General features: G+C 49.7%; 14 protein-coding genes across 23 annotated transcripts; 4 read left to right on the top strand and 10 right to left on the bottom strand.

The window, feature by feature from the left end:
- Positions 1-1,747: 1,747 nt before the first annotated feature.
- Positions 1,748-28,232, bottom strand: Os9 (OS9 endoplasmic reticulum lectin). Of its 2 annotated transcripts, XM_038314936.1 has the most exons (15): positions 28,020-28,230; positions 27,430-27,606; positions 26,526-26,589; positions 26,320-26,396; positions 26,009-26,107; positions 6,281-6,491; positions 6,087-6,188; positions 5,796-5,893; positions 5,564-5,618; positions 4,743-4,831; positions 4,262-4,546; positions 3,957-4,146; positions 2,994-3,158; positions 2,737-2,849; positions 1,748-2,468 (listed from the first exon to the last, which is right to left on the bottom strand). In XM_038314936.1, exons 1-15 carry the CDS (start codon positions 28,179-28,181, stop codon positions 2,343-2,345), a joined length of 2,013 nt encoding a protein of 670 aa, XP_038170864.1. In that variant the 5' UTR covers positions 28,182-28,230; the 3' UTR covers positions 1,748-2,342. The 2 variants fall into 2 exon arrangements, with proteins under 2 accessions (XP_038170864.1, XP_038170865.1); XM_038314937.1 differs by lacking the exon at positions 2,994-3,158 and having other exon boundaries at positions 28,020-28,232.
- A 39,025-nt stretch (positions 28,233-67,257) lies between these two features.
- B4galnt1 (beta-1,4-N-acetyl-galactosaminyltransferase 1) lies at positions 67,258-74,043 on the top strand. The gene is made up of 11 exons (XM_038314947.1): positions 67,258-67,374; positions 67,867-68,085; positions 68,626-68,790; positions 68,896-69,002; positions 69,397-69,437; positions 69,564-69,744; positions 71,511-71,609; positions 71,724-71,914; positions 72,384-72,524; positions 72,714-72,954; positions 73,470-74,043. Exons 2-11 carry the CDS (start codon positions 67,868-67,870, stop codon positions 73,685-73,687), a joined length of 1,602 nt encoding a protein of 533 aa, XP_038170875.1. The 5' UTR covers positions 67,258-67,374; position 67,867; the 3' UTR covers positions 73,688-74,043.
- Positions 74,044-74,247: 204 nt separating this feature from the next.
- On the bottom strand, positions 74,248-81,665 carry LOC119803575 (solute carrier family 26 member 10-like). Its single transcript, XM_038314966.1, has 18 exons — positions 81,302-81,665; positions 80,764-80,874; positions 79,918-80,075; positions 79,549-79,713; positions 79,181-79,333; positions 78,462-78,544; positions 78,176-78,323; positions 77,964-78,077; positions 76,553-76,630; positions 76,371-76,466; positions 75,863-75,969; positions 75,682-75,751; positions 75,497-75,613; positions 75,343-75,376; positions 75,182-75,264; positions 75,037-75,091; positions 74,826-74,932; positions 74,248-74,391 (listed from the first exon to the last, which is right to left on the bottom strand). The coding sequence occupies exons 1-18, from the start codon at positions 81,663-81,665 to the stop codon at positions 74,353-74,355; spliced, it is 2,082 nt and encodes a 693-aa protein (XP_038170894.1). The 3' UTR covers positions 74,248-74,352.
- A 1,985-nt stretch (positions 81,666-83,650) lies between these two features.
- Arhgef25 (Rho guanine nucleotide exchange factor 25) lies at positions 83,651-91,504 on the bottom strand. 4 transcript variants are annotated; one of them, XM_038314725.1, is made up of 16 exons: positions 91,368-91,504; positions 90,996-91,110; positions 88,582-88,796; positions 88,350-88,445; positions 87,695-87,771; positions 87,473-87,539; positions 87,190-87,293; positions 86,899-86,968; positions 86,699-86,788; positions 86,505-86,597; positions 85,675-85,725; positions 85,452-85,529; positions 85,059-85,259; positions 84,754-84,934; positions 84,279-84,490; positions 83,651-84,048 (listed from the first exon to the last, which is right to left on the bottom strand). In XM_038314725.1, exons 1-16 carry the CDS (start codon positions 91,464-91,466, stop codon positions 83,941-83,943), a joined length of 1,857 nt encoding a protein of 618 aa, XP_038170653.1. In that variant the 5' UTR covers positions 91,467-91,504; the 3' UTR covers positions 83,651-83,940. The 4 variants fall into 4 exon arrangements, with proteins under 4 accessions (XP_038170653.1, XP_038170654.1, XP_038170655.1 ...); XM_038314726.1 differs by having other exon boundaries at positions 83,651-83,971; XM_038314727.1 differs by having other exon boundaries at positions 84,375-84,490.
- A 378-nt stretch (positions 91,505-91,882) lies between these two features.
- Dtx3 (deltex E3 ubiquitin ligase 3) lies at positions 91,883-97,003 on the bottom strand. Of its 4 annotated transcripts, none has more exons than XM_038314659.2 (6): positions 96,702-96,994; positions 95,402-95,463; positions 95,166-95,236; positions 94,062-94,791; positions 92,874-93,091; positions 91,883-92,557 (listed from the first exon to the last, which is right to left on the bottom strand). In XM_038314659.2, the coding sequence occupies exons 3-6, from the start codon at positions 95,192-95,194 to the stop codon at positions 92,482-92,484; spliced, it is 1,053 nt and encodes a 350-aa protein (XP_038170587.1). In that variant the 5' UTR covers positions 95,195-95,236; positions 95,402-95,463; positions 96,702-96,994; the 3' UTR covers positions 91,883-92,481. The 4 variants fall into 4 exon arrangements, with proteins under 4 accessions (XP_038170587.1, XP_038170588.1, XP_038170585.1 ...); XM_038314660.2 differs by having other exon boundaries at positions 94,062-94,810; positions 96,702-96,990; XM_038314657.2 differs by having other exon boundaries at positions 91,883-93,091; positions 96,702-97,003.
- Positions 97,004-98,225: 1,222 nt separating this feature from the next.
- On the bottom strand, positions 98,226-114,063 carry Pip4k2c (phosphatidylinositol-5-phosphate 4-kinase type 2 gamma). Its single transcript, XM_038315021.2, has 10 exons — positions 113,810-114,063; positions 111,318-111,415; positions 109,073-109,169; positions 108,297-108,440; positions 102,273-102,419; positions 102,047-102,085; positions 101,466-101,579; positions 100,878-101,145; positions 100,470-100,573; positions 98,226-100,331 (listed from the first exon to the last, which is right to left on the bottom strand). Exons 1-10 carry the CDS (start codon positions 113,981-113,983, stop codon positions 100,251-100,253), a joined length of 1,266 nt encoding a protein of 421 aa, XP_038170949.1. The 5' UTR covers positions 113,984-114,063; the 3' UTR covers positions 98,226-100,250.
- Positions 114,064-132,347: 18,284 nt separating this feature from the next.
- On the bottom strand, positions 132,348-169,826 carry Kif5a (kinesin family member 5A). 2 transcript variants are annotated; one of them, XM_038314766.1, is made up of 28 exons: positions 169,647-169,826; positions 152,242-152,329; positions 152,077-152,150; positions 151,579-151,683; positions 150,900-150,948; positions 150,157-150,212; positions 149,868-149,955; positions 149,501-149,625; positions 146,999-147,103; positions 146,702-146,850; positions 146,437-146,585; positions 145,417-145,592; positions 143,259-143,327; positions 142,199-142,405; positions 141,773-141,919; positions 140,085-140,273; positions 139,290-139,407; positions 138,924-138,988; positions 138,711-138,820; positions 137,993-138,094; positions 137,182-137,242; positions 136,879-136,950; positions 136,646-136,750; positions 134,087-134,303; positions 133,728-133,881; positions 133,371-133,450; positions 132,881-132,908; positions 132,348-132,426 (listed from the first exon to the last, which is right to left on the bottom strand). In XM_038314766.1, exons 1-28 carry the CDS (start codon positions 169,773-169,775, stop codon positions 132,348-132,350), a joined length of 3,096 nt encoding a protein of 1,031 aa, XP_038170694.1. In that variant the 5' UTR covers positions 169,776-169,826. The 2 variants fall into 2 exon arrangements, with proteins under 2 accessions (XP_038170694.1, XP_038170695.1); XM_038314767.1 differs by lacking the exons at positions 151,579-151,683; positions 152,077-152,150; positions 152,242-152,329.
- Positions 169,827-173,526: 3,700 nt separating this feature from the next.
- On the top strand, positions 173,527-188,361 carry Dctn2 (dynactin subunit 2). 2 transcript variants are annotated; one of them, XM_038314462.2, is made up of 15 exons: positions 173,527-173,782; positions 174,663-174,731; positions 179,672-179,677; positions 182,339-182,435; positions 182,601-182,662; positions 183,134-183,232; positions 183,699-183,859; positions 184,022-184,169; positions 184,488-184,553; positions 184,723-184,761; positions 184,942-185,019; positions 185,108-185,179; positions 185,322-185,424; positions 185,520-185,611; positions 187,922-188,361. In XM_038314462.2, exons 1-15 carry the CDS (start codon positions 173,747-173,749, stop codon positions 188,006-188,008), a joined length of 1,215 nt encoding a protein of 404 aa, XP_038170390.1. In that variant the 5' UTR covers positions 173,527-173,746; the 3' UTR covers positions 188,009-188,361. The 2 variants fall into 2 exon arrangements, with proteins under 2 accessions (XP_038170390.1, XP_038170391.1); XM_038314463.2 differs by lacking the exon at positions 179,672-179,677 and having other exon boundaries at positions 173,528-173,782.
- A 144-nt stretch (positions 188,362-188,505) lies between these two features.
- Mbd6 (methyl-CpG binding domain protein 6) lies at positions 188,506-195,702 on the bottom strand. The gene is given in 14 exon segments (XM_038314459.1): positions 188,506-189,462; positions 189,593-189,656; positions 189,961-190,013; positions 190,097-190,510; positions 190,614-190,783; positions 190,906-190,948; positions 190,950-191,060; positions 191,292-191,950; positions 192,084-193,133; positions 193,329-193,491; positions 193,617-193,719; positions 194,021-194,157; positions 194,338-194,401; positions 195,424-195,702. Coding segments are annotated over 12 exon segments (3,018 nt in total). The 5' UTR covers positions 194,134-194,157; positions 194,338-194,401; positions 195,424-195,702; the 3' UTR covers positions 188,506-189,387.
- A 1,777-nt stretch (positions 195,703-197,479) lies between these two features.
- Positions 197,480-203,864, top strand: Ddit3 (DNA damage inducible transcript 3). The gene is made up of 4 exons (XM_038314464.2): positions 197,480-197,587; positions 200,511-200,558; positions 202,987-203,144; positions 203,357-203,864. Exons 3-4 carry the CDS (start codon positions 203,007-203,009, stop codon positions 203,720-203,722), a joined length of 504 nt encoding a protein of 167 aa, XP_038170392.1. The 5' UTR covers positions 197,480-197,587; positions 200,511-200,558; positions 202,987-203,006; the 3' UTR covers positions 203,723-203,864.
- Positions 203,803-219,990, bottom strand: Mars1 (methionyl-tRNA synthetase 1). The gene is made up of 21 exons (XM_038314460.1): positions 219,754-219,990; positions 218,781-218,871; positions 218,546-218,624; positions 218,329-218,463; positions 217,468-217,543; positions 216,874-217,058; positions 216,601-216,707; positions 215,003-215,119; positions 214,692-214,895; positions 213,467-213,668; positions 211,100-211,174; positions 207,462-207,632; positions 207,274-207,369; positions 207,070-207,187; positions 206,539-206,752; positions 205,506-205,637; positions 205,323-205,427; positions 205,051-205,237; positions 204,498-204,569; positions 204,106-204,198; positions 203,803-204,020 (listed from the first exon to the last, which is right to left on the bottom strand). The coding sequence occupies exons 1-21, from the start codon at positions 219,860-219,862 to the stop codon at positions 203,874-203,876; spliced, it is 2,715 nt and encodes a 904-aa protein (XP_038170388.1). The 5' UTR covers positions 219,863-219,990; the 3' UTR covers positions 203,803-203,873.
- Positions 219,991-228,387: 8,397 nt separating this feature from the next.
- On the top strand, positions 228,388-236,375 carry Arhgap9 (Rho GTPase activating protein 9). The gene is given in 18 exon segments (XM_038314461.1): positions 228,388-228,937; positions 229,221-229,432; positions 231,574-231,654; positions 231,828-231,935; positions 232,148-232,206; positions 232,364-232,457; positions 232,647-232,742; positions 232,851-232,949; positions 233,130-233,271; positions 233,352-233,462; positions 233,936-234,034; positions 234,182-234,259; positions 234,361-234,414; positions 234,627-234,761; positions 235,168-235,202; positions 235,204-235,248; positions 235,250-235,275; positions 235,975-236,375. Coding segments are annotated over 18 exon segments (1,962 nt in total). The 5' UTR covers positions 228,388-228,621; the 3' UTR covers positions 236,147-236,375.
- A 101-nt stretch (positions 236,376-236,476) lies between these two features.
- Positions 236,477-244,861, bottom strand: Gli1 (GLI family zinc finger 1). Its single transcript, XM_038315004.1, is given in 14 exon segments — positions 236,477-236,512; positions 236,515-238,166; positions 238,973-239,135; positions 239,137-239,241; positions 239,846-240,076; positions 240,452-240,616; positions 242,160-242,189; positions 242,192-242,311; positions 242,596-242,727; positions 242,816-242,905; positions 243,204-243,348; positions 243,579-243,774; positions 244,437-244,529; positions 244,762-244,861. Coding segments are annotated over 14 exon segments (3,258 nt in total).
- A 9,464-nt stretch (positions 244,862-254,325) lies between these two features.
- Inhbe (inhibin subunit beta E) lies at positions 254,326-256,967 on the bottom strand. Its single transcript, XM_038314730.1, has 2 exons — positions 256,324-256,967; positions 254,326-256,068 (listed from the first exon to the last, which is right to left on the bottom strand). Exons 1-2 carry the CDS (start codon positions 256,619-256,621, stop codon positions 255,314-255,316), a joined length of 1,053 nt encoding a protein of 350 aa, XP_038170658.1. The 5' UTR covers positions 256,622-256,967; the 3' UTR covers positions 254,326-255,313.
- Between the last annotated feature and the right edge of the window lie 1,536 nt (positions 256,968-258,503).

Raw genomic sequence — 258,503 nt, 5'->3', positions numbered from 1 at the left:
GGACAGAAGGAAGTCACTTGTCAAGGGATCCGCAGGCCAGCGAAAAATGGCGAGGAGGTCGGCAAACCACCACCGAGTAATTGATTTCTTTTAATGAGTTACATAAGTCTTGTGGGATGAGGTTCAGGCTGTGGCAGAATAGAAAGGGCACCCCTGGATGGGCACAGGCAAGCTGCTCCCTTCATACCCATGCCCCACAAGCAGCCATGTGCTTCTACACTTAGGTTCTTGTCCCTGATCCTCCCTACCCTCTTCTGGGTGCCATCTGCCACACACCTGCTGCTCTCTTCCTATTGTTTGCTTTAGCACAGCTGAGACTGCCTGACCTTCACGGGAACTCTGCCAAAAGTCAACAGACAGGAAAAGAGAAACTGATTCAATGCAGTGAGGGTTCCGTGTTTTCTGACCACGCTGAGGCACTAAAGGTAGCCTGCCTAGCTTCCTTATCAGTCCAAGGGTGTCTCCTGTAACTGGACAGCAGCTTTTAGGATCCTCTTAAGACACCTTCTCCTATCCCTTCAGAGCTCAGCTGCTCAATTTTCAAGACTGTCCTGTGCAGACTGAGCCCCCCCAATCCTCATTACTGCCCCCTGGAGGCCAGTGCTTGGTCAGCATCAGAAGGGAAACCACTTAAGGCTCTACTGCTGAAGAGGGTGCTAATTGAACCCAGTAGCCTGCCTGTGGCCACTCACAAAGCTGCAACATCTGTCCCCTTGAGAGGGTCACATGAATGTGGGAAGCTGTTCTGGTCCACATTTCCACACAATATAAGCATAGCACACACAATTAGCACTCCTCCACATTCAGCAAGAAGAGGGCCAGCCCCATGAGTTCTTTAATAACCAGAGCTCTCAGCTTCCGCTTCTGGGAATGGCATAGCAGTCCTTTCCTCTCGGGAGCCCCCTCTGTGTCCAGAAGGGGCTACGCATCTCTTAGCTGGGGGACCCAAAGGAGAGACTACCCCTTTATTGTCCTCAGGGTCTGCTACCTGGGAGAGAAAACGGGGTAAGAGGGCCCTACAGTTGTCCTAGGCAGTCAGGAGGAGATGAAGACACCTGTCTCTGGAATACTCTGGAGCCTGCTGTAGCAGCAGCCCCGCCATGGTTGTAGGTGGAGTTTCCCAGGGAATGGTAAATAACAGGAGGAGGGGCTAGCAAGTGGAATCTGGAGCACTGCTGTGGGAAGAGGCCACGTGTGGGCATGGGTATGGGAGGGTCTCTGCAGGACACATCTTGACTTTCAGGGTATAAAGAGGGTAAGGATTGGGCAATAATTCTCAAGTGCAAGGACTGGATGGGTGTAGCTGGCAGCACAGCGCTCACCTAGCATGGGTGAGGCCCTGGGTTGGTCCTCCAATATGGCAGTCTATTTTTTTTCCCTAAAAATAAGAACTAGGAATAGATGGTGGAAGGAGGGATCAAAGCCTCCCGGAGCTGTGCCGCTGCTCTTAGGATTCTCTAAGACTTGTCTCCAAATCCTCATCCCTTCGGAGCGCAGACGCTGGTTTATAAGACACTTGTGTCCCTCAGGGTCTCCCCTTCCGTCCTCTGGCCAGTGACTGGTCAGTCTACCAAGAGGAGAGCAGCATTTCTCTCCAGACCGGTGGACTTTGTTCAGCTAGCCTGACATCTGCCTGTGTACCCCAGGCACACGGGTACTTTCTGGGAAGGTAGAGCAAACAGGATCGGAGGACATGTCCCCATCCTGAAAAGACCAACCAGCCCTCCCCACACAAAGGCCGATGCACTGATGGTCCAGTTCTTTATTTAGAAACCTGAAGAACATGGCGGGTGGCTCCGTATCCAACCCACTTGCTGGGCTTGTGTGTGAGGTGATGTGTAAGGTCTCCTATTCCCTCAGCGACAGAGGTGAGGGCTCCTGACAGTAGGAACAGGAAGGAGGAAAGCCGAGGGAGGGGCAAGCAGCTCTCAACAGCAACGGGGCATCGTGGGGAGGTGTGAGGAGGTGGGAGTGAGGTCTGCTTTCTTGAAGTCTGATAAACTGTCCAGCTCGCCCGCTTTTCCCAAAATGTCCCACTCACAAGATCTTACCATGTCTCTGGGTAAAATGGGGTACGCGCTAAGAAATCAGGGGACAGGAAAACTCAAAGGGTCAAAGAAAGGCATGTTTGGGGAATGGAGCCCACAGGTCTGGCTGAGGCTCTCGGGAGCTGGAACAGCTCTCCCTCGTGGGGCCCACACACACCTTCTGGGCTGGGACCCTGAAGTCCAGAGCTTGGCTCCACCCTGCCCTTTTGCCTCCGGGATCCCAAGGTGGGAGATGAGGAGGCAGAGCCAGTCAGGAAGATTCTGGAATCCTTGGAAGGACCGGCAGTGCTGGTTTCAGAAGTCAAATTCATCCAGGTCCCCAGTGTCCTCACCGTCTGGAGAGCCCCACACCCGGCGGTAATTGCTCTCCAGCTCCTTCTGACGCTGGCGTTCCTTATTGGCCTCTTCAGCTCCCTGCACCTGGGAGGAAAGGGGGGTTGAGCCGGAAGCGCTGTCTGTAGCCAAGGGAAGTCCTGGGCTGTGGAATCTGGGGGGGTCCTGAGACTGCAGTGGGAGGTGGGGACTGGGGAGATGGCTTCCAATGGTGTTCTCCCTGAGTAGCAGCTGAAGCGTAGCTTCACCTCAGACAGCAGGAAGGCTGGCAGTGCACGGCTGGTGTAACCAGACCTTGATTTCAGCAGCACAGTGGGGTGAGCTGAGGGCCCAGGACTTGGGTGGGATGCCTCACCAAGATATTGAAGAAGATCTCCTTAAGGTTTTTTGTGTCTTCATCAGTCAGCCAACGTGTGTCCTCCTCATTACCTTCAGCCCCGGGTCGCACAATTTTGATTTCAATCTTGCCTGGAAGACGCAACAAGGGTAGTGAGGAAAGTCTTGGAGCTTTAGAGGGTCCCCTGCCCTCCAGGTCCCAAGCTGGAGGTCACCAGTCCACCTTGACCCAGCCCTGCCACTCCGGCGCTCTAAGCCCCTCCCTTCAGGGCCCACCTTGGGCGGCGAGCCCCTCCCTCTCCAGCACTTCTTCCACCAGCCCCTCGATCTGTCTCAGCTGTGGGTTTTCCCGTTTCATCTCCAGGACAGTCAGATCCCGATTTGGGCCTCCATGACGGAGCTTGGTGACTCGAACCCGGACTCTGTGCTCAGGCTCCTCCTCTTAGAGGGGAAGACACAGGGAGACACAAAGCAAAGCCATCGTGACTCCAGGGTGAAGGGCTGCCTCTCTAAGCCACAGGCTGGTTTGGGTGGTGGCTCTTCCTCCCATGAATGTGATCCAGGGTTCAAAAACATGCCCTTCCCCAGTAGCAGCCCCCTCCCCCCCCCGCCCCTTAACTCTCCCATTTTCTATAAGAAAACAGCTGCTTTCTGAAAGCCAAATCAAGTCTCCTGCACCGACAGAGGTGTTTTGCTTTAAGGAGCAGGCTAGGAAGCCATGGCTCAGTTTTCTGCATGCTGAGACTTTACAATCAAGTCTTTAGTGTCTACCAAAAGGGTGGGAGGGAAGGTTTGGAATATTCTATTTGGAATGCCTTCTTTATCCACACCAGAAACATTCCATGAAATGAACCTAAGGAGATGCAAGAAGAAATAACTCAAGTGTGTCCAGGCTGGTGGCTGGGGGCTTGCCTGGCCGCAGGGACAACTGGAGCCTTTCCCACCGACCACACCTGCCCGTTTGTCCACCTCCCACCGTTTCTCTATGGAAACCCCCAAACTGTCTGTCTCCTCTTCCCCAACCCCCACCCACAAGGAGGCAGGCGAAGAGCTCTTCAGCTTCTAGGCTCATGGGCGTTAGTTACTGTCTATGTGCTAGACAGTGGGCATAAAGAGCAAACCAGAGACCAAGGCCGACTCCTCCGGAAGGGTGACTCTGAGGTGACCATGGAGGGAAGAGTCAGCACTGAGAAGAGTGCTCCCACCTTTGGGAAGATTGTTCCCATGACCTGCCCTCACCTGTAGGAGGCCGTGACGGGGGAGGCTTCTGAGGGACCACTCTCTTTTTCTTCTGCTGCTGCACCCGATCCGGACTCTGGTTTTCCTGCAGCCGCTTGATGAGCTTGTCGAGCGTGGATGTCAGAGCCAATATTGCCTGTTCACGTTCCGACTCCTTCCTCAGCCCATCTGGGTCTAGTTCCTTCTCTGTCTGGAAGGCCCAAAGAAGGTGGCAGTTAACGCTCTGGGGGACAGAGATCAGGGGCATGCTGGGTAGGAGAGCCTACACGCGCATCTGCGCGGCCAAGGGAGGGAGAGCTGCTCACCTCCTGGATAATGTTTTCCAGCTCCCGCTCCATGCCAGCCTTAACCTCCGAGCGGAGCCGCTCTCGGTCTGAGGGAAGCAGCATCCCTTCCAGCTCCTTCTCGAACTCTCCCAATAGCTGCCGCTCCTCCTCATCTTCCTCCTCCTCCTCCTCCTCCTCCTCCTCATTGTCCTCGTCTTCCACAACAGCCTGAGGTTCCTCACCCTTTTCCTTCAGCTCCGCTTCCCTCCGAGGGGCCCCCGTGGTATCATCTCCAGGCTGCTGTTGCTCTGTGCTTGGCTTCTCCTGGATCGAGTGGGAAGGAGATGGAGGCTTCAGTCACAACAGGTGTGTGTAGCACAACTGAGCAATGTCAGGGTGTGGTGGTGGGGCCAGCTCGTCCCAGGTTCAGATCTCTCTTGGATGCTCACAGCCGGGAGGCAGGTCCTGCCCGCCCTTGAGCTGGGCCGTACCTTCTTTGCGCCCCCGAGCTGGGCCGTACCTTCTTTGCGCTGCTTTTCAGTTCTTCTATCAACCGAATCAGGTCTGCAGGGCTCCGAATGACTTTGACCTGCACGTTGTTCTGAAAATCTGAGGCGGGAAAGAGAGCAGGTGTGGGCGTTTTGCATTTTAAGTCCTCCCTTGATGCGGGAGGAGAAGCACGATCGGCAAGGTCTCTGCCTCGGGCAGCTGGCTGGCTGGCTGGCAGCTGACAGAAGGCAAACCCCTCAGGTTTCATGGCGGGCACATGAATGCCAAAGCACCAAGTCCCCTCCTTCTCCATGAACACCTGATTTTTTTTTTTTTTTTTTTTTGGCGAGGGGGGGGTAGTCAACACTCTAGTTTTTAGAACCATAGAGGAGATTCAGGGTTAAGGGTTAAGGAGTTCCTTTATACCGGATCCTGCTTTCTGCAGAGACTTGGCATTGTCTCGGCTCTAGGCATTCTGTGAAGTACAGATTCCTTTCCGTTTACCCTCCCAACTCTGGAGGGTGTGACTCCACTCACATTTCATAGGCGGGCAAACGGACTTTACATGACATTGCCTGGGAGTGCAGAGTTGGTAAATGGGGGGGGGGGGGGCCCCAGTGCCCTTTGACCTCCTTAAGTGGTCCTGCTGCTCAGGAAGAGTTAATGCGGTAAAAGTGAGGTCCCAGGGGCAGGGGGATGGCTAAGTGGTAGAGCATCAACGTGCAAGGATCTGGGTTCAATTCTTGGCACCATGAAAAACGGAGGGGAGGGAGTGAGGAATGAGTGTTGACCTCTGGGTGTTTAGCGCTACTCTACCTCACCTGAGGACTAAAGGAGACAGAGTTGACTAACCATCGCGAGGGTTGGGAGCTGGATCTGCTGCAGCCTCAGGGTTCAAGTCCTGCTCCTGATGAGAAAGGGCAGACTCAGGCATGAAGGCTTGTTGATGCCCTCCCTGCTCCACAAGCAATATCCTTTCATCCCAAGACACAGAAGTTACCTTGCAGACCTTGGATTGAGGGGCCCTACCCATCCCAGAGCCTGCCCAGGCTCATCAGAGAGGCAGCTGAGAGGCCATTCTCACCCCTGCCTGTGCCTCCTCTCCTCCTGCTGCCTGTTCCTCTGGCTCATGTAGCATTTTCCAAAGCTCTGACTCCTTATCTTCCTTGGCTGGGCTGACATCTGGGGATAAAGGACAAAGGAAATGTGAAAAAGGGGGCGAAGAAGGGAGCAAAGGAGGTCGCACACACACTCCCTCTTGTGTTGCCACTGGGTTAGAGACCACCCACAACTGCCAGCCAGCACAGGACAGTAAGATGGGGGAAGGAAGGCGGTGGTGGCCAGTTCCACAGAATGGACAAAAAGCACACCCTACCTTCCTTCTTTGGGGCTACTCCAGCAGACTTGACCTCACTCCAGACTTGGTGGTCTGTGTCTTGAACTTCCTCTGTGATTTTCTCTTCAAGTTGCTTTGACTCTACCAGAAAAACAGTTTGCAAACAGGATAGGGACCCACTCCAACACTGCGCCTGCCTGTCCCATCTCCACCTCCCTCCTGGATGTACTTACCAGCCTGCCTCTGGAGGTAGGCCATGTACTCGTCGGGCTGCAGGGCTGGGTGACACAGAATGGCCTGTGGAGCGGCGCTGGCCGGGGGCCGAAGGAGAGGGTGGGGGCAGAGCCGAGAGGTCCGAATGGTCAGGACGTAGGAGCAGGACAAGGGTTCATCTACGCGGTCGATGTAGTCCCCAGATATACCAGCGCCTTCATCACAAAGGAACTGCGGCAGGGCAGGGAGGGAGAGTCAGTTGGAGCGGCTAGCTTGTGCTAAGCAGTTCTTCTGCCAGGCTACACAGATTTGATTATTTGGTTGTCACAGAGACCCAGTAAGAAAGGCATTAGCATGCCAGGCAGTGACAGTGTATGCCTTTAATCCCAGCAGGTAGATATAGAGGCAGGTAGATGGCTTGTGAGTTTGAGGCCAGCCTGGGCTACAGAGCTCGTTCCAGGCCACCCAGGGCTGTTACACAAAGAAACCTTGTCTCAAAAAAACCAAACAACAACAACAACAAAAACAAAACAAACTTGCTCTACTTGCTCAGGCGACCATTTGGTAAGGTGAAAACGGAAGAGAAATTAGGCAGCTTAACTATAGATAGATAATCAATCTTTGTATCACTTCCTTGCTTTGCACAAACACGGTGTGAGGCGGCTGGGGAGGTGACTAGGCCGGTCAAGGTACTTGCAATCAAACCTAACCATCTGGGTTTGATCCCTAGGATTCCACACAGTGGAAGGAGAGAACCAACTCCCACAGATGGTCCTCTGACACCCATACATGTGCTGTGGCATGTGCTCTCACACACAATAATAGAACATTTTTTAAAAAGTGATCAACTCAGCACTGCACACGCTGAGACTGCAACAGCACAAAGATGAGCATGGCCCCTGCGCAAGAATGCGGTGCATATCAGGAAGTGTCCCTCATTTTTTTCTGAGTGTGTTTAAACATGGCGGAGCAAACCTGTAATCCCATCGCTTAGGAGATTAATTTAGGACAATTGCTGTGATCTCAAGGCCAGCCTGGGCTACTTACCAAGTTGACGGCCAGCCTGGGCTACAGCTTGGGTTGACTGGAAACTAATCAACCAAGTGAGCTGGCTATTGCAATCATAGACCGCGGAGGCTGAGGCAGGGGAATCTGAGGTTCAAGGCTAGCTTGGGCTACCCAGAAGTTCAAGGTCAGCCTGGGCCACAGTGTAAGATCTTGTCACAAAAAGGAAAAAGAGAAGGAAAGAAAAAGAACATTTACACTCTGATAATAAAACGATAAGTAACCCAATTTAAAAATGTTAAGAGTTAAGTAGACATTGCTTTAGGGAAGAGAAATGATCAATAAACAGATGAAAACACACTATCAAGGAAGTGCCAATCAAAACCATAAGGAGACGCCACTCCACACTCACCACAAAGGATATGGTGAGGAAGGTAATACCACGCCCTGGCCAGGACATAGAAATTGAAAACCTTACAAAGCACTAGTGGGATTGGGAAATGGAGCTGCTAGCTTGGGAAATGGTTCAGCCTCAAAGGTTAAACAGGGAGGTATGTAGTTCCTGGGAAAGCCCTGGCCGGCATGCACAAGGTCAATGTTCAGGCCCAATCGTGGAGAGAAAGCAAGTCCCCTGTTGGGGAATATTATTTAAAGGTGTGTTTACTTTTGTTTATGCTGCATTGGATTAACTGGAGCTGTGATTCTTTGCCTGTTAAAACACCCGATGGTCCCGATAAGGGCTGGAGAGACGATGGCTCGGGTTGAGAGCACTGGCTGCTCTTCCAGAGAACCAGGTTCATTTCCCAGTGCCCACATGGCAGTTTCAGTTCCAGGGGACCTGACAGCCTCACACAGACATAAACGCAAGCAAAACACCAATGCATATAAAAATAAATAAATCTTTTTAAAGAGGAGCTGAACAGTCAGTAGCGAGGATAGGCGGGGCTGGCGGGCAGAGAGGACAGACAGAAGGAGAATAATGAGAAACGAGGAGGAAACTAGGGACCAGCCACCCAGCCAGCTGTGGAGCAAGAAGGAAAATAAGATATACAGAACTAAGATAAAAGCCCAGAGGCAAAAGGTGGTGGGGATAATTTAAGATAAGAAAAGCTGGCTAGAGGGAGCTGGAGAGATGGCTCAGAGGTTAAGAGCACTGTCTGCTCTTCCAGACGTCCTGAGTTCAATTCCCAGCAACCACACATACACGCAGGCAGAACATTTTATACATAACAAATACATATATCTTTAAAAAGAAAAGAAAAGCTGGCTAGAAATAGCCAAGCTATGGGGCCAGGCATTCATAACTAAGAATAAGCCTCTGTGTGTGATTTATTTGGGAGCTGGGTGGTGGGCCCCTCAAGAAGAAAAAGAGTACAAGTAAAACATCACACAACAGTCCCAACACTTCACTTAAAGACACTGTTAGACCAGTTACAAAAGATGAACACATTTAAAACACAGGAACAGGTAGGAGGCTGGGGTGTGAGAGATGAACAAACAGTGGCTCAGGAAAGCAACTGTACTCTATCGATATCAGACAGATGAAATAATACGGATGTCACTTATAACACAAAGTCTTTGGGGATGAAATTAATTTTAACATCAGACATTCTTCCTTTAATCTCAGTACTCGGGAGGCAGAGGCAGGCGGATCTCTGTGAGTTCGAGACCAGCCTGGTCTACAGAGCTAGTTCCAGGACAGGCTCCAAAGCCACAGAGAAACCCTGTCTCGAAAAACAAAAACAAACAAACAAAACAAAACAACAAAAAAAATCAGACATTCTTGCCATTGCCTATCTCTCACAACTCACTGAGCACACCTTTACCTGTTGTTTACTGAAATACCACTAGCAACTAGAAAAAGACGTGACATTGAAGGCTTCATAAATATTGGTGAACTAAATAAAGAGCCCATAGGTAAAAGACTAATTAAAAACAATAAACAAGTTGATACTGACAGCAGGAGACCAATCAATACGGATACAGAAGATCCGAGCAACACAACTGAAAATCATGATCTAAGATAGGAGGCAATGTGAGCGTGTGTTCTCTGCATGCATGTCCAGACACTGATGTACACTGGACTGGACCACGGAACCAGACACTACAAACTAATAGGACTCAAAATTAAATGGTGGTGCACTTTTCTGGTTGCAATGTAATTAACAAGAAATCGATACAAGCTGTGTAATCCCAGCATTTAGGAAGTGGAGGCCAGATGATTAGGAGATCAAAGATAGTTTGGGCTACAGGAAACAGTGTCTTAAAAGGCTTTCCACACCCCCCAAACAGATATACAGTAAACCCAGATATTAGAAAAAGAAGAAACTTCTGGCAGAGCTGGGCATAACTTGGTGGTAGGATTTTGCCTGCCATGCACAAGGCTAGTACAAGAAAGGAAGGGTGGGGAGGGGATGACGAGAAGGGGGGAGGCAGGGGGAGAGGAAAAAGGGGGGAGAAGTCTTTTTAGGAAGACTAAAAAAATGGTGGTAGCTGGGCAGTGGTTGTAAACGTCTTTAATCCCAGCACTCAGGAGGCAGAGGCAGGCGAATCTCTGTGAGTTCGAGGCCAACCTGGCCTACAAAGTGAGTTCCCGGACAGCCAGGACTGTTACACAGAGAAACCCTGTCTCAAACAAACAAACAAGCAAAATGGTGATATACTGGGCCGTGGTGGTGCACACCTTCAATCCTGGCACTTGGAGAGGTAGAGGTAGGTGCAAAGATCCTGTTTCAAAAATAAATAAATCATAAAAATTCAAATAAGTCAGATCATAAGTAATTATATGAAATATACATATAAAACAACCTTTTGTCATGACAAAGGCTGGGGCAAGCAATTTCATGTAGCACAGCACTGGTGGTGAGACAATGGGCATATGTGTACTGGGGCATTTACTACACAACTGCAAAAATATGAGAGCACTGGACACACTGTCTTAGAAAGAGCTGTAAGGAAGAGTCACACACCTGCAAACACAACACTCAGGATGAGGGACAGGAGAGTCCAGAATCCAAAGCCAGCCTGTCTCAAAAAAAACAAGCCAACAAACAAATACCCTAAGCAAAACAAAGGAATAGGGATTTGTTTACTGTAATTTGTGGACAGATAAAAGAAAAAAGGAAAGAAGAATCTTCACAGTTAAAAAGAAAGAGGAAGGTGGAAAGGGATTTCCCATGGAGTGATGCCCAGGTATGAGAATTACAGAGAAGCCAATGTGACCCAAGAGGGATGGAGAGATGAGCCCAAGACAATGTGGTGGCACACGCCAGTTACCCCGGCAACTGACCTAGGAGGTGGAGACCAGGGGTCAGGAGTTCAAGGCCATCGTCTCCTACTTAGTGAGTTTGAGGAGGGCTAGAGCAACACAAGATCCTGTCTCAAAAACCGAACTAAGGGTAAGAGCACTGACTGCTCTTCCAGAGGTCCTGAGTTCAATTCCCAGCAACCACATGGCAGATCTGTGTGAGTTCGAGGCCAGCCAGCACTATAGAGTGAAACCCAATTTCAAAACAAAAGACAAAACAACAAAAATCCTAGGTCAAGACTTTACAGATTAATTCTAGAAAACATTCAAAGAACAAAAATTCTAAGTATACATGATCTTGAGTATAGAAAAAGCAAGACTATTTTTGATTTTGTTTAAAAAAATTCTTAATTATCTTTTAATTAAAAATTTTTAAGTTATTTACTGTGTTGCATAATGTATGCATGTGGGTGGGTGTGTGCAGGTCAGAGGACAGACTGTGGGAGCTGATCTCCTTTATCAGTGTGGGGCTTGGGGAGTGAACCCAGGCTGTCAGGCTTAGCAACAAGAACTTTTAAGCACTGAACCATCTCACAACCCTGCCCTTTTTAAAACTTTTCTGAGGTTAGCATGACTTTATCAACAGAATGGTGGAGGGACACATGGGAAGTTCCAAGGCGGTCCCTAAGGACTGTTACAGGTCAGAACTGCTCATGAGCAAACACACAAACGCCCTGACGCAATGGCTCAGTGGGTAAAGCATCTACCATACCAGGTGAGCACCTCAACATGGAATCTCCAAAACCCACGCAAAGCTCCCACAGCGAGATGGGAGGTGGCGAGAACCTCTGGAAGCTTGTGAGCCTGGGAATCCCACAGGCAAAGCCAAATGTGATAGCCTGCTGTGTAAGAGTATTTTAACTAGGCAAAGACTTGTTACATTGTTTATGCTGCCTTTGTTACTGATGTAAACAGTGTTACATTTGTTTATGCGCCTTTGTTACATTTGATTCACCTTGTCTGCCTAAGGACTCTGACAGGTCAATAAAAAGCTGAGATACCACTAGCAAGGCAGGAGAGGGATAGGCCAGGCTGGCAGGCAGAGGAAATAAATAGGAGGAGGACTCTAGGCTAGAGAGACCAAGGGAGAAGGAGGAGAGGGACCCACCAGAGGCCAGAAGCCAAGCAGCCACCAGCCAGCCAGACACGAGAAGCACAAAAGTAAGACTTACAGAAGAAAGAAAATGGAAGGAAGGAAGGAAGGAAGGAAGGAAGGAAGGAAGGAAGGTAGGTAGGTTAAAAATCCCCGAGGCAAAAGGTAAATGAAGAGGAAAAGGATAATTTAAGTGATAAGAGCTAGCAAGAAATAAGAGCTAACATAAGGCTAAGCATTCAATACTAATAAGAAGTCTCCGCATCATGATTTGGGAGCTGGTTGGTGGCTCAAAAGAAAGCCTGTTACAATACCCTATTTTGATCAAGGTAAAAGATGAGGACCAAGACCTGGGTTTGTCCTCTGACCTCCACACACACCATGGCAAGTGACAACCCACATTCGGATCAACAGACTGAGGTGCCCGTCTGTCTTCTGTTTGGGAGGCTGCGGTTGAAGGATCTAGTGCAAGGCCAGCCTCGGCTACATACTGAGATTCTGGAAGGTGGGGACCTACACGACCAAACTGATTGTGCCTCAGGAATGAAAAGTTGGTTCAGTATTGAAAACCGATAAATCACAAAAATTCAAACTAAAATAGCCTTAAAACATTAGGAAGGGGGAATTAAAGTGGCCAGAGCTGATACTGTGTGGGAATTTTACACTTTGAATAACATTTGGCTAACTTGGCATGAGATTAGGAAGTGCGCATGATGTGAGTGGAGCCTCGAAATGGGAACCAGACTAGGGATGCGGGCAGTGATTCGAGATGGGACCAGACTAGGGATGCGGGCAGTGGCTTGAGATGGGAACACAGATTAGGGATGCGGGCAGTGGCTTGAGATGGGAACGCAGACTAGGGATGTGGGCAGTGACTTGAGATGGGAACGCAGACTAGGGATGCGGGTGGTGACTCGAGATGGGACCAGACTAGGGATGCGGGCAGTGACTCGGGATGAGGACGCAGACTAGGGATGTGGGCAGTCACTTGCCCAGCACAGGTCTGAGCTCCAACACAGCACAACAACATCTCATTATGTTGCCCGGTATGACCCTGCACTCCTAGGATCCAGTGATCCTCCTGCCTCAGCCTTCCGAATTGGGAAACACAAGTGCACAGTCACCATACCCAGCACTGGTGAGAATACCCAAGTGAGTAACCAGAGAAACCACACTTCAAACACGAACATCCTTTAACACACAACTCTGTGTTGGCACACATCTATAATCCCAGCACTTGGGAGATGGGAGGAAGATTAGGAGCTCAAAGTCATCTTTAGCTTCATCACAAGCTCAAGACCAGCCTGAGTTATAGGAGACCCTATGCTTAAAAGAAAACACAATGAACAAAAGAAAAAACCCAGGTCCAGAGAACTGGCAACCACAGCATGGACCACCCAGGAAGTCCGGTCGTACCCAGGCCCACCTGGCTACAATCAGCCTGAGTCACAGGGCACCCACTATGTGTCTTGGGTCTCACACCACGGTGAATATGAGTCACACTGAAGTGAACGTGTGTCTGTCCGTGCAACCTAAAACCCAAGCTCGTGCAAGCCTGGACTGGGGTCCCTGCTGGGCTGCCTGGTAATTCACCAAAGGGAAACAAAGGGAAAGGGGAGAGGCACCCACACAAGTTCTCTAGGCTTTTCAGAACATACACGGGAACCTACAATGTGATGCAGACACAACGGGAACGGTACTGTTCAGCAAGGAACACTCCACGAAAACACCATGGTGAACCCGGAGTCCACTGTGTCTCGAGCATGTTGTTGGAGCTCTAACTAGCAATTTAGTTACAGGCAAGCTTCTTGCCAGGAGTATGAATCTGCAGATTGAGCATAGAAACATGTAAGAGTGAGACAACCTCCTGAACTGGTGAAGGAAGGAAAAAAAAAAAAAAGAGGCCAAAGAGTAAGACACACCTGGCCTCAACAGCAGCACTTAATGCAGTTTCTGAGGACTGACAGGAAGTGGCCAGTTCCTTGTCATTGTGGCTTACCGTAGGGAACAAACAACCTATATTTTAAACAAAAGGAAGCAAAAGACCATAACTAACCCTAAACAAATACAAAAAAAAAAAAAAAAAAAAGGCATTCACACAGCAAATGACTTAGTGGAGACCAACAATCCTAGCATGCCTTTGATCCCAGCACTGGGAGGGTAAGGAGGATACACAGTGAGATCCTGTCTCAAAGAAACAAAAACAAACAACAGCCTCTCAAACCAACCAAAGACAACAAAAGCAAAACACGTGTATTTAGACACACCAAGTAGTTCTGGAGCGAGCTATAGATCGCACTGAAAATGCACACACAACACATTAAAACGGGAGGGATGCAAGCAGATAGTATTCTGAACAAATGAATAGCTTTGAGTGTGAAATTAGGGAGGAAGAGCCTGGAAATTAGTGAGACAGACATTCTGCTCAGGAAGTTACCAGATGGATAGGAAGTCAAAGCCATGGACTCAAACCTCAGGACCGAGCGGGGAAGTGACAAGAAACGCTAGGGAGCCAGCAGGATAGCTGCTGAGACACAGACAGACAAGTCACAGACAAGTCACTAGGAAACAGGCGAAGACGGCGGAGGGTTAAAGACGCGTGTAAAGGAGCCGGGCAGCGGCGCACACCTTTAACCCCAGCACTCGGGAGGCAGAGGCAGTTCCAAGACAGTCAGAGCTGTTACACAGAGAAATCCTGTCTTGGAAAAAAAAAAAAAAAAAAAAAAAAGAAGTGTAAAGGGGACAAGGGACTCTTGTTTGCTTGTTTTGGGACAGTGCCTCACAGGGTAGCCCTGGCTACCAGTGATCCTCCTGCCTCTGCCTCCTAAGTGCTGGAACAACAGGAGACTCTTATAGACAAGGAAGCTTACCCATCTTTTCTTGGAAGAAATGCAAAATAAAGCCACTCTAAGAAAGAATTCTTTATCCAATGCATAGCCAATGATTAGCCATGTTCCAAAAGTTTAAAAATATCGCAGGCTGGCAGGGCTGTACCGACAGACACTGGTGTTCGCACACACTGAGGAGAGCAGTGTTCCCAAGCAGGGTAATTTGGCAGCACATATCCAAATCATACACGTCTACTTCCAGGAATGTAATCTGCATATACTCTATAGGTACGTGAAGACGGCGCACTGCAGCAGGTCTGGGTTAATAAAGAGTTAAGACAGCCTGCATATCCATCCGTAGGGAATCGTCCAGATACATGGTGGTGCAGATGTGTGCCAGAGAAACAGCATCTGTGTGAGAGAAGAGGGATTTGACCTATCCATGTGGGAAGAGTCACTGATATATGCCCGTAAGCATATACATGTGGGCTGGCAGGATGGCTCAGTGGGGCACGTTCTCGCTGTGCATGCCTGATGACTTGAATTTGATCCCTGGAACAAACAGATTTCCAAAAGTCCCCTAACTTCCACATTTACACTGTGGCACATGTGTGTGCACACTCACACACGCTCCTTCTGATAAATAAAAAGGTTTAAAAATATTTATTTTTATTTTACGTGTATGTTTTTGACTCCATTTTTATATGTGCGCCACATGAGTGCCCAGTGCCTGTGGAGGCCGGAAGAGGGTGCCAATCTCGCTGAACTCAGAGTTACAGGTGGTTGTGAGCTTCTGTGTGGGAGCTGAGACCAAATCCCAGGCCCCTGCAAAAGCAGTAAAGCTCTTAACCACTGAGCCTCAAGAAAATGGACAAGAGCCAACTCCTAAGAGCTGCCCTCTGACACCCACATGCAAGCTTTCACTAAATTAATCAATTAATTAGTTTTTAAAAACCAGGCGTGCTCCTCAGGAGAGTTTATGAAGTTAACATACATTGATGCCAAAACAAAATAAGGACGAAACAAAAAAAGAAAATTAAAGACCGATTTACTCATGAAAATTACATAAAAGTCAATTAAAATATTAGAGACTGAGTAGGCATCAGCTAAAATGCAGCATGACGTAGACAGAAGCCTGTGCCTGTGAAGTGGGCCCGGGAGGGGCCATGATTCAGGCCCAACCAGCTGAGTTCAATCCCCGGGGATCCAGAGAGCAGCAGGAGTTGTCTCCTCTGATTTCCACATGTGGCACACACATCTGTGCACACACAATAAATAAAATGTAGAGCTGGGCGGTGGTGCACACCTTTAATCCCAGCACTTGGGAGGCAGAGGCAGGCGGAGCTCTGAGTTCAAGGCCAGCCTGGTCTGCAGAGTAAGTTCAAGGACAGCCAGAGTTACACATTAAAACTCAAAAAAAAAAAAAAAAAAAAAAAAGTGGAAGACTATCTTTGGACCAGGAGAGTGTTTGCAAACTTGTTATCTGTCAAGAGGCCAATCTCCTAACAGACAAGGAAGCCACAGAATGCGACAGTCCAACCAGATGACTTGGTTAAAAATGGGCAATGCATCTAGCAGCATCCCTGAACTAAAAGAGAAGGAAAAGGGGGCAACAGATCAAACTGACTATTTCACGAAAGAAAACATAAAACGTCCAACAAGTATTTTTTTTTTAAATATTCATCATCTCTAGTTATCAGGGAAATGCAAACTGGAGCCACAGCGAGAGATCCCCTCACTCCAGACACCACCAGCTGGCAAGGCTGTGGACGACGGGGATCCTTACACACTGCTGATGGGAATGGAAGTTAACTGTAGTCTCTATGGAAAATAGTGTGGCGATTCCTCAACAACCTAAAAATAAGACTACCGTATGACCTAGTAATCCCATGAAGACATGCTGACGATGGGCTGCCGATGTACCACAGGGGGTAGACGGCTCGCCTACCACACACAGAGCCGCACATTTAATGCCCCAGCCCACATAAAAAGGCATGATAGCCCACACACTTGGGAGGTGAATGCAGGAGGATTCAATGTTCAAGGTCATCCTCAGGGCTGGAGAAATGGCTCAGAGGGTAGGAGCGCCACAGCTCTTCCCGAGGTCCTGAGTTCAGTTCCCAGCAACCACATGGTGGCTCACAACCATCTATAATGAGATCTGGTGCCCTCTCCTGGCGCGGAAGGATATATGCAGACAGAACAATATATACGTACTAAATAAATCTTTTAAAAAAAAAGATTCTCAGCTATATAGTAAGTTTGAGGCTTTGAGGCCAGTCTACGCTATGTGAGACCTATCTCAAATAACAAATACATTAGAGAGAAAGCATGCTGAAGGGACAGAGTGTGACACAGCCCCGACAGTCAAGACTGGGTACAGTCTAAGTGTCTGTCACAGGACAGATGGATGGAATGTGTGGCACCGGGCTGGGGAGATGTAACCACTTGGAAGAGTAACCACACCCTGAGGATCTGCTGACCAGCCAGGACAGCGAGAGACCCTAACAGTAAGGTGCAGAAGTTGAGATGGCTCAAGAGGCAAAGGGACCTGTGACCAAGCCTGACCATCTGCGTTTGAGCCCCAGGACCCCAACAGTGGAAGAAGAGAACCGACTTCTGCAAGTTGTCCTGACTTCCATGCTGAGGCAGAGGACCTGGGTTTGGTTCCCAGCATCCACATGGTGGTCACAACCATCTGTAACTCCAGTCCCACGGGACCTGATGCCCTCTTCTGACCTCCTCGGGTACCAGGCACACACGGTACACAGACATACATGTAAGCCAAAACATATACACAAAAATAAACATTAAAAAATGGTGCAGAGGGGCTGGAGAGATGGCTCAGTGGTTAAGAGCATTGACTGCTCTTCCAAAGGTCGTGAGTTCAATTCCCAGCAACCACATGGTGGCTCACAACCATCTGTAATGAGGTTTAGTGCCCTCTTTTGGCCTGCAGACACACACACATACAGACAGAATATTGTATATGTAATAAATAAATATTTTTAAAAAAATGGTGCAGAGTTATAGAATAGACACACAGGTGGAAGCCGGGTGATGGTGGCACACACTTTTAATCCTAGCTCTCAGGAAGCAGAGGCTGGCAGATCTCTGAGTTTGAGGACAGCCAGGGCTACACAGAGAAACCTTGTCTCAAAAAAATAACATGTACATATGTGTATACCATGCATGCATGCACGCACACACACACATCCAAGAACATGTACATATATCATATATCTCATACACACAGTGTGGTTTAATTGTACAACAGAGTGCTATCCTGTCATAAAAGGAGAAAATCTTGTCACTTGTGACATTCTGGATGGACTCAAGTTATTCTCCTACGAAAAATAAACCAGACACAGAAAGACAGGCACCTTACAATCTCATTCATGTTCAAAATTTAAAAAATAATAAACAAAGAAAAAAGTGCTTGAAGCTGATCTTACAGAGGTGAGCATATGAGAGTGGTTTTCAGAGTCAGGGGGAGTAGGGCAGAGGCAGGGGAGTAGGGCAGAGGCGGGGGGAGTAGGGGAGAGACAGGGAGAGTAGGGCAGAGGCGGGCGGGAGTAGGGCAGAGGCAGGGAAGGAAGCAGAGTAGCTGACGTGGCTTTACTGTAAGGAGAACCATGCGTATGGTCCCACTGTGCGGCAGATGACACGGGCAGCAGCAGTGCCCTGCATCTGCTTCTGTTCTCTTATTCTGAGACAGAGTTTCACTGCATGGTCGCATGTCTACTGCTAATATATACATACATACATATATATATATATATTCACATTGGGCCACCTGCGTCTAAACACTTTCCACACAGCAGAAGAAACAGCCCACGGAAGAGGAGAAAATCCTCACTAGCTAAATATCTAGCAGAGGACTCGAGAGCTCTACAGCACGAAAACGTTAACACGACCAACAACGGGGCTAATGAAGCGAGGGGACAGTCCTAGAACGATAAGGACTAAATGACCGGTGACCACGGAAAACACTGACCCCAGCAGCCTTCGAGACGACAAACAAAGCACAAAGCCTCCATCTAACCCTGTGTGGAATGGTGGCCATGAAGAAGCAGGTGCCTCCAGACGCCACAGAGTGTCGACACTAGTGGGAATGAAGTCGGGACGGTGGCTCCTCAAACACTAAAAACATGCTATGAGCCTCAGCATTCAGGAGGCAGAGACAGGCAGATCTGTGAGTTCGAGGCCAGCCTGGTCTGCACAGTGAGTTCTGGGCCAGTGAGACTCTATCACAACAAACAAAACATGTAAGTAAAAAATATGTTCATGAAATGACCCTGCTGGGCCTGACCAGGACTCTAAGGCAGCACACCACAAGATTTGCCTCAGGTCTATTCACAACAGCTAAGCCTAGGTGTCAAAAAAGCCAGAGGAATAGATTTTTTAAAAACCATGTGGTTTATATACACACACAATTGAACTACTTTTTCAGCCATAAAAAAACAAAAATATGGGGGCTGGAGAGATGGCTCAGAGGTTAAGAGCACTGGCTGCTCTTCCGGAGGTCCTGCGTTCAATTCCCAGCAACCACATGGTGGCTCACAACCATCTATAATGAGATCTGGCGCCCTCCTCTGGCGTGCGGGCATACATCGAGGCAGAATGTGGTATACATAATAAATAAATAAATCTTTAAAAAAAAACCAAAGATATGCTATGAATTTGTCATTGTCCTACTGCTGTGAAGAGATACCATGACCAAGGAAACTCTCACTACAGAAAGTATTTAGGCTTGTTCACAGCCTCGGAGGCTTAGTCTGCCATGGTGGGGGTGACGTAAGGGGTGGGGAGGGGGGGCGCTGCTGGAGCAGTGGTAGGAGTTTTAGACTCTTGGTCCACAGGCAGCCAGACCTCGGGCCTCAAAGCCCATCCCCACTTCCTCCAAGGCCACTCCTCTTAATTCTTCTAATCCTTTCAAATAGTTTTACTCCCTGGTGACTAAGCACTCAAATACATGAGCCTCTGGAGCCATTCTTCCCCACTACCCCAGACAGGGCTTCTCTGTGTAGTCCTGGTTGTCCAGGAACTAGCTCTGTAGACCAGGCTGGCCTCGAACTCAGAGATCTGCCTCCTGGACCACAGGCACATGCAGCCACCAAAGCCCAGCTGGCTGCTATTATTCAAACAACCCTAAGCTGTTTATAGGAAAATGTATTCAACTGAAAGTAATCATATTAAGTGAACTAAGTCAGCCTCAAAAAGACAAATACCCATTTTTCTCATATCTGTAAATCTCGGACTTTTATACAGATATATGAGCTCACACACGTATACATGATATGGAAGAAGTCAAACTGTCAAGGGGACAAAGCCGACTACAGAGAGAAAGGCGAGTGTGGAAGGAGAGGGAGGAAGAAGTGGAGGGAGGGAGCTTAAAGTAGATTATGTGCTTACAATAATGTCCTTATGAACCTACCATGGACAGTGAAGGTGTCGAGTTAAAAACTGACCTCAATAATGTACTCCAGGATGGCTTTGAACTCACAGAGACCTGCCGCCTCTGCCTCCTGAGTGATGGGATTAAAGATGTGCACCGCCACACCTGACCCTTTATGTGTATTTAAACATGATTATGACTATATATTACTACAGAAATGTAATGAATAAACAAAGAGCTTTAAAATACATCTCAACTCACTATAAAAGAATCAAAGATGAAAAAACGAAACGGAACACACATGACACGTGAACATGTTACTGGTTACAGGAGACATATATGAGAAAATTCCATACTACCCATCATGAAGATAACCAGCCAACTATGAAAAGCAAAAAACTTCATTCTCCTGACAAAGGGAAGCTTAAAAACCAAACCAAAACAGGAAAAAAACCTACAGGAAAACATGCTAAGAATGAACGTCCCCTAAAGTTGGGAACAGGGCGGCTAGAGAGGCAGCTTGGCAGTCACAAGCACTTGTTGCTCTTGCGGAGGACCTGGATTTTATTCCAGCATCCACATGGTAGCTCATCACCATCCATAACTCTGCCTCCAGGGGGTCCAGTGTCCTCTTCTTACTGGGCATGCATGTGGTACACATACACACATGCAGACAAAACACTCATACACATAAAGAAAGACAAGTGAATCTAAGAAGTCACTGAAGAGCTGGGAAGATAGTTATGCAGGCATGAGGGCCTGAGTACAGACCCCACCTCTCGCATGAGGAGCTAGCACAGCAGCACGGCCCTGCAATCCCAGCCCTGGGGAGGCAGACACAGGTAGACACCCCAGCAGGAGCACTGGCCGGTCAACCTGGTGAGCTTCGGGCTTAGTGGGAGACCCTGCTCAAAAGACTAGTGTGGGCAGTGATAGAGACAGACACCTGACGTCAGCCTCTAGGGTCTCTGCCTATACTCACGCGCGTGCACACAAACATCTGCACACATACAGCACACACACAAATCCACAAAGATAATAAACCAGGAACAAGTCAAAGGTGCTCACCAGGAACTACTCCAGAGGCACACAGAAAACAAAATGGGTAACGGTTAAAAAGAAACCCAGGTCAGGGATTGTGGTGCACACCTTTAACCCCAGCACTCCAGAGACTGAAACAGATAGCTCTCTCTGTATCTGAGGCTAGCCTGGTCTACATAGTTCCAGGCCCTCTGGGTCTACATAGTGAGACCTGTTTCATTAAAAAACAAAAACAAAAACAAACCCTCAAGTATCTACAACTGTAACCAGGCCCCAACTAGATGCTTTCTTTTATCAAAGTGGCCTTGGTCATGCTGTCTTCACAGCAACAGAACACTAGAATACTGGGCACTTGAAAACACTTGATGCACAAGCCCGGCGGCCTGCATTTAATCCCTGGGGCTCCTCAAAGTGTCCACTGACCACACACACACCATGGCCTGTACTATCCGTAAGTACAACACGTATCTTACATATACACACAATCGTAATAATTTTTGTTTTTTGAGACAGGGTTTCTTTTGTGTAACAGCCTTGGCTACCCTGGAACTCACTTTGTAGTCCAGGCTGACCTTGTACAATAATGTTTTAAATTAAAAAAAATATCGGGCTGGAGAGATGGCTCAGAGGTTAAGAGCACTGGCTGCTCTTCCAGAGGTCCTGAGTTCAATTCCCAGCAACCACATGGTGGCTCACAGCCATCTGTAATGAGATCTGGTGCCCTCTTCTGGCCAGCAAGCATACAGACAGACAGAACACTGTATACATAATAAATAAGTAAATAAATCTTTAAAAAAAAAATCACAGAAAGTATAGAGGAGTCCAGCCCCTCGGGATAGGCAGCAGGAATGTGAAGAGGCAGCTGCTGCGGAATTAAACACTGAACAAACCACACTCAGCCAGACTCTACTCCCAGGCAGAGACCAAATGAAACCCTGCAAACATCGTCAAGCAGCGTGTGGGCTTCCACTGGCTGCATCACTCACCGTAGCTCCAAGGTGGCCACGGTCGGGCGTGCACCCAGCAACACATGAACAAGCACACACATGGGATAGAGGCAGAAGGCGGACCATGAAGCCATAAAAGGAATAGATCTCCCATAAATACTACGTCATGGCTGAAAACAATACACTGGGACAAATACCTTATAAACCTTCTTACATGATGTGCTGGATAGTTTTAAGTCAACTCGACTCAAGCTCAAGTCATGTGAGAGGAGGGGCGCAACTGAGAAAATGTTTCCGTAAGATCAGGTTGTAGGAAACCTGTAGGGCATTTTCTTAGTGATTGATGGCAGAGGGCCCAGACCATGGTAGGAGGTGCCATCCTGGGGCCGAGCAAGTCATGGTGAGCAAGCTCATAAGCACCCCCTCCATGGCCTCTGTATCAGCTCCTGCCTCCAGGTTCCTGCCCTGCTTGGGTGCTGTTCTGACCTCTTTAGTGATAACAGGGCTGTGGAAGCATAAGCCAAACCAACCCTGTCCTCCCCACCTTGCTTTGGCCATGGTGTTTCCTCACAGCAACAGTGACCCTGACTAAGACACGCAAAGTACCTGGGATTGGTACATCCATACAGAGAAAAGGGGAAGAAAGCTGGGGAGGGAGAAATGGGGAAGTGTCACTTACAGAGAGGTACTTCTGTTTAGAACGACGAGAAGGTTCTGGAAACAGTAACGGGGCACACAACCTTGGGGATATACCCAGTGCCACCATGCTGTACACCTGAGTGTAAGATCGGTAACTTAGGCAGTATGACTTCTTTCCCACAATAAAAATAATATAAAATTAAAAGGATGTCTCTACATCCAAAAGGAAGGTCATGGAACAACGGGGTGATGGCTCTGACTCATTCATAAAACATATGCTCTGCTGGGTGGTGGTGGTGCACACCTTTAATCCCAGCACTCGGGAGGCGGAGGCAGGTGGATCTCTGTGAGTTCAAGGTCAGCCTGGTCTACAAGAGCTAGTTCCAGGACAGGCTCCAAAGCTACAGAGAAACCCTGTCTCGAAAAAACAAAAATCCTTGCACATTGCCCAATGACCCACACTGCTGTAATGTGCATCAGAACATCAGAAGTAAGTGTGGTGGTGCACACCTTTAATCCCAGCACTCAGGAGGCAGAGGCAGGCAGATCTCCTGCAGGTCGAAGGTCACTTTCTTAGTAGGCCTTCCTTTTAACTTCCATCAGCTCCCCTGCCTGCTTCCCTGTGGTGTGAGCCTCACCTGGAATGGAACTCATCCTGCTTCAACGTGTTTACTGAACACCTGCCTCCCAACGGCAAAGACTGAGACGCAGGTGCCTTTTTATCAGTAGGTGGGGGAAGATGCTATACAGCCCAATGTTAGAATACAATGGGGTGTGGTAACAGATTCACACATGGATGTGCCTATCTGCATATGAGGTACTGAAGGAACAAGACTGACTTTCAGGATGAGTCAACCAAGGTAACATTTGAAGCCAGGTATGGTGGCATGCACTTTTAATCCTAGCGCTTGAGAGGCAGAGGCAGGAAAATCCAGGATAGCCAGAGCTACATAGAGACCTGTCTCAAAAATAAAATAAAATAAAATAAACAAAAAGCCAGGTGGTAGTGGCACATGCCTTTAATTCCAGTACTCTGGAGGCAGAGACAGATGGATCTCTGTGAATTTGAGGCCAGTCTGGTCTACAGAGTGAGTTCCAGGACAGGCTCCAAAGCTAGAGAAACCCTTTCTCAGAAAAAACAAAAACACAAAATGAGAGATCAGCTTAGACAACGATACATGTTCTTATTTGTGTTTGTTTGTTTGTGAGACAGGCTCTCATTCTGTAACCTAGAATGGCCTAGAACTCACTATGGAGGCCAGGCTGGCCCCAAACAAGGCAGTCATCCCTTGCCCCAGACTCCTAAGTGCTGAGATTATAGGGCTGAGCCATCCCATTGCCAGTTTATGATACTGACTTCGAAGACTATAAAACACTTTAAGTGTTTACCAGGGTGAAAGGGGACCTGTGTTAGTGTATCCACACAAGGTATCATTTGAGTATGACCTGAATGAAGGGACACAGAGAGCCATTTGAAGCGTGCTACGCCATCCCTGGCAGAGGGGCGGGCCACTGTTACAGAAACATGAGTATTTTTATCCCCAGCCTAGATTTCATTCCGAATCACAGAGCTAATTGCTGACTGCAGATCACCAGTGGGAGGTCTGATGGTCCCTTGACCTCCATATGCACAAACCCAACCCCTCTTCCTGCAACCTGCTCCTTCACACTTCAGTAAGTGACAGTCCATCGTCTGCAGCCACTGAAGCTCACACAGTCATAATCCATTATCCTTAACTCTGCCCCATGTCCAACCCAACAATAAACCTCATTCTTTTACCGTCAGAACATGTCTAGCCATAGTGGAGGGCTAACGTAAGCAAAGTACAGCAATATACACGTATGAAAACGTCGCGAAGGGCTGGAGAGAGGGCTCAGTGGCTAAGAGAACATACTGCTCTTGCAGAGGACCCACAACGTGGGGCTCACAACTGCCTGCAACTCCAGTCTCAGGGGCTCTGACGTCCTCACACAAACATGCACGCAGACAAAACACCAAATATTTTTAAATATTTTTAAGTGTTATAATGAAGCTCACTATTTTATATAAAAATAATTTTACAAAACAAAAAGTTAAAGAACAAAGTAAATCCAGAATTTGGCTATTTCCTGTTGCATCCCAGTCCCACCCAGTCACTGGGGATGCACTTGGATTTTCTTTGTGGAGCAGGGGCTCCAAGGGTTTTCAGGACCAGGCAGAAGTGGCAGCACCTGCCGACAGCAGCGTATTAGAGCTGGCTTACCCCTCACATGCACCAACGGGCAAAGTTCTGGCAACATCACAGGACAGTCCACGTCCTACCAATAGCTTGTTCCGGGCATGGAGGGTGTATTCACACACGGGGAACTGCTAACTGAACGCTTCTTCCCACCCTTGGGATTGGGTACAACTGATTGTGAGAATCCACTTTACACAAAGCTAGTGCTGGTAGGGGAGGCTCGTGGTTCTCCCTGGGTGTCTGATTACGGAGACTAAGAGACTCTCTCTGTATACATCTGCCAGTCAGGCCAATCCTGCCTCCACTCAGCCACGAGGCAGGAAGAAGGGCCATTGGTTAGGAGGCTGTTGGCCGAGATGAAGGTGGGAATTCAGAGACCCAGTGGGAATTCAGAGACCCAGCACAGGACAGAAATGGGGTTTTCTTCTGTGTGTTTGTTAGTTCATCAGTACGGTATTTTGCCACATAGCTCACAACAGCTTTGAGTTCACAAAGCCCCCAACTCAGCCTCCAATTTACTGAGATGACAGGAATGTGCTACCATGCCCAACCCAAGAGAGGGTTTTGTTTGTTGTGTTTTTTTTTTTAAACTACTCACTAGGTAGACCAGACTTGGTCTCAGACTCACAGAGATCTCCCTGCCTCTGTCTCCAGAGAGAACTGGACCTCATTCCTCCTCACCCTCACTTTTTAGCAGTGGTCCTCAGCCTTCCGAAGGCTGAGACCCTTTAACGCAGTTCCTCGTGTTGTGGTGACCCCCCCCACCATAAAATTATTTTTGTTGCTACTTCGTAACTGTAATTTTGTCGCAGTTATGACTGTAACAAAAATATCTGATCTGCCACCCTGTGAAAGGGCCATTCAGCCTTTAAAGGGGGTCCCCACCCGCAGGTTGAGAACCCCTGCCTTCCTGGCTTCATTCAGACTCATTGCTTGTGTTAGCATCTGTCTTCCCCTACACCAGGCCTTCCACCCAAGTGGGAGCTTCCTGTTTGCTGCCGCTTCACCAGAAGAGTTGAGACCAATGCCTCAGTGCTCCAGCCGGAGTGCGGAAAATCAAAGGCAGACGCATTAATAACAGCTCAGGTGCAGTCAGGAGAGACGCTGGGCAGATCGAACATGGCTGGGAATACTGAGGGTAGCATATGGGAAACGTGGCGTTAAATTACCTCTGAAAATCCAGACAATGGCGTCCAGCCGCCAGCTAGATCTGCCCTCCTCCCAGAGACTGTTATTTGGGGACCATTTTCCTTCCTTCTTTGGAGACTCACCCGAACTTCGGCTTCTCGGGGCCTCCCGTTGAGATCACATTTGGACCCGTTGCCGTAGGTCTGGCTGTGGTAGCGCTTTAGCCGATGCTGCTTGGAGGCCTGGAGGAAACGTCGGGCAGAACGAAGAGGGTGTGAGGAAAACAAGTGAGGTAGAACAACGCCAGCCTCCCGCAGGAACCTGGGGAGCACAAAGATCTCGGTCCCGGGGCGCTAGGTCTCGATGGGCACCAAATCCCAGGAAACCCACCAGCTAAATCTGACCCTCCCTTGGTGCCCGAGCTCGGCCCATTCCGACCCCTCACTCCCGTCACCTTGGCTGTTTCATCATCCCAGTTGAAGGCTGACTGGTAGTAGCCGAGATAGAGGACGTCACCTTTGACCTCAGAGTCTGTAAGAGAAGGCATATGGTAGAACACATTGTCATTCTGAGGTCTAGAGGGAAGGAGACTGAGAGGGAGGCTGCCTTCCACACCAGACAGGGACAGCCAAGGCATGGGAGAAATGTGAGCCGACTCACCTTCCATATGGTACTGCTGGATATGGCGTCCATAACAGAATTCATACGTCCACCAGTCCTTGGTCTGACAATTGGAAAATGAACAATCAGGGGACATGAAAATCCTTCTTTTAGCCGGCGGCGGTGGCGCACGCCTTTAATCCCAGCACTCGGGAGGCAGAGGCAGGTGGATCTCTGTGAGTTCGAGGCCAGCCTGGTCTACAAGAGCTAGTTCCAGGACAGGCTCCAAAGCTACAGAGAAACCCTGTCTCGAAAAACAAAAACAAACAAACAAACAAAATCCTTCTTTTGAAACCAGAGTCTCCTGGCTCCGAAATACAGAAACTGTCATTTTGTTCTCTTCTCCCTCTGTCCTCTCATTTCTTTCCCAGACTCTGTGAGAAGGGACAGCTGTCCCCCTTTCATGGCTGGAGATACACATCCAAGAATGACTACTTTCCACATGGGTCCCTTCTTTTTCTTTCCTTTAGGTCAAGAGAGGAGTGAGACAGAACCAAGCTATGTGGTCTAGTCTGGAGTGACATAAAGATAAGAAATCATGGTATCTTTGAAGCTCTCTGATGAAGACTCCGCAGGTTCAAGTACAGGCTCAAGAATTAATTGAACTTCAAATACAATGGGATCCTGAGATAGTGTTGTTCTGGGTAGGTCCTGCTCCCCAGTCCCACCTCTGTCTCTCTTTATTCTCTTGGATCTTGGTTTAACCTGTTTTGAGATCGTCTATCATAACCCTTCCTTACATTCAGCAAGGGATCATCTGTGGATGCAAGAGGCTTTGCTCCCCGACCCTCGTAAATAGAACTAGTACACCAGTGGCCCCTTAATTCCCACAGGCCCCCTAGCTCCCACTTCTTTCCTACCACTCCAGTTCAAGACTACATTCCACCCACCCCAGGTCTTTCACCTTCAACAGACAGGGAGCATCTCTCATGGGGCTCAACAATTCAGGAATCCCCGGCCCTTGGTAAGCAGGTGCCTCTTCCTCCCGCTCGCGCTGGAAGTGAATAGCTCCGGCTGGTAGGCGGCACTCATAGCGCTGCTTATACTTCGAAGACACAATCACCACGTCTGAAGCTTGGCTCTGGGAAAGAAGGGTCGGGAAGGGGGGCAGGGAGGCAGAGGCTGGGATCAAGAACAACGAGATCCCTCTTCAGACCCTGGGGAAGTGCCCAGTCGAAGAGAGAATAAGCCACAAGTCCTCTCCAGCTGGGTTCGGTGAGCGGAGGGAAGGGCGCTCTCACTTCCCCACCAGGGAGTCTGGGTGCTTTCACCGTGACATGGGACCCGAGGGCCACAGCGGGAAGCCCCACCCCTGCCGGTGCCTGGTCCCCAGGGAATGGGTCTGCCTGCGATTCGCAGCAGGACGTAGGAACACCATCTACTCTGCTCCATCCCCTTAGTCTCCGGGAGGAGAAAGGGGCTCAGCAGCTGCCCTTCCTCCTCTGCCTTGTGCCCCTTCCTCCTGCACAGCACCCTCGCCCCCACACCCCTCACCTGCCCTCCCATGACAGGCAACGGCAGAATCTGGATCCCATAACGCATCTCACTCAGCTCCTCCAAATTCAGGCTCCCGACACCCCCCGTCAGACGCGCAGGTAACAGGAGCCCCAGCAATAGCAACCCCAGCAGACTGGACAGCAGCGTTTCCGTCGCCATCTTTCGTTCCGTCTTAGCTAGAGATATTCCTTCCGCCCCAAACCTGGCAGCGGCCTCACCCTCTCATTAGCGCCCCAAGCTCTCATTGGCTGCCCGGCCCATCTCTCTTACGTAACCTATCCTCATTTGTAAACGTGGCGTCAAAGCCTCCAGGGAGGCGGATCACCACGGTTAGTAAAAAATCAATCGCTGCTCATGATTGGCCATGGATAACAACCAATCATCGACGAGATCAAACCCCCGCCCCCTCGCTCTTTATTCCCGAGAGGCGTGGTCTATGCCTATGTTCTTTGCCGGTTGTCTCCGCCCTCGCCCAGCGTAGTGCTTCGGATTATTTTTTCATGTATTTCTTGCAATGCATGACGCTCCCATCGGGCAGGGTATTGAGGCAGATGGTGGAGTCGGGGATATTTTTTTAAGTAACTTAATTCCCTTTTCAAAACAATTACTACACAGAAGTTCAGCAGGGCAGAATGCTGGCTAGTTTTACCTCAGCCTGGCACAAGTTAGAGCCATCAGAGGAGAGTCTCAATTGAGAAAATGCCTCTACCGGATCTGCCTGTGGGCAAGCCTGGAGGGCATTTTCTTTCTTTCTTTTTAAAGATTTAGTTATTATGTATCCAGTGGTCTGTCTGCATGTATGCCTACAGGCCAGAAGAGGGCACCAGATCTCATTACAGATGATTGGATACTGGGAATTGAACTCAGGACTCTGGGACTCTGGGAAAAGCAGCCAGTAGTCTTAACCACTGAACTATCTATCTATCTATCTATCTATCTATCTATCTATCTATCTATCTATCTATCTATCTAGTCTGTCTACACACACACACACACACACACACACACACACAAACACATATATACTACTTTAGGGCAACCAAATAATCTGTATCAAAGCCGGAATTTGTCCTTCAATAAAATTATCTTAATGGGCTGAGTGTGATAGTGCATGCCTGGAATCTCGGCACTTGTGAAGCAGAGGGAGAAGATCAATAATTCAGGGTCATCCTCCTCCATGTGATGAGTTCGAGACTAGCCTGTCTCAAATACACACAGATATGTTGGTAGATGACTTATTCAGCATGTGTGAAGCCCTGGGTTCAATACCACTACCACCCACCACCCCCGCACAGTATAAACCAAACATGCTGGTGTACACCTGGATTCCAAGCAGTCATCATCCTTGGCTACACAGAGTTCAGTCCAAGCCTGGAATACATGAGAACCCCGTCTCAAAAGGAGAAGAAGAAATAATAGTGGAGCCAAGAGTCGGAAGCCTATAATTACAGGCTGAGGCAGAAAGACGGACAGTTGGAGCCCAGCCCATTTTATATATAGCAAAATCCTGAAGAAAACGAAGAACAATCAAAACAGGCATGGGTGAGGAAGGAGAACAAAGGAGAGGAGAAAATAAAGGGGACTCCAGTTAAAGTTGTCCAGACCGTGAGGGAGAAATCTGTGAGAACAAAGCGAAAGGGAATGAGACTGGAATAGGGGTACTTTAGAAAGGCAAACAGAACGGTGCCTGGCTTAGCGACCCTGCAAATATTAATCCCTAAACAATGGCAAATGAGAGCAATAATAAGCCTTTGAGGGAGGAAATCCCAAAGATATTCTCATCAGACTTCTGTTAATGAAATAGACACAAATTCTGCTATTATAATCACCCTGGGCTGTCCTGGAACTCACTCTGTAGAGCAGGCTGGCGTCGAGCTCACAGAGATCCACCTGCCTCTGCTGGGGTTAAAGGTGTGTGCCACCACCGCCTGGCAAGCCCTCACTCTTAAATACACAGAAAACCAAGCATCGTTATGTAGTTTTAAAAAAGATTTATTCATTATGTATACAGTATTCTGCCTGCATGTATGGCTGTAGGCCAGAAGAGGGCGCCAGATCTCATTACAAATGATTGTGAACCACCCTGAGGTTGCTGGGAATTGAATTTAGTCCTTCTGGAAGAATAGTTAGTGCTCTTAACCTCTGGGCCATCTCTCCAATCCACATTGTTATCTTTTTAAGGAAAATCTTTAATATACAAGAAAGAAACCAAAGCAAGCAAGCAAGAAAGGAAAACGCGAAAGCGAGTCTGGGAGATGACTGTGGGTAAGGCCAGATGGAAAAGTGCTTCTGTGTAAGCATGAGGACACCCAGCACTCAGAAAAGGCAGGCTCAGCCCACAGAGTCTGTAGCTTCAGCTCAGCAGGGCAGAATGCTGGCTAGTTTTACCTCAGCCTGGCACAAGCTAGAGCCATCAGAGGAGGGGGGTTTCAACTGAGAAAATGCCTCCACATGAGGGCCTTTCTTTCTTTCTTTCTTTCTTTCTTTCTTTCTTTCTTTCTTTCTTTCTTTCTCTTTCTTTCTTTCTTTCTTCCTTTCTTTCTTCCTTCCTTCTTTCCTTCCTCTTCTTCTTCTTCTTCTTCTTCTTCTTCTTCTTCTTCTTCTTCTTCTTCTTCTTCTTCTTCTTCTTCTTCTATTCTTTCTTTCTTTTTTCTTTCTTTCTTTTTACATTTAGTTATTATGTATCCAGTGTTCTGCCTGCATGTATGCCTATGGGCCAGAAGAGGGCACCAGATCTCATTGCAGATAACTGTGAGTCACTATATGGATGCTGGAAATTGAACTCAGGACTCTGGGAAGAGCAGCCAGTGGTCTTAACCACTGAGCCATCTCTCTAGCCCCAAGGGGATTTTCTTAATTAGTGATTGAGGTGGGAGGGCCCAGCCCATTGTGGGTGGGGACACCCCTGGGCTGGTGGTCCTAGGTTTTATAAGAAAGCAGGCTGAGCAAGACATGGGGAGCGAGCCAGTAAGCAGTACCCCACTAGGGTCTCTTCATTAACACCTGCCACCAGGTTCCTGTTGGGATCAAAGGCATGTGCCACTACCACCCAGTTTAGTTTTACTTATTTTGATGGGTTTATTTCTTTTTCAAGAATTTCTAAGTATAGCCATGCAGTGATGGTGCACACCTTTAATCCCAGCACCCGGGAGGCAGAGGCAGGCAAGATTTCTGTGAGTTCAAGGCCAGCCTGGTCTACAGAGCGTGTTCAAGGATAGGCTCCAAAGCTACACAGAGAAACCTTGTCTCGGAAAAACAAAAGACAATAACAACAAAAAAGAATTTCCAAGTATAAAATATTACAAAACGAAGCATGGTAAACGTAGCCATGCATGCCTATGCCTGTTACCCCACTACTCTCAAAGCAGAGGCAGGGGACTCAGAAGTTCAAAGTCATCATAAGCTACTGTGGAAGCTTACTTGTAATTGGCCCCCACAATCTTGTAGGGAGTGTGGCACTATTAGGAGCTGTGACCTTGTTGGAGGAAGTGAGTCACTGGGCTTTGAGGTTTCCTATGCTCAGTGTAATGGTAAAAGCTGCAGTTCCCTAAGGGGCAGCAGTGGGCCACTATAGGTGGTTTAGGGCAGCGGCAGGTAGGAGGCCACAGAGGGCCATGAGGGGCAGCAGGTCCTCACCACCCGAGGCTTCTGTGGGTTCAAGGTGGGTGGGAGGCGGTGGGTGAGAGACGTGACCCAAGGAGCCATGACAGGTGAGAGACAGAGACAGATAGGCTTGCCATGTGGAGAAAGTGGGTATTTATTTAGTGGGTTATGGAGGGGGAAGGGGAGAATGGGGAAGAGCAGAGAGAGAAACAGAAAGAGAGAGGGGAGAGAGGAGAAGAGGAGAGGAGTCACAGCAGCAGCCACCTCATCTGAAGAGAGACAGGGGAGGGGAGAGAGAGAGAGCAAAATGGAGAGAGAGAAAGAGAGAGAGGGAGGGGGAGAGAAGAGGAGAAGCTACCTCTTCTGAAGAGAAACAGGGGAGGGGAGGGAGAGAAAGAGAGAGAGAGGGAGGAGGAGAGAAGAGGAGAAGCTACCTCTTCTGGAGAGAGAAAAGAAAAAGCTCAGGCTAGAAGCAAAGGAAGATCCACTTGCCTCAGGGGAGGGAGTGGGCGGGGCTTGTCTCTTAAAGGGACAGGACAGACCCAGACCGGTATACTCAGGATACCACCCAGTATCTCAGTCAGTTTCCTGTTGCCTACAAGATGTAGGACTCTCAGCTCTCATCTGCCTACAGGCTGCCGTGCTCCCCACTGTGATGATAATGTACAGGATCTCTGAAACTATAATTGAGATGCCCCAATTAAATGTGCTGTTGTTGTTGTTGTTGCCGTGGTTATGGTGTCTGTTCACAGCAATAGAAATCCTAAGACAGGGGCTGGAGAGATGGCTCAGAGGTTAAAAGCATTGCCTGCTCTTCCAAAGGTCCTGAGTTCAATTCCCAGCAACCATATGGTGGCTCACAACCATCTGTAATGGGGTCTGGTGCTCTCTTCTGGCCTGCAAGTATACATGTAGACAGAATATTGTATCCATAATAAATAAATAAATAAATAAATATTTAAAAAAAAAAAAAAAAAGAAAGAAATCCTAGGACAGAAGTTGGTACCAGGGACTGGGCTATTGCTGTGATAGGCCTGACCATGTTTTTGTGTGAAGGAATATGGTCTTTGCTACACTGGGTCATGAAAGCAGTAGAGTGCTTTAAGCACTGCTTAACGGGGCATACTAGTAGGAGCATGGAAGACAGAGATGCTAAGAGTTATTTGAACTGATGGGGGTCACTCAAGGGGTTTCAGAGAAGAAGTTTAGTATGGTCCCTAGAGATCCTTCTTGTAATATTTTGGTGTGGACAGTGGCTGCCTTTTGCCCTTGTCCGAAGAGTCTGGAGGCAAAAGTGAAAGGCTTTGGATTAATTCTGTAGGCAGAGGAAATCTCAGAACCGCCTACTACAGACTCTGTCGTGTGGCTACTAGTGTTCATGCTTAGAAAGATTTATAAAGGAAAGGAGCAAGCTGAGAAGAGTAAATTACAAAATTTAAATTCCGAGGAGAAAAAGAGCATTAAGAAATAGAATAAGGGGGCTAAAGAGATGGCTCAGTGGTTAAGAGCACTGACTGCTCTTCCAGAGGTCCTGAGCTCAATCCCAGCAACCACATGGTGGCTCACAACCATCTGTAATAAGGTCTGGTGCCCTCTTCTGGCCAGCACGCATACAAGCAGACAGAATACTGTATACTAAATAAATAAATAAATAAATATTTTTTTAAAAAAAGAAATAGAATAAGCCAGGCAGTGGTAATGGATACCTTTAATCCCAGCTTTGGGGAGGCAGAGGCAGGTGGATCTCTGTGAGTTCAAGACCAGCCTGGTCTACAGAGCGAGTTCCAGGACAGTCAGAGCTGTTACCCAGTGAAACCCTGTCTCAAAGAACAAAACAAAACAAATGGAGTAAAATGAGTGGTGACCTCAGGGCAAGGTCCCACCCAGATACGTTTCCAACTCATGAAAAGGAACGATAGAAAAGCTTTGAGCCTGGTATGGTGGGGCTCACCTTTAATTTTAGTACTAGGAAGGCAGAAACAAGTAGATCTGAATTTGAGGGCAGCTTGGTCTACAGAGCAAGTTTCAGGATAGCCAAGCATTTTAGGCAGTGAAGAACAGAAAGCTGGTGAAGACGTAATCAAATGAGGGGACTGTGTTCCAGCCCCAGTAAGCAACAAAACTTGGCAGCTTCAACCATGTGATTCTGGGTTTTGAGTTAAGAATAAAAGAAACGAGTTATGGAATTTGCCTCTGTGCCTAAAGAAAGCTGCTAAGGCCAGGCATGAGTCAGGGGTGTCCCTGAGGTCATGAAGCTGTGCACTTGAACCCTGGATTACCTTGGAGAACCCAAGATCTTAGAGATGCCAGAGTCATGGGATACCTGTAAGGAGAGCTGCTAACAGGGAGTGGAAACAACCCAAGAAAAAGAAGTGTGTCGTAGTAAACAAAGCTGAATGGATTTGGAGACCAGAAGAGCAATTCAGATATTGAACATGGGAAATGCAGGGTTTGGAGTTTGCCCAACTGATTTTCGGTCTTGCTTTGGTCCAGCATTTCCTCACTATGCTCCCTTCCCTACGTTGGGAATGGTAACGTATACCCTGTGCCTTTATATGTTGGAAGTGTTAGTATTCAGGCATTTGCGTTGGTGTGCTCTCAGGGACCTGGCAGGATATGTCATCTGCTACAGCCACTCCCTCTGTGCATCAGCCGCTCCCTCTGTGCACACAGTATATCCCGGCATAAAAGGCGAGACCATCTCACCCTTTCCTCTGGCTCTCTGTCTGCTCTCTCTCCCACAGGCAGCCTCTGCACCCTCCCTTCCCCAATACACCTCCCACACGAATTCTGTTGTATGGTATGACTTTGTGGGGCTCCTTGACTCCAACCCACCAAGGTTGCCTTCCCGCTTCAACAGGAAGTATGTGATCTACTTTTTATTTTTGATTGTATAGGGAGTTACAGTAAAGAGACTGCATTTATCGCAGAAGAGACTTTGAACTTTGGACTTTCAAACATTGTTGAGACTGTGATAGACTATGGGGACTTTTGAAGTTGGACTAAATGCATTTTTGCGTTCTGATACTGTTACAAGCTTGTGGGGGCCAGGGTGTGGACTCTGGTAGTTTGAATAGAATTGGCCCCCCATAATCTCATAGGGAGAGGCATTATTAGGATATGTGGCTTTGTTGGAGTGGGTTTGGCCTTGTTGGAGGAAGTGTGTCACTGTGGGGCGGGCTTTGAAGTTTTCTAAGGTTGGAATCCTGCCCAGTATCTCAGTTGACTTCTGTTGCCTGCAAGATCCAGGAAGCTCAGTCCTCCCGTGATGCGCTGACTGGGTGCCACCGCGCTCGCCGCCATGATGACAATGGACTGAACCTCTGAAACTGTAAGCCACTGCCGCAATTGAATGTTTTCTTTGTGAGTTGCCGTGGTCATGATGTCTTTCCACAGCGATAGTAGGACCCTAACTAAGGCGGCTACGTAGTAGCTGGAGGCTAACCTGGGCTACATGAGATTTTGTCCCAATACACAAAGAAAAAGGCAGCAGCAGCAACAACAGCGAACAGAAAAGACTGGTTTAAGTAACTGAATTAGTCCAAGAGGCAATTATTTTTTTATAGGAAAGGGGTATTTACAGGCAATTACAAGCAAAGGAGGATGAGTGCCCCTTGTCTGAGATGCTTGGGATAGCTGCACTACAGATTTCAGACTTTGGAATGTTTGAAGATATATAATGAGATATTCTGGGTATGAGAGCGGAGTCTCCGTATGTATTACATGTTATAGTCACTTGTCTTGAGGTAATTTTCTACAATATTTTTCCGCACCTATGTCTTGCTTTCTTTTTAAAGATGTTTTAGGTTTTGTTTAGAATTTGCTTTAGTATGTTTAATTATGTGTATATGTCTTTTTTTTGTTTTGTTTTGTTTTTCGAGACAGGGTTTCTCTGTAGCTTTGGAGCCTGTCCTGGAACTAGCTCTTGTAGACCAGGCTGGTCTCGAACTCACAGAGATCCGCCTGCCTCTGCCTCCCGAGTGCTGGGATTAAAGGCGTGCGCCACTGCCGCCCGGCAATTATGTGTATATGTGTGGGTATGTGTTCATGTGTGCTCACGCCAGAAGCAGAGCTCTCCTGGAGTGGGAATTGCAGGTGATTGTGAGCCCTCTGGTATGGGAGCTGGAGACTGAACTTGGTATGTGTTCTTAACTGTTGAGCCATTTCCCCAGCATCCTGTGTGAAGGGCTCCAGCAGGCCCAAACATGCTGATTGCAGGTCCTTCCCTTCCCTTCTTCTCTCTTGGGCTAAACCACTAAAGTCCTATGTGACCACTTCCTCATGCCTAACTCATTCTTGAAGTCCACTTATCAAAATACCAAGGGCCAGCATCAAAATTCCTCTTTGGCTACCCTAATTAGCATGCCAAAGTCTCCCACTTGGCTATCATAATTAACATGCCCAATCAAAGACCCCATTTGACTACCCTAATTGACAAATCCAATCAAAACCTACCAACCTATCCTAGCCCCGACTTCCCTTTTTTCTCCTTAAAAATCCCTCCTGCTCTAAAGCTTCAGAGAAACCCTGTCTCAAAAAAACAAACAAAAAAAAAATCCCTCCTGCTGAGCCACTTGCTGTTTCTGCCCAATTCAGGTTCTGCCACCCTGCCTCTCTTTCTTGCTTAATAAATGAATCTCCTTTGTGCTGAGACTTTGGTGTCTGAATGTGTTCTATGCCAACTCCAAGGTCCCTTTACTCTGTTTTTATTTTTATTTTTTATTTATTTTTATTTTTTAAATATTTATTATGTATACAATATTCTGTGTGTGTGCCTACAGGCCAGAAGAGGGCACCAGACCTCATTACAGATGGTTGTGAGCCATCATGTGGTTGCTGGGAATTGAACTCAGGACCTTTGGAAGAGCAGGCAAAGCTCTTAACCCCTGAGCCATCTCTCCAGCCCCTTATTTATTTATTTATTTATTTTTAAATATTTATTTATTTATTTATTATGTATACAATATTCTGTCTGTGTGTATGCCTGCAAGCCAGAAGAGGGCACCTGACCCCATTACAGATGGTTGTGAGCCACCATGTGGTTGCTGGGAATTGAACTCAGGACCTTTGGAAGAGCAGGCAATGCTCTTAACCTCTGAGCCATCTCTCCAGCCCCTTATTTTTTTAAATTATGTATATATGTGTGTGTCTGTGAATATATCAGTTCAGGTGCCTGAGAGCATAGGTCCCTATAATGAGCCTACTTCTGTACTGCAGTCAGTGCCCAAATAGTGATGCAGAGACTTATTATGGAAGCTCGGTCTATACCTTAGGATTGTTCCTAACTAGCTTTGGAGTCTGCTCTGGAACTAGCTCTTGTAGACCAGGCTGGCCTTGAACTCACAGAGATCTGCCTGCCTCTGGCTCCGGAGCACTAGGATTAAAGAGGTGTGCCACCACCACCCGGCCTAACTAGCTTTTATAACTTAAATAAACCCATTTCTATTAGTCTACGGTCTATCACATCCCATGGTGTTACCTCTTTTCCATCCTGCACCTCCTGCTTCCTCTCCACGTCTTCTGTTATCTCCTGTGGACCTAGACTCCTCCTCCTTTCTTGCCTTAGAAATCCCATCTATGCCTCCTGCCTTCACACAGTGTACAACTATCCCACAACAGGTCCCAAAGAGGACTTGTGGAGTCATGGGGGGGGGGTGGAGCTAGCATTGACCTTGACAAGTTAATTGGCACCAGTCCTATGTTAATGGAAGAACCATATGACTCCGTTTTTAATCATGCAGGAACTTTCTTCAAGCCCCTGAAGGGATGAAGGTTTTTGTCTAAATGCCTGACCTTGGGAAAAGGATTTTCTTGGGGGTGGGGTGGGGGTGGGGCTCAGACATTCCAGTACAGAATATTGTAGTTTCTTGTATGACTTGGTTTGTCCAAATAGCTAAAGCCTGAAGTGGGCACAGATGAAGCTAAACAAATATTAGTGCGAGCCTGAGTAGACCATAGGGATTTATAAATATTGATCACCAAGTATACCTTATTTATCAAGCATATATTACTTCTCCTGATTTCCTAGCAGCTTGGTGTTAACTAGTGTGGGAGGAGGCAGAGTTATCACACTGTATGGCTCCAAGGTGGCAGGGATTTTTTCCCCCCAAGAATTATTTTAAGAGACTGCCATTGGGTACATCTTCATCCATCACCAAAGCTCATGCAGCATTTCCAGAGGGAAAGGCATAGGGAACTCCCATAACACGTAGTGAGAACGTTATGCCCAAATCCGCAAAGTCGCCCTAAAGCCAACAAGGAGTCCAAGTCCCATATGTAAAAGCAAAGAGCCTTTATTTTATGCAAGTTTGCAAACCCGATCTCTCTGCATGTTCAACGTATTGGAATAAACGGAGAGCCCCGAGTTCAGTTAGAGTTGGGTTTTTATAGTAGTAAATGTGGGGGTGAAGGGTTTCTGAGGTTCAGGACCCCTGATTGGCTGACATTTGTCTAGGGGTGTCCTGGTGAGTGTGCTGGCAGGTGTGATCCTATCTACAGCAGCTGGAACTTTAGGTGTTTCCTTTGGATGGTCTGTTTTGGGATGGTTATTAGGTAATCTCAGCTTGTGGTTCTTCCTGCAACCAGGTATTATTTCAGGGTAAACTACTGAGACTCAGGCCTCCATTTAAATTTATTGATGGCCCAGTCCTACTCTGGCAGGTGATAATGGTTGGAAGTAAAGAACTTCCTTTGGTGATCTGTTCATATTTAGCTTATCATGGCAGGCCCCCATATTTCCCCCTTCACAAGCACCAATGACAGGACCCAATATTGGGTACTGCTTGCCCCTGGTTTTAAGGAGGTATGGAACTATTTAAATTAATAAATCCATTAATTGACAACTTTGAGCCTTTTTTTGTATATTAACAGGCACTATAAGTATTTATCTTGTTCCCCATGCCAGGGAGTTCCCCTTATCTCAGCCTTTCAACCTATCTTGGGCAGGGGACATGGGACAATGTGTTCCTTTCCGCAACTACTTCAAGCTGACATTAGGGTGTTGTTATCAGGGCCCAAGCAGGTTGAAAGGCTAGCCAAAGGAGGGGAGGGAAATTAGGCAATGTGGCACCCATCAGACTCTGTTAAAGAACAGGGAGTGTTCATATCTGCTGGACTGGTCCACATCAGCTTTCAGGAAGTCCAGGGCTCGCCACCATTCAGAGAAGGTTGCAGTCAGCTGCTGATGGTTAGATGCGTCTGCCAGCCAAGTGGAAGCCTATTGAGATAAGTTTAAATTGGGAACAGAAGTTAAAAATGTAGAAAAAAAAGCAGATAACAGATGTCTGTAAACAGGAGGTATAGACTCACACCTTTGAGTCTTAGCTAACAAGTTGGCTGTAGCTTTGTGGAAGAATCTGGATAACTTTTGCTGCTAAACTGACATTATAACAGCCCTAGCCATTAATACTATCAGAGATCTCAGAAGGACAAGTAAAATATATCTGAGTACAGACCAAATAGTTTCCAAATCTATTAAAACTGACAGGGACCAGAGTCCATACACAGTTAGTCATACCCAGATCTCCATAGCACTGGAGGCAGAAATATCCCAAACAGCAGTCTTGCTGTCTCAGCCAGACCCATAAGGTGAACTTCTTATCCTGTGGGAGAGGGCCATGGAAAAGACTGACCTTATTCTGTCTAGGAAAAAGCGGTGCAATCAATTCTCCGACGCCCTGCTGCTTGTCCACCAGTCTGGACCGGGTCCTGGCAGCAGGTGTTGCACTAGGGCACCTCGCCCAGTGGTCAGCATCATTGTAATCCAGGTGGAGACATCATGGTGTCCCAGAGACCTTGGGTTACTGCTAGGATCTTGGAGTCTCTGTCTAATACAGTAAGCTTTTAAATTATTTTAAATGCCATATTCTGCAGATCTCTAAAGTATGAGGGCTGCCTAGGTATGTCTGATTAGACAAACTTTGTTTTTTATTACTTGTTTTAAATAAGGCTTATTTTTGTAACTAATTATATCAGTACTTTAAAGATGACTAACTTGTATTTTCTAACAGTCTATAATAAGATAGCAGCTTTTAAAAGACTAGAACTCCACACTCTGTAATGATTTTGAATGAAAGCTAATAAAGAAACTGAATTAGTCATTCCGAGGGTAAATACAGAACAAGTTTATATCTAGCTGTTGCTTCTGTCTCCTGCAAAGGCAAGGAACAGGTCCCAGGGTGAAATGGGAATAGCAGGGAGTCCAAGGGTTAGCATCCCCCTAGGGCAAACTGAGACTCAGGTCTACCTTCCTGCTGATCTATAGAACCCATCTTGGCAGGTGTGTACAAAGTTGACCTGGGAAAGCTGCCCTGGGCCCTATATTTTTCCCCCTTCACAAGTACTTATGACAGGACTCAGTCATGGGTCCTGTCTGTCCAGGGGCTCAAGGGGGTGATACTAGGACCTCTATACTATCAATTGGACAGTATTGACCCGTTCTCGAACAAAAGCCATCAGTCTGTTGATAAGAAGCAAGATTATTAGGGGCCCATTAGAGCTGGAAGTGAGGTTGTTGACCAAGGAGACCGGTTGAACAAGTTTTCATCCAGCTTCCTTGTGACCGTTCTGTTCTCCGTCATTAACAAGGCCATTGAATCTCTAATTACCCCAGAGTGACTGAAGTAGAAACAACATTTTTCCCCCAGAAGAGGGAGAAATACAAAAATACAAAAATCTATGACTGAGTTTGTCCAAATAGCTTAAACCCAACAAAGTTAGCAAAGACAAAGAGGCTAAACATACATTGTTAAGCCTGAATAGACCTTGAACAAGGAAATATAGTTTTAAGTCATTAGTTAATATTTTTAATGCTTTTATCTTTAAAATTTTTTTATGTTATAGTGATCCTCCCATTACTGAAATTTTTCCCATTGTTATTTTACAACTGCAGTTTTGCCTATGTTGTGAACCTCAATTTAAACATCTGATATGCAGGTGGTCCCAGACTACCCCTGTACAACCCCCAAAAGATTGAGATTCACAGGCTTGGATGCTGTTCCAAGCCTTCTATCAAACTGCTTAGGTCATTGTCTTCTTCATCAAAAGAAATGAACATTTCCATTTCTAGTTAGCTTTTGGTGCTTATGGCTCTGACCCTAATTTTTAGCCTTTTATTTTAAGTTCAAATATTAACAATATTAACTTTAGCAAAATGGCAATCCAAAATTTAAAATGGAATTATGCCTTATGATTTCTTTAAAATTACCCATGCATAGATTTTAAATAATTAAAACATGGGTCTAACAAAGGAAGAAGCCATAATCCAATTCTAGAGCCAGCTTTTCAATAAAAAAAAAAACCAAGTATATAGCAGTTTTAACATTATCTATACCAAAAAGTCATCTGAATTTCTGCTAACCCAAATTTAGTAACCAGAGCTCAGTGATAAATTTCTGAAGTCAGGCCCATAAATGTGTGGCCACAGCAGTGATGGGTGGCAGAGACAGCAAAAATAGCCAGACCATTTCTGTCTCAGCTCCATGCTTGCAAGAAAACTTTAGTAGACAACCTTTTCAACAAAACAAGCATATTCGGTATTTGCAGGTATGAGAACCACAGCAAACATAGTTTGCATCCCCTTTGACCTTTTATAACTTTTTATATACCTTTAATCCATTTCTTCTCTCTTCAAAGTCTCCTGCTTTTTCCCTCGCTTTTTAGACAACATTCCAAAATCTCTCTCACTTTTTAGACAACATAAAAACTCTTACCAAAGTTTTTCTTGTGTCTTTCCTCAGTGGTGTATGATATATTGTATGGTTATGTATATTTTAAACAAGAACAGAAACATGCATATACTATAACAAAAAAAAAACCTTTAAGTTTACATCATATAAAATCCGGTACCAGTGTGAAACATCTGAGACCAACAGTAGTTTTTTTTTTCATACATTAACCAATAATAATTTCTAACCAACCCCTCTAAATGATGACAGATATTTATAACACATTGGATCTGAATGACCAAAGCAGCTCTGGTTGAGGGAAGTCTGGCTACGGTGTCACAACACGGCCATTCCAGCAACTTCTATAGCCAGAGTCTGCAGAGCTAAACCTCGGTCAGGTTTGACCAGAAGTTGAGACACGCAGCCCCCAGGGCGGGCGGAGGGAACTCATCCACCAGCATGGGGATTCCCAGCCACCATCCATACAAGCGTGCTGCGCCCCTCCCCCCCTTGGGGTCAAGGCTGACTCCTTTTCATGAAATGTTTAAGGAAGCAGGTAGAGGTTATTTATCTTATCCCTTTTAGAAAAATTTACCCCTATGCTTATGGCCCTCTCTCTACAGTCCTGTAAGTGGTCACAATATCAAAGTCAAAGAAGTCATGATTTGAGTCTGTCCCATATCGTCAGCGTCAGTCTCTAAGTCAGGACAAAAACACAATGACACACAGACACACAGGACAATGGCGCCAAACCAAAGACGACAGCTTCAATCTATTTTGTGGGTGTAACCTGCCCCTCTATCGAAATGAGACTGCTACCGCTTGTCTCTACACAGACCTGAGACTGCTACCCGCGTCTCCCCATAGGGAACCACCCTCCGCCGAAGGACCCTGGGGACGTCTCCTCCGGGCGCCCCACCTATGATCTTTCCACGCATACACCTCGATCATCCACAGGCGCTTACGGTTCCTGGCCCCCCTCACAGAAAGACATGAGACATGAAACAAAACACAGAAAACTTACCGGCCGGTTGAAGGTTCTACGGGTGGCTGTCCCAGTGGGCTTGGGGGATCCCCGACCAGCTATAAGTGGCCATGTGGGTGGTGGAAATCTAACCTGTGGTCCTCTACATGAGCAGCCAGCACACTCTTAACCACTGAGTCACTATCTGTAGAATTTTTTCACTTTGACAACCTTGTGCCAGACAGTTTCGAATTTCAGAGCATCTTGGATTTCAGACACAGGAATTCATTATACTTTACCTGTTCTTCCCAATCCTAATGAAAGAACTGACCTCGCAACAGTTACCACTGCCTGCCAAATGTACTGAGTAAGAGGTTCAAGGGCCTGTGAAGGTGACACCGTGTAAAGATACCGTTTGCATAAATACATTAAACAACAGAACACCAGGAAAGTAACAGCCGGGATTCCACCATAATATGTGATCTGAAAGGAAGTTAGGGTTGTCAGCAAAGAACACACACACACACACACACACACACACACACAAAAAAACCCTAAAAATCACATCAGTTTACAGGAAACATGAGAAATAAATGTCTGTGCTAAACAGCAACACAAGGATGTAATCAGGGACAAACAAGTACAATTGATGTAGATAAAGAACAGATAAAAAATTCTGCTGACAACGACCAAATACAATTCACAGGCCTTGCTTTGGATCTTGAGTCTATGACGGCACCTTCATGAGTTAACTGGGGAGCTCTGGACCCAGACTGGATACCAATTTCAACCAGCAGCTGACACTGTAGCACTGGTTATGCTGACCCTGGCCCTTCGTGGCACGTGGGGGTCACCTGTGAAATGCTGTGGCTCCTGGAATGTGTCTGTTCCACTGTTTGAGCAGAGGGAATGCATTCATTATTAAGGAAAGAACTCCTGAGACTGGGAGTGGCCGTCAGGGGAAGAATAGGCATGTCAGGGATTTTCTTTTTTTTTTTTTTAAATATTTATTTATTTGTTTATTATGTATACAAGTTTCTGTGTCTGTGTATCCCTGCAGGCCACAAGAGGGCACCCGACCCCATTACAGATGGTTGTGAGCCACCTTGTGGTTGCTGGGAATTGAACTCAGGACCTTTGGAAGAGCATGCAATGCTCTTAACCTCTGAGCCGTCTCTCCAGCCCATCAGGGATTTTCAATAAGTAATCCTGTGGACATCTAAGAGGAAGTGTTGGAGCATAGACAAAACAAAATTAAACTACCTCCATTGTTATTTACTGCGGAATTTTGTTTCTACCCTTTCTTTCTTACTCTGTAACCCAAGCTGTTGTGGAACTCCCAGTGTAGCCCAGGCTGGCATCAAATTTGAGGTAATCCTTGGATGTAAATATTTTTGAGGTCAGCCTCCTGAGTGCTAGTATTACTGGTGTGAGCCACCTGTCCTAGATCAAAATTTCTAATATGTTTCCTTTTGAAAAACACCAAGAGTAGTTTAGGTTTGGTCGAAGGTAAGCTTATTGAAATAAGAGTTAGAGGAAGCTGCCCCAAGTGCAACAGGGAACAGCAAAAGAGGAAGGGTGAAGAAACAGAGTAACACACACGAAGAGTGGAGAGGAGCCAGGTGTGTTAGTGCGGCCTTTACTCCCGGCACTCAGGAGGCAGAGGCAGAGGCAGGAAGATCTCTGTGAGCCGAAAGGCCAACCTGCTCAACATCAGCCAGCCAGGCTACATGGTGAGACTCTCTCTCTCTCTCTCTCTCTCTCTCTCTCTCTCTCTCTCTCTCTCTCTCTCTCTCTCAACTTGACATCTCCCCATCCTATAAACAAACATTTATTTTCAAAAGTCCCTGATCCATGAAGTTGTGATAACTAAATTAAATATTTATGGAAAGTTCATGTTCTATACTTGGAACAAAATAGGCCCTGAATCAATATTGACTGCCTTTTAAATGTTTAAGTAAGACTGAATGCAGACCTCCTCTGTGTTCCCCCAAGCTGGTTTACCATGTCTGCTCCCGCTCAGAAGCCCTGGCTGTCACCAAGAGCGAGTTATCTCTGAAAACAATAGAAATTGGCTCCAATTTTTTTTTCACACTAAGTGAAGTGATTTCAAAATCCTGAGGAAAGTTAGAGCCAAAATAAATCCCCCAAACTACCCTCCAACACTTACCTCTCCACTTCCTCATCTCTGTCTGTCTGTCTGTCTCTGTCTCTGTTTCGCTCAGAATGAGGTAAAGAAAACGAAGGGGTTGCAGGTGCTGGAGAGCTGGCTCAGTGGTTAAGAGCACTTGTTGCTCTTGCTGAAGGCCTAGATTCATTCAGTTCTCAGCAGCCAGATGGTTCACACCACCTATGATCAGTTCCAGAGGAACTGACATGTTCTTCTGACCTCCTAGGGCACCTGGCACTTATGCGGAGCACGCACATACATGCAGGCAACACGCACGCATGCGCACACACACACACATACACGCACTTTAAATCTCTTTTAAAAATTTCAAAGTTGAGGCATGTGAGCAAGCAATTATAATCAGTTTCATCCTGTCATAAGTATAATTCATACCTAGCTATTTTGCTAAGTATTTTAAATTACTAACTAGAATATGACCCGGAAATCCCACTGCTTGGTTTATGGTACTAACTAACCTTCACATGATGATTGTGCCACTGTTCATGATAGCCAAGATACTGAGTTAAACTATGTATCTAGCAACTAATGAGAAGACAGTGGAAAACTTACTGCATAGTATTTGGTCACGAAAATAATGGAAGTGTGGGGGAGGGGAAAGCATGAGCAAATACATTGTATGAGGTGGGGGTGGTGGCAGACTTTTTTAATCCCAGAACTCTGGAAGCAGAAGAAGGTGGATCTCTGTTAGTTCTAGGCCATCTTGGCCTACACAGCGAATACTAAGACAGTCAGGGCTGTATCGAGAGACCATATCTCAATATATATATTCATATATAATAATAAATATATTTATATAGTATGTATTATGAAAACTTTTTCAAAAAAAAGAACAATGGGTAGTTTGTCATTTACAGACGCATGGAGGGAACTGGAAGATATTATGTTAAATGAAATAAGTCAGATATAGAATCACAAATATCATATGTTCTCACTTAAATGTGGAACCTTAAAAAGAGCTTTTGCTAGAAGTCGCACACAGAGTCCCGTGCATGAAGGGTCAGTGCTTGGCTGCTAAGATACATCCTAAACCCTTATTTGTGCCCGTCTGAAACCTCACAGGTCAGGCCCCGGTGCTCACCTTTCTCTCAGCGTTTCTGATCCATACTTCCACAAGAACAGCTCATTAAACGTTACACGCAGAGTTCTGGGGATTTTCTAGCTCAGTTTGCAACCCTCCACATTCCTTCCAGCAAGCAGTTCCAAGTGCGTAAGAGCGACATGGTGAGTTCCACCATGTCAACAAGCACACTTTTTTTAAAAGATAGATTTATTTATTAATTATGTATCCAGTGTTCTGCCTGCATGTGTGCCTGCACACCGAAGGAGGCACCAGATCTCACCGCAGATGGCTGTGAGCCACCATGTGGTAGCTGGGAATTGAACGCAGGACCTTTGGAAAAACAGGCAATGCTCTTAACCACTGAGCCATCTCTCCAGCCCCACGGGTCCACTTCTTAATTTCATTTTTTTGTTGTTGTTGTTTTTTCGAGACAGGGTTTCCCTGTAGTTTCTAGAGCCTGTCCTGGAACTAGCTCTTGTAGACCAGGCTGGCCTCGAACTCAGAGATCCGCCTGCCTCTGCCTCCCGAGTGCTGGCATTAAAGGTGTGCGCCACCACCGCCCGGCCTTAATTTCAATTTTTGGTGCTAGTTAATTTTCCCATTGCTGTGACCAGCTGAACAAAATATAATTAAGGAGAGAAGACTGGTTTTGGCCTATAATTTGAGGGGGTGCACTTGACCTTGGTGGAAATGACGGGCCAGCGAAAGCAGGAGGCTCCTCAGTGCTGGAATATAAAACCTATGCCATTTTGTTCAGATTCAATTTTGTGTGTGTGTGTGTGTGTGTGTGTGTATTTGAGACGGGGGAGAGGGAGGCAGAGAAATGCTGATCACAGAAGGAAAGAGGAAGAAAAGACAGCCAAAAAGATAGGTAGCCCATCCAGCACAAGCCATGGTCCTTAAAATTCTCTAACCCCCTTGTAGATTTTGCAAGCTATGATTAATGCAGAGAAGCAGAGGAAAGAAATCCAATGTTAATCACTTCATATGACCCAGGGGCCAGTCATCAGGATCAACTTTTAAAAGCCGAGCTGGGCTGGAGAGACAGATCAGAGATTAAGATCCCCGTTTGCTCTTCCAGAGAACACGGGTTCGATTCCCAGCAAGCACATGGCGACTCACATTTGTGTGACTCCAATCCCAGGGGATCCGATTACCCCTTCTAGCCTCCAGGCACAAATGTGGTGCACAGACATCCATTCAGGGAAAACACCCATACACATAAAACAAATACATCTATAAAACAGAGCTGCGGGGATGACTCAGTGGTTAAGAACACTGAATGTTCTTGCAGAAAGACCCATGTACAAGTTAGGAGGCACATGGCCTCCCACAACTTCAGTTCCAAAGCACCCGATGCCTTCTTTTGGCCGCTGTGTGCTCTTGCAGGCACACAGCACACATAAACACACAATAATCACACATTTTATACACACACACACACACACACACAGAATTTAATAATGAATCTTAAACAGACCAAACTGACCTACCACAGGGGCATGAGACAATCACAAGTCATGTGCCTCAGTTTGACCTATCACAGCCTCTGGGTGAAGGAAGGCAGTTGTGGAGGCTCATCTGAGGCTAGGAAGCACATGGGAAGGGCAGCCATGCCCACGGTGGTTATGAAAGACCCCCAGTGTGGGGAGACTCTCACTCAAGTCTCGGGATAACACGACCCCCCCCCTCCCAGTAACTTACGAGAGACTATCCTTGCTGCAATCACACTAGGTTTAATGATGAGATGAGACAGGAACCAGTGCACTGGGGCCGAGACTTATAACCCACGAAGGGGAAGAGTTCGACCCCGAGTGGCCCGGAGGAGTTTTTAAGGGAAGAAACCACAGCCCAGTGATCCGAGAGGGGTAGGGAGGGTGTAGAAAATTCCGAAAATACCAGTGAAGATCACAACTCCCTGCCTCTCAAGATTATTCTCAAGATTACAATCTAACTTTATTTTCATCTAGTTCCTCAAACACAGTCACTGAACCAGCTAATCCTAGATTTCTGATTCTTCTCTTCCTGCTTAGATTTTTGGCTATTTTCTTCCTGCTGGGGGTGGGGGGTGGGGGGTCTGGATTTATCCAGGTCTTTCAGTTGGAAGCCGAGATCACTGACTGTGAACAACACTGGATCTTGAGAGTCTGGCCTGAGCCCTGTGGGATCAGTGTTGCCCGTTTGCCTTTTGGTACACGTGGAGTCTAAAAACTCTGACGTCCCAGGAGTCATAGCGGTGGCCTCCAGTGGGGTGACTAGTAGTCAGGAGGTCATTAAAGTTCTAAGCCAAATCCTGTACCAGTTCCAGTCCTGTGGTTATTTTACCCCACCAGTTAAAACCCTAGACACCTATGTGGTATGATCCAGGAAACCAAGAGGTTGAAAGAACACACCCAACCCACAAGTTTAAAGGTCAAGCTTGTGGGCTGGTGAGGTGACACACCCTAACACAGTTAAGGTGGCAAAATGGAAATAACTCCTGCAAGTTATTCTCTGACATCCACATACATGCTGTGGGCTGTGGCACTCAAGAAGCCCTCAAGTAGACGGATGGACGGATGGGTAAACGGATGCAATTAAAGGTATGTGTGGCCAGCACAGGCCCCTGATGCGGGGTGGGGGTGGAGGAGGCCAGGGAGATAGAGAGAGATAGAGGAGGGAGGGGGTGATGGAATAGATAGATAGATAGATGACAGATAGATAGATGATAGATAGATAGATAGATAGATAGATAGACAGACAGACAGACAGAGGAGAGGTGCTGGAGAGGTAGCTCAGTTATTAAGAGCACTTACTTCTCTGGAAAGGATCAGAGTTCACACGGTGGCTCACCAAAAGGGGGCATTGGGCCCCCCAGAAGTCAAGTTACTGATAGTCCTGAGTCTCTTCCCTGTTGCTAGGATTCGAACATAAAGTACCTGCTTTCAATTTCTTTCTTTCTTCTTTTGAGACAGAATTTGTCAGTGTAGTCCTGACTGTCCTGAAACTCACTCTATAGGCCAGGCTGGCCTCAAACTCAGAGATCCCCCCACCTCTGTTTCAGTGCTGGGATTAAAGGAGGATCATACACAAACTTTAAGTGGCATGTTGTCACATGTTCTTATCAAAAGAACTCCAGGCTATATGTGTCTTGTAAGAAGGTGGTCTGTGTTTACATGAGTAAAATAAAATCCTTTTCCTTTTAAAAATTATTTGTGGGGGCTGGAGAGATGGCTCAGTGGTTAAGAGCATTGCCTGTTCTTCCAAAGGTCCTGAGTTCAATTCCTAGCAACCACATGGTGGCTCACAACCATCTGAGATGAGGTCTGGTGCCCTCTTCTGACCTGCAGACATACACAGAGACAGAATATTGTATACATAATAAATAAATATTTAAAAAAATTATTTGGGGCTGGAGAGATGGCTCAGCGGTTAAGAGCATTGCCTGCTCTTCCAAAGGTCCTGAGTTCAATTCCCAGCAACCACATGGTGGCTCACAACCACCTGTAATGAGGTCTGGTGCCTTCTTCTGGCCTGCAGGCATCTACATAGACAGAATATTGTATACATAATAAATAAATAAATATTTAAAAAAAAAATTATTTGTGTGTGTGTGTGTGTGTAATATGTGTATGGGCATATGTGTATCTCAGTGGAGGTCAGAGGACGACTTTGTAGAGTTGGTTCTCTCTTTCCTTTTTTAATTTTTCTCCTTTTTAATTTTCATTTTATATGTATAGGTGTTTTGTCTGCATGTATGATTTTGCATACAGCACCCGAGGTAGCCAGAACGGGGCATCAGGTTCCTGGGGCCAGATGTTATAGACAGTAGTAAGCTGGCATGTGGGGCTGAACCTTGATCCTCTGGAAGGGCACGGAGTGCTTCTGATCACTGAACCATCCCTTCAGCCTCTCTCTCTTTCCACGTTTACGTGGGCTCTACAGATTGAAGTCCAGATTTGCTCGGCATGCACCTTTACCTGCTCAGCCGTCTCTAGCCTTGGGTACTTCCTTTTCTGTTTTTTTTTTTAAAAAAAGTTTTTAAATGGAGGCTTTGTTTAAAATGAAAATGACTGCATCCAAAAGAAAACTCCTCCATACTCCAAGAAGAGAAAGTTGCAATTAAAATATTTCAGATACCTATGAAATAGGCCCGCCTTGTTTAAAACACAAAAACGAAGTAAGTACCTCCTTGAGTGAATTGAGAAAATCAACAGCTCAGGGCTGAAGCCACAGCTCAGTAGGTCATAGAGCAAGCAGCTGCCAGAATCGGCCCTTCTGAAACTAACAGGATGTTCTGTGACTTGACAGGGACTGTGTGACATTGTGACGTCTAGCTTGGTTCTTTCCATTAATGAGTACTCACCTGAACTTAGTAAAAGGGTGACTGGAGACCGGGCTAGCCAGCCTGCAAGGCTACCGTGCTGAATGAGACTAAGGTTGCAGCAGACTGGGGAACAGATCAGCAACGTTCCCGTCAAAGTCAGAAGCAATTTTTTTTTTTTTCGAATCTCCCTTGCACTTTGAATGTAAGTGGTTGTTATGGACTAATTGATACACTCTCAAAATTGTTCAGTAGAAAGGACACGGCAGAGAAACAAGGGACCCTCCAGCTTCACAGTGTACCAGTGCACTGAGTAGCCATACAGCCTTTGCCTAATGACCTCTCTTCTCTATCCTTGTGTTAACTAAAATTCTTTCTCAGGGGTAGATGTAAGCAATGCCTACTGCTCCTCTTGTGGGCCCAGTGAACGACAAACTGAGGCACAAACACACCAAAGTACACTCTGGGGAGCCAAGAAGTTTGCTGGCTTCCTTCCGGAGCACAGAGGAGGCATTGCTCACTGGAGTGTGGGTGCTTCCCCAACTCAAAAGGACACACCACACAGTCTCTCCTGGGGGAGGAGGTGATGGCTTTCCCACAGCTGCAGGATGGAGGCCTTTCCACTCTTCTTCCCCATCCTGTGTAGTCCGGCTCCTACCTAAGGCACACGTGAGGCTCCCATGGCCCTCCCTGCCCATCTATGAAAGGATGTAAGCAGTTTACATCAGCTATGTGACATGTGATCACAGCTGAACTCCCCAAGATGGCTGTTGTTTGGCTCAGTCCTGTACATCTGTGGTAGGAAAAACTGGATTTACCAAATTCCCTTCTGTCAGCCATATGTCAACCCAAGAAATCTGGATTGGGGAAGGCCTTAAACTGGGAGTGGCGGGAAGCCCCTGAGAGGGAATGTTAGCTATGGCCATGGCATTTTGTAAAGTTCCTTCCATCCTGGTGGAACATAAGTGACCGTTCTGCTGGATCCTCGTCCTCCCTACGCTGACGGCTGTCCACAAGAAGGGCTTACAGGTCACATACACTCTTTAGTCCGTCACACAGCCTCCCTCCTAACTGTCCTTAGCTACGGCCAACTGCAGACCCTAAAAGGGGAAACCTTCAGCTCCCTGTCCTCTGCCCCTTTTTAGCCCTTAGCTACCCTCCCTGTGAACAGACAACAGGCTGTGCTTACACTGGAGGCCCCTGTGCAGGTTCCTTCCCAAACCAAAGCCTGTGCTGTCCATGGCGGCTCTTCTCTCCTCACTGTTTGGGTGTGGGCCCTCCTAGGAGCCCCTCCTTTCACTTCACCACCCCACTTCCTCTCACTTTGAGCACCACCAGCAAGTACCATCTCCATTGCTTTCATGCACCCACCACTGGCTGACTTGACACTAGATACGTTCTGAGGGTTTTCTCTCTCATCTAGAAACTCCTTTCTGACCACGTGCCAGGTGGACCTCTGTGCTGGCTGGTTTTACATCAGCTTGACACCAGTCTTCTGAGAAAAGGGACTCTCAATTGAGAAAATGCCTCCATAAGATCAGGCTATCGAGAACCTGTAGGGCATTTTCTTAACTGGTGACTAATACAGGAGAGCTCAGGTGACTGTGTGCGGGGTCATCCCTGGGTTTGTGGCCTTGGGTGTTTCAGAAAGCAGGCTGACCAAGCCCAAAAGTGACCAAGCCCAAAAGTCAGCAAGCAGGTTCCTGGCAGGTTTTGAGTTCCTTCCCTCCTGCCTTTGCACTGACCTGTGATGAGGAAGTGTAAGCTAAACAAATCCTTTCCTCTTCAGGTTGCTTTTGGTCTTGGTGTTTCACCACAGCAATGGAAACCCTAAGGCACCCTCTTAGAAACCTTGGCACCCGGTGGAGAAATTCCCTGCCAGCTTTACTGTGGGCTCCTTAAGGATGATGAGTGGCCACAGCCCCTCACGAGCAGGGCCACTCAGGGGCAGGGATCTGCCTTGTCTGTGACTCCTCAGAAATGCATGGACCTAGGGACTGAAAGGTTCTGGGAAGACAAAAGTCACGTGTTCTACCCTAACACGGGGATGGCAACAGTGCCCCACAACAGTGGCCACTGCAGGGTGGTGAAGGGCTGGCTAGAGGGGACCAGGTGACATCTTTTTGGTGTTTCTGGCTACAGCTGGATTTCTTCCTCTTTGTCTGGTGGTAAGATATAAATACTTCTTGTGAAGAGACAATGAAGTAGCTTCCTCTGTCTTTTCTTTGATATTTGGGGTCCACTTGTCTTGGGGTACTTTATTCTGCCCCATGTGTATAGTCTTAGGCTACAGTGCACCTCCTGTATCAGATACTAGACACCCATGATGGGTCTGTTTGAGGTGTATTTTACAGAATGCACCCACTGTGCTCTAAAAAGAACTTAAGATTCCCCTGAGATCGTGAAAGCTGTCCGAGGGAGAGCCTTCAAAGTCAGATGTTTTGGAAAAGGATTGTTTTCTGTCTCTTGTTGGTCCTTGTTCCCAGTGGACCACCCAGCAGTCTATAGGATTAGTCTGAGGAAATTTACATGACTGATAATAAAGAATAAGTGTTTCCAAGTAAATTGGTAAATATTTTTGCTTCTGTTACTAAGTCTGATGTTATTAAGAAAGAGAAGGGTGGGCTGGAGAGGTGGCTCAGCAGTTATGAGCACTTATTCTCTTGCAGAGAACCCAAGTTTAGTTCCCTGAACATACATGGGGGCTCACAGGTCTACACCAGGCATGCGCATGGAGCACAAAGGTCTACACCAGGTATGAACATGGTGCACAAGTCTACACTAGGCATGCGTATGGTACACAGATCTACATCAGGCATGCGCATGGAGCGCAGATACACATTCAGGCAGAACACTCATACTATACCGCTGGGCGGTAGTGGCGCACGCCTTTAATCCCAGCACTCGGGAGGCAGAGGCAGACGGATCTCTGTGAGTTCGAGGCCAGCCTGGTCTACAAGAGCTAGTTCCAGGACAGGCTCCAAAGCCACAGAGAAACTCTGTCTCGAAAAACAAAAAAAACAAAAAAACAAAAAAAAATAATTCTAAAATTAAATTTTAAAAAGGCTGAGAATTGAATCTAGTTCCTCTGCAAAAGCAGCCAGGTCTCTTAAATGCTGATCCAAATAACGGTCAGACACTTCTGGACTAGCCTCATATCTGATTCTGTAAAACTTCAACCATCTGCCCAGCCAGCCAGTCTGCCGCCGAATGATAAGCCAACAGAGCGCCTTCAAGGCAGCAGCTAAGCTAGGGTTATCAGCCAGACGGGGGACAAGGCAGAGGTAATTCCCTGATGGTGTACTATGGCCCCTTAACTTCAGCCAGAAAAAAATATCAAAAAAGGAATCCCCAGAGGCACAAGAGACAGGACAGCAGTTCTGGCCACCGGGAAGGCAGCCCTAGGACCAGTAGGTTCTCTCCAGACATGGGCTACACTGCCCAAAGCTGGGTCCCAGAACCTAACCTACACAAAGAAACCAAGTATACGAAAAGGAAAGATGCCAAACAGGAGGCAAAGGGGTGGTAGTTCTTGCCGTTATCAGAAGACAGATGGTGGCCAAACTCCACCAGGCCACCCATCTGGGGGCAATTAAAGCTGCTGAGTTGCTCAGACCCAGATATTACTACTAGATTTGGGATCCGACAATGGCCCAGCCTTCATGGTCAAAGTCTTCCTAGGTCTGACCAAAGCCCTGACTGTTGATTAAAAACTGCACAATACCTGTAGGCCACAAAGCTCAGGATGGGTTAAAAGATAAATTTTAAAAAAATCCAAAACAAAACTTTATGCCTTTGAGATAGGCAAAACTGGGGCCAACCTTTTTCCTTTGGCCCTCCTAGGGACCAGCTGCACCCCATATAGAGGTATCCATATGAGTGATCAACCATTCCCTCCTCGAGTCTGTACAGGTTGTACCGCAGACCCGGGGATATCCATCAGATGGCTCAAGAGGCTGAACCCTCGCCTGTGTCTGGACTTGCCCACGGGTTCCAGCCTGGTGACCTTTTATGGGCAAAGAAAATCCCTACCCAAAGCAACAGTGACAATCACTGATGTCACCCTGAGAAATAATGACAGATGGGTTGTCACCAGGGTCCCCTAGTCCCCCTAAGGATAAGGTTGACACAGGCCATATAAATATGGTTGTCCTATTTTGTCTTTGTTTTCACCTAGAAAGGGTCCCAAACCCCCATAAGCCAGGACCTTAAGTATGAGAACTAAGAAAAACCAGAACCATAGAACTCACAGCCAATTGGTTTACTGAGACCCAACCCACCTTCCAAGTAGAATCTGCAAGATATTACATCCAGAGGCTCCTGGGATGGTTTGCTCCCTGCTGGGGAAGACCATGCTGTTGCCTGAGGTTTCTGTCCTACCAGGTCCCACATCCATTTAGTCCTAAATAAACACACAGAGGCCTGCATTAATTATAAGCTGATTGGCCTATTAGCTCAGGCTTCTTATTAACTATTATAACTCATATTAGCCCATAATTCTTGTCTGTGTTAGCCATGTGGCTTGGTACCTTTTTCAGCGAAGCAGTCACATCTTGCTTGCTCTGTGACTGGCTTCCTCCCTGTTTGACTGACAGCTGGAGACTGAAACTTCTGTCTTCCCAGAATTCTCATTGCCCCGCCTCTACTTCCTGCTTGTCTACTGGCCAATCAGCGTTTATTTAAAATACAAGTGGCCGGGTAGAGACCATTGTCCCACAGCACTGTGCCCCTGGGGGTTATGGGTCCACCAGTGAAGGGAAGGGCTCCAATCTATCCTGTATCATACCTGCCTAGCCAACAGCCTCAAGAGCTGCCAGAAGCTAGGCGAAAACCATTGCATTCAGTGTGGTTACCAACAGAGTCCTCCTGGGGGGCACACCGATGCCTTCATAGTAGTACCTACTGTGGTTGCAGCAATGAAATCCCATGACCATACAGGTTAGGGCCTGGTAGAAAGCCAAAATCATCTCTAGAGAATTGGTAGAACTTGGGGATTCAAATTATACTTAAATAGTACAGATCCAAAAAAAAAAAATTGTCCAGGTCCAGGCAGCAATTTCGCCATCCACAAGAAACGTGCACTTAAAGTGATCCAGCCCATGGCCCAAACTGACCCTTTGGTACCCCTGTAATATGGGCGAGCGCTCTAAGAAGGCAAACCCCAAAACTCCAATTCCCTCAGGAATTCCTTTGGTAAACTCAAAGATAAAGGTCCAGGAGGCAGCGGAAGCCAGCCCCTCAGGGTTCGGGATGCTAGAGGGGTATATCCATTTCTTAACCGCTCTCAACCAACATAGGTCAGAACTGCTGGCGACGCCTGGACCCCAAGCCAGCATATTTTGTCAGAACTGTACAGTTTCAGTCAAGCAATAAGCTGCACTTCCAACCCTAACAGCTGTAAATGGGCCTAGCCTAAGCTCACCTTGGGGGGGGGGACCTCCAGGGAAAGGACGCCTGTTTAATGTCACCAAATACCCTCTAAACAGTTCCCCTGTGCAGGTTCCTATAGCTGGACACAGCAGCTAATTCTAAGAGTGTTGGTCAAATGTATTTCCAGGCCTCAGAGACTACCCAAGACTTTTTTTGCACTAGTGACTTAACCAAGTGTACGTCTTCTGAATTGTTTACACTGGAAGAGAAGCCATCCCTTGGTGTCCTCATACATGTTATACCACAGGTGTTCATCTATAATAAAAAGAGACCAGGGCCCACCTGAACCTAGTTCCAGACTTCCCTGAGCACAGCGAGCTGTCTCTGCTCTCATTCCCCTGTTGGTGGGGGCAGGTATCATCATGGGCTCCACTGCGGTTGGAATTCAGCCCAGTCATAGAGGATGAAAACTAAGAAGAAACCCAGTGCTCAAGTAGACATAGACCAGAGCCATCTAGAAAATTCTGCTTCCCGCCTGGGAGCCCAGTTAGATTCTTTTTGTTGTTGTTGTTGTTGTTTTGTTTTGTTTTTGAAACAGGGTTTCTCTGTCCTGGAACTAGCTCTTGTAGACCAGGCTGGCCTTGAACTCACAGAGATCCACCTGCCTCTGCCTCCCGATTGCTAAGATTAAAGGCTGGAATAAAATTGCTGGGATTAATTGTGTGTACCATCATCGCCTGGCCCCACTTAGATTCTTTAGCTGTGATGGTTCTCTTCAGAATCGCACAGGGCTAGCTGGATCACTTCTTTATGAGACCAGGAGGTTTCTGTATGACGCTAAGAAGCTTGTTGCTTCTATGCCAATCAATTAGGGATAATTGGAAAAACAATTTAGCCATAGTCAAAAATAACCTTCAAAAAATAATTTTAAAATGTGAAAAATCTGACAACTAGTATCAATCATTGTTCTCCTCGCTCCCTTGGCTAACTAACTACAGTACTTATGCTGCACCGTGGCTGGACCGTTCATCCTAACTACAGTACTTATGCTGCACCGTGGCTGGACCATTCATCCTTTTGATCCTAGCTCTCTCTATAGGGCCCTGATTTTCTCAACTGCCTACTTATCTTTGGAAAATAGAGAATATATTCTGTTAAACTGTGAATGCTAAAAAGACAATATGGCCCTTTGTCCCTAGATGAGTCCGTGATTAGACCCATGTCCACGTAACCAGCGGGGCCCGTAGCTGAGCCCCAGACCTTGGTAGAGTCACAGGCCTTAGCACAGCTGACTCCATGATGGAAGTGCCATTCATGCCATGGAGCCCAGCACGTAGGCAGTACCACCTGATGAGATGCAAACAAAGACTTAATACATCCAAGTCCACAGTTCTGGAAACGTCTCTAAATGTACTAACCTTGCTTTTTGGCTTGTTTTCCACTTCTGGTCAACTGTTTTTGCTAACTGAAATATGTCAATGCAGGATATAGTTTTTGTGCTTAAAGCTTATGGTGAGAAAGTCTCGGGGCTACTGAGGGATCCCACATGCCCAGTGTAGTCACCAGCTGTATAGAAAGACTTTTCTAATGGCTTAAACCCAGGTCCAAGAAAGTCTTCTCTTGCCGGGCGGTGGTGGCACACGCCTTTAATCCCAGCACTCAGGAGGCAGAGGCAGGCAGATCTCTGTGAGTTCGAGGCCAGCCTGGTCTACAAGAGCTAGTTCCAGGCCAGGCTCTAAAAAACCTGCAGAAAACCCTGTCTCGAAAAACCAAAAAAAAAAAAAAAAAAAAAAAAAAAAAAAAGAAAGTTTTCTCTGGTGGAATCTCATGGCAAGAACCATTTCTAATCTCTCAGCAGCAGCAGTAACTGCCAGGAAATGGGCAGTGAGCTATAGGATGATCTATTTCATATCCTGAAAGTAAATAGCTGCCAACTAAGGTCGCTACATCCAACCAAGCTACCTTTCAAATTTGATGGAGAAGCAAAGACATTTCAAGACAAGTACAACTCATGAATGAGTCATGCAGGAGATACACAAAGGAAGATGACACACACACAGGAGGAGGAAAGATCTTGTAACATCAGGAAAGAAAAATCTCCTGAGAGGATAGAGGAACAAAGGAGAGCTAGCCAGGAACCAAACGCGTTCAACATAGAACACCAACAATCTCCTGCTGCTCAGAGCGGAGAGTAAACAACCCAGGCAATCAGCAAAACTACAGACATTAGTAGACTCTCTCAGTGATGACCGTAAATGTGAAATGTCTTAAACTCACCCATAAAGACATGGGGACTGGTTGACTGATGTAGTACCGTGGTGATGGAGGACTCTCGTTGGTTAATAAAGAAACTGCCTTGGCTTTTTGATAGGGCAGGATTTAGATAGGTGGAGTAGACAGAACAGGATGCTGGGAGTGAGGCAGATGCCTCGGGCAGACGCCATCTCTGTCTCTCCTCTCTGAGACAGATGCGATGGAGCCAGCCGCCAGGTCAGACATGCTGAATCTTTCCCACTAAGACACCACTCGTGGTGTTACACAGATTACTAAATATGGGTTAATCAAGAGGCTAGAGCTAATGGGTCAAGCAGTGTTTAAAACAATACAATTTGTGTGTTGTTATTTCGGGTGTAAAGCTAGTCGTGCGGGAGCTGAGCGGGATGAAAAGCAGGCCTGCCCGTGGCTCCTTCTACACGGTGGGAGGATGCTTGCACACATGGAGCCCGGACTTGAGTCTCCAGAACAATATAAAACCAGGCATGAGCCGGGCACCTAACCCCTGCACTCAGGAGGCTGAGTCCGGTGGATCTCTGTGGGTTCACAGCAAGTCTGCTCTACCGAGCTGGTTTTAGGTTAGGTGGAACTGCATAGTAAGACTCTGTCACAAGCAAAGACAGAAACAACAGACAACAAAAGCCTGGATATCCTGATACCCTGTCTCAAACAAAGAGCAATCACATGGAATTAATCCTACAGAGTTGGTTACTTGGGAAATTAAATAAAGTTAACAATTCCCTAGCCAAATTAACCCCAAAACAGAGAGAAGACTCATATTAATAAAATTTAGAGGGATTGGAGAGATGGCTCAGTGGTTAAGAATACTGTCTACCATTCCAGGGGACTCAGGTTCAATTCCCAGCATCCACATGGCAGCTCATTCCTGTCTATAACTCAGTTCCAGGAAATCTGACACCCTCACACCAATGCACATAAAATAAAATTAAATAAATTATAAAAAAAAATAAAATTAGAGCCCGGCAGTGGTGGCACATGCGTTTAATCCCAGCACTCGGGAGGCAGAGGCAGGCAGATCTCTGTGAGTTCTAGACCAGCTTGGTCTACAAGAGCTAGTTTCAGGACAGGCCCCAAAGCTACAGAGAAACCCTGTCTCGAAAAACCACAAAAAAAAAAAGGAATGAAAAGGTGATTACTACAGATTCTAATAAAACAAAGAATCTTTAGGGAGTACTTTAAAAAACATATTCTAATAACCTGAAAACTTAGATGAAATAAATAAATTTCTAGACACATGAGACATACCAAAATTAAATCGAGAAGAGATTAAATAGGTTTCCATCCTTCTGAGGAATGGGGGGGGGCTGCTGGCAGGTTGATCTCACCAGCACTTGGGGTCTCTCTCCTTTGATAAACAGAAAACCCAAGAAACCTCAGGCTACTCTTGTTTTTGGAATGTAAGCAGAATTGTCCATGAAGTGACTGAGGCAAAGGGATGTGTGTCAGTCCAACTGCACCTAGCCACACAGTCCCGGTGGCGGGGGCATGCTGACAAAGAGGACTCGGAAAGCTGACTAAGATGTGAATCACCTTGGTGAATTCTTACTCTAAAAGAGAATTCTTACTTATTTGTGGGTTTCCCAGAACAAGGTTCCACCATTCGATTTAGGATTTGCTGGCTTCTGCCGTTCCCCCAGGAGCAGAAAGCTCGATCTGCACAATGTGTGGTAGTGGGAAACCGTGTTTGACCTCTCACCCTGGAAAAAAACAAAGCAGGATATACTGACCCTGCAGCTCAGAGCTCCCCTCCACCCTCGTCCGCACCCACCAGTAGAGCGTATTTCTTTTAATAAGTTGCCTAACTTGCAGGACAGTGAAGATTAAGGTCAAGTCATGGACTCTGGCTGCTGCGTGTTAGAGCAAGGCCTGTAGTTACTTCAGAAGTCTAAGGCAGGAGAATAGCCTTTAGTGAAACACCCTAAGGGAGTCAGGGTCACTAGAGAGTATGGGAGCCCGCCAGAGATGGCCACTCAGACAGTTTACGGACAGTCAACAGTCTCTATTCCAGCCAACTGGGACTACACTCGGGTGTTCTGGATCCATGCGTAGCACCGAGCATTTAAAAGAAGAAGTTTTTGAAGACAAAACCCCATCCTGGTATCTCACTCAGCGGTTGCAGAGGGAGGTCCTACGCAAGCCAGCAGTTCACCAGAAGCTAAGTTAGCAGGAACATCTTGATCTCAGGTTCCTAGAATAGAGTTGCGTAATTTTTCCTTTGGGCTTCCTTTCAAGGAGATCAAATTCCCCGGACAAACCTAAAATGTCTCAGCAAGAACAGAGGATGGCTGTGCCTCCACAGTGTCTTGTCCTGTCACCAGGTACCTCAGCAGAGCACGTGCCTATCATGGTGCTGAATAGAGAATCAGCTGGAAAGGCTTTAATTGCTTTTGCAAAACCCACTCAAGCAAACGGCCTAAATCAGCGTCTGAACAACTGAGACCCCCGCTTTGCCAAGCGGGTGCACCAATCTTTAATTCAAAATTGTACAGATGGTAGAAAATTCATGTCAGATTGTCTTCCTTGCTAATAATCAGTTTATCATAAAAATTAGTAAAATTTCTATAAAAAATAGGATGGAGAATTAGAAAAAGGGGGATTAACTGTGGAAGAGGGGAACAGGGAAGGGCAGTCAGAGGGGACAGAATGAACAAGGACAAAGTATAAGGACACAAATGTATGAAAATGCCACAATGCATAGTGGCACACATCTTTAATTCCAGCACTCGGAGCCAGGGCTGGCAAATCTCTGAGTCTGAGGTCAGCCTGGTCTACAGAGAGTTCCAGGACAACCAGGGCTGTCAGTGACACCATTCCAAAAAAAAGTGGGGGGGAGAGAAAGAAAATAACACAAACTAGTTGTTTTATGGTACTCACCCTAAAAAAAAACTGAGAAAGAAGAAACAGCAGCAGATTCTCCAGTTTTGCTGCAAGCAAGAGTTGAGCATTTCTAGAGGCCGGGCACTGTCTCCAGAATTTCTGCCTGCTGAGTTTCTCGGCTGAGTTCTGCTGCTGTCTGGAAAAAGGCAAGCCTTGCTGCCCCGGTGTGTTCTAGTCATTGGCTGATGTGCAGCTGGCCTACACCTGCCCACCCCCTAGGTGACCTCCCCTGCAGTCATCCCCCTGCCTCACCTCTGGAGTGCATCTCCACACCCAGAGAGGAGTGACTTAGAAATAATTTCAAACTTAGCAATTGGAAGAAGAATCCAGAGCAGATTTAATATCTAAAAGGAACGTGTTCCATGGGATGGTTGCTCGGTGAGGAAGAGGCCGACGTTTGGAAGGAAAGCTATGACTTGAAAATAGAAATGTCCAACTTTATTGCCATGCAGATATTTGGACAGAAGCTATGAACAGATGGGTCTGCCTAGCAGCACCTCTGTTCTGTGGCATTTTTCTCTCAAGATCAAGTCCGGTTGGTGGCAGCAACGTCTTCCTGAATCACGTTGGCCAACCTTTGCTCAATTTCTCTGTTTTGTAATGCCCTACTTCTATCTGGTTTCACCAGCTTTGGCGAGTTTTCACATTTGTTTTATCATTTTCTCCGTAGCTTTGTGTAATTTATAGTACGATATTAACAATCACTCCGTTATCAATAAATATAAAATGTGGCTGTTATAGTTGACACACAGATACTCTCCAGGTCACTGACATATGACTAGTTTTTCTGAACACTTTCTTAAAATCTTATTTTTATGTGTATGGGTCTCACCTGCACGGACGTGAACTACTTGTGTGCCTGGTGCCCTCAGAGCCGGAAGACGGTACGAGATCCTTGGGGCTAGCGTTACCGATGGTGGTGAGCCGCCATGTGGACACTGGGCATTGAAGCCAGGCCCTCTGGAAGAGCCTCACGCTCTGAACTGCTGAGCCGCCGTCTCTCCAGCCCTTTGCTGAGAACCTTGAGAGGGGACTGCCACATCACCCACCTTAGTGCTTGGCATTCCAGGGTTCGCCTTTAAGAACAAGGAAGGGTTCTCAGATACCAGTTATCAACTTCAAGAAACCTAACATTACCTTTTAATATTTATCTTTTAACAAAATTAAAATTTAACTTTTACTAATCTACCATCCTTCTTCCAGCGTTCTCAACTGCCCTGGGAGTTTTCATTATAGCCTTTTCCCCAACTGAGGACCAGGATTCAATCCTGGATCGCATTATATTTCATTCTCACTTCTCTTGTTACAGGACTCTTTTTTTCCTTTCCTTTTTTTTTTTTCTTTTCTTTTCTTTTGTTTCTCTGTAACTTTGGAGCCTGTCCTGGAACTCACTCTGTAGACCAGGCTGGCCTCAAACTCACAGATTGGACACATCTCTCAATGGTGAACGTCCTGAGCCATAAAACATACTTAACAATATCAAAGACAATAAAATATACATTTTAAGTTTTACTGTAAACATGCTCTTAGCTGGGTATAGTGTTTGTATTTCTAGCTACTCAAGAGGGTAAGGCAGAAGGATCACTTGAGTCTGAGAGTTTAGAAACTGCCTGGCTAACTAGAAGCTTAAAATACCCTTGAGAGTGCTGGAAAGATGGCCCAATGGTTAGGATCACTGGCTGATCTCCCAGAGGACCCGGGTTTGATTCCCAGCATCCACATTGCCATTCATAACTGTCTGCAATTCCAGTCCCAGGAAATCCAGTGCCCTTATCTGTCCTCAGATACCAAGCTGTATACGGTGCACAGCCACACATGTAGGCAAATCATTTACACACATCAAATAAAATGAATAATTTTTTTCTCTGTATGTATTCCTGTAACTCATTCTGTAGATCAGGCTGACCTCGTGGACCACCAACCCTGGCAGAATTATTTTTTAAAAAATGAGGAGATTGTCTGGCAGTGGTGACACACACTTTTAATCCCAGCACTTGGAAGGCAGAGGCAGGTGGATCTCTGCGAGTTCAAGGCCAGCCTGGTCTACAAGAGTTAGTTCCAGGACAGCTAGGACTGTTACACAGAGAAACTCTGTCTCGGAAAAAGCAAACAAACAAAAACAAAACAAAAAAACTGAGGGAATTTATATTAGAGAAGATATAAAGTTCTTATCAAGTAAGATAAAGCAAGCGGAAGATCTGTAGTGTTCATTATTCCTGGAATGATTTTACTTTTAGGGTTCTATGATATTTAAGAATATTGCTGCTCTGGGCAGTGCTGACGCACGCCTTTAACCCTGGCACTCGGGAGGCAGAGGCAGGTGGATCTCTGTGAGTTTGAGAACAGCCTGGTCTACAGAGAGAGCTCCAGGACAGGCTCCAAAGCTACAGAGAAACCCCGTCTCGACAAAAAATATTGCTGCTTGTTTTGGTAAAGTCAGTGATATGCACACCCTTCCTTTCTAAACAACTGAATCGAGCAATAGTCTCTGGAGTTGAAGATTTAGTCACAGAGATGAGGGATTATTTGAACTAAGAAATGTAAACACAGGCTGGACACAAGATTATAAAGACTGGCACTTTTTTTTAATAACTATTAGACTTCCTTCTGTAAGTGATAAATTCTCATAAACAGGCTTTCTTAAGGGAACTTAATTGTTTTTACACTAATTAGTGTGTGCTTTCATGTGTGCACACTGGTGAGACTGCCACACACCAGTGTGGAGGTCAGAGGACAAGCTGAGAATGTCTGCTCTGCCCTTCTGAGTTCTTTGGATGGAGCTCAGGCTTGGATGGAAGTGTCTTTATTTACCATGCCGTCTCATTAGCCTAAGAGGTTCTATTTTACGTTAGTGTAGGAATGTTTTGCCTGTGCGTGTTTGCTCACCATTTGCTTTCCTGGTGCCCATGGAGACCAGAAGAGGTGTCAGCACCCCTAGGACTGGCATTAGGGATGGTTGTGTGCCTTAAACTCATTGTGCAGCCCAAGCTAACCTCAAACTTCTGATCCTCTTGCTTCAGTCTCCCAAGAAGTGGACATCATCCCAGGGCAGCTTTTATTAGTTGAATCCTAATTTTTGTTGCAGTAAATATAAGACTATATTAGGTTGTGTATGATCCTGCCAGAAAGCAAGGAAGCATGTAATTTGATATTGTTAAAGTATTTTCCAATATATATATATTTAATTACTAAAGATAAATATATAATACTGAGTACAAGCTAAGTTTTAAAGAAAAGATTTTGGTCACTAGTGATCACGGAAGATTAGAAATTGTCACACTGACCAAGAAGTTTATTTTTATCGTGAGTGTGTGTGTGTTTACATGGAGATCTAACTCATGTGATCAGACTTGAGTAGCAAGCACTTTTACTGGCTGAACTTTCTCACCGGCCCCAAAGGTGATATTTAATGACTCCTTGAATCTGGGCTACGTATGGATTTGTTACTTTTCTGTTGCCATGGTAAGATCCATTACTAAAGATGACTTAAGGGTTTATTTGTGCTTGTGGTTTCTGGGAAATATAAGTTCGTTGTGGTGGGAGGCACTGCAACAGGAGCGGGAAAATGAGAGATTAGCTGACAAAATGAAACAGAGTGAGCCGCAGGTGTGGCAAGACTAGGAACTCTCAAAAGCCCACGCCCAATGAGAGCGTCCTCCTGCGAGGCTGCACCACCTCCCCAAACAGGGTCATCAGCTGGAGACCAAGTGTTCAAAGACCTGAGCTGATGGAAGGCATTCCTTGTCCAAACCACCACATCCTAACAAATTGTTTTGATACCTGTGCATGCATATTATGAAGAATGTGTTGTGTGTTTTATATGAGATTTTCACATGTAGGGAAAGCAATATATGAAAAATCTCTGGGAATGCAAGCTAGTATAGCCCCTTTGGATGTCAGTGTGATGATTTCTCAGAAAATTAGGAAACAACCTTCCTCAAAACCCAGTAATATCATTTTTGGGTATATATCCAAAGGATGTTCAATCGTGCCACAAGGACATGTGCTCAACTATGTTTATAGCAGCTTTGTTTGTCATAGCCAGACCTGGAAATAACCTAATTGCACCTCAACCAAAGAATGAATAAGAAAAATGTGGTACATTTACACAATGGAATACTACACAGCAGAAAAAATAACAGCTTGAATTTTGCAGAAAAATGGATGGAACTAAAACATTATTTTGAGTAAGGTAACCCAGACACAGTTATCACATGAGCTCACTCAAAGGTGGTTTTTAAACATAAAATAAAGAAAGCCAGCCTACAAACCACAATCCCAGGGAAATTAGACAACAATGCAGACACTAAGAGAGACTTACATAGATCTAATCTACATGGGAAGTAGAAAGTAGAAAAAGACAAGATCTCCTGAGTAAATTGGAAGCATGGGGACCTTGGGGGAAGTTTGAAGTGGAGAGGGGAGAGGCAGGGAGGGGAGCAGAGAAAAGTGTAGCGCTCAATAAATATCAATAAAAAAGTATAAGCTATACAAAGGAAAAAAACTCAGAAGAACAAGCATCCTATTGCTGAGCTTAATCCTCAGCCCTTGTGTCTCTGTTGAGTGTATGCCACATGTGTCTGTGTGTGCCTGAGGAGACCAGAACAGGGCACCCAATCCCTTGGTGTTGGAGCTAACAGAAAACTGAGCCACTCAACATGAGTGCTGGGAATCAAACTTGGGTCCTCTGGATGGGGAAGAAAGGCTCTTAACCACAGCGTCATTTCCCCAGCCCCCACTGAGAGAAACCTCACTAATGTAACCCAGACCAAAAAAAAAAAAAAATCCAGTCCTCCAGCTTCTGCCTCCACAGTGTTAGGATTACAGGCATGTGCCACCAAACCTGTGTTCATCCCACTGGCTGGGAATAAGACCAGTACAATTTTTGAACCAAATTTAAAGCAAGCTTTAAATACTGGCCAGGATGATGGATCTGGCCATGTCCATTTCAGGGTTCCCAGAAAATGGCCAAGTTATGAGAGACTTTCCGGCAAGGAACTTAGTGAGACTGACCAGGCAGAGCGTACAACAGTCAATACAACAGTGTCCACAGTCTGGGCAGGGCCTTGGCGGTAGTTGGGGCACGGGCCAGTTTTTTCTCAGTGGTTAGCGTTACCACAGTCCAGGTGAAGTCATCATGTGCCATTGTTTCTTTGGGGACCTTGGGGTCACTGCTAGAAGCTGTGGTCTCGTCTGTCATAGCAATCTTTTTCCATTAAATATTTCCAATGCCATATTCAGCAGATCTCAGGAGGCCTCTGAAGTAGCTGCTTGCTGCTTTTCTCAGCACACGGTTCACTGATATTCCAGAAAACTGCCTTGGAATCTCGAAAAGCCTGAAGGTACGTGTCTCCCGAGGGCCCTCCCCACAGGCTGGGAGTTCTGGAGCAAAGGTCTGGCTTTAGAATTTGGGTGGGGGCCTCTAGAAAATGCTAATCCCAATGGCTGAGAATAAGACCACCACAATTTTCAAACCAAATTTAAAGCAAGCTTTAATTAAATACGGACCAGGATAATGGACCCGGTCTTGGTCCATTCCAGGGCTCCCAGAAAATGGCCTACATTGGCCAGATACTTATAATGGCGAATGCACAAGATTTCCCACCTTTGACTAATCAGAGGCAAGCTTACCCCTGATGTACTTCCTGCCTATGTACCGCCCACCTAAGTGTAGGTCAGGTACTTCCAGTGCAGTTGGGTGTGAACCAAGTTTCTTTAGGAAAGTGAAAACAGGTAACTTGTTATCTTACATGAACAACAGCCTCCAGCATCTTGGGAAGTATCTGTCCGGCGAGGGTCTTAAAGGTTAGGGGCATTTTTGTTTTATGGATCTCTTATTCAAACCTAATTTTGGTTCTCACACTTGCCGACTATCAAGTATTTTTATATAGGCAGGTTTATTAATATTTCCCTTTACCTCTTGCTGACGGAGGTCTTCCAACTGTTAACAAAAAAAGTGCTTAATTTATTTTAAAGGTTTCGTAATTTTACTTTTAGTATTTGGTCTGAAGGTTTTGGTTTCAGGATGGGATCCCCCTTTTTTCCCCAGCAGACGCACACAGTTAGTCCAGTGGTCCCAATCCGCCCCTCCATACTCACTTTCGACCGTATTCTGTTTCTCTGTTAAATTTGGATCCTTCTGAGAAGCATAGGACTTTAATTCTAGTCAGTGTCAGGAATGAAGCCACCTATGGCCTATGTTTAAAAGAACCACTTGCCTCCTGAGGATTTTTTGCGGTTCCTCTTCACATCTGTACCGAGAAGCAGTTAGGGGAAGTAGGCCTTTCTGTAACGGTTCTTACCTCAGGTGATCGCCGGGTGTTCGGAGAAGAGGGGCGGAGGGAGGTGACCGTCTTTGTTAATTTAGGCAGTGTTTATCTCCAGAGCTGGCTGGTTTCCTTAATCTCACGCTACCTACTCAAGTTTTCCTTGCCTTGAGGTTAGACCACACACTGTCCGCCCCCTGCCTATTGCACCCAATCATCTCCCCTAGGCTACAAACTGAGCGAGTAGGGAAATGGCGGGGCCCGTTAACGGCTTGGGGGCGAAGGGATGCGGGGCAGAGAAAGGGACCTTCCAGCGAGGGCTCCTCGCCGGAGCAATCTCCTCTGCGCCCGCCAGAAGGCGCCGCGGCGCTCGCCTTCCCCGCGCAGAGCCGGAGCCTCTGCCGCATCCACCCCGGGAGCGGCGCTGCGGTGTGCGAGCCGGGCGGGGGCCTGAGCCCTCCGCTGCCTGCGAGGGCGACTCGGTGCCAGGGCTCCCCGCGGCTTTGTTGCTGGGGCTGGGGCGCGGCGGATCTACGATTCAGTTCTCCCAGGCAGGAAACGACCCGAACCGCCCCCACGCCGCGGTCTACAAAGCCCCGGAGTCCGCAGGCGGGAGGAGTCGGATCCCCCACACTGTCAGGCTCCCGCCCAGCTCCCGCATCAGGCCGTCCCCGGCCTCATGAGGACCCCCCGGCCGGGGCGGAGAGCCGGGCGCCGCCCGGACCGCGATCTGGCCGCGGCCTTAGAGCGTTAGCCAGGTCAGTGCGCTGGCACGTCCGTCAGCGGGCAAGCTGTGGGCAGGAGCGGCGGCGTCCCCGTGGCGCACCGAGGCCACCCGAGGGTCACCGCGGCCGGGTACCCGCGGGCGCGAGCGCGGTGCCGTGCTGCCCCTGACAGGCCAGGTGTAGACCCGCCCCTCCGCAGGACCCCAGCCCGGTGGATGCTCGTGGGGGTGGCGATGGGGTGGGGGTGGGGGTGGGGCCCCCGAGGGCCATGCGCCCAAGGTGTGGCGGGTCCCGATGCTGGGGCCTCGGGTCTATGGGGAAACTCAGATGTGACAGAAAAGCGGAAGAGAGGAGGCCAGGAGACCCCAGCGTGGGGCATGAAGGAAGGCATGTGAGCCGTGCGGACAGGAGATGGGTGGCCTCGGAAACCTGCGCAGCCCTCCTAAGCAGAGAAATCAAGAGCCCCAGCCCTCACCTTCCCTCGGCCCCTGATCACCTCTCATCTCCCCCCCCCCCCCATCTCAGGATGCGGCTGGGCCGCCGGGCCCTCTATGCGCTAGTTCTGCTGCTCGCCTGCGCCTCGCTGGTGCTCCTGTACGCCAGAACTCGAGACGCGCCCAGGCTCCCGAACCCTCTGGCGTTGTGGTCGCCCCCACAAGGTCCCCCAAAGCTCGATCTGCTAGACCTTGCCCCTGAGCCCCGCTACGCACACATCCCGGTCAGGATCAAGGAGCAAGTAGTGGGGTGAGTGCTGACCCGGGCGAGGTGGCGACAGAGCACAGCATGCCGGGGTGGGGGTGCCTGAAGCTTTTGTTTCCTCCAGTGCTGGGCTCAGGGTCCAGCTGCTTTCTGCTGACTGGTGGGTGCAGTAAGCGGGAGGTGGAGAGGGTGACCGAGGCTTAAACTGGGGCGGAGGGGGGCAAGACGGCAAATCTCTCCTGAACCTTGTCACCGCCACTGGGGTGGGGAAGAGTGCAGGCAGCGGAGCACCCAGCGACAGCCAGCTTCTTGATTTAGACTTGAGATTATGGAAGGGTTCCTGAGTGGCGGCTAGGTAGACGTCCCAGGAACTGGCCCTACTCCACACCTCTATAAAGCCCGGATACACGGGATGAGCTGTCTGGTCTGTGGTCCCCTCTTGTGGGCTGTTTGAAGAGCAGTGTTTAAGGGGGAAAGATACCAGATGGGAAGAGTTGAGGGATCCAAGTGTGGGGGTGCTATGGGTTTTTTGAGGTCAGTGGAGCTGGGCAGCGGAACTCTGAAGACCCTTTCTCCTCGCTTCAGGCTGCTGACTCAGAATAACTGCAGTTGTGGATCCAGGGGAGGGAGCTTTGCCTTCCCGTTCCAGAGACAGGCTCGAGTCATTGACCTCACTAAAGCCTTTGACGCTGAGGAGCTGAAGGCTGTTTCTGTCGCCAGGGAGCAGGAATACCAGGCCTTCCTTGCAAGGTACCAGTGAGAAGCCTTCCCCAGGGTGGGGGCAGCGGTGCTCATTAGTGACCCCTTGGGATGAGAGATCTCTCTTTGTCTTTTGTCCCTCCCTCTCCACCGCAGAAGCCAGTCCCTGACTGACCAGATACTCATAGCCCCAGCCAACTCCCCCTTACAGTATCCCCTGCAGGGTGTGGAGGTTCAGCCTCTCAGGAGCATCCTGGTGCCAGGTAAGGAAGGAAGGTCCGGGAGTGAGCCAGGTTAGAAGTCTGGATGAAGGAGAGTGAGGGGGGAATGGGGTGAAAGGTGAAGATCCCTGAGAAGGGAGCTTAGGCAGGAGGTATGGACAGAAGGGACTCTAGGGTTGCCGCGAATTTCAGAAAACCTGAGAAGTTTGTGGATAGGAATCTGAACAAGGGCTTGTGGGATAGGCAGGACAAGCCATGGAAGAAATGTCTCTTGGATGGGAAGGAGTTAAAAAAAAAAAGCAGTCCCTCTAGGGTATTTTGTACTAGGCCTCGGCAGGAGAGATGGCATGAAGCAGTGCATGGTGGGAAGAGGAGAAAAAATGAGAAAGAACGTAGGTCTGTCTGTGTGATTTTGATTCCTCATCCTTCCCCCCAGGGCTAAGTCTGCAGGAAGCTGCTGCCCAGGAGGTGTATCAGGTGAGAGGAAACAGCAAAGAGGCCAGGTGGGCACGGAGGGGGACAGATCCACCCAGAGAGATGCGGGGATCGAAAGAGCAAGAGCTGGAGTTGGGGTCCTAACCCTGCTCTCTCCCACTCTGCCAGGTGAACCTGATTGCTTCCCTAGGCACCTGGGATGTGGCAGGGGACGTGGAAGGCGTGACTCTCACTGGAGAGGGACAGCCGAATCTCACCCTTACCAGCCCAGGCCTGGATAGACTCAACCGGCAGCTACAACTGGTCACTTACAGCAGTCGAAGCTACCAGGCCAACACAGCAGACACAGGTACGAGGCCTGGGTGAGGCAGGGGCGGGCTGAAAGAACAGAAGGAACCCAATCTGAAGAAAGCCAACGATAGAGGATGTGGGAGGGCTTGGGGCCAGTGGCTACAATGGTCGAGAATGTAGCAAGTGGGCCAGTCGTGCCAGGGATGAGAGAAGGAGCCTTTGTTTATCTGGGGCCAGAACAGGCCAGTGGGAAACCAGAGCCTTGGGCGTGTTCCCGCTTCAGTTCTCCAATCCAGCCCTGAGCCTCCAGGAAGTGACCTCTTCCTGGAGCCTGAGGACTCAGGCATCCAGTCGCAACCTTCAGCAAGGTGCACTGCCCACATAGGTTTCTAGCCCAACACTTACCTTGCCAGGCTCCTTTTCTCTTCCTGCTTTTCTCCAAAGTTTGATTTACTGCGTTTCCTCCTACCTTGGGGCCTTTGTATCTGCCATCCTCTCTGCCTAGAATGTTCTTCCCTAACTGGCTCCTTCTGGACATTTGCCTCTGTGCTCAAATGACTCCGCTTTCCTTAAGGCAGTTTTCCTGACCTCAGTTTCTACTTAATGCCAATACTGCCACATTAGACTTTCTTGTTTACTTAACCTAAAGCCAGGATGATTACATCCTCGTAGCGTTGCCGTTGCACAATACGGGCATTTTACTTTTCTATGCCTCTCATTTCCTGTACGAGGAATTTATGTAATGGCTATCACATTGATTAAATGGCTTCATCAATTTAGAACACATTTTCAATTGTTTTGTTTTGTTTTTGAAGCCATCTCATTTCACGTAACTTTGGCTGGCCTCAAACTCGTTATTCAGCCGACTTTGACTCCCGGCCCTCGAGCTTCTACCTCCCAAGTTCCAGGATTACAGGTGTGTGCCACCACACCAACTGACAGAATTTAAAGCTGCGTAGCACAGAGTGATGTATAGTGGTCCATGCCTGCAGGCGTACTGCTTGGGAAGCAACGGTAGGAGGGTAGAAAGTTCAAGGGTAGCCTAGGCTACACACACCCACGTGCCCCCCCCCCACACTATATATATGTATATATATATACATATATATATATTACATGTAGAAAATTTTAGTAAAGATTAACTTTTTTAAACAGTTAGCTTTTGTTAGACATGGTAATGCTCACCTATAATCCCAGCCCTCTGGGATCTGAGGCAGGTAGGAGAATTGCCTCAGTGTTGAAGGCAGCCTAGGCTGTGCAGCAAGTACCGAGCCAGTCAGGGCTTCATAAGCAGGACCCAGCCCTTTCAAGAAGCCAAATGGGAAAAAAAAAAAAAAAGGAAAAAGAACGGAGGAAGGAAGGAAAGAAGAGAAGAAAAGAGAAGTTCCATTGCCTTTGTTCCATCTCCTAAACTGTCAACTTCCGGCTCAGTCTCAGTGGGTAGTGTGCTTGTCTGGCGTGCATGAGACCATGGGTTCAGTCCCCAGTATGGTGCAGAACTCTATAGGATGTCTCATTAGGAGACACTGTAGGTGATAACACCTGTAATCTTATTCAAGAGGCAGAGGTCATCCCGTGGGAGAAAAATAGGGCTGGGAATATAAACTTGGTGGCAGAGTGCTTTGGAGCATGTGTTAGGCTCTAAATTCAATTCCCATCACCACAGAACAACAAACCACAGGTTCCACAGAAGTCAGAACTGTATGCTCGTGCCTACCAAGGTCTGGAAAGGCAGAACACAGACTAGGAATTTAAATATTGGTTTGCTGAAAAGAGAATGTTCTTCTAGCCTTAAGGGCCCAATTCCACGTCCTTTCTTCCCAGTCCGGTTCTCCACCAAGGGACACGAAGCTGCCTTCACCATCCGCATAAGATATCCTCCCCAACCCCGGCTGTACCCACCTTCATCTGTACCCCAGGGAGGTGAGGCTCGCGGGATTAGGGAAGTAAAGAAGGGTTAGCCCTGGGAGGGGCTGCTTTCCCATTTCTCTCTCCCATCCCCCCCTTTCTGCACCCAACCCTGCATCTTGCTTTCAGCTCAGTACAACATCAGTGCTCTGGTTACCATCGCCACTAAGACCTTTCTTCGTTATGAGCGTCTACGGACACTCATTGCCAGCATCCGACGCTTTTACCCCACCGTTACCATAATCATCGCTGACGACAGCGACAAACCGGAGCGCATTAGCGACCCCCACGTGGAGCACTATTTCATGCCCTTCGGCAAGGTGCGCGGCCTGCAGAGCTGAACCCGGGCACCAGAGGACTCTGGGAAAGGGGCGTGCCCTCAGTCTGCAGCTTGCAGGGTAGTGATTGAGGACCACCTGCCTCAGAAACAAGTGTATGCCTATTGTAAGAGATCCCGGATCTGGAATTTTGGCTAGCTCATTCGTTCTGCATTCTTGAAATGGTGCTTAATACCTATAATAATAGAATAAATTGGTAGATGCACGATGAAATTAAATGTGTTTCAAGATCCTTCCCCAAAAGATTCAAGATCTTTAAAAAGAGTGGTGGGAACCTGCGGGTTTTTTGTTTGTTTTTTTTTTTTTTACAACTTAAATTCCTCCAGTCATGCGTAAGCACTCAAAAGTCTAGAGAAGGGCACGGGCTGTTTCGAGGGTCAGGGGAGAGGAAGAAAGACGGCAGAGTTTCCCTGCTTCTACAGACTCCCCAAGCACAATACAACTCTCCTAGGGCTGGTTCGCAGGTCGGAACCTGGCGGTGTCCCAAGTAACCACCAAATACGTGCTGTGGGTGGACGACGACTTTGTCTTCACAGCGCGCACGCGGCTGGAGAAGCTTGTGGACGTGCTGGAGAGAACGCCCCTGGACCTGGTAGGGAGGGGCGCGGAATGTGGGGTGGGAGCGCGGTGCGTCCTCGGGTGAGCCAGTCTGGGGGACAGTCCTGGGTCCTGTGGTGCTGACGCCTACAGGGCGAGGGCGGGGCGGGGCGGGGGCGCTGATAGGAAGAACCTTACTCTGGGAGACCTGGTCCTCACTGGAGCATCCTCTCACCCCCGGCAGGTTGGGGGCGCCGTGCGGGAGATCTCGGGTTTCTCTACCACCTACCGGCAGCTGCTGAGTGTGGAGCCGGGCGCCCCAGGCCTTGGGGACTGCCTTCGGCATAAACGTGGTTTCCACCACGAGCTCGTTGGCTTCCCAAACTGCGTGGTCACCGACGGCGTGGTCAACTTCTTCCTAGCGCGCACAGACAAAGTGCGCGAGGTGGGCTTTGACCCGCGCCTCAACCGGGTGGCACATCTGGGTGAGTGGCGCCGCCTCCTGGCGAGGCCTGGGAAGGACCCGGTGCAGCTCTGACGGGGCGCCAAGCTGCCACTCCGCAGCACCCACTCTCCTCCCCCCTCCCGGTGAATGCTAGAGCAGTTTGGGGGTGGGGAGGAGCTGTGTTACTGGGGTCTGCACCTGAGCTTAAAAAAAAAAAAAAAAACACTGGAAACTTCCTCCTCTGCCTGACATCCCGTGTACAGCTTAGACAACACAGCAGCTGGTCGGCCTTGAACTTCCCTTCCACTGCCAAGGCCACCCTTATCGCTGGCTGCTTCCCCGGATCCAGACCTACTCAGAGGAGTGAATCCAGTGTTTATTGAAGTGAACCCCACTTTACACAAGACTTAAAGAGACCGAAAGCCGCTAAAGCGTCCTTAGCAACCGAGTTTTCGCACAGCCACCCTTTGAGCCATAGAATTCGGTTCTCCCTAGGAACTGGCTTTTTACACCCTCAGGAGACTTAACCGTGTGCTCTCCCCACCCTCACCCCAGAATTCTTCCTGGACGGACTTGGTTCCCTTCGTGTTGGCTCCTGCTCTGATATTGTTGTGGATCATGCCTCGAAGGTGAAACTACCGTGGGTGTCAAAGGATGCGCAGGCAGACACTTACGCCCGCTACCGGTACCCGGGATCGCTGGACCAGAGTCAGGTGGCCAAACATCGTCTGCTCTTCTTCAAGCACAGGCTACAGTGCATGACCGCTGAGTGACAGCTGACTGGGTCCTCCCACTGTCAGGCTGGGCCTGCCTCCTGGTCCCTTCCAGGAATTCCCAACAACCCCTCCAACTCCTGACCCCTGAACCCCTGTCCATCAACCTGATCCCTAATAGGGGCTTGTCCTGGTGACAACCCTTCCTTTCTGTGAGTGACCAGAGGCCTGATGGAGCCATAACCTTCCCCACAGCCAGTGCCAAGTCCTCCCCCCAACCCCATTCCTATGGGGCAGGAAATGGGGGGATTCACTTTCCAAGTGCCAAAGAGCCCAGAAGGACTCTAAGACCCTCAAGTGGAAACAACTCTCGCCTCCTGAGGGGGCAGGGAAACTCCCAATGTGCAACCCCAGGGACACGCACCCCCACCCCAGCTCCGGATCCAGCACCGTGTGTCCCAGCTTCAACATACCCCACAGGGAGCACTGTGACCGTTGTGTGGAGCTGGTGAACACATGGTGAACGCCATTTTCCTTGTGTCTCTCCAGTACTTGGGGCATGGTGGGGCTTGGGAGGAGAACTGGAGAGTTGCACAGGCAGGCACTTCATGCGCTGCAGACACTCTCGGCTTCATTTTATTGGTTGTATTGGGGTGGGGGCTCAGGGGCCATGGCCTTCCTCACACACATACTGTTGGCACCTCTCATACTCCAAGTGACCTTGGTCAGACCCACACTGTACAAATCTTTGGACCAGTGGGCTTCTGGGGGAAGAAAAGAGACAGTTGAGGAATATTTGTTATAGCCGTCCGTCCATCTCTGAGACTTGGTGTGCTGGGAGCATCTCAGCCCTTTGGAGACCTTAGTCTTCACCATTGGTGAAGGGTGCCCACACTCCCTAACTTATTTGTTTGTTTGTTTGTTTGTTTGTTTTTCAAGACAAAGTCTTTCTATGTATCCCTGGCTGTTCTGGAACTCCCTGTGTAGAGCAGGCTGGTCTCAAACTCATAGAAATCCTCCTGCCTCTGTGTGCTGCGGGATTAAGGGTATGCCCCCCCCACCACCTTTCAATGCTAGTCAGTTTCTCCCTGCTTCCTTCATGAGCTTCCTCCATCCCTTCTCGGCATCCCTCCTCCCAGGCGGTCATCATTCAGCCAGCCCTCCCTCCCCAGCCAGCACCTCCTGGCTCCTGCCTCACCAGTCTCTCCAGTGCATGTGCGGCCGCATCCTGGACACTCACAAAGAGTTGTTCTGGGCTCATTCTCTCCAGGAGTCCTGCTTGGGTCAAGGTCTCCAGCACCAAGGCTGTGTGGGAAAGGTGTCAGGTGCTGGGACCCCCAATCCTTTCCACAAGTGTCCAGCCACAGTCCTCCCTTCCCCCCCACCCCTGTATCCTTCACGTCACACACCATTGCACTGAGCCAAGAGGAGACAGATCCCAGCATCCTGGCATCGCCTGGTGAGCTGCAGGAACCAGACAGAGGGGTTAAAACCCAAATTAAGGGCATGTGTGGCATGACAGGGAGTTTTTCCTTAGCTTCCCTGCTCCCTCACCTGCACCACTTCCCTGGCCCCTGCAGCATCCGCAAAGCTGATGCCGCTGAAGTCTAGGATCACCACTCTGATGGGCTCAGCACCTAAGATGGAAGAAGGCAGGAGCATCCAGACACCTGTGTGGCTCACGACCAAATCTCCCTCTTTTCATCCCATCTCACCTTTGCCAGGTAGACTACCCAGCTGTGGAGACTGCTATAAACAGAGAACAACAATGTCACCACCTCCAAGTCACAGGCACCAACTTGCAATCTCAAGACATACTAGGCTCCCAACCCTAGAGGGTCCACACTCCCCCTTGACCAAAGTCCTCACCTTGCCTCTTTCTCCAAGCCCCAGACGCCACTCCAAGATGTGGCGGAACTGCCCACGGGTTGCGAAGTAGAGTGGTGTTGGATAGCTCAGGATGCAGAGGCCTGGAACCTGGAGGAGCTGAAGGGTAAGAGAGTCAGGAGCGTCCTGTGAATCCATCCTCCCTTCTTTGGCTGCTGTCCACCCACCTTATGGCTCTCTCTCAGTGGCCTGTAGAGCTCGGTCCCCTCAGCCAATCCAAGTGCCAGGCACTGCACCCTGGGGAAGAAGCTAGTGTCAGAGTCCCAGCCTCGCCTGGCTTGGCGGTAGTCACCCCCAGAGTTCCTATCTTCCTCCCCTCATTTCAACTCCACCCATCTCTATGCTCACCTCTGAGTGCGGTAGACCACTGTCATCATAGAGACGACCACGCCCACAGCCAGGCCCAGGTCCACATTCAGGGTCACTACTGCCACCCATGTGACCATCCACACAGCCTGAAGGATATGGGTATGAAGAAACACAGGCTCATGGACAAACCCGAGTAAGGATGACCCAGGAGAAAGGAGGCATGGCAGAGGGAGGGGCTTACTAAGAAGGGCTTACACACCAAATACAATAATGTCAGACCCTGCATGATTAGGCGGTCTGGACTGGGGATGTAGTACAGTGGTAGGGAGCTCTGCCAATATTCATGGGGTTCTGGGTCTAATCTTCAGAACCATCAAAAAAGTGCCCAAACACTCCGGTCCTTTTCCTATTCTCTAACATATGCACGAGGTCTGTGTGTTGGAGGGTGTATGGGTTAAAGAACTTAGGACCAGAATGATCAGCTTTGTCCCAGGGCAGAAGCCCGGGATGCTGGGGAGTGGCAACCTGGGGCAATGCCATTTCTCACAAAGTCCACGCGGCTGATGTGCCATAGCTGCGGCAGCTCCTGCATCTGGAAGAACATCTGGCGCATGCTGGAGATATTGATGCAAGCCAGGACAGCCTTGAGACAGAGAAGAGGCCTTTGTCCAAAGGCTCTGGAACTCAGCCAGCTCCACTCAAGCACACGGTGTCTCTTTTCCTCCCTACCTTGGGAAGATAGTAGAAGAAGGGCCCCAGCCACAAGAGCACTGCCAGGAGAACTATGCAGGAGAAGAGGCCAGCCAGCTGCAGGGAAAGAATGAGCTGACAAGGGAGGAAGGGAAACCTCCATCCCCACCTGTGTGGGAGCTGGTCTCCCTACCCAGCCTGTCTCGTGTCCTTCAGATGTCTCCCTCCTCCCAAACCTCCTTCCACACACATGCCCTGCTCACCACCCTCTTGATGTTCTGCCAGTCACACTTAGCCCCTCCCCCCAGTTAAATGCCTTTCATTTGCCGATCGCTCCCAGGTGTGTGCAGGTCGGCCTCACTACTGAAGCGCATCTCCATCTTAAAAGGTCCTCTTGGTGCTGATAACAAGCAGGCTAGTCATCTGCTTAGGTACCAACAAGTAATTACGGAAAACAAAAAAACTAGGGGAAGAATCACGTGGTGCAATATCTCTTTTTTAGGGGTCCTTATTGAAAATGTCAGAATTTTATATCCTACATTTATAGGTGTGTGTGTCTGTGTAAGGACAACACACCTGTGTCCCGGTTCTTATAGACAATGACACTGGGTGTCTTTCTCTGTAACTGCTCTGCCACACTGAGGCAGGGTCTCTCAGTTGAACCCAGAGCTCATTGATGCCCAGGGCACCCCATCCCCTGGCTCTCTTCAGGACAGGTTGCCATGCCCATGGAGCTGGGGATTTGAACTCCTGCCCTCATGCTTCTGTGGCGAGCACTTTATCCACTGAGCCATCTCCCCATCCAGACAGTCTTGAATTCCAGGTCCCTCTGCTTTAGTTAGCCTTCCTAGTTTCTAGAATTCTGGGTATGTAATACAACACACACATATACATATATGTATACATATACATGTATCTATATACATGCACACATAAATGTACACACACAGACATAGGTTTTTTTTAAAAGCTGCATTTACTTATGTATAGTGTTCTCTCTGCATTGTATGCCATGGGCCAGAAGAGGGCACCAGATCTCATTACAGATGGTTGTGAGCCATCATGTGGTTGCTGAGAATTGAACTCACCCCATATATTGGGTTTTTTGAGATAGGGTTTCTCTGTGTAACAGCTCTGGACCAACCAATCTGGCCTCGAACACACAGAGATCCGCCTGCCTCTGCCTCCCGAGTGCTGGGATCAAACACGTGCCCCACCTTGAGGCACATTGTTCTATTAACTAATCTGAGGCGCCATAGCGTTCGTCAGTGCTTACAGCCTGCAGCGGTCCTTATGGAACTTCATTATTGTCTAATCCCCCTCCTTATAATCCCCTCTCTCACTCCCACTCTCTAATATATAGATGCTATTGGGGTGTTTCCCCACCTTCTGCTGCCATCCCTGCCTGAAAATCCCACCTTTTCCCCCTCACCCAAGGGGTCCCTCTTACCTGTGTGTTCCCACCAGCATCCACTAATAAGCTGGTTGTAGCCAGTGTGGCCGAGTTGGGAAAGCAAGAGAAGAGAGAAGAAATGAGGTTGGAGACACCATGGGCCAAGAGTTCCTAGAAGGATGCCGTGAAGTCAGGAGGGGAAATGCACAGGCATGGAAGAACACGGCTAAGGGGTCATTTCTGGAAAAGGCCGGCATCCAGAGTCACACCTGGTTGGGGTCAATGGTGTAGCTGTACTTGTCTGCATAGATGGAGGCCAGGGAGGTAGACACGGCAAAAGTAACCAAGGCAATGGGCAGCGAGTCGGCCAGTATCCTGGGCAGCTCGTCCAGGGTGGGGAAGAGCAGCTGGGGGAACCTAGGGAGGGAAGGATCCATGCTAAGGAGGGGTTGGTTGTTACGGGAAAACTGAGTAGGAAAAGCAAAACTGGAATGGGGCAGGACAAGGGAGGGTGTCTGTGGGGGGAGAGGAAGAGGTGTCTTTTCTCTCTCTTACCCTCCGGGCAATACTCCCACTACCTGGACGTTGTATCTTGTGTCCAGGGAAGAGGCAAAACACAGCACAGAGGCCAGAAGCACCTAAGGAAAATAGCACATTAGAGCCTAGAAAGAGACAGGGCCTTTGGCAGAGTCTAGAAGAACCTCAGCCTGAAAGAGAATCCCAGTGTGGGTCTGGGTGGTCTTAGCTGGTGAGGCCACAGAATGTTCGGAATGGATGCCTAACAACCCTATCTCACCTACAGTGAAAGAAGAGGTGTAGTGTTTGCCTGGAGAGATAGGGAGACAAAGGATCTAAGAGGAGGCCCTTTGGGAGAGAGGGACACAAAAGATCCACTTGAGCCGTTCTAAGTCTGAGTTACCTGTGGAAAGCGCTGACATCATTTACACAGGAAGAGAGTTATCTGGGTGGGCAGTGAAAGGAAGATACAGTGGATCAGAACGAGAGGCAGGTGAGGAGAACAGAGAGAGTGCAATGGGAAGGAAGCAGACAGTGCAAAGAGGCCCGGAGCGAGCTAGACCGGGGAAGAGGAACAGTACAGACGAGCAGTTCTGGTGGGTCAATTGGTCTGGAAAACTCTTGGAAAGTCCAAGTGTCAACAGGACATCTTGCTTGTGTAACTTCTGTGTATCCCACAAGGGGGCGGTAGCCTCTAGATCCTGCTGGCCGGGTAAGTGGGGACACAGCAGGGGGCAGGGACCTAGGATGGCCCTCACCATGACAACTTCTCCTGGGATCGGAGTGGGTAGCCTGTCCCGGAATCTCACGTTCAGTTCCTTGACCGGCACTAGCAACGCCAGGCTGAGCGCTGAGATGGTCAGTTCTGCAGGACTGCTCCGGGCCAGGGCGGTGAGCACCGCAGCCAGCGTCTGCAGGCAGGAACCACGAGCAAGGCTGGGTGCCAGTGTTAACTGGCTCCGCCGGATTCAACACCAACCCGCTAGACCCGAGCAGCTCTTCTCCCCAGCGCCCTCACGCAGCACCGTGGTTCCTGACACTCTTTTCCTGCTGCATGCCATTTTTCCACCATCCACTCCTCCCCTTTCGAGTTGTCCCTTTCCCGTGACTCTTTTTCCACTCTCACCTTGAAGAGAGAAAAGCAGCCGATCTGGCGTGGGAGAGACAAACCCAAGAGGCTTGGTAGCTGGGACACCAGCACGTGTAGCGCGGCCCCGCTGGTTAGCGCCTTGACCACAGGCTCGGATAAAAAGGTAGACAGGACCCCAAGCTGCAGAGCGAACATCGCTAGCTGTGGAGAAGGTGGGGTGGGAAGGGACTGGTGTGCTATCGCCAACAGACCAGCCAGCTTCCCCACTGCACATCCGCCACGCGGGACTTGAACCCGATGCGTGTTCCTACCCATTCCCTCACCCCCCACCCTCAGGCCCAATTGTTGTTTCTTGTTCTCTTCGGTGGATCCATCCCCTAGGGTCACTACTGGGTGCTCCCTTACCATCAGCGCCCCACTCCCGAAGGCCACAGCAGCTGCCGCCCCAACTCTCCGAGCTTCCAATTGCTCCCTTTCAATTTCACTGAGGTTCCCCGCGAGGGGATCGGGCACCAGCCGCTCGACAACAGAGCCGGTCATGAGACTGAGGACTGCGAAGGTTCCTACAGCCGTGGGGTCAGACGCAGAGGTTAGCAGTGGTACAGCCTGGGGTAGAGCAGCAGCGCAGAATCCCGCAGTTCTAGAGCCTAGGGTGCTGCTGTCTGATCCACTCTCTCAGAAGGTGAAGATCTTGGGATCATGGGCTGGTACTGCAGCCGGGAACCGGTAGGCAGGGAGGAAAAGTGTGTGCCCTTTGGCAAAACGTGCCTCCTCTGCAGGCTCTCAGCGGACTGTGCGCTTCTTTTCCTTCAAGGCCAAATATAACCAAATTTCACAGGGACAAGGAGATTCGTGTAAACTCCCGCCTCTGTATCCACTCCAGCAAGCTTGGGATGTGGGGGGAGTGTTGGGGTGGGAGTGGGAGTCAGAGTTTGTGCAAAGAGCCTGGGAATGGGATGGGGATATCCAAAAAGGGATGGCGGCAAGTAGGTGAGGGAAGGTGGCAGGGGGAATAGAGCCCCAAAGCTTTCAAGTGGCAGTCTTGCCAAGGTATGTTTGGCTCACGCCTTTAATACCAATCAGAGGGAGGCAGAGGCAGGCAGATCTCTGAGTTCGAGATCACCTGGTCTCTAGGTAGCCTCAGACCAGCAAAGACTGTACAGTGAGACTCTGCCACCACCACGCCCCCCTCCCCAGCTTCAAACCTCTGACTATTTTCATCTTAAAGAGAAGTCATGTCTGGCCACTCACCAGTGGACAGGTGTCTCCCAGTGCCCAGCAAACTGTAGATGAGGACCGGAAAGAAAGAAGTGTACAGTCCAAACACGGGGGGCACCGAGGTCAGGAGGGCAAAAGCCATGCCTAAGGGGAAGAAGAAGAAAAAGTATGTGCAGCGGGCGGTGGGGGATGCCTATAGCCTCCAGGTACTGCCCTTTCCCACACTCTTGGATTGGCATCGGATACTATAAATCAGGACACCCGAGGGAACTGAGAGGTTAATGTGCCTCAGTGGGAGGTCGTGAGGCTGACAAGGTCACAGATCCTTGCCCACGTCCTGGGTGGCAGGCTTTGTGCCTCTCTTCAGTTCTCTGAGGCGGAACAGAGTCCAAGATGTCTCACAGGATTGCACAGATGAGGTCCGCCAGGGGTGGGAATATGATGGAGTCCCACAGTCCTACCTCAAATTCCCCTCTCTTACCCGGCAGGGATACTAACCCACCACCTCACTGCTCAATTCTCAGCTCCCCACAGCTTGGAACCCCAATAGGCTGTAGTTGGGGCCTCTCACCCTGGGGCACGTGCACAACGCCCACGGTCACTCCAGCCACCGCATCTCCTAGCAGCCACGCTCGCCAGCGGTAATGGGGCAGCCAGCGCAGCGGAGGCAGCCGTGCCTGCAGCACGCGCCACGCCCCCGGCCCTGAACAGCAGCCAGCTCGCCTCCTCCACAACCCGCACAGCCAGGGTAAGCGGGGCTCGGTTGGTACTTCCGGCTCCTCTGCGCCCCCGTAAAGCTCCTGGAACCGGGCGTGGGTGAGAGGTTCCCTGAACCTAGAGCTCAGCGGAGACTTCAGGTCAGCAACCTCTCCCGGACCTGAGCAGGTCCCAGAGACAAGTGACCCACTCATTTTGTCCTTGCCCCCCCGCAGCATCTCCCGGTCTTAAATACTCTTCTGCGCCCCCCACCCCACCCCCGCTAGTCCTGAGCCCGCCTCCACAAAGCAGGGTCCAATCCGGACCTGTAGAGAGTACTTTCTGGAGTACCTCCTTGGGTCAGGCTTGGGTGGAAAAAGTCCCTGTGTTAGGCGCCTCCTCAGACATCCTTAGCCGGATCTGACTGCCTGGAAGCCTGGGGGCCTGCTATGAGGAACGGTAGAGAGATAAGAGACCACAGCCACTTCCAATGGTCCTCGCCTCTTCAGCAAGGGCCCTTTCCACACTGGCACTTTGAGCAAAGCTACCTGGTTTCTTTGGGTCAATGGTCTTTCCCTGAGCCCCTGCACACTCGCACGGCTGGAATACAATGTTCATCGCCAGTTGGAGTTCCCCACCCAAATCCCTTTCCTCATATGGCAAACTGACCCTAAGGAACGGGTTTTACAACGAGAAAGCAGGTCTTATAGGCCAATATTCAGTGAGCAAGGACAGAGACAGAACCACCCAGCTCTCTGCTAGGGGTGGTTGGACCTGGCTTAGAGGAAATAATGAACTAGTAAGAGATGTTTATGCTGTTTCTTAGGTGCAGCAAAGCCCTGAAATACCATTCCTTACATCCAGTTTTATTCTCAAAGCAGGCATTCAACAGTACATGTTTAAATTAAGGGCATGGCTCTTGCTGCTGGCATGGCTGTCCCCAGCTGTTTTGACTGCGCCATTGTAACTGGCATCGGTGGACCCGGCTGTCCCAGGAGCTCATGCACCCCTGTGGTCTCTGAAGAGACACAAAAGTTCTGAGCCCCAAATTCCTGTTTTCTGTCATCCCTCCCCAATTCAAAGAAATTTCAGCATCCCCCATCAGTCTGATTCCCCCAGTCCCTGACCCCAAAGACCAGGGTGGGGTACAGAGAGGGTGGGCCTCTCCTCTTCAATTCCTCCTATTGTTCCCCAGAAATCTTATCTGGGCCTCACGTCCTGTCCCCCCCTTATAGATCCCTCCCCTCATTGTCAGCCAAAGGGGCCTGGGACCCATGGGGAGGCTCCAGCATCTCCACACCCTCCCACCCCAGCAATCTATTGTCTGCTGAGGAAGCCCCAGAACACGTGACTGAGCCCAGGGGACCGGTGGACACAGTGGACACAGATACATAGGGACCCAAAAGCCATCTGGGTCTCTGTACCCTTGGCTGTCTCCGTCCCAGAGGCTGTGCCAGGAGTTGGGAGGGGTGAAGATCTCTTCAGCGCTCCACTCTTAGCTCTGGGCTTAAAGACTCCATTTCTATTCAGTGTGGACATATCTTCCCCCTGCCCCCAAAGAGGGAGAAGGAGACTCCCAATCCTCTCCACCTTCCCAGTCTTCGGCAGAACATGGAAGCCTCAGACAAAGGTACCCTGAACAACTTATTTATTTATCATTTATTTAATATATATATCATCTATTTATCTATTTATTGTTTATTTATTTTTACACTGGATATTTTATATACTAGTATCTAGATGTTTGGGGAGGGTAGTAGGAAGTGAGCCTTCTAGTAGAGTTTGAACCAAAGAAGAAATCTAGAACCCAGAAGGACCAAATAAAGGGGAGAATACATTAAGATAACTTCAGAGTTTTCCCTAAGCCCCAGGTGTGGACTGAGAGATGCTGTATTTAACTGCAGGTGGGAGACAAAGACAGATGCTCTTTTGACCTTCTATCCTCTTGTTTTGTTATTTGTTTGTTTGAGACAGGGTCTCACTCTGTAGCCCAGGCTGGCCTCGAACTCACAGAGATCCGCCTGCCTCTGCCTCCCGAGTGCTGGGACTGAGGGTCCTGGCTCTGCCCTTCTCACAGGCCTTTCCTAGGGGTACTCCACCAATCCGTTCCCACTGCAGCCTCTCTGTCTCCCCACCACCAAGACCGAAGCCTAGCGATGTAACAAAACCTTTATTCACAGGAAACTGGAAAACAAAATCACAATGAAACCAATCATTTCTGTCCGGTCCCAGCCCGCGCCCTCCCTCCAAGCCCTACACGTCCTCCGTCTGTGGGACGCATGCATGGAGCGGAGCTGATGGATCCTGCATCCTGCGTTCCTTGTGCAGACCGGAGGCCTTGCAGGTCTAGGTAGGCCCCTCCATGTTGAGCTCTCCCAGCTTTGCCCATCCCCCACACGGCAGGAAGAAAGGTCTCTGGCACATCGCCAGGATTGTCCTCCAGTTCCTCAAGGGACCAGTGGCCGAATCAGCACCATGCCAGAGGCCTTCGTCACCTACAGCTCATCTTCATCACTACAGCTCATCTTCGTCCAGCTTGGCCAGCCTGGCCTGACTGGGAGGGGTGCTCAGAGCTGGAAGGGCTGGAGGGTGGCGAGGAGTCTGGGGGGTGTCACTCAGAGCCTGCAGGAAGATTTGAGCCAGAGGATCAACAGAGGCCACCAGTCTACCCTCACCCCTCTTTCCAGGTAAAGCCCCTAGCCAGGCCACCCTCCTCTTGCCTCAGAATTAAACTGAAAAAGTTAAAGGATGGAAAGTAGCAAAGTCACACAAAAGGAAGGTGGCGGAAGGAAGGAGACAGTGGGGGAACAAAGGCCCTCCCTTGTACCCTAGTAGTAAACTCTTCCTCATACCTGTATATCCAGGGGTAAGGGTGCTCTGGGCACCTCCCCCTTGGGCAAAAGCAGCAAGGAAGGGAGGGAGCCATTGATGGGTGTGTGCATGCTGACCTGGGCCAGGTCTCCAGGCCGTATCCTCCCAGGGCTCCCTACCCCAGGCCCTCCTGACCGCCCCAGGCTGTTGGTCTGGCTCTCCCGTCTCTGGTACTCAATGGGTGACTGCAATGCTGGGGCAAGGCAAAAAACAGAGATGTATTACAGGAGAGACAGGTTAAGCCCCCTGCTTCTTCTCCCTTCCTCCCACTTGCCTGCCCTCCTAAGTTAGCCGATGGAAAATGCTTGGGACTTTTTAGAGGATGCTGGGTGGATAGAGGAGGGAGAAGTGCCAGGCACAAAGAACCAAGGGTTGGGGTTTGGCCCAGAGGGGAGGGGAGTTCCGGAGGTCAAAAGGCTTTGTGAGCCTACTGCAAAGGGATGATGGGAGCTTCACCATTGAGAAAGTCACGCTGGCTTTCCAGGATCTGGGCCACTTGCTTGATCCAGGCCTGACTGACTGCAGGGTCTGAAGCCTGCAGAACATAGCGCTGGATCCCACCTTCTGGCCCCCTAGAGGTCAGCGCAAACCGGCAAGGGTTGCCTTGGAGGTTACCCTCCAGTCCTAGACAGCTCACCTGAAGTTGAGAACACACACAGTCCTCAGATTCTGCAGGCCCCTCCACCAACCCAGAGAGTCAGACATCACGAGGGCTCCCTCACCCTGTCCCAGCCTGCTCCCTTCCTGATGGCCCTCCCCACCTTGATGCTGCTCTTGTACACATAGCCAGGCTGTGTGCCACCTCGACCTCCTCCTCCCAGTGCCTCACTGAAGATGACGATTTGCTCAAACAGGAAGACACGTCTCTCTCGACCCCGGGAAGAAAGCAGACCCCCAGACTCAGGCTCTGTCACCAAAAATGTGTCCTGGCCCAAGAGTTTCCCCTGAGCCGTCAGTTTTCCCTGGAACCAAAGGACATAGCCTCTGAGAAAGCACAAGAAGGGTTTGAAAAGAGCATCAGCTTCTCCCCCCCACACACACCCTCACACTCCCAACTAACCCTGGTGGAGCCGCTCAGAAGGTGATTCCTTATAAGGATCCAGAGTCCTAAGACCTGAGCCCAAGAACCGCGGCTTCCGGCCCTGTCCCCATACCTCGAATCCCCGCAGTCTCCCCAGCGACATCATATCGTCACAGCGCTTGGGCACGACGCGCATGACCTCCACGGCGTGCTGGGTACAGGTGAAGAGAGGCATTGCTGGACTAGCAAAGAGGCCTCTCCACACACCACCACCCCAGACATCCCCGAGCTTCCCAGAGACCGAGGAACCCACAGGACTAAGAGGACAAGGTGGGCTAATGTCCTGGGAACCTCACCTCCAGCTCTTCAGTATCCATCCCAGCCCTGCTGTAATACTTCAGAAAATCCTAGGACATAAAGAGGAAGCGCTCAGGGAGGCTGTGAGCACATCCACAGAAGTGCTTGTTTCGAATACCCAGGGCACAAGGGACGACCTCTGTAGAGGACTCAGAACCCTGAAGATGACTGAGGAATCGCCCGTCCCAGCCGGCCATGTCCCAGGGAGAAGGGTGGTCCTGCCCAGGTGGCCGTGTCCCCAGGGAGAAGGGTGGTCCTGCCCAGCCGGCCGTGTCCCCAGGGAGAAGGGTGGTCCTGCCCAGGTGGACGTGTCCCCAGGGAGAAGGGTGGTCCTGCCCAGCCGGCTGTGTCCCCAGGGAGAAGGGTGGTCCTGCCCAGCCGGCCGTGTCCCCAGGGAGAAGGGTGGTCCTGCCCAGCCGGCCGTGTCCCCAGGGACTAGGGTGGTCCTGACCAGGCGGCTGTGTCCCCAGGGAGAAGGGTGGTCCTGCCCAGCCGGCCGTGTCCCCAGGGAGAAGGGTGGTCCTGCCCAGCCGGCCGTGTCCCCAGGGAGAAGGGTGGTCCTGCCCAGCCGGCCGTGTCCCCAGGGACTAGGGTGGTCCTGACCAGGCGGCTGTGTCCCCAGGGAGAAGGGTGGTCCTGCCCAGCCGGCCGTGTCCCCAGGGAGAAGGGTGGTCCTGCCCAGCCGGCCGTGTCCCCAGGGAGAAGGGTGGTCCTGCCCAGCCGGCCATGTCCCCAGGGACTAGGGTGGTCCTGCCCAGGTGGCCATGTCCCCAGGGAGAAGGGTGATCCTGCCCAGCCGGCTGTCCCCAGGGACTAGGGTGGTCCTGACCTTGAGCAACAGCTGGTATTTCATAATTCGCTGCACAGGTTTAATGAGGAGGTCGTTGAGCTGCAGACGGTGTCCCAGCTGCTGCCTGATCTCCTGGAGACAAGGACAGGTCAGCTACATAGCCTTGAAAAGGCTGTTCATGCTGATTCTATGCTTTGTGCCCCCCCCCCCACCCAGACACCTCACCCACTGACCTCAAAGTAGCTGTCCCCAAATTCTGACACCACATGTTCTGACTTGGGCTTATTCTGACAGTAGACCACATACATATGCAGCCGGCGCTCCTAACAGGGATAACGTAGAAGAAAGCAGAGTAAGTGGTAACAAAAGAGACCACATCTCCTCTGAGCCCAGACCCATCACAAGCCCTTTCCCTGCTAGGGCCCAGCCTCACATGTTTGATGAACAGCTGAGCCAGCCAATCAGGATCTTTCAAACACTGCTGCAGCTCCTGCAGGAAATAGCTGGAAGAGTTGGGAGACAGGCAACACATCAAACCCTCCTCAAACCCCTCTGCCTCCTTACACATCCCGATCTTCAGTTACAACCCGTGGTCACGCCCCCTACAGAACTCCAAAGGCTCCTGAGTCCCAGTGGACCCCTGGTTCTGATACAGACTCTAGGACAGAGAGATTACCAGATGAAGGCCCTTCCCCAGCAACCGGCTCAGGGCTCCATCACTTACTCTCGGTGCCACTCATAGATCTGCTGAATGTTTCCAAACACAATCCTGTCACGACCTCGGAGACTCTCCGGGACGCCCTGAGTAGCCATGGTAGCCATGTAACCCTGTAGGAAGGATGAGATGGTACTATGAGCACGTGACCTCAGCTCCGGGTGGCCCTAACACAAAGTCCCAGAAATGGAGGGTGCCAGGAAGGGGGTATAGAGGAGTACCATCTCTTGAAAATAGCCCCAGACAGAGGGAAAGGGCAAGCGGGCCGTGGCTGGGAAGAAGAGAGAACTACCTCTACAATCTGTCCCAAGTCATCCACGTACATTTTTTCTGTTTCTACCAGCTCGCTCAGGACAAACCTAGGGGGTACAAGGCAATACAAGGATGCCGTCACTTAAGAATGTAGACCTTCTTAGTTTAGCCAGCTCTTCTTCATCACCACAGCCACCCTCCGAGGGCCAGAAATGCGAGGGATCTGTGGGCGTGCAGCAACTGCAGCGTGCTGTGGACTTACATACTCCTTTCCAGGGCTGCCCTCTTCCGTTCTTCCTCATTCTGGGGGGCTTGAGACAAAGCCTCCTCTTCAGGCGCCTGGAAGGCAAAGGCATCCCAGGGCAAAAGGGAATACATTCTCAGTGAGGAGAGCCTTCTCAGATCTATATTCATTCATTGGTTTATTTATTTATTTATTTTTTAAGATTTGTGTTTTGAGACAGGGTCTCTCTATGTAGCTCTGGCTGTCCTGGAACTCACTATATAAACCAGGCTGGCCTTGAACCTGCAGAGATCCACCCGCTTCTGCCTCCTGAGTGCTGGGATTAAAGGTGTGGGTCACCATACCTGGCTTAAGATTTTATTATTATTACTGTTATTATTATATAGCTTTTGAGGGTATCACTGTGTGCTGGTACCCACAGAGACCAGAAGAGGGTGCTATTTCCTCTTGGTTTTGAGATATAGGTCCTTGTGAGTCACGTGGGTGCTAGGACCTAAACTTGGGTCTTCAGGAAGAGTAGTGTGCTTAACCATTGGGACATGTCTCCAGCTGTTGTTTGATTGGCTTTTGAAACATGATCTCATATACAGCCCAGGAGGGCCCGGAACTTGAACGTAGCTGAAGTTGGCCCTGAACAGGAGCATGCCCCGTGCCCCGTTCTATTTCTTCATACCTGTGTCTTGTCCCCAGGGCCCTCCAACAATGTAGTCAACAAGGTTAGCTCTGGCAACCCTTCTCCTGTGGCTAGCGTTGGTTCCAGCATCCAATTCTAAGGCCAGACAGAGTTCCTGAGGTCATGAACAGTAGGCGGGCTCCCCAGTGACCCCAACCTGCTGCCCCAACCTGCTGCCGTCTTTCCCAGGGTCGTTCTTGACCGCCCTGTTTCCATGGCACTCCCTGCTCACCTCATATTGTCCCGTTTGACCACTGTCTGCCTCAGTTTCCACACTGAGACAATGTTTGGAATGATCCAACCATTTCCTCAAGCCACTTACTGGCCCAGGGGGGACTGGAGAACAGGGATGAGAGCTGAGACCAGAGCTGGGGCCAGACGGGGCAGCTAGACCCGAGGCAGCGGACGCTGATCTGCTCCCCTCACTACCCGCAATGGAATAGGATTCTAGTGGGAGGAAAAAGACAGCAGTTGATGGGACATGGCCCCAGCTCCAGACTTAGGGCGCTAGGGGAACTTCCAGCCTGATCTCCGTGATGTTCAGACCCTGCCTTCCAGGGTCCCCTCTTTTGCCAACCCTCATTTGAATTGGCCAGAAGAGGAATCTTTGCAAGGCAGCCTGGGGTGGAAGGACAGTAAACACCTGGCTTCTGGGCCTGCACTCCCCCACTTCCATGTGGAGGTCCCCATACCCTGAGCATAGCACAGATATGGGGGTGGGGGCAGCCATCTGGGCAGATACTGGAGACTGGGGGGTAGCCATCTGCTTTCCTACAACACCCCCCCTTCCAGTAGGTACAGACCATTCTTCCAGAGAGGGGTGAGGACAAAAGAGCTCAGCTGTCTGCCATCCCCAGGCCCCTCCTCCTCCAACTGAAGTAATTACTATATAATTCTTTTTTTTTTTTTTTTTGAACAGTCCACCTTTCCAGCACACGCATACACGCAACAGAGGGGGCAGAGAGGATAGCTCCGCAGGGTTATCTTTGGCTAACGACTGCCAAGAGCTGCAGCCTGAGTTCTTATAAAGCTTACAGACAGTTACCCACCCACCCCCAGTTTGTCGTTCCTCTGCTCTCTTTTCTGGAGACTTTTCAGTCAAGTGATTTGAGGGTAAACACTTGGTTCTGGACCTAAGAAGACCGCGAGAGGATGTTTCCTCCTAGCCAGCTGATTATAGGAAAGAGATGAGTCCTCGGACCCTTCCTCAACTTGAATGAGTGGAAACCGAGTAGAAAGGGCCTTAGATAGTCTCTGTTAAATCACTTTCCTGGAAAACACACGTACAGGTTTCATCCCTAAATCCCTAAGGCCGGAGCAAGCAGATGTCCCAAACCCCAGCTCAAGTCACCCCCCAACTCAACGTTGCCCCCCAAGACCTCGCACTCACCAGGTCCCCCCCGGGCGAAGCAGCAACCGCATTTTGCCAGCACTTTTCGAATCACACGGGGACAGGCACAGCGACCCCCTTTGTGACCCCCCCGCATGGCGCCCGGGCCCCCCCGCACCCCCCACCCGGGCCGGCCATGCAGGGGGAATCACGGGGGGCGGGGCGGGGACGGCGCAGGGCGCACACCCCCCTCCCTCCCACCGGAGGCCAGGCTTGGGGAGAGGGAGGAGGAAAGGGATGGGAAGCGGGGGTCCAGGAGTAGACGGAAGTCGGGGCAGGGGAGTCTGAAGGGAGGGCCGTGCGGGGCTGGGCCGCGGAGTTGGGCGGGGAGGGTTTCCGGAACCCTGGCGGTGCGGGGCCCAGGGTCCAGATGTCCAGCCAGAGGGAGGGACAGTGGGGGAGGCCCGGCAGGGATGCGACAGCAGCTCCAGCTCCGTCTCTGGCCCCGGCTTAGAGGTGGCTCTAGGCCCTGGCGGGGTGGTGCGGGGGCCGACTCCCGGAGCCACTGGAGGTGCGCGGGTCCGGGCAGAGCGGCGAGCGGAATAACAGGCCGGGCCGCGGTGCAGCCGCGGGGAGGGGCCTCTGGGCCCAGCTCCGCCTCCCCCGCGCTCCCCCAGCCCCCTCCCCCAGGCACCACCGAGCTCCCACTCCACGTCCCGAGACCTCCACCCCTCCTCTCTGCCTGGGCTCCCCCGCCCGCCCGCGATCCTGCTCCCTCTGGCACCCCAGCTGCGACTGCGGGGCGCTGGGTTAGGCGAGAAGCCTGGAGGTGGGGTCTGCCTCGGTCTCCCCTTGGCCTCTGAGATGAAGGATTCACTAGATGGGGCCTTGGCTTGTGTGAAACGTTCTGGGGTTCTGGCTGTCTCCCCCCGCCCCACGCAGGGCATGCGTGTTTGGGGAACACTTTGTGAGGAACACAAGCCAGGTGCCGCCCTCTCCCCCGACCCTTCTTTTCCTCCAGGCTCCAGAACTCCAAGCTAAAACTAATCACCAATTAAGGCGAAGTCCAGGCGCCTGAGCTGGCCGAGGGCCAGGGGTGGGGCGCGGGGACACTCCACTCCGCCTTCGGGGGCTTGGGACCCGCCGAAGTGAGGACACACATCGGACTAGAAGGCGAAGAGAAGCGTGGTGTCTGCGATTAAATGGTCCTATGCAAATTAGGTACAGACCTTTATGTTAATATGAAGAGCATCTATTTGAAGTCACCACTTTGCGCAGGATGGCAAACTGTGCCCCACCCAAGCCCAGCTTCTTACCCGGCTGCAAAGCCCAGGCGCGGACCTCAGGTTCGCGCTCCCCTGTTTGATCCTCCTCGGTACAATCACTCTCTGTCTTGGTACTCCCAGGCCCTAAGGAATCTCTCTTCGGGGGCTGCGGGGACAGAATCACTGTAAGGAACCCCCTCCTAGGCTGCCTTGACCTCCCCCTTCCCCTCTCCCTCCTGTCAAATAGCACATTATTCTGAAAGGTTCAACATGAACCTGGCCTATGGCGTTTATAACAGAACTTAGGGATCCCTGCGACTGCTCCATACAACTTTTGTATGCGGGTAAACTGAGTCGTTGAGTGCAATTCTCCTAAAGTCCCCTAAAGACCCCCCCACCCCACCCGCGGTCCCTCCTTCTTACCCCCTCCTGCCCGGGTACGGCGCATGCGCGCAGCATGCCCCCCATGACCCCAAGTATCCGGTCAGTGCGGCCAGGGGTGGGGCGGTCCGGGGGCTTCATGCTGGACCCCTACCCTGCTTCAAGTTTCAGGGCCGAGGGGCTACGGAAGCTGGGGGGCTCTGAGGCCTGCGCGCGTCCGGGGAGTTGCTACTGCCGAATCCGCCCCCCTGCCCGGCTCCGCCCCCGCTCCCACCGCAGCCAAACTTCGCAAAAGGGGTAGGGTTGTTCCTTTCTCCACAAACGGAGTTGAACAACAAACAAACCCCTCTTAGTCCCGATTCCATCCATCGAAGTGCGGCCTAGGGCTTTGCAGGGTTATTGCAGCGCCCAGCACTAGCTCCATCCTGCTCTTCAGGGTCCCCGGAGGTAAAGGGACTGTGTGGGCTCGCAAGGATTCCCCATTCCCCCCATCTCTTCCTCAGTAGGTCCTGCTCCCCACCCCTACCCTGTCCAAGGAGCAGAGAACGGGTGTGGCATAGAGTTGCATATTTTACTTTATTTTTATTAAATTAAAAGCTACAGTCTGGCAGCAATTCCAGAACAGGGTGAGGAGGCTCCTTATAGGGGCAGGGAAGAGCGAGGGAAAGACAGACTGACAGAGACAGACACAGGAGAGAAAGGATCCGTTAAGGTAGGACTACTGTTATCTTAACACACAGCTGGCTGGGGGAGGCAGCTAAGATCAGTCCAATGAAACAGTACAGTATTGAGGGGCTGGAGCTCAAGAGACCTCCATCCTCCCTACCCAGGTCCTTTCTCAGCTTAGTCACTGGAGCACGGTACATACCAGGAGAAGCCTAGGACACTGGAGGAGCAGGGGCGTAGACTATGTACACGGAGTGCGGGGAGGGGAGCCTTGGAAACCAGCCTCTGCCGGAGGGGAGCGGCTCAAAGGGCACAGGAGCACTTGGCCAATGGGGGGCAGGGGAAGGGGCTGTCCCTTTCCCCACTGAACTCCCACTCCAGTCAGACAAATCCCCTCGAGGGTGTGTGGGGGCAGAGAGAGAGGAGAAGAGAGGCTTCCATTGGATCCTAGTGAAGAGGACAGCAGGGGCCTTGGCAAAGGGGATGTCCTTCAGTCATCTGTGATACCCTTGGCTCTCAGTTCCTCTTGCACCCTGGTCAGGTAGGTGGGGTCCGGATACCCAAACCTGGGCAAAGAGAAAGGAGGGTCAGAGTTAGCTGTCTGGACTCGCTCATTGCTGCCCACCCTCATTTCGAGAGACTCAGTAGAGGCCAAATTCAGACCCGTCCCCACTTCTCCAGAACCAAGATAAGCCAGAGTCGGCGGAGTTTTTTTGGTTTTTGTTTTGTTTGGTAAGCTGAACACATCAGGACCAGAATGAGGAAGTGGTGGGTGGTCTTCTCCGGTTAGGAGACTCCCAGAAGAGGGGATAGAGAACTCCCCAAAGTAGAAATGGAAAGAAGGGGAGGAGGCAGGGGGAGGGAAATGAGGAGGAGTCGCACAGCTGGGGTCCCCCTGTGCAGCTGGTCTTGTGGTGGATGTCGTTCCAAGTGATGACATTGGGTCTCCCTGTAGTCATGGATGTGCCGATAGTGAAGGTGAGACGCTGGTCAAACGCCTTCCGGAACAGGGTCAGCACCTTGTTGCCCTCGGGGCAGTCCGGGAGGTAGGCCACCCGTGTGGTACCAGGGTACCGAACTCCTGGGTTCGGGTGTTCAGCCTGAGAGGAAGGGAGGCAGATGGAAAGCAGCTGGCGGGTGGTCCAAAGGCCTGGGTACCAGACAAGGGTCATTCTGGCCCACCTTTTCATCTGTGCATCCCAATAGCCTGACAGCCTTCCAGGGAAAGGATGGCTTTGGGGCCTGGACAGGAGGCCTGTTTCTGGACATGATTCTTACTGCTAATCCCTCAGGTCTCAATTCAGGAGCAAATGGATTCTCAGAAGTGAGGGAAATTACTTTCCAGATAATGCAGCAAAAATGTGACAAAAAAAATTTATCTTTTGCCATTCCCTCCTCCTCTGCCTAAAATACTAATGCTTCTGCCACTGCCTCATGTCTCCACTTCTGTTTCTTCCTTTCAGAGTCTCTGTCCCTCTGTGAACCAGCTGTGCATGACTCTGTCCAGCAGGAAGACATTTACCTTCAACTGTCACCAAGCTTTTATTGTCTCATAATTCAGAACACAGTAGCACCCCAGCTGTTAGGATGGCCAGGTCCCTTCCTGTTGTGCCCACCTGTACCTGGGTCACCAACTCCAGACGTTCCCTCGGCCAAGACTATGGGTCATATCCACACAAGTCAGGTTAGAGGTGTTCAAGCCTTTCTGTCATACCTGGTTCTCAGGGTTTTGTTTTGTTTTTTTTGTTCCTTGTTTGATTTGGTTTTGTTGGGGGCAGGGATTGAACTCAGGGCTCCCCATATGCTAGACATGTGCGCTACCACTGAGCTACGCTCTAGCCCTCATACTTAAGTTTTACATGTGCCTTTGGGTTTTACATGATGATAAAAAAGCTGGCCCTCAAGGAGACACCCCCTCCCTGGCTCCAGAGCACCAATTCCTAAGGCATGCTGGGAGATAGCAAGAGTTCACCATGTCTAACAACCTACTTCCCACATCACCTATTTTTCTTAGGCCAGAAAAGTGAACTTAGAGAAAACCAGTGGGTAGGGGAACTATGGTCTTCTTACCCCCTGGACACCGGGCGGGAAGACATACTGGATGACAATGGTACCGTACTTCTCATAGCTGGGTAGCAGGAGGGTAGCATCCTTGGAGACCAGCATCCTCCCATTCTGGGGCTGGTTGCCCACCAGCTGCCCATAGAATCGGCCACACATGGGGCAGGCTTTTTTCACCTGCAGGGCCCGCGTGATGCAGCCCTCACAGAAAGAGTGCCGGCACTTCTCCAATGTCTTGGCATTCTGGATCTCCCCCAGACAGATGGGGCAGGTGCTTTCCTGTTCTTCAGCCTCCTCCCGAAGACGAGGAGGAAGTGGAGGGGGCAGGGGAGGAGGAGGAGGGGGAAGCCCTCTTGCTCCTGGGGGCAGGAGTGGGGCTGCTCGGAGAGGAGGTGGACCTGGGCGGTGCAGCTCAGGGTGCTCCCCACCACCCCCCAAAGCCAGGCAGCCCATGAGCTCCCCCTGCCTCTGAGCTTTCTTCAGCTCTTTCTCGGCCTCTTTCAGTAGCCCCTTGAGAGCCTTCCGGGCCAGGTAGAGCCCATTGGGAGGGGCTGGGGGAGGACCCTGTGGGGAAAGCTGGAGCACGTAGATGTCAGAAGTCTCGCCATCTATGAGGATGGACACTCGGTGCTCCTCCCGAAGCCGGGCCAGCCGGGCTGGGGTCTCCTTGCTCAGGAAGTCCCACACAGGCTTGGAGACAGTCACTTTGTTCTTGCAGGTGCCTCCACAGGCTGCCATTCTGGACAGGACGAACGACACTGCCCCCAGGGTGAAAGGGACTCAGAGTGGGGAGTCCCCATCTGACACATATAAGTGCCTCCTACTTCAGGCTCCTCCCAAACCCCACATTACCTCCTGTTTTCCTCAAAGGCAACCCCCAACACCTCCGCAAACTGGTTTTCTGCCTCCCCTACTCTCCCATAGTCCCAGCACCTGCTGGGGAACAAGCCTTTCCGTTGTCAGCATTATCTAAGCCAAGCACCAACCTTGCTTGTTCCTTTCATTTCTCCCCTGACAGCAACAACCTGTCCCTTCCCCTCCCCCCTCGGGGTGGAAAAAAAAATCGGCTCTTCAAACAGGGAGGGAGACTTCCCACCCTCCCTTTTTGCTCACTTTGATCCGGAAGAGCTTAGAATTAGCATGCAGGCTCACTCCTTTTCCCTGCTACTTGGAGATTGTGTGGCCTAGAGGATGAGAGAAAAGGAAGTAAGAAACCATGTCTCTGACCCCCACAGGCCCCCACTCAGGAGTCCTTGAAACAGGCAGGAACCTGGAGTAAGGCTCCAAGGCATGGGATTCCTTGGAACATGGGAGGGACACGAACTGAGGTTCTCTTGGGGTGCAGGTACCTGAAAGGACCATGGAAGATGGTGGCAGAAGTCTCTCCACTTGCACTTTCAGCTGACCAGAGCTGGGGACCAGGAAGGTAAAGACTTAATGATAGTATTTCCTCAGTCAACCCAGAAACAAAACACTTCTGTGCCCTCGCCTCCCTGCAGAAGTCCATGCCGAGCCCCTCAGAGTTACTCAGGGAACTTAAGCAGGTTAACTCCTTTTTCCCACTGCAGAGAGAGAGAATCTAGGAGCAGATAAAAGCCCTCGGGATGAAGGTCGTAGTTGCCTCCTCCCTCAGATTACACTGACAGAAATATTTCCTACGCTCCTCGGCTCGTGTCTTTACTCTGCATTCTCAAATAATTCAAGTCCCTGTTGTTGACGGGGACCTTTCCTTGAGAGCCGAAGTCTGTTAGGGATGCCAGCAAAGTGATAGCGGCCCCTGCAATAACAAGTTCTCACTGTCACCTTTAAACCCAGTGCCCAGTGCCCGAAGAGCTCTTGTCAGCTCCTGGTCTGCATTTAGGAGGGGCGGGTCTCAAGCAGGAGCTCAGCTACAGGGACCCCATGCTTCCCCCTGAGTCCTGTCACATTCAGCTCCGGGGCTGTTCCCACAACACAAAGTGCAGCTCAATTAGGAAGAGGGGCCATTAACGTGACCTCAATTCCTTGACTCATCTAAAAAAGAAGCCGCTGTCCGTTTGTGCCTCCATCCTAGAGCCCTTAAGAGGAAACCCTAGAATCCCAGCCCGCATGATCCGTGCACGGTGAAATGCCCCCACCCCAGCAGAGAGGACCCAGGATCTAGGTGTCCTAGCTTCAAGCCCTGCTGGCACAGCACAGGGAGGCGGGGCCACAGTTCAGTCTGGTCTAGCATTCCTCTGGGGCAAACCAGGCCGGACACGAGACCCGTCTCTCCCGCCAGACAGCGGCCACCAGCAGGGACGGCGAGGAAGGGCAAGGGTCCCCTGGGGGTGTCCACCGAGGCACCCCCGCCCTTCTCCCCCAGGCCTGCCCCCAGACCCATCCAACCCGAAACCGACTCCCGCATTCCTACTCGAGGAAGCCCCGAGTCCCCGCGCTGGGTGAGGGCGTGTGTCCACCCGACTGCGGCCCTCCGAACCCCCGAATGGAGGCCGGGGCTGGAGGTGCCGGCAAGACGATGGGCCCAGCCCCGGCGCCGCCCGCTCCCGGCACCGCGCGCGCCCGGGGGTCGAAGGCGGAGGAGGGGGCGGAGGGAAGCGGGGGGCTTGTGCGGCTGCGGGCCGGGCCTGGGGGGCACGCGGTGGGTGTGGGGGCGCCGGGCTCACCTACCTCCCGTCAGCGCCGCCATTGCGGGTCACATGACTGAGGCTGTTGCTGGGATGACGGTCCGGGCCTTAGCAACAAGGGGCGGGGGAAGACCCCGAGAGGGTGGAAGGGGATGCCGGGGTGCAGACTGAGCGAGAGGAGGGAGGACAGCACCCTCTTCCCCTCGGCGGGTGATAGTTACCGTTTCCTCTGACCCCTCCTGCCCGGGAGCCCCTGCCTCTCTGCCCCAGAACAAAAATGGAGGCGCAGATCCAGTCTTCGGAGGGAGGGGTGGCGTCATGTAACCGAGGGTAGGAGGTTAAACCCCTGAGAAACGCCACTCTTTTGGCGTCCCCCCTCCCGGAGGAGCCCTCTCCCCTTTCCTTTCCCAGTCAGCTGCGTGGCACCTCTGGGAACTGGTAGTGGATGGGTGCGTGAGCAGTGCCGGCGGGTATATGGATTTGGAGGGGAGGGCGATCTTTTGAGATCTTACGCTGTAAGAGCTTTAGAGGAAAGATGTTGGATGGGAAGAGTTTTAGTAAAAAGAAAACATTGGTACTACACAATAAACCCTGTGACTAAACTATTTCCATCCCTCCCTCAACTCTGCCTCCTTCTAGAGCGTTACCTCCGGTGACCCCCCACAGCCTGTTGCCAGATGGGGACTGGTGACTAGTTTTCCACAAATAGAGACACAGGTTGGTGCGAAATGCGAAGTGAACAGTTTAATAATAATAATAATAATAATAATAATAATAATAATAATAATAATAATAATAATAAAATGGCTTAGGGTGGTGTTGGTGTCAAGTACGTGGCTCAAATAGAGTTAAAAATTCCCAAAGAAAAAAACCTCTGCTCTGCTCCGCTTCCCAGCAGAACAGTCTCCGCCTCCTGCAACTCGCTTCCCTGGGGCCACATCAAGCCAGGTTTTTCCACCAGCCAAAAGACCTCAGCCAAGACGTACTGAATCTCCCAGACCAGCAACAAACACGTCATCCGCCCCTTTCCATCCCCTCCCCCCTGAACTAGAGGACTGGTCACTCCTTCACTTTCCCAGGACCCTGCTGTACTCTCCCTGCCCTCTAAGTACAGAGCTTTCCCAGGAAGCCTGGGTGAGCAGAGAATTCCTTCCCAAATAGCTGATACGTATGAAGTTAAGAGATGGAGTAATCAGAGCCCTGGGGAAGAGAGCCGCTTCATCTCACTCCTTCCTAGACACCATTACTTCTCAATCACCACGAAGCTGAGGAATGTTTCCCACTCCCGTGTCTGCACTCCTCCACACCTCTAAATCCACAGCCACTTAGAAACCTCCCACAAACCCGGGAGCCCAATAACACCTTGAAGACCAATATTTTTTTGTTTGTTTGTTTTTCAAGACAGGGTTTCTCTGGAGCTTTGGGACCTGTCCTCTTGTAGACCAGGTTGACCTCGAACTGAGAGATCCACCTGCCTTCCGCCTCCCGAGTGCTGGAATTAAAGGCATGTGCCACCAACTCATGGCCATTCCTCAGCATTTTCAAAGGGAAAAAAATTTGTGAATGATTAGGATTCAATAATTTATTTTATTGTGATATTGGGAGTAAATACAGATATTTTTATTAATAAAATAAAAATGATGGAAAACAAGCAATAAATGAAGATGACCACACTGCCCATAATACACAACCTCAAGGTTAGAGAATCCAGTTCTAAAGAACGGCTGCTGGTGTCACAGGGCTTTATTGCATCGACAGGGGAAAGGGTGACTGTGGGCTGGAAGAGGTCCAGCAGGTAGGTCCCTCCCACCTGACTGGGCATTCCTTTTGCTGCCTACTTTGGTGTAAAGGAGAAAGGGGAGCTTCTCCCTGAGGACCTTCATGGCTTATGAGACTGACTGGTCAGGCCAGCTACACAGCACTGTCCACCCCCACCCCCGGAGTGTGGAGGTCTGTCTTGGTTCCGAAGGCTCTGGGCAGAGACAAAGACAATGACAATCTATCTCATTATCTTTTTTCCCCAAGACAGTCTCGTGTATCCTTGGCTGGCCTCAACAGTGCTATGCAACTGAGGATGACCTTGAATACCTGATCCCCCTTGCCTTCATCTCCCAGTGCTAAGATTATAGGTGTGCACCACCACACCTGGTTTACGAGGCTGGGGATGGAACCCAGAGCTTTGTACATGCTAGGCAAGCACTCTACCAACTGAGTTATAATCTCCAGCGCTCAAACCCATATTTTTTTTAGTTTTCCTGAGACCATGTCTCACTCTGTAGCCCAGGCTGCCCACGCTAGCCTCGGCTCACTAACTCTGCCGCAGCCTCCTGAGTGCTGGGTTGTACGGGCATGAGCTGCCATGCCTAAGCTCCTCTCCATTCTGAGGATATCACGCATTAACTCAGCTATCTTTGGAAGGGACTGGGTGATTGAGTTATGGCTCTGACTCCTCTCTGGGGGTGGGAAATGAAGATGACAAAGAGGCCATCTGTCCCCTGGGAGACACGTTAGCAGTGAAAGATGGGGCAGAAGGGAACAGAATAACAAATCCAACTAGAGAAAGTGTGTGAGAAGAGGGGACAAAGTGTGCTAGGTACCTATGTCCAGGGACTGGGGATGCTCCCATACTCAAGATCTCTAACCTCTTGAAATTATGGAAACTGACCCACATGGAGCTAGAAAGGGACCTTGGGAGTAACTGGACAGGAAAAAGGAAAACTTCAATAGGGAATGAACCTTGCACTCTGACCTGTCCGCCTCCCCTCCAAAGGCTCCACCCCCAGAGAAGGTGCAAGGTTCCTGGAGGTGCAGCAGCAGAGGCCCCACACCTGCCCCTAGGCTTGGGCACTGCTGGCCGCATGGGGCTCTGGACCCAGAAGTACTCATGGGTACAGGTCAAAGTGGGGTGGGGTGGAGGAAGAGAATGGGCAGCAGCAGTCAGTGATGACAGGGACCTTCTCCATTCTCTGTATAGTCACAAAAGTCCACTTAGGTCCTGCCTCTGGGAGGTGCCAGCCTGCTGACCACTGCCCACCTTCACCTCCAGGCCAGGTTGTCCATGTGTGAATGCCTGCACCCACATCTGGAGTTTCCTGAAAGCCCTCCATTCCAGGGCCTACAGGAAGGAAGAATGCCACAAAGAGCCCTATAAAGGTATCAGCAAAATCCAGACATTCAGTTTCTTCCACACAGCAAAGTGCGTCCAGGGTAGCTGCTTGAGTCATGTCCACTGTCCAGTCAGGTCCCGAGGATGGCAAACAACCCTACCCCCAGCTCCTCCTATTTCATAGAAACAAGATATTTTTCAAAGATCAAGGCACTTAGGAGAGTCAACAACAACACTCTAATGAAGCAAGAGGGCTTACTTGGGAGCAGGGAGAGCAGGCAGGAAAGCAGATAAGGGGAGAAAGGAGTGTATTTCTTGGGCAGGAAAAGCCTATCCGCCAAGATGGAATGATTTGGATGGAAGGAACCTGCATCCTGAATTTAGCAAAGAAGAGAAGGAGTAGTAGCCAAATTCAGTTCCCCCAAGACTCTCAGAACCCACCACCTTCAACATAAAGCAGCAATCACCACGGAGTCAGGCAGGCTCTTAGGCAAAGATGTTGGCAATAAAATCCAGGAATCGCTTAGCATACTGCTCAGGATGGACAGTAGAGATCTCTGCCCCCGCCTGTGAGAAGAAATAAGGAACAATGTGTGAGATGCCCGCCACCTTCCCCACCTCCGTCCTCCCTCAGCTGCTGCTCTGACACCAGAGGCTCTCTTTCCAGAGTCAGGCCAAGAAAGGAAAGGCTTAGGGGAATCTCACCCCATGCTTGACGGTTTTGGCTGCATGAGCTGCTTTCTTCTTGGCATCATACTGTGTTAGAATGTCAATGAGACCCATGAAATACACCTCCTTCTGGGGGGCCCCTGGGGGGAGAGAAGCAATGAAGACAGGGGTCAATGAGACCCATGAAATACACCTCCTTCTGGGGGGCCCCTGGGGAGAGAGAAGCAATGAAGACAGGGGTCAATGAGACCCAAGAAATACACCTCCTTCTGGGGGGCCTCCGGGGAGAGAGAAAGCAATGAGGACAGGGCACAGACAGTCCAATTCCTTTCCCCTTGGAGCCAGTTTTGTTGTGAAAAGCTAATCAGCTTCTCCATCCACCACCCTGTCTCTGTCCCCCAAGGACTCCCACCACCCCCTTAACATTTCCAGGGTCTCTCTCACCCTCAGCACTCCGGATGGCATAGACATCGATGAAGGACTCAAACTCTCCTGGGCCCAGGGGCCGGTGGGAATGGATGTAGCCTCCAATGCCCTCGGGGGAGGTGCCATAGGAGCCCACCAGAGCAGGAGGTCCGGCCAGGTTACAGTCTCCATCCCACTCTGACTCGTCCTCCCGTGCGGGCCCCTCCTCCTCTGGCTCAGAGCCCCGGATGATGTCGTGGATGCCCAGCAGAAGGCTGTAGTCCATGATCTTCAGCTGCACTAGAAACTGAGACCCACAAACTGATCAGAAACCCCAGATTTCCCACCCAGCTCCAGCTACCACCCACGTGTGTCCTTCCCTAGATCTCTGGGCCCTCCGGGAAAGGAGCATACAAACTGAGGTCACGGAACACCACCACGAATTTGTGCCCCACCCAACTCGCTGCCCCACCACTAGGGATTTTTCCTATTTCATCCGCAACCTCCCATTCAGAGAACCCAAAAATAAAGACAAGAAAAACTTTGTACTATGAATGGATGACAAAAACAATAGGCATTTCTTCTTCTTTTACTAAGTAAGGCACTTGGAAGCACCCCAATCCTTACCTCCACATCACGCTTCAGCTTCTCCAGAAATACTTTCTTCTCTTCTTCACCAATATACACTTTCTGGTTCTTGTTGAGGAAGTCCATATCCTTAAGAGTAGGCAGTTCTTTAACCTAGAAGAGGGAATATAACCCTTACCCAGGGTGTCAGAGAACCCTGCCCCACCCAGGACTCTCTCACTCAGAGGCTTAGCCTGGACTCCGCCAGCTGTTTGTCCCATCACGCCCACCACTATCTGCTCATGGACTGCAGTCAATGCCCTCCAGACTGACTTTTCTTCCCCCTTCTGCAGTAAAGACAGCTACTTGAGCACAAGAGCTCAGAGTGAGAGATGGGGATGAGCATTTTGCTCTTCACACCTGGTACCCCCATCCTCGAACCTTCAACACAGAATAAACAATGTTAGCTGTGAGCCACCCCTGCTGCTCCCCGGATCAGTAGTTTAGTATCTCTTTTCCTTCCAGCAGTTTAAGGTAAGAATAAACAGCGGGCGACCTGCATTCATCATGGAGAATTGCTTCTTTATCCTAAGCAATCCCTCTGACCCGCCCCATCCAGTGTCACCTACAAGGAATATTACCTTTTCCTTATCGCTGGCTTCCCGGGACACTAGCGAGCCCTGAGGAGAGACCACAGACTTAGAAGAAATAACTAACAGGGATAGCCAGAAGTCCGGTTCGTTCCTAAGGCGAGCAGTCCAATCTATATCACTCCTTTAGTAGCAATCACCCAGTGCCCTCCCAACTCTTCCCACATTCTCAGGCCAAGAAAGCCTTTCCTTTTAGCCCAGGTTTTCCTGTTCTTACCTTGAGGTCATACTTCCTGTGCACAGGAAGACGGTGACTAAACATATTTCGCATGACAAGCATGTAGCTGTCCTCGTTTTCTACACTGACTCGGTACATGCCCAGGAACTGGGGCAGAAGCGTGTTGCCGTGACACTTCACTATGTACTAGGAGGAAAACGAGAGGAAGGAATAAGGACAGATGCTAGGACACACAAACAGCTCAGGGACAGGAATCTAAGCACGGCTGCTCCAGAGCCGGGCGGGAAACCTCAAGCACAGAGGTTGCAAAGTCAAGAGGTGGCAGCTCCCTAAAAATGGTCCTGGTCACCCAGCCTCTGAAGCCCTGCCTGATTTCTTCTATTTGCAATTCTCTCGTAATTTGAAAGCACCTCTCACCGCTGCCATTCCTTTGCTGTCGGACACGAGTCTCACGGCTGGGGTGGGTCTGTCTCTGGCTTCTAAGCATTATGATTATAGGAATGAGCCACTTTGCCTGGTTACCTTTATCATTTTCATGAGGAAGGTGGATATTGTTACTTTTTTTTCCTCAAGATTTACCACTTTTGGGAGATTCTTTTTTAATAATTCACTTAAATTTATTTTATGTGCATTGGTGTGAAGGTGTCAGATCCCCTGGAGCTGGAGTTACAGACAGTTGTGAGCTGCCATGTGGGTGCTGGGAATTAAACCCGGGTCCTCTGGGAGAACAGCTAAGTGCTCCTGACTGCTGAGCTGTCTCTCCAACCCCCCAGGACTATGTGTAAGTGCCACAGAACCAGAATTAAACTTAGATTATTGATGAAATGATTTTATCTAAACCAATGCTTCTTGGTGGGCTAGGTTCCTATAACATGTCTACAAGGAGACTTGCGATTAATTTGGATTTTTTTTTTTTTAAAATAAACACTTTTTATTTTTTGGTTTTTTGAAATATGGTTTCAATACCCTGGCTGTCTTGGAACTCGCTGTGTAGATCAAGCTGGCCTCAAACTCACAGATCTGCTTTGAACTCAAAGATGCTAAGATTAGCTGGGCGGTGGTGGCGCACGCCTTTAATCCCAGCACTCGGGAGGCAGAGGTAGGAGGATCTCTGTGAGTTCGAGGCCAGCCTGGCCTACAAGAACTAGTTCCAGGAAAGGCTCCAAAGCTACAGAGAAACCCTGTCTTGAAAAACCAAAAAGAAAAATAAAAGATGCTGAGATTAAAGGCATGCGCCAACACATGCTTTACTTTTCCATTTCTGTGTCTGTGTGAATGCCCCAGGAGGCCAAGAAACCCCTGGGAACTAGAGTTACAGACAGCTGTGAGCCACTTGCCTTCACCAGAGTTCAGATGCTCTGGGGGAACAGGAAGTGCTCTTCCCCAGTGAGCCATCTCTCCAGAACATTTTTGCTTTGTTTCCTAAGTCAAGTCAGATGTCAGCAGGCTGGCCTCAAGTAAGCTGACCTTAAACACTTGGGGTGAAGAGATGGATCTTCAAGAGGACCAGGGTTCAATTCCCAGCACCCACATGGTGGCTTACAACAACCTGTAAGACCCCTATAAGGTTCCAGGGGATCAAAAGGTCTTTTATGGCCTCTTTAGGCATCAGGTATGTATTTGGTACACAAATATACATGTGAGTAAAAGGTACACATAAGATACAACAATAAATTATTAGTAATTGTTAAATTACTAAAATGTCCTCCCCTCTCTGGTGTGGGAAGTCCTTTTGTGTATGTGTTGCTTTTATTTGTTAATAAAGAAGCTGCTTTCGGACAATGGCTTAACAGAATGTAGCCAGACTGGAAGATCTATATCTATATCTATATCTATATCTATCTATCTATATATATATATATATAGAGAGAGAGAGAGAGTAGGCAGAGTCAGAGAGAAGCCATGTAGCTCTGGACAGAACTTTACCTGTACCACAGCCACATGATGATATACAGATTAATAGAAGTGGATTAATTTATGATATAAGAGCTAGCTAGCAATATGCTTAAGTGATTGACAAGCAGTGATTTAAATAATATAGTTTCTGTGTGATTATTTTGAGTCAGGGCGGTTGGGGAACTAACAAGCAGCCTCCCTCAACACCTCTCCATCCCCTAAGGCTGGTGTTATAGGAACCTATTTTCTTTCGGACACAGGGTCTCAGGTAGCCCAGGCTAGTCTCAAACTTACTATAAAGTCAAGGATAACCTTGAACTTCTGAACTTCCTCCCTCCACCTCCTGAATGCTAGGATGACAAGCATGTGCCATTCTGCCTGGTTTATATGGTGCTGGTTTTTGTGCACACCAGGCAAGCACTACACCAGATAAACTACATTTCCAGCCCACAGTTTAAATTCGTCATCTGGGTTTGGTGCTATATGTCTGCAATTCCAGAATGTGGGGGGTTGAGGAGAGAGGGGTATAAATTCAAGGCCATCCTGAAAATAGAAGAAAAGCTGTACTTCAGGGCCAGAAGTATAGCTGAGTGGTACAGTACCTGGTTCTGGGCTGGAGCTAGAGCTCAGCCAGCAGAGGGCTCATGTGGTGCTCACATCCTATAGTTCCAGCAACGGGAGGTGGAATCCACAGGGTCAGTGTCATCCTCAGCTACACGGTTCAGAGCCACCCTGGGGAACACGGGACCCTGTCTCAAACTAAACAAAACCTCTCTCTGCCTTAAAAGATAACCTTAGAGAAACAGCCAACAGATAGCTGCAGGGTGGCTCAGCAATTAGGAGCACTGGCTGTTCTTCTGGAGGACTCAGGTTCGATTCCCAGCACCAACACGGCCAGAACTCCAGTTCCGTACTGGTCTGTAACTCCAGTTCCATACCGGTCTGTAACTCCAGTTCCAGGGGATCTGATATGATCTACTCTTCTGGCCTCCAAGGGCAGCAGGCACACATGTGGTACACAGACATATAAGCAGGCAAAACACCCGTACACAAAATTTGTTTGGTTTTGTTTTTTCAAGACAGGGTTTCTCTATAGCTTTGGAGTCTGTCCTGGAACTAGCTCTTGTAGACCACGCTGGCCTCGAACTCACAGAGATCCGCCTGCCTCTGCCTCCCGAGTGCTGGGATTAAAGGCGTGCGCCATCAACGCCTGTGTCACAAAAATTTTTTATTTAAAAAAATTAGAAGCCATAAATAAGCCCTTATTCATGGAAATACCCTAAATCGCTGAAATCCAATTTCAACCCTCGACTCCTCAGCTGTCTACTCTGGTGGGGATTATTCCAGCTGTGCACCTGACCCTCAGCTGTCTGCTCTGGTGGGGATTATTCCAGCTGTGCACCTGCTCCTCGGCCTCTCCTCGACCCGATCTCCTCTGGTGGCCTCCTGTCCTTAAGTCCTTTCTGGAGGTACTTGGGGCATTAATAATGCACACTGCCACCCACACTTTAAATTCACAGTGCCCACCCCCACTTAATCTCCTTCATGGGCACTTTACTTGTCCCTTAAAATTTGTATTTTATTCTATATTTATGTATTTTTAGTTTCTATTTATTTATTTATTTACTTATCCATCTATTTATTTATTTATTTATTACGTGTACAGTATTCTCAGAATTCTGTCTGCATGTATGCCTGCAGGCCAGAAGAAGGCACCATATCTCATTATAAATGGCTGTGAGCCACCATGTGGTTGCTGGGAATTGAACTCAGGACCTTTGGAAGAGCAGGCAGTGCTCTTAACCACTAAGCCATCTCTCCAGCCTGTATTTTTGTTTTTTTGAGACAGGATTTCTCTGTGTAAAAGCTCTGGCTGTCCTGAAACTCACTCTGTAGACCAGGCTGGCTTCGAACTCTCAGAGATCTGCTTGCCTCTGCTTCCTGAGTGCTGGGAAAAGGTGTGTGCCACCTCACCTGGCGAAAATTTGTATTTTTTAATATTTATTTATTTATTTATCTATCTATCTATTTATTTATTTATTATGTATACAATATTCTGTCTGTGTGTATGCCTTCAGGCCAGAAGAGGGCACCAGACCCCATTACAGATGGTTGTGAGCCACCATGTGGTTGCTGGGAATTGAACTCAGGACCTTTGGAAGAGCAGGCAGTGCTCTTAACCTCTGAGCCATCTCTCCAGCCCGAAAATTTGTATTTTTAAGAAAGATTTATTTTTATTTATTTGTGTGTGTGTCTTCATATTCTTCCCTTCAAAACCACAGTGATGTTAAGTGGTGATGAATGGTTTTAATGAGCCCTTACTTACGTAAAACTCCTAAAATGACACCCCTAGTCTATTCTTCTGAATTCTCAGCCCACAGCCTAGTCATCTCATGGACATCTGAAATCGGGATGAACTGCATAAACCACATCCAAACCCACACTATCTTTCCCCAGAAGCCTGCTCCTTTCTGTTTCCCGTTGTTGACAGGTGGTGCCGAGCACTCGGAGGCTCCTTTGCCTTGAGTCCCAGCGTCCTCACAGGTCTCCCATGCCCGTGCATTCTCCTGCAGATGCTCCTCACTCTCTTCTCACACTAAAATCGACACCTCCACTCTCAGCACCCCCGAGTATACCCTCATATGCTGTCAGAGGGACATTCTAGACGTCTTCTCTCTCTCTTCTTCTGTCTACAGTACTGAGGACAGAACGTAGGCCTCACATATGCTAGGTGTGAGCTGCACGCCCAGCCCTTCATTTCTTTTCTTTTTTTCTTTTTTTTTTTTTTTTTTTTGGTTTTTCGAGACAGGGTTTCTCTGTGGCTTTGGAGCCTGTCCTGGAACTAGCTCTTGTAGACCAGGCTGGCCTCGAACTCACAGAGATCCGCCTGCCTCTGCCTCCCGAGTGCTGGGATTAAAGGCGTGCGCCACCACCGCCCGGCTCCAGCCCTTCATTTCTAAACACTAGACATCCCAGTTCCCCGAAAACTACCTTCAGATAAAGCCCGAATTTCTCTGTGACTTACAGGCCCTCCCACAGTTTGGCTCTAGTTTAATTTTCCTAACATCACACATCGCAGCCGCACTGGGATTCCCGCAGTTTCCTAGCACTGAACACTTCACGGTTCCGTGCTTTAACAAATACACCCCCTGCCTAGAGTGCCCTCTGCCACCTTGTCCAGTGGCTAACCTCTACTTCTAGTCACTCAAACCAGCGCTGGGGTTGGCACCACGGCTCTGCAGCTACAAAGACCAGGGCTGGGGTTGGCACCACGGCTCTGCAGCTACAAGTGCTTTTGCCTAAGCCTGCCAGCTTGAACTCAATCCCTGGAGCCCAGATGATAAACGGAGAAAGCCAACTCCCTGAGCTATCTGACCTCCAGAAGCACACTGTAGCATGTGTGCACCCCCAGTAAATAATCAAATGTAAGACACATATATTTTATCGAGACAAGGTTTCTCTGTGTAGCCCTGACTGTCCTGAAACTCACTCCATAGACCAGGCTGGCCTTGAACTCAAAGATCCACCTGCCTCTACCTCCCAAGTGCTGGGATTAAGAGTGTGCGCCACCACACTCAGGTTAAAAATAAAAAGTTTAATTAAAAAAGTATCAGGGACTAGAGCAATGGCTCAGCAGTTAAGAGCACTGGCTGCTCTTGCAGAGGACCTGGGCTGATTCTGAGCACCTAACTGGCAGTTCTAGGAGATTTGACACCCTCTTCAGGCCTCTGAGGGCACCAGGCACATACACACACATACATACAGGCAAAACACCCATAAACATAAAATAATAATAAACTGAAAAAAGAATCCATCCCTGGGGGCCAGTGAGGTGGCTCAGTGGGTACAAGCATTTGCCACCAAGCATGACAGCGTGGGTTTGGTCCCTGGAACCCACATGGTGGAAGGAAGGATGGCCAACTCTAGAAAGGTGTCCTCTGACCTCCAAGCTCATGTACAAAAAAATAAGCAAAGAAACGGTGGCTTAAGATGATGGGTGCCAAATGGGAAGGGACACACCATGTCTTCTACTAAATCAAACACAAGCAGGCAGGAAGAGGCCGGGTCAGTGTTCCTGCAACTCTTAAGTTTTCACAAAGAAGACCCAGTGCTTCCGGGGGAGACGCACAGCTCGCAGGGAGGAGGAGGAAGGCGGGAGAGGCTGACCTGGTGGTAGTTGGACAGGTTGCTGTGCATGTCCGCGATGTCCTCGCTGGACACTTCTTTGATGACTAGCGTGCGGTCATAGGAGATCAGAAATCGACCATCACTGCCTTCGCTTTCGCTCGGGGGGCTTCGAGTAAGGGACACCTAGAGACAAAGAATGGCTGTAAGCACGTGCACTCTCCGCTTTCTAGAAGACAGGAGGACAATGGCCAACAACTGCTTCTCAGAGTGGGATGAAACTGCAGCAGCACCTGTCGCAATGCTTCCCAAGCCTGGCGACCCGAATTAAACCCCAGGACCCACAGGGTGGAAGAACACAACCACTTCCAGAAACACACATTCACTAAAGCCACCTGTACCCACAATAAATAACTAAAAGGCAAGAAATCCAGGGAAAGAGATTCAGGCATTCCTACCTGTGTTACCACACGTGACTGAATGAAACCAAATGTAAAACTCTAAATGCATAAATGTGTGTGTGTGTGTGTGTGTGTGTGTGTGTATCCTGTTTCCCCAGGACAGCTCGATCCATCTCATTACATTTTCAAAGATGCCCACGACACAACGGTATTAACCAAGGCTCTTGGTTCTCTAAACATAACTGTCCAATAGACTCTCCAGTTGCTGGGGACTACCCTTACCCCACAACAGGCTCTCTGGTTGCTAGGGACTACCCTCACCCCACAACAGACACTCTAGTGGTTGGGGACTACCCTCACCCCACAACAGACACTCTGGTGGTTGGGGACTACCCTCACCCCAGAACAGGCTCTCACCAAGTAGTCCTGATCATCAATGCCAAATCGGTCACGGAGGTTCCTGAAGACCTGGGGACAATATTCCTTGAACTTGAAATGACTGGGCAGGTTTTCTCTGAAATACAGGTGTTCAAAGTAAGCAAAAAGACTCACTCTTCACTCATTGAAACCTGGCTGTTTATAAAGTATTACTTTATAAACAATTGTTATAACCATCGCGCTACTGCCTGATTTAATTCTCACAAAACCCTGTTACATATTTACTTAGTTAGCTATTGTCTTTATTTGGGTGGAGAGTGTGCTCAAGCGTGTGCGTGTGTGGTACACTTGAGTGTGTGGATGCACACACCTGTGTGCTCAAATATGGAGTCCAGAGGATGATGTCCAGTGTCTTCCTCTATTGCCCCTCCCCACCTTATTGCTTTGAGATTGAACCCAAAGCAATTTCTTATAGGCTGGGCGGCCAGCAAGTTCCCAGGATCCACTTCCCTCTGCCTTCTCCAATGCTGGGAAAATGGAAACACACAGCTATGCCCAGTTTTAAGTGAGGAACAGGGTTCTGGTCTCAATGCCTGCTGCACAGGTGCTCTCTGCTGCTGAGCTATCTCCCCAGCCCCAACTTTACTTGTTGTCTTAGTTTTCTTGAGGCAGAGTTAACCGAAATGTTATGCAACAGAGGCTGGCCTTGAACCCTGATGCTCCTGCCTCATCTTCTCACCATCACTGGCTCCTTGAGCACTTTCCAGGATACACTGTTAGCATCCTATAGCAACTCGTCTTCTCACCATCACTGGCTCCTTGAGCACTTTCCAGGACACACTGTTAGCATCCTATAGCAAGGAAGACGGCCTCAGAGTGCCCGAGTGACCCGCCTAGGACAGGCCGTGCAGCTGATAGATGGTTTAAGGAGAACAGGGGCTTACTGTGCATCCAAACAGCAGCATCTCTTAAATCTCAAGCTTGGGAGGAATATCCTAAACTTGGCAGTGTCTACTGATACTTCGAGTGGTCACCTTGTACTGAAGGGGGTTAGAGGTCTCAATTATTTTTCACAGAATCCCTACCAGAAGGGATTGATAAAGGCAACTGAATCCCAATGTATTTATCTGATGGACCGACCAGAAGATAAAAGGTGCACATATGAGAACGTAAGTAACTCTGGAAATATTTACATTTCAAATTTTTAAATTAATTTATTTATAGGTTATTTTTAAGGCAGGTTCTCTTAGGAGTCCTGACTGTCCTGTAGCTTGGTATGCAGACCAGGCTGGCCTGGAACTCACAGAGATCTGCCTGCCTCTGCCTCCTGAGTGCTGGGATTAATGTACCACATTCATCTATCTATCTATCTATCTATCTATCTATCTATCTATCTATCTATATGTGTTCATGCACACGCACGTGTGTGTGTGTGTGTGTGTCTGTCTGTCTGTCTGTCTGTCTGTCCTAGGGACTAAATTCAGGTTGTCGGGTTTGGTTAGCTACAGCCCTTACCTACTGAGCCATCTGTTGGCCTTTAGATGTTTTTGTTTATTTGTTTGTTTCTCACAAAACTGAACTTTTGCTTTAGAATGGATGTGAGACTATAAAATTTGCAAAAACTGTAAACTTGTAAAAATTGACTTCTACACCTAAAATCTTCAACTCACTTAACATTTTAAAACTATTTCCTGTTCTCTCTCTCTCTCTCTCTCTCTCTCTCTCTCTCTCTCTCTCTCTCTCTCTCTCTCTCTCTGTGTGTGTGTGTGTGTGTGTGTCTGTGTGTCTTTGAGGAAGGGCCTCACTGTGTAGCCCTGGCTGAACTCACAGAGATCTGCCTGCCTCTTTTTTCTGAGTGCTAAAATTAAAGGCGTACTCTACCAGGCCTGGGTTCTGTCTAGTGTGTGAGTGTAGGTACGTGTGTGGCACAAAGCTCATGAGGTCAGCGGGCAGCCTGTGTGTCACTTCTCTCCTCCCACCAGGTGGGTTCCAGATGCTGAACTCTTTTTTTTTTAATTTATTTATTTATTATGTATACAGTATTCTCAGTCTGCATGTATGCCTGCAGGCCAGAAGAGGGCACCAGATCTCATTACAGATGGTTATGAGCCACCATGCAGTTGCTGGGAATTGAACTCAGGACCTTTGGAAGAGCAAGCAGTGCTCTTGACCACTGAGCCGTCTCTCCAGGATGTTGAACTCTTCTCCCAGGGCTTGGCAGCCATCCCACTGACCCCCTGCCACACCTTTCTAAATTTCCCCAAGAAGGGTGAAGACCACTGACCTGTGGAAGAGGTGATTGTTGACCTTGATCTTGGAGCTAGCCTTAAAGTCATCTGGCAATAACATCACCGGAGGAGGCACCTGGCTGAGCTCATTGATCTGAGGAGCCAAAGCACAAGGGGGGAGACGGTGAGACGCTGGGCCTAGACCAGAGTCAAGAGCGAGCAGCGCAAACCTCATTCCTAACAGCCTCGGCAGCACATCTGCAAGAAGTGAGAGAAGTAGCCTAGACGTCGGCTGCCCGAGTACAGACACCAGCCACCCTCACCCGGCTCCTCACACCCCCACCCCCAAGGAACTTCATGCTCACAACAGCCACTTTATATTTGGCAAGCCCTGCAAGCAATCAGGACTATTTTTAAAGTTGTGAGAAATTCTAGAAAAAAAATCAGGGAAGAAACAAACCAAAAAACCAAGACAGTTACATGCTTTGTTAGGGGAAAGAAAAGGCATTTAAGTGCAGAGAGTTCATGGGACTCTGGGGGTCTCAACAGCAGGACGGAATACCTGACTATATACAGTGCCCCTATACCCTGACTAACTCTTTAGGAGGAGGATATTCCAGATCACTCTGACCCAGATCTCGGCAGTAGGTGCCCACCGGCCTAGGCAGAAAGTCAAGGAAGAAGAGCTAGTTGATCTCTGGGGAGATGAACACTGTCACGGTATATACACGCTACACACACTCGTTAGGGGTCTGCCCCCTAAGTGGGTGTCAACCAACAAGAGGAAGGATAAAGGCAGCATCTCTCCTCAGTCCCCAGGACTTGTGTGAATTCAGGGTAGAAACCTAGTCATTCTTTCTCCTTGGGGTTACTATGCCCCCCCCCTTACCTGCCTCTAATAGTTCATTTGTGATAGGACTCTAATCCCCAGCTTACGTAAGTCCCTCCTCCTAGCTTTGAGCTCTTCAAGGGCAAGGGCCCATCCTAATGGCCTGACTTTTAGATGCTTAGCACAGTGTCTGGCACACGAATTGTTTATGAAATGGATAGATAAACGTCTTGTCTCCCCTTCCGTGATCACTATTTAACAAAGCTTACGGTCTAACCTAAATCCCACATGCCGGAGAGCGTGCGACCGCTCTGGTCCCCGGGAGAAAGGAGGACAGGACATGTTTCTCCAGGGAAAAGAGGAACAAAAAAAACCACTTGAGATTCCCAGCTTAAAGTCAGCTACTGCTCTTCCTGCCCCCTCCTCGCCACCTGCTAAGCAGGCTGAATCATCGCGAAGGCATATGTTCAAGGAATCTCTCGGCTCTACACACTTGAGGTACGAGTGTGCAGGCTGGGAAGTGGGGCTCTGAAGTTAAAGTATTTTAACCTCAAGAGCATGAGGCGGGTCTTACAGGTGACTCCTCCAATTCTTACCAAAGGAAAACCCTCCCTTGTGTGTGTCCCACAAGGATGGGAAGTCACCTGGAAAGGACCTCGAGGGAAGCAGCCCTGTTTCCATTAGTCTTACCCACAAGGACCTCGGAATGCTCACTAAAGACATCACTGCTGAGAGAGCAGCAAAGGCAAAAGGGAGCCAACTGACCACCAGTCATGTTCCGGTTACAAATTAAGAACGCGACAGTCTTCCGCACCCCCTTATACCTCCACACCCGTATCATGACTACCACTCAAAGCTGATAACCAAAATAGTCGCTGTCAAGCTGAAGCCCACCCCGGCCTCCTACTCCCCAGCTGAGAAAGGAGAAAACCAGCTACGCTTCACTAGGAAGATACTGGACTCCTCAGCCTCTTCCCCAAGCTGCATCCTTCCGAGTCCTTTTCGGGGTTCCAAAGCTCACAAATAGGACCCTAGGATCACAGCTCCTCAGCCTTTCCCTAGGTTACAATTTACTTCATTTACACCAAATATCATCATCATCATTCCATCCAACAGTGGGATACAGCTAAGACCAAATGTATACATGCATTACGTCCTGAGTGAGTGCATCCCTTAGGGTCAGAGCTGGGCGGCTTGTCTGAAATGCAGTCTCTGGAAAGGGCAAGCAGGGTTAGAAGATCCAAAAAGCTCAGAGCTTTCCCCAGACAAAGCCAAGGCTCGAAAGTCAAGCACTGGGGGCTAGAAAGCAAGGTGGAGAGGAAAGCCAACTACTTCCTTCGCCAGGCAGTAGTACCCCGACACGCTTCACGCACTCTCGCACCCGGACCTCACCAACAACCCTTTAGAGCCACTCCCCTTAATGTCCCTCTGGCTGGAGCCGGATTCTGGCCAGTCCCTGTAGCCTGAGGGTGGACCCGGCAGGAAGGAGTCCAAGGAACAGAGCTGGATTTCAGGTGGAGAACATGGAACTCTAGGGGAGGAGTAAAGGACAGAGGGAGAGACAAGGGTCTACAACCAGAAGGCAGCCCTGAGGGACCCGGGGGAATGATGCGCTGGGAACCTGGGCAGGGGAGAGGTGGCAGCGCGAGGAGCTTTGGACGCCGGACCCAGGTGACCCAGGTCGAGGGGCAGGAGCTGGGGTCCCGGGCTGGTTCTTACCGAGTGGGCGACGCCCCACAGGAACACGCCCACCAGCGGGTCGGCGGCCCGGAACACCTTCACTTTCTGCTGCACGAAATGCTTTTTCTTGGTTTTGGAGGCAAAGCCGAATCCTGGGCCGGGGCCTCCAGCAGCTGAGGGTGCGGTGGCGGGAGGGACGGAGGAGGACGCCATAGTCTCCCGCGCACCCGAGCGAGTGAAAGCGGGAGCCGGCCGCGACTCCGAAGCCCGACCCGGAAGCGCTGCTCACCTGCGCAGCCGTCACGTGACCGGAGGCCCGCCCGCGGGCGCGCGGCCGGGGAGGGGCGGGGCCAGAGGGGCTGGCTCCGCCCCTCCTCGGCCGCGCGGCTGTCACCTGGCGCCTGTGCTCGCAGGGATGCAGGGTCGGCCCTCCTCAGCGCTGTGCAGACCGTGCTTCTTTCCGGTTCTGTCCAGTTTTTAGTGAGTATGGTCTGCCCTGGGACAAACGCCAAAGGCGGGTCTCCTTGCTGAGTCCAAGCTGGCTTCAAACTTGCTATCCCCCTGTCTCATCCTCATACCAAGTGTGGGTATCATGGAGGTGTGGGTTGATCCTCAATGAAGTTGGGGTTGCGAAAGAACAGACATGGCAAACTTAAATATATATTTTTTTAAATTGTTTTCTATATATAGGTGCTTGACAGGCGATGTAAGTGCAGTGCCAGCAGAGGCCAGAGGAGGGCGTCGGATCCCCTAGAACTGGAGTTGTGGGTGGTTGCGATCCACATGTACACTGGGAATCCAACCTGGTCCTCTGAAAGAGCATCCAGTGCTCTTAACCGCTGATTCATTTCTTCATCTGGAAATCTGAAGTTTTTACTCATGGCCCAATGTCTTTTGAATTTGTTCATTAATTCATTTATTCAACAAGTATTTGTTGAGGATGTAAGTTGAACCCACTACCGTTCTTCAGGCTGATTCTCCTCTGATTGGAACAGAGGAAAACTCCCACCCTAGAGGAATTAAAAGTTTAAAGACACTGACTAGCCAGGAGAAGGTTGCACTATTAAGAGACAGGGACTGTGCTAAAACTGTGTGCCGGGCAGTGCGAACCACAGAGAGGGGACCTTCCAAGAGGATCTGACCATAGAAAACTAAGTCCAGCTGGACGGTGGTGGCACACTCCCTTAATTCAAACACTTGGGAGCCAGAAGCAGGAAGAGGAAGAGTTTTGAGTTCAAGGCCAGCCTGGTCTACAGAGTGAGTTCCAGGCAGCCAGGGCTACACAGAGAAACCCTGAGGAGAGAGAGAGAGAGAGAGAGAGAGAGAGAGAGAGAGAGAGAGAGAGAGAGAGAGAGAGAGAGAGAGAGAGAGAGAGCCATTAAAAGCCTCCCAGCCAAGAGCAGCACACCAGAAGCGATGCATTCTGCTGTGTTGTCTATACTAAAGTGGCTGTCACTTCAGAACAAGTTGGGAAGACACAGATGACACAGACATAAGGGAGGTGGACACTGGTGACCCTTGGTGGTTTACGCTGCTTTGTGTTTATTAGGATGACTCAGACATTCCAGTGGATGATAAATGCTGCAAAAATTTGTGTATTGCCAGGTGGTGGTGGCACATGCCTTTAATCCCAGCACTTGGGAGACAGAGACAGGCAGATCTCTGTGAGTTCGAGGCCAGCCTGGTCTACAAGAGCGAGTTCCAGGACAGGCTCCAAAGCTACAAGAACCCCTGACTCGAAAAACAAAAACAAACAACAAACAAAAAAGGCAAAACAAAAAAAAAATTGTGTACTGATGGTAAACTGAAGCAGTAAGGAGGGAATGACATCTGCAGATGCACAGTTTGAGGCTGGAAGTGTCTCTCAGTGATGCAGTGTTTGCCTAGCACATGTGAGACCTGGGTTCAGTCCCCAGCTCCACCATAAATAAAAAGGCACAGGAATAAATAAATGTAGTTCGAGGCTATTTGGAAAAATTCCAGGAGAATGTGCTATTTGAGGGAAAGGAAGATGTTGAGAATGAGTCCCCGGCTGCGGGAGGAAGCTGCTGCTGCTAACTGTTGCCCACATTGGTCAGGAAGTCCTAAACACTTGTTCTTAGACCAAAGCAAGGCTTTGTCATGCTTCTGAGCCTCGCCCAGGCAAGGGTTCACCTTTCCCAGGAGCCCGAGGCACTGGAGATCCTGGCATGGTCGTGCCTGTGTCAACAATACATGTTTACTCAGAACTGTATCTGCTCCCACAGGATCCGAGGCTGCCTTCCGACTTCCTCAGGCACCAGGCACACGTGTAGCACACGTCCATGCAAACAGGCTAAACGCCCATGCACATGAAATCAAGAAATCAAGAGAAAAAAGGAGAAGCTGGTATGGCTAGGAATGGTAGCAGACACTTGTAATCACAGCGCTTGGGAGGCAGAGGCAGGAGGATCTCAACCTCAAGGCCAGTCTGAGCTACACAACAAAGCGGAGGGTGGGGGGAACATGGCTGCAGAGCTGTCCAGGGGTCAAGAACACGGACTGCTCTTCCAGAGGACCCAAGTGTGTTTTGCGGCACCCGAGTCAAGCATTGCGTAATCACCTGTTACTCCAGCCCCAGAAGGATCTAATGCCTCTGGCCCCTGCACACGCGCGCACGTGCGCACATACACACACACACACACTACACGCGCGTGCACACACACACACACACACGCAAAGATAAATCTAAAAAATAAATTAAAAGCAGGTCAGTGAAGATCAGAAGGGGTGGGCAGAGGTGAGGAGGCCATGGGCAGAGACCTGAGGAGTAGAACTTTTTAGGGGGTGGTTTCGAGCCGGGGTTTCTCTTTGTAGCCCTGGCTGTCCCAGAACTTGCTGTGTAGATCAGGATGGCCTCAAACTCACAGAGATCTGCCTGCCTGCCTGCCTGTGCCTCCCAAATGCTGAGATTAGAGGTGTGCGCTACCACCGCCCAGCCAGTGTTTTAACAGGAATGAGTGAAGAACATAGCTAGGTAAGGCAGGACCAGAGCTGAGAAACACCTGTTTCACTTGGTAAACTTTAGCCTTTGGGGAAAAAAAAATGATTTAAGCAAGGAAAGACCAAATTAGTGGCTACTGAGGGATGAACAGAAAGTGAAGAAGTAGGGACTGAAGCCAAAAACCATTAATCCCAGCATCTGGGAGGCAGAGGCATGAAAATTGTGAGTTTTATGACACCCTGTCCCGAGGGGGGGGGAGTGAGGGGAAAGTATGGGAGGAAAATGGCTTGCTTCTGGAGAGGCGGCTGTAAGAAAATAAGTTCAGCTGTGCATGTGGAAACACGCACCTTCAATCCCAGCACTCAGGAAGCAAAGGCAGGAAGACTTCTGAGTTCAAGTCCAGCATGTCTACATAGTGAGTTCCAGGCCAACCAGGGATACTCAGTAAGACCCTGTCTCAAAAACCAAACAAGTAAAGAAAGGGATCCATCATTTGTCAGAAAGGAAAGGAAAACATATCTTGTTGTGTGACTTTCTGGGGACCCATAAACAACAGACAGCAGGAGCAAGAGCAAGGAGTTACAGAAGTATAAATGACCCAAAGCAGACCGTGACACCAAAAGGCCCATACCCATGGGTGAAGATTGGTGAAAGCCCCATCTCTGCCCTCCCATCTCTGCCCTCCCGTCTCTGCCCTCCCATCTCTGCCCTCCCATCTCTGACCTCTCATCTCTGACCTCCCATCATCTCTGACCTCCCATCTCTGCCCTCCCATCTCTGCCCTCCCATCTCTGACCTCCCATCATCTCTGACCTCCCATCATCTCTGCCCTCCCATCTGACCTCCCATCTCTGACCTCCCATCATCTCTGCCCTCCCATCTCTGCTCTCCCATCTCTGCCCTCCCATCTCTGACCTCTCATCTCTGACCTCCCATCATCTCTGCCCTCCCATCTCTGACCTCCCATCATCTCTGACCTCCCATCTCCGCCCTCCCGTCTCTGACCTCCATCTCTGACCTCCCATCTCTGATCCCCCATCTCTGACCTCCCATCTCTCTCTGACCTCCCTGTCTGTCTTTCAAGCACCTCCACAGAAGAGTCTCCTCTCCTGCAGAGGCTGTTAAAGTCTTATGGAACCGTTCCAGCAACTTGTGATGTCAGAACGTTCCATGACTCCTGAGGCTTGTACATTTCATGAAGTTCCAGTCTTCCAAGCCCCCTCCTCCTGCCAGGGAAAATAGTTACATAATACCCCATCCCTTCCTCTGACTCTTAGATTCTTCCTGCCTTCTCTTCTGTCATGTTGCCTGAGTCTTGGAGAGGGTGATATGGATGTGTGAACTTTGGCCCGGTTGCCTACTGATCCACATCAGCAGTCACTTGTTCTCAAAGCTTGGTCTGTTATGACTCTGGGTAGCCATTGGGGGAGGGGCAGTTTCCCTCTGAGAAGGCAGAAAGCTGTAGCTCAGAACCCTGCCAGGCTCACAGTACCATAACTTAGTTCTCTCCCTCAAGAAAGCACTTAGTTGCTTCCATAACAGCAATGCCACTAATGCACCAGTGGGCTTATCTCCCATGGCATGTTGGGAACAGAGAACACTGGATCTATTACCAAGCGGGACTGTTGGTAAGAATTATATCCTCAGAGATTGCACAGTGCCTTTTGGCACTATAAAACCCTGCAGTCAGAGAGGAAGCTTACTGGGTAGTCCCAGCTGAATTTCCCTCTGCCTATAGCCAAAGCATGCAGTGTCTTCAACAATAGGACCTTACTGATCTAATCCTGGCATGCAACCAGCAATGGGTAATAGCCTTTAAGTTTGGGGGCCTTGCCAGGCAGTGGTGGTGCACGTCTTTAATCCCAGCACTAGGGAGGCAGAGGCAGGCAGATCTCTGTGAGTTTGAGGCCAGCCTGGTCTACAAGAGCTAGTTCCAGGACAGGCATCAAAAACTCCAAAGAAACCCTGTCTCAAAAATTTAAAAAAAAAGTTTGGGGACCTCGGTTTATAAGGAGGTATCCCATTTCTATCACTGGGATTATTTAATAACCTTATTGCTTCTGGAAATGTCCTTTTCTACCCATAGTGGCTTGCTTTATGTCCATTTGACACACGCTCAGAGGAGGGGAACCTCAGTGGAGAAAATGACTCCATAAGATCTGACTGTAAGCAGGCCTGTAGAGCGGTGATTGATGGGGGAGGGCCCAGCACATTGTGGGTGGTGCCATTCATAGACTGGTGGTCCTGGGCTTTATAAGAGAGCAGGCTGAGCAAGCCATGGAGAGGAAGTCAATGGCCATAGACAGAAGTTTCTGTCCCACCCAGTTCCACGGCTGTTCAGTTCCAAAGAAACACACAGAGGTTTATATTAATTATAAACTCTTTGTCCTACTAGCTCAGGCTTATCATTAACTAGCTCTTGCAACTTAAATTAACCCATAATTTTTGTCTATGTTTAGCCATGTGGTTTGGGAACCTTTTCTCAGGTATTCTCATCTTGCTTCCTCTGCAGCTGGCTGATGGCTGAGTCTCTTGCCTTTCCTCTTCCCAGAATTCTCTTAGTCTGCTTGTCCCGGCTATATTTCCCACCTGACTACTGGCATTTTATTAGACCAATACGAGTGACAAATGTTTACAGCGTACAAAAGCATTATCTCACAGCAAGTAGCAGCATTCCTCTGTGGCCTCTGAATCAGCTCCTGCCTCCAGGTTCCTGCCAGGTTTGAGTTCCTTCCTTGACTTCTCGCCACGGACTGTGATTCAGGATACAAAAGTCAAATAAACACTTTCCTCCCCAAGTTGCTTTTGGTCATGGTGGGTTTTTTTTTTACAGCAATGGTAACCCTAAGATACCACCCATAAGGATTCTTTCCTTTAAATTTTTTTTTTTTTTTTGGTTTTTCGAGACAGGGTTTCTCTGTGGCTTTGGAGCCTGTCCTGGAACTAGCTCTTGTAGACCAGGCTGGTCTCAAACTCACAGAGATCCGCCTGCCTCTGCCTCCCGAGTGCTGGGATTAAAGGCGTGCGCCACCACCGCCCGGCAATCTCCTTTAAATTCTTTAATTGCTGTTTTAACTCTTCCAGATGCCTTTCCCAAACCTGCACCACACTCAGGGTTAGCATGACATGATAAAACCTTTCTAAAGAGGGCAAGCAAGATCTCTGAAAGACCACCATCTGCTCCAAGGAACTACTGGTTGGCCTTAGATGGCTAAAGAGCTACTTTTAAACTGTTAGCAAGGACCAATGTATCACGAAAATATCTCCATCAAAACAGCAGTGCTGGGCACAGTGGCCTGGTTGGAGGACACATCTCCATCTGGTCCTCTGTGGTCCACAGTTTCCCATGAACCATCTGACCTTATCCTAGAGGATTGCTGTTGCCATGCCTGCTACCAGAGCTGGCTCCCCAGCTCTGACCACACTGTGGCTAGGGCTTCTGTGGTGTTATTTTGTTTGTATAAATAAAGCTTGCCTGCTGGTCAGAGGGCAGAGCTAACCACTAGCTAACCATAGCAGTCACCAGACAGGAAGTAATACAGCTGGGCGGAGAGAGGAAGTGATAACGTGGGTGGAGACAGTCTCTTTAGGGTGGGACGTTGAGCAGGTAAGGTGGCTGTTGTTTGGCTCCTTCATCTCTCTAATGGCTCAGCATTTTCCCCAATATCTGACTCCAGGCTTTTATTATTAAGGCCTATTAGAACTCGTGCTACAGGCTTCTCCTTCAGACACACCTGCCTGCTAATGGGGCCCCAATGCAGCACTGGAGGGGAAATGTCTCTGCCCATCTCTAGGAGGAGCCCAACCTCTTCCACCTATACGGCCCAGTTCTTCTTACACCGTAGGAAACTTGCTCACCACCTTAAATCCTTCAAGACTAGAGACTCACAAGTACTGACTAGGGCCTCTGATCATTCCCCCCCCCCCCCTGGAATTGTGGATCCACACAGATCCTGCTACATTTGTCTAAGTTACAAAGACACACCCCAACCCTTTTTTGAAATATGATCTCACCATGTAGTTCCTAGGTAGTCTGAAATTCTCTTTGTAGACCAAATTGGCCTTGAACTCACAGAGAGCCACTTGCTTCTGCCTCCCGAGTGCTGGGATTAAAGGCCACCTTTCCTCTCTTCCTTTCATTTTTAGCTGCTTTAGCGCTTTATAAGCCCAGTTTGCACACTAGCGTAAGCCATTCCTATCCACGAGAGCTACCTATCCTCTCTTGATAAAGGCAGCACTCAAAAGCAGAAGCAGGTAAAGCAGGTAGATCTCTGTGACCTCCAGCCTGGTCTCCAAAGTGGTCATGTCACCCAGAGCTATATAATGAGACCCTGTCTCAAAAAGCCTAAGTAAGAAAATATATATTACATACATATTGTATATTTATCACTATATATCATATAAATATATAATATGGTTTGTGGGTGTGATATAAGCTACTGCCTCTCAGATTGCATTTTCCCAGATGTCCCATGGCGTCACCAGACAGGCTGAGAATAGCACTTTCATTTCTTGTTTACAGTCTGTAGCAATTCCAGCAGCTCAGGCTCACAGCCTCCCCTCACGACCCCAGCTTCTGCCCTGCACTCTGCGCAGCTCACCGTTGAGGACTCCAGCTTCACACTGACTATGCATTAAGGGTCAAGCCAACATCTGCCCCTCCTGTCTCTCTCTCCTTCCTCACTGTCTGGTTCTCTCTGTTGGCTCTAAGATTTTTTTTTTTTTGTCCTGGGAAAAGCTCTTTAAGTGCAGATTTAAGTTGTCCTTTCCCTTTACGGCCCACCTTCTATAAGAAATGGCAAGCCAACACCCCATCTCATCCTCCACGTTTTCCCACTTCCTCTGCTCCATCAGAGCTCAGCAGAGGATAGCATCTGACCTCTCTTCCCCCCCTCTCCCTTTCTCTCCAGTACGTAAGCGCCTTACTTAGTAATGTTAGGGAATATTCTTTTCAGGCGTGTGACTTTTGTTTATGCTGCATTTGTTTAACTCTGTGAAGCTGTGTTACTGTGTCTGTCTAAAACACCTGATGGTCCTAATAAAGGGATGAACGGCCAATAGCGAGGCAGGAGCAAGGGTAGGGCGGGGCTGGCAGGCAGAGGGGATAAATAGGAGAACCGAGAACAAGAATAGAGCCAGGAGAGGACACTAGGGGTCGGTCACCCGGCCAGCCACAGAGTAAGGCTGAAAGTAAGATACACAGAAGTAAGAAAAGGAAAAAGCGTAGAGGCAAAAGGTAGTTGGAATAATTTAAGAAAAGCTGGAAAGAAAAAAATGCCAAGCTGAGGCTGGGCATAAGCTTGGGTGTGTGTGTGTGATTTGTTCGGGAGCTGGGTGGTGGGCCCCCCAAAAGCCTAAAGAGTAAAAAGCATTACAGTACATTTTGGCGTACCAACTTTGGGGCTAAAAAAATTATCTAGAACCTGAGAAAGTTGGGGGAAAAAATGCGGCTTCTTTAAGAGTTTGTGCCTGTTGGCGAGCCCTTGAGCAACACGGACTTAAGTAGGAACAAAAGTCGGAGTGAAAATGCCTGCCACAGCCCAAGCGTTGGCATCTGGAGCTCTAGATAGGTTTAATGCAGTTCTCCTTCACGGACCTGAACCTCCAGCCAGGCTGCAAGCTGTGGGCTTGGCTTTCAGGACCCTACCCAAGAGTGGGCGGAGCCAGCTGCTACAGCGTACAAAGGATCCAGGTGTAGCTTGGCAGTCTAAATTTTGCTCCAGCAGACAAAAAAAAAAAAAAAAAAAAAGCAAAAGATAATGCAGTAAGATAAGAGTTCCAGACGGAGAAAAAATCCTCTAAACAGGATCCAGTGTGGTTTACAATGTGTAAATAAATAAAGAAATAAAATGAATATATAGAAAGAATTAAAAATAATAAAGTCTTTAAAGAGATAGTAAAAGTAATGTGAAAGAAAAAAGCCATATAAAGATGGGAAACCCAGGGAGTCTGGATCCTGTATGATATCGTGTTGATTTTGAATTTTTTGATTGCTGAAAAGCAAAAGGCAGCTGCTAAGAGACCCGGACTTGAAAAAGGGGCTGTGGAAATAAACCAGCCTAGATAGTTTAATGCCTTAACTTTAAAAAAGTCAAAATAGCCGGGCAGTGGTGGCGCACACCTTTAATCCCAGCACTCTGGAGGCAGAGGCAGGCGGATCTCTGTGAGTTCGAGGACAGCCTGGTCTGCAAGAGCTAGTTCCAGGACAAGCACCAAAGCTACAGAGAAACTTTGTCTCGAAAAAACAAAAAGATTTTTTAAAAAAAGTCAAAATCGTATTTGTCAAGTGGAAATCAGCTATGCTTTGGAGAAGAGGTTTTGCTTTTGTTTCCACAGGAAACAAGAGGCTATGGATTCCTGCCAGGGTGATTTGGATCTGGTTTGATCAAGGGAGACCTCCTGAAACTTGGCAGGTGATATCTATCAACAAAAGTTATAAATGGTCTTCCCAGGACTTCGTCATTATCTCAAATTTTCTCTCTGGGACCCTAAAAATACTTCGCCCACATTCAGCAGGAAGCAGACATTCCAAAGAGAAAAGGGGGTGTGGGTGGTCTTTGGTTATTTTGTGGGTCATAGATGTTTGTTATATTTTGAGGGATATAGAATAAAAAGGCAACTATTAATCTCAGATATTGGTATATGGGTACAAATTCAAAGTCAATTCTGTTACACTTTATATATGTTTCACTCTTGTTAAAAGGGCTTTTGTATAATCATACAAACTAAAGGTAATTTTTGTTACAATATACTCCATATATGTTTCTACTTTTATTTAAATGATTTTGCATATTGATAACAGTTTATTTTTGTTACAACATATTGTTCTTTTTCTCTTCTTTCTTTTTTTCTTTCTTTCTTTCTTTCTTTTTTTTTTTTTTTGACAGGGTTTCTCTGTAGCTTTGGTGCCTTGTCCTGGAACTAGCTCTTGTAGACCAGGCTGGCCTCACAGAGATCCACCTGTCTCTGCCTCCCAAGTGTTGGGATTAAAGGCCTGAGGACACCACCACCTGGCTGTTACAACACACACACACACACACACACATATGTATATTTATATGCGCTTGTTTAAATTGTATCTATGCAATTTATTTGAAATGTAAAATTCTAGTTTTTGAAAACTATTATTATGAACTATTTGGGATAATCAAGAAACACAGGTCAGTAGTTAGTCATAGTCATCTATAACAATTAAATTTGTAGATATGCTAGGTGTGCTTTCCAGATCATATAGAAATTTATTTTAGACAGACTGATGGTCTTTGAATACTTCAAAGACCTATAGAATATGACATTTAAAATGTTTTGTTAATTTAAAGGTTTTCTTTTCTTCTTTTTTCTTTTTATTTCTTTTCTTTTTCTTTTTTTTGGGTTGTTTGTTTGTTTGTTTGAGACAGGGGTTCTTGCAGTTTTTGAGCCTGTCCTGAAATTAGCTCTTGTAGACCAGGCTGGCCTCGAACTCACAGAGATCTGCCTGTCTCTGTCTCCTGAGTGCTGGGATTAAAGGCTCACACCACCACTGCCCAGCTAATTTAAAGGTTTTCTTGACAGTGAGACACATCTGCTCCTGGCAGCACCAATTTACTTCGGAGAAGTAAATTGAAGAAATTCCTTACGGAGTTTGTTTTCACCGTGGCAAGGTTAACCACAGAGGAAAGAAACTGCACTTGCCTTTGACTGCTGACTATGTGCTGCGCATATTGGACATGTGGGACCCACAGGAAAGTGATTGCTGCAAACTTTGCCAAAACAAGGCGGGATGGTCATTCAGGGCTTCTGTTTTACAGAAGAAATTGTCCCGTTTTCTGCAGAACACAGAGGAAAGTGACTGACAATCATTGCCCAAATAGGCAGGACAGTCTTTCAAATTTCCTGCTTCATTGCAAAGTCTTCCAGATACTATGGGCCTGTAGGCTGAAGATGGGTGCCCCAACATTGCAAAGAAACTTTGGGTGATTGTCCAGGCCATCAGATGTCTCTGTCATTTCTAGAGTTTTTGGAAGTTGTTTGCAATACAATTTTGGTTTACTTTAATATTATATTCTTTGGTGCCTTTGGAGTTGAAGACTAGATAGTTACAGTTGCAGTTTTTCTTAGATATGATAGCAAATAAGTTAGGCATAAAATTTTGTATTTACTAAGATAGGATAGATTATGGAGTATTTTCTTTAAATTTACCAGACACAACTGAATTGGAATTTGGTGCATTGTGAATGTAACCTTTATTTGACAATTGTTCTTATTGTGTGCAGTTTTTCTATGTTAAAGTTAAAACTTTTCCTTTTTGTTTAGAAAGGAAAAAAGGGGAAATGTTGGGGAACATTATTTTCAAGTGTGTGGCTTTTGTTTATGCTGCATTGGTTTAACTCTGTGAAGCTGTGTTACTGTGCCTGTCTAGAACACCTTATGATGAATGGTCAGTAGGCAGGAGCAAGGACAGACGGGCCTGGCAGGTAGAGAGGATAAACAGACAAACCGAGAATGAGGAGAGCAAGGAGCAAATGAGAGACAAAGAAGAGGACACTAGGCCAGCCACCTACCCAGCCAGCCACCCAGCCACCTACCCAGCCATCCAGTCAGCCCCAGAGTAAGTCTGTAAGTAAGATACACAAAAGTAAGAAAAGGAAAAAGTCCAGAGGCAGATAGTAATCAGGATAATTTAAGTTAAGAAAAGCTGGAAAGAAGCCAACCTAAGGTCGGCTCTGTGTGTGATTTATTTGGGAGCTGGGTGGTAGGCTCCCCCAAAAGCCAAAAGAGTAAAATGTCACACAATGTGGTAACTTCTTTCTGGACAGCTGAACCGTGGTCGCTTTTGCTTATCACCCACAGCAAAAGCCTTGCCACTGCCTGGTCAGCCTGCTCGGGGTTGCAGAGTGCCTCACAGGCAGGTGCCTTACCATGAAGCTCAGCAGTGACACTCGGGCTGCATCTCAGGCGCCCCCTGCAGGCCACGCCACAGAAGCCTCCTCTCCTGGAGGAATTCAGGAATTCTCTGCTGCCAACACAACTCAGAGGCCTTGCAGCTCTTGTAACTTTCCCAGATTCCCGAGTTTTGTATTTTCCGTTTTGAACACACAGAGATCTGTCTGTCTCTGCCGCCCAAGTGCCAGGCTTTTCTTACAGTTTTCTGAACCTAATAAATTATATTTTCCGTCCTCCCCCAAAGAGATAATGTCTAAATTTGGAAGAAAAATCAACACAACACCTGCATGCATAAGCATATTGATTTGTGTACGGGTGTGGTCTGAAGCAATCCTCTCAAGGTAAAACCTTCCTTCTGGGAAAGAAACCCTTTAAGACAGGATGATCATTCTAATGGGAGTGAAACAGGCTCAGAAAGTCCCCCAGACTGAGCAGATACACTAGGTCCCTCTCTTCCCAAGCATATATAAGCAATAAGGACTGCTGAGAGACACTTTCAGACAAGCTGAGCTGCCTGGAAGAGACACCCTCCAACCTGTGGGGCTGCTTCTAGGATTTATGGGCTAGGGTGAGCTTTCGGCGATGCAGTTTCCAGGAGCCATGGGCTAGGGTGAGCTTTTGGCGATGCAGCTGTCCCTGAATCATTTCTGCTCCTGTGAGTAAGACCTCACCCACAGATCTGTAACTCCAAGAAATACATTGGTTTGCTCAACTGGGCATTGGTGGTAACTTCTTTGGTCTGTCATTGATTCCCTATTTGGGGTAAGCAGACACTTGTTCATGTCTCCCCAGGAAGTGTCATACAACAGAGGATTTGCACTTTTTTTTTTTTTTTTTTTTTTTTTTTTTTTTGAGGCAGGGTTTCTCTGTAGCTTTGGAGCCTGTCCTGGAACTAGCTCTTGTAGACCAGGCTGGTCTCAAACTCACAGAGATCCGCCTGCCTCTGCCTCCCGAGTGCTGGGATTAAAGGTGTGCGCCACCACCGCCCGGCTGAGGATTTGCACTTTTGTCCCTTAATTTCCCCTTTAAATCAGAAGCAGCGTTGTCTCCAAGAAGATGTGAAGGGGACTCAGCAGATCTGAGATCTAAACCGGGTGTTCTGGAAGGGCAGGCAGGGGAACTAAACAGGAGCACGGTGGGGCTTGGGGGGGTGGCTGCACCAGAGGACCAGATGAGTTCACAAACACATCTTTAGTGGCCCCGACATTCTGATAGTACAGTTTCTTCCAGCGTGGACGCCTTGAGAGAGGACCAGAGATAACAGTGGCAGTGGGAGGGACTGTGCAGCTGATCCTGCGACAGCAGAATTGAGCTGTTGGCAAGGGAAGGACGGAGATGTGCCGGAGGGGGAAAGAGCTGAGGAAGGGCTAAACAGGATACAAGCTTTGTTAAAGTCTATAGACAACCTAGCTACGTGGGATAGCTGAATAAACGAGACTATAGATATGTATTATTATACTTTTCAGCAAGTAGATATATATTAAGATGAAAAGATCTCCAGAATGTAATGCCAAGGGGGAAAATGTCCACCTATTCTAGAAATATGTGGAAAAACATCTGTAAGGATATAAGCATGCATAAATATTTACATATTCAGATAATACATAAATATCTGCAAGCATATATGTGAGTATTTGTGTATGTATATGTGTAGTATGTCTGAATTAACTTCTAAATTTGAGAGGAGGGAAGTTGGAGGAGAAAGGTTTTCAATCGGGCATAGTGGCACAAACTGTGTCTCAACACTAGGGAGGGAGGGTCAGGAGTTCAAGGTCAGGTTCTGATATGTAGTGAGTTTGAGGCTGCTGGACCACATGAGACTCTGTCTCGGTAAATAAAAACAGAGTGTCTCAGTTACATTTTTATTGATGTAACAAAACACTGTGACCAAGGCAACTTATAAAAGAAACATTTAGTTTGGGGTGTGTGGTTCCAGTGGGTTAGAGTTCATGACCATTGTAGCAGGGAGTGTGGAAGCAGGCAGGCTGGCATGGTGCTGGAGCAGGAACTGAGAGACTACATCAGATCCACAAGCACGAGGCAGAAAGAGCTAATAGAACAGAATGCTGTGCATTTTTGAAACCTTAAAGCCAGCCCTCAGTGACAACCTCCTCCAACAAGGCACACCTCCTAATCCTTCCCAAACAGCTATACCAACTGGGGACCAAGTATTCAAACATTTTTTTTAAAGATGTTATTTATTATGTATACAATACAGTGTGCTGCCTCCATGTACACCTGCAGGCCAGAAGAGGGCGCCAGATCTCATTGTAGATGGTTGTGAGCTGCCATGTGGTTGCTGGGAATTGAACTCAGGACCTCTGGAAGGATAGTCAGCGTCCTTAACCTCTGAGCCATCTCTCCAGCCCGTATTCAAACATTTGAGGCTATAGGGTCCATTCTCATTCAAACCACTACACTGGGTTAACGTGATAATCCCGTGGTTAAGAGCACTTGCTGCTTTTAGAGAGGACCAGGGCTCAGTTTTCAGCACCCATACCACAGCTTGCAACCACCTGTAACTCCAGTTCTTGAGTATGATGCCCTATTCTAGCCTCTTGAGGGCACCAGGCACGCACACAGCGCACAGACACATGTGCTCGCAAAACACTATAAACACACACACAAACAAAAACTTTAAAAAAAAAACAACATAGCCGTCACTGGATTTATTTTATTTTAAAGGTATCTGTGTCCACCAAGTAAATACACACTGGGATTTGTGCAATTTGGTCTGTCTTCCACGCTGGCATGCAACATTTTGGCAGATGTGGGTGGGCAGGCCAGGTGGCCCTCCTGGTGACCTGGCTGTCTGAAGGGGATGCGGTGAACGGAAGGAGGGAGAGTGTAGTGAGAAGTTCCTGGTAAAGGGGCTGTTTCTGGCTAACATAAGCAAGTGGTATTCCTTTACATAGTGCCTTAGAGAAGGAAGTGGGAGAATACGCCACCCCTCCCTTTGTCTGCTCTGCTGTGGACACTCAACGTTTCCTTTTGTTTGGAAAGAATCATCTGGTGGCAAGCTTACACAAACTCCTTCAGATTCTCAGGTGTCCCGCTGGCACGAAGTCACAGACAGGATTCCGTCTTCCTCCTTTGCCCACTGGGTCTGAGACAGTGACTCATACGTCCCACCTGTTCTCTCTTTGGAGTTGTGGTTTCAGGGTAGGGAAACCACATTGGACCCCTCTTGCAAATAAGGGATTCCCACATTCTTAGGGCTGTTTTGGGGACCTCCGACTAATTAAGCATTTGCCCTGGGGGCGGGGAGAAGTAGGAAAAGATAAACTTCCCAAGCTTGAACTACTTATCATTTTGGGTTTTTCCTGGTTTTTGCAGTTCCAGAGATAGATGGGACCCTTAGCTTTGTCACATTAAGTATCAAAGGCAAGCACAGAACCACTGAGCCACCACCAAAGCCCTGGGTTACCGTCTTCCTACATAAGACTGATTTTGAAAAACTGTTTGAAGACTGCCGTCCTGGACTTCCCCCCCACCGCTCTGATGCTGTCTTCATCTCTGCCATTCTTTAATGGGTAAAGAGCAGAAGCTTCCCCTAGGAGGAGCCACCACTACAGCCCCCGTGTGCCAGCTGCCATCCTCAGTCTTGCCTCCAGCTCTGAAGCTGGCAGACAGGGTGCCCTGCTGTCGCAGTGGCCTGGTCTCCCACCCACGGGGAAGACTGGGTATCTGGATGCTTGGCTGTATTGCTTGGCTTAGCTGGGTGGTGACCTTCATTCCTGCAGTTATCCGGAAAACCACCTTAGCCGATGGGAGGAAAGGACCATCTGAATTAAGGTAATGTCCCCTCGACTGCTGGAGAGGAGGGGACCTGGGCTGAGAACGGCTGTGGAGAGGGAACTAGGTTCAGGCCCTTGGCCTCTGTCAAAACCTGATCTGTCCCTTTCTTTTTTTTTTCTTCTTTGTTTTGTTTTGAGACAGGGTTTCTCACCGTAGCTCAAGCTATCCTGGCACTGACTCCATAGTCCAGGCTAGCCTCAAATTTAGCAGTTTTCCTACCTTGGCTTCCTGAGAGCAACATTTGCAAATGTGAGCCACCATCCCTGGCTTTTCTTGTGAGGTACTGGGGGGGTCAAAATCGTGGCTTTTTCATGTGCTAGGGAAGCTGTTTCCCCTACGCTGTACCTCCTACCCCTGCCCCATCTTTAAAGTGCACTTAGTACCAGATGGAGATTCTCAAAGGGACTCTGTGCCAGGGAAGAAGGCATGCTGGGAAAGAGCCAGAGTCGAAGGGAAGGCGTCTAGAAACAGCTGTTATGTCAGTGAACTGGAAGCCCCAAACAAGAGTCAGAGGTGGGAAGCAAGTGCGGCCCAAAAGGGAGAAAGACTGAGCTCAAAACTTCAACCCGAGGGCACTGCGATAGAAAAACACATGGTAGCCCTCAGCCTGTTCACGCCCCGGACCCAGGGAACCCGCCGCTCTAACTCTGCTTGTTGTAACTATCGGCACAGACAGACGATCAGCCCTTTCTCAGAGGTCTGCCTTCTCGACATTTCAGAATATAGTTTTTAAGTCAACTCTAAGTTCTGGTTATGGTATCTGGAGTAGAAAGTATCAAAAGAGGTTTGGGCCAGGAAGGGAAAGAGTCCCTTGAACAGTCCATGTTCTCAGACTGGGGGAGAAGGCAGCAAAAGGCAGACTTCACAGGGCAGAAGTGAGCGCCCACAATCTCCTGCCTCAGGTGAAGGGAGGATGGGGGGCAATTTAGCAACCCTTCTGCTGGGTCCTCCCCTGTGCTCTGTGTAAAGAGGGGGGGGTCTGTTTCTCTCTTCGTAGATGCTAAGACATTCTTCTGCTTAAGGCTTTGTATGTACACTCTGTGGTGTGTGTGTGTGCGTGTGTGTGTGCGTGTGTGTGCATGTACACATGTGTTTGTGAGCGAGAAGGAGCGTGCTCTCCTAGCTCCCGTGTTTCCGTGATCATCTTGTGACCTCTACTCGGTCACTAACATCACTCGGTGTAAGAAACAAGCATATGGAAGAAAGAAGAAGACACTCCCCTCCTCCCTAATGCTGAACAAGGAGGGGAGGCTATGCTTACAACCTGCTAAATACATCACCAGCTACTGAGAGAGAAGAACAGAGGAGACGCAGCAGCGGCAGCTTCTGGTATATAGATACAGAGTACAGAGGACGGAGGGAGAGGAGACATCAACAGTCCAACAACACGGGCTGGGGAGGGAGCTAGTATCAGAGACCACAGGTTTTGCAGCATGCTGAGAGAAGAGGCCTCAGTCCCTCTTAGAAACTGGGGAAGAAAGAGAAAGAAAGTGTGAGGAGCCAGCCGGAGCCCAGGCTCTGTGTTAGAACAGATGGCATTGGCACAGACATTGGTTTCCAGTTCTGTCCCTTTAACACCGACAAGCCAACCCCATCCACCCGCATTCCCAGCCAGACCAACGCCTGCTTCTCCATCCCTATTCTCCCAGCATCCTCTTTCCCCATTCCAGTTCTCTCTTTCCTAGGCTGGACCAAAGCTGGGACCAAACCTGGGAGGGGCTTGGCCTAGTACAGCCCAGCAAGAGACTGGCCATTTTTCTCTTGATCCCAGTCAGCCAAGGATCGAACGTGGATAATGAAATAGGTCCCACTGGCCATCTGGAGTTTAAAGCAACCATGTCAAGAAGCCTGGGAACACCAGGAACAAGGGGGTGGGGGAACTCCTGGCAAGAAGGAGGCGTAGAAGCTGGAGGGGTTGGAGATTGGAGGCAGTTGGTTTTCATTTTCAGTGAACAGTATGGAGAGGATTGATATCACTAGCTAGAGGGACCAAGAGTCAAACAGCATCATAGTCTTTGCACTATATATGCATATATATGCATATAGCATATGCAGATCTAGGGATAACACACAAGAATAAAGCAGATATAGTGACAAGAGGCATCTTAGCTCAAAGCATCTCCATGTGTCTAAGGTTATTTTACAGTGGAGGCGGAGGCATGATGAGATGTTCTCCCAAACTCTCCTGTTGCCCAAGGTCACTGACTTGGGTGGGTGTAGCGCCTGGCAAGCTTTTGCAATTTTTCTAAATGTGTGAGCGACCCCTAGTGGTGGAAATCAGTACTGTAGTTACCGCCAGAACTGAAGGGTAAGCGCATGGGAGGTCAGGGTTGGAGGTAACCTCCATAAGGGAAAGCATGAACTGATGTGTGATTTGGGGTTCTTAGTAAATCTTTTTGTTTGTTGTTGATGCAGGATCTCACTAACCCAGGATCCTCCTGCTTCTGTCTGAGTGCTAGGACTATAGGCTTGTGCCACTGTACCTGGCTAAGCAGAAGTTGAAAAGTTTTGAGATGGTTTAAGAAAAGAAAAAAAAAAACGACGGGAGGGGCTGGGGAGATGGCTCAGTCATAAGGTGCTTCTGTGTAGGGAAGAGGAATGTGTTCAGATCCCTAGCACACAAACATAAAAGCCAGCACTGGGGGACAGAAACAGGCAGAAAGGGGGTAGGGTGGGGATGAACGACCAGCAGCCCAACCAGAACAGCAAGCTCCAGTTTCAGTGAGAGACCTTGTCTCAGAAAATAAGGTGCACAAACACACACACACACACACACACAGATAAAAAAGAAAAGAAATAGAAGAGACCACCACGGCGAGTCGGGAAGAGATCAGGGCCAGGGAGGGGAGTTGCCTCGGCTACCTGGAAGTGCAGATATGTAGCCAGGAATGGGAGTTAGCTGGCTGCTGTCTCTTGGTGGAGAGGGAAAAGCTTGGCCTGATCCTCAGCCTCGTAGCCGCATGGCAGGTCACTCCTGGAGGAAGACACACAACAGTCAGAGCCGTTCCTGCCACGGTAAGTGCCTATGAGACAGACACGGCAGGGCTGGAAAGATGCGTGCTCCTCCAAAACCAAGGACCTGCCCAAGGTCAGAAAGTTCCCCCAAAGTAGGAGAGAAAATACCAGTTACCAGGCATTCTTCCCCCAGTCCTAATGAGTGGGAGGGGCTTAGACCTAGAGTGGGGAGGGGCTTCGACCTGGAATGGGGAGGGGCTTAGACTTGGAGTGGGGAGGGGCTTAGACTTGGAGTGAGGAGGGGCTTAGACCTGGAGGGGGTAGGGGCTTAGACCAGGGGTGATATGAGTAACCACAGTGAGCCTCATTTCCTCCTCCCTCCCCACAAAATTCCAGGGAAGCCCAAAGGGAGAAAAGTTATTCACTCTTTCTGGTCCCACCAAGAGAAGCCCAGGTTAGTGGTGTCTGGGTACCTGTTGTCGTTGATATCTGTGGCATTTCCTGGAGAGACCACCATTGAGAGCACACAGTTAGAAAAGGCTGAAGTGAGGAACAGACTCCACAAACCCTTCCCATGGGGCACCCTATCCTCAGTTACCCAAAGCTATACCCATGGGGCCAGAAGTGGTGGCGCACACCTTTAATCCCAGCATTTGGAGGTGGGCAGAAGCAGGTTCATCTCCGAGTTCCAGGCCAGCCTGGTTTAGGCTGGACATCTACATAAGGCTAAGGCTCAGAGAGTGGGCCCAAGTGGATGCCCCCTGTCCTCCCCACCCTTCCTGCCCTGAACCAGGAATGGGATACCAGGCAGCAGCCACACTAAGCAAGTGTCCTGCCACTGGCTCCATTCCTGGCATTATCTTTAATCTGATGCCCTGGTGTGGACAAGGGTCTGTTAGTGTCTGCCATAAACACCCCTCAAGTTGCCCCAGCGACCCCATAGGCTGGATCTTTGTCACTCACCATTGTCCATGTTGGCCTTCTGGTAGGAAGCTAAGGGGCCACTGGATGTGGCTCCATTGCTGGCACAGGAGTTAGCAAAGCTGGAAGGAACAGAACAGAGACACAGCCTGTATTCTAACCATTCTGAGGACCACCATGCCCACACTCCTCCCTTCCTGTCCATCCCTGGGAAGGAAGCAGACAGTCTCGGAGATGGGGAAGAGAGCACCCATCTCCTAAGCACATGCAGAGAGCAGAGAAAAGGGTCAGAAGCCACGTGACAGGAAAATAATTAAATTTAAATAAACCAAGAGCTGACGCCACCACCCTGTCAGATGGCGGTGGGCCAGAACTCCAGCCACACCCATGGTCACTCACTATAGATCTGAGGTGGAGCTAGGTGCAGCCTGCAGGTGCAGGTTCTGGTAGTTCTGGAAGAGATTGTTGGTGTAACTGATACACTCGGGGCTCCGGGTGCCATAGGGGTTGGTGGGTGAGGAGGCTGGGTAGTGGCCAGGCCTCACAGGCTTAGCTACAAAAGAGAAGACAGAACTGTGAGGAGGCTGTTGGTTACCCTGCATTTCCGCTGGTCCCGCAGAGCGACCCCAGCAAAACGACCTCACCATCCTCTGGCAGGAAGGTTAGGGCTAGAAGCAAGCACTGGGTTGTCTGGCATTGAGGAACTGGCTGGATTTGCTCCGGGTGGGAGATGGTCTCGCCTACTGACATTCACTCACCAATCTGGGCAGAATGGCCCCGCTTGCCGGAGCTCTTGTACCGCACGGCTTCCTTGATGCGGTCTACTTCCTGCTGGTACCGGCGCTTGTCCTTCATGGCTCCCTCCTTGGCCTCCTTCAGTGCACCCTCCAGGGCCTTAACTCTCTCAGCCGTAGCCCTAAGTCGTTTTTCCAATTTAGGAAGCTCACAACGCAGATCTGCATTGTCACGTACCAGCTGTGGAGTGAGCCAGACAGAAGAAGCCAAGAGAAAAGCCATGACCCAAAATAGAGTCGCCCAGTGGAGTGTGGGGGTTGAGCGCGAAGAGAGAGGATAAAGAAAAATCAGGACCGTGCCATTTCCTTGAGAGACCTTCTCCTTCCCTTTAGGTAATACGCAGTTCTAGCAGTTCTATTCAGTTCCTTCCTGCTCCCTACAGCATTTTTCTAGGCAGTGAAACCTCTTCCTATAGCCCTGTGTCCCCTCCACTGTAGGTCACAGCCTGTGCCGGGCAACAGCTCCAAGGCCCCAGTGGGGAGCAGCCGGCTCTGACCATGCAAAGGGCAGCAAAGCAAGAGCACGTGACAGGGTGGGCATAGCTGAGCCGTGCAGGTGAGTGGGGTGCAGAGCAGGACGGAAGCTGGAATCCAGGACCCCCTCACAGCCACAAACGGAGTCTCCAGGAAGGAAAGAAAATGTTTGCGATCGGATCGCACAAACATTTGTGCTCGTTACCTTCACGTCCGAGGACCTCCCGGGCCATCCTCCCAAACCCCACTTAAATTAAGCTGGAGTGTGATAACAACCACTCTGCAGCCAGAGAAAGCCCATGGACCCTCTGGCAGGGTCTGCATTATGAGGGGGGCGGGGGCACTTGAGACTACTAAGGGGCAAGGCTTTGGGAGTCAGGAGTGGGGGGAGGGGTGGCTGGGGGCAGTCAGGCTGCTCAGCATAGCAGAGAACGCAGTGGGGAAAGGGACAGGCGAGAGCTAGGACCTCTGTGCAGCTTCAGACAATTAGGGATTATCAGGTCACACTGTACTGCTGATTTAGGTTAACTGCGGCATTGCTGAATTTCAACAGCCCTACTTCCTGCATAGACTTGCATAGTCTTTGTCCTGTATGTCCTTTAGGGGAGCAAAATTTGGAGTTTGGGACTTAGAGCAGAAGCAGGAGTTTTGAGGAGGGGAAAAAGGAGGTGGGAAGGGAGGGAAGGAAGGAAGAAGGGAAGGAGGGAGGGAGGGAGGGAGGGAGGGAGGGAGGGAGGGAGGGAGGAAGGGAGAAAGATAAAAAGACAGGGGTCATACTATATAGCCCCAGCTGCCCTCAGACCCTAGCTTCTCAAGCACTCAGATCACAGGCCTGTGCCACTATGCTGGCCACTTTGCTATGTACTGGGGTTGAGCTTTATGCAAGCCCTGCAAGGACTCTCAGCTAGGCCACGCCCCCACCTGCCTTTTCTTTCTCTTTCTTTCTTCCTTTCTTTCTTTCTTTCTTTCTTTCTTTCTTTCTTTCTTTCTTTCTTTCTTTCTTTCTTTCTTTAAGATTTCCAAGCTGTCATTGAACTTTTTCAGTAAAGGTGTTATACCATTTCACAGTAAGATAAGGAAGGAAAGATAATATTTTAGCCCTCAGCAGGTCCAAACACAAACCTAGCAAGCTATGCCTAAGTCGGGTTTGGTAAGTTTTCAAAAGGATGCGCACTGAGTCTTTACTGTGTGCCTTGGGCACCACACAGGCTGGGAGGAAAAGGTGAGCTTGGCTAGTGAGCATGGGTCTAGATGGAATCTAAAGGGGAATTTGAGAGGGGGGGGGAATGAAATTTAGGCTGGACTTGTTTTATGAATCAGTCAAAGAGCCTGACCGACTGTTGAGTGTGTTGGCTCCTTGACGTGGCCGAAGGTGCTTCTGCTGTGGACACCCCAAACATTTCCTGTCCTTATTCTTCTGCATTGCCTTTCACCCACCCAGCCAGCCCATACCTTGGAAACCCAGGCTCCCACCTACAGAGCAGCGGCAATGGCAAGGGGGGACAGAGAGGCAGCAACTCAGTGCAGGAGTTCTGACCCTGGTTGGGTTATGTAGAGAACCTCATTTAATGTCCTGCATACCTGCCCCAGGTAGGCAAATGGAGTTGTTGTTGTTTGCTAAGAATAAAGCCCAATTCCCTTGCATTTCTTATATCCCTATTATACCCTGACCCCAACCCCACCGTAGTGCTAGCGATTGCCTGCGGGGCCATGAGCAGGCTAGGCAAGAGTTCTGCTCAGTGTGACCTCACAGCCCTCCTCTGAAGCTATACCCCCCCCCCATGCCTTTTCCACACAATTCAGCCTCTTCCTCCCAGGTGGGGCTGGGAACTTCCTCTTTAAGCAAAGATGGGCTGAAACTTTGAAGAAGGGAGAACGGGCACAGAGCAGAGGTCAGTGTGCCCGTGGACAGAGATGAGATGCCAAGAAGGGAATCAGAGAACGGGAAGAGAAAGCTAAGGATTGTCTGCAGCTAGCTCTTCCCCAATCCAAGCAGCCTTTCAGGATTTGGCTATCACAGGAGCCTGGCCTTGGCTTCTGGACGCTTACCTGTTTGTGAACTTTTGTAAGCTGTTCCAGGTTGTTCTCAAGAAAGGAGATCTTCTGTTTCTGGGAGTGAATCCCCCCACTGTCCTCGGGCTCCATTTCTGCACTCTGATTAGATGGAAGGGAGGGAAGATATGGCTGGCCTGACCCAAACCCAGCCCACAGGGGACAGAACTGGAGAACCCGGAGAAGGGGAGGAGGCCACAGGGTCGGTGAGACTTGAGGACGGCACTCACTTTCTTGACTCGAGTCGTGACGTCTTGAACGAACAGCTTGCGAAGGTTGTGGAGGGTCTGGAGTTCCCGGGCCTGCAAAGGAGAATTCAGAATTGGAGATACTGAGTCTGCCTTCGCCTCCACAATCGTTGGAGGCTTCAGTCTCTACAGTCAAATGGTTCTGTCACTAGAGGTGGGAAGATGCCCCTGACTGGGCCACACACTGCGGTGAGAGGCAGGAGAAACCAAGTAGGAAGAACTGAGGAGGGCAGGGCGCCGCCCCCCCCCACTCTGTTGGTTTGTCACGGGAGGGAAGCCACTCACAACTGTCTCCTCCAGCCCCTTGAGGTCCTGCTTGGACTGCTCATGTCGCTCGTACAGAAATCTGTAGCAAGAGAAATAAGGGGAGGGACGGACAAGGAAGACCCCTCAGGATCCCCTTTCCCTACTGTTCATTTTATCTCTGCCATTGTTTCTTACACAGATTGCTCGTGTTTGCAATGCAACAATCAGAAAGGAATACTTAAAAGAGAGTTAAGAGGTAATTTTTTGAAATGCCGTGATTCTGTTACTTACAGATAAAATTACTCTTTTTTTTATGAAACACAGCCACGTGCCAAGTTTCTTGAGACCATACCATACTGCTTCAAAACCTGATTTTCATACTAATCACCCTGGCGGTCCTGGAACTCACTCTGTAGACCAGGCTGGCCTTGAACTCACAGAGATCAGCCTGCCTCTGCCTCCCGAGTGCTGCGATTAAAGGCGGGCGCCGCTACACCCAGCTGGTTGGCAGTTATTCTGCTGATCTCTTGGCCTTTCTCCCCACTCCTTCATGCTTGCTTCCTTTGACTGTCCTCACAGAGGCCACCCTAGCATCCTGCGTTTCTGTGCCTGTCTGCCTCATGGTTCCGGGCCTGCCTGCCAGTCCACCCAAGCATCCTGTGTCTCTGTGCCTGTCTGCATCAGTTCCCCGTCTGCCCATCGGCAAACGCCTCACCCGAGCATCCTGAGTCTCTGCGCCTGTCTGCATCAGTTCCAGGCCCACCTGCCAATCCACCCGAGCATCCTGCATCTCTATGCCTGTCTGTCTCATGGTTCCGGGCCCGTGCACCAGCGAACGGGCCTCACTCACGTCAGCTCCTGCAGTTTGGCGCTCTTCTCGTGCTCTTCGTTCTTCAGCCTCTCATAATCAGCCTGCAGCTTCTCCAGCTCCAATTGCAGCTTCTGGTTCAGGCTAGGGAGGGTGGGGCACGGAAGAGATGAGAGACACTGGAGAAAAGGGAAGCCCTGCCCACTCACACTTCAGTCTAAGGGTGTCCCAGTGAGACCTGATGCTCCTGCCTTCAGGTACAGGGACAGACATCGGCTACCATTTTCAGGACAGCATGGGACCCTGAGTACTCCAATTACAAAAGCCTCAAGGACAGGCTAATTCCTTCTTGGGTCTTTTTTTTTTTTTTTTTTTGATTTGTTTTTCATGTGTATGGGTGTTTTGTCTGCCTGTGTGTCTTTGCGCTACATGTCTGCCTGTGCGTCTTTGTCTACATGTCTGCCTGGTACTTGAGGAGGCCAGAAGAGGGTGTTGAATCCCCTGGGACTGGACTTACAGGTGGCTGTGGGTCACTATGTGGGTGCGGGGAATCAAACCCAGGACCTCTGGAAGAGCAGCCAGTGCTCTCAACCACTGAGCCATCTCTCCAGACCTTCTTGGGTCTCTTGAAGTTGGGCTCTGAAGTGTGTCATTGTTGAGAAATGACCTTGAACATTAAAGATCCTGAAGGATCACTGGAGTGGCCATGGCGAGATGAGGGGACTGGAGGGACACTGGAGCCACCCCCTAGGACCCTTACTCTTTAAGCTCGTCAATGGTCCTCTGCTTCTCATTGATCTCATCCCGGAGGCGGGCCAGCTGCCGGTGATGAGCCTCACGGTGATTCTCCATCTGCAGCTCCAGGGCCTTCTGCAAACGACCCAAGCCTATGCTCAGAGCCAGCGTCTCCAGCCGATGGTCAGCACAGTCCTGGCCCTGCCAAACACACCATCCCCACAGCACCCCAGCTCACCTTCACTTCCTCTGCGTCCTGTGTGTCCGGTTCCTTGTCTTTTAGGGCCACTTCATGCACAGTTTCTAAGCGAAAGGGAGGAAGACAGCTTCATGACACCAGAGCTCCAGGCCACAGGGGATGGGTGTCTAGGGACATTCCGGGTTGGGACAGTCCAGTGTGACTTATCAGGGATGGAGAACAACAGAGGTTCTATGGTTCATGTAAAACGAGCTACATGCAAAAGCCAGGCTACATGTTAAGTAGCACGAGTTGAAACTGGGAACTCAAGCCGATGCCGAGCGAGAGGCTATCGGGTCACTTCTTCCTGATAGTATGTAACTTTGCTTCCCAGTCCCTTCTGGGACCTCAGCTCTAAGGCCTCACCCTGCGCCTGAAGCTTGGCTAGTTCATCGCTCAGGGAGTCATAGGATTCTTCCAGGTGCCGTTTCTTCAGCTCCACACTCTGCATGTATTCCGTAAGCGAACGGATCTTGGCCTCATGCTGGTAAGAGAAGGTGGGTGGCAGAAAGGAAACGAAGGATGTAAGGGTCCTGCGCTGTGAACTGCAGCTCCCCTGCATGCCACCCCCACCCATGCTGCACTTTCTTTTCTTTTTTTTTTTATTTATTATGTATACAATATTCCGACTGCATGTGTGCCTGAAGACCAGAAGAGGGGCGCCAGACCTCATTACAGATGGTTGTGAGCCACCATGTGGTTGCTGGGAATTGAACTCAGGACCTTTGGAAGAGCAGGCAATGCTCTTAACCACTGAGCCATCTTTCCAGCCACCCCCCCCCCATGCTGCACTTTCTACGAGGATTCGAGGTCGGGGCCATTCCTATGGAAACTCTTCCTTCAGATAATCGGGTCAAAGGACAGTACCCCCTGAGTTTCACCTCTTTGGTCTGGATCCTCCCCACCAGCACCCCAGATAGTCAGTCCTTGATCCCCACTGACCCAAGACACTGACGTCAAGGTGGGTGTTGGGAGGTTTTCATTTTGGTTTGGTTTTTTGTCTTTTCGAGACACGGTTTCTCTGTGTAGCTCTGGCTGTCCTGGCACTCGCTCTGTAGACCCGGCTGCCCTTGAACTCAGAGAACCGACTTCGGGCCAGGAGCTTTTCTACACCACAGAATAGCCTCTCTCACTCTTGGGCGCTCATCCTCAGACGCTCACCTGTGAGATGAGCAGCTGGCAGGATGACAGCTCCCTGCCAGTCACCTCCATCTTGCGGTGACATTCCACCTGCAGGTTCTCCAGCTGCCGACACCGCTTCACTACAGACTTGACCTCCGATTTGATTTTGCTGATGTAGAGTCGGGCCACGGTGAACTCCTCTTCGATGGCCCCGCTGATCTCCACTGGCTGAGGGTGGGCAGAAGGGGGAAGAGCTGCTTCTGAGGCAGAAAGGGTGCATCTACATCCTTCACCCTCCGCCTGAATCACGCGCCTTTGCGGGTACTCAAGGAAGCCCCGGTTCCTGAGTCCTTTTTGGCAGCCCGTGCTGGCTTGTCACAAGCTAGAGTCAGCTGGGAGGAGGGAACCTTGATTGAAAAGAAATGCCTCCGCCGGGCGGTGGTGGCGCACGCCTTTAATCCCAGCACTCGGGAGGCAGAGGCAGGCGGATCTCTGAATTCGAGGCCAGCCTGGTCTACAAGAGCTAGTTCCAGGACAGGCTCTAGAAACTACAGGGAAACCCTGTCTCGAAAAACCAAAAAAAAAAAAAAAGAAATGCCTCCATAAAATCCAGCTGTAGGCAAGCCCGTAAGGCATTTTCTTAATTAGTGATTGATGGGAGAGGGCCCAGCCCATTGTGGGTGGGGCCATCTCTGGGCTGGTGGTTGTGGGTGCTACAAGCTGGCTAGGCAGCCAGTAAAGCAGGGCTCTTCGGTGGCCTCTGCATCAGCTCCTGCCTCCGGGTTTGCTGCCCTGTCTTGGCTTTCCTCAGTGGACTGTGACTTGGAATGTGTAAGCCAGACAGACCCTCCCCTCCCGCCCCCATGGCTTTTGATCACAGTGTTTTATCACAGCCATTGTGGCCCTAAGACTTGGCTCCTAGTAACTAATGCTTCACTTCGCAGTCTGTGCTGACATTCAGATGCTGGATCCAGATAGTCTTCCCTTCGCCTTAAACATCAACCGGTCTTCTCTGGTTTGCTACATTGCCCATGCCAGCTCCAAACCCCTGGGATTGTGTGCTTTGCCTGTCTCAGCCTCCTGAGGACTGGCATTACAGCTGCACGCCCTACTCCCAGCTGGACTTTCTTTTGTGGATAACCCCAAATAGATAGTTTTTTTTCTTTTTCTTTGTTTTGGGTTTTTGTTTGTTTTTCGAGACAGAGTTTCTGTGTGTAGCCATTGCTGTCCTGGAACTCGCTATGTAGACCAGGCTGGCCTCGAACTCCCAGAGATCCGCCTGCCTCTGCCTCTGAGTGCTGGGATTAAAGGCGTGTTGCACCATCATCGCCCGGCCTCCAATAGGTCATTTTCTTACAGATGTCATCCTCCACCTAAATCTTGCTACAGAAATCTCTCTGTGTAGTCTGTGTGTGAACCCTTCAGAATGTGTCTTCTCAGATGCTCTATAATTCTCTGTACTTCTGTATCTAATCTGAGGCACAGTCGTCCCCCCCCCCCCCTTTTGTTAACATAGCTTGCCCAGGCTGCCCTAGAATTCTTGTTTTCCCTGCTGGGATTACAGGTGTGTGACAGCACATTTGGCTCTGGGAAGGAGATGTTTCAAGGCTCTTTGACCCACTTTCCTTAATACCCCAGAAGGATGGGCTGTCCCACCATGCCTCTCTCTCCAGTGCCTAGAGCACAGAGCAAGAGTGCCCTGAGCACTGCTTTCTCTCCCGACTTACCAGCTTAATCTCACCGTTGCCCACGATGACACTGAACTCGCTCAGGTCCTTCATCAGCCCATTGAGCACCTCAGCGATCCGTTTCCGCTGGTGTCCACTGACCTCCTGGAGCCGCTGTAGCTCAGACTCCAGGGACAGCATGGTGGCCTAGGGACAGCCCCTAAGGTCACTACCATTGCCATCCTCCTGCTCCCCTTCCCAGCTTCAGCAGAGCCTCTCATATCATGTAAGACTCTGAGGGCTTCTATGGAGAGAATACAGACCCTGCAGAAGCCTCTGGAAGAGAGAAGGGCAAATTGCAGAGGCAGGGCAGGGGAGGGCGTCAGCACACTGGACACCTGTGCAGGAGAAGCCGCACCGCACGATGGCGGGAAGCAGAGGTGTTCCCAGGTTAGGGCGCCCTCGGGCTACTTGCCAGCCACTTACCACCTTCTGGGACAGCTCATCCACCAGCAGCTGGTTCTGCTGGCTCTTCTCTTCCACCTCCTGCGACTTCTGGTCGTAGTTGACTGCCAGTTCCTCCAGGGCCTGCAGGACTTCCTTCACCTCATCCTTAGCAGCATCGTTCTCTGACTGCAGGTGGCTCAGCTCCCGCTGGACCTTCTCATTGTCTCCCCGAGTAGACACCAGCAGCTTTGAGGAAGAGGCAGAGCGTGTGAGAACACACTCTGTCAGGGATTGCCTCTTGAGCCCCTAGGTCTATGAGAGCTGAATTCCAACACTCGCCTGGCACACACTTGAAGCACAAATCAGGCTTCATTAACCAAAATGGAAAAGCACGTGGATGCCATCGTCTGGATGGTAAGAATAACCTGGCTGGCTACTATGTAGCAACAACTAGGCTTGAACTCTTTTTAGTTACTTTGTTTGTTTTTTGAGACAGGGTTTCTCTGTGTAGTCTGGCTGTCCCGAAACTCACTATGTAGACCAGACTGGACTCGAATTCAGAGATCCACCTGTCTCTGTCTCCTAAGTGTTTGGATCAAATGCGTGCACTACCAATGCCTATGTTAGCCTTGAACTCTGATCTTCCTAATTTGACCTCCTAAGTTTCCAGACTGTAATGATTTTCATGGGTCACTAGTCAATAAGTAGAATGCCACCCACTTTTTTTTTTTTTTTGATAAAGTTTCAGGTATCCAAGTCTTTGTAGCTAAGAATGACCTTGAACTTCTATCCCCATTATTGGCGCTCAGCAGATTACAGGTGTGTGCTACCACATCTGGTTTACTCTGTGCTGGGGATCAACCGCCCAGCTTCATGCCTGCTATGCCCACACTCTGCCAACTGAACATCCACATCCTCGGCCCCTCCCACGCTGGGTTAAAGAAGCCATTTTTGGTTTGCAGGGATAAAGGCGAAGCCTTGTGTGCTACCACATCTGGTTTACTCTGCGCTGGGGATCAACTGCCCAGCTTCATGCCTGCTATGCCCACACTCTGCCAACTGAGCATCCACACCCTCAGCCCCTCACTCCAGCTGTTACCTCTTCCTGGTCCAGCATCTGCTGCTTCAGCTTCTCAATGAGCTGGCTCTGCTGGTTGATCTCATCGTCCTGTCAGAGGTGAGAGGGGATGGTGAGTGCCATTTTACAGTGCCGGGACCAGAGGAAGACGCGAGATCACAGAAAAATCGGAAAAATCAGAGTGCTGCTTTGAGTTGGGAAGCTTGCATACCAAAAGGAAGGCAGAACTTCGCTTTAAAATTCCTTTGGGACAATGGCAGTACCCAGCAAAAGTCTCCATGCCCACGCCCTTAGTCTAGAACTCTCATGTTAGCACTCCAGTCTGGCCACATCATTTAAAAGCATAATTCAAAATTCAAAAAAAAATCAAATTCAAAATTGGGGTACTTCTTGAGACAGGTTCTCATGTACCTAAGGCTGGTCTTGAAATCTGCAGGTCTATGTAGCTACAAATGGCCTCAAACTCTGATCCCTGTCTCAACCTAACAGGTGTTGGGATTATAGGCATGTGCCACCTTGACCAGGACCTCTGTGCATGTGTGTATTGAGACAGGGTCTTACCATGTAGTCCAGGCTGGCCTAGAATTATAGAACTATGTTGGACTCAAATTCCCAATCTTCCTATCTTCCTGCCTCAGTCTTGTGGTGCTGGGATTATAGGTGGGAACACCACACCTGGTTCAAAAGCAATCTCTCTCTCTCTCTCTCTCTCTCTCTCTATATATATATATATATATATATATATATATATATGTATATGTATATATGTATGTGTACAGTGTTTACTTTTTAAATAATTATTTTTACTTTATTGTGTGTGTGTGTGTGTTATGTCTGCCTGTGTCTGTGTACCACACATATGCCTGGTGCCTGCAATGCAAGAAGAGGACATCAGATCTCCTAAAACATGAGTCACAGACAGTTGTGAGCTGCCATGTGGGTGCTGGGAATCAAACCCGGGTCCTCTGGAAGAGCAGGCAGTGCTCTTAACTGCTGAGCCATCTCTCCAGACTCAAAAGCAAATGTTTATCCATAACAACCAAATACATATTGATAAATGAATTCTCAGACATCTATTTAAAAGAAACTTTCTCAGACAGTTACCAGGCTGGCCTCAAACTTCCTACGGGGCTGAGGGTGACCTCGATGTTCTGATATGCTGCCTCCACCGTGTGCTGGGATTACAGGCTTGTGCCACCATGCCTGGCATTATATGGTGCTGAGGATTGAATTTAGGGCTTTCTTTGAGTATGCCAGGCAGGCACCCTACCAACTAAGCTATATCCTTAGCCCTAAACATATATTGTTATGAAGAATTGTTAAAACTATGTGATGTAAAGCCGGGCGGTGGTGGCGCACGCCTTTAATCCCAGCACTCGGGAGGCAGAGGCAGGCGGATCTCTGTGAGTTCGAGACCAGCCTGGTCTACAAGAGCTAGTTCCAGGACAGGCTCCAAAGCTACAGAGAAACCCTGTCTCGGAAAAAAAAAAAAAAAAAAAAACTATGTGATGTAATGCTAACTAAGAAAACCCGAGCTGGTCAGGATGGTAACCCCAGCACCCCAGCACCTAGGAGGCAGAACCAGGAGAACCAAGAGTTTGGGCTTCACCTAAAATATGAGACTATCTATAAGAAAGGAAAATAAGATGCAAATGACCTCCCCTGTACACTTCAGTTACACAATGCACAAAGAACAGTAAGATGTCAGCAGTGGGCCGGGCGGTGGTGGTGCACGCCTTTAATCCCAGCACTCGGGAGGTAGAGGCAGGCGGATCTCTGTGAGTTCGAGACCAGCCTGGTCTACAAGAGCTAGTTCCAGGACAGGCTCCAACGCCACAGAGAAACCCTGTCTCGAAAAACCAAAACAAAAAAAAAAAAAAAAAAAAAAGATGTCAGCAGTGTTATCTCTAGATGAGAGTTGACCAGTCTCTTCTACTTCCAAAACTTATTTTCCATATCATAATGGCAGCACAAAGCAATGTTTTTTTTTTTAATTACAGCATGCTTGTATTTGTGTGGTGTGCGCATGTGTGTGCCCCGATGCTCATGTGAGGCTAGAAAACAACTTGTGGGAGTCGGTTCTCTCCTTTAGGTCGTCGGGCTTGGCAGCAAGCACCGCTCCTGCCGCTGAGTCCTGCGCCACAAGCTAGCTTTCATCACCCCGCCCTACTGCCTGCACCTTGTCGTCAAGCTGCTTGTAGAGGCGGCGGATCTCTTCCTCATACTTCTGCCTCTCCTCTGGTGCGATGCGGACCACGATGGATGAGTTGTCATTCACAGGAGTCTCCTCACAGAGCTCGGCTCCCAGAGCTGAGTCCTCCCCAGCCAGGCGCTCAGTCTCAGGCACATTCTCTCCTGGCAGGGACAGAAGGAAAGAAAAGATAGTGTGATAACTAATATTATCAACTTAACAGCATCCAGCATCACCTATGAGACAAAGCTTTGGATGTCTATGAAGGTGTTTCCATACTGAGTTAGTTCAAGTGGGCAGGTCCACCTTAAAAGTGGCCAGCACGGGCAGGTCCACCTTAAATGTGGGCAGCACCAGGCAGGTCCACCTTAAATGTGGGTAGCACTATTCCAGATTAGTGTCGAGACTGAAAAGGAAGACACAAGCGGAACACCAGCTCTCATCTGTTTCCTGACTGCAGGTGCCACGTGGGCAGCCACCTCAGGCTCCTGCACCCTCAGACTGTGAGCCAGAGTAGCCCCTCTCACCCTTAAGTTGCTTCTGCTAGGTGTCATGTCACACAGCACTGAGAAAAGTGGCTACAGGTGGAGAAGAGATAGCGGCATGCTTAAATCCATTCTCCCCAACTCCTTAGAGCCAGGATCTCCAGGCAGGATCTTGGTAGGTAATCAGTTTCTTCACAACTGTTCCCCTGCACTTCCAGAAACACAGCCTTGCTTCCTAGAGATTGTTGCCAGCCCTAAATACTCCCAGACTAGGCTGGCCCTAAGCCACACATCTTACTCTCATGGGTGGGGTGGGTGCAGGAGGACCCTCTCTAACCGTTGCACCACCACTGCCTCTACTCCCATGGGGGACCATCTCTAACCATTGCCCCACTGGCTGCCTCTTACTCCCATGGGGACCCTCTCTAACCATTGCGCCACCTCTGCCTCTTACTCCCATGGGGATCCCTCTCTAACCATTGCACCACCGCTGCCTCTACTCCCATGGGGGACCCTCTCTAACCATTGCGCCACCGACTCAGCTCAGCCTCCAGCTTAGCAATGGTCTCCTTCTGGGCCTTGGTCTTCTCCTTCTCCTTCTCATATTTCTTCTTCCATTGCTCAGCCGTCAGCTCCAGATTCACTGAGGCAGTATTCTTAATCGTCTTTGCCCTGAGTGAAGAGAAAAGAAGCAAAGATGAAAGATGAGACTCACATTGGTCTCTGGTGATGGGGTGGGGGTGGCAAGGGATACGACCTGGGACCCCTCTGGGGACCCCGACACTGACCGCTGCCCAAACATCAGGGTAGACTTTGTCTCCGCATCATTGTAGCTGGACGGTGAGCAGCAGATGAACATGGTGGTCCTACAATTTCCTCCCAGGGAGTCCTGAAGAATCCGCGTCATTTTGCTGTCACGGTACGGCACATAGCTTTTCTAGAGCAGGAGACAGACCGCGAATGAGAAACACTATTTCAGCAGGGTAACAGAGGATAGCGATTCTCGCTGGGGACTGAACAGCCAGGGACTGGGGCATGAGATGGAGAAGAGGGTGAGGGGTGACGGTGACCTAGGGAACACTTACAGTGCCCTCAGCCAGGGCAGAGATCACGTTTCCCAGGGCCGACAGAGACTTGTTGATATTCTTCGCCTCATCCAGCACAGCCCCTTCTGCTCCGGTCTTGCTGACCTGTCAGGGAGTTACAGGACAAGCATGTCGGGAAGAGCCGCAAACACTGTTGCCACTTGGAAGGGCCAAGCCCAAAAAAGAGGGAAGAAGTGGAGAAGAGGATGAAGAGGGATGCTCAGCCAGGATCAGGAAGACCCTTCCTGCATTCCCGTGAACTCTCTTGCAGACGCCCAACCATAATAGTATAGATAGGTTATAAACTATCATTTATGTGAGATATTCAAAACCAGTGGTTTGCAGGGGAAGGGTGGGTAGGGAAAATGGGAAGGAACCTTTAGGTGATAAAAACGTTCTAGAATGTGGCAGTATCGACAGTGAAGGGTCTTGAGAGGAAACTAAACTAACTGGATTGTTTGGAAGCGAGGGCTGCGAGCCTCACTATGTAACCTGGGCTGGCTTTGTATTCATGTTCATCTTGTTCCAGCTGACTGCAGGGTTACAGATGTGACCACCACGCCTGACTCAGGATTGTTCTGTGTTTTGCAGGTGCACAGATGTGCAAAGGCCAGAGGTCAACTTGGGTGTTGCTCTTCAGAAATTGTCACCTTGCTTTTTTTTAAAGATTTATTTATTTATCATGTATACAACATTCCTTCCATGTATGCCTGCAAGCCAGAAGAGGGCACCAGATCTCATTACAGATGGCTGTGAGCCACCATGTGGTTGCTGGAAATTGAACTCAGGACCTCTGGAAGAGTAGTCAGTGCTCTTAACCTCTGAGCTATCTCTCCAGCCCCCACACCTTGCTTTTTTTTGAGTCAAGGTCTCTTGATGGGACAGGGAATGTTCCGGTTAAGCTATGCTAGCTGGCCAGCATGTCCCAGGACCTGCCTGTCTCCACCTCCCCGGTGCTGGAACTACAGGCATGCACCACCATGCTCAGATTTTTACATTGCTGCTGGAGACTGAACTTGGGTCCTTCTGCTGGCAAAGCGAGCACCTTAGCAATTCCCCAGCCTCATGTTTTGTTTTGCTTGAGTCAAGGTGACTCGTCCAGGCTAGTCAGACTCCTATGCTGTTAATGATGAACTTGAACGTCCGATCCTCCTACGGCCATCTCTCAAGTGCTGGGATAACAGACATGCAGCAGTACGCCCTGCTTTACACTGCTAGAGAGACATCAAATGCGAGGTTTTGTACCTGCTAAGATGGCACTCTACCAAAGATGTTCCCAGCCCTGGATTATAAATGTGTGTGTGCCTCTGTGTATGTGTGTACATGTATGTCTATGGTATGATGTGTGATGGTAAAGGAAAGCATAAGCATGTCATGGCATGTGTATGGTCAGAGGGCAAACTCAGGTGTATGTCACGGCACATGTGTGATCAGGTGTATGTCACAATATGCATGTGACCAGGTGTATGTCACAGCATGTGTGCATTCAGAGGACAACCTCAGGTGTATATCATGGCATGTGTGTGGTCAGAGGACAACTTCAGGTGTATGTCACAGCATGTGTGTAGTCAGGTGTATGTCACGGAATGTGTGTGGTTAGGTGTATGTCATGGCATGTGTGTGGTCAGTGGACAACCCCAGGTGCATGTCATGGAATGTGTGTGGTCAGGTGTATGTCACAGCATGTGTGTGGTCAGGTGTATGTCACGGAATGTGTGTGGTCAGGTGTATGTCATGGCATGTGTGTGGTCAGGTGTATGTCACGGCATGTGTGTGGTCAGGTGTATGTCACGGCATGTGTGTGGTCAGGTGTATGTCACGGTATGTGTGTGGTCAGGCGTATGTCACAAAATGTGTGTGGTCAGAGGATAACCTCAGGTATTGGTCGTCACTTTAAGGCTGGGCCCCTTTGCTGCTCACACTGCACACAGCAGCTCCCTCTGCGCACAGCAGCTCCCTCTAACTGCAGGAGCCTAGAATTGCAGACCTGAGTCACCTGCCTGGCCTTATGTGACTTACGGAGATCTGAGCTCAGGTCCCTGGCTTGCACATCAAGTGCTGCACCTATGGAGCCGCTTCCCTGGGAATTATTTTAGTAGTAAAATATTTGCTTATTACTGCACTGGGATGGGTAGGGGGTGGGGAGGGACGTACCATCTGCCTGTTCCTCCCATGTTGTGCTGGTAGGAAAGGAATATCACCACCACTAACGGCCAAATGTGCTTTTCTTTCAATTTTAATTTTTGTTTTTTATTGTTTGTTTGTTTTGCTTTGTTTTTGTTGTTTTCTGGCTTTTTGAGACAGGCTTTCTTTGTGTAGTCCTGGCTGTCCTGGAACTCATCCCGTAGACCAGGCTGGCCTTGAACTCACAGAGATCCACCTGCCCATGACTCCCAAGTGCTGGGATTAAAGACCACTACTGGGTCTCTAATTTTTAAAAAGGCAAACCTTCCCCCAAGGATTCCTTTTCAGCCCCCTCTCCCCGTTCCCCAAATCCCCAACCTTCTCGCTCCCGGCCAGGTCCACAAGGTACAGCTTCCCGCTGAGCTTCTGCTCGGTCTCTATGTTCTCCTGCTTGATGTTGATGAGGAAGATGCTGTGGCTCCGAGAGCTGTGCTCATTCATATCTGCGGGAGCAGGGAAGCAAGGTCCTCTACCCACCAACCCCTGCGGCGCTGCAGCCCTCGGCTACGTGCCCGCGGGCTGCCACCCCACACACACCCCCAAGAGAGAAAGGGCCCCTAGGACCATCCCTGCTGCGTCATCCCCCCCCCACTTGCTTGCCCCTATTGCCCCCATTGCCCCCGGTGGGCACAGAAGAGAAGCCAGAAGACCTCCAGACCCAAGAGCTCTTTATCTCCCCACTCACTGGTGACGGCCACGTGGCGGTTCGACTTCCCTTCATCGATCACATCCAAAATCTCCTCTGGGCTGGACACAAAGCGTTCGGTACAACCCTGTTGGAGGAAAATAGCAGGGACCATACGTTTTGATCTTCAGATTAAGCGGCCCGAATACCACCCAAATGACCTGTCAGGAGACTTCCAAGCCCCCTTTGGCACCTCTCGCTCATCCACCATCTGGGTCGCCAACCCGTCCTCCCTCACACAGGCACTTGACGCCCCAGTGGCATAGGCAAGAGCCCAGCCTGCTCTCACCTTGACAAACGGCACCCGGTTTTTGTCTTCGTGCACAGACAGGTTTGTCTTGGTCACTGAATCAAGACAGAGCAGGGTGAGTGAGGCCAGCACACCTGGACCCACCCCTAGTCACCCTGCAGGCAGGAAGACTTCACGGTGGTGGTGGTGGGGGGGAACCCAAAGGCCACGTTCACAGGAAGGCACAATTCCTCCCCTCCTCACGGGACTGCGGCTCTTTTCTTGCTCCATATTTGTAAGGGCTGAGCCTTAAGCTCACTCTTGACTCTCCCAGGCTTTGAGGAATTGTTATTCTTCTGTAGTAAGGGGACTGAACACAAACTCCCTCACGCTAGGAAAGCGTTTTACCTCCTGCCCTATATCCCCCCTTCCTCCTCCTGTCTCTGTTTTTGTTCTATTAATTAGGGTTTGAAGTAAGGCCTCACTCTTGCTAGGTAGGCTCCACTACTCACCCCCATCCACTCCATTTCATTTTTTTTCCTTTTGAGACACAATCTCGCTAAGCTGCCAAGGGGGAGGGCTCAAAAAAAAAATCACAATCCTGCTTTAGCCTCTGAGTAGCTAGGGTTCCAGGCAAGCATTCCCATCCCTGACTGAAAACCTGTGGAGGAGCAGAGCTTAGGCCTCTGGTGTGAAGAGATATATAGTCCTGGATGCCCAACCACGACCAAACTCCAAATAAAGGCGGTCTCTCTGTCCTCAGGCTCCTCACAAGCCTTTACCCACTGAGCCCAAGTACTCACCATCCAAAAGGTCTCGGATCTTATCCAGGTAAATCTCAAAGTAAGAAACCTGGTCGGGAAGAAAGTGGGTGATGTGAGATGTTCTATTGTTGTTGTTTTAATTTTATTTTTAATGCGTATGAGTGTTTTGTCTGTCTGCATGTCTGTACATCATATGCATGCATGGTGTGAGAAGAGCCCATTAGATCCCCGGGTACTGGAGTTAGAGAGGGTTGTGAGTCACCAGGTATGCGCTGGGAATTGAACCTGGGTCCTCTGGAAGAGTAACCAGTGCTCTTAACCTCTGAGCCCTGAGAGGGGGTGATCTTTTTTTTTTTTTTTTTTTTTTTCCTTTTTTTGGTTTTTCGAGACAGGGTTTCTCTGTAGTTTTAGAGCCTGTTTTTGAACTAGCTCTTGTAGACCAGGCTGGCCTCGAACTCACAGAGATCCGCCTGCCTCTGCCTCCCGAGTGCTGGGATTAAAGGCATGCGCCACCACCGCCCGGCTGAGAGGGGGTGATCTTAAATCTGACACAGGAATCCCAACCAACGTGACTGTCTCAAGGAGGGCAGTGGCTGGGAAAGTGCAGGAGGCGACATCTCGGGGAGAAGTTGAGATGACCAGAGTGGGGAGCAACGCTTTAGCTGGTTCATTCTAGGCTTTTCCATCTCTGGGTCCCCAGGAGCCGTGTGCTGATCACCTTGATGTGGAACTCCAAGTTCTCATCCATTGAGTAGATGTGGTTGAAGATGTCTCGAGCAATCCGAGGAATGATTCCCATCATCTGAGGGTCGTGCAGCTTGCCCTGGGGAGTCAAGGCATAGCAGAGTAAGGCTCAGGACAAGACAAGGCCAAGGTGGGCAGGGGACACGGAGGTAAAGAGGGACGTGAAGAGCACCCTCAGTTAGGAGATGGTCACCGCCATGGCTGCCTTCGAATGGAAGCTGATAACTGAGCAGCCTTTGGACTTCCATTGCTGGTGCTTCTCTGGATCAAAGGAGGACAACTGGGGTCACAAGAGGGAGGGAAAGTGGATGCCTACAGGGGTTCCTCTAAACCTTCCTACCACACTGCTCATTTCATCCTCCAGACCCTCTGCCTCCGACTCAGCCCCCCCCTCGAGTCCCCAATCATAGTGACTCTTTGATCTTCTGTGAGCCTCCCTAGCATCCCTCAAGCCCCAAGTCAGAACTCTCACCTCCATGGTATGTGTTTTCCCTGAGGATGTCTGTCCATAAGCAAAAATTGTGCCATTGTAGCCAGCAAGGACGTCTGGAAGAGAAGGCAGGGAAAGAAATCTGGTGTGTGTAAGGGAAAGGGGTGGCGAGCATGGGAAAATACATTCAGGAGACAGGTCTCTTACCTTTGACGATCTGCATGGCACATGCATGATAAACTTGCTCCTGAGTCGTGTTTGGGGGGAATACACGGTCAAAGACATACGGCTTTCCCTGGAGGGGAAAGAAAACAGACATCAGCAGGGAGTGCGAGATGGAAGAGGGGCCCCGCGGACCTTTCCATCAGCCTGCAGAGGGCGTCCCACTCTGGAGCCCCTGGCGGGAGAAGCGGTTCACATCTGACAGCGGGAGGGGTGCTGTGTGCTCTCATCACTGAGGAGCAAGTGTAAGGGGGTCCTCATCTGGATGTGAGATGCTAGCACTCCGCTAACCCCAAACACCTTCCTGGGAAAAATGGAGAATGAGGAATTATTATCAGTGAAAAGAACCTCAAAGTTTAAAAATATCTTTCTCTGCAGGGCTGTATGTCTGTTATAGAACTTCAAGATACACTAAGAAGGGGACTGGAGAGATGGCTCAGCAGCCAGGAGCATATACTGCTCTTGCAGACGACCTGAGTTCAAGTCCCTGCAGCCACACAGCGGCTCACAAGAGTCCTTAACGCTGTTCCTTGGATCTGGTGGTCTCTCCTGGCCTCTCCCAGCACCAGGCACGTGCAATACACTCACATATGTATAAAACACTCACATACATGCAATACACTTCAAATACGTATAAAATACTCACATACATGCAATATACGCACATACGCATAAAACACTCACATACATGCAAAAACACTCATCCATGAGCTTTTTTTTTTCTTTTTCAAGACAGGGTTTCTTTTTGTAACAGCCTTGGCTCATAAACTTTTTCTTTTAAAGATGCAAAATTGGTTTACACAGGTGTAGACTGTTCTCTGGGGTGTGAGGAAACACGCGTAGAGGGCCTCTGTGCAGTTACAGGCACAGTTCCCTCATTTCGAAAGAAATATATAAAATCAGAAATGGGGATGCCCCTTTAAGGAGCATGGCTCGTGAGAGCACTTGTCTACCATGACGCGCACAGGACTGAGAGCAGACAAACTGGAGCAGGTATGAAGAGACCCACAAGTACTGGCCAGTCTAGGTCACGTGCTGCAGACCGTACATAATTCAGAGAGCTAAGCTTTCTTTCTTTTATTTTTAAAAGAGATTCTTTTTTTAAAAAAAAAGATTTATTTATTTATTATGTATACAACATTCCTTCCATGTGTGCCAGAAGAGGGCACCAGATCTCATTACAGATGGTTATGAGCCACCATGTGGTTGCTGGGAATTGAACTCAGGACCTCTGGAAGAGCAGTCAGTGCTCTTAACCTCTGAGCCATCTCTCCAGACCTCTCCTTTTTTTTTTTTAAGATTTATTTATTATGTATACAGTGTTCTGTCTACATGTATACCTGCAGGCCAGAAGAGGGCACCAGATCTCATTACAGATGGTTGTGAGTCATCATGTGGGTGCTGGGAATTGAACTCAGGACCTCTGGAAGAGCAGTCAGTGCTCTTAACTGCTGAGCCATCTCTCCAGCCTCAATCAAAAATAATTTCTAATCATATCTAGGGTCTTCTCTCTGTTGCCATCAGTGACAGGTTCTCCAGCTGTGCCTCCCTGCCAATCAGTCTTATCTGTTAAATTGTTTTATTAGAGTCTACATGTGTCCATCTGAAATGTGAGCCCCTAGGTCCACCCGTGGCAGAGTTTGGGAGATGAACTTTAACAAATTAGCAAAAGCCCCACCACGTTCCCCAAACGGAAGGCAGCTCAGCTAGAGTCAGACAGACAGTTGTAAGCACGCTCTCCAGTTCAGCACGTGCAAATCGTGTTACTTTGGAAAGAGAAACGGGGGAGACACATTTTATTCTTTACACTTTGTCATTAGTGCTCGCGTTTATTTGTTATTTTGGCTTTTTGATGTTTATTTTTGAGACAGAGTCTCACTGTGAAGTTCTGGTTGGCCTGTAACTCACGATGTAGACCAGGTTGGCCTGCAACTCGCGATATAGCCCAGGTTGGCCTGTAACTCATGATGTAGCCCAGGTTGGCCTGCCACTCATGATGTAGCCCAAGCTGACCTATAACTCATGATGTAGCCCAGGCTGACCTTGAGTTGGCAGCAACTCTGCCTCTGCCTCTCAAGTGTTGGGATTACAAAATATAGCCTTGATTATGTTCTTTAAAAAAAAAAGATTTATTTTAGTCAGGCATGGTGGCACACACCTGTAATATCAGCACTAGGGAGGCAGTGGCAGGAGGATTTCTAAATTCTACAGCATGAATTCCAGGACAGCTAGGGACTACCCAAGAAACCTTGTCTCAAAAATAAAATAAAAATAGAAAGACTTGTTTATTTTGTTAATTACGTGCGTATGTATGTATGTGCACATGAGGTGCATGTGCTCAAAGTGTCCAGAAGAAGGTGTCAGGTCCCTTGAGCTGGAGTTAGGGGCTTTTGAGCTGTCAGTCATAGGTGCTGGGGACAGAGCTCGAGACCTCTGCAAGGCAATGTAAGCTCTTAACCACTGAACCATCACTCCAGCTCCATATTATTCAATGTAAAAGTGTTTCATTTAATATGTTTTAATGTCTCATAGCTACATACCCTATAGCTGAAGATGCCACGTACTTTGATTACAGGACATAGAGAAATCAACCCCAACCCACCAGGAAACTTCCTCCCTGGTAGCTTGTTTTCCTGCTAAAAGGCTTCCTGTGGGTTTCTGGGGGAGAAAACATGTCAGTGTATTGAACCTCTATGTTACAGTTCCGATCTGCCGGGTAACATGTGCCCACTGGTACATCGGGCACACAACTGTCACCAAGTACTTTCTGGTTGAGGCCCACGCCACAGGGCTGGATTCACACCTGATGCTGAAATCCTCCTAGTTAAAAGTTCATTGCTAACCCAGCACTCAGGAGACAGAGGCTGGTGGACCTCTGTGAATTCAAGACCAGCCTGGTTTACAGAGCGAGTTCCAGGACAGCCAGAGCTACACGATGAGACCCCTGACCTGTGTGTCGAGATCCCTTTGGATTGGATATTTACATTATGGTTCATAACAGCAAAATTACAATTACGAAGTAGTAATGAAAAATTTTCTGGTTGGGGGCCACCACAATGTGAGGAACTGTAATAAAGGGTTGCAGCGTTAGGAAAGCTGAGAACCACTGCCCTCGGGTGAAACCTACTATCATTATTTCGCTCAATGGATGTGTTTTCAGCTGCATTCTAAATACTTATATTCGTCCCTATATGATGGAGGACTTTCATTGGTTAATTAATAAAGAAACTGCTTGGCCCAATAGGTCAGAACATAGGTGGGTGGAGTAGACAGAACAGGATGCTGGGAGTGAGGCAGACGCTTCAGGCAGTCGCCACGCCTCTCCTCTCCCAGACAGACGCAGGTTAAGATCTCTCCTGGTAAGCGACCACCTCGTGGTGCTACACAGATTACTAAATATGCGTTAAAGCAAGATGTGAGAATGAGTTAATAAGAGGCTGAAACTAATGGGTCAAGCAGTGTTTAAATGAATACAGTGTCCGTGTAATTATTTCGGGTGTAAAGCTAGCCGGGTGGCAGGACGCAGCCCCGCCTGTTCCATCTACACCTATAGACCTGGGCTGCGGCCAACATTGGCCAGAGAGTCTTTGTGCAGTGGGCATCAGTCAATGCACAGGTGCGTAATCGGTCAAAGTACTAAGAAAAGGGAACTGGATGCTCATCCCTAAATGGGATGTATTTATCAGCTCCTGCCCCACACATCCCAGCCCTAAATGGGACATTTTTATCACATACACACACACACACACGCACACGCACACATGTGCACACACACGCACACACACATGCACACACACGCACGCACACACATACACACATGCATGCACACACACACGCACACACACATTCCAGTCTCAGGGAACCTCGAGGATGAGGAGACAGGTGTACAGGCTGAAGGACGGGGAGAAGCGCGGTGCAGTGCAGTTTTCTGGACACAACATGTGCCGCTCGGGAACCCACACAGCTTTAGTTGCCACCACCAGACCCATAGGAGCTCTAGCCAGGCACGCCAGCACAGGTGGGGAGGAGCTCCAGACCCAGCCTTTACCGAGCAGTTGCGCTCCAGACCCAGCCTTTACCGAGCAGCTGCGCTCCAGACCCAGCCTTTACTGAGCAGTTGCGCAGTTGCTTGCAGTGGGTCGCCGCTGGAGAAGGGAGAATCGGTGTCTTTTAAGAGGCTCTCCCACTGGCAGGTTTTCCCATGCGCCACGGGGCCAGGACTAACTGAACTCACCACACCACCAACAAAAAGATGTGCAGGACTCATCTGGGGACAAACAGGAGAGTGGAGGAGGGGAATGGGGGATAGGTGTGATTATGTTGAGTTGAATTGTATACATCTATGACGGTCTCAAGAAAAATTATAAATTACTTTCAATGATGACACAATAATATCTCTTTTTTGTTTGTTTTGTTTTTCAAGACAATGTTTCTCAGTGTAGCCCTAGCTTTCCTGGAACTCACTGTGTAGACCAGGCTGGCCTTAAACTCACAGAGATCTGCCTGCCTCTGCCTCCTGAGTGCTGGGAGTAAAGGTATGCACCACCACTGCCTGACACAATAGTATATCCTTTTCCTTATATATCTTTGCACCAAGGAGAAGCATTTCTAGTTTTAGATATTAAAAACTACAGACTGGGGCTGGAGAGATGGCTCAGCGGTTAAGAGCACTGGCTGCTCTTCCAGAGGTTCTGAGTTCAATTCCCAGCAATCACATTGTGGCTCAGAAACATCTATAATGAGATCTGGTGCCCTCTTCTGGCCACAGGCATATTTGCAGGCAGAACTTAAAAATCTTAAAACAAACCAAAAAAAAAAACTACAGGCTAGACATGGTAGTTCATACCTTAATCCCGGCAGAAGTAGCAGGATCTCTGGAAGTTTGAGGCTAGCCTTGTCTATATAGTGAGTTTCTAGGCCAGTCAAGGCTAAATAGTAAGATCATGTTTCAAAAAATAAATATATATGGATATACATATATATTTATATACACACATATACATACACACACACACACACATATTCTTTGGGGCTGGAGGCATGGTTCAGTGGTATCACTCACTGCTGGGTTCAATTCCCAGCACCCATATGGTAGCTGACACCAGGCATGCACACAGCACACAGACATACATGTAAACAAAACACCCATACATGTTAAAAAAATAATAACAATAAAATTAATTTTTAAAAATGTCTGGAAATGTAAGTTGGTAGAATGATTGCCAACCATGTTCAAAGCCCTGGATTTGATCGCCAGCATGGAATAAACTAGCTGTGGGAGCTCATGCCTATAATCCTAGCACTAGGGAGGTAGATGCAGGAGGATCAGAAACTCAAGGTTATCCTCAGCTGCATAACGACTTCAAAGTCAAAGACTCCGAACCAAAAATAATATTTTAAATTAAATCTGTCATTTGGTTAAAATTAGCTAGAAATATTTATTTGGGCTCTCCAAATCAATACACCCAATGCCCAAGCAGTTGGGTGGGGCCTGCAGCCGAACCCTGCTGAAGCTCGGGCAAGGCCCTGGGTCTGATCCTATCACCAAAATAGTAAGTTACACTTAAAAAGAGTAAAGCCAGGAAACAGAATTCACAGAGGAAGAGAGCTGAGGAAGGAAGTCCTTAGTGGGGTGTGATAAACTGATTTTAGCAAGTCATTCTATTCCATTAAGTGTTTAAATATTTATATTCTATACCAAGATTCCGGTGCTAGGAATGCAGTTCGCAAAACACGTATCAAAGTGATTAAAGATTGATATTTTAAAAGTTCACTTCAGTGGTGTGTCTTCAAGAAAAACACAGAAGAAAGTCAAACACCGAGCACTGACAAGTTATACTGTGGCTCAGAGTGTGTGTTTGGCACACACAAGGCTCTGACCCCCATTAATCCTCAGCACAGAAAGAAGGAAAATAGAGGACAAGGCGAGGAGGGGACAGGGAAAAGGAATAACTGGCAAAATGTCTCGGCAGGTGAGACTTCTAACTGCCACACGTGACCTAAGTCTGACCCCAGGACTCACCTGGTGGAAGGAGAGAACCGACTCCCACAACTTGTCCTCTGACCTCCACACGTGTGCCGTGTCATGCCAACCACACACACATACACACATACACACACACACACACAAACACACACACAAATAAATGCATGCAACTTTATCAAAGAAGAAAAAGAGGAGGTTACAACTCCATTAAAACAAGAGATGTTGAGCCAGGTACAGTGGGGTATGCCTTTGACCCCAGCCCCAGAGAGGCAGAGGCAGGAGGGTTTCTGTGAGTTCAAGGCCAGCATGGTCTACAGAGTGAGTTCCACGATAGCCAGAGATACATAGTGAGACCCTGTCTAGAAAAAACACAGAACAAACAAAAAGGAGGTTGGTGTCCATACATTGCCATGTCCAAGATTGATCAACTGAAAAAATAAAAATGATACCTATCTCCAAGCAGGGGTGGCGCACGTCTTTGATCCCACCATTTGGGAGGCAGAGGCAGGCCGATCTCTGTGAGTTTGAGACCAGCCTGGTCTACAGAGCAAGTTCCAGGGCTGTTACACAGAGGAACCCTGTCTCAGAAAATAAAAATGATGTCTAACCATGGGGGATAGGGACACAGCGCGGTGGTAGAGTGCATACCTAGTAGGCCCTGCGTTCAAGTCCCAAGCAATGCAGCACACACACACACACAGTCTATGAGATCGCATTTTTTAAAAGATAAATGACAGATGAGCTCGTATGTGGGCTGTGTACCAGGGACTATGGACGGAGTGTCACTCAGAGCACCTGGTGTGTGAGCTGCAATGTACAGTCGGTACCCTCCCCGCTCATGACCATGAAGTCCACTTGAGTCCTGAAGGTAGTACACCTCCTGACAATGCTCATGGCCACAGTGGGTATGATGTGTACTCGGTGTGTGGGAGACACAGTGAAGAAGGAGCATCATTGCAGACTGAGCTCACCGCCTTGGTAGCATGCTCCTGAGTGGTCATCAGGCTGTCTCAGGCTTTTATATCTCCAACCCCCATGAGTGTTGAGTGTGAGTTTGGTCCTGCTATCTTTTTTGGCCAGACAGCATCTGCTGTGGTCCCTCGGAGGCAACTGCTCTCTTGCTCCATTCCTAACAATGGAATCAAAGCTGGCACAGTACACCCGGCTCCTACCCCAAGCTGAATTCTACCAAATAGTGTGTGAGCTGGGGCTCAGCTTATGGATAAGGTGTGGGACAAAGGCCTCCGGCCTCCTGGTCATTCCCTGAGCACCGAGTACAGTTCTCTGGGGATGGGAGAGGGGAGGAGAAAGTAGGAAAGACAAAAGGTGGGGGTGTGTGCCTTTTGTACAGTAACAAAAACTAAGCCTTGTGGAGGGCAGGAGTATATGGATAGAACAGCTTTAGAAAACAGATATGGGCCAGGCATGGCGGCACATGCTTTGATCCTAGTACTGGGGAGGCAGAGGCTGGCAGAACTCTGTGAGTTCAAGGCCAGCCTGGTCTACAGAGAGAGTTCAAGGACAGCCAGGGATACACAGAGAAACCCTGTCTTGGAAAAAAAAAAAAAAGCAACAACAACAAAAAGACAGACAGATAGAAAGGAAACAAACATGGAAGCCAGCATGGTGGTGCACACTTGGAACCCCAGCACTGGTGAGGTGGAGGCAGGAGGATGCCCATTCAAGGCTAATAAGAGCTACACAATAAGTTCAAGGTCAGCATAGGCTATATGAGACCATCTCTAGAGGAGGAGGAGGAAATAAAAGAACCAGAAATGGAAGAGTTACTAATAAAACTAAAAATATAAAAGTATAGATGATGTTGAGGGATATTTGTACGTGGTGTGAAGATATAACACTGTGATTGGTTAAATAAAGAGCTGAAAGGCCAGTAGCTAGGCAGGAGGTATAGGCAGAACTTCCAGGCAGAAAGAGGAAGTAGGGGTACAGAGGAGACATCAACAAGACACGGAAGGAGTCAGACATACGGAATCAAAGAAAGGTAAAAGGCCACGGGATAAAACTTAGATTAATAGAAATGGGTTTATTTAAGTTACAAGAGCTCATTAGGAACAAGCCGATGCTATAGGCCAAGCTTTCGTAGTTAATACGTCATTTCCATGTTGTTTTTCTGTAGGCCGCCCCCCAAAACATTTGTCTACAAGATGATATTACAGAAGAACGTGTAGTGACAAGAGAAAGTAAACACAAATACGGCTAAACCAAAAGAATAAAAAACGAGTGTGTGTGCAGTGTAAAATAAAAACACCAGTGCAAAAAAAAAAAGACTATAAAAGAATGAGTCAGTAGGGCGGTGGTGGCGCACGTCTTTAATCCCAGCACTCAGGAGGCAGAGACAGGTGGATCTTGTGAGTTTGAGGCCAGCCTGGTCTACAAAGTGAGTTCCAGAACAGCCAGGGCTATTACACAGAGAAATCCTGTCTCAAAAAACCAAAAAGGAAAGGAAAAAAAAAGAATGGTTCTATTTCTATAAATATACATGTATATAAATATGGAATATGCAGTATGTGGCTGTATGTGTATATAGATCTTGCATAGAAAACCATACTAATAGTTATCCTCGGTCAATATGGGTTTTATTTCATTTGATGGTTTGAGGGGTACAGGACTTTGCACTGTAGCCCAGGCTAACCAACAGTCATGGCAAGCCCCCTGGCTCTTGTCTCCAGAGGGCTGGGGTTGCAGGCTGTAACCCAGGCTAACCAGCATTCATGGCAAGCCTTCAGCTCAATCTCCACAGGGCTGGGGTAGCAGGTGGGAGCTACCATGCAACACTGGTTTTAAGGTCTGGTTTTTGTTGTTGCTGTTTTTTTATTGACTTAAAACTTCTGTAGTTGTACAGGGCGGTGGTGGCACATGCCTTTAAGCCCAGCACTCAGGAGGCAGAGGCAGGTGGATACATAGTAAGACCATGTTTGAACAACAACAACAACAAAAGTTTCTTCCAAAATAAGAGGGTTTTTTTTTTTGTTTGGTTTGGTTTTGGTTTTGAAGACAGGGTTTCTTTGTATAGCCCTGTCTGTCCTAGAACTCACTCTATAGACCAGGCTGGCCTCAAACTCACAGAGATCTGCCTGCCTCTGCATCCCGAGTGCTGGGACTACAGGCATGTTGCACCACCATCACCTGGCTAAAAAGACCCCTTTTTAAAACCAAAAAAATCTAATGTTTTTGTTGTTTTTATTTTTTTTCTTCATTTTACATTCCAACCACAGTTCTCCCTCTCACCCCTTCCCCAACCCCCCTTTACCTCTCCTCCAGGCTACCCCCATCCACTCCCCTTAATGGGTAAGGGCTCCCATGGGGAGTCAACAAAGTCTGGCACATTAATTTGGGGCAGGACCAAGCCCCTCCCTCCTGTGTTAAGGCTGAGCATGGCATCCCACCACAGGGATTGGGCTCCAACATTCATGCCCCAGTAATAGATCTTGGTCATACTGCTAGGGGCCCTATTGTTTGTAGTTTTTTTGTTTGGTTTAGATTTATTTATTTTGTTTACAGTATTCTGTCTGCATGTATGCCTGCAGGTCAGAAGAGGGCACCAGATTTCATTACAGATGGTTGTGAGCCACCATGTGGTTGCTGGGAATTGAACTCAGGACCTTTGGAAGAACAATCAGTGCTCTTAACCTCTGAGCCATCTCTCCAGCCCTGTTTGTAGTTTTTGAGACAGTCACTATGTACCCACGCGCTTCTGCCTCCTGAGTGCTGGGCTTAAAGGCATGTGCCACCACCACCCTCTACAACTGATTCCTGACCTCCTGGGTGCTGTGGCACACAACACATGCCTATACACACACACACAGAGAGAGAGAGAGAGAGAGAGAGAGAGAGAGAGAGAGAGAGAGAAAGAGAGAGAGAATAAAGTTAAAACTGTAACTTAAATGTTTTTAAAGAACTTAAAGGTTAAACAAAACCCTAAAACCAAGTGACAGGCCCCAAAGCTACAGAGAAACCCTGTCTTGGGGAAAACAAAAAACAAAAACAAAAAACAAAAAAACAAAACAAAACAAACAAAATGAGAAATAAACCAGAGAACAACAACAGCAAAAATAGAAACAAACATTAAGTAACTATTCTTTTTTTAGAATGGTAAAATAAGATTGATTTTTGGCACCTTCTGTGTGCTCTTCTTTGTAACTTTGCTAACAGTTAAAATGTATTAGATTTACAATTATATAGTTTCCGATGTTATTTGTTTATTTATTTATTTATTTATTTTTGGTTTTTCGAGACAGGGTTTCCCTGTAGTTTCTAGAGCCTGTCCTGGAACTAGCTCTTGTAGATCAGGCTGGCCTCGAACTCAGAGATCTGCCTGCCTCTGTCTCCCGAGTGCTGGGATTAAAGGCGTGCGCCACCACTGCCTGGCTCTACTTTAATTCTTTAACTGTAATGCACATCCATGTTTCTTCTACCCAGTGGCCAGAAACAGAATCAACGCATGTCTATCTCAGACCAATGTTTTTCACCAACGATCTCATCTAGCCATGCTGCCTAGAGCCAGGCACCCAGCTAAAGGGCGTTAAATATAACTCTACAGCCAGCCTAGCCCCTCCCATCTTCCCTTCTCCCCGGGGGAACACGGGTACCAACACACTCAAATCTACACCCACTCGGTTCAAAACATCCCCAGTGGTTGATTCCAGAAAGCACCGAATGTATAAAATGGAGGGCGCTCTCCAAGTGCTGAAGCTAAGGGGTGCCTGGGAGCCTAGGCTGGAAAGAAGCAACGGGGTACAGAGGGAAGATGGGTGGGGCTCTTGTGTCTGTGAGGGTAAAAAATAATCAGGAGCTAAGAAATGGGGGCTTTTACCATTCTGTGATGAGCCATGACAGATGTTATTATTTCATTACTTCCTAATTCTTGTCTGGGTCCACAACTCCAAGACAATTCCAATTTCTAGCTCTTTTTTGTTGTTTGGGGGTTTTCCGTTTTGTATGTAGCCCAGTAGCTCCACATAGCCTGAAACTGTCAATCTTCCTGAATGCATCTTCTAAGTGCTTATCATAAGATTTTCATCAGTTACCCGTGGTGGTACACATCTGTAATCTCAGAATTTAGGCAACCAAGGCAGGGGGATCACCAAGAGTTTGAGGTCAATTGAGCTACATATCATTTTCGTTTTGTTTTGTTTGTATGTTGTGGGGTTTTGTTTTGTTTTTTATTTTGTTCTGAGGCAGGGTTTCACTGTGTAGCTCTGACTTTCCTGGAACCCACAGAGCTCTGTCTCCTAAGTGCTGGGATTAGAGTGGGCACCACACCACACCCTGCAGTGTGGAATAAGAGATCTTTATTGAAAAGTAAGGAAATTAGCACAGGGCTGGTAAAAGCCCCTTGTTCATTTCTGACAGGACCTTGCTAGGTAGCGCAAGCTATCCTGGGACTCACAGTCCTTCCGGCCTCCAATTTTCCAAGAGCTATAAATAGAACCATGGCAACCATGCCGCTGCTAGAAAATCCCACTTCTGATGGCCACTGTTGTCTCTGCCCGGGCCACTCCAGTTGCTTATCACTACCCTGATCTAGAATTCCCCAAGAACAATGTCCCGTCCAAATCCCAACCTCCAAAGAGAATCTCTGGAACACAAGCTACTTTTTATGTTTGTTGAATAAATAGATATTGAGGAGAAGTAAACATTAGAGGTTTAGTGATTTAGACGAAACCATCCATAAGAGAGCCAAGTGCTTAGCCCTTTCAAATTTCACTTATGCAGGGACAAAGTGTATAAAAATAACATCTTTTACTTTTTTTTGTTGTTTTTGTTTTTCAAGACAGTTTCTCTGTGTAGCCCTGGGTGTCCTGGAACTCGCTCTGTAGACCAGGCTGGACTCAAACTCACAGAGATCCGCCTGCCTCTGCCTTTGCCTCCCAAGTGCTGGGATTAAAGGTGTGCATCACCACCACTTAAAAATATTTTTATTGCCGGGTGGTGGTGGCACACGCCTTTAATCCTAGCACTCAGGAGGCAGAGGCAGGCAGATCTCTGTGAGTTCGAGACCAGCCTGGTCTACAAGAGCTAGCTCCAGGACAAGCCCTAAAGCTGCAGAGAAACCCTGTCTCGAAAAAAAAACCAAAAAAAAATTTATTTTTATGTGTGTGATTGTTTGTTTACATGTATGTATTTATGTGTATCTTTCTTTTTCTTTAGAATTCTTTTTAAAGATTTATTTATTTATTATGTATACAACATTCTGCCTCCTTGTATGCCCGCCCGCCAGAAGAAGGTGCCAGATCTCATTACAAATGGTTGTGAGCCACCATGTGGTTGCTGGGAATTGAACTCAGGACCTTTGGAAGAGCAGGTGGTGCTCTTAACCACTGAGCCATCTCTCCAGCCCCCTATTTATGTGTATCTTGTGCGTGCCTAGTGCATGTGGAGACCAGAAGAGGGTAGCTGATTTCCTGGCACTGGAACCAGTGCTCTTAATCTCTGAGCCATCTCTCCAGCAACCCCCTTCCCCATTTTTTTTTTTTTGAAGGCATGATTTCTCTGTGGAGTCTAAGCAGGTCTCAAACTTTCAATCCTTCTGCCTCAGCCTCTTGAGTATTAGGATTTACAGGGTGTGCACGACAGGGTATGTTCAGCTAACTTTCAACTGTTATCAGGAGTTTATTTGGGGCCTAGGGGCACATACCCGTAATCCCACTCAAGAGGCTAAGGCATGAAGGTTACTCTCTCAGATTTGAACTTGAGCCACCCTGGACTACACAGTGAGAGTTATAAACCTGTCAGGGACACAGAGCAAAAACCTATCTCAAAAAAAAAAAAAAAAAAACAAAACCAGGGGCTGGTGAGATGGCCCGGTGGATAAAGGCATCTGCCGCCCAGTCTGAGTTCCATCCGTGGGACTCTCTTGGTGGAAGGAGAAAGCTGATTCCTGCAGACTGTCCTTTGACCTGAGCTGGCTTGCCCTGTGTGCCCCACCCCACAAATAAATAAAAGTAAATTTAAAATAAGATAGAAACAGAGGCTGGGAGGTGACGCAGTAAGATCACTCGCTGTGCACACATGAGGACCTGAGCTCATATCTCCAGCACCCACAGAAAACAGGGGCTGCGTGTATCTGTGACCTTAGTACTGGGAGGCAGAAACAAGTAGATCCCAGGGCATCACTGGCCACCAGTCTAGTCACGATGGTGAGTTTCGGGTGAAGAGACTGTCTCAACGGGAATAGGTGGCCAGCAACAGAGGAAGACACAGACATCCTCCTTTGGCCTCTGGAGGTGGATAAATGTGCAAGCTCACTCTCATTTTCACACACACACACACACGCATACACTACATACACTCCCCAAATACAAATAAAAACATAAAACAATGGCTATGATAATCCTACGAGGTACATGTGTTTACCCTCACTTTATGAATGAGGAGGCTCAGAGAGGTCTTGTTGTTTTCCCACAGTCACACAGCTATGAAACGGTGAGCAGGGTTTCAAACCCTCGTGGTTCTGACTGGAAACCCACACCGAAAGTGACCAAGGAACCCCAAACATCAGCCCTGCCCCACATCACAGCCTTCTTTTGGCTTTGCCATTGCTGCCTCATGCCCTCCCCATCTGTATTTCTCAAATTATTTTAAGTAAAACTAAAGCTTTTCATCACCCCTTGTCTAACCTTTACCCCATTTCAGAAGTGTTCTCCCCCGAATCTTTTCAGAGGTCCTTTTCCACCCTCTCCTCCAGGTAGCTTCACACCCAGATAATGCCAAAGCCTCTGAAACTGAATGACCTGCTCCATTAGAAATATTCCTGCAGAAGTCTCTCCACCTCTGAGCTGCTCTCTCCCAGCCCTGCAAGCTCCACACTCCTCCTCGCCTTCCCCAGAGGCTCTCCCTGGAAAGCCCACAGCCAGGGCTCCATGCTGTCTTTGAACCCACTTTGAGCTTCCCTTCATTGGCTGGCACAGGAGAGGCACTTAGCAATGTTTTCTATAATATGTGCTGCTTGATGCTAATGGGGAGATAAGATTAGGGGCTCAAAGATCTGTTCAGTTGTCAAGAAAGCCCTTCATAGAACCCAAACTTCAAGCACCAGGCCCTATTCTGTGGTGACACCCCTGGGTATTGTTACCATGGCAATGCTTAAGAGACACTAGCCACAGCGAACATTGCCTCAGCTCTCCATTTTCCTTCATGGCTCTCCCCTCAAAGCTAAAGAGGTCCTCGCTTTTCCTTCAGAGATCACAGGACCCTCAAAGTCACGGTGGTGGCACATGGCTGCAATCCCAGCATTCACGAGGCCAAGACAGGATACAGAGTCTGGGTCCAGACTGGGATACCTGGAGTTCCCAACTATCCCAGACACACAGGAAGGCCTGTCTCAAAAACAAAACAAAACAGAACTGGGCCAGGGAGATGGTCCAGAGGGTGACGGTGCTGCCAAGCCTGGTGTTAGTTCAACCACCAGGATCTACAAGGGGGGAGCGGAGACTCCTGAAAGCTGCCCTCTGCCCCTCACATGTGTGCTGTGGCATATGCATGCCACCACCCACCTCATATGCACAAAATATAAAGTCATATAACAACAACAACAAAATACAAGCCAGGTGGTGGTGGCGCACACCTTTAATCCCAGCACTCAGGAGGCAGAGGCAGGCGGATCTCTGGGTTTGAGGCCAGCCTGGTCTATAGAGTGAGTTCCAGAACAGCCAGGGCTACACAGAGAAACCCTGTCTCAAAATAAACAAACAAAAACAAAACAAAAGACAATTTGCTTAACTTTTGGGAGACCTAAGTTGGACAGTTGAAAAGGAGAAAGAGAAAGAGAGATTGTGCTTGAAATTGATTGATTCCTTGCTGTCACCCCCTCCCCCACATCTGGCACAGATGTAGTGGCCCAGGCTGGAACAAAGAAGAAAAGCCAGAGAGACACCTAAATGAGTTCAGTGAGAAAAGTCAGACTGGATTCAAGCGTAAGAAGGAGCAAAACAAGACAGAGCACCACCACACACGTACGTAGGCCGTGCCCCAGGCAGCCTTGTACTATGACTCAGGCCGCTGACTTTGTCAAATCCCACCCCCTAGGAACCTGAGAGAAGTCTGAGAGTGGGGCAAAGACAAGACCCACAGAACAGAACCATTACCGCTCTACCTACTGCCAGCCTAGGCAGCCCAGGCGCAGGAGGGTCTCTGAAGGCCAGAGGAAGTAGCAGTGCTAAGCAGAGAAGGGAGAGCCACCATGAGAGGAGAGGGAGCTGCCGGGCTGCTGGCTCCAGTGGGTGATCCTCTCCCACTCCACCTAGCTTGCTTTCCCTCACCTTCCCTCACATTCTGAAGTGGCTTCTCCACTGGTCATCAGGCAGTGCCCCCCCCCCCACTGGCTCCCAAAGGGATTTCACAAGAGGCTGAAGTTGCCTTTGCCACACAGGAACCTTCAAGACCCTCCTCACAAGCGTCTCTCTCCGAAGCCATCCTTCGGCAGAGTGAAGAATGGTGGCCCAGAAGGCAAGCAGCTCGGAGGATGCCGCCTGAGACAAAATGGTCCCCTGGAAGTCTTACATCTTGAGTGGCAGATTGACAGGAGGGCTTGGGTAAGGAACAATTCAGGAGACAAAGGTAAAGCCCTACCAGTGTGAACCAGACAGATGAGACAAACTACAGGGCTGAGATAGAATCTGCATACCAGGGGGCCATGGATTTCTTTTTACCCCCCACCCCCACCCCTGGCATCTCTTCTGTTTAGCTGGACTAAATGGTCAGATGATTCCCTCAACCTTCCTCCCAACATCACAGGCCAGGACCCATCCCACACACCAGAATGGCCTACAGAGCCTAGGGAGCCCTTCGTATAGTGGATAAAGCTAATGAAGTTAGCTTTAAAATAGGTGTCCTTAGTGCCTTTGCTCCCCATGACCACCCCTCCTGTTGTTCAGTCTTTACAGCTTAAAAGGACCTCAAAGTGCAAATCCCCTCACTTAAAGACTGACAGTTAGGATACTCAGAGAGAGAGGAGTCCCCAGGGCTGATCGGGGATTTCTTTTAACCTGACCACACTGACCAAACAGCAAAGCCTAAGTCCCTAAGGCAAAACAAACAGAGGTGCTCTTCGTGGAACAGAAGCGTTGAGCTGAGTTCACTGTGTAAGAATATGACAGGCTAGGGAAGGAGAGGCTTTCTTGGGGACATGTTTATAAAAGGTTCTGTTCCCCAACTCGAAGGTCCAGGTGTCGCCTTCCTACTTGCTTTATGCCAAGCACCGTGGACGAAGACACAGGAGAATCACCCTGACCTTGAAGATTGCCCTCATAGATGCCCCTCCCTTCCAACACTGGCAATGGTTTCTTGGCTTGGTACCCCCCAAACCCCGCAGAACTCAACCCTTCACAGCCTGAAGTCCCTTTGGGCCATCACAGATAACGGTCTGGAACAGAAATCTGGGGAGGCAAGGGGGACATAAAGGAAAATCATGTGAATTTTGGAGTCCCAGACCTGAGTCCAGTTCCATAGACTGAACAGAACTACGGATTCTCAGCATGACCTTGAGAAAGTCATTCAGTTTCCTTGGGCCTCGATCTCCTAATCTGTAAAATGGAAATATGCACAGGACTTCAGGCTGTAGTTCTGGGAATTCGGCAGTAAACAGACTACCAAGGACACGGTACATGTTAATGTTCCTGAAGATCTCCACCGGGAAGGGCTTCCATGGTGAGGTGGTCAACTACTACACTCCAAGGGATTTTCAAGATTAGATGAATAAGCAAGCATGAACGAACTCAGGGCTTGGGCATTTTGACTTGGGAGGGTTCAGGGAGTCTGAAATTCTCTTGATACTGTACTTGGGATAGAAAGGCAGAAGCGTCCTTACCGTTCTGGAGGCTACCTCCTCAGTTGGGTGTGGCTCTTTCCCAGAAACCCTCCATCAGACCTGTACCCCCTCCCCCGCCCAAGTCCAGGCAGCAACTACTTCGGGTGATGATGAAGGGCTAGCTGGTCCTAGAATCCACTCCCATTCATTCCTCCATAGGGACCCTAGACTTCCCATTTCTGATCTAGCCCATCTACTAATCTTCCCCTCCCTTCATGGAGGTTGGGGCAGAGATGCAAGCCAATAACAAAGAGAAAACGCGCTTTCTCGGGGGGGGGGGATCCCCAAAGCAGGAAACTGGCTCTAGGGGGTGGGAACATTTCAAGAGAGTGGCAAAGACAAGTTGGGGCTCCCGATGACGATGAAGGAGCCCCCTCCCACTCTGCAGAGACTTGGCTGCAGGCCTAGGCAGGCCACACCCAGCCATCCTGATGCACGGGAGAGGAGGGGCTGCGGCGGATGGAGGGTGAGTAACCCGGAGCCGCTGCAGAATGACAGGCGTAGGGGCTAAGTCTTAAGGTGAAAAGATGTTTGCATCCCGCCCCTCCTCTGATTTCCTTTGGATGCAGCACTCACCCCAATAATGACGCTGTCGTCCCCTTGAAAAATGGGGATGAACTTGTCCCCCCGCAGAATCTCCGCCTGGTTCAGGGGCCGAAATCGGCAAAGCACCTTGATGCTGCATTCGTTGTTGGTCTCCGCCATGGTGGTCGCCGACGAGGGGCTGGGGCAAGTCTTCGGCTGCACGGGATAGTGTGTGCTCCGAAGGAAGGGAGCGCCGAGCTGGGGTCAAGGAGGAGGACAGGTGATCTGTCGCTGGGGCCAAGGAAGCAGCTGGGACGCCCGGGCGAAGGCGCGCTTTCGGTCTCCTGCGGCACTGGATGCGGCGACCTGGGCGTCTGGTCCTCTCTCCGCGCTGTGCCTCTCCGCCCCTCGCGCTGCAGCCGCGCTGCGGGCCTGGGCGGGGCGCGCAGGAGCAGCGGGGGCGGGGTTTCCTTCGCAGGGGGTGATCCACACTGGACAGCGACCACCCAAAGGTGGAGTTTGGCTCACCTGGCTCCTCGATCCTTAAGACTCGCGGATAACCATGTACTCACCCCTTCCCCTCACAACTCACTCCGCTACTGGAGACCCGTTTGTTCCTTCTCAGACTCCACCTACTGGAATCGTTAAGGGGACTAAGGTGGGCCTGTGGCCTGCCTGGGGAAGAGCACTAATAGGCCTTCCATTCCCTTTATTCCAGAGCATACGCCAAATGCTTTACAACCATCTTTTCATATTTAAATCACATTTGTCATTCTGCTCCTCCATTCCCCTCCCCCCCCCCCCCCCCCCAGTTTCTTTCTGCTGCCCAGAGGTACTCATGACTCACTTGGCCTTCCTGGATGTGCGCCTATGGAAGTGGATTCCAGGTCCCATGCCTTCGAGAAGCGGCTGGAAGGTCTAACTTACTCCCCTCCTTTCTTCACAGAAAGTACTACCGTCTGGTGACAGTCAGGTCCTCAAACAGAGTGAAGCCAAACTAGCTTCTGGGTCATCAACATTCTCAGGCAGATGGAGTCCTCAATGATGTCACTGAGGTTGGGGCTAGGGTACAGACAGGCAGGGGTAGCTTTTGCAAGAGAAAGGGAGCCTAAAAGCCTGAGGAATGGGTGATGATGGGAACAAAGGCCAGAGGTAACTGTGTGAGGATATTCCAGGGCAAACAGCTATATTTGGGTCTCAGACAGGCTTAGCTATCTGTGTGCATTTACTGTCCTCGTTCCCTTTGGATAGAGTCCCAACACCCCAAATCCTTTCTCAAGGCATTCTTTCCTTCTCCCAGTTTCCTGGTCAGAAGAAAATAAAAGAAAACCTAGGAAGTTCTTGTCCTTCCTCTCCTTGGGTCAGGCTCCCACTGCCGCCCCTGAGCAGAAACATCCAGAGATGACCAAATTGATTTTGCTCAATGTCACAGCCTCTGCCAGCCAACAGAGAACCAGGCTGCAGGACAAACAAGCCCTCGTCCTCCAGGAACCAACTGAGCCAGGCCTCTGCCACTCATACACCTTGACTCTTAAGGGGACTGAAGGAAAGGAGTCGGAAGCTGTACATGAGAGTTCGGGGTCCTGGCGACAGAGGCCGAGACTCGGCACAAGCCAGGAATGAGAATGACAGTGAGTTCCTAACTCAGGAGCTCTACAACTGCCCTTGTCTGGCACTATTTCTGAGGACTGCAGCATCTTGCAAGCTCAGGAAATATACCGACATCCTGCCTCTAGAAGCAAAAAAGTGGCTTCCTTAGTGAAATGGCTTCAAAATGTCAGTCCATAGGAGGGCCACTGGTCAAAAACGAAAGTTCAGTGGGTACACGCGCGCATGCGCGCACACACACACACACACATACACACACACACACACACACACACACGATAAGTTCTTATACAGCTGCGCCAGTCGATCCTCAAAGAACTTTTCCTTTAATTGTTGAGATGGGGTGGGAGGGGTTCCTCTATGTAGCTCAGGCTAGCCTAAAGCTTGGTATGTAGTTCAGATTGTTCTCTATGTAGCTCAGGCTAGCCTAAAGCTTGGTATGTAGTTCAGATATTGTTCTCTATGTAGCTCAGGCTAGCCTAAAGCTTGGTATGTAGTTCAGATTGTTCTCTATGTAGCTCAGGCTAGCCTAAAGCTTGGTATGTAGTTCAGATTGTTCTCTATGTAGCTCAGGCTAGCCTAAAGCTTGGTATGTAGTTCAGATTGTTCTCTATGTAGCTCAGGCTAGCCTAAAGCTTGGTATGTAGTTCAGATTGTTCTCTATGTAGCTCAGGCTAGCCTAAAGCTTGGTATGTAGTTCAGATTGTTCTCTATGTAGCTCAGGCTAGCCTAAAGCTTGGTATGTAGTTCAGATTGTTCTCTATGTAGCTCAGGCTAGCCTAAAGCTTGGTATGTAGTTCAGACTGTCTTGCACTCTTCGTCCCTCAACCTCCCACAGCCGCCCACTGCTGCGAGTATATGTGGGCGCCACCGTGTCTGGCTTGAGAACCTCTTCTATCCCGCGTTTGTCTTTTTATGTCTTTACTAGATAGTGATGGCAATAGCACGTCGTCGGCTTTGTATTTGTTTTTCTCCTCCTCCTCGTCTGTCATTTCGAGACAGGGCTGCTCTACGTAGCTCTGACTCTCCTGGAACTCGCTCTGGCTTTGAATTTAGAGATCTGCCTGTCTCTGCCTCCCGAGGGCCAAGATTAAAGATGTGCCCCCACTACGCCTGACCTTCTCATCTGTTTTAATAACGGGTCAGTGAGGTGGCTCAGCAGGTAAAGGGGCTCACCAGCAACCCATGACCTGAGTTTGATCCCCAGGACCCCCAGGGTGAAAAAAGAAAACAGACAAACAACAGTTGTTCTCTGACCGCCAAACTCATGCAAAGACACCTGCACACCGTGCACGTGCACGCACGCACACACACACACACATACATACACACACACACACACATACATACACACACAAATAAATTCGATAAATTAAATTAGGGGTCCTATTGTCATGTATTTATTTGGCAAAGGAAAAGAGTACCCTATTATGTCTGTTCTCCAGAAAGGTTTGCTCTTGACCTGGGCACAAAGCTACTGTGTGCAAGGTCCTGAGTTCAATACCCAGCATTGAAAAGGGAGTTCCAGGCCACCCTGGGCTACAGTTCAAGACCCTGCGTGAACTTTCTTCTATTTCCTGGGGACTATTAATGAAGCGATGACCACCGTGGAATGTTCAGTCAGCCTCGGAGCCATTTTGAAAACAAAACAAAAATCCATAAATAGTATACCCAGATAAATTTGAATTTCAGATTATTATAGGCATATCATAAACAGAATAAAATGCATGCCTTTATTTTAAAAATTGCTAGCTATTTACCTGAAATTTGATTTAAAAAACAGTTATTATTACTATGTATTTTATGTATATGGGTGTTTTGCCTTCATCTATGTCTGTGTACCATGTGTGTGGCTGGTGTGCTCAGAGGTCAGAAGAGGGCATTGGATCACTGGAACTGGAGTTATAAATGGTCGTAAGTGAGTTATCATGTGGGTGCTGGGAATCGAACCAGGGTCCTGCAAAAGCAGCCAGTGCTCTTAACCACTGAGACATCTCTCTAGCTCCTGAAATTAAAATTTAAGTAGGGGCCCTCTATTTTGTCCGTCAGCCCTAATCAGAAAAGACCGCTTCACTTTTCATTCCTTACAGTTATTCACAATGTGACGAGCTTTGTGATTTCGCCTAGTCTGTTAATATGTGTTTGAAAATAGGAATTATGCGATCCCTTTAATAGAATATTAAAAATAAGAAAAAATAAATTGTATGAAATAGCTCCCTAAAGTGTGTTATTGTCGTTCCCAGACCAAGCCCCAGAGGACCAGGACTACATATCCCACAATGCCACTCGGCGTCTCCTCGCCATTACCTCATTCTCTGTCGCTCTCACCAATCCCAGCTTCTCCAGGGGTGTGGTAGCGGGCTGTCCTCGCGACTTTTGCTGTACCCTGCTGCCGGGCTACTCCTGTCGCGAGACTTCCTGCTCTTCTGCCGCTCCCTTTACCGTCGCCTGAGCCGGGGACCCGGACCCAGCCTCGCCCCCACCCGGTCACCGGCCCCGGCTCCACCGAGGCCTCGGTCCCCCAGCCCCGCCTCGCCGCCGCCATGGCGGACCCTAAATACGCCGACCTCCCCGGCATTGTGAGTACAAGGCCGGGTCCGGCTCCCCAGACCGCGCCCCCGATCTCCCAAGGACCCCCAAGAGAAACCAACCCGCGACCCCTCCCGCTGGCAGCCCCTTCTCCGCCCCAAGGGTTATCGCCGCTCGCCCTTCGACGGCTGCAGCACTTTCTGGACTGCCGACCCGACTGGGCCGGGCCGTTGGACGCCGCGTCTGGCCCCTTTCTGGCAGTAGCCGGTTTCTCCGCCCAGAAATCGCCTTCAGGCGCTTACCACTTGTGCCCGAGTGTTTGTATCCATCCATGACAACACTGCCCTTGTCGCCCCAAATTTCCCGATTGCCCACCCCCGCATCCTTACTCCAGTCGTACTCAGTAGGCCACTTGATGATGGCCTTCATCTTGCCAGGTTACTGTCGCAGAAACCCTGTACCAGTAGGAAGCTCTGTCCCTTGGGAGCACCTGTGCCTACTCCTCAAGCACAAGCCGGCGTGTGCACTTCGTTTGTGCTACCCTGCGTTCTCAGGGTGGGGAGACTGGCGCACAAGACCTTGAGACCTAAGGCCCTGAGTCACTCTCAGCCCTTGTTGCAGTGGAGTGGGATGCAGGGCCTAACTCGAGGAACCGTCATCTGCTTAGGACAAAGTCGTTACCAAGGACTGGCCTCTCAGCCATGTCCGGGATAACATCTCTCTCTTCACGTTGGTCGCTTACCCCAGGTCCCAGTTTGTACCTGGGGTTATTGAGATGTGGGAACTGACATACTCTTGGCAGGGGGAGTGGAAAACCGACAGAATCCTTGAATCACAGTCCGGGTTTTGCAGTAGCTTGTTCAGAGGGCATGGGGACAAGAGGGGAATGCTGGGGTAGTGAGATCGGGGGGTCACTCCTTCTACCTGCAGGCCAGGAACGAGCCAGATGTTTATGAAACCAGCGACCTACCTGAGGATGATCAAGCCGAGTTTGATGCGGTAAGACTATGTGCTGCCTCAGGATCCCTCTGGCCTCTGACCTCTCTCCCCCAGATAGTTCTTTCCCTTCTCTGGCAAGCCACAGCAATAAGTGGGTATGCCAACCCCAGCTTGGGTGGTCTCAGGGCTTTCAAAAGCCTTGCTGAGCTGCCCGCCATCAATGAACAATGCCAGAAAGGAGGGTCGAGCCAGTAGGACTACAACTAACAAGACCTGCTAGTAAAACCCAAGTCTTAAGTTTTCTAAATACAGTTGAAATACCTCAATAGGCCCCTGGGTTCAAATCCATACTTTGAGTTATAAAACCTTGAACATTAATAAATGGCTTAAGGCTGGAATAGGCCTTTTTGTTTTATTATATATCTTACTCAGTGCATTCCCATTAGTATTTACCAAGAACTTGAATTTGAACCATTAGGAGCCATTAGGCAAGGTGTAACAAATGAGTTGGAGACTTCAGAAAAATAAGAGGCCTGGTTAGAGCAAAGTAATTTTGAGGAAAAACATAAATCTTATAATCAGTGGAGAAGAGACTATGGTAATGTATTAGATTTGTTCGATGAGCTCATTGTGTTAATCAGGAATGGAATTATTTTCTATCATTTAACAGATATGCTCATTCTATTTTGATTTTTTTCCCAGTGCAGAGGAAGAGGCGTCCCTGCCTCTATGGAGCCGTTGACTAATATGGCAATTACGATGCATACAGGAAATAGAGAGGAGAGTTAGGATACATGTAGGTAGCATAAGAAAAAGCCTAAAGTGAATTAACAGAAGTCATTATAGTGCTGTGGGGACAAAGGCCCAGCAACCGCTTGTATAGATCGTGCTTCGTTATTTCCAAAGAAAGCTGAGCTGGGCTCACATTGGTGCTATGAGACTTCAGTGAAGGTGTGGCCAAAAAGTCTGGGGACATTCTCAGCAGGCCCAGTATGTGTGTCCATTAGTCCTGTGGCCGTGTCTGTGGGGCTGGTTAGTTCTGGGGAATGTTGGTTACTGGCTTATAATGATATGGCTTGGCGTACTCACTTATTCCTTATTCTGTTCTCCCCTGTGGGAATGTTGCCTACATTGTGGGGCATAACTTCCCTGTCCCTTCTCTCAAGAGTGTGTCCCTTGTGGCTTCTGTATTTGCTGGCATGTCAATCTCCCTCTCCCTCCTGCCCCCAGCTTAAGTATCTGGAGATAATGCAGATGATGTCATAGCCAATACTTCAATGTAAAGCTGTCCCTCCAAGGGTGTCTTAGTTAACCCTGTGCTCATAGAGTAGTAAAGGGTATGATGAGGAATTCCTGAACCAAAGACGGCACAAAACCTGCCTGCAAAATAATCAGGCCCTTGGAGGCAGGGATAGAACTCTGTCCCTTTTCACTTAACCATGATGCATATGAACAATGCCACAGCCACCCTGTTTCCAAACAAACAAATCATCATCGTTTTCTTTCTGGGGGTACAGTGATAGCTCTTAATACAGACTTGATGGAGCCTGAGTATAAAGCTCTGATTGGCCCCTCTTCCTCGCTGAGCCTGAGCAGCCTATGGCTGTTGGGGGAGGACACCAGCGAGTTAGTTTTCTGCGGCCTACTGCCCAGGCTGTGAAAGGGCCTGGGAGCCAGCGGTAAACACTGGTAACTGGAAGCTGCTCTCATCACCATGGCTCAGCTGGCTTGGTAGAGAGGTGTGTACGTGGAGAGCTGAGTTTTCTCCTGACGTCAGCTAATGTCTCTGGCCCCCTTCGTGTCCCCGTGGGCCTTCGGAAGGCAGCTTTCGGGAAGTGAGCTGCATAATGGCTCTGCTGCTGCTCATAACGCTGCCGTAAATGTGCAACTTGAGGAGCCGTGCAGTTGTGTGCCTCCTCTACCCAGAGCTGCGGCTGCGCGGCCTGGGAGCTGGCTGGGAGCCTGTCCACTCCTCATCTCCTGTGGCTCTCTGCCGGAATCTCCAGATTAAAAAAAAAAAAAAAAAAAAAAAAAAGAACATGTAAGGCTATGTAGCAAGAATGTCTCCCTCCACTGCCTGCCACTCAGTTCTATTTTGGAGACAGGGTCTCATTATCTCACCCTCTCTGGCCTAGAACTCCATATGTAGACCAGGCTGGCCTAGAGTTCAGAGATCCGCCTGTCCTTTTCTCTGCTTCCCAAGGGCTGAGATTAAATGTGTTTGCCACTGTACCCAGCCTCCAGGTGTTAGAGAAGTATCAAGTAGAATGTCCATCTGTTCAGTGTCTTTAACCTTCCTCTGATTTCTCTACTGCCATAAAAAAAAAAAAGACTGTGACAGGAAATAATATTCTTCAGACCTTGATTACTAGTTTAACTTAAACATGGAAGTATGACGATTCCCACAGGGGGAAGGGTGGGGCAGGAAAGAAGTAGATTTGGTTTATTTGTTTTTTTCTAGATGATCCCAATTTTTCTTCTATTCCTTTAAAACAATTTTAGCAGTAAGTAAACTACTTTACAATAGGAATGGGCTGGAAAACAGTAGAAGCTAGCAGCCCTTCCCTTCCCAGTATAGAAAATCTGCATCTCAGCCACTCCTGGGTTGGTTAAAACAGTGTTTGGAAAGCTACTTCCCAAATGCCCTCCCCTGAGCCCAGAGCCGGCCTTGGGCTTTCTGCTCATGGCTTAAGCAGAAAAAATTAAGAAGGCCTCAGTAGAGGAGGACTCAGCTTTCCCTGTGCCGTGTAAAAAGAAGGTTTCCTGAGTCCAGTTTGGTGGGGGTCCCTGCCTGCCTGAGATTTAGAGTATCCTAGAATATGCTTGATTGTGTTCATTGACTGTTGGCGCACTTGAACTTACCCGAGTTTTTCCTAATGCTTCCCCCTTCCTCCCTCCTCACCACCCTGCCTGGACACTAGTTTGCACAAGTAAGGCCACTCAACGCTTCTTCTCTGCATGTTGTGTTCATCTGCCCTCTTGCATGCAGTGCTCCCACTTTCCAGTCATTGTAGCTAATTGTTTCAGATTCCAATGAGTCCCTATTTGGGCCTTGCTGGCCTTAGGTTTAAAGATCATTAATCAAAGTAGAAACACAACTACGATGCACGAATCATTGTGAATCATTGTCTCTTCGCCTTGTGAGGCCTGAAGAATAAAACTGAAGGAGGGAGAAACACAGAGGCCTTTAGACATGGGGTGTAGACTTGGAAGGGGGTGCAAGAGGAAGGCTTTAGGATCTTCAGCCTTTGTGGACAAAGGTGGAGAGCAAAAGGGAAAGCCCCCCCACCTCCCAGTTTCTCAGTAACTGGAAGAGAAAGCACCCATTTTAATATCATTTTAATATTCTCCTGTGCTAAGCCTTGGAGAAAAGCAGGGTGGAAGGTGGTTTATGCAATTTTAGGATAATAATTTAGTTTATTTTTGTTTTCTGAGCCTTTCTGTTTCTGTATTCCTCTTTTAGAAATGGATGGGTGGTCAGCATTTATGTTGACCCACCCTGGACAGTTTTATTCTGCAGCTCTCTCCATGTTCTTTGTCACCATGGTTCCAAAGTCCCCCTGGCTGAAGTATTGGCATAGATCCTGAACAGCCTCAGAGGTGGCCACCTTCCCTGTCTGATTTAGAACCTCAGGTCTTGTCTGAGGCACAGCCATTTAGCTAAACATCCATTAATGAGAGGGAGTCACGTACCATGTCAGCTGGTACCCAGGGTCAGAGCACTTGGAATTTTCTCATTTTTTGTGGTACATTATTAAGTTTCTGTGGTAACTGTTACTACTCCATATTACAGGAATCGTGCCCTAAATGTCGCCCCTCCCCCTACTCAGCTGATATATATATGATATATCATATTGATATATGCTGTACACACCACTCCTCATTCTTGTCTTGTTTGTTTGGTTGGTTCTTGTCCGTCACCATCTGCCCTTCCCTCTTGGTTTGAACTTCATGGCCCACTGTCTCCCTCCCTCCTCTTGAGTTTCTCCCATGCTGCTTTGAGCTTGGTGAGACCAAGTCAGAAACAGGTGTAATACTTGCTTCTCTCGTCTGCTTGCACCTGTCACCTGAGGGTGCTCATGCCCACTTGTGAACAGTGACATCTTAGGCCTGGAGTCACTTCAAAATGTGAGTTAAAAGAGAGGCTGAAGTAACCGAGGGCCATGGCTGGTTGTTCCAGCGCATCTGGATGAACTGTTAGGGAAGCGCACGTTCGCCCTCACAGGAGTTTTCTGTACATACAGTGGCCGCCAGCCCTCCCCCTGCCCACCCGCCCATCCCCAGAGCCGGAAAGGCAGAGAAACTATCGAAGTTTCTCTCCTAGCAGTGAGGAACCCCCAGTCTGTGGCCTGAGCTGCAGTATGCTCACCCTTCCCCGTGTCCAGCTCTGCGAGTCTTGTGATCAGGGTTGGTAGCTGTGGATCTTGGGGACCTCTGGGCTCCTGTGCTGTCGAATACTGGCAGAATCACCCTGCATCGTTCAGAGCTGTGGCAGGGCGAGTTACCAATCATTCAGTGAGAAGAAGCAAGCTTCAACCCTATGAACTAGTAAGGGGGATTCCCCCTTGGGAATTGGGGGCCCTCAGTCAGTGACAGGCCCTAAGAATCTCCACACTCTGCTTGGGGCTGCCATTTTTACACCTTCCCCTTCACCTGAGCCTGTTCTGCCCCAGCTGTGGCGTCTAACTGCTGTGCCCTCACACTCTCACATGACCGCTGCTGAACGGCAGAGCCTCACGCCATCTTCACCACCAGAGAGGGAAGGGTCTCATGGTCTTCTTTCTCTTGGGGCATATTCTGACCTCAGCTAAAATTCTTGGCCCCCAAATTTTGCTAGGCTCCCCTGGGGCCCTGTGGTGCAGTGTTTGAAAGACGGTCATGTAGTGCATGTGACAATTGCTAATAACAATTTTGTCTTTTTTTTTCCCCTCCCTCATCCCCCTCCCCCCACACCCTTTCCTTTTTAACTCTTGATTTTCTCACCTCTGGGGAAACCACAGGAGCTGGTAAGAAGCCCTACCTTTGTCCGCTTTCTAACGGGGTGTGCTGTGGTGGGCGTTTGTTCTCTGTCCTTTTGTCTCCTCTGAGTCTTTGGACTCTCTAGTCTGTCCCACACCCAGCACCCATTCCAGTGGCACAAGTCACTGTGGTGGCGAGACAGGTCTTTGAGATGCTGGTGGACTGGGTGCCATCTGAAGACCAGCATGTGCCGCCAGCCTGGCCCTGCTGGGGCTACTGCTGTGCAGACAGATGCTGAGAAGATGCCAGCACATCTCCTGGCCCAGGCCTTGCTTCTCCAGGAGAACAGCGCTCAGAACCACTGAGACTTTCCTCCTCAGTACTGATCCTTTGCTGCTCCCATCTTTCCTTACTTAAGAATAGAAATGGGAGAGCATCTATTTGCAAGGGTGCGGGCCAGGATTTGATGTCCTTTTCTCCAGGCTATGCCTCCCTTGCCTCTTTCTTTCTTCTCTTTTTCCTTTTATGTGTATGTGGTACCAGAGGTCAAACTCGGGGGCTTATGCAGCGTAGCTTCATACTCTACCGCTTAGTTATATCCAGCCTTTCAATCCTCTTTTTAAATTTAGATGGGGGGTCTCACTTAGTAGACCAACCTGACCTGGAACTCAAAGAGATCTGTTGCCTCTGCCTGCTGGGCTTAAACACATGTGCCACCACATCTGGCCGTCTTCCTTTAAAAAATTTTTTTTTTTGTCTAGTCTTTGGTTTTTTGAGCAGAGTCTCCTTTTGTGACCCTAGCTGGCCTGGAACTCACCCCCTGCCTGAGGCTCCCAAGTACTGGGATTACAGTGTAAGCCATCAGGCCAAGCTTGTATTTTTACTTTATATTAATACATATTACATATATGTATGTATATATATATATATAATTTATTAATTTATTTATTTTGAGACAGGGTCTCACTGTGTAACTCTGAGTGTCCTGGAACTCATAGAAATCCACTTGCTCATGCCTCCTGAGTGCTGGCGTTATTTTTATTTTTTGAGACAGGGTCTTGCTATACCATTCTCTAGTCTAGCTGGAGTTGGTTATCCCCCTAGGTGCTGGGATTATAAGCATGTGCCACTATGCTGGTCTAAAGGGAAAGTTCTGCCTTGTTGGCTTTTATGGAGAGAAGCAGCATGCTTCAAGAGTGTGCTCAGATGATGTGCTGGCCTTTCCTTGGGCCGGCGTCCTCAGCATAGAGACCAGAAGCCACTCAGCCACTTGGCAGCTGAGGACTGCAGAGCCTGGCTGGGCTTGACAGTCTCCTCTCTAGGGCCTGCGTGGGGGCCACTGAGCCCTTTTGTTTTCCTTGCTGTGAGACTCCTGCCTTCCCCCTGCCTAGCAGGTGCCTGAAGAAAAGGTGGAGAAGGGAGCTACTGCTTCCTTACAGCCTTTCCCTGTCCTTGGTTTTTAAAGCTGCCGCCCACTCTGATCCCATCTGTGACTCAGGAGAGGTGAAGGATGGAGTCTCCTTCTAGCTGTTGCTTTCTCTCGGGTCCTGCTTCTTCTCCTCCCTGCTCCCACGTACCCACACACAGGCAGAGGTTCTGTCTTGAATGCAGATAGGATTGCCTGGGTAACAATTCATGTAAATCAGCACCTAAGAGATGGGCCTGCCCCCCCACCTTTTTTTTTTTTTTTAAAGGAAAGCTTTTCTAAGTAACTCTAATGTGCAGCTAGAGTTGAGAGTCATTTGCCTAGATTCAGGAGTGAGGACTGGCCTTGCCTTCCTTCTGTGGAATAGGGGGTGTTAGCCCTAACAGAACAGAACTCCTAGGCTCCCCCTTCCTGAGTGCTGTTTTGATGTAATTACTGGAAAGCAAGTTGTACAAGGAGGGGCCTCAGCCTCAGCTCTAGGCTACCATGATTCCCATCTCTGCCATGGCCCCTACTTGAGAACTCAGGGAGAGAGCAGATGCCACACTGACCCTTGATGCGGGCTGTACTCTCTCCATTGCGTGTGGCACCTCTGTTCCTTGTGTCCCTTGCCTGGGGTGCTCCAGAAAAGCAGCCGCTTGTGCTTGTTACTTGTAAGGTGTACCTTAAACAACCTGCGGAGCCCTTGCTGCTGCCTCTCTGTGAACTGTCTGACCCCACAGTAGCCAGAAACCAGGCTTCTACGCACACCCTCTGCCAACCTCCTTTTATATCTAAGAGTTAGTGTCTTACTTCAGCAAGATTAAAGCCTGCTGTTTTACACTCAGTATTGACCTCGCTGGCGGCCTTCCTTCCTCCCTTCAAATTAGGATGGGGAGTCAGCTTTCTGTGAACTTGCTCAGCCAGGAAAGGAGACTTACTTTTTGGAGTGGGGGGGTGTTGAGAGAGGTCAGGGTGGTTTCTTGCCCTGAGTGCATGGTGTGTGCCAGATAACTGGGAAGGGCTGAGGGAGGGAGGTGTGTATACAGAGTGGGTGGGAAAGGTTATGCTGCCTCTTTTTCTAGCTGAACCAGGGTGTCCATATTTATACTTTTGAGGCTCCAGCTTCAGCAGGAAGCTTCTCTTTCCTAGACTGAGCCTCTATGGGCAGCCTGGAATGGAACCACCCTTGTTTTCCCTTGGAAATGGGGCCCAGTGTCTTAGTAGTTTGGGAGTTTTGTGGGATACTAAAATGCTAGGGTGGGAATGGGGCTCCCCTGACCTGAAGCCCCTGTTCCCTCAGGAGGAGCTAACCAGCACGAGCGTGGAGCACATCATTGTCAATCCCAATGCTGCCTATGACAAGTTCAAGGACAAGAGAGTGGGGACAAAGGGCCTCGGTGAGACTGGGCTCAGGTTGGGAGGGAATCCTAGAGAGCAAGCCTAAGGGGTTTCCTGTCCTCAGCACTCAGTGACTGTGCTCTGCTAAGAACCTCAGTCACCTGGGTCTGTGACTGCACTGGGCCCAGGCCAGGCCACTCAGTCTAGCCTTCTTTTCTTGGCAGATTTCTCAGATCGCATTGGGAAAACCAAGAGGACAGGATACGAATCTGGAGACTATGAGATGGTTTGTTGTGTGTGTTGGTGGACATGGGGCGGCCTGTAGCCAGGGACTGAGGAGTGTTTGCCTGCATGTATGTATGTGCAGCATGTGTGTGCCGATGTCTGGAGAGACAGAAGAGAGAATATCAGATCTCCCAGAAACAGTGTTCAGATGGTTGTAAGCCACCTTGTGGGTACTGGGAACTGAACTCAGGCCTTCTGTGAGAGCAGCCAGTGCTTTCAGCTGCCGAGCTTGAGGGAGATGGTCTTGTTCTGAGGTGATCTGGTTGAGGAGCCCAACAGGATGCAGTTGAGTGTTTTTTACCCTGCTGCTGGCCTGGAGTCTCCCAGCCTCTGGCTACTTCCCTTTCTTCCTTAGTAGGGCACCAATGATTCAGGAGTTGAAGGGTTATCTTATGACTTAGGTCTAAGATTTGGATAAATTCTCAAGGCTCCCTCTGATGGGAGATGTAGTATCTTCTTTGCTTCTCTGTAGCTTGGCGAGGGCCTAGGCGTGAAGGAGACACCGCAGCAGAAGTACCAGCGACTACTGCACGAAGTCCAGGAGCTGACGACCGAAGTGGAGAAAATCAAGGTAACTGCACTCTTTGCTCCCCAGCTCGCCGCAGCTTTTGTAGCAGAGGAGCAGCTCCCAGCCGGAAGAGAGATCCCTAAGCTGTGGGTTCAGGGTGTGAGCTTTGCAGAGTTTGGGGTTACAAGTCTATTTAATGCTGTTAAATTCAGTCTTCTGGGGACAGAAGAGACGACTCAGTGGCTAAAAGCACTGGTTGCTCCTCTGGAGGACTCAGATTCTGTTCTCAGCACCTGCTAGGTTCTTACAACCATCTGTAACTCCAGCCCCAGGGGATCTGATACCCCTTGTAGCCCCCATGGTCACTGCACACATGTGGTACACAGACATAGATACGGTATAGCACCTATATATATATATAATAAATAAAATCACCGGGCCATAGTTACCGTGAGCAGTGCCGTGAGGGTATTGCTATTTTGTTTTGATTCATTCCTGCCTGCCTCACTACCCACCTCTTCTTTCCTAGACGACAGTGAAGGAGTCAGCCACCGAGGAGAAACTGACCCCTGTGGTGCTGGCTAAACAGCTGGCAGCCCTGAAGCAGCAGCTGGTTGCTTCCCACCTGGAGAAGCTGTTGGGACCTGATGCTGCCATCAACCTCACTGACCCGGATGGAGCCCTGGCTAAGTGAGTGCCCTCCTTGTGGAAACCATTGCTGAGTGGAGCTGTGGAGGACTTCAGCCAGATACCGACAGCGGCACCAACCGGGAGGCAGCCTCGCCACTCTGTGGCAGCTTTGTGAGGCAAGGAGATCTAAGCAGTCATGCTCTTATTGTTCTCGTGACCCAGGCGCTTACTGCTGCAGCTGGAAGCCACAAAGAACAGCAAAGGGACTTCAGGAGGAAGGACCACAGGTGGGACCCCCCCAGAGAGCGGCCTTGTCACTTATGAACTGCACTCTCGGCCTGAGCAGGACAAGTTCTCACAAGCTGCCAAAGTGAGTGTCCCTTTAGAGGACCAGGCCTGGGGCAGAGTGCTGGGAAAGCTGCCGATTCCTTTGAAGACTCGCTCTCTTTGTCTCCCTTGTATACCTGGTTTTGAGGCAGGGTCTCCTGTAGCCTAGGCTAGCTCGAACTCAATATGTAGTTTAGGCTGGCTCTGAACCCCAGATCCTCCTGCCTCTTCCTCCCAAGTGATCCATGTAATTCAAGTGTAAACTTAAGATTGTGGCTAGGGATGTGTTCCAGGAAAGGGGTTTCTTGGAGCGGGAAAGCGGGGATGGGGGTGGCAAACCTCACCTCCTCCTTCTCCATAGGTTGCAGAACTTGAGAAGCGCCTGACAGAGCTGGAGGCCACTGTCCGCTGTGATCAGGATGCTCAGGTCAGGGGCTCTCCTGTACTTAGCACCCTGAGCCTTCAGGTCCAGTGATTTCCAGAATCTGGGAGGGGTAAGCTAGTGGGTGCCAGCTGAAACCAGGAACGATGGAAGAAGGTAGTCAGCCCTGTGTAGGTATGAAGATTGCTGATTTCTCTCCTCCATTTCCCATCAGAATCCCCTTTCTGCAGGTCTGCAGGGAGCCTGCCTTATGGTGAGTGTGGAAGGACTGCTGATGTTTAGATTACAGAGGGCTATGGGAATGGATGACTTACGACAAGTGCTTCTGGGTCTCAGTGGTATATTCATTAGCTCCAGTGAAATATGAAAGACCTCTTTCTAGTCTGCTTGTTTTCCTGGTGACACTTGTGCAAACCCTTCCCCCACCCTCTAGGAAACTGTAGAACTGTTGCAGGCCAAGGTGAGCGCCCTGGACCTTGCAGTTTTGGACCAAGTAGAGGCTCGGCTGCAGGTACTAAGTGGAGCAGCACTTGGGTTCTAGGTAGCCTGGGACTTTGGAAGCCCTGGTTGCCCTCTCACCCTTAACACCCTTTTTTTAGAGTGTCCTGGGAAAGGTGAACGAAATTGCCAAGCACAAAGCCTCTGTGGAGGATGCAGACACACAGAGCAAGGTCTTTATACCCCTGTGCTCCCTCAGGGTCCCCTTCTGAGTGCTGACGTCAGAATGCAGAGACTTAGAGTCTTGGGTCTTATCAGCAGCTGCCTTCTCCACACCCTCAGCCATCCTTTCTGGGCCCTGTCGTCTTCTTCCAGGTGCACCAGCTTTATGAAACCATCCAGCGCTGGAGCCCCACTGCCTCGGCCCTCCCTGAGCTGGTGCAGAGACTAGTTACCATCAAGCAGCTACACGAGCAAGGTGTGAGGCTGGCCCCTAAGCATGGGGCCCTTTTGTGTCCCTCTCTCACCCTGGGCTCTGCTCTCAACTGTGCCCCTCTTCACGTTTTTCCGCAGCTATGCAGTTTGGCCAGCTCCTGACACACTTGGATACGACCCAGCAGATGATTGCCGCCTCCCTTAAGGACAATGCCACTCTCCTGACCCAGGTGTGTGATCCCTTTGTCTTCTTTATTGCCACTTTTTCCTGTCGCAGAACTCAGCGGTTCTCCAGCCCCACCTCAGAGGGTTTTGTCTTAGGCCATTGAATGTCTCTTCTGTTTTCGTAGCCGTAGGACCTTTGTACCCAATCTAGTTAACCTCTTTCTCCCTAACCTTGGACTTGGCTTTGGCAGGAGGTAGGGATGTCAAACAAGAGTCTCAGTCTCAAGTTTCATTCTGGCTGACTTGAAACTTGTTTTGTAGACCAGGCTGGTCCCAAATTTGTGGCAATCCTCCTCCTTCCTCCCAGGTACTGGGATTACAGGAGCATGCTGCGATGCTTGACTCTTTTTGAAAAAGAGACAGGTCTTGCTGTATCCACCTAGCTGGCCCCAAACTCACAGCTAAACAGATCTTGGTGCTTTAGACTCCCAGGTGCTGGAATGAGTCCTGAGCACATCTTGCTTTAGTTTTACCTCCTTTATCTTTTGGTTTCTAGTAGGTTTTCGCTTTTTAGTTTTTTGAGACAGGGCTCTTTATAGCCCTGGCTTTCCTGGAACTCACTCTGTAGATCAGACTGGCCTCAAACTCAAAGAAGATCCGCCTGCCTCTGCCTCCTGAGTGCTGGGACTATAGGTGTGTGTCATCACCGCCCTACTTTTTTATTTAATGTGCATTGGAATTTTGTCTGCATGTATGTCTTTGTAAGGGTGTCAGATCTTGGAGTTACAGTGTGGTGCTGGGAAGTTAACATGGAAGAGCAGGTCAGTAGTACTCTTAACCGCTGACCCATCTCTCCTGCCCAGGTTTCCAGTGTTTTATGTACATATATGTATACCCATGTGTGTTGGGAGTGTAATCACCTGTGCCAAAGGCTGATGTTGAGTGTCTCTTATCACTCTCTCCTCTTATTAAAATATTTGAGTGTGTATGTGCAAGCTTATAGAGACCATTATGCCCACTTCCATTTATTTTTATGTGTATAGGTGTTTTTCCTGTTTGCATGTCTGTGTACCATGTATGTGCCTAGTGCCCAAGGAGGCCAAAAGGGTTTATTATAGACAACTGTGAACTGCCATGTGGGTTCTGGGAATTAAACCCAGGTCCTCTGGAAGAGCAACCAATGCTTTTAACCCCCATTCTCACACAGGTGCTGGGGATCTGAACTCAGGTCCTGATGTTTGCACAGTAAGCAAATTAGTCACTAATCATTCCCAGCCCTGCTTCTTGAGAGGATTTGATTTTATAGGTAGGAGTGTTTTCCTTCATGCATGTAGGTGCATCATGTGTGTGCGGTGCTTGTTGTGGAGGTCAGAAAAGGCTGTTAGATTCCCTAGAATTGAAATTACAGATGGTCATGAACCACCATGTGAGTGCTGGGAACTGAACCTAGGTCCTCTCAGAGCAGCCAGCGCTCTTACCTGCTGAGCTCTCTCCAGCCGCCAGCCTGTTTTATTAATTCCTATAGCAATGCTCAGTACTTAGCTGGTGCTCAGTTTCTATTGAATGAACTGTTCTTTCTGCTGTAGGGAGATCAGCATCACAGACCACCACCAAAACAAACAAACAAAACCAGGCCAAGTGTGGTAGTGCACGTCTTTAATCCCAGTTCTTCCAAGGCAGAGGCAGGCAGATTTCTTGAGTTTGAGGCCAGCCTGGTCACTGTAGTGAGTTCCAGACCAGTCATAGTTACAGGAGACCCAGTCTCAAAATCAATAGATGAAATAAATGGGGAAAGGTTTAGTGGTGCACACCTTTAATCTAACACTCAGGAGGCAGAGGAGGCCAGTCTGATCTACAGAGCTAGTTCCAGGACTCAAGACAAAACATAAAAATGTGGTATATTCTTCCTCTAGCTTTCTAAAATTCTGAACCAGTGGGAACTTCTTCAGTCTTACTTGTTGGTTATCCTTTTATCAAGTAAGTGAGCAGCTCTGGAGGCAGGCTGACCAGGAGTTCCTACTCATGTGGACCCTGACCTCAAGCCATAGTTCTCTGAGGGTAGGTAGTTTGGAAACTGCTGCCACAGACGTTCCCTCCACCCACCCCTCTCAAAACCACAGACCCAGAGCTGTGGCTCCACTTCTTTCACTATGACCTGGAACTCCCTCTGTAGGCCAGGTTGGCCTTGAACTCAGAGATCCTCCTGCCTCTGCCTCCAGAGTGCTGGCCTATACAGGCACATGCCTTTGTGCCTGGTTTATGCTTGCTAGGCAAGCAGTTTTTCCTTTAAAGAGAATTTCTTCTGGGTGCTCTTCATTCCCAATATTGGGACACCTGAACCAAACAAGAACAAGACTCTTCTCTCCCCTTTGTAGGTGCAGACAACTATGCGTGAGAACTTGGCCACGGTCGAGGGGAATTTTGCCAGCATTGATGAGAGGATGAAGAAGCTGGGGAAGTGAGCACGTTGAGAGCGGAGAACAGGGGTAACCCTTGCCCGAGCTCTGAGAAGCTTCCATGGGGCTTCCCCTTTGTCCTAACTCACAGCCCCATTCCACTTGACAAAGGGCAAGGGTTCTTGCATGTGGGGCACAGACCCCTCCCCTCATGAATAGAGTGGTAGGCTGGGGCTGTCAGATGGGAGTCTGTCCTCGGGCCCAGGGGATGAGGATGTGGGCCCAGCCACATGCCAGCTCATGTCCATAACTGCTTTGCCTGGTATGGGGAGGACTGGATCCTGTCCTCTAACAGCTTCTGTGGCTGACTAGAATACTGTACAACTGTTTCTGACCATTAAATGCTGTTGTACCGTGTAGCCTCTGCTGTGTTTCCTGGGTCTCAGGCAGCACTGGGCCAGCTGTGCAGAGCACAGCAGTCCAAGCCACACTATGACGAGACTATTTCAGTTGTCATCTGTTCTTACCAAAGAACTGAATAAAAATGAGGACAGAGCCAGAACCAGAGTTTCAAAATATTCTCATCTGTTAAATTAAGAGTGTCTCCCATAGAAAAGCAGTGGAGGCCCCACAGGGCAAGTACAAAACAGAATTAAAACTCCCAAGGGTCTTGTCTTTACAAAAAAAGGCAGGAGGCAGCCCCTGGACAGCTGGTCATGCTGGCCGCTCCGGCTGGACCACGTTGCATAATCCTCAGTCGCATCATCACATGTCTCTGAGCGTTTTGATGGGGAGAAGGGGCAGTGTAGTGTGTCTGGGAGGAGAGATCCAAAAGGTCCTCTGTGCCCCTTACCCCCTTTCTGTATCCCAGAGGAAAGCAGAGGGAACCTGGCTACACTTGAAAATGAGGCTCTGTGTTTCTTTCAGTCCTGGGGTCGGGGGAAGAGGGGTCTGTGCTTTGAGCAACCTGAGCCAGAGGCAGAGGGCTGGGGACGGTGCATGATGCTTATTGCTTTGTACCTTTCACTGGGAAGGAGGGCAGCAGCCAACAGTAGCTCACAGGTTTGTAAACTGAGCCTGCTGGCTTCAAGAAGGGAGGCAATGAAGTCGAATTAAATATAAAAGAGTCATTTGTGCAAAAATAACTTAAACAAATAAAAGACCTGGGGAAGGGGTGTTCCCCTTAGCGCCTGATGGGGAGAGGGCCATATACCACCCCCCCCCAGGCCTCTTCAGTGACATGGCTTTGGGGGGGGAGGGGGTGAGCTTCCCTACCCCCTGCAATGGCTCAGGCTGGGATTTGTAGGGGAAGGGGTTGCATTTGTGCTCTGAGTGGGGAGTAGTGCCCCCACCCACTGTCCACAGGTGCACGTGGCTGGCGGGCTCCCAAGGCTCAGCACTCAGCTCTCCCCAGGCAGGGTTAGATCCAGCTCCAGGTATGGCTGCTATGGGGCCAGTTTCCTCCTCTTATTTTTGGCAGGACGTCCAGGGCGGGCCCGGGGAGGCAGAGGGACAGCCGCCTGTACAAGAGAAGTTAAGAGAAGTGGCCATTAGCTAAGGTAACAGGAGTCTTCTTTCTCACACCCGTCTTCCGCTTGGCTCACCTCCTCATGCCTAAGCAAGCGCACATCCACCCAAGTCCACACTTACACGGGTTGTAGGGCTGGGCTCCAAGGGGACGTCCTGGCGGGAACTGCTGCTGTTCCGGGCAGGGCTGCAATAAGGGTACAGATGATCAGGAACAGCTCCCAAGCACCAGGTGAATTTCAGAAGGCTGGGTGAGAAACTGTCTACATTTGGACAGTAAAGGCATAATATCCTTATTCATATTCAAATATCTGCCATTTTTGAAAACCAAGCCACTATTTGGGGCCAAGGGGTATAGCTCAGTGGTAGAACACTTGACCTAACATGCACAAAGCCCTAGCTTTGATCCCCAACACTACAAAAATAAAATGACACCAAGCCACTATGTGGACATTTCTATAGTCCCGACAGATAGGTGGGCTCACACTCACTTGTATTTCCTCCTCCGGCCACGACGAGACTTTCTGACTGTCCCCGGGGGCACCTGAGGGAAGACGGACAGTGTACATGGGAAGTGAGACCTATGCGCTGGAGCCCTGAGCCTGACCCTTACATTATCACACTTACCTTAAGGTCCTCAGAATGGGGCCCAGGAAGGGGTGGATCCTTGGGCTCAGCACCCCCTTCAGCTAGCTCCCCATTATGCTGCCAGTGGTGGGTCCTTCTTGGGGACCGTTCCATTTGTCCATTGAAGCCACCACGTGTCCCCCACTTGAGGGCCAGTCGGCCAGGCTCTCGGCGGCTGCCAGGCTTTCGGCCTCTGCCTGGCCTGGTCTCGCCATTAATGCCCCTAAGTCCCCCTCCTCCCCTCCGGCCCCGTTTCCCTGACCCCCTCCCAGTGAGCAGCTCTGGGACTGGGGGGTCAGGAGAACCATGGGGTGGGGCTAAGGCACTGAGGGGAGGCCGGGCAGGCTCCGGTTCGAGGGCTGAGGCAGGGCTCTCAGGGGCCAGACAGGGGGCATCTGGCTGCTCTGGAGGGATCTGCTGGCAAAACATCTCCATTTCAGCCAAAGTCCTCTGTACTCAGAAAACCTCCCCGTTTTAAGAAAGGTATTCTTCCTGACAGACCCACCCACTTGCTCACCTGGAGACTCTGTAGCAGGCAGGCTAGGGGACTAGAAGTCTCTGACAGGGAGGGGGGTGCTCCCCCCCCAGGGAGGAGCTGCAGTCCTAACTGGCTGGAAAGAAGAGGGCCAGGAGGCTGCAGCAGGCTGGGGAGGGTTCCAGGGCTGCTGGTCAGTGAAGACAGATCACCTGTTGAGAGACCAGAGTCAGGGACTCTCCCTGGATAGACAGCTGACCCTACAGGCTCTCCGGGTTTTACCCGATGGTCAGAGTTTCTTCCCAATTTTGACTGCTCATTTCATGCCACTTACCCAGCAGGCTGGCACTCAGCAGAGGGCTAAGAAGTTGGGGGGGGTCTCCCTGAGTTGGAGGGGGCCTTGCCCAGAGAGGAGGCCCCCGGGTCAGTAGTTGCCGTGGTGACACTGGAGGTAGGTGGTCCAGGCTGGGGGGCACTCAGGACACAGGGCTAAGACGAAGGGTTACAGTATGTGGTAAAGTGTTGGACAGACCTACAGTACTCACACGCTCAAGCTGACTGAAGCCTTGGGTGGGGGAGGCCTGCTTATTAAATACAGACTCCCTCCTTGTCCCCTCCCTACCCCCAGCCGAGACTACGTCTTCCTTAGGGCCCCAAGGAAGAGCTCCCATCCTGATTTACTTCTCATTCTGCCCCACCAACACATACCCTAGGCCTTACCTGGGGGGGTGTCCCCGAGGGGGGATCCAGGCTGGCAGCCAGCAGCGCAGAATTTAAAGCTATGAGGGTGGGGGGTGCTGAAAGTGGGGGGAATAGTAGCGGGGGCAGGTCTCCCAAACCTGAAAATGGCTCCCCACTTGGACCCCCGGCCCCCTCTGCAGATCCTTCCCCATCCCCAGCTGTGGGGCCCAGGGCCAACAGGGGCAGAAAAGAAGCTAGAAGATTGCTAGGGGGTGCAGGAGGTTGGGGGAGGAGGTCTGAAGGGGGTGGTGAAAGCAAAGAAGCCACCAAAAGCGAAGGCCCTTCGGGCTCGCCTGGGGCCAAGGGAGGGCCAGGTCCCCCTGGTGGGGGTAGCAGGGGCTCAGGGGGAGGCTGTCCTCCCCCAGCCAGCACACCAAATAAACTGTGGCTAAGTAATGGAGAAGGTGGAGGCTGTCCCAGACTCAGAGGGAGAGGCAAGGCCCCCAGCATCCCTGGGAAACCAGCTCCACTGAGTGCCAGGCCCTGCTCAGGGCTGGGGAAAGGGAAAGCCTCCCCACCAGCCAAGGGAGGCAGAGGGCAGGCTGGGCCTGCCCCCATCCCCAGCCCATCAGATGGGCTTTGAAGCACAGGACTGGGGACTACAGGGGCTTTGGAGGCAGCTGGTGGGGCAGGGGCACCTGTAAAAGAAAAGAAATCCAGCTCCAGGGAAGTCTTTTTAGAACCGACCTCCCTGACACAAACCCCCAATCCTCCCAAGAGCTAAACTTTCCCCCAGTGCCTGGCATCCCAGAAACCCCAGCGCACTCCTACCTGGCACACTGCTGAGGCTGCCACTGGTGGTCCCAGGCAGAGAGGGCTGAATGGGGTGCCTGGGCTGGGGAGGGCTCCCTGAGGAGAGGGTTGGGGGAGGAGGAAGGTGTGCATCTGACCCCAAAAGGTTAAAGCTTCCATCAGAGTGGGACGGGCCAGGGGCAGGGAGTCCCAGCAGAGACAGCACAGAAGGGAGAATAGGCTGGGATGGCTCTGGGAGAGGAAAGGCCTGGGGAACAGGAGCGGGGGCCCGAGGACGGCTCCGTCTAGGAGTTTGAGGGCCTCCCCCTTCTAGCAGTCGCAAGACAGTTGGGGGCCGGCGAGGACGACGCTGGGAGGGGCGGGGTGATGAGTGGGCAGCTGAGGGTGCCTGGGCACGGGGCCTTCGGCCCTGTAAAGTGCTGGGAGGGGGCAGCGGGGGATGCTGTGCCTTGGCCGCTGCAGAGAGTAGGCTGCTAGCAAGGAATGGGGGTGCCCCAGGCCCCTCCACTGTGGGGGCCCCTCCCAAGGATCCCAGGACCAAGGGCAGGTGCATAGTGGCTGAAGACACTGGTGGCTGAGTGGCAGGACCAGAGGGACCAGGGGGACCGGGGAGATTATTGCTTGGGGGCAGTGGAGGAGGTGTTAAGGCATCACTACAGTGGAAGAGAGGAGAGTCTGAAGGTGGGGAGGAGGAGGCATGAGGGGCTGGAGGAGAGCCCAGGTCAGAGGGTACCAGGTTGGATCGGAGAGACGCTCTCCAGTTGTAGGAGGGAGCATTGAGGCTGATAGCAGGTGGAGGAGGTGGGGCTGGAGAGGGAGCATTGCCTCTTGGGAGGAAACAAGGGCTGCTGCTGCCCCCAGAAGGAACTGGATCAGGAAGCCGTGGTGGTGGGAAGAGCCCTGCAGGGCCTGTTAGAGGGGGGAAGGACTGGGGAACTGAGGGTGGTTCTTGGGGGAGGGGGCCAGGACCCCCATTAAGAGGAGTTGTAGGAGGAACTCGACAAGGAGGGCGGACAGAGGGGGGCCCTGGGGACACAGTGTGGAACATTTGGGGGCTTGCTCCCTCTCCTGCAATAAATGAGAAATGAAGGTCAGCTTGTGCGTCCCTGTCTTCTCCAGTCCCAGCTTCCACAAGTTCCCAAGCTTATGTCTGTCTCACAAAGTTGTCCCCACCAGCTCCACCCTTGTGCTCTCTCAGAGAGCCATCCACCTTCCAGGCCCTCAGGGTTCCTCATTCTTCCCCAAAGTGGCAGAAAAACTCACCAGGAGAAGAGTGTGAGCAGGTGGTCTCCATGCTGCGGTACAGAGTTGCCATGGCAACAGCTTTCCGCCTGTGGTTGCACAGCTTGGTCATGTCCTCCTCTGATGCAGGCCCCACCCCAGCCCCACCCGGGGTCACCGGGGCCAAAGGGTCAAAGTTGAAAACCTGTAAGGTAGAAGAATGGACAGGGACACTGAGGAGGTGGAATCTTAATAAGGTACCATGGTCAGAAATTCGGATCAAGTCTTCCGGCTTATGCCTATAGTTTTTTGCATCCCCAGGACTCTGACCTTGGGGACATTGAGTGGACACTCCAGACCGCACTTGCAGGTCCCATCGCTGAGGAGGTAGCTCCGGGTTTGCTCCAAGGAAGACAGCTCTGTGCCACTTGGGCTGGGAAAGAACAGGATCATGGGTATGGGGTTAACTGTCAGCCAATCTGAAGAGACTCCTAAAGGACAGTTAAATGCTTTCCCGGGAAGGGCAAGACGTAAGGGGTGTGAGAAGAGACAAAGAATGAATGGATTCAGAGACCCAGAGATAAAGAGCAAAAAGGCTGCGGAAGGAGGGGAGCTGGGGAAGAGCAACAAGGTCCCAGAAACTGAAGTTTTCAGAGGAGGGGTCATGGCAGGAAAACTAAGCAACGAAAGGATAACCGGACTAAGGCAGTTCAGGGGTCCCTGAAAAACCATACCTGATATAGAACACGGCACCTTCTCGCACACAGCGCTGCCAACCGATGGGGACAGATGTGGCCACAGGGCCCCCAGCTCTGTCTGCTCCACTGCTCTCATTGCCCCCATTCATTGTGTGTAATCAGCTCCCTTGCGCCTGATAACACAGACATCCATGTGGGCACCAGGACGATTAAACTGGGCTGGGTACCTGAGGGAGAATTCCAGGGAGGCAAAGGCGGTGGGAGACCCAAGGAAACTCAGGCTTCCTGAGTGGCAAAGGGAGCCCCTCGGAGAGCTGGGGAGGAGGGATCCTCTGCCACACCACCATGGCTACCTGAACATCTCTGCAAACATTGTGGGATCCAGTCTAAAGCCGGGGCCACCAGCTTAGCCCACACCTGCAACACAAGGAAAGAGAAGAACCTCTCAAGAATCTACCTAACTAGCTCAAGAAAGCACCACAGCCCATAACACAAGGAAAGGCCCAGGAATGACACCATGCCTTTAAGAACCTTAGGGATCTACTGGCCATGGCCACAACTGTCCTCTCCAAGCCCAGTCCCTAGGGACTAAAGGAGTTCAGCACCTCAGCTCCCAAGGACCACAAAATCATACCCTAATTTCTCAACATATAAAGGACTAGTTCCCTTTGTCTAGGAACAGAAGACTTCAACAAGGAGTGTGGGCTAATTCCCATAATGCCAGGCCACTAGGAAGTTTCCCAGTGTCTGGCCAATGCTGTCCCCTCCCCCAGGAAGATCATATAAAAAGTACAGATTGCCCCACAGGTCACCAAGCAATTGCCCAACTGCCTGGCAGGGTGGTACCAGCAGATCTCCCTCCAAGCCCATTCCATCAGACAATCTCAGATCTAATTCATTTGCAACTCGAGAGAGGCTGGAACCAGAGCTCTGTCTTCCTCCAGGATCCTGAGAAGCTCCTGGTCCTCTCTCAAGCCGAAGAAAAGGGGATTCATAATCTCCCACTGGCTTCCAGTAAGCAACAAGAAGTATTCTCTGACATGTAGGGACGACCCTTAAGCCTGCAAGTATCCTCACCAACCTCACCATCGCTCCCACCGCACGCTGACGGCTTCCAAACTTTCCCTCTCATAACAAGGCGCCCTGTCACCCAGACTGCTTCCTTCAGCTTGGGGAGGAGGGGAAGGCAGGCGCACGAAGTAGGAAGGAACTTGGGGAGAGGGCGGGTGGAGGGTGGGCGAAGCACTGAAGGGAGGGAGGTCAGGAAGGCAGAAGTCAGGCACTGAGGGGGAGAAACGGCGGGGGCAGGTGAGGGTGGGGGACTGTGGATGGGGCCGGGGAAAGGGGCCGAGAGGACGCGGAGGGGGCAGAGGGTAGGGACAGAAGGGGAGGAGAGAGCAGGGAGGGGGAGGGGCGGGGGGGCCGGGCCCCGCACTCACCGCGGCCCATGGTTCGGCTGGCCCCGCCCTGCGCAGTCGCGGCCCAGAGGGTGAGTGGGAGGGGGTGGGAGGTGGGTCGGTGGAGCCCGAGCCTCCGGTACGGCCCCGGCCGGTCTTAGCAGGAAGCGCCGCCGCCGCCGCCGCGGATCACCGAGCGGCCTCCCGCGCATGCGCCATAGGGGCCAGGGGCAGCCCTGGGGATTCCGTTCCCAGAAGGCACCGCGCAGGCTGCTACCGCCGCCGCCGTCGCTGCCGCCGCCACCGCCGCAGCCGCCGCCGCCGCCGCCGCTGCCCGGACGGGAGAGGGGCGGGGCCGGGCCCCCGCCCAGCGGACAGCAGCGAGCCAACAGGAGGGGACGCAGTGCGCATGCGGGAGCGCGCCTACCCCTCCCCCACAACCCCCCATTAATCCCCAAGAGAACAAACACCCCACGCGGCCACCCCCCTCCCTCCGCGGAAGGATCTGGGCCTCTTCCCAGGCCACTGGTGGCCAATCCCAGTCCTCCCTGGGGAGGGGCCCCTTCCGAAGCCACAATCTGTTGGGGGAGCCAGGAATGTCAGGTCCGGGAGGGGCCAGCCCTAAAAGATGAAAGTCGCGACTTGCCCTGCCCCGCCCCATAGGCTTCCCGGGTTGTGTGCCGAGACTTGACCCGCCTCTCCAGGTCAACATGTCACAACACGACCTCTGCCTGTCAAGTCACATGACCTCTGCCTGTCACTGACAACCTGGTCTGTCTTTAGGCCAGGACAGACCATCTGGTTCAGCCCACCCCCACCTCTACTAACAGAAGGGGAAATGAAGGTCTGGAGCAAAGGAGCAGTCTGGCCAAGGACCTGTCACTGTCGCACCCGCCAATAGCAACCGGTCTTGGTGCAGTTTCTACTTAGACAAACTCTGGCTTGCCTCTCTGAGTGTCTGTCATACACATGTAAGAGGCCACCACATGGCCTCTGTTTTCATGGCGCAAAAATACATTTTGCAAGATGTTTTTAGTTTTGTTCAAGTTGCCTCCACAGTGGCCTTTTTACCTTTACCTCTTGTTCTTTAATTTACAGATGGGCAAATTAAGGTAGAATCAGTGTTCCCTCTGATAACCCAGTACAGGGCAGTCATGTGCTCGAGTGTATGCATGCCCCGGTCTCTACTATAGGTCATGACCCCAGACTCCTAGAGGCCAGCTGCTCAGCAGGGAGTCACAGGACTAGCGGTCTGGGAGAAGGAAAGGGGTGGGTATTGGTCTTAGTGAAGAGAATAAGAGCATCGCAGAGAGCAGGGGTGGGATAAGAAGCGGGTGGGAACCGGGTGCACCCTACAAAGAATTCTGGCATGCAATGGACGACTCAGAAACAAACGTCAAAGGTGCTGTTCTGAGAAAAACGGGTAGACTACCAAGGAAATGCCAGTACCTCAGCCTTTGGGAAGCGTTAGAAGGTTAAAAGAGGTGAGATCCCTTTTAAAAAGGCTCGAGAAGATGTTAATCCAGGTGGGACTAATGGAAACTTTAAGAGGTTCAAGGGCCTCGGTGCCCATTAGCTGGGAGGGGCCGGGGAAATGGGAGTCTTTATGGAGGAGTAAATTGGAGGTGATGGGAGGTGGGCAGACCAGCCGCTCCTGGGCAGACAAGTTCAGGAAGGACAGCCGTTGGGGCCGTTGGCTACGGGGAGCTGGCGCTCCGCCCTCTTTCCTCTCTCCCCCACCCCCCGCACCTCCCACCACCATCGCTGGCCCCTGCGCGTGCGCGCGCAGACACCGGTTGCCAAACATTGCATCATCCCCGCCCCCCGTCATCCCCCTCCCTCGCCACACTCTCCTCCGCGCGCGCGCATGACTCACTCACCTCCTCCGCGGAGCCTCGTGACCCAAAGCCACTTCCGGGTCCGAGACAACGTAGGTTCTCCAGCCAGAGGGCGCGATGGGGGCGGGGCCGCGGGACTCCTGAGTGGCGGACCTGAGGGGTGAGGCGGAGCCAGTGCCAGCGTGCCGCTTTCTGATTGGTAGGCTCCTGGACCCCGCCCCTAAGAGGAGGGGAAGGTCAGCGTAAAAGATCTTCGCTCTGCGCCCCAGAGGTCAGTAGCTCGAGTCTAACACGTCGATCATATCATGTTGAAGATGAACGGGTGGCCGCGACACAGCCAAAATAAAAGCCGGAACCTGAGGAGAGAGGCGAGTACTGACCCCGTCTACCCCTTACCTTCCCGTCCTCGCCCGCATAGCTATTCCATAAAGTTGGGGCCCACTGCTCTTGCGGATGTAGCCCCACCCCTTCCACAGTTAGCTTGTAGACGGAGGGAGGGGTGAAGGCGGGGAATCCCTGATTCAGGGAGCCGGGCCTTCAGGCCCCTCTGCCTTTGGGCGATTGCATCACCGTTCCCCGTCTCGAGTTGGTCTGTGCTCAGTGCCGTTAGGTTGCCCTCGAGAACTTCATTCTCTATATAGCGAACTTCGGGCTACCTTAGGACAGTCCAGGGGAAGGCGGAGCAGCAGGACACACCCCCATATAGGGGACTCTGACCGTTTCTACCTCTTCTCCAACGGCTTCATTACCCCCAACTTTCAAGCGCCTCAGGGGCCAGCATGGCCACTTTAGTTGCTGACCCTAAAGTTCAAGAGAACCCTAGAGACTTACAGACCTGTGCGTGTGGGGGTGCTGGGGAAGGAGCATGGATGGGTTTTCCCCTTCCCCCCCCCCCCAGAGGTTTTTGAACAAGAGAGCAGCCTGGATCTCTTTAACTGTGGGAATTATTTGGGATCTCTCCAGGGTCTTGTGCTTCTCCCGGGGTTATCTCTGCCTCTTTCCTCGGCCCTGTCTCCTATCTAATCTGTAACCTGTAACCATTGCATCAGGCCGGCCCACTGTTTGTCTCTGTACCCTCTGGCCTGGGGCTCCGCTGCTGATGAAAGCCAGGTCCCACACACTGGAAGACCAAGGGAGTTTCCCCCAGAGGACTGCCATGCAGAGAAACACTCAGGGCAATATTGCATCTCTAGTCTCCAGAGACAGGCAGCTCTGTCTCTGCCTCTGGGCTTAATCCTCCTCTCTCTTTAAGGGAAATTGGTGGAGTGGTTTGTATTTTTTTCCATATTCATGCCTAACAAATGCTTAATAAGCACCGACTATGTGCCAAGCATTTGAGGACCCAGGGTATATTAGGAGCAAAAGGTAAAACTGCCCTCAAAACAGTTTATATTTCTGAAGAAAGCTAAAACACCATGGGAAAAAAACAAAAGCAGAGAATAGATTGCTCAGGACTGTGGCTAGAGCTTTGTTCATGTCAGGAATCCCTCACTTGGCTCGTAAGTGAAAGACCCACAGAAGGCGAGCATGTGCCATGCAGATAAACTAGAGGAGCTTTCCAGAAGAAGCAACCAGAGCACACTTGACAGAGCAGGGCAGTAGACTGGACTGGAGTGAGCATGGGAGAGCGTGGTGAATCGTGCAGAGCTTTGAAGGGTCTCAGAATGTTAGTCTTCAACAGTCACGACACGGGAAGCCACTGGAGGGATCTGAGTGCACGGATATTTAGTTCCCACACTAAGAGAGGCAGGGGAAGGCATATCTCTTGAGTCTGGGGCCAGCCAGGGCTATGTAGTGAATCCCGACTCAAAATAAACGAATACAGAAGTAAAGGGTTGGGGGTGTAGTTCAGTGGTAGACTGCTTGCCTGCTATATAGAGGGCTCTTATGGCCAACCTCCACCCATGAAAATAAAGTAATAAAAGACAATAGAAATGGGAGTTCTCAGCTGGGCGGTGGTGGTGCATGCCTTTAATTCCAGGAGGCAGAGGCAGGCCGATCTCTGTGAGTTTGAGACCAGCCTGGTCTACAAAGGCTAGTTTCAGGGCAGCTAGGACTACTGTTACACAGAGAAACCCTGTCTTGAAAATCAAACAAAACAGAAATAGGAGATTTTATTAGAGCATAATGGCACAGGCCTTTAATCCCAGCACTCAGGAGGTAAAGGCAATCAACTCTCTGTGAGTTGGAGGCCAGCCTGGTCTACATGCTGGGTTCCAGGACAGCCATGGCTACATAGTGAGACCCTGTCTTGGAAAGCAATAAACGTGAGCTCTCTTGAAGGAGGCTTCCACAGTAATCTTGGAGAGGGATGATAAATTGATTTTCATGTAAAAATAATGTAATAGAAATACTTAGGCTTTAGGTACTTAAGAAGAATATATTAGCGGGGAGGTGGTGGCGCACACCTTTAATCCCAGCACTCCGGAGGCAGAGGCAGGTGGATTTCTATGAGTTTGAGGCCAGCCTGGTCAGCTAGGACTGTTACAGAGTGAAACCCTGTCTTGAAAAAAACAAAAAACAAACAAAAGAATGTATTAAAGTTGCCAGTGCTTTAGACTGAGTTGTGGAATGTGAGAGGAGGAAGCAAGGAGATTGTTTTTGGGGTTTTCTTTGGCTTTAAGCAACTGGAGTTGCCACTTAGAATGATACAGCCTTGGAAAGGAAAACCCAGCAGGACATTGTTATAACTGTAATGCCTGTTAGACATTCCAAAGGAGATAGTGAGTAGACAGACAGCAGAGCTGGAGGATCCCTGAATGGGCCTAGACCAGAGGCTGCCAGCGTGAGAATGGAGTGGAGTGTGAGTGGGGCGTTTGCAGCAGGTGCCCTGAATTTCTCCCTCCCTGTAGTTAGTCCTCCCCCTGGCACATCTGAGGTCTCCTGTAGTTTGTCCTCCCCCTGGCACATCTGAGGTCTCCTGTAGTTAGTCCTCCCCCTGGCACATCTGAGGTCGATCTTGAATTTAGAAAAGCTTAGTTGGCTAGAACTTTGCTATTATGTAATCAGGACTGCAAATGTCAGCAACTAAAAATAAATCAAGCTTGCCTATCCTTGGAATTGGCGTCAGGGGTGTGTGTGTGTGTGTGTGTGTGTAATACAAGAAAAAAACTACAGTCTGGTTTACAGAGCTAGTTTCAGAATAGCCAGAGCTACACAGAGAAGCCCTGGTTTGAAAAACCAAGAAAAAAGGGGGGAGGGGGGAAGGGAATTAGAGAAGGGTCCGAGGCTGGAGGTAGAGAACCTGATTCTTCCCTTTCAAACAGTAAACATTTATTTTGTTCTTTACAGTGTTCCAGAAGGAAGTGTATCTTCATACATCACCATACCTGAAAATAGGTAAATGTAACCAACCCCTTCTCAAAGTCAACTCCAATGCTGCCTAGGGTTGCTTTGCTGGGGCAGTAGTCAGGTGTGATCTGAACAAGTTTTTACTGTCAGACCGTGTCTTTCTCTGACCCCCTAGCATTATTTCTAGCGCACTTCCTGGTTGAAAGCTGGCTCCACAGCTGGCCTCAACTTTCCAATTCAGCCCACACCAAGGTTGTGACTGGGTTTCTCTCCCACCCACCAGTTCTTAAATAACCACTCTGAGGCTTAATATTACAAACTATTTGGCCTGTTAGCTCAAGCTTATTATTAACTAGCTCTTAGAACTTCAATTAACCCATTTCTGTTATTCTATAATTTATCACAAAGCTCGTGGCTTGTTACCTCACATCTTGCTTCCCCAGCAGCTGCTGGTATCTCCCTGACTCCACCTTCTTTCTCCCTATATCTCTGTTTGGATTTCCCACCTAGCTATATTCTGCCTGGCTATAGGCCAAATTAGCTTCTTTATTAAGCAATGGTAATAAAACATACATACTGCATAGCATATAAAGGGGGTATTCCACATCAAAATCCCAAGGACCTTTTGCTCAAGCTTCCCCACACATGAGGAAGGGACACAAGTGGCTTTGTAATTATCCCTGGAATTCACCAGCGGTGTTCCCAAGTGAGTTGAATACTTTTACTCTAATCCCGTAAGAATATATATGCATAGCCAAGCATAATGCCTCATACCTGTATCCTCAGAACTTGAGAGGCAGAGGCAAGAGGATCATGAGTTCAAGGCCAGCCTGAGCTAGCTATAGTTAGACCCTATATCTCAATAAAAAGTATGTTCTTAGGAGTTGGAGAGATGGCTCAGTGGTTAAGAGCACTTGCTGCTCTTGCAGAGGGCCTGGGTTCAGTTCTCAGATCCCACATGGTAGCTTAAAACCATCTGAGTCTAAAAAAAAAATAAATATTAAAAAAAAACCATCTGAGTCTACTTGCCAGGGAACCCATTCCCTCTGCTGGCCTCCATGTGCACCAGGCACTCACACATACATAGATACAGACAATAAGGTAAGTAGATCTCAATGTGTGTTCAGGCTGGACTGGGGTATAGTTCAGTATTTGTGTGTGAGACACTAGGTTTGATTGATCTCCAAGATGACACACAAAAATGTACTGCATGGGGCTGGAGAGATGGCTCAGAGGTTAAGAGCACTGCCTGCTCTTCCAAAGGTCCTGAGTTCAATTCCCAGCAACTACATGGTGGCTCACAACCATCTGTAATGGGGCCTGGTGCCCTCTTCTGGCAGGTATGCACACAGACAGAATATTGTATACATAATAAATAAATACTTTTAAAAAATGTACTGCATGTTTTCTTTAGTCCTGATAGTATGTTATATCTGTATATATAAAAGGCTCTGCTTCAATTCCCAGCACAACAAAAAAATAATGAAAAACCAAAACAAACAAACAAAATATGGAAATAGAGGCTGGAGAGGAAACTCATCAGTTAAGCACACTGCTTTTCCGGTGGGCCCAAACTGGGTTTCCAGAATCCCCATAGGTGGCAGCTGAACTCCAGCTCCAGATCCAGTGCCTCCCCCACCCCCAACACTGCACTCATGTGACCACATGCATACATATAAAACTTTTTATAAAAACAAAATAATAGAAAGGTTACTACACAATATTTTATTTATATTTATTGATTTTTGGGTTTTTTTTTTATTATTTTGTTTTTTTAAGACCGGGTTTCTCTGTGTAGCCCTGGCTGTTCTATGACTCATTCTGTAGACTCAAACTCAGAGACCCTGCGGCCTCTGCTCTCTGAGTGCTGAGATTAAACACCACTGCCTGGCGGTTTTAGTTTTGTTTTTTTATTAGTATCTGCATGTACACCTTTAAGCCAAGAGGGCACCAGATCCCATTAGAGACCGTCGTGAGCCACTGTGTGGGTGCTGGGAATGGAACCCAGGTTCCCTGGAAGAGCAGCCAGTGCTCTCCACCACTGAGCCATCTCTGCAGCCCTGTGTTTTGTTTTTAATTACATTTATTTTTGTGTTTTGGGGTGCTGGCCAAGGTGTGCATGTGAAGTCTGGACAACTTTTGGGAGTCAGTTCTTTCCTGTGCAAGGTGACTTGGTGGAATCAAACCTCCTTGATTGTTAGGCTTTGTTGGTGACAGGCACTCGGCCGTTTCCCGGTTCCTACATTCATTTATATTGTGTGCCGGTGTGTATGCAGTGGTATTCATATGGAGGTCAGAGAACTTGTAGGCAATGGCTTTCCATCCCCACCCCCTGCCAATGTGGCTTTCAATGATTGACAGCCCAGGCCCCTAACTGACCCACAAAATTAGTAAATTTTTAATTCTAAGTGTTAAAACAGACATGAATTTACCAACCGTGGTGAGTGGAACCTTTACCCTGTATGTCCTTTTCTAGAACCCAGTCCAACCACAGACATGGCAGCTGAGTCCCTGCCTTTCACCTTGGACACAGTGTCCAGCTGGGAGCTGGAAGCCTGGTACGAGGATCTGCAGGAGGTGCTGTCCTCAGATGAAAATGGGGGTCCCTATGTCTCGTCTGCTGGAAACGAAGGGGTGAGTGTGAATGCTGGTCTGGAGTGGGCCAGCAGGAATGGGTGCACACCTGTAATCCTGGAACCTGCCAGTGGAGGCCAGAGGCTTGCTTCAATGGCCAGCCTAAGTTTAGTGAGTTTGAGTCTGGCCTCTTTCAAAAGATCCACAAAACTGGGGAGTATGTATGCCTCTCCACAACTAATATCCATCTCCCTTTCTTTACTTCCTTAAAGGAGGAGTCAAAAACCTTCACTACTCTTGACCCTGCATCCCTAGCTTGGCTGACTGAGGAGCCAGGACCAGCAGAGGTCACAAGCTCCTCCCAGAGTCCTCGCTCTCCAGATTCCAGTCAGAGCTCTATGGCTCAGGAGGAAGAGGAAGATCAAGGAAGAACTAGGAAACGGAAACAGAGTGGTCAGTGCCCAGCCCGGGGTGGGAAGCAACGCATGAGGGAGAGAGAACAGGAGAACGAGAGGAAAGTGGCCCAGCTAGCTGAAGAGAATGAGCGGCTCAAGCGGGAAATCGAGCACCTGACCAGGGAGGTAGAGGCCACTCGCCGGGCTCTGATCGACCGCATGGTAAATCTGCACCAAGCATGAACAATTGGGACCATCATCCCCAACTGGATGTGACCCTCAACTGCATGTTGAGTCGGAAGAACAAAGGGTCTCAGCTTGTGTATATGTATATATTGTACATTCTTTATTATTGTCCATACCCAGTAAAAGGACTTTCTAAGAACATGTCCTCTCACTTTTTCTTCTTGCCTTTAGGAGTTTCAATGGGTTTCCCCTCAGCCAAAGCCAACTGTTTCTTTAGATCCAAGAGCTTAGTCACTTCTGCGGCAACCTGGTTCTTGTCTGCCTTTTGTGCTTTCAGTTCTCGGACGATGTTGCCCTAAGAGAGGGATGGGAGGTGAGGCCAGGAAGGACCTGTGTAGGATTGGTCACCTCCAGCCCTGCTCAGGTCATAAGCTCCATACCTGTTTGGTCACTTCATCCATCAGCATCTGTATCTGCTGTGTCCCAGCTGCTGGAACTGCCTCTGCAACTGCCGACTTCGGGGGTGCTTTAGCCTGGAGAAGAGCAGGAGATTTATTACTTGCTGCTATAACTTCCTCTGGCGGGACGTTTGACTAACAGCTCAGAGGAAATGGTTACCTTTAACTCCGAGGACTCTTCTAGCTAAGACAGGAAAGGAAAACTCAAGTGAGGAAGCCGCGAGGCCAAAGGTGGGAGGAGAGGAGTAAAGGAGGCCTGGGGAGATTATGGTGGAGCCAGGCCAAAGGTGGGAGGAGAGGCCAGAGGGTGGCTTGAGGAGATTATGGTGGCACTGCCGTGCCTGCCCGGGGAGGGCACAGTCAAGCTTGCTCACCTGGCCCCCTCCAAAGCGCTGCCTCAGATTTTCAATCTGGTCATTTTCCAGTTTCTGGAACAAAGGACTGACCTGTGGAGACATGTCAGAATCAATCACTGATACCCTCAACCGCCCCACCCTTCCTGACACTTAGCAATGGCAGATGCTTTACAAGATATAGGAGTCTGACTCTGGGCAGATGCCCGACAGCTTCAAGGGTTCACAGAAGGCAGCAGTCCCTGTGAAGGGCAAGTGCTCGCTCTTCAGTGGAGTGGAGTGAATGGTAATACAGAGGAGACAGAGGGTTAGTGTAGTCAGGCAATGGCTAAGAGGTCTGGTCGCCATGGTCATCTTCAACCAACAGCAGTAAGGATATATGGATAGTACTGTACGCACAAGCCGATACAAGAACTTTCTATGAGAAGCCCAAGTTCAGAATTGCAGAGGGATTCTGAGAACAGCTGCAGAACCCCCACACCTCAAAGCCAGGGACGGTTAGGTCTCTGACCTCACCCCAAAGGCAGCCCCATAAGAATTTGAATTGGCCAGCTCTGCTAACATTAAGACCTACTGTGCCTATCCGGTGACCTGCTGGTAAGGTACAGATGAAGTTTGTGACAAGGACGCGGCAGGCTGGGAGGGGAAGCTGCAGCTGGGTCTGGATGGTGGCGCTCACTGTGGGCATGTAAGGCTGCAGCATGACAGATAGCAAGGCTGCTATGTTCACTGCCACACCTGTCACCGTGCCCGCCCGCTGCCTGAGGGAAAAGATAAAGTCAAAGTCACCAAGAAAACACAGCATGTCACTTAATTCCTATAGCCAGCCATAGCTCCTGAACACACCTGTCCACCTCATTTCCTTTAATCCGTTTCCAGGGCTCGTTCACTTGAATGTACTGGTTGCCATGCCGAGATATGGTAAGGATACTGCGCAAGGCATCCCGGATCCTGGGAAGGGAGGAGGCGAGTATATGGGACTGTCAGCCACAGCAGTGGTTGTGACTGTGACTGTTGGAAGTTACTTACCGAACCTTTTCCAGCAGCTGGTGATAGTGCTGGAGCTCCCAGGAGATGTGGGCCAGCAGGCGTTTGTCATCGTGGGTAAGCACCATCTCAGGCACACAACCCCCAAAAAACTTAGACACAAACATGCCAGCTCTTGAGGTAGGGGAGAGAAAAGACAAAGTTACTGCCCAGTTCCTTAGGGAAACATCCCACTTCCATAACTCTTCATGCTCAGGCAGATGGCTCAGCAGAGAAAGGCTGCCAACCATGCCCGATAACCTGAGTTCAATCCCTGGAATCAACACGGTGGAGGAAGAACTGACTCAGGTTGCACGCTCGTGTTCACTGCAGTGTGTCAACAGCACCCAGCGCACCAACAGTGCATACATGTCAAAAAACCAAAACACTTCTTTCTTGTGGCATCCCTAGGCTCTCAAACTGGAAGTAAAGCTTAAATCTTACATTTTCCTCTCCCTCTCCTAAGAATGTGATTCTAGAGTCGGGTAGTGGTGGTGCACACACTTGGGAGGCAGAGGAAGGCAAGGCCAGCCTGGTCTACAGAGCGAGTTCTAGGACAGCTAGGACTGTTACACAGAGAAACCCTGTCTTGAAAAGAAAATGTGATATAATAAAGAAATGAGTTAAGCAATTATATATTTTTAGAAGTAAATATCTAGAATTACCAAATTGAAGTGTGTTATAAGCTAACAAATAGTCTAATGAAGGCTGCTAAATGTGTTTAAGGGCCAAGTTAAAGGTCCAGAACTCTGAAGAGTCTCAAGTCGTGGAGGGGGGCGCACACGTGCATATCTGTGCACGCGTGTGTGCATGCATGCATGTGTGCTTGTGTGTAGAGGATGAAATTCAGAGCTCTGAATTTGACAGACAAACATAACTCACAAAGATTCACTTGTTGACCAACTTTGCCAAACCACCTACCTACAGCTAGCTTACCTCTAGGTCTGTGTATGCTGGCACGGCAACCACCCCAACCCACGGGAACACCTTTCCCCACCGCCCCCATTAGTGTGCCCCTCTCCACCGGTCCCCCTACCTGTTGATGAAGTTGCCCAGGTTGTTCAGCAGCTCAGAATTGTTTTTAATCAGCATGTCTGTCCAGGAGAAGGCACTGTCCTGGCCCTCCGGCCGAATGTACAGCAGATAGAAGCGCCAGATGTCAGCAGGGATCCCTGTATCCTGGGCCATGTCTCCAAACACTCCTACCCCCCGGCTCTTAGAGAATTTCCCGTCCTCATAATTCAGGTACTCTGGACAAAAGAGGAGGATTCAAATCACACCCTTCCCTCCCTCACTGCCTCTTTCCCTTTCTCTCAATGCTGAGTGTCCAAACACACCTCTCTTGGGCATGGAGCTGACAAGGGCATGCTCCCATTCTGGCCTTTTTTTGTCTTTGTTTATAATACTTTTAGCTTTATATCTTTGCTTTCAAGTTCTGTTTTCCATCTTTTGGATGAATCCTCATGCTTTAATTACTTCCTGTTTCATCTCAAGACCTACCCTGAGACCCAGTCCTGCTCAGGCTCTTCCCCAGCACACCCTCCTTGTGCTCTGCTGGGGTACTCACCTGTGGCAATGAGGTTCTTGACTAAGGTATAGTTGTCCTCAGCGCCTAGGGCTGAGCAAGGGAAGACTAAGCCATGGAAGGGAACATTGTCTTTGGCCATGAACTGGTAAAGGTCCACCTAGGAGAATACATTAGAGGAGACTGCCTGGAACTTCCCACCGTCTTCCACACCCTGTCCCCACAGACAGACTAAGGCCTGCTTACTTGTTCTGGATTCTTCCACCATCTCTCCCACTGGTCTGTATAGTTGGCTGTGATGGACAGGTAGCCAATAGTGGCATCAAACCAGACATAAAATACCTGGAGGGAAACAAACAAGAATGAACCAAAGTCAACAGCATCAGCCGAGACTGAGCATCTCATGCCATGACTAAAGGACAGGGGTATATTACCTTGTCCTCGAAACCTTCCAAGGGCACAGGGGTTCCCCATTTGAGGTCTCTGGTTATGCACCGTGGCTTGAGGCCATCCCGAAGCCAAGAACGAATAATAAACCTGGCGTTGGGCGTCCAGTCACTGCCAGGCAAGGTCTTCCCCAGCCAGTCCTCCAGCCGCTTTTCAAGCTAAGACAGAAACGGGGCGACAGGACTGTCTCAGACATGGGGCTTGAGTGCCAACACTGTGGAATAGCTGGTAATAAACAACTAAGATTCATGACTTCAGGGACATCTAGGAAATTAACAAATTTATTTGACAAAATGATTCAAGTCTATAGATGTATACATACTGTCTGGGAACACAAAACTACATTGAAATTAAACTGAGTCCAGTGGCATGTGCTTTCTTCATGCGGCTGCTCAGGAAACAGAGGGGAGAGAACTGGGCCAGGACCTTGGGAATGCCAGGCACATACTCTATACTGAGATAGATTATTTCAAGATTTTGTGATTTTTTTATTGGTTTTCCTTTTTAAGTTTTTTTTTTTTCTATGAATATGGGAACTTTGCTTGAAGGTATGTCCATGTTACCATGTGTACACAGTGCTTAGAGAAGCCATGATAGGACCTTAGATCCCCAGGGCCTGGAGTTACAGGTCAGTGGACTACGGTGTGGACGCTGGTCCTCTGCAGGAGCAGTCAGTGGACTACAGTGTAGATGCTGGTCCTCTGGAAGAGCAGTCAGTGTTTTTTTTTCTTCTAAATTTATTTATTTATTATATATACATTGTTCTGTCTGTAGGTTGTGAGTCACCATATTGCTGCTGGGAGATGAACTCAGGACTTCTGGAAGAGCAGCCAGTGCTCTTAACCTCCAAGCCATCTCTCCAGCCCCCCAGTCAGTGTTCTTTCCAGACAAGGTTTCTCTGTAACCTTAGAGGCTGTCCTGGAACTAGCTCTAGTAGACCAGGCTGGCCTTGAACTCAAAGATCCACCTCTGCCTCCCAAGTGCTGGGATTAAAGATGTGCACCACCACCACCACCACCTGGTGGCCAGTCAGTGTTCTTTTTTTTTTTTTTTTTTGGTTTTTCGAGACAAGGTTTCTCTGCAGCTTTAGAGCCTGTCCTGGAGCTAGCTCTTGTAGACCAGGCTGGTCTCGAACTCACAGAGATCCGCCTGCCTCTGCCTCCCGAGTGCTGGGATTAAAGGCGTGCGCCTGGCTCAATCAGTGTTCTTAAAGGCTAAGCTGTCTTTCCAGTACGAAGTTCTTGGATGTTTTGGGACAAAGTCTTGTTATTTAGCCTGGTCTTGAGCTCACTCTGTCCCCTACACTGGCCACAAACACACAATCCTCCAGCGTATACCTGCCAAGTGATGGGTTATAGGTGTACACCACCATGCCCAGCACCTTTCTGAATTTCATAGTGTGCGTGTGCGTGCGCGCGCGCGCTAACACGTGGAGGCCAGAGTCAGAGTCAGTTCTTTTCTTCTACCATGTGGTATCAGGGACAGTTGGCAGGTGTCTTTACCCAGTGAACCATCTCTCCAAACATTTTGTGTTTTTTCAAGACAGGATCTCACTGATCTAGTTTCAAATATGTAGGTAGAGTGGGACTTGAAATCCTAATCCTTCTACTTGCTTTCTCTACTGTTGGGATTACAAATACGTAACGTCCAAGATGACTCAATGTTGTAAAAACATTAATGCCCACATGGTCAGTTCTGAAATCATATTACATACAAACAAAACTAAATGGACTCAACAGGTTGTATATTTATGTAATGAAATAAATATATATATACATATATATATATATATACATATATATATATATATGTATCAAAAACAAAAAAAAAATCCATAGACTTGAGAGGGAGCAGTTGGAGGGAGGAAAGGGAAGGGGGAAATAATATAATCATACTTTTAATTTTTAAAGAAAGTTGAAACATTAAAGAAAATTAACTCCCACAGTCTAGATGACTAAACATGGTGTTTGAAGTGTATCTATACAATAAAGTACTAAAGACCATCAAGATAATGCGGTTGGGGGCTGGAGAGATGTTCAGAGGTTAACAACATTTAGTGCTTTTGCAGAGGACTTGGCTTTGGTCCCCAAGACCCACATGGCAGCTTACAAATATCTAATTCCATTTCAGTTTCTCTAAGGCAGTGGCTCTCAACCTTCCTAATGCTGTGACCCTTTAATACAGTTCCTCATGTTGCGGTGACCCCCAACTATAAAATTACTTCCTTGCTACATCAAAATTCATAAATGTGATTTTGCTACTGTTATGAATTGTAATTACCTGGTATGCAGGATGAGAGATGGTTCAGCCACCCTGTAAAAGGACTGATCAACCCCCTCAAAGGGGCCGCAACCCACAGGTCGAGAACCACTACACATATGCTGCATAGGCACACACGCAGCCAAACTCCCGCAAACATAAAATAAAAACATTTTTAAAAAAGAAAAATATTAGCCGGGCGGTGGTGGCACACACCTTTAATCCCATCATTTGGGAGGCAGAGGCAGGTGGATCTCTGTGAGTTCAAGGCCAGCCTGGTCTACAGAGTGAGTTCCAGGACAGGCTCCAAAGCTACAGAGAAACCCTGTCTCAAGAAAGAAAACAAAACAACAAAAAATTTAGAATATGGGGGTTAGAGGGATGGCTCAGAGGTTAAGAGCACTGGCTGTTCTTCCAGAGGTCCTGAGCTCAATTTCCAGCAACCCCAGGGTGGCTCACAACCATCTGTAATGACATCTGGTGCCCTCTCCTGGTGTGCAGCATGCCTGAAAGAAGAACACTGCATACATAATTAATTAATTAAAAAATATTTAGAATATTAGCCAGGTGTAGTGGGGCATGACTTTAGTGTAGTGACACAGGGAGACCCTGTGTTGGAAAAAAAAAAAAAAAAACATAAAAAATCAAATACTTTTTTAACTTAGAATATGAAAAGCACATGAAAACAGCTAGACCTGGTTGTATGCCTGTTTGTAACCCAGTACTTGGAAGGTAGAGGGAGGAGGATCCGGAGTTCAAGATCATCTCCAGCTAAACAGCGAGAGTCTAAGCCCCTCCTGTGCTATGACGGCACTGTCGGGAGAACAGTCTGTCTCATCACGATAACCTGCTAGTTTATGACTTTCTGAAATACAATCTTAGTGTGTGTAGCGAAGTCTGGCTTTAAGTCCCTGCATCTCCGGATCTCCTGCTTCACCTTAGCGACTGGCAGCATGAGGTCACCACACTCAGTCACTGTCATTTTCCCCAATACCAGTTGTTGAACACAGCGACTTGAACTCCACCACAACCTCTGTTCCCAGCTGTAGAAAATGTTAACTAGAAATAAAAATACTCTTCAGAGGACCCAAGTTCAGTTCCCAGCACCCACACCGGGTGGTTCACAGCTGCCTCTAACTCCAGCTTCAGGAGATCTGAGGCCCTCTACTGTCTTCCTTGGGCGTCTACACACACAGCACACATACAAACTAGGAACAAAAGAACTAAACTAAAGTAAAAAGCTGGGCATGGTGGCACACACCTAAAAATAAAACAAACGAAACCACTTGAGAGTAGCTGGCTGTCAGTGTGGGGCTGAGGCAGAGGAGAGGAGGCTGAAGAGCAGACTGGGGGAAGACTGACTCACCTTAGGTAAGTCCAGAAACAGGTGCTGAGAGGACCTCACCACAGGGCACGACCGGCAGACTTTGCACTGAGGTTTCTGTAAAAAGAAGTAATCCTGGTGGGAGCAGGCAGGGTCAGGACTGAGGTGAGGGGAACTGTACAGGCAAGCTGAGGGGCATGGAGGGAGGGACCATTTAGCCTCACAGCTCACAAAGAGCCTATCCCCCCAACATGCACACAGAGAGGTGTGTCTGCACGCCACAGAGACTGGTCTCTGCTCTCACTCCCCAGAGCAATGAGTGTTCTCAGCCGTGGGCAGCTGCAGAGCACTGCACTGTACTCAGCTGTGCAAGGGAAAACGTGCAAGACACACAGCTCCTCTCCCAGGTCACAACCAGGAAAGGAAAGGGGGCATGCCTGGAGCACAAGCATGAGCCTTTATAAAGCCAAATGGCAAGAAATACTTAATTCTGCAGTAGAAAATGACCACACAGACACTGGGAAATGACGCTAGTGAGTGGGTGGCTCTCAGTATGTAGACCTGGCTGCATCTGGTCTACGTCCACAGAGACTCACCGGCCCCTACCCCACGAGGACTTGGACTGAAGGCATACCCAGCTCTTTACTGTTGTTTTTGAGACAGGGTCTCTCGAAGGCTGACCTCAAACTCCAGATCCCCTTGTATCTGTCTCCTGAGGGCTGGGACTGCAGGTGTGTGTCACTCTGCACAGCTGATCTAAGGGGGGCTGCTCTGTTTTGATGTATTTATCTTGTGTGTGAGCCCATGGACATCAGAGGACAGTTTTCCTTCCCACCATATGGGTTCTGTGTTGCCAGGCTCGGCAGCAAATGCTTTTACCTGCTCAGCCATCCTGACAACCCTGATCTGAGGTTCTGAAGATGACACTGTAACTGTCTCATGATCTCTCTTCTGAAGCCCACATCTATTCCAACTGCCTCTTAAGACATCTATAGGGGCTGGAGAGATGGCTCTGCGGTTAAGAGCATTGCCTGCTCTTCCAAAGGTCCTGAGTTCAATTCCCAGCAACCACATGGTGGCTCACAACCATCTGTAATGGGGTCTGGTGCCCTCTTCTGGCCTGCAGGCACACGCACAGACAGAATATTGTATACATAATAAATAAATAAATGTTTTTAAAAAAAAAGACATCTATAGGCACCTCAGCTTAGCGAAAGCAAACAGTACTGCTGCATTCAGCTCCACAACTCATTCTCTTAATCTTGCCTATGTCACAGATGGCACCACCATCTACCCAAGTCCCCATCTTCCCTTACGTGTTACTAGGGCTCAAAACCAGGCCCTCACTCACGCTGGCCAAGTATTCTACCACTGATCTACACCTCCAACATAAGCCAAGAACCTCAAGTCACCCTTACCTGACTCTCCAGCACTCGTCCTCTAAGACATACCCCAAAGCTTTTATTCTCCCCATTTCTCTGTACTAGTACCTAATAGAAACTAGTCTAACATCATCTTTTTGCATTTGAGCTTCCAGAGCTTTCTCCTCACTCCTCTTTGGTTCGTCCCATCAATTTTCCACACAGCAGCAACCCACTCAACTAGAGTAATATCTAAATTTCCTCAATGTCCCCACCCATGTGAGATAAAAGCCTGTCTTGTCCATTCCCTCATTCCCAGTCTGTAACTGGCCTATTAAAAGGACTCAAAAACATTTATTAAATAGCCGACTAATAAGTAAATCAACAAACAAGCAAAGTATTTATGAAAAAAAGAATAATCTGCCAGGTGTGGTGATGCACGCCTTTAATTCCAGCACTTTTGAGCCAAAAGCAGGTGCATTCCTGGAGGCCAGCCTGGACTACACAGAGTTCTAAGACAGCCAGAGCTACACAGAGAAGCCTTGTCTCAAAAAGAAAAGAGAGAAAAAGAATCATCTAAATTAGCAAAGATCTAAATTAACCTTAAGCTAAAGTCAACCTGCCTATGTTCTAGCAACATGCAACCAAAGATTAACTCCCCACATAGGAATTAGCATAAGACCTCAGATACTAAATATTAAAATCCAAGCCAGACATGGTGGCACACACTTTTAATCCCAGTACTTGGGAGGCAGAAGCAGGTGGAGCTCAGTGAGTTCCAGACCAGTATAATATATAATGAAAGTCCCATGCCAGCCAGACTACAAAGTAAAACCCTCATTCAAAATAAATAAAAATTGTAAATGGACAGTGTCCTTTAATAGTTGGTGTGCCCATCAGAGCCCAGAGCTGAGATGGCACAGGGAGATGGAGCCTGCCCATCAGAGCCCACAGCCCCACAGAAGAACAAAACTGAGTATCCTTTCTCTGTTTTGCTCAAGAGATTAACATGTGTCTCCTTTGGGCTCCCTTGAGATCTTCCTCTTACCTTGAGTTCAATGGCATTGATGAGCTTGCCACACTTGTCACACTGGTCACCTCGGGCCTCTTCATAGCCACAGAAGGGACACACACCCTCCACAAAGCGGTCAGCCAGGAACCGTGCACACTGCTCACAGCGCAGCTGCTCCACAGTATCTTTCAGCACAAAACCCCGGGTCAGCAGCCTCTGGAAGATGTCCTGGGTGATTCTAGCAAGGTCAGCAAGGGATGAGAAAGAGCCAGGACTGCCACCCCCCAACCCACCTTCCTTTGCTGCTCTAACCAGAGACCTAAATTCATCAGGCAGAGGCCTCCCAGGACGAAGGTCACCTATTCCTAATGAGAGCCTACTGGACGAGCCCAAAGGCTCTCATGATTCTCCAACTGCCTGTAAGGTCTCTTCACTTTTTGTTTTGGTTTCATTTGGTTTTGAGGCAGGTCTCACATAGCCTACACTGACCACCATATGAAACCTGACCCTCTGCCTCCTCCTCTCAATGCTGTGATTACAAGCAGGTGAACACCCCCAGCTTAGTCTTCGGTATCAGCACCATCAACTGTCCATCTGTCTGCAGCTTCTGTGAGGACTTTAACAGGCAGAGGAAGAATGGATTTAAGTGCTATAAATATACTTAGGCAAGGATTGGGTTTTTGGGTTGTTTTTTCCCCGAGACAGTTTTTCTGTCAGTTTGGAGCCTGTCCTGGAACTAGCTCTGTAGACCAGGCTGGCCTCGAACTTACAGACATCCGCCTGCCTCTGCCTCCTGAGTGCTGGGACTAAAGGCGTGTGTCATCACCGCCTGGGGAGGCAGGGATCATTTTAAAGACACAAAATTGGACTTGGTAGCAAACACCTATAATCCCACCCTTTGCAAATCTGAGGCAAGAGGCTAGCCACAGTTTGCGACCTGCTTAAGCTACACAGTGAGACCCTGTCTTTAAAAGATTTCTAGGCAGCCAGGGGAAAGGAAGCACTAGATGGGTGGCAAGGAAGTCCTTTCTCTTCCCTTCCTGGGTGTTCTTTTAGGTCCCAGTCACTGTTTGGGTTCTGTAAACAAGGGACCTTCTTGAGGCCTGAAAACCACCCAGGGTACATTCCAGGGCAACACTGAAAACCCAAGCTCAGAAGGGTTGACCACAACCAGCTCAGTCTTCCATGTTTGTACTGGGGCTAGTCTGCCACCCTGGTCCCGTCTCCGAGGATCTGCTCTGCCTTACTACCAGGAACCTACTGGGTCTGCTGTGGAGTGGTGGTGCGACCAAAAGTATCGAATGAGATATTAAACCAGCGGTAGATGTCAGCGTGGATGGCATGGTACTTGTCACAGATTTGCTGTGGGGTTAGCCCCTCTTCCATAGCCTTGGTCTCTGTTGCCGTACCATACTCATCTGTCCCACACAGATAGAGGGTGTTCCACTGGCGGAGGCGAGAGTACCTAGAAGGAGATACGGTGGTTATGGGAGTTCCTCCAGTGCCCTCCATCCTATTCCCTTAGGGCCCACCCCTCCCTCTAGAGAACTCTCTTCCAGCAACTGGCTCCACCTTGCAAAGACATCAGCACTGAGTACACAGCCAATGATGTTTCCAAGATGGGGGACATTGTTGACGTAAGGGAGGGCGCTTGTGATGAGAACATTCCTTTCTCCAGCCACGGGCAACCTGATAAAAAAGAAGAGACTAGTCCACAGCAGAGATGCAGTATCACAAAAGCGCAAGTGTACAGAATACTGACAGACTAAATCTAGTGCCTCAGGTCAGTCCTTCCCACAGGGATCCACAGAACTATCACCCTAGAGTTGCCCGTAAGGCCCTGCTCAGCCAGCAAGCTTCCTGCGCTGCTTGGGTACTGCACATGCCCCATTCCAACAGCTCCGTCCGCTCTCATGACCTTAGCTCATTCTCGGGCGCAAACTTCCCAATTCTCCCTGGGATGTGTCTGCCTGTCATTCTCTGTTCCCAAGAAGCTAACCAGTACTGGAAGGTCTGACCTTGGTCCTTTCCGCTTGATTAGTGGATGTTTTCTTAACTATAGGGTCACATATAGCAAAGGCTGGCCTAAGCTCCTGGTTCCCTTGCCTGCTAGGACTAACCTGCATATAACACCACACGTGGCTCCCAACCCTCGTCTTACCTTTTAGGACAAGGTCTAACTAAGTTGCCCAAGCTAGTCTCCTCCTGCCTCCGTCTCCCAAGTAGCTGGGATTACAGGTTAGGTCAATGCTAAGTGACTTTTCTTCTGTTTAGGCATTTAAACACGTTAGCCAGTACAAACATGTAAAAACATTTATCTCTTGGCAGACATGGTGGCACACATCTTTAACACTAGCACTTGGAGGCAGACACAGAGCTCTGTGAGTCCCAGGCCAGTCTCAAAGGGGGATGAGGATTAGAGAGATAGGTGAGGGGTTAGTTAAGAGTGTTTGCTCTTAGGACCTAGGTTTAATTCCCAGTACCGACACTGTGGCTCAGAACCATCTCTAACTGCAGTTCCAAGATATCAGACGCCCTCTTCTGCTCTCCATAGGAACCATGAATGTGGCATACATACAGTCAAAACAGTCAGACACAGAAAAGAAAACAGATACATTTCAAAGAAAAAAAAAGAAACAAAAAAGCAAAAACCACTGTTTTTGAGCAGGGCAGGAACACCACAGCACACATCTGGAGGTTCTCCTTCCACCTTTCTGTGTGAGTTCTGGGAGTTAAACTCAGGTCATCAGGGTTGTGCAAAAAGTGCTTCACCCACCAAGCCATCCCGCTGCTCCCTCAACTAGTAACACTTCTTGTTTGCTTGATCACGGCAGGGTCTCTGTAGTTCTAAAGCCTGTCTTAGAACTTGCTCTGTAGACCCAACAGGCCTCAAACTTACAAGAGATCCGCCTGCCTCTGCCTCCTGAGCACGGGGATTAAAGGCGTGCACCACCACCAACTGGGATAACACTTTCCAAGAGAGACCTAGCTTGATTCACTTCTGTTTTTCCAGCACTCAGGGGATAAAATAAAGAGTTCAATGTCATTTTCTACATAATGTTTGAAGTCAGACTACTGGGATCGACATTCCATGAGCAAAGAGGGGGCTGCTGTTACCCCACAACGATTTCTAGCTATGACCACAAACCCCATTCTCGATGTCTACTCACACTGGATGCCGCTGGGGCTGAAGTGGAGGCAAGCTTCCCAGACCCTTTTCCCAAGCAGTCACAGCCAGGGCGATGTCTTCCTCAGACAGGGTAGCCAGCTCCTCCTCCTATGAATGAACAGAACCCCCTGCCACATGAGCAGCTACCAAGGTAGAAAACCTCACCTCTTTGCTCTCTAACTACTAAAGGTGGCCACGATCAATGTCCGCCTCCTACCCACCTCCTACCTCACGCCCTAAGGCTCTGAGAGGGTGCCCCTGCCCTGTTTCAAACCTCAGGCTCATTGCTGACAGCCCTCCCCTCAGGAGGGTGGGGCTGGGGCTGGGGCTGGGGCTGTTTCTGGAGGTAGGGTCGCAGAGCCAGGATGCCCTGCTGTTTCAGCACAGTCTCTGCAGCTCGCTGACAAGGCTCCTGGGTGCTCAGGGTCTGGAACCAGCTTTGGAGGGCACCCAATTCCTCTGTAGGTATAACAAAAAAGGAAGAACAGGATCAAGATTGGGCAGGCAGGAGTAGAGCTCTTCTCCTTTGGAAGTTTCTCCAGGGGCTTCCCCAGCACCCTTGGCCACATTCTAAACTGTACCTTAAAGTGAATACTCAGTACCCAACTGTTCTAGAGCCCTGCACCAAGCGCCTGGGGTTGGGATAAAGTGACATGTACAATTCTCACCAGGGCCAGGTGGTGGTGGCGCATGCTTTAAATCCCAGCACTCAAGAGGTAGAGGCTGGCGGATCTCTGTGAGTTCAAGGGCAGCCTGGTCTACATACAAGAGATTTCTAGGACAGGCTCCAAAGCTACAGAGAAACCCAGTCTGAAAAAAAAAACAAAACAAAACAAACAAACAAACAAACAAAAAAACCAATTCTCACCAGGGAGATATGCTGGGTCTTGTAGTAATGGATATAGTGCTCCCCACAAAACAATGTCAGCTACAGATTCTGTGTCCTAGTTAGAGAAAGAAGAAAAAGAGAAAAATACACAGTTGCAGCATTCATGTATTCCCAGTGGTAATCGCGAATGTGTGTGGTTTTGTTTTTTTTGAAACATGGACATGTAGACTAGGCTGACCTTGTACTTACTTGCAGAGATCTGCCTGCCTTTGCCTCAAAGTGCTGGAATTAAGGGCATGAGCCACCACATCCAGCTTTATATCAAGTCCTGGAATTAAAGGCATGTACCTTTATAACTGGTTTTTTTAGTTAAATAAGGTCTCACATAGCTCTAGCAGGTGTTGAACCTATGTAGCCAAGGATGACTCTGAACTTCTGATCCTCCTGCTTCTACCTCCCAAAGGCTAGGAGTACAGGTGTGTGCCACCACATCCCGTGTTTACCATCCATGGGCGAGTACTAGGTGAGATGACCTATGTCTTCTGACATCGCCCTCACAGTAACTCTACATAAGGAAATGGAATTACTTCCATTTTACAAGTGAAGGAAAAAAAAAATCAAGAATTAGTTGAGCAAGTCTTTAATCCCAGTGCTTGGGAGGCGAGACAGGCAGATTCTCTGAGTTCCAGGCCAGCCTGATTTACAGATCAAATTCCATCTGGGACAGCCAGGGATACACAAAGAAACCTTGTCTGGAAATAACAGTAAGGATTAATTAAAGAGTTAAGTGATGTGTCGTGGTTATACTGCTAATAATTGGTCGTGGAGGTCTGAATACCGTCTTCCCTCTAAGTCCTACACCATCAGGCTTCCACAAACCACACATCAAGACCAACTCACCCCGGCCAGGAAAGGACAGGGTTGGCGACTCAAGCAGTAATCGATATGAGTCAGGGCTCTCCGAAGCGGGCCAAGCACCTCTTCCCCTTTCTTGCCTTGAACCACTAAACAGTGCAGGGCAGCAGACAAAACTGGCTACAACACAGGGAACATGGGTCAGGATGTCGTGGTCATACAAAAGAAAGGCAGCCTGCCCTCCCTGGTGCATGAATCCTACCTGCAGCTCCGTGGCTTCCCACTCCAGCCACTGGTTGGTAAGGTCATCTTGTTCCCAGCCAGATAACAGAAAAAAGTATCTGCCCACGGAGAGAACACAAGTTAAAACTGAAGGGTTCCTTTTGTGTAGTTCATGTATGAACCCTCAGAGAAAGTGTTTCCAAATAAGGGCACAAAAAGGTCAGTGAAGTCGGCTATGATCCAGCCACCTCCCCACACCAAGAACCAATACTGACCGGCAGATTGCACTGGTAGAGAAGAGGTAGTTGCCACTATCCAGCTGCAAGACAGGGACCTTAGGCCGGGTCAGGAATGGCACCACACACTCTTGAGACAGAGGAAAATGAATGAACAGGGGTAAGAAAAGAAACTGTCTGACAACTTTATACTGTACGGGGCGGGAGGGGGGCGCAGTTTCCAAGACAGCAACACTAAAAGTGGGGTGGGTCTGGAGTTTGGAGAGGCCAGCAAGTGTTCAGTCGAGACTGCCAGCTAGAAACAACAGGTGGAGCCAACATAGAGGAGGCAGTGGATACGAGCAGTGGGCGCCTCAGCAAGAGCCAGCACAGACCTGCGGTCCCGGTGCCAAAGCAGCATTGAGAGCTGAGAGGATGCGACAAGAGAACGCGTAAAAAGTCGCCCCCAAACTGGCTGGGAATAAGAAGAGGTAAACTCAAAGGGCCGGGTGTGCATATGTCTGCATTAATGCCCTAGAAGAGGAGGGAGGGATGGTTGGAGGTTATCAGGCGTGAACGCGCCGGAGGGAGTTGCATGACAGGTGGGAAGGAAGGTTTAAGAAGACAGCGGAGTGAGGCAGGATCAATTAGGCTAAAAACAAGGGAGGAGTCTAGTGAGGATAATTAAGTAACTTTGAAAGAGAGATCAAGGAAAGAAAGAGGAATGGAGTGACCAAAAGTAACGCAGAAGCCGGGCGGTGGTGGCGCACGCCTTTAATCCCAGCACTCGGGAGGCAGAGGCAGGCGGATCTCTGAGTTCGAGGCCAGCCTGGTCTACAAGAGCTAGTTCCAGGACAGGCTCTAGAAACTACAGGGAAACCTTGTCTCGAAAAACCAAAAAAAAAAAAAAAAAAAAAAAAAAAAAGTAGAGGCAAAAGTAATGCAGAGTGATTGGGGGACTGGCACTGGGGTTTGGCAGACAACTGAGATGCACGCCCCCCACACCCTCCGCCCACAGTAGCAACTCGAGTACCTTCGGGGCCTACGGGGCTGATGAGCAGCTCCGCTCGGCCCCGGGCCCTCGCGGCCGCAGCCAGCACCGGCAGGCTCCCCGGGGAGCCCTCGCTCACGAACAGCCTCATCTCGCCCGGAGCCCACGCTGATGCAACCGGAACCGGCCTCCCGCTCCTGGGTTAAGCCGCCGCTGCTAGGTATCTCGGGAAATGGAGTTCTATGTCGGCCCCACGCTCGCAGCCGACTTCGGGAAAGCCGACTCTTTATCCCATCATGCACCGTTACAAAACAGGAAATGGTTACCAACGAGAGCCGGAAGTCAACAGTGGGGGCAAGCGCGGCACTTTGGGTCGGCAGCTCGGAGATCCTCGGTTAAAGCCGGCTGCCCTAAAGTGAGCCGAGGGCCGTGACCCGAGTGTTGGCTTTTTCTAATCTTGGTGATCGATAAGGTGGCGGTCATGATTGCTGCTGCTTGCACTCGCCGATTCAACTTATTAAGAATTTTCTTTTTTAATTCGTGCGTGGACAGAGAGGTGGGAGCGTGGTAGAGCATGCGCGCCGGGATCGGAGGACTCCTTTGGGAGTCCAGTTGTCCACCGCGTGAGCCCCAGGGATTGAACTGTGGTCGTCAGGCTTGGTGGCAATGCTTTTACCCCCTGAGCCTCCTTGATGCCGCTAATCAGTGTTTGGTTGGGGTTTTTTGTTTGGTTGGTTGCGGGGGTCGGGCGGTGTTTGTTTTTGTCGGGATCTTTTTGGTTTTGGTTTTTCCAGACTGAGTGTCTCTGTGTGACAGTTCTGGCTGTCCTCGAACTCGGAGCTCTGCCAGCCTCTGCCTCCCGATTACTGGGATTAAAGGCGTGAGCCAACATCGCCCAGCGTCAGTATTTTTAAGACTTCCAAGGTACACACACCTGTATACCCAGCCCTTGGAACGTAGAGACGGGGAGGTTCAGAAGTTTAAAGTCATCCTTGACTACATACCGAGTCCCAGGCCAGCCTGGGATCCTAAACAATCTATCTTTAAAAATCACATTTTTGAAAATCAGTTTGGGGGTCCAGAGAGATGGTTCAGCGGTTTAAAGCACTGGCTGCTCTTCCAGAGGACCCAGGTTCAATTCCCAGTACCAGTACCCAAATGGCAACTCACAATTGTCTCTAACTCCTGTTCCAGGAGATACCGTCACACTTACACACACTTACATACATGCAGACAAAACATGGAAACACATGAAATAAAAATTTTTAAAGAAATCAGTTTTGTAGTCAGGGAATTATGAGCGAGCTTTACTGTCAGATTGGAAATTAACTGGAGGAGAGGGACAATGGAGGGAGGCTGAGGCCCAGGTGTATAAATAGTATGAATAAAAAACAAAGCCCAGCGTTGGTGGCACCTCCTTTAATCCCAGCACTCAGGAGGCAGAGACAGGTGGATTTCTGTGAGTTCGAAGCCAGCCTGGTCTACCAGAGCTAGTTCCAGGACAGGCTCCAAAGCTACAGAGAAACCCTGTCTGGGGGGAAAATGTATTAATGTAAAAAATTGGAAATTACTGTAGATATGTAGATTCCCACCAATTACAAAGGACCTGACTAGTGAGAATGTATTATTTAGGAGTGGGGAATGTAGACTAGTGTGTACGAGCCCTTGGGTTCACTCCATAGCGCCAGGTTGGCACACCCATTTCTGCCATCCCAGCATTGGGGAGGTAGAGACAAAAGATCAGAAATTCAAGAAAATTCAATCCACCTGCCTCTATTGCAAGCTAGCATAAGCTACAGGAGACCTATCCAAAAAATAAATGAGGCCTGGAAAGATGACTCAGCAGTGAAAAACACAGGCCATTCTTCCAGGGGACTCAGCTTTGATTCCCAGCATTTGTGTTCAGTGAAGTTACCATGTCTGCAACTTCAGTGCCAGGGACCAGACTCCCTCTTCTGGCCCCCTTGAGCACTGCCTGCGTGTAACGCACATGTATACATACAGACAAAACACCCATACAAATAAAATTAAAACATTGGGGAAAAAGTGGGGTGGGGGGTCTGGATGTGATGGGGCACTCCCTTAATTCCAGTACTCAGAAGGCAAAGGCAGTTGGATCTCTTTGAGTTCAAAGCTAATCTGGTGTGTAGGGGGGGTTAAAGATTTATTTATTATGTATACAACATTCTGCCTCCATGTATGCCTGCTGGCCAGAAGAGGGCGCCAGATCTCATTACAGATGGCTGTGAGCCACATGTGGTTGCTGGGAATTGAACTCAGGACCTCTGGAAGAGCAGTCAGTGCTCTTAACCTCTGAGCCATCTCTCCAGCCCTGGTTTGTTTTTAATTAATTAAGAAAATAAGGGACTGGAGAGCTCGAGGTTAGGAGCACTTGCTGCTCATGCAGAAGGCTAAGCTCTGGTTCCAAGCACACAGCATGCATGCAGCTCACAGCCTCTGTGACACTAGTTCCAAAGGACAGCCTCTTCTGGCTTCCTTGGGCACTGCTCAGAAATGTTACACTTGGGGCTGGAGAGATGGCTCGGTGGTTAAGAGCACTGGCGACTTTTCCAGAGGACCTTAGTTTAATTTCCAGTAACCACATGGTGACTCACAACCATCCATAATGAGATCTGGTTCTTTCTTCTGTCCTGCAGGCATGCATGTAGGCAGAATGCTGTATACATAAACATAAAACATAAACATAAATAACAATATATTATTATATAATATTATATAATAATAAATATAAAATATAAATATTTATGTATACATAAATATAAAACAGCCAGGCTGTGGTGGTGCATGCCTTTAATCCCAGCACCTTTAATCCCAGCACTTGGGGGGCAGAGGCAGGCAGATCTGTGTGAGTCTGAGACCAGCCTGGTCTACAAAGCGAGTTCTACAAAGTGAGTTCCAAGACAGCCAGGATTGCTACACAGAGAAACCCTGTTTAACATAAATAAATCTTAAAAATAAATAAAGCAGGATTACATAAAGTTTACCAAAAGGTGGAGGAAGCAACTAGTTGGCAGGAAGTGAACATAAGATTATAAGAAATCATCGGGGCCGGGCGGTGGTGGCGCACGCCTTTAATCCCAGCACTCGGGAGGCAGAGGCAGGCGGATCTCTGAGTTCGAGGCCAGCCTGGTCTACAAGAGCTAGCTCCAGGACAGGCTCTAGAAACTACAAGGAAACCCTGTCTCGAAAAAACCAAAAAAAAAAAAAAAAAAGAAAGAAATTATCGGGGGGGGGGTGCTGGAGAGATGGCACAGAGGTTAAGAGCATTGCCTGCTCTTCCAAAGTTCCTGAGTTCAATTCCCAGCAACCACATGGTGGCTCACAACCATCTGTAATGGGGTCTGGTGCCCTCTTCTGGCCTACAAGCATACACACAGACAGAATATTGTATACAGAATAAATAAATAAATAAAAGAAGTCATCAGGGGGGCTGGAGAGATGGCTCAGTGGTTAAGAGCATTGCCTGCTCTTCCAAAGGTCCTGAGTTCAGTTCCCGGCAACCACATGGTGGCTCACAACCATCTGTAAATGAGGTCTGCTGCCCTCTTCTGGCCTGCAGGCATACACACAGACAGAATATTGTATGCATAATAAATAAATATTTGAAAAAAAATCATCAGGAGTATGAGGAGGTCAGGAGGATGGCTAGAGAGATGCACAGAAGTAGAAGGGAGGGACATTGAGTTGGGAGATTCTTGTTTGAGACAGGCAAGGGGAGGCTTCTGGGACTTTGGCTAAGGAGGAAGGTCACCTGGTGCTTTCTCTGCTAATAATAAAAATGTTACAATCACTTGCGAGCAAAACTCTGAAAATATTAACACTAATGTTATGTAGAACTATGCTATCATGGTAAGAGGACTAGATGGTCATAGCCAAGGGAGCTGAGGGCGCATGTAAGAAACGCGTGTAAGATAAGAGGCATCCTAAGGTGGGCAGTGATGGCACAGACCTTTAATCCTAGCACTCGGGAGGCAGAAGCAGGTGGATCTCTGTGAGCTCAAGGTCAGCCTGGTCAACAGAGTGAATTACAGGACAGCCAGGACTATACCAGAAAGCCAAAATAAGGGATATCTTGTTTATCTTTTTAAAAACGTAGTACGTGTGCTTAAGGTGGGGCACACATTCGTGGTGGTCAGAAGACAACTTTGTGGAGCTGGTTCTCATCTTCCATCATTTATTTATGTATTAATGTTTGTTCGTTTATTATTTGTTTGTTTGTTTGTTTGAGACAGGGTCTCTATATTGTGTAGCTTGGACTGGCCTAAAACTTGTTATTTGAATCAGGCTGGCCTGGAACTCATAGAAATCCACCTGCCTCTGCCTCCCAAGAGCTGGGATCAAATGTGTGCACCACCACAGTCATCTTCCGTCTTTTATGTGGGTCTTCAGGCTTCCACTGTAAGCACCTTTACCCAATAAGGCATCTTGCTGGCTCCTTACTCACCTTTGTATCCCCTTAAAAATAATATAGGGTGGCTAGGTGATAACACCCCTTTAATCCCAGCACTCAGGAGGTAGAGACAGGCGGATATCTCTGAGTTCAAGGCCAGCCTGGTCTATGGAATGAGTTCTAGGACAGGCTTCAAAGCTACAGAGAAACCCTGTCTTGAAAAAACAAATAATGAATAAATAAATAAATACATATGGGGTAGACATGTTTCTCATACCTATAATCCCAATATTCAGGAGGCCCAGACAGGAGTTTGAGACCAGTTTAGGATGCATGAGGAGCCCAAAGGCTAATCTGAGATACACAGAGAAACACTCTCAACAGACTCCATCCAACCAAAATAATAATAAAAGGTGCTTGCCACCAAGTCTAATGGCCTGAATTCAATCCCCAAGACCCGCAGAGTAGAAACAGAATACCTTAGAAACTTCCCTCTAGACTACACACACACTCTCTCGCATGCATACACGCGGACTAAGCAAAGGTACAAAAAGTAAAATAGCTGGGAAGATGGCTCAGTGGCCGAGTGTGTATACTTCAGAGGTCTCCTGGCAGAGAACCAGGGCCCCTAGCATTCACACTGAGCAACCCACAGCTGCCTATAATTCCAGCCCCATGGACTCTGATGTCCTCTTCTGGACTGCATAGGAACTCACATGCACATATCCTCTCTTTTTCACACACACACACACACACACAATCACTTTTGATTTTTCAAGATTTCAGACTCTTTGATGCTAGAGGGTAGGTGTTGGGAGAATGCCAGGCCTGGATGGGCAGGCCTGTAATCCCAGCACACAGAAGGGTCAGTCTTAGGCTAAATAGAGAGTACTAGGCCACTCAGGAATGTAAAGCATGATCATGTTTCAAAAAATTAAAAGTAAAAACTTTATTGGGGGCTGGAGCCATGGCTCGGTGGTTACGAGCACTTGTGCTCACAGAAGGTTGGAGTTTGGTTCCTAGCACTCATACACACTCATATATATAAATCTCGGAAAGTAAAAGAACCAGACATTCCGACGTATGCCTATAATTCCAAAGTTGGGAGGGGCAAGAGGATCAAGAGTTCAAGGTCATCTTCACCTACATCGTCAGTTTAAGGCCAGCCAGGCATACATGAGACCCTGCCCCCAAATAGTTTTTTTTCTCCTTAAAATAATGATGTGTATAGGTGTTTTGCTTGCATGCATGTCTGTGCACCACATGGACAGAAGAGGGTTGGATTCCTTAGAATGAGTTACAAAGGGTCATGCATGATGCACCGCCTTGCACGACCTGAACAGCCGGTACCCTTAACTGCCGAACTGTCTCTTCTGCGAGACAGGGTTTCTCTGTATAACAGCTCTGGCTTCCATGGAACTCGCTCTGTAGAGCAGGCTAGCCATGAGCTCACAGAGGTCTGCTTGACTTGCACAACAGCGTGAGCCAAATAGCCAGACCTTTTCGAAAACCCAAGAACTTGTGTTGTGGCTTTAATCCCAACACACAGGAGGCAGAGGCAGGCAAATCTCTTTGAGTTCAAGGGTAGCCTGGTCTACAGAGTGAGTTCCAGGACAGCCAGAGCCAGAAACCCTGTCTCAAGAAATAAATATGAGAAATACAAAGACTAGAATGTAGCTCAGTAGTCAGATCTCTTGTCTGCTGTACAGAAAGCCCTGGGTTCAATCGCCAGCAAAGCAGGGGAGGAGATCTGGGAAAAATACCAACTTCGGTACTTGGTAATCAGTAGAATCGATGTGAGCAATGAGGAAACAGACAAGAAGCTGCAGGGCTTCTGGCGTGCACAATTGGGCACATGCTTCTCCTGCAGATGCTTCTAACTTCCTCTACCACGGAGATCCTTATCATAGAGGGGTTTAATTGTATGAGAGGGCATTGGCATTGGCCCAGATTTATCACCATAATCAGCATGGTCCCGCCTAACCTAAGTGTTAGCAGGGATTCAATAGACTTTTTTTTTTTTTTTTTTTTTTTTTGGATTTAAGTCTGGCAGCTGAATGCTGGAGAAAAAGATTTGTAGGGAAGGTTGACATGGACACTTCGGTAGGTACTGAATTTGTCGTAAAAGACTTGCAGAGTGCTTCGGTGGATGGTGGATGAGACCAGAGCTCCCGAGGAAGATCTGGACTGGAGATGATACAGAGGCGAGAGTCCGATCACTGAGGGAGAGACTCAAAGCGCAAAAGACACAGCTCAGATGGGTTTTTGTGGTTTAAGGAGCAGGCGGAGGAAGATTCTCCCGCAATGAAGTAACTGCCAGAAGGGGGAACAGGGAAGGACACCAGCAGGGGAAGGAGCAGTTGGGTCGCTTGCCACAGAATGTCACACAGTTTAGGATTAGGAAGTGCTTGCGAGGACTGGGGTGTACTTGGGAAAGTGGGGACGTGAGGGATAGGAAGTGAAGATGGCTTTGTGTGGTCGCCTTCGAGAAGGTCGAGGGAGGGTTGGGGAGACAGGTTTGCGTTTTTCTCCTTTGCTTGTTGAGCCGAGCTTTGACCAAATAGCTCAGACTGGCCTTCAGCTCCGCGTTCCTCTCTCAGCCTCACAAATGCTGCAGCTTACAAGATGAATCCCTGTTAAATTGGGAGCGTAGACCCCAGCCCCTCGCATCCATCCCAGCCCCCAGGCCTGGGAGTTGCTTTGGTCTGGGACTCCAAATCCCAGCATGCCAGGTCCTGACCCCTCCCCGGGGTCACTCACACAGGGTATTTACGTGAGCTCCCAAAGGAGAAACACCTGGTCTCTTTTCCTTCCTCCTGGTGGTCGAGTTCGCGGCCTCCAGATTCCCCCTCGGGGCCACCCGAGAGCGCAGGAATCCCATTAAACCTGGATATTTTTTAATTTGGCTTGTTGTGATTTGGCTTGATTGGGATTTTTGCGTTGGCACTCCCCAGCCCTGGTAGGTCGCTGGTAACCTGAAAACCTCGAGGAAGGAAATGTTTATAAAGAGGAAACTTGGAGAAGTTTCAAGGGGGATAAAAGTCAGAGATTAAGAGCACTGTTGCTCCTCCAGAGAACCTGGGTTTGGTTCCCAGCACCCACGTGGCAGCTCACAACTGTCTGTAACTCTAGTTCCAAGGAATCTGACATTCTCTTCTGGCATCCGTAGGGTTTCTCTGTGTAGCTCTAGCTGTCCTAGAATTCACTCTATAGATCAGGCTGGTCTCAAACTCACAAGAGATCCACCTGCCTCTGCCTCCCATGTGCTGGAGTCAAAGACATGCACCACCACTGCCTGGGAAAAAAGCAAAGAGAACAAAACAAAACAAAAACCTTAAAAATTAGTCAATGAGGCCAGGTATGGTGGTCCATCAGGTGGCACACACCTTTAATGCTAGCATTTGAAAGAGAGAGGCAGGTGGATCTCTGAGTTTGAGGCCAGCCTGGTCTACAGAGTGAGTTCTAGGACAGCCAGGGATGCACAGAGAAACCCTGTCTCCGGAGGAAGTAAAAACAAAGAGCCTGGCTATCCTTCCAGAGGACCTGAGTTCAGTTCCCAGCACGCACATGACAGCTCGCAGCCACCTGAAACCCCAGACCCAGGGTATTCAACACCCTCTTCTCGACTCCTCAAGCACCAGACATTTGTATGGTGCACAGACAGACACACAGACAAAACACTCAGAGAATACAAGAATGCAATTAATAGAACCCCACAATAAACCTGGGAACCCGCCCAAAAGGCTGATGCAGAGGCTCATACCCCCAAAATGTGTCCTAGATAGGATTGAAGGTGATGTGAACCCCTCTTTCTCTTAGCCCCTTTCTCTTTCCCTCTCATTTGTTCTTACAGTTTTTCTGTCTGTCTGTCTGTCTGCCTGTCTGCACAGGAAACACAATGGTTTAAGTCTGAGGCAATTGGTCATAGAAACAACGAGGCCTGTGCAAACTTAATAAAGGTCACAAGTCATAACCTTTCCTTAGTCATTCTCCCTCGTTCTTTCTCCAGTGTTCCTCTCAGTCTTTCCGTGTCTAGCTCAGGACTCCCACCAGCACCCAGGACCAACTCTTTCTGCCCCTGAAACTTCAGGTGACCTCCACAAGGTATCTAAAGGAAAAAAAATTACCGAGCTCGGTCATCTTTTCTGATTTCCTGCCTTGCCAGCCACGTAGGTCTACTGACCACATCCTCTCTCACCTTATTTATATACACTTCCTCATCAGACACATCACGCAGGAGGTCTCAGCCCCCAAACCTGTGCTGATCTCTCCCACACAGGGCTTCTCTCTAGTCTACTCCTTCCTTGTCTCTCCAAGGCTCCTGTCCTCACTCATCCAAGGCACACGCGCGCGCGCACACACACACACACACACACATACACACACACACACTCACACACATCTCTCAGAGCCATGTCCCTCTGTGTGGAGGCACCCACTCCTATTTCCTTCTGGAACTTCAACTCTCCTTTTTCCCATAGGTGACAGTGCTGACCACAATGCTCTCAGGCCGGTGGTGGCCAAGTATCTGGGGAAATCTAGGAGTGAGTCTACAAAGCCCTTCTCAGGGACCCCAGCTCTGCGTCCTCTATCCCTTCACTTATACCGGGGCCGATGGCCGGGAGGTGTCTCTGGCTGAAGGTGACAGGTTCCAACTGCTTCGAAAGACCAACTCAGACTGGTGGTTGGCAAGGCGCCTAGGGGTTTCCTCCTGCTCCAGGCCCATCTTTGTTCCAGCTGCGTATATGACCGAGGAATCATTCTCCTGCCCCAGACCAGCAGACTCTACCCACAATGCATCCCTCTGGAGTCCTGGTAAGTAAACTCCAAGCTTTCCCCTTTTCCCTTCCTGCCTCCCTGGCTTGAGAGAGTTACCGAGTGGGTTTGCCCCTTGCTTCTGGTGACCCCTCTGTCTCACTTCCCTTTGATAAGACTCGCTGTTCTCACATCCACCATGGTGGTATCACCCTTTATCCCTCCTAGCTCTAAGCTGGTTAGGTCTCAAGTCATTTCCGGCAGCTTTCCTCCGTATTCCTTGACAACTCAGCCGAGGCCCTATCTGTCATCACCTGCCACTCCTCCACGTCTCTCCTTCCAGGGACAAAGATGTTTCATGGCTCCCTGGAGGAACTCTACCTGTCTCAGGAACCCCAGGTTACTTCTGAGCAACCTCCTCCCTGTTCCCGCAAAATGTGCAGAAGTGTCAGCATGGCCTATTTGAAACCCTGCTTCCTGAAACCCCTCAGGGAAGGGCCAAGAGAAAGATCTCTCTCCCAGGAAGGCTCCATGACAGAGGCCAGTACCGACAGGGTAAGTCGCAGATCTTCATCAGAGCATGGTCCGTGGTCAGTTACACTACCATGAGGCCCTGTTTTGGGCAAGAGGTAAAGGAGACAGACATTGTCCTCCCTTAAAGGACTGAGGGTGGGAGAGGCATTAAATCAGCCTGATAAATAAAATAAAGAAGATGCTGAGGTGGTCGGAAAAGACCCTGCACGTGGAGAAAGAGAGGCTGCAAGCAAAGCAGGGGTGAAGAAGGACAGCAAAAGACACAGGCCCTGAGGGGATGTGAGTCCAGCCCAGCAGCAGGAGGCCAACAGACTGCTTTTCCTCTGCTTCTGACTCGTAGCCCAGGGCAAGGTTTGTCCTCTGTCCTGTCTTCAAGTTGGGCTACCAGCAAGTTCCTTCTAAAGTTATAGCTCTCTTGTCCATCCCCTCCCCCTCCTTCTCTTTTTGTTGTATTTTGAGCCAGGGTCTTACTCTGTAGTAGGCCCAGATGAGCTGGACTCTTTAGGTAGGCCAAATTGAACTCCAACTCCTATAATCCTCCTGCCTCAGCCTCCCAAATGCTAGGATTACAAACCAGCCTGGCTCCCTCCCTCTTTGTCTGCTGTGGATAAGCCCTTTCTCTCACCCTCCCCTGGCGTGGCCCCTCACCTCTTGCTGTTATTTCTTCTGAATGGTGTGAGGAGGGGGCACTTTCTCTTCCCCACCCCACCCCCCAAAAAAGCCTGTTCCCCTTTCCTGCAGCCCTGGGGCGGGGTTGCGTGGGGGAGGAGGGAAGTTGGCAACAGGAAGTGCGGAGAAGAGCAAAGAAGGTTGTGAGGGGAGAATTTTTAAAAAAACAGCCAGGGACTGGGGTTTCTAGCCCTGTACCAGGCTCACCCTGGCCCGGAGCCGAAGGTGAGTAAATGGGAGAGCGATTGGGAGGGACGGGGCAGCACCCACCTCCTCTTCCCCACTTCCCTGACAGGCAAGATCCCAGCCCCTCCTGTCAGAGCTGCCTGTGTCTTGTAATCTGGTTGGCCTTCTCTGACGTCCAGGGTCTCTGTTCCGAAGAACTTGGATCTCCCATCCCCCCCCCCGTCCCCGCCCCCAAGGCTAGATGCCTGGGAGCAGCTCCGGCAGGACGGAGGGACGCTGGAATTCTTTGGAGAAAGGCTGGGTCTCTTCCTTCAGCTATCAGAGCATTGAGACACGGACCCCAAGGGATTAGAATTGCCCCGGGAGTCTTATGCTGGGGAAGTAAAAGGCTGGGGTCCTGATACCAGCCAGAGAAGGAACTTGTCTCCCAGGAGGACAGGTCACACTTTTCTCACATCCGAGAACGGAGCTGAGACAAAGATAGGCAAGGACCACACTGCTTAGTAACAATTACCTCTTCCCCTGTCCCACCCCACCCCTGTGCCCAAGACAAGGTTTCTCTGTGTAGCTCTGACTGTCCTGGGACTCACTCTAGACCAGGCTGGCCTCAAACTCACAGAGATCCACCTGCCTTTGACTCCCAGGTTGGAATTAAAGGTGTGCACCCCCATGCCTGGCTTTATAATTATCTCTTGTCCTCTATTAAAACCTAAGCCTCATGTTAGACCCCAAAAACAGTATTGGAGATAATCAAATGTATTTATATGAGTGATCCACTTCTCAGTAAATAAATAAAAAGTTGTATGTGTATGGGTCTTTTGCCAGCATGTATGCCTGTGTACCACCATGCATGCAGTAACCACAGAGACCAGAAGAGGGCGTCAGACCTCCTGGAACTGGACCAGCTGCACTCCCCCTTCCTGCCCCTCCAGAAGGCAGTCAGTGCTCTTAACCACTGAGCCATCTCTCTAGCCCCAAATAAATTATTCTCTGCCCTTTAGCATTGTCGCTTTGATTGATTACTGGGGACAAGTGGCAGAGCTTAGATTGTTAGAGCTGCCAGGACACGGGCTTCGACCGTAACTAACAACCCGTGTGTAACTTAGATCCCACTAAAACGCCTCTCCTGTGCCATGCCACAGTCATGTTCAAGATACCTTTCCTCCTCCGCGTCCCGTTGTCCCTTCAAAACTCCTCTTCCCCATTTCTCTCCGGGGCTCTCAGGTCAGAAGAAAGAAAACACTAATGAGAAGTGCTGAACTGTTGAGGTACCATCTGGATGTTGCTTTGTCTCCCCCTAAACCCAGAAACCTGGCTCCATGGAGCAGACAGAGACTCTGATTAGGAACAGTGGGGCCTCGCAACCTCAGGAATGGCTTGATGGACAGGTGAGAACACCCCATTGTCTCAGCATTCAAGATTAACTTTTTATGACTCTCCCCTTAGGCAAGGTGTTCTCCATTACCACTGTAACATTGCCCTCTCCCACAGCCACACCCCTCTTCCTCCTGCAACCTGGGACCACCAGGTTGAATGTCCTCTTTCAATTCCCCATCCTCAGGGTTTACCAAGCCTCAGCCGGAGCAGGAGCAGTCCCTGGGGAGACCCATCAGACCAGCCAGCAGCCCTGAATTCCAGTCCCACTCTGCCACAGCTGGATGACCCCCATGTGAGTCTTTCCTGTCTCTGAACGCCCAGAACCTCTCTGCACCGCCACCCTGTCTTCTGCTCCTTGAAAATAACATTTTTCTTTCTGGGTGTTTGCTCTTCTCCAGTCTCCCCTATCCCCAAACTTTAACAGGCCTCACCCCTTAGAGAGAACCCTTGAGGGCTGTGAGTGGCACAGGGTGGCTTACAAGCAATACCCCATGCCTTTCCCAGGAGGAGAAGTCAGGCCTGATCAACATGACCAAGATTGCTCAAGGAGGGCGTAAACTCAGGTGAGGACCCAGAATATGTCAGGGGCCTAGGCTATTGGGTTTCACAGGGTAGAAAGCAATGGTGATGGTGCCCGGGGAGGGGAGGAGGGACGCAGGCACTCCAGGTGAAACTCTAAAATGACCTTTTAACTACTTCTACTCCTCCCTTCCCCCACAGGAAGAACTGGGGCCCGGCTTGGGTGGTGTTAACTGGTAACAGCCTTGTGTTCTACCGAGAGCGGCCGCCGCAGTCTGCGCCGTCCCAAGGCTGGGTGAGCATCGGCCAGGGGGAGCAGCAAGGGTTTGGGGGTTACTGGTTTGCGCCTCGGGTCAACAGATGGGGGCGGCAAGGAAGGAAATGGAGGAGAAGGTAAAGGATGGCGGAAGCAGCTCACCACCACCACCCCAAAGGGAAGCGGTGAGGAAACAGACTCAGCCTCAGTTTCTCCCGTCATCGCCAGGCGCCGGCTGGAAGCCGGCCGGAAAGCAGTGTGGACCTGCGCGGGGCGGCCCTGGCTAACGGGCGCCACCTGTCCAGCCGCCGCAATGTCCTGCACGTGAGTGCCGTCTTTGGGGGACGGAGTGGACGGGGTGACCGGAGGACGCTTGACCTCGCGTTCTAGGCTCTCATTGCTTACGCGAGCTTTTCCCCGCCCGACCCCCAGATCCGGACGGTCCCCGGCCATGAGTTCCTGCTGCAGTCGGACGAGGAGCCAGAGCTGCGAGCCTGGCATCGCGCGCTGCGGGCGGTCATCGAGCGGCTGGTTAGAAGGGTGCAGAACCCCGAAGGCACCCGGGAGGGTAGACCCAGAAAGGGGAGGGACAAAGAGAAGGACTGTGGGAACCAGGCGGTCTCGGGTGGTGTCCTGACCTGGAGTCAGGCTGGAATGTGGGGGTGCCGATGCTCTCCCTTCCATCCTCCCACCCTGGCTGCCCCGGTCTAGGATCGGGAGAACCCCTTAGAGCTGCGTCTGTCTGGCTCGGGACCCGCAGAGCTGGCGGAGCTGAGCGCTGGTGAGGATGACGAGTTGGAGTCAGAGCCGGTGTCCAAGCCACTGCTAAGGCTTAGCAGCCGCAGGATTTCCAGTACGAAGTGGGACCGAGCTGGCCGGGCTGGGTTGCAGGGAAGCGTCCTCCGCTGGAGCTCACGCTCCTTGGTTTGGCAGGTCGGTGTGCCGAGGGCACTGAGCAGAAAAACCGCGTGCGGAACAAGTTAAAGCGGCTGATCGCCAAGAGACCAACCTTGCAGAGCCTTCAGGAGCGGGGCCTGTTCCGAGGTAGGCTGGGCTGGACCAGTGGGGCACTGCTCCTCTTGGTGCCAGCTTTACTAGTGTTTCTGTTTTGTGTAGGTTTCGGTTTTCAGATTTTATTGTTGTTGAAATATACTCTCAGTATTTATCCCCGGGTTTTCTTCAAATTTGGGCAATCCTCCTGCCTCAGCCTCCTAAGTGTCTGGGATTACAGGTGAGAGGCACCATGCTGGGTAGTGGTTGGTGCCTTTAAGCCCAGCACTCAGGTGGATCTCTGAGTTCCAGGACATCCAGGCTATATTCTTAGCATTAATGAAAACTCTAGTGAGGCTCAAAGCAGAGCTTCCAGACCCAGGTTAGAGTCTACTGACACTCCTGCTTTCCCCCTACTCCTCATTATTTGAGGAGCAGAGACAGGGCATCCTTGCCCCCACGTGGCAGCAGGCCCAGTCTTACATGGATAATGAGGACCTTTACTGATCCACCCCCCTCCTCTGCAGACCAAGTGTTCGGTTGCCAGTTGGAATCGCTGTGCCAAAGGGAAGGGGACACCGTGCCCAGCTTTGTCCGGCTCTGTGTTGAGGCTGTGGATAAAAAAGGTTGTGTTTCCCAAACTCCAAAAACCTCCCCTTTCAAGCCCTAGGACCCGGTCGCCCCATCTCTGCCTTCCTCCTGACTCCTTTCTCCCTCGGGTCCCTCACATACACACTTTTCGAGTTCCCATCTTCTCATCCCTCATCTCCTAGGTCTAGATGTGGACGGCATTTACCGGGTGAGCGGGAACCTGGCAGTGGTCCAGAAACTGCGCTTCCTGGTAGACAGAGGTGAGAGGACCTGGCAGGAAGTAATGAACCAAGAGCGGTTTTGAGGGAGGGAGTTGGAACTGCATGTCTCAGCTGCTGGTGTCTTCTCGTGCTTGTTACAGAACGAGCAGTCACCTCTGATGGAAGATACATGTTTCCAGAACAGCCGGGACAAGGTACTTACACCTCAGACTCTCAAATAGCTAACCAATGCCCTCTTTGTACCCCACGGAATCCCGCCATGTCCCACCCTGACAAAGGCTGTCCCCGTTGTTGCCATGCCCTACTATGGGCCACCGCCACATTCTTGTTTCCTGTTTTGATTAGATTTCCCCCCAAATTCCTGATCTTTGAATCCGGAACCCAAGGAACTTCTTTTTCCTTCTAGAAGGCAAATTAGATTTAGACAGTGCGGAATGGGATGACATTCACGTGATCACTGGGGCCTTGAAGCTTTTTCTACGGGAGCTGCCACAGCCTCTGATGCCTCCACCGTTGCTGCCTCATTTTCGTGATGCCCTCGGTAAGGGTTAAGAGCTTCGGGTGATCCTCCTGACACGGGAGGACTTGTGCAGTAAAGACTAGAACAGAGGGTCCCTTCCGTCTTCATCTGCGGGGATGGGAAATAATCGCATGCCGACTCTAGCTGTTCTAGAGATGGGGGAATATGTGTGTGAATGTTTAGAGGACCGAGCTGGGAAGAATTCTGAAAGTCGCAGGTGAGCTACGGGAAAGAGTGGAGGCCTACAGCTCAGCAGTAAGTTGTGTGCTTATCATATGCAAGGGTTGAATCTCTTGTGCCGAAGTGCAGAGGGGAGAGCACGAGACAGATGATACCGTTCACAAACAAGGGAAAGAGTGCATTTACACACCCTGTCATATCACTCTCCCTAGCCTCTGTCTCTTGTCCCTCCCATCGCTCTCTCTAGAACTTTCTGAGCCAGATCAGTGTCTCTCTGAAATAAGAAAAATTAGTGGACTTGTTGCCGAAGCCCAACCGTGACACACTGCCAGTACATCCTGGAGCATTTATGCAGGTCAGGAAGGACTCAACAGCTGTTCATGACGGGGAGGGATGGAGTGGGTGTTCCTCAGGGACTGGGCCGGGGAGCAACGAAGATGGGGTGTTCCTCAGGGACTGGCCGCGGGAGCATGGAGATGGGGGTCTTCCTCGGGGACTAGCCGGGGAACACAGAGATGGGGGTCTTCCTCAGGAACTGTCTGGGGATCACGGAGAGAGGAGTGTTCCTCAGGGACTAACCAGGGAGCACGGAGATGGGCGTGTTGCTCAGGGACTGGCCTGGGAGCATTGACATGTCCTAGCCTTTGGCTAGCTCAGCATCAAATGAGCACCCAATAAAACCAGGGATGCTGTGAGAGAGATTAAGAAATTCTGTCCCTTCCTTGACTTTAGTCTTGCCCTAGAGCAGGGTGACTTGTTTAGCTGAGCTGCATTTGAGCACATCTGACTACAACCTCCCATGTTGTGAGCTTAAAGAACTTTGGGGTGTTCCCTGGAGCTGAGAACTAAGCAGTTCTACCCAACTCGTGCTTCCAAATCGTAACCTGAAGGTTTCTCCACTGGCCAATCTCTGTTCCTTCAGAGATGGTTCCTTCAGCCAGCACGTGGAGGGATCCCAGCGTGATCTCTGCTCTGCTCATACCTACCTGATGGGGCTATACTGGTTTGTTGGGTACCTGTCGCCTACCTCCCCTGTCCTTGGCTTTGTCCTCAGGGTCATCGCACACTCAGATAAGAACCGAATGACTGCCCACAACCTGGGAATTGTGTTTGGACCAACACTCTTCCGCCCTGAGCAGGAGACCTCTGACATGACAGCCCACGTGTTCTACCCTGGGCAGTTGATCCAGCTGATGCTCAACAACTTTGCGAGCATCTTCACCTGACTCAGGCAGGGAGAAGGAAGATATCGCCATTTGTCAGCTGGTCTTCAGAGAGATGACATCCCGGAAGCTCTCTCCCGGAGGCCGCTCTTCCACTGAGCTGTTAGATGTGGGAGAAGAGGAAGGTGTGTGAGCCCCACTTCCAGTCTCCCCAAGATGACACATGGGGCTCTTACTCTCAGCCTTCCTTTATTTCAGGAAACCTGTCCGTTATTAAAGTGTTTTCCTGGAACACACATAGACTAAATAACAGCCCCCAGCCCAGTTTCTGCCACCCCTGGGCACCTCACGCAGCCATCTAGGAAACATGATGTGCTTGGGATCCTTATCCTTCTAGGCACTGGAGTTGAGGAATTGCGTCTCTCCAGGTCAGAGACCCCAGTTAACACACTCATGTTACCCACTGCCATGTTGGGAGGCCCAGAGGGAGATGGGGTATTTTTAGAGCTGTCCCCTTGCTCATGGGAAGGAGGAGGACTCAGCCCCTGGGCCTCATCCAGAATAGCTACAAAGTCCAGCTGAGTGCTGTCCAGGTCAAGAGAGTCCAGAGGGTTGGACACCTGTCCTTCAGGGGGAGGGTACAAGGCAGGACCTGCTCCCAACCTGCCCACTTCAGGATGGCCACAGCTGGGGTTGGTGCCCCCCACCTTGAGGGGTCCATAGCAAGAGGGCAGTGGGGGTAGAAGCCGGGGCGGTGCTGCTGCTGGCCTATGGGAAGGCCTGTTTACCCCGACCCCGAAAGTCTCATTGCATGGCGAGGGGGTAGGAAAGGAGCCTGGCTTGTGATTGGCCAGGGTAGGTGCAAAGCCTGATCCATACATAGCTGCTGGCCCTTTGGCAGGGCTCTGATATGGAAGTTCCTGGGTGGGGAGCACTCCCCGGCCCTTGTCCTCCCACAGCAATCCCTGCTGCGACTGAACGTAATCACACACAAGCTGAGCTTTGAGCTGTCCCGTGGGGTGAGAGAGGGAGTCAGAATAGAGGCCAGGCCTGTGTTCTGATGGAAGGTAATCATGGGGAGACCGAGGATAGGGAGCCGACTGGGGATACTGGGGAGGAGGAGGCTGAGGATAATGGGAAAATGGAGGTTGTGGACCTGGGGACCCCTCACTGGGGTGGGCATTGAGGCAGGGTGCCAGTCCAGGGGAGTTAGACCCCACCGGGCACCCTTGTTCTGGTTTTACCTGCACTTGTCCATAATGTTCAAGTCGAGGACACTGGCTATAGGCTTCGTTTGGAGCCTTAGTGCCAGGGCACATTCCAGAATGGGAAGGAAACTCAGTCCATGATTCTGGGGTGGGGTCAGGATAGAGACCTGCGGAGGACAGTGGCTAGGGCCATATGTTGGTCAGTGGACCTGGGCCCCTAGCTCCGTAGGGCTCAGCCGCCGTTCCCTCAGGTCCCCCATATCCCAGAGTATCTGCAGATGAAAAGTCCATGTATGGATTCAGACCATTGCCCATCATGGAAGTTCCAACCTCTGGCTCCTCCTGTAGACCTCTGGTATCCATAGCAACATTTTCAGTGATGCTGGGGGGCTGTGGTGAATACACAGAGGTAGGGAGGTGGGGATCGAAGTTGCGCCCAGTTGTTACACTAGGGGGCGTGTGGACACAGCCCAAGCTCTTGAACCGCTGGACTCTGGCTGGAGCAGGATGGTCAGCAGCCCGGGCTGGGTCACTGGCCCTCCGGGTGACCCCTGCATTGGGGTTGTATCCTGGGTACTCAGTTCGGCTTCTCCAAGGAGGTCCAGGAAGACCCCCCATCCGATCCAGGCTGTGTGCTGCAGTGGGTGGGGTGCCACTCCCTCTGGCTGACGCGTATCTTGCACGGAGCATGTAGTGCTGGGCAGGTGTGAGGCCAGGAAGGGACGACACGCCATTCTCCGGTGGAGATCCTGGAGGGAAAGGGGAGGCCAGGGAGGAGCGGCGGCTGACTGTGTAGGCAGAGCTGACGCTGCTGGAGCTGCTGCTGCGGTGGTCAAGGGAGCCTGGGGGGCCCAGCCGGCAAGACGCGGGTGTGCCTGCAACGGACGAGAGAGAAGGCAGATGGTAGGGAGCCCCGCGGTTCCCACCCTGTGTTCCCACAGGCTAACCTTGACCTGGAACCCAAGGTAAAGAGTCCTAGGCTTCTTCGCCCCAATCATGCTGTCTCCGCTTCACCGCACTACTTCTGTTTGGCCAAGGATTCCAGGCAGTGACAGTTTTGTGTACTGCTGCACAGTGAAGGGATTAGTAATCACAGAAGTATTGCTGCCCTGGTCTCCAGTGGTGCAGCTACAGGTGTATAGCCGCCACACATAGATAGATATATGTCATAATTTTCTGATCGATGGAAGAAAAATCTCTCTCCAAGGGGAGTATTTTTTTTTTTTTTTTTTTTTTTTTGGTTTTTTCGAGACAGGGTTTCTCTGCAGCTTTTTTTAGAGCCTGTCCTGGAACTAGCTCTTGTAGACCAGGCTGGCCTCGAACTCACAGAGATCCGCCTGCCTCTGCCTCCCGAGTGCTGGGATTAAAGGCGTGCGCCACCACCGCCCGGCTAGTATTTTTGTTTTTGTTTTTGTTTTTGAGACAGGGTTTCTCTGTGTTACACCCTAGCTGTCCTGGAACTAGCTCTTGTAGACCAGGCTGGCCTCGAACTCACAGAGATCTGCCTGCCTCTGCCTCCTGAGTGCTGGGATTAAAGGCTTGGGCCGACACTGCCGGGCTTGGAAGGGGAGTATTTTTCAGACAAAAAGATGCCACCCGTGGCAACTCAAAGGATGACCTCATTGCCTCAGCTTCAGGACAGATCCACAGCTCAGCAACACCTCCCACACCCAGGTCTCACCAGCATGGGTTAAGCTGGGCAGTTTGAGACCCCGGGACCCTATTGGCCGGAGCTGATGCAGCTGATCCAGCCTGAGGTTCTCCAGGCGGTGAAGCGTGGACAGTCCAGTGCCGGCAACAGAAGGCCCTTCATCCAGGCTGGAAAGGTCCTCAGTGCTGCCCCCCCGCGGTGCCGGTCATTTCCACACCGCTGTCAGTATTGGCTGCGCTGCCTGCTGGGGAGTGGTCACTGCTGCAGGAGGACTGTGCTCCAGGGCTCTGCTGTGGTTTCTGGGAAGAGGACAAGAGTGGAGGGTGGCACCCTCCCCGGGACCAGGAGACCAGCTGAAGCCTACGTCCCAGTGTTCGAAAGGGCTGAGGACAGATATATGAGGGTAGAGAGAACTAAGCAGGCAAGAGGTTGGGGTGAACTAGAGGAAAACGGGAAGGGCCCCTGCTAGGGTACAGACTCCCCGGGCTCCAGTCCGGCTTAGTCCTATGACCCTGACAAATTATCTTCGCCTGTTTCCTCTTTTGAGGAATACACAAAATATGCACACCTAAAGCTTGGAGCTAGGTAAGAGCTACTTAAGAGTGAGTCCATAGGGGGCTGAAGATTTGCTTCGTGGTGAAGCATTTGCCTACCATTGTCCATATTCCCAGAAGCACCCCCCTCCCGGCCCCAAAGTGAAGTGTTGGACCAATTAGACAACTTGACAATTCTAATGTCACCCTAGATCTGGGGTCAGCCAGGGAGCAATACTAAAACTAGAGACAGGTAGGCTGGTCGCAGAAGACTGCATGTAGGAAGGTATGCTTCTAGGGAGAGGTCTGCTAGGAAGAGGTCAGCAGGGCATGATGGGATACGGAGGCAAGACTTCCGAGGCTGGCTCACCATGGCACCCTCGGGCACAGTCAGTCTGCTCTCTTCCCTTATGGGTCCTCCTTCCCTTTCCCGCTTGGGTTCCACTGTGGAAAGGGACGGTGCCCGTGGCAAGGGGCCGTCCCCTCGATGCCGCTTGGTCACGTGGGCATCAGGACCATGCACTGTCTTGACGTGTTTGCGGAGTGAGCTGGGATCTGTATAGCGTTTGGTGCAGCCAGGGAGCTTGCACACATATGGCTTCTGTGGAGTAGCGTTGCCAAGTCGAAGGCCAAGGGATCAAGGCAGAACACAAACAGAATGGGAAAAGCCACAAGGGGTAAGTGAGGGAGCGCACACAGCCCTTGGTGGAGTAAGTCACGAGAGGCTTATAGAAGGATTAGAAAACAGATGGTACGGGTACAAAAAAAGAGGTGACCACCCCGCCCCCCATCCCCAAGGCTGTGAGGCCACACAAATTCAAAAGTTGAAGGGGTCAGGGGTCTACTTAACACGGACCCTTTGCCTGGCTAGACCAAAGGCATTTTTCAGAAGTGTTTCCTGTATGAATTACATAGCAAGGGGAACTCACAGCCGGAGTCGTGGGTTAGGGGGCTCTTTACAGGGGAAACACTTCACCTCATTGGAGTGCGTCCGATTCTGGTGCTTGGCGCGGTCGCTGGCGTTGCTGAAGGCCTTGCTGCAGCCTTCATGTTCACACATGTAAGGCTTCTCACCCGTGTGCGACCGAAGATGAGTCTTCAGGTTTTCAAGACGTGAGTACGACTTCCGACACCCTTCAAACTGAAAGGGGTCAAGCCACATTTCTCAGACAGGATACGGAAATTTTATGATTTACACCAGAGAATAAAACTAAAACTGGCGAGTCATGAGGAGCCAAGAGAATACCAGGATTCGGGCACAAGGGCAGGTGGGATCTAAAGGCAGAGAAAGCTGGAGACGGCTCAGGGTAGGGGACACGGTGAAGTAGGGAGCATCTTGAGCAGGTGTCCTGGCATAGAGCTTAGACTGTCCTAGAGAGGCGTCAGGAGTGTCCTTCAGCAATGATGCAGAGCCTATCCACCAGGAAACATAGTAGCAAGAATACAAAGGAAGCCAGGTGGTGGTGGCACACGCCTTTAATCCCAGAACTCAGGAGGCAGAGGCAGGTGGATCTCTGTGAGTTCGAGGCCAGCCTGGTCTACAAAAGTTAGTTCCAGGACAGGCTCCAAAGCTACAGAGAAACCTTGTCTTGAAAAACAAAAAACAAACAAAACAAAACAAGAATACTAAGGGATCCACAAGGGATTCATAAAAAATGTTTTTATTTCTTTTATTTTGGTTTTTCAAGACTGGGTTTCTCTGTGTAGCCTGAACTGTCCTAGAACTCACTCTGTAGACCAGGCTGGCCTTGAACTCACAGAGAACTGCCTGCCTCTGCCTCCTGAGTGGCAGGGATTAAAGGCTTGTGCCACTAAGCCTGGCTATTAGATTGGTTTTATGAGACAGGGTCTCACTGTGTAGTCTTGGCTGACCTTGAACTCACTGTGGAGACCAAGCTAGTCTCAAAATGATAGAGATCTGCTTGCCTCTGTGTTCCTAGGACTGAAATTAAAGGCATGCTATCCACCGATGCCCCAGCATGTTTTCATTTCTTTTAAAATCAAAAGGGAAAAATATATTTTTGATCCAAAACTTAATTTTGCTATGTTTTTATTTGCTATTTATTTGCTTCTTTGTTTATTTATTTATGATAGAGTATTACTGTGTCACCCTGACTAGCCTGGAACTCATCATGTAGACCAACTGGCCTTGAGTTCAGAGAGATCTGCTTGCCTTTGCCACCTGGCTTGTTTTTGTTCTTTGGGTTTTTTGTTTGTTTTTCCTTTTTTAAGACCTAGTCTTACCTCTAGATTCCTCTTGCCTCAGGCTTCCTAAGTGCTAGTGTTACAAATATGGACCATACCATATCAAGAACATATTTTAGGGCCAGCAAGATGGCTCAGTAATTAGAGGTGTCTGTGGCCAAGGCTGAAAACCTGAGTTTGATTCCCCAGGACCCACAGAGTGGAAGAGGAGAACTGAGTCCCGCAAGCTGCCTGCTGACCTCCATATACGCACTTTGGAATACAAGCTCCCACCTCATAAAATGCCACTGAAAACATCTTAATATATATCATATATTAATAATATATATCATATATTAATATAAATGCCCATCTTTCTATCAATGCAGTCTTCAGGAAGATTTTAAACATTTGCTTACAAAGGAAGGGGCATTGAAGGCACAAGTCTACCGTGGACCCTACGGATTGGCACACAACACGGGGAGGGATGGGCGCCTCACCGTGCATTTGTGCGGCTTCTTCGCCGTGTGTGTCTGCGCATGTGCACCACCAGCATGTACTGGGCTTTGAAAGGCCCTCAGCTCCCTGGAGCAGCCCCCCAGTGGCACACGAACTCCTTCCGCTCCCCATGGATGTGCTCGCTGTTGATATGCTGAGGAGGGAGAAGACGAGGCTTTCCGGGGTTCCCGAACCCACGACATATCTCTTTCAGCCCCCCACTCAACCTCCGCAGCTCTGTCTCTTGGGGAAGTAAGGGTCACATATCCCACACTCTAGGTCTTCTAGAGCAGAAAGTAACCGAACTTTGGTTCTGAGGGACTGAGCAGGCAATCTCTGACCCCGGTACCCTTGAACGTCCTGCCCTGGGGAAGACCATAAAGCCCACTCAGTCTCCCGCAGGCTCCCACCAACCATCTGCTACTCCCTGGGGCTCACGTGCACCAGCTGCTCCTGGGAGTCAAACTCCTGGCTGCAGCCATCCCAGCGGCAGTCAGTCTCATACACGGACTCAGGCTCAGGTTTCTCCTCCAGGTCCTCCCGCCCATCCAGCATCCCTAGCAGGGGATCCTAGGGCAAGGGAGACACTCTTAGAGTCGTTGGTGGCAAGTTTTGTTTTGCTCAGGCCCCACAAAGAAAGCCGCGCCCTTCCGCTTACCTGTGTGCCCGTGGAGTTGGGGCTAGACGTGTCACCTTCCAGAGGCTCCTCTGGGCACTTGCCCACCAGCATGTCCAGCTCTGACTTCAGCTTCCCCGGGGGAAGAGGTGAGGGTAATGAGGATGGAGTAGTCAGAAGGAAAAGCTTGCCAGGTCCTTCTGCCCTACAGGCCCCCACCCAAATAGCAGGAACCCTGTGAGTGAGGAAGGGCTTCCTCCACAGCCCGTGCTGCTGAGTGGGATGGACAGGAGGTGTGCTCTCATCTGGGAGAGCCTGAGGCAGCCCTGAAGGGTGAACCTACCATCTACACCTGCCCCACTGCTAAGCCTACCACCCACCTATCCTGAGCTGGGGAAGCCAAGTATGAGGGCATTGTGGAGAGCCCCACCTGGCAGGTCGGACGTGGTCCCCGGGACTGAGGCCGCAGCATCATTGCACCCCGAGTGGAATCATGTGGAACACAGGGCTGGACACCATAGGAAGGCGAAGTCCCTTTTTGGTGGCTCATCTGGGGTGGGAATCCTAGAGATGGGCTAGGCGAAGAGGAGGCTGTTATTTAAGACTATCAGTCGCGAGTGTCCTTGCTCTATTTTGTGAGTTTCGGGGAAGGCGTGGTTGAATAAGCCCCAGGGAGTCTCTGAAAAGGGTCCAGTGCTTTGGGAGGGGTAGGGATTCCAGTTGGGGTGGAGGTTTGAAGGGTCTGAGTCCTCTAATGGGTTTCAGTACATATTTTAGGGGCCTCTTAGTTTGAGGCTGCCAGCACCTCATGGTGCCAATGGAGAGGTGGCCATAGGAACCTCCCGGAGATGTGCAGCGTGAGTTGATGAATGCCACAAGGGAGCTGGGCGAGGTACGGATAACTGTTTGTAGATCCAGGCTGGCATCAGACAGAGGCGAGATGGAGAGTGCCCGCTTCTTTGTCAGTTTGACTGAACTCCGGGAAGGAGGAAAGAGTGGCCCTATGGCAGGAGACAGGAGTCAGGATACAGCAAAGGGGACTGGAGAGATGGCTCAGTAGTTAAGAGCACTTGAGTGTGGTTTCCAGCACTCACATCAGGTGGCTCACAACTACTACCTGTAACTCCAGCTCCAAGGATGTCCCACACCTTTGGCCTCCCAGGGCACCAGCATGCACACGTGCATACCCACACAGACACAAACACATACACCGCTTAAAAAATAAAGTTTAGGGGGCTGGAGAGATGGCTCAGTGGTTAAGAGCATTGCCTGCTCTTCCAAAGGTCCTGAGTTCAATTCCCAGCAACCACATGGTGGCTCACAACCATCTGCAATGAGATCTGGTGCCCTCTTCTGGCCTGCAAGTATACATGTAAGCAGAACACTGTATATGTAATAAATAAATATTTTTAAAAAATAAAATTTAAAAAGAAAAGATATGGTAAAGATACATGTCTCTGTGCACTCAGTATGGGGCCTGACTTAAAAAAGCAAAATGTTTTTTTTTTCTTGGCCTTGCTCTACCTAGGACCTCTTGATTGTTCTCTGACCCCTTTCATCTCTGAACATCTCTTCCACTGAGTTGGGTCCTTGCCTTCCCACTTCCTCCTTCAGAAGCAGTCCCAGAGGGGAGAGAGGGGAGAGGGGGTTCCTGAGTCCTCACCCTCAGTACAGCCGCTGGTATCTCTGGCAGACCCATAACCCTGGGGCCCTGACATAAAGTTGGCTTGGTGGCAAAAGGGCAAACCAGAAAATCCTAGAAAAGAGAGACAGCTGGACTGGGGCATTCAGATGGGGAGATACAGGGCTTACCTAGAGACCCCACGTAAGGTATGATCCCAGACTCAAAGCATACATGGCATGGGGTCTCAAAATCCTCCTGTAGATAAGAAACTAGCGTGGGGTAGGGATGAGTTGGAGAGGGATCCCGGGAGTAGGTGAGAGTTCTGCCAAGTCCTCAAGCCCCAGGGACTGCTAAACACACTCACCTTCTGTCCCCATGCTGGGGACCCCTTGGCTGGGGAGGGATCGGAGACAGCATGGCTCTCCATAGCTATTGACTTGGGGTGGAGTCATTGAGTTGAACATGGTGTCTCGGGGAAGAATGAGGGGCACTGTAGGAAGGAGTGCAGATTTGCCAAGTCATAAAGATGACGAGAAACAAGAATGGCAATCTCAGGCACAAGACCACGGCCAGCATGCCCCTTGTCCCCCTAACTTCTCTGAAATTGGTCATGGAAATCAAGTTGAAAATAATGCCATTCAACAGCGTTAAGAAGAAACCTCCCATAGAGCAAGAAGTCTGTAAGTCTGGGGGATCTTTTGGGGGAACTGGGCAAGTATCTCATGGTCTGTATATACACATGGACTAATTGATTCAACATAAACTCCAGGCGATTTTAATGTCATGATCCTTCCACTGCTTCTCGTTCTGGTCATGGCCAGCTTTGAAGAGTGTGTTGGAGAAACATTGATTTCATGCCAGGGACTGCTTGCTCGCTATGTCTGAGCGCCAGCCCAAGGCATGCATATGCAATCTCTCCCGTGTCCAGTAGAGGGAGACCTCGCTTCAGTCCAGATTGGCTGGTGGGGCCAGAAGAGAACATAAATGATCTGTCCTCTTACACAGAGAAATGTGTGGGAGGGAATCAGGCTTAGGAGCAGAGTGTCTCCCGTCTGTTGAGTAAAAAGGATGGAAGTTAAAGTCATTCTGAGGCGGTTTGAGTCTGGGCCTACTTAATCCTTCTGGTCGAGGGGAACTGGAAAGGAATTTTGAGGAAGGGCTTAATGAGGATGAGAATACAAAACTCCTCTAATTAGGAAGGAGCAGGAGAGCAAAGAGATGGTGCGAGGTCCGGTTTTCCTTCCCTCAACCAGTTTTCACTCCACTCCACGTTTTTCGGTCTTCCGGGAGCGGAGGGTGGGGTGGGGCGGGGTGGGGTGGAGAACCACCGGGAGCGGGCCGGCCGGCGCGGTGGGTGATCCCGGGATGCTGGGATTTAGGGTGAGGGCGGGGCAAAATGGAGAACGGAACCCTACGACCCAACCCCAGAGCTGTAGCCTGGGTTGTACCTATGCTAACTCCTCCTTTTCCAGCTGAGTCCCGGATCCCGCATCCAAGACCTCCCAACTCGACCTTGGCACTAACGTTGGGGGTGGGGGGCACAGCTGGCTGGCAGCTGGATGAGGGGCATGTCTTCTGCCTCCTCTGCTATGACTCATTCAAGGGAAGGGGGAGTACTTGCAAACGACCCCCAGACGCTAGATGCTCCCTCAAAGATGTCACTCTTATCTTCCTGTCCCATTGCCTGACTACCCCAGGAGACCCGATGAATATGGGGCGACAGCCTCTTCTCCCACGCGTGCCACAGCCTACACTCACGCCTCCCTCTTCATACTAGTAAATATGTCGCTAGCTAGCTTTTCCAGTTTCAGTGAAGGTTTTCTGGGCGGAATGGGGCAGAGAGCACTCAGTTATCCTGCCAGAGACCCGAATCATCTTCAGTGTCTATTTTCCAGAGTCCTGTACGTACCCCTTCTCCCCAACTCCCAGGAGTCGGCCCCACCCCCTTCTCCCGGTCCCGCCTTCCCCGCCCCCGTGCCTTCTCGGCCCACCCAAGTCGCCGCCGCAGGCTCCGGCTGCAGACGGCTCAGCTTCCCCCGCCCGCCCGGGGAGCCCAGAAAGGGGGGGGGTGAAGGGTGGAACATTCTTCCCTTCTCTCAGCGCATCCTGAAAGCAGGCAGTGGCGCGCGCGAGGGGGGGGCACTATTGGAAAGTGGGGTTCCTATAGTGGAGTGGGAAAGAAGAAACCAGGAACTACAGAGAGAAGGGCCTGAGTAAATAAGGTGTGCACGGGAGGACACCTTGGATTCCAGAGTATCTCAGCTGGCTTCCTAAGGGTTAACCCTTATAGACCCCCGGGAACCCCCTAGTGACGTCAAGGGCGAGTCGGAGACGTCCGTCCGGCGGGGATGCCCAGGGAGATAATGGGGGGGGTCCTTCTGAACCCCGCCCCCTAGAGAAAAATCACTCGCGTTCTCAAGAACTTTTCTTCCAGAAAGCTGCCCATCTTTCTCCCTGCACTGGAAAGAAAGACCTAAACCATAAAGTCCTCGGTTCTCCAAAACCCTCGGCCTCTATGGAGTTCCCTTTTCTTGATCCCGTCCCCAAAGCTAACTGTCCTGGGTTGATTGTTTCAGGGTCATGGGGCCTGAAAGAGGATTCAGAGCGGGGAGCAAGGGCAGGCAGGGTGGTCTAAGCCAGAGGAGGGGCCTCGGTCCCCAGCTCCCGTTTGGGCGGGGGGCCAACCGGGATACACAAGCTGGCAGTGACCAGTGGTCCCGCTCTGCCCCAGTAGGGGTCTCCTGGAGCCTGGCTTCAGCTGCCCCGGTGGTCCTGAGGTCAGAGGGTCAAGACAAGGTCTCCCCAGCTCTTGCTCAGGGCCCTGCCCACAGTCCTTGGTACTAAGAAGCACAAATTTCCTAGGGATTTTTCTAAGGCCTACACTACACGTTTGGAAACCCACCCAGCTTCCTTCCTAGTCCAAAAACACCCCTTTGCCCCCAAACCCAAGCTTCTACCGGGACATCTGTCACAACACAGGTCAAGAGTCCAATCCCAGCCAGGGCCTCAGTGATTTTGTTGCCTCAAACACCCCTATTCCCACCGCATTGAGCGCTCCCTCCTTTTGCGGTGGGTCCCCTCTTAGGAACACTGACGTCTTTCCAGCGGCGCTCAGAGACGCACCTGGAGTTCCGTCTACCACGCAGACCTCCAGCTGGCCGTCCCAACAGCCTCTTCATGCCAACCTCAAGAAAGGGAGATATTTCTAATATGTGGGAGAGTACAAAGAGACCCAAGACAGACAGACTGCCGGAAGAAATAGGAGATACGGAGAAAAGGAGGCACAAATTAAAGCCGAACAAGAAAAACATCCAAACTTCCTAATGGCTCACCCCAATCTCTCCCACCCCATATTGTCTCTGCGCCCCAGGTCTCCTCGTGGGATAGGGTGAGTCCCTAGGCATCAGAGCATCTCCTCAGCCCCCTCCCCCACCGCTCCCAGGTGGTCTCCCCTCTTGCCCCCCTCTCACCTCCTTCGGGGCGCAGGGCTCGGGATGCGTGGTCCAGGGTTGGAAACTGGGCTGGGGGGTGTGCGGCGGGGAGGGGGGGGCGACAGAGCCACTGCAGCGCAGCTTCAGTGCCACCCCACCCCCCCCAACCTGGCCCCCAGCCCTCCCGCCGGCCCAGCCCGCCGGGCCGCGAGCCGGGACCACCCGCGAGAAGCGCAAACTTTTTTTTCCTTTTGCAAAAACTTTTTCTCGCTCTTGCCACCGGCGCACGGCCGCTCTTCCCGCTCACTTCCCTCCAATATCCTTCCTTCAGGCCGTTCTAGAAGATGAAGTGGGGTGGCTAGAAGTTAGAGAGGGGGTGCCGGGCTTATGGCACCCCCAGGACCCCCAGGATCCTCCCCCTCCCTTGAGGGACCCTATACTGCCTACTACCCCCCCTCCTGAACACGCTGCTCTTGGTGGGCAGTAAATCCCGGGGCGGATTCATGGATCGGCTGTCCACGAAGAGGACCTGAACCAGAGCCAGGAAAACATTGAGGAAAATATTGCGAGGCTGGAGAGGACGGTGGGGGAGCGGGGAGGAGGGAGGGGGATGCTCACCCCAGAAAGTTAACTTTGAAGGTACGGCCGATGGCTTTCGTTGGTCTTAACTGGGCATTCTCCATGCTGTGGTCTATAGGCCAGCCTCACTCTTAGATTGGAACGTGGAGGATTTGGGAGAGTTGGGGTTTGCGCAAAAGGAGTTGGGTTAGCTGTGGTAGAACGTTTTGGGGGTACGGCCTAAGGAACATGAAAGAGGAACATGGGCTTAAGCTCTCAGTGCCAGGTGTGTGTTCACAGATCACTGAAGTGTCCTCTGTCTTAGTACCTCTCCAGAGAACCTTCGTTCTCCATCTCCAAATTCTGGAGACTGCTGCCACCTCCACACCGATCTCTTTAAGGCTTTTTGCGCCCTCTGCTGGTCGCCTTCGCACATGTTACTCCTAAGTGCCGAGTCTAGTTGGTCGCACTGGCGAATTTAAGGAAATTTGACAGGTTCCCGTCGGCAAGGCCCAGGTAGGAGCCCAGGGAGGAAGCTGCGTGAGTCTGAAGAAACAGAAGGGCACACCAGGGGAGACTGCTAGTCCCTCAAGGTGGTGCCTAACTGGGGAGTAGACTGTCTCTTTGGATTTGTGTTGTAGTGGCGACTGGACCCGGGGCAGACGGCAGCTAGTTCCGTTTCCCACCGGGGAGAGAAGTCAAGGCTTGGTGCCTTGAAAGCAGTCCGTGCCCTAGAGCTGCTCTAAGCCACCTTCTTGGGCCTGCAAAGTATTTTTTTTTTTAAAAAAAAAAAAAGCAACAACAAAACGAAAACGAGGTGAAGCTAGGGATGGGTCTGAGACCTTACAAAGGCCAGTAGCAATTGTGGGGGTGGGAATAGATAAAGAGTCAACTTGCCGCTCCTCATGACTGACCGGTTCCATCCTTAGAAGATACAAGGGAGCCGACGTCAGGCCGGACCAGTGACCACAGAGAAAGAAAGAGCCCTGCATATGTCATGTGACCTACCTTCCATGCCTGGGCAATTATGGGGCCTTCTGAATTCTGTGGGAAGGGAATTGTTTTTCGTGTTTTGGAGTCAGGTCAGCTCTGTACCTCAGGCTGACCTCGGACTCCTAGCGTCTCTGCCTCACCTTCCTAAGTGCTGGGATGACAAGCACAAATCAACATATCCGGCGACCTGACTGCTCTGTGTGTCAACTTGACGCAAGCTAGCATCATCAGAGAGGAAGGAGCCTCCGCTGAGGAAATACCTCCATGAGATCCAGCTGTAAGGGATTTTCTCATTTAGTGACAAAGCAGGGGAGGACCCGGTCCATGGTGGGTGGTGCTGTTCCTGGGCTGGTGGTCCTGGGTTCAATAAGAAAGCAGGCTGAGCAAGCCTTGGGAAACAAGCCAGGAAGCAGCACCCCTCCATGGCCTCTGCGTCAGCTCCTGCCTCCAGGATCCTCCTCCGTTTGAGTTCCTGTCCTGACTTTCTTCAGTGATGAACAATGATGTGGAAGTGTAAGCCAAACAAGCCCTTTTCACCAGCCTGCTCTATGGTCATGGTGTTTTGGGGCAGCCATAGAAACCCTAAGACACACAGTTTCTCCTAGATTTATTTTTTATTTATTTAATTTTTATATTAGCTTTTTAATGTTTATTTATTTAATGTGTATGAGTGTTTTGCCTGTATGTATACTGCATATATGTATATATGCAGCATATATATGTATATAAATACATGTTTATACACATACATACATGTATGTATGTATGTATGTATGTATGTATTTACTCCATGCATTTCTGGTGCCTGAGGTGTTCAGACAAGAAAGTCAGATCTTCTGTGGGTGCTGGGACTTGAACTCAGGTCCTCTGGAAGAAGAGTCGGCGATCTCAAACACTGAACCATTGCTCTATCCCTGATGATTGGTTGATTGATTGATTGATTGATTGATTGATTGATTGATTTTGAGACAGAGTCCTTCCATTTTAGCCCTGGCTGTCCTGGAACTCACTCTGTAGTCCAGGCTGGCCTTCAGCTCACAGAGATCCCCTATTTCAGTCTCCCGAGTTCTGGGATTAAAAGCATGTGCTATCATGCCCAGCTTTCTACCTTGTTTTAAAGTTTTACTAATTTTTGCATTTTGATTTATTTTGTGTGCCTGTAGCAGAGGGTACATCTGAGTGTTGTCTTAGTCGTTATTCTATTGCTGTGAAGAGACACCGTGACCGCTGTAACTCCTCTGAGAGAAAGCATTTCATTGGGGCTGGCTTACAGTTTTAGAGGCTTAATCCATTATCATCAGGGCAGGTAGCATGGTGGCAGGAAGAGCTGAGAGCTACATCCTGATCCTCTGGCAGAGAGACACTGGGCTTGGGATGGGCTTTTGAAAACTCAAAGCCCACTCCCAGTGACATACTTCCAGCAAGGCCACACCCCTTCATCCTTACATTCCTTTCAAATAGCACCACGTGGGTGACCAGGCATGCAAATATGGGTGTCTGTGGGAGCCATTCTTGTTCAAGCCACCACAGGTGCCAGGGGACAACTTGGAGGAATCAATTCTTTCAGATACCTTCCTAGTTACTGTCTATCGCTTTGATAACATGACCAAGGCAACTAACAACAGGAAGTGTTTATTTGGGGCTTAAAGTTTCAGAGAATCCATCCATGACCGTCCTGGCGGGGAGCATGGCAACAAGCAGGCAGGCATGATGCTGGAGCGGTCACTGAGAGCTTACCTCTGGAGATACAACCAGGAGAGAGAGAGAGAGAGAGAGAGAGAGAGAGAGAGAGAGAGAGAGAGAGAGAGAGAGAGAGAGAGAGAGAGAGCCAACTGGGAAGGCAATGACATGCACTTCTGAAACCTCAAAGCCCCGGAGACACATCTCCTTCCACAAGGACACTGACTGTTGTGTAATATTTGTTCCCACGGACACGCCAAGGCTTTTAATAAAGTTAAACCTTGAATCAGAGGGAAGAGTCAGTGATTGACTGACCGGAATTAGCCATAGATATGTTGGAGGATGAGGGAGCCAGATAGAGAGGTATGGGAAGAGATAAAGCAGGACTTGGGGAGATTTCTTGGGCTTTTTGATCTGGAAAACATAGAGTAGGGTCAACTGATTTTTCCTCCACTGTTCTTTGGATTTATCAGGTTTTTATCTCAAATTTTGACTCCTGATTTTTTTTATTAATACTAGAACAGTTAAGGTAACTGTATTAGGACACACCTTGTAATCTTTTTAAAATATTTATTTATTTATTACATATACAGTGTTCTGCTTACATGTATACTTGCAGGCCAGAAGAGGCACCAGACCTCATTACAGATGGTTGTGAGCCACCATGTGGTTGCTGGGAATTGAACTCAGGACCTTTGGAAGAGCAGGCAATGCTCTTAACCACTGAGCCATCTCTCCAGCCCCCACACACCTTGTAATCTTTCCCAAACAGTTCTACCAACTGGGACCAACTATTGAAATAGATGAGCCTTTGGGGGTATCTCATTCAAGCCAGCACAGCAACTGGTGGGAGTTGGTTCTCTCTGTCCGCCATGGGTTTGGCCAGGTACTCAGGCCTGGCAGCAGCTGCCTTTCCCCTCAGAGTCATGGCATCAGCTCTCCATCTTTCTTTGGGATTGGTTTTTTAGTTTTGTTCTTTTTTTTTTTTTTTTTTTTTTTTTGAGACTGGTTTCTCTGTGTAGCCCTTGCAGTCCTGGATCTCATTCTGTAGACCAGGCTGACCTCAAACTCAGCGATCCACCTACCTCTGTCTCCTGAGTGCTAGGACCAAAGGTGTGTAATGCATTAACTCAGATAATCTGCCCCCCAGCACTGGGGTCACAGACATCCCTGCCCTGGAATTTTACTCTGGTACTGGGGAATCCAGGACAAATTCTATTCGGTAACACAAATTCTAATTATTCCTGATAACAATCCGGAGTCAGATATTAGGGGTGAAAGCTGAGAGATCAGAGAAGCAGTGCAGACAGCCACTAAAGAGACCTTTCACCTCTACCAAATCCTCAGACCAGGAGAGTGATCCTATCCTCAGACTGCGTCCTATTACTGACTGCTTCCGGTTGTACCTCAGACTGCATCTGAGCTCCTGTCTTTTCCCACTTTATATTCCTCTCTCCGCCCAGCCATATCCCTTCCTGTCTCCACCTCTCTAGTGGTGGTATTAAAGGCATGGGACTCCCAAATCCTGGGATTAAAGGTGTGAGCCACCACTGCCTGGCCTCTAGTGGTATAGCTCTGCACTCTGATCTTCAGGCAAGCTTTATCTGTTTACAACACACAAAATGTCACCACACTCTCTCGTGTGGTGGATGCTTTTACCCAGTGGCTGTGCCCCCAGCCTCTCTTTAACTGCAGTAATTTTAGATTTATCTGTTTGATTTTATGTGCATGAGTGTTTTGCCTGCATGCACAAATGTGCACCGCGTGCATGCCTGGTGCCTGTGGAGGTCAGAAGAGGGCACCAGGCGCCCTAGAGCTGGACTTATTGATAGCTGAGCCAAACCCTGTCCTCCGTGAATACTAGGCTGTCTTAAGCCCTGGGCCAACTCTCCAGATTTTTTGCTCTTTTTTAATTAATTAATTAATTAATTGGTTTCTTGAGACAGGGTTTCTCTGTGTAACAGTCCTGGCTGGCCTGGAACTCACTCTGTAGCTGAGGCTGTCCAACTTTTTATTTTTAATTGTGGGGTATGTGTATGTGAGTGTGGGCACCCATGAAGCGCAGAGGCATTCGACCCTCTGGAATCACAGGTAGCTGTGAGCCACCTGATGTGGGTACTGGGAATTGGAATCAGGGCCAGCAGGTAGTCTTAACTACTGAACCAACCCCCCAGTAGCTTTTCTTTCAAATGTAAGAAAAAGAGCCCGGCGGTGGTGGCACTCACCTTTAATCCCAGCACGTGGGAGGCTGATCTCTGTGAGTTCAATGCCAGCCTGGTCTACAAGACCTAGTTCCAGGACAGCTAGGGCTGTTACACAGAGAAACCCTGTCTTGAAAAGCAAAAACAAAAAGAAAGAAAGAAAGAAAGAAAGAAAGAAAGAAAGAAAGAAAGAAAGAAAGAAAAAGAATTGATGCCTGATGCCTTCTTATGTGTGACTTCCATATGTCAGCACTGTGCTAAAATTTAAAGGCAGAAAGTAAGGTAAAAGAATGCATAGCCAGAGCCGGGCGGTGGTGGCGCACGCCTTTAATCCCAGCACTCGGGAGGCAGAGGCAGGCAGATCTCTGAGTTTGAGGCCAGCCTGGTCTACAAGAGCTAGTTCCAGGACAGGCTCTAGAAACTACAGGGAAACCCTGTCTCGAAAAACAAAACAAAACAAAAAAAAACCAAAAAACAAAAAAACCAAGCAAACACCTCCAATAAAAGGTGTGTGTGTGAGGTGGAGAGATGGCTCAGCCATTAGGAACACTTGTTTCTCTTTCTGAGGACCTGGATTCTGTTTTTTTTTTTAATATGGTTTATTTTTTTATATTTAAAAATTTCCATCTTCTCCCCCTCCTCCTCCCCCTTCCCTCCCCTCCCCTCCACCCATACCCCCCTCCCTTGGGGAGTTGGGAGGACCTTGGTCTGGATTCTGTTTTATCACCCACATTGCAGCTCCCAGTCTTTAACTCCAATTCCAGGGAATCCAGCGCCCTCTCCTGGCCTCCATAGGCACTGCCTTGGAAGAGCTGCACTATATGCAGGCAAAAACTCACACACATAAATTAAAAATAAGTTTTTTTTTTTTCTGAGACAGGGTTTCTCTGTTTAGCTCTGGCTGTCCTGGAACCCACATTGTGGACCAGGTTGGCCTTGAACTCACAGAGATCGGACTGCCTCTGCCTCCCAAGTGCTGGGATTAAAGGAGTGCGCCACCACCACCCTGCTATAAATAAAATTGTTTTAAGGGGAGAAAGGGAAAGAACAGACAAGCTTCTAATCTCTCGGCAGTGATGTAGTTGTTTATCAGGTAGCTTACTCTGGAAAACTCTGTGTATTGTTTGTTTGCTTTGAGACAGGATCTTGGTAGCTCAGGCTGATCTCGAATTCATGGTCTTGAATTCTGGTGATCTTCAACTCATGGTGATCCTCCTGCCTCAGTCTCCTGAGTGCTGGAATCATAAGTGCAAACCACCACACCCACCGTACAACGTAGAGACAATGAAGCAAATGACATCTTGCTATTATTATGAAAATGTTTTTGAAACTTCTAAGTGGGCTGGCTTCAGGGTCCTGCCAAAGGTCCCCAGACCACACTTTGCTTATGGCCTCGCCCATCAACCCCTTATCACGACTCACTGTTGCTTTCTTTCTCATTTTTATTAAGAAAGTATAAATTATGTCTTCCATGTGGGCCTTGTCCTCTGGGGAAAGCTAGGGAACTTCATGGGCCCAGCATCCCTTCTTACCGACTCTCAATCCCAGGCCCTCCTAACCACCTTAGCTTCCCCCCTCCCCCCACACACACACCTTGCTCATCTTCCTATTGACATTGCTTCAAAGCAGGCAATAGTCGCTGTTATTAGCCTGCTTGTTTGCCTTTCCCCAATCTACTGGGACCTCTACTTCTTCCTCCGTTACTTGAGGAATTTCTTTTCCGGGGAAAGACTAAGTCATTTTCCCCTGCCTTCTTCTTTCTCTCCCACGACATCCCTTGCTGTCCTGGAACGGGGCTACACATAGGAAACGGCGCTGGCCGGGCAGTCCCCTGAAAAGGAAGCAGTTTCCCCATCTGTCCACATTTGAAACAGCCTGAAATAGACTGGAATCTAGGACGAGAAAATGCCCATCTGAGTTCCGTAGAGGTCAAACTGCCAGGTTACGTGTTTGCATGCGTCAGCAAATCTCACGCTTCCAGACACAGGAGTCTTTTGCCAGGGAACCCTCAACTTGAACCTTGAACTTCACTCAGAACCTTCAGGTTTTCTTGCTAGCTGCAGCCGCAGGCCTCTACTACCATGTCTGGCACATCGGTCTTGACCACGTTACCGTTATGGTCGAGGTAGAGGATTGAGAGAGGTCTTCGGGCAGTGGGGACACAGCAGGAAGAGCCTGCAGGCCAAGGGTTGTTGGCTTTGAGGAGGCTAAAGACAGCGGAATGGAAGGAGGCAGCAATGCCAGGGCTGCCAGCCAGGTGGGGCGGGCACTGCCCACTGCAGTAATTCAGCTGGTATCCTTCAGGCTGCAGGATCCAGTCTCGCCACCCAAGCTCCTGGAAGTCCACATAGTGGTCTCGCCTACAACATAAGGGGGTCTCAGGCTCACAGGTGGGAGTCCTCCTCCTGGCCCGGCCTGCTCTGGGTTCATTAGCACGGATCTTAAGTTCCAAGAAGGGACGTTGTTGTCCCTCTGTGTCCAGTAGTCGCCTTGGCAGTCCAGAGACAGTGCTGTTAGGGTCCCGGGGTCTGTAGTCCAGTTGGAGTTTGACGACTCCAGATTCCTCACTCCGCAGGCCACTAGAGGGCAGAGTCAGGGCGTGCCAGCCTGAGGAAGTCGTTTGGTGCTCAGCTAGGAAGGTGCGGGATCCTCGGCACCTACTGGTGCCGCAACGGAAGATCCTCAGGTAGAGCGTGCCAGGGAGAGACGGAGGCACATGCAGCCAGAGGCGAGCATGGTACAGGTGGTGGGACCAAAGAGGGGACAGCTGGAATGTGAGCATGGAGCGGTAGGCTGAAGTGGATTTGCCTGCTCAAACGATTAAAAAAAAAAAAAAAAAAGCAAAGAAAAATGTGAACAGAGACAAAGCTTCCCTTTAACATTCCCGCCACCCTGCCCAGCACCGTCCCTCACTCAGACCTCTGGGAAGAGCCTGGACTTCCCGAGTCTTCACAACCATACTTGCCCTGAGCTCCTCCTTCTCCTGCCACACCCCATTCCTCCTGCCTCCCTTGCGGGGCTCTCTTTCTTCCTCCAGTTCCCTGTCTCTCTCCCCTCACCCACCTACGTTGGTAGCAAAGCTGATGACTTCCTCTCGGTTGTCAGGAACCACGCTCTGGGGCTGCAGTCTCCGGAGGGCTCTGGTTAGTGCGGCCTGGGGCAGAGGACGACTGATTCTGGGACGGCTGGTCAGGTGCAGCCCCTTCAGAATTTGCTGCTTGGCTAGCTCTCGGACCAGAGCGCGTTCTCCTTGGGGTGCCAGGGTTGGGCCTCCACAGGACGGGCATGCTGATCTCGTGCTCTGCACCCACGCCAATGCCCACAGAAGCACTGGCCAGAGATGGACATCTGAGAGCCCCATGCCCCAGGTAGATGGCCCAGAGTTGAGAGCCTCGGATGGCAGTTTAAGGAGCCAGAGGGTGCAGCAGTAGGAGCAGCAGCCAGCAGGAGCAGGAGGAGCAAGCAATGGCTCAGCTACTTTTGAGGAAGGGCAGAGAGAGCTATTTGTCCTCGATGGCCCAGGGTTCAGGAAGCCTGAGAGTAGATCATCTGATGGGTAGCTATGTTTGACCCTCACAGCTCATGGCTGGCTACTGAGCACGGTCTCTTTAGAGCCTACTGCTTGGGCTCCCTCACCTAGTGGTCAGCCTGCACACCTAACCTCTGAGCCTTAGGATTGGCCAGCTGCACTGCCCATCAGGCCCCTGCAGGGGGTGGCGGTCTCCCCCGGGGTTCAAGTTTCGCCCTCTGACTGTGGCGACTTGAGGCAGGGGCATGGGCTAGGGGTGCAACGTGGCCATGCATGATGCAAGAAAGAGGATGATTTCACGGCGCTCGGTTCCCAAGGTCTGGGACTCAGAGGAGTAACTTCAGGGGAGCCAAGTGGGGAAGGGTGGCTCTTTAATGCCCCCTGTCTTCCCAGCTTGCCCACCAACTTCTGTAATAGTTTTATGAGGCAGCCATGGGTTCCGATGGTTAGTTCTCGGGGGTCTCCAGGTCAGAAGAATTCTGGTGTTCATTTCTAGTTTTACAGATGGGATAGGGGCGAGAATTTAGAAGAGGTGGTAGGAAAATGGAGTCCCCTTGCTCAGGCCAAGGTGGCAGTGCCACGGGATATTGAAGTTACCTTTTGACCCTGCCTGTGCTGGCTGCCCAGAGTCCAACTGGGGGAGGGGCCAGAGCAAGGGGTGAGGTCGTGCTTCTGTGATGTCTGGGGAAACCCAGAGAGGTGGGGGTTGTAGTGATGCAACTCGACAGCAGCACAAAGTCCATTGAGGCTGGCAGAGGGCATGCACCTTTGCAGAGCCTCTGCCCAGGGACCACTTGTCTTTAGAGCACTATAGGAGTTGGCTAAATCTGAGGCATCCCCGGGGTGGTGCCAGGCCTCTGTTAATGTGGTTGGAAATGGGAGTTTAAAAGATAAAGCAGGAAAAACTTAGCAGCCTTGGCTGCTCACCATCCAGCCTTCCGGTCGCTCGTCAGGGACTTTGAGCATGTATGTGTCTGAGGCCGGACCCCATCCTCCTTTGAGGCAGGGTCTCTCATTGGCCTGGAGTTCATCCGTTAGACTAGACTGGCTAGCCAGTGAGTCCCAGGGATTGCCTTGTGTTTGTGCCTTCCCAACAACTGAGGTTGCCAGCTCGTGTTCCCATTTCTCTCTGGGTTCTGGAGACTCTAATGCAGGTCCGATGCTTGTGAGGCAATAGCTTTACCTTCTGAGTCATCCCCCAGTCTCTGACTTCATTCCCCTCCTCCCCAACCCCTAACACCTTCCCACAAAGGGTTTCTCTGTGTAACCTTGGCTGTACTGGAACTCTGTAGACCAGGCTGGCTTCAAACTCAGAGATCCACTAGCGTCTGCCTCCCAAGTGCTGGGATTAAAGGTGTGTGCCCCACTACTGCCCATCTTTTTTGTTTTGTTTTGTTTTGTTTTGTTTTGTTTTTTCGAGACAGGGTTTCTCTGTAGCTTTGGAAGCTGTCCTGGAACTCGCTTTTGTAGACCAGGCTGGCCTTGAACTCACAGAGATCCGCCTGCCTCTGCCTCCCGAGTGCTGGGATTAAAGGCTGCGCCACCACCGCCTGGCTTGTTTTTGATTTTTTGAAGGCCTGTTAGATTTGTTTTATTATTGTTGTTGTTAATGTTTTTTTGGTTTTGTTTTTTGTCTTTTGAGATGAAATGTTCCTATGTTGGCCAGACTGGCTAGTACTCATCGGTGTAAGTGACCCTCCAGCCTCAGTTTCTT

This window comes from Arvicola amphibius, chromosome 17 (genome assembly GCF_903992535.2).
Source record: "Arvicola amphibius chromosome 17, mArvAmp1.2, whole genome shotgun sequence".
In the NCBI taxonomy this organism is placed as follows: domain Eukaryota; kingdom Metazoa; phylum Chordata; class Mammalia; order Rodentia; family Cricetidae; genus Arvicola; species Arvicola amphibius.
This window is presented reverse-complemented; position numbering and strand designations above follow the sequence as displayed.

What these genes read in the sequence shown, in the direction of transcription:
- Os9 (XM_038314936.1), bottom strand. Translation starts at nt 28,181, where the DNA reads ATGGCGACGGAAACGCTGCTGTCCAGTCTGCTGGGGTTGCTATTGCTG. An exon ending in ATGCTCCCTGTCTGTTGAAG is followed by an intron (nt 26,590 to 27,429) that starts GTGAAAGACCTG and finishes TCCAATTGTCAG; the next exon opens with ACCAAGGACTGGTGGACGTA. An exon ending in GAGAGGAGGCACAGGCAGGG is followed by an intron (nt 5,619 to 5,795) that starts GTGAGAATGGCC and finishes CTTTCTCATCAG; the next exon opens with GAGCAGGACTTGAACCCTGA.
- B4galnt1 (XM_038314947.1), top strand. Translation starts at nt 67,868, where the DNA reads ATGCGGCTGGGCCGCCGGGCCCTCTATGCGCTAGTTCTGCTGCTCGCC. An exon ending in CTGCCCAGGAGGTGTATCAG is followed by an intron (nt 69,438 to 69,563) that starts GTGAGAGGAAAC and finishes CCACTCTGCCAG; the next exon opens with GTGAACCTGATTGCTTCCCT. An exon ending in AGAGAACGCCCCTGGACCTG is followed by an intron (nt 72,525 to 72,713) that starts GTAGGGAGGGGC and finishes CACCCCCGGCAG; the next exon opens with GTTGGGGGCGCCGTGCGGGA.
- LOC119803575 (XM_038314966.1), bottom strand. Translation starts at nt 81,665, where the DNA reads ATGCTGCGGGGGGGCAAGGACAAAATGAGTGGGTCACTTGTCTCTGGG. An exon ending in GGGTAGTCTACCTGGCAAAG is followed by an intron (nt 75,265 to 75,342) that starts GTGAGATGGGAT and finishes CTTCCATCTTAG; the next exon opens with GTGCTGAGCCCATCAGAGTG. An exon ending in CACATGCACTGGAGAGACTG is followed by an intron (nt 74,392 to 74,825) that starts GTGAGGCAGGAG and finishes TTCTTCCCCCAG; the next exon opens with AAGCCCACTGGTCCAAAGAT.
- Arhgef25 (XM_038314725.1), bottom strand. Translation starts at nt 91,466, where the DNA reads ATGAAGCCCCCGGACCGCCCCACCCCTGGCCGCACTGACCGGATACTT. An exon ending in CCGTACCCGGGCAGGAGGGG is followed by an intron (nt 91,111 to 91,367) that starts GTAAGAAGGAGG and finishes CTGTCCCCGCAG; the next exon opens with CCCCCGAAGAGAGATTCCTT. An exon ending in CGCCTGGGCTTTGCAGCCGG is followed by an intron (nt 88,797 to 90,995) that starts GTAAGAAGCTGG and finishes TCCTCCCACTAG; the next exon opens with AATCCTATTCCATTGCGGGT.
- Dtx3 (XM_038314657.2), bottom strand. Translation starts at nt 95,194, where the DNA reads ATGCTAATTCTAAGCTCTTCCGGATCAAA. An exon ending in CTAAGCTCTTCCGGATCAAA is followed by an intron (nt 94,792 to 95,165) that starts GTGAGCAAAAAG and finishes CGTCCTGTCCAG; the next exon opens with AATGGCAGCCTGTGGAGGCA. An exon ending in TCCCGCCCGGTGTCCAGGGG is followed by an intron (nt 93,092 to 94,061) that starts GTAAGAAGACCA and finishes CCTTCCTCTCAG; the next exon opens with GCTGAACACCCGAACCCAGG.
- Pip4k2c (XM_038315021.2), bottom strand. Translation starts at nt 113,983, where the DNA reads ATGGCGTCCTCCTCCGTCCCTCCCGCCACCGCACCCTCAGCTGCTGGA. An exon ending in ACAGGAAGTATGACCTCAAG is followed by an intron (nt 102,086 to 102,272) that starts GTAAGAACAGGA and finishes GTCTCTCCTCAG; the next exon opens with GGCTCGCTAGTGTCCCGGGA. An exon ending in TGCCATCCGGAGTGCTGAGG is followed by an intron (nt 100,574 to 100,877) that starts GTGAGAGAGACC and finishes CTCTCCCCCCAG; the next exon opens with GGGCCCCCCAGAAGGAGGTG.
- Kif5a (XM_038314766.1), bottom strand. Translation starts at nt 169,775, where the DNA reads ATGGCGGAGACCAACAACGAATGCAGCATCAAGGTGCTTTGCCGATTT. An exon ending in TTACAAAAGTTCACAAACAG is followed by an intron (nt 134,304 to 136,645) that starts GTAAGCGTCCAG and finishes CTCACTCCACAG; the next exon opens with CTGGTACGTGACAATGCAGA. An exon ending in AGCTCCACCTCAGATCTATA is followed by an intron (nt 133,451 to 133,727) that starts GTGAGTGACCAT and finishes TGTTCCTTCCAG; the next exon opens with CTTTGCTAACTCCTGTGCCA.
- Dctn2 (XM_038314462.2), top strand. Translation starts at nt 173,747, where the DNA reads ATGGCGGACCCTAAATACGCCGACCTCCCCGGCATT. An exon ending in CCGAAGTGGAGAAAATCAAG is followed by an intron (nt 183,233 to 183,698) that starts GTAACTGCACTC and finishes CTTCTTTCCTAG; the next exon opens with ACGACAGTGAAGGAGTCAGC. An exon ending in TGCAGGGAGCCTGCCTTATG is followed by an intron (nt 184,762 to 184,941) that starts GTGAGTGTGGAA and finishes CCCACCCTCTAG; the next exon opens with GAAACTGTAGAACTGTTGCA.
- Ddit3 (XM_038314464.2), top strand. Translation starts at nt 203,007, where the DNA reads ATGGCAGCTGAGTCCCTGCCTTTCACCTTGGACACAGTGTCCAGCTGG. An exon ending in CGTCTGCTGGAAACGAAGGG is followed by an intron (nt 203,145 to 203,356) that starts GTGAGTGTGAAT and finishes ACTTCCTTAAAG; the next exon opens with GAGGAGTCAAAAACCTTCAC.
- Mars1 (XM_038314460.1), bottom strand. Translation starts at nt 219,862, where the DNA reads ATGAGGCTGTTCGTGAGCGAGGGCTCCCCGGGGAGCCTGCCGGTGCTG. An exon ending in TGGAAGGTTTCGAGGACAAG is followed by an intron (nt 207,370 to 207,461) that starts GTAATATACCCC and finishes GTTTCCCTCCAG; the next exon opens with GTATTTTATGTCTGGTTTGA. An exon ending in AAAGGAAATGAGGTGGACAG is followed by an intron (nt 205,238 to 205,322) that starts GTGTGTTCAGGA and finishes CTTTTCCCTCAG; the next exon opens with GCAGCGGGCGGGCACGGTGA.
- Inhbe (XM_038314730.1), bottom strand. Translation starts at nt 256,621, where the DNA reads ATGGGGCTCTCAGATGTCCATCTCTGGCCAGTGCTTCTGTGGGCATTG. An exon ending in CAGCTTTGCTACCAACGTAG is followed by an intron (nt 256,069 to 256,323) that starts GTGGGTGAGGGG and finishes TCGTTTGAGCAG; the next exon opens with GCAAATCCACTTCAGCCTAC.